The 288358-nt window shown below is 39.8% G+C and overlaps 3 pseudogenes; all 3 read left to right on the top strand.

Moving 5' to 3' along the window:
* Nucleotides 1-140641: 140641 nt before the first annotated feature.
* On the top strand, nt 140642-212465 carry LOC149211879 (aspartic proteinase-like protein 1; annotated as a pseudogene).
* Nucleotides 212466-215704: 3239 nt separating this feature from the next.
* On the top strand, nt 215705-217411 carry LOC149211878 (uncharacterized; annotated as a pseudogene).
* A 10774-nt stretch (nt 217412-228185) lies between these two features.
* Nucleotides 228186-254776, top strand: LOC149211877 (protein LEAD-SENSITIVE 1 pseudogene; annotated as a pseudogene).
* The last annotated feature ends 33582 nt before the right edge of the window (nt 254777-288358 follow it).

Genomic DNA, 288358 nt, shown 5'->3' with positions numbered 1-288358 from the left:
TGACGAAGATTGACCATCAAGAGGATGAGTTTGATGACCTGTTCGCAGCTGCCGATACAATAAGCCAAGCCAAAGAGCTTGCCAAAATGAGATACAATGATGAGAATTTAACTGAGTTCAATAAACTTAGAGAGCAGAGGTTGCAAACTCTGCCTCTAGATTTATTGTCACTAACCTCAGCGTCTTCCTCAAGCGAGCCTGGTCGGCAATAGACAAGCCAGCTGTCACACGGAATTGGTCAAGGGTGCGGACACGACTGACCTTCCTAGAAGTTTAAGACGTTCTAATGACAAACAAGACAAAATGGAGTGATCTTTCTCTAAATACACCTTTTACAACATGAAAACTACAAGTGTTTAGGCTTACCTTATTCCAAAACGCTGTTGTTGAAGTCCGTTCTTGACGATCCGGATGAGCTCCTCCTTCAAGTCAATTCCTGCAACCACAAACAATCAAACAATTACCAAGCACTTGCATTTCATATAATAAAACATATATTCAACATGCAGACCAAGGAACACATGAAATAACTCATTAACACAAGCTATTGAGAAAAATAAACCAGTTTGTATTAATAACGAAACAAAGAAACTCTTACAACCTGGCCTTGGTGTTGTGCAAGTTCCTCCCAGGGTCCATCAAGGGTTTTCCTCTACTTTGACAAAGCTCACCCTCTCCCAAGTAGAATCAAGTGAAGACAATCTCTCCTCACAAAGGCTCTAATGGAAGACCTAAATCCTGCAGCATTTACCCAAAGAAAATGTATAGCTCCAACCTCTTCTCCCTCTGGCTCAATGTCTTTATTTATAGTGCTGTAAAGAGGTTATTCAGGTCCACTATCAATGGGATCATCCCCCTCTTTGGGTGGGATAGCTCCCTTATTGATGGGATAAGTTCCCCCTTAATAGAGATACACGAACCAACTGGAGGCGCATCCATTTCATCAAACCGACCTCTAGAATGTTCTAGAAGTAACCACAAGTAACTTTTTCAAGATAAAACTCGCGCATTTTGCCTTTAACAGAGGGACGCACCTGTCCCTTAACATACAGAGCGTCCATGGACGCAGATTTTGTGAACATGGTCAGCGTCCCCGCAGGTAAGGCTAGAGAGAACCTGCGACCCCAGAGATAAACATAGTTTTTACAAGACTTTCTCTCTTCTTTGAGTTTGAGATGGATAACAGAGGCATGAGACTTGCCTAAGAGGGTAGCATGACTATTGATTTGAGCCATACTAACTGTAAGTAGTCAAGGTGACATTTTTTAGTGTAACAGATTGCCCCCTAAAGTGCGAAGCCTGGAATAGAGTAGGGTTTTGTAATTCTAGGAAGGGTGAAGCGCTTTATCATTTCAAGGATTGTCTTGTGGATGGCCTGGTTGGAACCTGCAATTTTCAACACAAAATACATGGATAAGATTATATCATCACTGAGGTAGGCATTCCCATACTCAGATTCAAAACTTTAACTAATGGACTAACTATTCTGATACAGGAATGATCTTGCAGTACATCATTTTTATAGACTTTTGTAGACACAGTATGGACGCAGCCATCTGTTTATGATTAGTCTACATAGATAATGAATACAAAACTCCTCGCAGCCTGGATGGTAGAAACTAGATCCAGGGTCTTCACTTCTACTTCCCGAATTGGTACGATTCTAGCCATGTGATTAAATGATTCGATGTCGAACATGTTAGAAACCACTTGATTACCAGTCGATGATGTAAACTGTTAACAAGCGTGAGAGAGACCACCAGTAATGTCAATGGTTCTCAAAGTACCAAGCACAACCCGTGAAATGTGAATAGATGTTTTGATGTCGAACACTTCACGGAATCCTTTGATCGAAAGTCAATGATGTAAACTGTCGTCAAAGGCGAGAAACCTGCCATTGATGCATGCAGACTTCAAGGTACTGTCGATTCCTAAGTCATCTTTCTAGATAATGTGTCGATGTCGATAGAAAGCGACCCGTTGCAGGCAAGCCCGCAACGCGAAATCATTGTTCAAGTTGAAGAAATGTTGCTGTAAGGACTGACTCAGGGATGGTCAAATGGATGACAAGTATTTTGCAGATGAAAGTTTTGCTTGCAGACCTCTTGAACACATAACGACACGACAGATGGCTTGGTGACGAATAACTCAAAGTTAATCCCCGGAACCCGGTTAAAGACTTTCAAAGTGGTTTGATCAACTGTGAGGTAAAAGATTTCCCAACCCAGGTGAATGAAAAAGTGTCGTGTTCAAGAGTGGTAATAAAGTTTCTTTTGAGATAAAAGGTGACAAACAGGTTCATTCTTCTCTCTTTTCCCCCACCATTTCTGGCAAGTACCTCTTTATTTTTAACAAGCTTGAGGAGGATAACATATGCTTGGTTATAAGCTCATCCTTCGGACGAGTCCAACCTAGTTTAAATTCGAACCCTAGGAAGGAGTGGTTCGTTCCTGTTTGTAATTGAACAGGTCCTTTACTGTAAAAGTTTAACGAGCCCAGTATAGGAGAAACTCGGCGTTTTTCATTTTTAGAGAGTCTGAAAAACTTAAGGAAACTCCACGTTGAACTTTTTCGTAAGTTTGTGTCCCTCAAGCCCGAAAAAGTATAAAATAATACCTGGGGGAACCGCTTGATCTTGCGACCAAGGAGTACTTTCATAATTAGTGCCACTGACCTGAAAAGTAAAAAGCGATCAAGGACACGTCGTTTTATTTCCGTATCGAGTTTGAAACGATAAAAACCCGGCAATCTTTTCCTGATTTTACGGTCAGAAAAGAGCTATAAGGGGACCGTCTTTTAATTCCGTTTTAACGAGTGTAAAAGAAACGCTCGGCAATCTTTTCATGTTTTAGGAGTCAGAAAAGGGCTTAAAAGAGAACTCCAAGTTTTCACTTTTTCGTAAGTTTTAACGAGTTCGAAAAAGGGATAAAAATGTACTCATGTGGCCGACTTTCAATTTAATTTACGAGCAGGAAAATACGGAAAGAACTCGGCATTTTCATTTGTTTTACGAGGATGAAAGATAGCAAAATAATCTCGGTATTTTCATGAGTTTAACGAGTCTTGAAAATAACTGAAAGTGACTCGAGATATGTTTCATTTTTACAAAATCTTGAAACAGAGAAAAACTGTGCTTGATGCCCCCTAAGCGTAACTGCTAGAGCGCATGCCCCCCAGCTTCATTTCATTCAACCAGTTGGATGAAATGAAGGTTCATGAATGAGATCATTTGAAAGACTTGACCTAAACTATAAGAAAATTATGCAAAAACTGAAATAACTAACCTAAACGTACAACCTAACATCTATGAGGTCTAGTCAAACTCTCGACTCAATTAGAGGAGGATTTGTTTCATTTTTTAACGAGCTTGACACAGGAAAAGAACTATGCTCGGATTCAGTTTCATGTTTATGCAAGCTTGAAACGAAAAACTATGCTTGTTATAAGTTCACATGCCCCCAGCATAAAGATGCAAACCAAGGTACATGATTTGTCACACGGAATCTGTCAAGGGTGCGGACACGACTGACCTTCCTAGAAGTCTAAGACGTTCTAATGACAAACAAGACAAAATGGAGTGATCTTTCTCTAAATACACCTTTTACAACATGAAAACTACAAGTGTTTAGGCTTACCTTATTCCAAAACGCTGTTGTTGAAGTCCGTTCTTGACGATCCGGATGAGCTCCTCCTTCAAGTCAATTCCTGCAACCACAAACAATCAAACAATTACCAAGCACTTGCATTTCATATAATAAAACATATATTCAACATGCAGACCAAGGAACACATGAAATAACTCATTAACACAAGCTATTGAGAAAAATAAACCAGTTTGTATTAATAACGAAACAAAGAAACTCTTACAACCTGGCCTTGGTGTTGTGCAAGTTCCTCCCAGGGTCCATCAAGGGTTTTCCTCTACTTTGACAAAGCTCACCCTCTCCCAAGTAGAATCAAGTGAAGACAATCTCTCCTCACAAAGGCTCTAATGGAAGACCTAAATCCTGCAGCATTTACCCAAAGAAAATGTATAGCTCCAACCTCTTCTCCCTCTGGCTCAATGTCTTTATTTATAGTGCTGTAAAGAGGTTATTCAGGTCCACTATCAATGGGATCATCCCCCTCTTTGGGTGGGATAGCTCCCTTATTGATGGGATAAGTTCCCCCTTAATAGAGATACATGAACCAACTGGAGGCGCATCCATTTCATCAAACCGACCTCTAGAATGTTCTAGAAGTAACCACAAGTAACTTTTTCAAGATAAAACTCGCGCATTTTGCCTTTAACAGAGGGACGCACCTGTCCCTTAACATACAGAGCGTCCATGGACGCAGATTTTGTGAACATGGTCAGCGTCCCCGCAGGTAAGGCTAGAGAGAACCTGCGACCCCAGAGATAAACATAGTTTTTACAAGACTTTCTCTCTTCTTTGAGTTTGAGATGGATAACAGAGGCATGAGACTTGCCTAAGAGGGTAGCATGACTATTGATTTGAGCCATACTAACTGTAAGTAGTCAAGGTGACATTTTTTAGTGTAACAGATTGCCCCCTAAAGTGCGAAGCCTGGAATAGAGTAGGGTTTTGTAATTCTAGGAAGGGTGAAGCGCTTTATCATTTCAAGGATTGTCTTGTGGATGGCCTGGTTGGAACCTGCAATTTTCAACACAAAATACATGGATAAGATTATATCATCACTGAGGTAGGCATTCCCATACTCAGATTCAAAACTTTAACTAATGGACTAACTATTCTGATACAGGAATGATCTTGCAGTACATCATTTTTATAGACTTTTGTAGACACAGTATGGACGCAGCCATCTGTTTATGATTAGTCTACATAGATAATGAATACAAAACTCCTCGCAGCCTGGATGGTAGAAACTAGATCCAGGGTCTTCACTTCTACTTCCCGAATTGGTACGATTCTAGCCATGTGATTAAATGATTCGATGTCGAACATGTTAGAAACCACTTGATTACCAGTCGATGATGTAAACTGTTAACAAGCGTGAGAGAGACCACCAGTAATGTCAATGGTTCTCAAAGTACCAAGCACAACCCGTGAAATGTGAATAGATGTTTTGATGTCGAACACTTCACGGAATCCTTTGATCGAAAGTCAATGATGTAAACTGTCGTCAAAGGCGAGAAACCTGCCATTGATGCATGCAGACTTCAAGGTACTGTCGATTCCTAAGTCATCTTTCTAGATAATGTGTCGATGTCGATAGAAAGCGACCCGTTGCAGGCAAGCCCGCAACGCGAAATCATTGTTCAAGTTGAAGAAATGTTGCTGTAAGGACTGACTCAGGGATGGTCAAATGGATGACAAGTATTTTGCAGATGAAAGTTTTGCTTGCAGACCTCTTGAACACATAACGACACGACAGATGGCTTGGTGACGAATAACTCAAAGTTAATCCCCGGAACCCGGTTAAAGACTTTCAAAGTGGTTTGATCAACTGTGAGGTAAAAGATTTCCCAACCCAGGTGAATGAAAAAGTGTCGTGTTCAAGAGTGGTAATAAAGTTTCTTTTGAGATAAAAGGTGACAAACAGGTTCATTCTTCTCTCTTTTCCCCCACCATTTCTGGCAAGTACCTCTTTATTTTTAACAAGCTTGAGGAGGATAACATATGCTTGGTTATAAGCTCATCCTTCGGACGAGTCCAACCTAGTTTAAATTCGAACCCTAGGAAGGAGTGGTTCGTTCCTGTTTGTAATTGAACAGGTCCTTTACTGTAAAAGTTTAACGAGCCCAGTATAGGAGAAACTCGGCGTTTTTCATTTTTAGAGAGTCTGAAAAACTTAAGGAAACTCCACGTTGAACTTTTTCGTAAGTTTGTGTCCCTCAAGCCCGAAAAAGTATAAAATAATACCTGGGGGAACCGCTTGATCTTGCGACCAAGGAGTACTTTCATAATTAGTGCCACTGACCTGAAAAGTAAAAAGCGATCAAGGACACGTCGTTTTATTTCCGTATCGAGTTTGAAACGATAAAAACCCGGCAATCTTTTCCTGATTTTACGGTCAGAAAAGAGCTATAAGGGGACCGTCTTTTAATTCCGTTTTAACGAGTGTAAAAGAAACGCTCGGCAATCTTTTCATGTTTTAGGAGTCAGAAAAGGGCTTAAAAGAGAACTCCAAGTTTTCACTTTTTCGTAAGTTTTAACGAGTTCGAAAAAGGGATAAAAATGTACTCATGTGGCCGACTTTCAATTTAATTTACGAGCAGGAAAATACGGAAAGAACTCGGCATTTTCATTTGTTTTACGAGGATGAAAGATAGCAAAATAATCTCGGTATTTTCATGAGTTTAACGAGTCTTGAAAATAACTGAAAGTGACTCGAGATATGTTTCATTTTTACAAAATCTTGAAACAGAGAAAAACTGTGCTTGATGCCCCCTAAGCGTAACTGCTAGAGCGCATGCCCCCCCAGCTTCATTTCATTCAACCAGTTGGATGAAATGAAGGTTCATGAATGAGATGATTTGAAAGACTTGACCTAAACTATAAGAAAATTATGCAAAAACTGAAATAACTAACCTAAACGTACAACCTAACATCTATGAGGTCTAGTCAAACTCTCGACTCAATTAGAGGAGGATTTGTTTCATTTTTTAACGAGCTTGACACAGGAAAAGAACTATGCTCGGATTCAGTTTCATGTTTATGCAAGCTTGAAACGAAAAACTATGCTTGTTATAAGTTCACATGCCCCCAGCATAAAGATGCAAACCAAGGTACATGATTTGTCACACGGAATCTGTCAAGGGTGCGGACACGACTGACCTTCCTAGAAGTCTAAGACGTTCTAATGACAAACAAGACAAAATGGAGTGATCTTTCTCTAAATACACCTTTTACAACATGAAAACTACAAGTGTTTAGGCTTACCTTATTCCAAAACGCTGTTGTTGAAGTCCGTTCTTGACGATCCGGATGAGCTCCTCCTTCAAGTCAATTCCTGCAACCACAAACAATCAAACAATTACCAAGCACTTGCATTTCATATAATAAAACATATATTCAACATACAGACCAAGGAACACATGAAATAACTCATTAACACAAGCTATTGAGAAAAATAAACCAGTTTGTATTAATAACGAAACAAAGAAACTCTTACAACCTGGCCTTGGTGTTGTGCAAGTTCCTCCCAGGGTCCATCAAGGGTTTTCCTCTACTTTGACAAAGCTCACCCTCTCCCAAGTAGAATCAAGTGAAGACAATCTCTCCTCACAAAGGCTCTAATGGAAGACCTAAATCCTGCAGCATTTACCCAAAGAAAATGTATAGCTCCAACCTCTTCTCCCTCTGGCTCAATGTCTTTATTTATAGTGCTGTAAAGAGGTTATTCAGGTCCACTATCAATGGGATCATCCCCCTCTTTGGGTGGGATAGCTCCCTTATTGATGGGATAAGTTCCCCCTTAATAGAGATACATGAACCAACTGGAGGCGCATCCATTTCATCAAACCGACCTCTAGAATGTTCTAGAAGTAACCACAAGTAACTTTTTCAAGATAAAACTCGCGCATTTTGCCTTTAACAGAGGGACGCACCTGTCCCTTAACATACAGAGCGTCCATGGACGCAGATTTTGTGAACATGGTCAGCGTCCCCGCAGGTAAGGCTAGAGAGAACCTGCGACCCCAGAGATAAACATAGTTTTTACAAGACTTTCTCTCTTCTTTGAGTTTGAGATGGATAACAGAGGCATGAGACTTGCCTAAGAGGGTAGCATGACTATTGATTTGAGCCATACTAACTGTAAGTAGTCAAGGTGACATTTTTTAGTGTAACAGATTGCCCCCTAAAGTGCGAAGCCTGGAATAGAGTAGGGTTTTGTAATTCTAGGAAGGGTGAAGCGCTTTATCATTTCAAGGATTGTCTTGTGGATGGCCTGGTTGGAACTTGCAATTTTCAACACAAAATACATGGATAAGATTATATCATCACTGAGGTAGGCATTCCCATACTCAGATTCAAAACTTTAACTAATGGACTAACTATTCTGATACAGGAATGATCTTGCAGTACATCATTTTTATAGACTTTTGTAGACACAGTATGGACGCAGCCATCTGTTTATGATTAGTCTACATAGATAATGAATACAAAACTCCTCGCAGCCTGGATGGTAGAAACTAGATCCAGGGTCTTCACTTCTACTTCCCGAATTGGTACGATTCTAGCCATGTGATTAAATGATTCGATGTCGAACATGTTAGAAACCACTTGATTACCAGTCGATGATGTAAACTGTTAACAAGCGTGAGAGAGACCACCAGTAATGTCAATGGTTCTCAAAGTACCAAGCACAACCCGTGAAATGTGAATAGATGTTTTGATGTCGAACACTTCACGGAATCCTTTGATCGAAAGTCAATGATGTAAACTGTCGTCAAAGGCGAGAAACCTGCCATTGATGCATGCAGACTTCAAGGTACTGTCGATTCCTAAGTCATCTTTCTAGATAATGTGTCGATGTCGATAGAAAGCGACCCGTTGCAGGCAAGCCCGCAACGCGAAATCATTGTTCAAGTTGAAGAAATGTTGCTGTAAGGACTGACTCAGGGATGGTCAAATGGATGACAAGTATTTTGCAGATGAAAGTTTTGCTTGCAGACCTCTTGAACACATAACGACACGACAGATGGCTTGGTGACGAATAACTCAAAGTTAATCCCCGGAACCCGGTTAAAGACTTTCAAAGTGGTTTGATCAACTGTGAGGTAAAAGATTTCCCAACCCAGGTGAATGAAAAAGTGTCGTGTTCAAGAGTGGTAATAAAGTTTCTTTTGAGATAAAAGGTGACAAACAGGTTCATTCTTCTCTCTTTTCCCCCACCATTTCTGGCAAGTACCTCTTTATTTTTAACAAGCTTGAGGAGGATAACATATGCTTGGTTATAAGCTCATCCTTCGGACGAGTCCAACCTAGTTTAAATTCGAACCCTAGGAAGGAGTGGTTCGTTCCTGTTTGTAATTGAACAGGTCCTTTACTGTAAAAGTTTAACGAGCCCAGTATAGGAGAAACTCGGCGTTTTTCATTTTTAGAGAGTCTGAAAAACTTAAGGAAACTCCACGTTGAACTTTTTCGTAAGTTTGTGTCCCTCAAGCCCGAAAAAGTATAAAATAATACCTGGGGGAACCGCTTGATCTTGCGACCAAGGAGTACTTTCATAATTAGTGCCACTGACCTGAAAAGTAAAAAGCGATCAAGGACACGTCGTTTTATTTCCGTATCGAGTTTGAAACGATAAAAACCCGGCAATCTTTTCCTGATTTTACGGTCAGAAAAGAGCTATAAGGGGACCGTCTTTTAATTCCGTTTTAACGAGTGTAAAAGAAATGCTCAGCAATCTTTTCATGTTTTAGGAGTCAGAAAAGGGCTTAAAAGAGAACTCCAAGTTTTCACTTTTTCGTAAGTTTTAACGAGTTCGAAAAAGGGATAAAAATGTACTCATGTGGCCGACTTTCAATTTAATTTACGAGCAGGAAAATACGGAAAGAACTCGGCATTTTCATTTGTTTTACGAGGATGAAAGATAGCAAAATAATCTCGGTATTTTCATGAGTTTAACGAGTCTTGAAAATAACTGAAAGTGACTCGAGATATGTTTCATTTTTACAAAATCTTGAAACAGAGAAAAACTGTGCTTGATGCCCCCTAAGCGTAACTGCTAGAGCGCATGCCCCCCAGCTTCATTTCATTCAACCAGTTGGATGAAATGAAGGTTCATGAATGAGATCATTTGAAAGACTTGACCTAAACTATAAGAAAATTATGCAAAAACTGAAATAACTAACCTAAACGTACAACCTAACATCTATGAGGTCTAGTCAAACTCTCGACTCAATTAGAGGAGGATTTGTTTCATTTTTTAACGAGCTTGACACAGGAAAAGAACTATGCTCGGATTCAGTTTCATGTTTATGCAAGCTTGAAACGAAAAACTATGCTTGTTATAAGTTCACATGCCCCCAGCATAAAGATGCAAACCAAGGTACATGATTTGTCACACGGAATCTGTCAAGGGTGCGGACACGACTGACCTTCCTAGAAGTCTAAGACGTTCTAATGACAAACAAGACAAAATGGAGTGATCTTTCTCTAAATACACCTTTTACAACATGAAAACTACAAGTGTTTAGGCTTACCTTATTCCAAAACGCTGTTGTTGAAGTCCGTTCTTGACGATCCGGATGAGCTCCTCCTTCAAGTCAATTCCTGCAACCACAAACAATCAAACAATTACCAAGCACTTGCATTTCATATAATAAAACATATATTCAACATGCAGACCAAGGAACACATGAAATAACTCATTAACACAAGCTATTGAGAAAAATAAACCAGTTTGTATTAATAACGAAACAAAGAAACTCTTACAACCTGGCCTTGGTGTTGTGCAAGTTCCTCCCAGGGTCCATCAAGGGTTTTCCTCTACTTTGACAAAGCTCACCCTCTCCCAAGTAGAATCAAGTGAAGACAATCTCTCCTCACAAAGGCTCTAATGGAAGACCTAAATCCTGCAGCATTTACCCAAAGAAAATGTATAGCTCCAACCTCTTCTCCCTCTGGCTCAATGTCTTTATTTATAGTGCTGTAAAGAGGTTATTCAGGTCCACTATCAATGGGATCATCCCCCTCTTTGGGTGGGATAGCTCCCTTATTGATGGGATAAGTTCCCCCTTAATAGAGATACATGAACCAACTGGAGGCGCATCCATTTCATCAAACCGACCTCTAGAATGTTCTAGAAGTAACCACAAGTAACTTTTTCAAGATAAAACTCGCGCATTTTGCCTTTAACAGAGGGACGCACCTGTCCCTTAACATACAGAGCGTCCATGGACGCAGATTTTGTGAACATGGTCAGCGTCCCCGCAGGTAAGGCTAGAGAGAACCTGCGACCCCAGAGATAAACATAGTTTTTACAAGACTTTCTCTCTTCTTTGAGTTTGAGATGGATAACAGAGGCATGAGACTTGCCTAAGAGGGTAGCATGACTATTGATTTGAGCCATACTAACTGTAAGTAGTCAAGGTGACATTTTTTAGTGTAACAGATTGCCCCCTAAAGTGCGAAGCCTGGAATAGAGTAGGGTTTTGTAATTCTAGGAAGGGTGAAGCGCTTTATCATTTCAAGGATTGTCTTGTGGATGGCCTGGTTGGAACCTGCAATTTTCAACACAAAATACATGGATAAGATTATATCATCACTGAGGTAGGCATTCCCATACTCAGATTCAAAACTTTAATTAATGGACTAACTATTCTGATACAGGAATGATCTTGCAGTACATCATTTTTATAGACTTTTGTAGACACAGTATGGACGCAGCCATCTGTTTATGATTAGTCTACATAGATAATGAATACAAAACTCCTCGCAGCCTGGATGGTAGAAACTAGATCCAGGGTCTTCACTTCTACTTCCCGAATTGGTACGATTCTAGCCATGTGATTAAATGATTCGATGTCGAACATGTTAGAAACCACTTGATTACCAGTCGATGATGTAAACTGTTAACAAGCGTGAGAGAGACCACCAGTAATGTCAATGGTTCTCAAAGTACCAAGCACAACCCGTGAAATGTGAATAGATGTTTTGATGTCGAACACTTCACGGAATCCTTTGATCGAAAGTCAATGATGTAAACTGTCGTCAAAGGCGAGAAACCTGCCATTGATGCATGCAGACTTCAAGGTACTGTCGATTCCTAAGTCATCTTTCTAGATAATGTGTCGATGTCGATAGAAAGCGACCCGTTGCAGGCAAGCCCGCAACGCGAAATCATTGTTCAAGTTGAAGAAATGTTGCTGTAAGGACTGACTCAGGGATGGTCAAATGGATGACAAGTATTTTGCAGATGAAAGTTTTGCTTGCAGACCTCTTGAACACATAACGACACGACAGATGGCTTGGTGACGAATAACTCAAAGTTAATCCCCGGAACCCGGTTAAAGACTTTCAAAGTGGTTTGATCAACTGTGAGGTAAAAGATTTCCCAACCCAGGTGAATGAAAAAGTGTCGTGTTCAAGAGTGGTAATAAAGTTTCTTTTGAGATAAAAGGTGACAAACAGGTTCATTCTTCTCTCTTTTCCCCCACCATTTCTGGCAAGTACCTCTTTATTTTTAACAAGCTTGAGGAGGATAACATATGCTTGGTTATAAGCTCATCCTTCGGACGAGTCCAACCTAGTTTAAATTCGAACCCTAGGAAGGAGTGGTTCGTTCCTATTTGTAATTGAACAGGTCCTTTACTGTAAAAGTTTAACGAGCCCAGTATAGGAGAAACTCGGCGTTTTTCATTTTTAGAGAGTCTGAAAAACTTAAGGAAACTCCACGTTGAACTTTTTCGTAAGTTTGTGTCCCTCAAGCCCGAAAAAGTATAAAATAATACCTGGGGGAACCGCTTGATCTTGCGACCAAGGAGTACTTTCATAATTAGTGCCACTGACCTGAAAAGTAAAAAGCGATCAAGGACACGTCGTTTTATTTCCGTATCGAGTTTGAAACGATAAAAACCCGGCAATCTTTTCCTGATTTTACGGTCAGAAAAGAGCTATAAGGGGACCGTCTTTTAATTCCGTTTTAACGAGTGTAAAAGAAATGCTCGGCAATCTTTTCATGTTTTAGGAGTCAGAAAAGGGCTTAAAAGAGAACTCCAAGTTTTCACTTTTTCGTAAGTTTTAACGAGTTCGAAAAAGGGATAAAAATGTACTCATGTGGCCGACTTTCAATTTAATTTACGAGCAGGAAAATACGGAAAGAACTCGGCATTTTCATTTGTTTTACGAGGATGAAAGATAGCAAAATAATCTCGGTATTTTCATGAGTTTAACGAGTCTTGAAAATAACTGAAAGTGACTCGAGATATGTTTCATTTTTACAAAATCTTGAAACAGAGAAAAACTGTGCTTGATGCCCCCTAAGCGTAACTGCTAGAGCGCATGCCCCCCAGCTTCATTTCATTCAACCAGTTGGATGAAATGAAGGTTCATGAATGAGATCATTTGAAAGACTTGACCTAAACTATAAGAAAATTATGCAAAAACTGAAATAACTAACCTAAACGTACAACCTAACATCTATGAGGTCTAGTCAAACTCTCGACTCAATTAGAGGAGGATTTGTTTCATTTTTTAACGAGCTTGACACAGGAAAAGAACTATGCTCGGATTCAGTTTCATGTTTATGCAAGCTTGAAACGAAAAACTATGCTTGTTATAAGTTCACATGCCCCCAGCATAAAGATGCAAACCAAGGTACATGATTTGTCACACGGAATCTGTCAAGGGTGCGGACACGACTGACCTTCCTAGAAGTCTAAGACGTTCTAATGACAAACAAGACAAAATGGAGTGATCTTTCTCTAAATACACCTTTTACAACATGAAAACTACAAGTGTTTAGGCTTACCTTATTCCAAAACGCTGTTGTTGAAGTCCGTTCTTGACGATCCGGATGAGCTCCTCCTTCAAGTCAATTCCTGCAACCACAAACAATCAAACAATTACCAAGCACTTGCATTTCATATAATAAAACATATATTCAACATGCAGACCAAGGAACACATGAAATAACTCATTAACACAAGCTATTGAGAAAAATAAACCAGTTTGTATTAATAACGAAACAAAGAAACTCTTACAACCTGGCCTTGGTGTTGTGCAAGTTCCTCCCAGGGTCCATCAAGGGTTTTCCTCTACTTTGACAAAGCTCACCCTCTCCCAAGTAGAATCAAGTGAAGACAATCTCTCCTCACAAAGGCTCTAATGGAAGACCTAAATCCTGCAGCATTTACCCAAAGAAAATGTATAGCTCCAACCTCTTCTCCCTCTGGCTCAATGTCTTTATTTATAGTGCTGTAAAGAGGTTATTCAGGTCCACTATCAATGGGATCATCCCCCTCTTTGGGTGGGATAGCTCCCTTATTGATGGGATAAGTTCCCCCTTAATAGAGATACATGAACCAACTGGAGGCGCATCCATTTCATCAAACCGACCTCTAGAATGTTCTAGAAGTAACCACAAGTAACTTTTTCAAGATAAAACTCGCGCATTTTGCCTTTAATAGAGGGACGCACCTGTCCCTTAACATACAGAGCGTCCATGGACGCAGATTTTGTGAACATGGTCAGCGTCCCCGCAGGTAAGGCTAGAGAGAACCTGCGACCCCAGAGATAAACATAGTTTTTACAAGACTTTCTCTCTTCTTTGAGTTTGAGATGGATAACAGAGGCATGAGACTTGCCTAAGAGGGTAGCATGACTATTGATTTGAGCCATACTAACTGTAAGTAGTCAAGGTGACATTTTTTAGTGTAACAGATTGCCCCCTAAAGTGCGAAGCCTGGAATAGAGTAGGGTTTTGTAATTCTAGGAAGGGTGAAGCGCTTTATCATTTCAAGGATTGTCTTGTGGATGGCCTGGTTGGAACTTGCAATTTTCAACACAAAATACATGGATAAGATTATATCATCACTGAGGTAGGCATTCCCATACTCAGATTCAAAACTTTAACTAATGGACTAACTATTCTGATACAGGAATGATCTTGCAGTACATCATTTTTATAGACTTTTGTAGACACAGTATGGACGCAGCCATCTGTTTATGATTAGTCTACATAGATAATGAATACAAAACTCCTCGCAGCCTGGATGGTAGAAACTAGATCCAGGGTCTTCACTTCTACTTCCCGAATTGGTACGATTCTAGCCATGTGATTAAATGATTCGATGTCGAACATGTTAGAAACCACTTGATTACCAGTCGATGATGTAAACTGTTAACAAGCGTGAGAGAGACCACCAGTAATGTCAATGGTTCTCAAAGTACCAAGCACAACCCGTGAAATGTGAATAGATGTTTTGATGTCGAACACTTCACGGAATCCTTTGATCGAAAGTCAATGATGTAAACTGTCGTCAAAGGCGAGAAACCTGCCATTGATGCATGCAGACTTCAAGGTACTGTCGATTCCTAAGTCATCTTTCTAGATAATGTGTCGATGTCGATAGAAAGCGACCCGTTGCAGGCAAGCCCGCAACGCGAAAACATTGTTCAAGTTGAAGAAATGTTGCTGTAAGGACTGACTCAGGGATGGTCAAATGGATGACAAGTATTTTGCAGATGAAAGTTTTGCTTGCAGACCTCTTGAACACATAACGACACGACAGATGGCTTGGTGACGAATAACTCAAAGTTAATCCCCGGAACCCGGTTAAAGACTTTCAAAGTGGTTTGATCAACTGTGAGGTAAAAGATTTCCCAACCCAGGTGAATGAAAAAGTGTCGTGTTCAAGAGTGGTAATAAAGTTTCTTTTGAGATAAAAGGTGACAAACAGGTTCATTCTTCTCTCTTTTCCCCCACCATTTCTGGCAAGTACCTCTTTATTTTTAACAAGCTTGAGGAGGATAACATATGCTTGGTTATAAGCTCATCCTTCGGACGAGTCCAACCTAGTTTAAATTCGAACCCTAGGAAGGAGTGGTTCGTTCCTGTTTGTAATTGAACAGGTCCTTTACTGTAAAAGTTTAACGAGCCCAGTATAGGAGAAACTCGGCGTTTTTCATTTTTAGAGAGTCTGAAAAACTTAAGGAAACTCCACGTTGAACTTTTTCGTAAGTTTGTGTCCCCCAAGCCCGAAAAAGTATAAAATAATACCTGGGGGAACCGCTTGATCTTGCGACCAAGGAGTACTTTCATAATTAGTGCCACTGACCTGAAAAGTAAAAAGCGATCAAGGACACGTCGTTTTATTTCCGTATCGAGTTTGAAACGATAAAAACCCGGCAATCTTTTCCTGATTTTACGGTCAGAAAAGAGCTATAAGGGGACCGTCTTTTAATTCCGTTTTAACGAGTGTAAAAGAAACGCTCGGCAATCTTTTCATGTTTTAGGAGTCAGAAAAGGGCTTAAAAGAGAACTCCAAGTTTTCACTTTTTCGTAAGTTTTAACGAGTTCGAAAAAGGGATAAAAATGTACTCATGTGGCCGACTTTCAATTTAATTTACGAGCAGGAAAATACGGAAAGAACTCGGCATTTTCATTTGTTTTACGAGGATGAAAGATAGCAAAATAATCTCGGTATTTTCATGAGTTTAACGAGTCTTGAAAATAACTGAAAGTGACTCGAGATATGTTTCATTTTTACAAAATCTTGAAACAGAGAAAAACTGTGCTTGATGCCCCCTAAGCGTAACTGCTAGAGCGCATGCCCCCCAGCTTCATTTCATTCAACCAGTTGGATGAAATGAAGGTTCATGAATGAGATCATTTGAAAGACTTGACCTAAACTATAAGAAAATTATGCAAAAACTGAAATAACTAACCTAAACGTACAACCTAACATCTATGAGGTCTAGTCAAACTCTCGACTCAATTAGAGGAGGATTTGTTTCATTTTTTAACGAGCTTGACACAGGAAAAGAACTATGCTCGGATTCAGTTTCATGTTTATGCAAGCTTGAAATGAAAAACTATGCTTGTTATAAGTTCACATGCCCCCAGCATAAAGATGCAAACCAAGGTACATGCCCCCCAAGCTTCATTGCATTCAATGAGGTGGATGGAATGAAGCTTTACTTTCAAGATCTTGGAAAGAATTGTGGGAGTTGTTTCATTTTTTAGTGAGGTTGACACAGGAAAAGAACTATCCTCAAACCCTTGTTTCATTTTGTAAACGAGCTTGACACAAGATAAGGAACTATGCTCATAACTACTCTACAATCTACCTAACAAAAACTTTACTCTAAAAACCTTGATTCATTTTTTAACGAGCTTGACACAAGACAAGGAACTATGCTCTAAAATCCTTGATTCATTTTTTAATGAGCTTGACACAAGACAAGGAACTATGCTCATGACTACTCTCTACAATCTACCTACTTAACCTACCCTTGTTTCATTTTTTAACGAGCTTGACACAAGACAAGGAACTATGCTCAAAAAGTTCGCATGCCCCCAGCATAATGATGCAAAGCGAGGTACATGCCCCCCAGGCTTCATTGCATTCAACCGGCTGGATGAAATGAAGGTTTACTTTCAATATTTAACTTGAAAAGGGAGTTGTTTCATTTTTAAGGAGGTTGACACAAGAAAAGAACTATCCTCATACCTGATTCATTTTTTAACGAGGTTGACTCAGTAACAGGAACTATCCTCAAAACCTGATTCATTGTTTAATGAGGTTGACTCAGTAACAGGAACTATCCTCATACCTGATTCATTTTTTAATGAGGTTGACTCAGTAACAGGAACTATCCTCATAACCCTGCTTTCTAAAATCTACCTACGTAACCTAATGCTAGCCTATTTCATTTTTTAACGAGGTTGATACAGGAAATAACTATCCTCATACTCACTGATTCATTTTTTAACGAGGTCGACACAGTAAAAGGAACTTTCCTCGTACCATCCAGTTTCATTTTTTAACGAGGTTGAGAGAGGAACAAACTATCCTCGTAACTCCTTGTTTCATTTTTTAATGAGCTTGACACAAGACAAGGAACTATGCTCATGACTTCCAATTTCATTTTTTAACGAGGTTGAGACTAGAAGAAACTATCCTCGCGACATTGATCATGGCTTCCAACTGGAGGAAAGACATGTCAATGGACACACCTTGATCATGGCTTCCAAAAGGTCTTCATCAGAAGGAAGAACACTTCTCTGGAACGAACACATGTCAAGGGACTCAAAAGGGATAAGAACATCGTGTTCAAATAATCCCATAGAGTTTTCCATGTCAATTACCGGATCTAAATCAACAGAAGATGAGCAAATAGTGAGAGGCTCACTTACATCGGTAACTGAAAACATGGGACCAGTTGCCACATAATTAACCCGTGGCAGGGTAGTTACCACTTTAGAATCAGGAACATTTAGGGGTGTCATATTATTGGTAGTTGAAAAAAGACTAGGGAACGAAAGCTGGTCTACAGTCACAATACTGCCATTGTGAGGGAAAGACATCACGCGAAAGAGTGTCGATACGACAGCTTTCATTGCATAAACATAGTCTCGCCCAAGGAGTAAATTGAAATCCAAGGGACCTCGAACTACCATAAGATCAACACAAACAGTTTTACCTTCCAAGGTAATAGAAAACTTAGGAAGGATCCCTAAAGGTTCACTAATTGTTTTGTTAAAAGCTTTCAGATTCTGCGTAATAGGCGCTAGCTGAGGGGAACCCAAAGCTTTCCAAACAGTTGAGGATAAAATACTGACAGAAGCACCTTCATCTACCTGAGTCCGATGTATGTCCCTACCACCCGCCTTGACAATGATTTGGAAAGGGATGGAGGAAGGAAGATGAGGTTCTGTCAGTCTATTCCAATCAAAGGAAAAGACCTCAGTACTTGGAGGGGGTTCTGTAGAAACAGGTGAAATGCCCCCCGGCATAAAAGAATCCGATGTAACAAGAAGAACATCAGCGGTATGAAATTTACTCTCGAAAAGGAGAGTGTGATCGACCGAATGTGAAATTGAATCGACCACTTGATCAACTAATGGATCATCAACCTGAGTGACATGAGTTTTACTCTCCAATGGAAGAGTGTGATTGACTGTACTTGAAGTTAGATCAATCACTTCGTCAATTGACAGTAGGTTGGGAGAAAGTTTACGGTAACCAGTTGGAAATTCTTGCTGTGGAATAGTAAGGTTTTCCAACAATGTTGAGGCTTCATCCATGTGAGGGCAAATGTGAGTTTGATGACTCCCTTTGCATAACTTACAAGGAAACCTAACTTTACCCTTTTTCCCAGGAACCTGACTATCACTGGTTGATGGATCAACAGAAAGTTGATGAGGTTTTTCTGACCATACTTCCAAGACCTTTGGAATACCAGGACAATTGACAAGGAAGTGGTCACCTTTACAAAGCCTGCAAGGGTATTTGGGTTTACGGTGCATGTCGGAATTTTCCTCAACACAACTAACACTTACAGCCATGGTTGGTTGGTTGACTTCTTTCTTATCTTGCTTCTTCTTCTTCCCTTTCTTCTTCTTCTTAGCCTCCTGGTTACTAACATCAAGGCTTTTACCAGGCGAAGAGGAAGAAATGGAGGAAGAAAGATTAGGCGAAGAAGGTAAAGGGTCAACAGAAGGTTGGTGATGTTGAGATGGTGAACTCTGTTGAGGTGAAGCATCCGGTTGAGATGGAACAATTGAAGTATTTTGGGCCAACGAAGTTGAAAATAACCATATCGGTAAACCTATTGTAAATCCAGGTAATGACAAAGTAGCCATATAAGGAGGACCAACATTTCCAAAGTAAGGAAAAGTACTAGGATTCTCATTAGGAGGGGTTCCTAGGTTGATAAATTCCGGAACATTTGCCATTATATTCAACTTCAGTGAATTTTATTAACAATCTAAAACTAAAATTAACAATTAACAATTCACACCTAACAACTAAAATTCACAATTCACACCTATGATCTCTAAAAGTAAAAACAAACAAATTAACACGCGCTATCAAATCTAGGAGTCAAACCACACACAAACAGTAAGCTCTCCGGACCGAAAACACTAGTTGGTGATGAAGCCCAACATCGCAGAATTCAGTACAGAAATGGCGGGTGGAACAGTTACCCCGGCAACCTGCTTAATGAATAGACCGGCACAAGTTCCTCCACTTTAACCGTCTCGAAGTGAAGTGAACCCCCCGGAAAATCCAAGTGAGTATAACCGACGTCTGCTCCAGGTACAGTGGGACCTTCCCTCCACCGTCACCTCGGTAGAACCCTAAAGATTATGGTCACTAAGGTCACCAACAGTAACAAATACACCTGGGGGAACAGTCTAAACTCCGACAGCACGCAAGGGCAGAGTAGCAAGCTCAATCCCCTTACCGGCTCCTTGACAACAATCCAAGGTTTACCGATAAGTGACCCCTGGCTCCTCGACAATGGTTAATCCGAGGTTTACCGTTTGTAATACGTACTGTCTGGCGTCGTTCCCAACGAGAGGGGAATGATCCTCTCACTGGTTCGGACACGAGCTCGTGCTTCTCCTTTAAGAGGAGCTTTCCCAGAGTGCAATTGAAACAATTGGATTTATTCTACTCAAGATAAACTATCTGTTTGGTTTTGTAGTCTTGGAGAGTTAAGTATTCACCTACTCCAAGACCCTAGCCTAAGCTATGTTGGTGTTTCAGAGCCCTAGAAATGTAAAAATTACTAGATGAATTTTAATTAAGCGCTGTGTTATTAAGGCTGTTATTACTCAAATGGGTAAATGGATATGAAACCAATGGTGTTATGACCCGACTCAACAGAATGCAATCGAATATGATAATGTAATCTTTTCAATTCGATGAATCCTAACTAAAGTAAGGAGAGAGTTTCCATTCACTTCCAACAATGCAAAAAATTGATCACTAAGAGAAAATATAACAAATTCTCTAATGCACTAATTTTATCAAGAAAAACTAATGCAAATCAATTCCAAACCATTTTTTTTTTAATTTTGTGTAAATTCAAATCAAAGAAAGCTGATCTAAATCTACGATTGATTTTTCAGAATGTAAACTATGCAATTGTAATCTATGCACAATTCATTTGAAAAGTATGCAAATGTAATCTATGCACATTTTTCATTCATATTCCGAAAAGGAGAATTCTAATTATGCAAATGTAATCTAAGCAAGAGAATTCTCAAACACAAGATGATTCTAATGTAATCTAAGAACCAATCAAGTGCAAGTCGAGAAAATTGGGTGAGAGTTCCAAAGATCAAAAAATAAAAACACTCAAAGGCGATTAACACTCATACGCAATTTAGCCCCCCCCGGCGAATGAGGGGGAAATTTTTTTGCAAAAACAGAAGCAAAAAGATGCAAAATTGTGAAAAGACTGAGACAAACCTCCAAGTAATGATCAAAGGAAATCAAATCAAGAATTTCTCAAGAAAGAGACTCAAAACACCCAATTGATGAAAGCTAAGAGCAGGAACAAGCTTAGGTGAAGATTCTGGACAAGGGACTAATGAATCTGGGCAGAAAAAACTAAGAAAAAACAAAATCTAAGAGCAAAAAAGGCAAAAAATGGAATTTTCTCAAATTTTGGCAAGGGACGCAGGCAACCCGTTAGCACAGGTGCGGGCCCGCTCTGTGCACGCAGCAAAAGTGCGTCCAGGGACGCACTGTGCAGCACTCAGAGGGTGCGTCCGTCTGAAAAACTCAAGAAAAACCAAAATAAAACTAATCCTAAGCTAACCCACCCAGAGACAGAATCACAGAGCCAAAACCAGAAAAATAAACCAATTTTCTCAAAGCAAAGTTCACATAAAGGAAAAGACTTTTCTCATTAATGGAATCTATCCCCAGCGGAGTCGCCAATTTGTCACACGGAATTGGTCAAGGGTGCGGACACGACTGACCTTCCTAGAAGTTTAAGACGTTCTAATGACAAACAAGACAAAATGGAGTGATCTTTCTCTAAATACACCTTTTACAACATGAAAACTACAAGTGTTTAGGCTTACCTTATTCCAAAACGCTGTTGTTGAAGTCCGTTCTTGACGATCCGGATGAGCTCCTCCTTCAAGTCAATTCCTGCAACCACAAACAATCAAACAATTACCAAGCACTTGCATTTCATATAATAAAACATATATTCAACATGCAGACCAAGGAACACATGAAATAACTCATTAACACAAGCTATTGAGAAAAATAAACCAGTTTGTATTAATAACGAAACAAAGAAACTCTTACAACCTGGCCTTGGTGTTGTGCAAGTTCCTCCCAGGGTCCATCAAGGGTTTTCCTCTACTTTGACAAAGCTCACCCTCTCCCAAGTAGAATCAAGTGAAGACAATCTCTCCTCACAAAGGCTCTAATGGAAGACCTAAATCCTGCAGCATTTACCCAAAGAAAATGTATAGCTCCAACCTCTTCTCCCTCTGGCTCAATGTCTTTATTTATAGTGCTGTAAAGAGGTTATTCAGGTCCACTATCAATGGGATCATCCCCCTCTTTGGGTGGGATAGCTCCCTTATTGATGGGATAAGTTCCCCCTTAATAGAGATACATGAACCAACTGGAGGCGCATCCATTTCATCAAACCGACCTCTAGAATGTTCTAGAAGTAACCACAAGTAACTTTTTCAAGATAAAACTCGCGCATTTTGCCTTTAACAGAGGGACGCACCTGTCCCTTAACATACAGAGCATCCATGGACGCAGATTTTGTGAACATGGTCAGCGTCCCCGCAGGTAAGGCTAGAGAGAACCTGCGACCCCAGAGATAAACATAGTTTTTACAAGACTTTCTCTCTTCTTTGAGTTTGAGATGGATAACAGAGGCATGAGACTTGCCTAAGAGGGTAGCATGACTATTGATTTGAGCCATACTAACTGTAAGTAGTCAAGGTGACATTTTTTAGTGTAACACCAGCCTCCTGTTATAACTAATGAACAAAAGAAACAACAGGAGGAAAGGCAAACGAAGCTACATGCAGAGAAGCAGAGAAAAGAGCAATCAGAAAGGCAAAAGAAGGAGCAAATGGAAAAGCAGCAGAAAGAGCAGAAGGAACAAGACCAGAGGAAGCAGAAGCAGATAGAGGAACAACGGAAGAAGGGAGAAGAAGAAAAACAAAAGAAAGAACTAGCAGATAGGCAGAAAAAGGAATTGGCGGATAAGCAAAGAAGGGAGCAAGAAGAGAAGCAGCGGAAAGAGCTGGAGGAGCAGAAGAGGTTGGAACAAGAAAAAGAGAAGAATAAATCCCAGACAGAGCAACACAAACAGACCTCCATAGACCCTGAATTGCTTAAACAATGGAATCAATTCGATTCCATTATCAGTGGAAAGGAAGGCTCCAAAGATACAGACACCTCTAAGACAAGCGACGCCCCAGATACCACTTCTTCTCAGGTTCTAAGCGGAACCAGCGGTCCACCCATTTCAAAGGATGTCGAGGTAATCACCAAAGACCCTTCCGATCAGATTGTGCTCCAGGTGGAAGATATCCCTCCCCTGGACGTTTTCTACAGTCCTAGGCACAAAGCAGTTGTTAAGCGCTCAAGGAAGAGACGAAGGCTTGATCAACCTTCCATCTTTCCTGAGCAAACAGTCACGGGCAATGTAGTCTGGAAGGAGGAATTGGACCCCTCCGATGATCTGACAAAGCTGTCACAGTATGCGGGAGCTTATTCCGCAGCGACTATTGACAAAGCATCGGAGGTAAGTCTTCTTCTGAAGACCAAGGACCAGGAAATTGGTGCATTACAAGCAGAAGTAGCAGAGGCGAAAAGCAAGGCGGCGCAGGTAGAAGAGCAGTTGTTGGCACAACAGCAAGAAAACAATATATTGACCCAGCAACTGCAAACTGAAAAACAGAGGATTGACCAGAGTGTAATCCAGAAGCAGAAAGAATTAACGGAGGCATTGGCACAATTGAGAGCGGCAAATGAGCTAATGATGAAGTCAAAAGATGAGCAAATCGCTCAACTATTAGCACAGCTCGAAGATATCAAAGGCACCAAGAAAGTGGAGACTTTCAGAGCAGAAGCAGCTGAAATAAATGGCGCATTAATATCTCTGGTTAGACTCCTATGCCGACAACTTACCGAGGTTGAGCCATTATGTGAAATATCTACAACAGTATGTAAGCAGATAGAAAGGGCCAGAAATGAGCTGGATCAAGCCGAAGAAACTATAGCCGAATATCTTGATTGGCAAGATTCTGATGTGGGGAAGGCAGCGAACTTGCCTAGAATCTATGAAACATACAAAGACATACTCTTCATGGAATGGAACACTCAGATGATGAAAGCGGAAAGGGCAGCTTCAAGGTGTAAATTGATTGCTAGCAATATTGTTGATTTAGTCAACAATACACTCTATTTGGCCAACATGATCTCTCAGTGCACACCTGGAAGCATAACCACGGCGAACATGATTGAACAAACAAGTTATCATGAACTAGAGGAAAAGAGAAAGTTAATCGCTGGAGTAAATACTTTAACCTCCGACGCATATTGGCTCTTTCTAGTCAAACCGCACACTCAAAGGTCGGCTCTTAAGTGTTTAACAGATGCTCTCGGATGCCTGATCCCCGAAATTCAGGATGCCACATATGATGCCCAGCTCACGTCGCGTCTCAACACTCCACCAGAAGTTCAGCCAATGCTGGAGATATGTCAGCTGAGGTTTAAAGGCAAAGAGCCCGCCTGATGAAGCATTGCCGCCGACTGCCAGATCGCCAAAGAAAATGAGAGAAAGATTTATTGATGCCTTTTAAATAGCTTTTCAGTTTCTTAGATATTTAGAGTAGCTTAGTATTTATAGACCCTTTCATGTTTTTAGAAAGGGTCGTAAAATTTTGTAATAGACTAAAAGGCTGAAGTTTGCACTACTGTGCTTCAGCCTATATTCTTTTGTGAAACTCGACCGATAGTTCTTAATTCATCGAGAAGGTTGTTTTATGCAATTGCGCACTATTGTCTCTTGTTTGGAATGCTTTCTGGTTTGAAGGAAGGACTGCAACATAGCGATAAATATACTGGATTGTTAAGCAGCTTACATGGTACTATTATCTGCATCTGTGTTCTTTCCTTCTATATGAATTGCTGTGTTACTATTTCTTTTGCTATTGTTGAATACATTTATGCGCTGTAACAACAAATCTTCATTTCATTCCACTATTGGATGTTTTGTGATATGCTCTCTCTTTTAATCATGCATGTAGCAATGATATGAATGATAAAGTGTAGTAATTCGCTATTATCGCTCTGCATAACTAATTATGCAGAGCAATCTTAAATGGTTTAAACATCTATGCTTTAGCGCTAGAGTCATCTATATGCCTGCCTTAAAGCACAGATTATCAAACGCTACGCTCTAAAGATTGATAAGTCCCGGGATTAGCTTATAGTTAGTATATTTAGCCGATAGTTTTAGTTGTTTACTTATTTCCATCATACCTCATAAGTCACTCATCCATTCCGTTTACTTATAATCTTTGGGAAACTGGTCCCATCATCCCCAGTCGGAGCCACTATTCCAAACGGAAAAGGAGCTGTACTAAGGTCCGGACCGGGTGGTTTCCCCAATGTTGTTGCAACGATTTTCGGGGCATCAACATTTTTGGTGCTAGAAGGAGGGCCTGACTATGAATGGCAAGCAAACCTAGAATTTCAAGCCATTCTAAGAGTAATTCTCCCTCCAAATCCCCTCACACTTCCTATTCGCATGCTGGCTCACCAGTATCCGAGCAAGAAGAAGAGGAATCAACCACCACTGCTCAAACCCATCATACTTCGGAACAATTAAGTCTTGAATCACCTGAAGTTCAATCTCTTATCCATAAACTTCAGAGTTTCTCGATTTCGCCACAACGATCTGAAGTATCTTACGGCAGTGCGACTTCGCAGTTTAAACTACCTCACCATCTCACTAGACTACAGAGCGAAAAACTCGGTATTGAACCTACTGAGCTGCCTTTACCCAAAAGGAAGAAGGCAAAGAAAATTACTGAAGGGTCTGAAAGTGAAGAACTTTCATCCATATCCTCCATCTCAGCTTCTCATCTGCAAAGTCGACCACCCACTCCTCCATCACATATCGATATTCACCAGGGATCAAGTACTGTAATATCCCAATCTGTTCACTCCTCAATAGTATCTCCTTCTCAAGCGTCTGGAACTTCAACGATAGTATCTTCTACTACTGCTGTTATAATGGCAGATCCATGGTCAAGACCTGGCACAGTCAATATGCCTGCACCATTACATCCATTACCAGATCTTCCAGAAAAATGGCTACCCAAGTTTAATCCAGATAATGGGACTCAAGCAGAGGAACATATAAACAATTTCATGTTAGCAGTCAACTTGAAAGGAGTAACAGAAGAAGATGTTGTGGTCAGACTTTTCCCTTATACCTTGCAAGGATCAGCAGGATCCTGGTATTTCTCTTTACCCTCTGGTTCAATTACCAGTTGGGATACTTGCCAAGAACAGTTTCTGACCAAATATGGAGATGATCGATCACTGGCTACTTTAATAAACGATCTTTCCAATTTAAGAATAGAGCATAGGGAACCAATAAAAGAATTTAATGCTAGATTCAATAAACTCCTGAACAAAATCCCCACAGCTTCCAAACCAAGTGAACAAATTCGCAGCGAATGGTATATAACTGCCCTACCTGCCAACATAGCCATTTTTGTAGACCGGGCTGGGAAACCAACCTTAGCTGAGAATATGAAAGAAGCACTTGCTGTGGAAAAGCGTATAAATGCTCTAGAAAAGAAAGCTGCTCTGGAAGACAGAAAAGCCAAAAAAGTCTCTTTTAAAGAAGATTCTAAGAAGAAAACCCCAAAAGACCCATATGACATGGAGGGTTTACAAAAAGTCTTGAAGACTTTGTCGAATGAAATGGTTGATATAAAGAAGCAAGTAGCTGAAACTTCAAACAAAAGACCATTTAGAACCTATAAAAGAACTGAATCAAAACCACCAAATGTCATATCTAATGCAGACTCAGAACAAGAAGAAGAAGAGGAGGAAACACCCTCACAAACAGATGATGAAGAGGAAGTAGCTGAATGCCATGGAATGTGGGATTTTATACTCCCCAACTCTGATACTGACAATGAAGAGGAAGCCTTCCCTGTCACTACAAGAAGTAGAGGTACTCCTGATCCTATACAGGTCACCTCAAAGAAAAGGAGTGCAGGTGCTGCCACAACAAAAGAGAAAGTACCTCCAAAGAAAACACCTGCAGTTAGTCCCCAAAATCAGCCTTCAACTTCTAATTCTCCTTCAAAAACATTGGTGGTATCCGATTCAATGGAGTATAATATTGTTGATGATATGAAGAAAACTAAGGCGAACATAACCATGTTCGAACTTAGTAAGTTAAAACATCAGCAAAAGTTGCTTCTTAAGGAATTCAATGCTGTTCCTTCTACACCACTTCCCACTGCTAAAGCTGCCAATGACTCAGGCCAACCTCCTCCGAGTATGGTTGAAGCTACCGATTCAGTTCTGATCGGAGATAGATCGAATTCTCATACTCCGCCATTCCTCCTGACCTATGAGATTTATAACCGAAACCTGCACAATTGTTTAATTGACTCCGGGGCATCATCTAACATAATGCCTGCTTCAGTTTGCTCTAAACTGAACATAGAACCCCAGAAGTCTGCCATCCATATTGTACAATTGGACAGAACTAAAGTACAGGTTGTGGGAGAAATTAATTCTGTAACTATCAGGTTGTCAGCTGATCCCAGGATAGTACAAAGAATTGATATTTTGATAGCTGATATTCCTGAGTTTTATGGTTTAATTTTAAGCAGGGATTGGTCCGAAAAACTACATGGGTATATTTCCACCGATTGGTCACATATGTGGCTTCCCTATAAAGGAAAGCCAAATCAAATAAGGATCGATCGGGAGAAACATATGACCCACACAGTAACTGAATTTGAACAAGAAAATCCGCCGGTAGCATTCAATAATAACATTTTGGGAAACTATTCGTCAGAATCATTCTTTGGCAACTTTGTTGCCCAACCATCTCCTTTTTCAGTCAATCATTTGTCATCACAGATTGAAAATTTCTCACAAACAGATAACTCTAGATGTTTCAATGTAAATAAGAAAGCTGTAAATTTAAGCCCTAATGTTCCTTCATTTTGGTCTTTATATTTTGATGGCTCTAAGTCTAGCGAAGGCTCAGGAGCAGGTTGCATTTTGGTTAGTCCGCATGGGGAAAAAACAATGTTGTCTTGCAGATTAGAATTTGAATGCACTAACAATACGGCTGAATATGAAGCCTTAATCCAGGGGTTATATAAAGCGATCGATCTAAAGGTAAAACACCTTAAAGTGTTTGGAGATTCTGAAATAATCGTTAAACAAGTGCGAAATGCTATTCATTGTCTCTCCACTCACCTTAAGCATTACCAATCCCTTGTGCAGGATCTTACATCATACTTCTCGGCATTCAACATCTCCTCAATTCCTAGGTCTCAGAACTCAGCAGCTGACCTACTAGCCAATGTAGCTTCTAAGCTTTTGCCATCTGATGATTACAGTCTTGATAGATTTTCTGTAGAATTGATTTTTAGGCCTTCAGTTCCTGATAATGTGACTAATTGGAGGGTGTTCAACCACGATGAAGATATTTTACAATTCTTGACCTCTGAGAAGTCCTATGATAACCAAATTATTGAAGAAAATGAGCATGACTCACAGATGAAAGAAACCCCTCAAGAAAATTCTATCCCTAAACCAGTGGTGAAACTTGAAGACCTTTATGATATCAAAGACAGGTTTAAACCTGTAATTAATGCAAAGCTTCAAAGTTCTACCCTTAGGTTTGAATTGATAAATCTAGGCACCAACGATGCTCCTCAAAACATCAATTTAGGAATAGGAATTTCTCAGGAAGAAAAGGAAGCATTCATTAGATTATTAAGAAAAAACAAACAGGTTTTTGCTTGGAAATATGATGACTTAAAGACATATGACACATCTATTATCCAGCACACCATTCCTATGCTTCCTGATCAGAAACCCATTCAGCAAAAGTTGAGGAAAATACACCCAAACTTAGAAGGTCAAATAAAGTCAGAACTTAACAAGCTCCTGAAGGCCAAGATTATTTTTCCCGTTCGGCATTCAAACTGGGTTTCTAATATGGTACCAGTCAGAAAGAAGAATGGAGATATCCGAATTTGTATCGATTTCAGAAACCTCAACAAAGCAAGTTTAAAAGACAATTTTCCATTACCTACTATGGAACAAATACTTCAATCTGTGGCAGGTTCCGAATTAATGTCCTTTCTGGATGGTTTCTCAGGATACAACCAGGTCTTGGTTCATCCTGATGATCAACTCAAAACCACATTTAGGACAAAATGGGGAACATACGCATATCAGAAAATGCCTTTTGGACTTATAAATGCAGGAGCGACGTTCCAAAGAGCTATGGATACAGCTTTTAAAGGGTTAATTAATAGAACAGTGGTTGTCTATTTAGATGATATAACTGTATTCTCTAAACAGAGGTCTAACCATTTGCATGATTTAAATCAAATCTTTCAACGATGCAAAAGGTACGGTATTTCTCTGAACCCTAAGAAGTCATTTTTCGCTCTTGATCAAGGTAAACTCTTGGGCTTTATCGTATCCAAACATGGCATTTACATTGATCCCGATCGAATCAAAGAAATTTCTGAAATCCCATTTCCTCACAATAAGAAATCAATGCAGTCATTTTTAGGCCAGATCAATTTCGTTAAAAGGTTTGTTCCAGATTTTTCCCAAGTTGTTTTGCCACTTCAAGCAATGATTAAGAAGAATTCGGTCTTTAAGTGGGGGTCGGCAGAGAAGGAAGCGTTTGATCTAATCAAACAATCGATAATCAACGCCCCAGCCTTAAGCACTCCAAATTTCTCCAATCATTTTACATTGTATACCATGGCATCTGATTTATCTTACGCTGCAGTATTAACCCAATTAAATGAAGACAACTTGGAGGCTCCTATCTCATTCTTTAGCTCCAATCTACAGGGTGCCGAAATGAATTACTCTGACGTAGAAAAACAAGCCTTTGCGGTTTTTAAAGCGGTCAAACATTATAGATCCTTTCTTTAGAAAACCCACACAAAAGTTATAGTCCCTTTTTCTGCAGTCAGGCAATTATTAATTCAAAAGGAGTTGGGAGAAAAAAGAGCAAATTGGGTCACAGCGCTTCAAGAGTATGACTTAGAAATTAAACCAGCAAAGATTGTTAGAGGTCAAGGTTTTTGCAGGATATTGGCAGGAGCATCCAACATTCCAGAATCGGAAGAGACAAGCTCAATTGAAGAAGTTAATCAGCTAAGTGTCACTGATTCTCAATCTCAGTATGCAGATTTAATCTTTTTCTTAAAGAATGGTTATGCTCCCACGCATTTATCTTACAAAAATAAAAGGGCCATTAGGTTAAAAGCAAAGAATTTCACTCTTATTGATGATGTGCTTTTTAGACGAAATTATGATTCTATCCTATTAAGATGTCTTGAGAAACCTGAAGCTCAGAAAGTTTTGCAGGAGCTACATGATGGACCAGCAGGAGGACATTTTGGAGCAGACACAACAGCTCACAAAGTTATTCATGCTGGATATTATTGGCCTACCCTATTTAGAGATGCTCATGAATACGTAAGAAAATGTTTCAATTGCCAAACTTCTAGTGGAAGACCACGGAAATCAGCTTTCCCTCTGCAACCTGTCAACATTGAACAGCCATTTGAACAATGGGGATTAGATATCATCGGGGAAATTACTCCGCCATCTTCCAAACAACATAGGTATATCCTCACTGCTACCGATTATTTTACCAAATGGGTGGAGGCTATCCCATTGAAGACAGCAAATTCAGAAGCAATCATTGAGTTTATAGACCAATTCATCATTACCAGGTTTGGTGTCCCAAATGCTCTCGTTTTTGATAATGCTTCCTATTTCTCAGGAAATGCTATATATGACTTTGCTATTAAGAGAGGATTTAAACTGAAGTATTCTGCTAATTATTATCCCCAGGGAAATGGTTTAGCTGAATCTACTAATAAGAATCTCATCAAAATCATTAAGCGAACGGTTGAACAAAATCATAGAAACTGGCACAAATCTTTAATGTTTGCATTATGGGCCGATAGAATAACACAAAAGGCTTCAATAGGTTCCTCTCCATTTAATCTGGTATATGGAAAAGAAGCAGTATTGCCTACCAATCTTGTTCTACCTTCTTTAGCCCTAGTACAGTACATTGAAGAGATTCCTTCCTCTTCTATCCAGCTTAGACATGACCAAATCCTCAAGTTAGAAGAAGAGAGGGAAAAAGCTAGTATCACTCATGCCAAACATCAACAAATCATCAAAGCATCTTTTGACTTAGCTTCATCTGGGTCCAAACAGTTTCAAGTCGGTGACTTAGTTCTCAAATGGGACAAAGCCCATGAAGATAAAGGAAAGCATACCAAATTTCAGAAAATGTGGCTTGGACCATTTCAGATCTGTGAAAAGATAGGCCATTCAACCTTTATATTGCAAGACTTATCAGGGATGAGAGATTCTCTCCCTGTTAATGGCCTGATCTTGAAGAAATTCTTTAATTGAGAAGGTAATCCCTTCTCCTCTTTGTAGATTTGTGTAGTTTGTAGGATTGTTAGGAAATAAAACTGTGGGGTAACCTCCATTGACCTTTTGTTGTGTTTGAAGAAGCTGTCTCACAAAATAATATGAATATTTGCTTTTAAATAGTAGAATCCTCAATCAAAAGGAATAATTTCTGGGAAATTGGATATCTTTGTGTTCTGAAGTTACAATCTAATTTTTGAAGACTCCCTCAAGATGTAAAAGTTCGGTGAATCATTTTCTGTTTTCAAAGCTGGTCTCCCAAGGTTATCAATTTTATGATAGGAACTAGCCCATTTTCAGCATCTTCAACTCATCACCTGTCATCCATTTGCTCTTAAGGAGAAGATTGTTCACCCCATTCACTAAAGTTTGTGGTTACTCAGAGTGTAATTCTAAAATATAAAAGATTAAAGATAAGAGGTCTTATCACAAGCCTGCTTACCATGTTCATAGGAAAATAGTTTGACTGACATTACCACTACTGCCTATCAAAACAGGGTGATGGCTTGAAATTTCAAGACAAGGGGTCTCATCACGAGCCAGCTTGTTCAGTCAAACTACTACCAGTGAATGGCATTGTCAACAGCTGGCCATCAAACCAGGACAATGGCTTTTTATCTTATCAAGAACAAAGAAGAAAAAACAGATGAAAAATAAATTATGAGAGCATATTCTGAATTCATTCTGTTAGTCACATTCTTATGTGAATGGGAAAATGGACAATACTATGGTTAAAAGGTATCCCTGTCGAAACTATAAACGTTTGCTGGCAACAGAGGCTCTACCTGTGACAGAGGGGTTAATTATAAAAGCTGATTTGGGAAAGTTTCCTGTTTTATCATTATAAACCAACAGAAGCCTGTCTTAAAAAACTTAGAATGTATTTATTTTCTTGAAATTAATGAGAGGAAGTCAACAGAATAAGTTCACTTGGTTCAGAATACATCGCTATCCAATTATATTAGAAGTTTCCCCTTATGATTGAATTTCTATTTTGGAAAAGCTTAAATGTTTGCATTAGTTTCAGAGATAACTGGTTCTTCCAGCGAATCGCCAATTGTTGTGCCCTACAACAACCCCCCATTTCATATCATTCTTATTTACAAAAAATTAACATATGGAATGGGTCCCTTTTAAAATTTTGGCATCAATGCTTGTATATTCAAAAAGGGCCGAGTAATCAAATGAGTTTTCATGTATTTAAGCCTTTTTGAATATTAATGTTTCAATAATAAATAATCTTTTGTTATTGCGATAAAGCGATCGCAAGATCGCATATCGCAATGACATAAGAGATGCATTCAAGTGGCATTTTGGTCTCCGCCGATGCGATATCGCTATCGGCGATCGGCAATGTTACATGCACACCAAGTAATGGCACATAACTCACGCCCCGACGCGACGCGATATCGGCGATCGGCTATCGGCACTACCTCATGTGGAACCGCTTTAAGTTATAAACCCCGACCCGATGCGATATCGCTTATCGGCCGTCGGCAGAATCCTATACACTTTAATAAGGCTCCCGGTCCCTACCCCCGATGCGATGCGATATCGCGATCTTAAATCCGCAAATTACTTTATACGCATCGGGTTATGTTTCCATGCGCTAGCCCGATGCGATATCGCTTATCGGCCGTCGGCAGGATCCTTTGGTAATGATTATGCGGCACCTATTCCCCGAAGCGATGCGATATCGCTCATCGATGGTCAGCATTCTTAAAAGCCATTACTTAAAGCTTTAATTTTATATTCATATCCGGTTGATAAAGCGTGAATCCCAAAATGCCGTTAAATGCAATGGATAAGGTAATGCGTGTGTATTTAAAAGATTTTGCCCCTTCGATTAACGAACACCTGCGCTTAACCGCCAGAATATCTGTTGCACGCTTAAGGGAGTCATTCACCCGGATAACGGTGTAATCATCACATTTAATGGGTAGCAGGCCTCAAATCACCATTAATGCATCTGCAATATCCTCTCAGCGATTGGATCCGCAGCCACTTTTGAAAATTAATCTTAGCACGCTTCAAATGATATATCTATCCCGCCGTGAAGTGTCATTGTTATTGTGTTGTTATGATTTCTCTTGCAATTGTGTAGAATTCATCTTTTGAGAGAAGCCTGAGCATGATGGGGAAAAGGTCCAAGAGGACTACGGGCTCTGCTGCTACACCTGTAGCAGGCCAAGTTGCCACAGATAAGAAGAAAGGCCTCATTTCAGATACTACATGCACTGGTCTTAACAAGACTACATGGCAGGGCACATATAATTTATTAGAAGCTGAGCAACCGGAAGTTTTAGTGACAGAAGCTACTCCGGACTCACTCAAAAAGTCCGATGCTACTCTTAAAGAGTTGGCCGATTCCTTTCTTCACAGAATTGCTGCCAGAGAGCAAGTCCTTCCCTACACTGATGTAGTGCGATGGGAAATCGAAGAAATTCCAATCATTGACAGAACATTCCACACAAGGGACGGAAGGATTTTCGGGTCGTTTAAGCCAGAGCACCTAAGGCAAATGTATCATTTGCTTGAGCCAGAAAAAATTTATAACAAAGACTTCGTGGAGAAGTTTGCAGCTGAAAATGAAGTACCATCCGAGCCCATTCGGGATTGGAGGCAAAACCCGGCCAAACACAAGCACGAAAGCTCGGGTAAGTACTCTGTTGATTCTTTGGCTTCTCCCTATTGCTATGCAGGAATTATGATGTGTAGGCTATGGGGGTTACATGACTCTGCCAATTTTGATATAGAAATGGTTCCCCTGATGGAGGCTGCCGTTAATAGTATAATCATGGATTGGGCCACCATTCTTTCTGATAAGTTGACTGTAGCTGTTCGGGATTTTAGAGCTAAGTCTGTAGTCACCGAAAGGAAAATCCCTCCATTTTATTATAGTGCCTACATTATGGACACATTGTGTTTTAATTCTGAGTTTCCCATCCTCGGTTGGAGGTGGACCACCCAAGACCCTTTGCCCATTCATGTGTACCATCAGAAACTGTGGAAGTCCTCTTACAAGGACCATTTGCATCAAATTTGCAATGGTTTTATGGTTCCCATTCATTATTCCATTTTTGATCGGCCCATTCCCAAAATCTCCTATCTGGCTTCCTTCGACTTACCTGCTGTCGCAAGTTGGTTTGGAGAGGAGCATTTTACCTATATTAGAGTTTATGGAAGCCAAGCCAAGCCGCATGCTCTCCCTCTATATGTTCCAGACAAAATGTTAGCCCGAGAGATCTCCTACCAAATTATGGCCGAGAGTGTAACCCAAACTCTCAAGAAAGAGAAGAAGAGGGGCTGGCCCTCTTTTCCCTTGAGGATGGGTGTTTTTACTCTGCATAATCTTCAGCATGCAGAAAAGGAGGCTATAAAGATGCAAGCTTTATCCCTGCCCACTATGCCAGCCAGACTCTATGATCCAAGGAAGACTGCTTTCATTGCCCTAGAACAGGCCAAACTGACAAAGATTGACCATCAAGAGGATGAGTTTGATGACCTGTTCGCAGCTGCCGATACAATAAGCCAAGCCAAAGAGCTTGCCAAAATGAGATACAATGATGAGAATTTAACTGAGTTCAATAAACTTAGAGAGCAGAGGTTGCAAACTCTGCCTCTAGATTTATTGTCACTAACCCCAGCGTCTTCCTCAAGCGAGCCTGGTCGGCAACAGACAAGCCAGCCTCCTGTTATAACTAATGAACAAAAGAAACAACAGGAGGAAAGGCAAAAGAAGCTGCATGCAGAGAAGCAGAGAAAAGAGCAATCAGAAAGGCAAAAGAAGGAGCAAATGGAAAAGCAGCAGAAAGAGCAGAAGGAACAAGACCAGAGGAAGCAGAAGCAGATAGAGGAACAGCGGAAGAAGGGAGAAGAAGAAAAACAAAAGAAAGAACTGGCAGATAGGCAGAAAAAGGAATTGGCGGATAAGCAAAGAAGGGAGCAAGAAGAGAAGCAGCGGAAAGAGCTGGAGGAGCAGAAGAGGTTGGAACAAGAAAAAGAGAAGAATAAATCCCAGACAGAGCAACACAAACAGACCTCCATAGACCCTGAATTGCTTAAAAAATGGAATCAATTCGATTCCATTATCAGTGGAAAGGAAGGCTACAAAGATACAGACACCTCTAAGACAAGCGACGCCCCAGATACCACTTCTTCTCAGGTTCTAAGCGGAACCAGCGGTCCACCCATTTCAAAGGATGTCGAGGTAATCACCAAAGACCCTTCCGATCAGATTGTGCTCCAGGTGGAAGATATCCCTCCCCTGGACGTTTTCTACAGTCCTAGGCACAAAGCAGTTGTTAAGCACTCAAGGAAGAGACGAAGGCTTGATCAACCTTCCATCTTTCCTGAGCAAACAGTCACGGGCAATGTAGTCTGGAAGGAGGAATTGGACCCCTCCGATGATCTGACAAAGCTGTCACAGTATGCGGGAGCTTATTCCGCAGCGACTATTGACAAAGCATAGGAGGTAAGTCTTCTTCTGAAGACCAAGGACCAGGAAATTGGTGCATTACAAGCAGAAGTAGCAGAGGCAAAAAGCAAGGCGGCGCAGGTAGAAGAGCAGTTGCTGGCACAACAGCAAGAAAACAATATATTGACCCAGCAACTGCAAACTGAAAAACAGAGGATTGACCAGAGCGCAATCCAGAAGCAGAAAGAATTAACGGAGGCATTGGCACAATTGAGAGCGGCAAATGAGCTAATGATGAAGTCAAAAGATGAGCAAATCGCTCAACTGTTAGCACAGCTCGAAGATATCAAAGGCACCAAGAAAGTGGAGACTTTCAGAGCAGAAGCAGCTGAAATAAATGGCGCATTAATATCTCTGGTTAGACTCCTATGCCGACAACTTACCGAGGTTGAGCCATTATGTGAAATATCTACAACAGTATGTAAGCAGATAGAAAAGGCCAGAAATGAGCTGGATCAAGCCGAAGAAACTATAGCCGAATATCTTGATTGGCAAGATACTGATGTGGGGAAGGCAGCAAACTTGCCTAGAATCTATGAAACATACAAAGACATACTCTTCATGGAATGGAACACTCAGATGATGAAAGCGGAAAGGGCAGCTGCAAGGTGTAAATTGATTGCTAGCAATATTGTTGATTTAGTCAACAATACACTCTATTTGGCCAACATGATCTCTCAGTGCACACCTGGAAGCATAACCACGGTGAACATGATTGAACAAACAAGTTATCATGAACTAGAGGAAAAGAGAAAGTTAATCGCTGGAGTAAATACTTTAACCTCCGACGCATATTGGCTCTTTCTAGTCAAACCGCACACTCAAAGGTCGGCTCTTAAGTGTTTAACAGATGCTCTCGGATGCCTGATCCCCGACATTCAGGATGCCACATATGATGCCCAGCTCACGTCGCGTCTCAACACTCCACCAGAAGTTGAGCCAATGCTGGCGATATGTCAGCTGAGGTTTAAAGGGAAAGAGCCCGCCTGATGAAGCATTGCCGCCGACTGCCAGATCACCAAAGAAAATGAGAGAAAGATTTATTGATGCCTTTTAAATAGCTTTTCAGTTTCTTAGATATTTAGAGTAGCTTAGTATTTATAGACCCTTTCATGTTTTTAGAAAGGGTCGTAAAATTTTGTAATAGACTAAAAGGCTGAAGTTTGCACTATTGTGCTTCAGCCTATATTCTTTTGTGAAACTCAACCGATAGTTCTTAATTCATCGATAAGGCTGTTTTATGCAATTGCGCACTATTGTCTCTTGTTTGGAATGCTTTCTGGTTTGAAGGAAGGACTGCAACATAGCGATAAATATACTGGATTGTTAAGCAGCTTACATGGTACTATTATCTGCATCTGTGTTCTTTCCTTCTATATGAATTGCTGTGTTACTATTTCTTTTGCTATTGTTGAATACATGTATGCGCCGTAACAGCAAATATTCATTTCATTCCACTATTGGATGTTTTGTGATATGCTCTCTCTTTTAATCATGCATGTAGCAATGATATGAATGATAAAGTGTAGTAATTCGCTATTATCGCTCTGCATAACTAATTATGCAGAGCAATCTTAAATGGTTTAAACATCTATGCTTTAGCGCTAGAGTCATCTATATGCCTGCCTTAAAGCACAGATTATCAAACGCTACGCTCTAAAGATTGATAAGTCCCGGGATTAGCTTATAGTTAGTATATTTAGCTGATAGTTTTAGTTGTTTACTTATTTCCATCATACCTCATAAGTCACTCATCCATTCCGTTTACTTATAATCTTTGGGAAACTGGTCCCATCATCCCTAGTCGGAGCCACTATTCCAAACGGAAAAGGAGTTGTACTAAGGTCCGGACCGGGTGGTTTCCCCAATGTTGTTGCAACGATTTTCGGGGCATCAACAGATCCCAAAGATGTAAAAGCTGCAGAGTAACTCCTCTTTTGAGAGGTATATAGAAGTGGATGAAACATCTAGAAAGATGGTGAATTTGGAAATCCAAAGTGAACAAAGATGGGATTAATTGTGTGAAACAATTGAGTAATTTCCGATCCTAATAGTCTGACATCTCATCAGCTCTTTCAGGCCAAATCTTCAACAAATTCCCAAAAGATAGAGCCACCTCTTCAGCAGTTTTTCGGTTCCTACAATATTGTCCTATTTTTGTAATTTTGTCCTATTTTGGTATACTGTTCCAATATAACGTAGATATTTTTCAAATTTTTGTATAAATAACTCCTTCTTTGAGTTATTATGGGTTGAACCCTTGATGAGGAGCTCAAGTCCAAGTGTCGAAAAATGCTCAAAAACAAAAGTGCTCAGAACTAGCTCAGACCTGAACGACCGGATAAAGCTCGTCCTCCTGATTCTGGTGCCGTGAATGGTTCAAAAAACGGACTCCGTATACAAAAGTTATACCAAAAAGAAAATCACCTAATAACCCTTAATTTTTGAATTTTTTTCAATTTTTTTTAAAAAGAATATTCTATCGAATATTCTTTGCAATATTCCAAGGAATATTCTTGGGAATATTCTCTAGAATATTCTTGGGAATATTCTCTAAAATATTCCTTGGAATATTCTCTAGAATTTTCCTAGAATATTCCATTTTGGGCGGCCAATAGAACGCTGCCACGTGGCAAGATCGGAGGCCACCATGTGGTGCAGGTGACGTCAACAAAGGGGCGCATATGTTAAAATTTGATTTGGCATTGGTTTGGTTTGAACATGTGACCTCATGCCTAATAGTACATAGCCTTCACAACTAGACCACGCAGTTCGGACGTGCTACCTAAATAGAAAAAACTTATATTAAAGTTTAAATTTGGTTAACCACCTGGCACGAAATCCGAGGATAACCTCCAGCCCAAAAATTGTGGTCACATGCGCCGATTTTCTGGCAGTTAACTGACAGTCCAGTTAGCGGTGGTTTTGGCGGAGGCGCCATTTTTGGCGGACCCGCCATATGTGGCGGACTTAACTGCAGTTAACTAAAGTTAGCTGGAGTGGTTTTAGGGGCAAATTGGGAGTGGTATTGAATAAGCCATCACTTTGGCTAGGAAAGGGCTTTTTGGACGAATTTGTTTTTGATTTTGGGTCTCTTGGACTTTCTGAATCCATTGGCACAGGTTTCACAGCCAAAAGAGGTCATTTGCAAGTGGTTTTGTTTTGTGGAAGTTCCAGGAGCCACAAGGGCCATATCAGTTTGGGAGATGCATTGGGATGTGTGCAGCCATTGAATGTAAAAAAAAGGTCATTCCTGACTAATTTGAACGTTCTAAATCCATTTCTACAGCTCTCTTTTCCCGTTGAGACATTCTTCACCACGAATTTCTTCAGGGAAGCTTTTAGGGCCACCAGGGCCATTTCAGTGCTTGAGCTGTTTGGGGGCTGTATTCATCTGTTTTTGGTGATTCAAAAGCCCCCTTCTACTTTTTTCGACCTTCTGAGTCCATTGGAAGAGGTTTCGAAACCATTGGAGGTCATCTTCACCTCGAATTTCTCCATAGAATTTTAAAGGGCCACTAGGGCCATTTGGAGAAAGTACTACTTAAGGTACAATTTCACTGTTTAGTGCTTGGGGAAGAGCATTATTAGCTATTTCCTATCTTCTGATTCTATGTTTTTAGTTAGATTTTCCTTTAGAGGCACTTATTTACTTGTATTAGCCTTTTCAGCATTCTTAATACAAGAGGACAAGCCCATTTTGGGAGGCCTGGTCTAGCAGATGTAGCCCAGGAGGGGTGAACTACTTCATCATCTTTGTGTCATTATTTTTTGAAGGTTTCACGCTAAAAATCTAATATAATGTGTTAAACAAAAAATTTAAATAACTTGCTTTCACACATAAACACCTAATCAGCTGCTCAAACTTATTTATTTTATTCCGCAAGACATCAAGCTTCAGGCATAAGTATTTTAATGACATCAGAGTGTTTACCTCTATTATTTCTTTAGGCAGAGCCTGTAGAGGGCCAGGAGGCCTCTGGATCTCATCCTCTCTTTAGAGCTGACATATCCAGTAAATGCCCCTACAGTCTATCTCTGTATTAGAAATAAGAAGTTCTCACATTTTTAGAGTTAACCTTGGAGTTGTTTGCACATTTAAAATTATTGGAAATGGATACCTTGCACCCTTTATTCAAGTACCTTCCATTTTCAGATCAACCCTTGAACAAGCTATCAAGCATATTTGTACTAAGTTGGAGCAATTTTTTTGGAATAATAAAGGATTATGGATTTATCTCATATGGTCAGTTTCTCAATGAGATCTATTTCTTGTTATTCATTCATTATGTTTTATTCATATAAATTACATCTTTTACAGTTATTCAACTCAAAATTTAACTGGGTTTCAGTCTCATTTTTGGATCCTATGTGAAGTTTTGATTATAAATAAGAGAATAATTTACAAAATTGTTTGCTATTGTAAGTTCCTCTTTAAATATAAATTACATCATATTTCTATAATAGTTTAATTATATTTTTTTGATTAAGCAAACACTATTTTCTTAATTTCTTCTTATAATGGGTTAAGTATTCAGTTTGAATATTAAATGAATTATACTTCTCCATGCTCTACTTATCCACCCCATTAAAATCAAATTAACTATGTGCAGTTAAAGAACAACCTTTTATTTTACTTGGAAACCTATCTAAGTTTGAAGCACCTGCTTATAAATTGTTCATTGGTCATCCAACGACTCAAAACAACAAAACAGTATAAATGTTTTGGCATAACTAATTGACCCAGAGTTATCTCAAAGGACACAGGACGAACCGCAACTCCTGGATCTGATTTGTACTGCAGTGAGAGTACCACAACTACCGGATATGATCTGGAAGGTAACGTAGTGAACGATCTTCAGATAGCAGAGGGAACTATGTTCACAAAGGAGTGTCAGTTGCTATAGATCGTAATATACACAGGGGTCCAACAATAGTACTCTGTCCAATCTTTCAAGGCACTAACTAAGGAGGATTGATCGTACCCTTAGCCGTACTACCCGACTACCCTATCATATGCACGAGTAATCTCCCCAAGTGTTGTTCTCATTTTGCTGTAGCAGCAAGACGGTTGTTGACTTATCTAAGGCTAGGTTTCAGGTGAGCCTAGGAGACTTCCGATATACCCAAGGGTACATGGAAGTGAAATCCATGAGCGGTTCTGTCTAATGCACTACTACTCGAAGGGGTACCCACAGGGGTTACAAGGGTGTCCAACAAGCATGACCACCTCTTGTAGCTCTTGCGTGCATGCCTCCCCAAATCCACAAGTTTATGTGCTCAACGATAGATCTTGTGGTTTAATGACGTCGAAACATCTCTCTAGCCTAAAATTTTTTTGCAAAAATTGGAGGTACAATGGCCGTGGAAGGTGCTCTGAAATATTATAGAATACCAGAAATACAAAGAAATATAGCCCAGAACACAGAATGAAATGAGAAAAACAACAAGTATTTTATTTTTCAGAAATAGTTCCAATGTTCACTTGCCTCTTCAAGGGGGCATCCTCTAGCAGAGCAGAGCTCGATTACAATAAGATTCCATGATCTTTCCTTTACTAATTAAGGTTATTTATAGCTAAATGACATCCAAAACCCTAACTACTAGTGGTCCCTTACATAAAATGGGTTAAGCACTTTATTTATTAACTATGGCCCGTTTACAACTAACTGTGGTCCCTTTTTTCTAATGTGGGTCAACTACTTACAATTATAAATGCGGGCTTTATTTACTCTCTAACTAACTATGATTATGACTAAGCCCATATGGCTTATTACATAAATAGAGGGGTTAGGGTTGGACCCTAACATGAACAAAACTATACTAAAACTAAACTAAACAACATAATCCAATCTTGTGAAGCAAAACAAATTAACAAAGGAGTAGGAAAAGGATCCTCCTTATTAATTTCTGGTGGTGGAAGAGTTAGAAATAAAGTATCAAATACAAGTGAAGAGAGTTGGTTGAGAAATGGTGCTCAATAGGTCTCAACATGGATTTTCCATTCTCAATCTCTTTTGCAAGCTCTTACTCTTTCAAAGAAGCATAGAAAACTCTCTATAATGGTGGTATTCTCCTCATAATGGTATGCTAGATTGATTTTGAACAATTTTGGCAACATAACACTACACATATTCTTCTTGTTTTTGGCTCTCCATGCACTTGTATCGATATAATTTTTGAACACTCTTTCCCTCCTTTGGCTCATCAATAAGGTTGTTTTCCTCATTAATGAGATAAGAGCTACCATCCTCATGTCATTAAGGCTTCTTAGGGCTCAAGTATTGAATGTTTAGTCCATCATGTCAAGAGATGAAATGTTTTTCAAGAAAGTTTTTGTCTGAAAGTATTGACTGAGCTTCTAGTGACCCTCTTGGATATCGAAGGAAAAACCATGATGTAGTGAATTTTTTTCTTTCTGGAACCTAAGATGGTTTATCTTTTAAGTCAACCTTAGGAATTTTTTTGATTTTTTTCCTTTTATAATGTTTCATACTGAAAATGTAACATTTGTACATGTTGATCACTGACTCTGAGTGTCTTCTACTACGTACAAATGAGTGTACCATTTTCTCATAATAACACATGCATTACTTATTTGGCCATACATTGATGATGTTGGAGAGTTTGCTATTGTATTGGCCCATCGATTACTAGTGATGCCTTTTTTCTTGTTGATTTGTTGCTCAGAGCTACAGTTGATACTATAAGAGTATGCCTCTATGTTGTTGAGACTTATTGATGATATATTGTTTATTGATGATGAGGGTATCTTCACTATGTCATGCTATTTGTGTTTCTACTATGACATCATTATGCTGCATATGTCTATGTGGAGTATGGTTGTTTTTAGTGTCTTTACCATGATTTTTCTATAGAGGGTTCACTGTTAGTGTTGGTTGGTATTTGATATGTTGTTGATCAATCTTATTTTGCTAATATACGTAATGGCTTGTGGGTATTTTAGATGCTACAAAATGTTTTCATTGATATCACATTTCTATGTTTTTAGGATTCTTGTTTATGATTGAGGTGTTGAGAGTAGCCATGTGCAATTGTTGGGCATGGAATCCCCCCACGGCATGTTTTGGGGCTCAAAGCCCAAGTTTTGACTTGATATTGTTGTAAAGACTCTATGAATTGTGGGCGCGAAGCGCAAAATGGATGATAGAGTCATAGGGTTGTCTTCCCTAATTTTGTAATATAATGTCTGCCTTCCCATGGTCCGTGGACCATGGGATTGCATAAGTAGAGTGAGGCTCTAAGTTGTAAAGAGACATCTAATGGAATAAAAGATGCACATGAAAGGTCTTAGTGATTAAGTCGAAGTTTCTAAGTGTGTCTAGGGTCGTAGAGTAGGAGAAGGCTCTACAGCTGAGTGCATAGAGGCCTAGTAGTCCACAGCTGAGTGCGCAGACCCTTGCAGCTGAGTGCGCAAGATGGAGTCAATTTTGTAACCAAAGAGGAGATTAATAAAGAGAAGGTTTATCATAATTCTATGTATTTGTTCTTAAGTTAATACATGTTTATTGTAATTTGCAAATATACTATTTTATATTGCACGCACCTGTATAAATGATTTATGTTGTTAAGCATAACTTAAAGCATGCAAGTAGGCTAAAGTAATCAGCTAACATTGGAATACTAGTAAAGGCTTGGGTAATAATAGCGTGCGGCCCCTGAGTAGGGTTGTGTGAAGGCATCACCTCAGGCTGTGAGGTAGGGGAAGTGCGCGTAACGATGTGCGTGCAGGGTTGAACCGCGGACCACTTGAACTCATCAGACATATCCAGGGTGCGGAAACCTGGTTCTAGCACCCTCCCATACTACTTCGAGTGAGACCTCAGTCCACGCTCCACAGACTGTTGCCGAAAGGGCCAGTAGTATCGGGATTTGTTTTGCTAAATCACCTCTGAACCTGGGTTAGGCCCTATCAAGCCAAAAAATGGTTCCATTGCCAGGACTGGGATCTGTATAAGAGATGTCTGATGTCGTGTCACTGGAATCCGACAAAGAAAGAAATTGAAGGGTGGTTGGATAGAAAGATTCACGAGTTTGCGATGCAGGAAAACAGGAATCCTTGAGTATCAAAGGAACAGTGGTTAGAATGCTACTTATATATGGAAATCCACAAAATTTTCTTTGCATCCTTCCCCTCTGAGTTATATGAGTGGATCGCGAAGCTAGAAGACAGTCAAGGAAGGTGTAGGCTCGACAAACTGATTGTGTGGCCTCCAGAGTTGGTGCGCGGACTAGAAGCATTAGAAGATAAGATCGCATGCACTATGGACCATTGGCTTGATCAAATTATAGGATGGTTTATCACCGAATTCATGGTAGACACGTCAGTTAGATATAGCGAAGCTGAACGACGCTTCCTCAAAGGACCATGAGGTAAGTACATTAAATATTTGAACACTTGGATTAAAATGCTATTGTGTGAAAAGTGGTTTATGTAAATAAATTGATGTTTGGGGCTACACGAAGTGGGAGGATCTACAGAAATGGAAGTAGCGAAGAATTAGAGACTAATCCCTTGATTTCACCTTCACGAGAAAGCGAGGAAGAGCTTGCGAAAGTTTCACCGAGAAGCGTGATCAGTCTGATAAGGCAACGATTTCTGCGCATACCACCCCCACCTACACCACCACCAGTTTCACCATCATCACATCCATCTTCACCCACACCACCTTTGCCACCACCATAGTTCAATATGGCGAGTGCAATAAACTTGCCATATTCAAAGGAGTAGGGAACGAAGATTCAGACCAATTTTGGTTTGTGTTAAAGGCTGTATGGGAAGCGGAAGGAGTCATGGATGATAATATCAAGAAGGCAATGCTGGTAAGCGCATTGCAGGATCATGCACTGACGTGGTACATTAAGTATTCCAATGACAATCCAAATGCAAGGATTGTGGATATCCAAGTTGCGCTAAACAAGGAATTTAGCAAGCCAAAATCAGAGACACAATCGATTATTGGGTTTAAGGAAATCACGATGCTTCCAGGTGAGACCCCCTGGGAGCTAGATCAGATATCGAAGGGAATGATTCGCGAAGCCAACATGACCTTGATAGATGGGTAGCACTGCGCATGGTTTGTAGCATCACTAACGACACATTTAAGGACAACACTATCACAGCATAAGCTATCCACTCAAGAAGAAGCTTAGAGATCGTGATGAGACTGCACGAGACCCCAATACAAGATCCTAGCCTAGGAGTCCAACAGATCCACGTGTAGTTAAAAAATTTGTGTCTTGAGATGCAGTGATTGAAACAAGATAGGACAACTCGGCTAGAAGCGCACAAGGAAGTGTGGTGCATAAAATGCAAGGGCTAGGGACATGACAAGGACCATTGTCCAGTATTTGTGAACTACCTAGCGGGAGGAGGGCCAATGACATTGAGACCAGAGGCACAAGCAGGGCCGAGTACGGCACCTGAATTATGGTGCGTGATTTGTCAGATAGGAGGGAAGCATGCTACAGATAACTGTCATCTATTACAAAATCATACGCAGACATCCCAATAGTTATTCTGTAATTTCTGTAGGTCAGTAGGCCATGATGAGCGTACCTGTAGAAGTTATGAACTGATGATGGATCGGACTCCTACCTACAGGGTTTATATTGAAATGCGAGCCCTTGATCAAAATGCAAGGATAGTGCAGACTGGATTTCAAGGACGTGGACGAGGTCGAGGTGGAATGGGACCAGGAAGGGGTTGCAGACAACTGAATTGTTACAATTGCGGAGGGCCAAGGCATTATTCCTGTGATTGTACAAATCTGACAAGAGCATCATGTTTATATTGTACCCAGTTTGATCATGAGATGGAAGACTGTCCCACCCTGATAGTGAGGTTGCACGATAAAGGAACACTCCAACCTCCCCCGACTCAGAACTTGCAAATGATGAGGTCTGAACCACGTGAGGAGGACCCGAATGTAAACGTCATCCTCCATAGCAGTAGCACAACAGGAGATGACAAGGGCAAGGCAGCCTGAAGAAAGTGCGTGGGTTCACAAGATTCCCACAAAGGAACCTGAATTTGACTTGGAGCATGCAAAGGAGACATTCATGGAAGCTAAGAAGAGCTTCACGGAGGCCTCCACTTCAGATAGTAAAGACAAACTGGAACTGGAGATGGACCCCTCAATGCTGACTACCTTTCTAGAGACATGCATGAAGCTGCTGTGCGACAGCAAGGCTGTGAGGGGACTATAAGAACTCCTCACTAGATGCGCTGGATCAGGGGAACCTCGCGTAGTCTAGAAGCTCAGGAAGCACACAACACAAATAGGAAGGGAGACGAGATTGACTGCACAAATCAGGGAATACGAAATGGATCAAGTGATTTTGGATCTAGGATCGGATTCGAATGTCTTGCCAAAGCAGACATGGGAGTGCATGGGTAGACCCACGCTGCAATGGTCACTGATCCAGCTATGAATTGTGAACCAGCAAAAGATCCTACTGATGGGAAGATTGCAGGGAGTAATGGTAGATATCGAAGGTGAGAGTGCACTTGCAGATTTCGAAGTAATAGAGATTGTCGATGACAACAATCTCTATCCTGCACTACTGGGAATCAATTGGGCCATGGACATGAATGGAGTGATAAATATAAAGAAGTGCAAGATGATCTTTGAGAAAAATTCACTGCACGTAGTGGTACCTTTAGACCCTGCGGAAGGATCGCACTACACAGAGCGGTGCGCAATGATGATAGTGATGATGTTCTAGACTATATCTACTAGATAACCACGCGAGAGTAGGATAGGGTGAATCCAACAGCAGATGGTAGGATTTCCTGGGAGCGTGAAAGCTCCTGAACTTTGGATTCAGATGATGAAATAGAATGACGGTAGAACTGGTTGCACGAGGTAACCACACTCAATTGCAACATGATGATAAGGTCACTACTCTGTGTAGCAACAGAGACGAAGAGATCTACCTATGTATGACGAGTTGGTAGCAATGGATGAATTCCTGAACAAATTTGAAAGCGAGGTGCCAAAACATCGGTGGTTCGATGCTCTGAAATGGGCACTTTGCGCTACACCCGCAAGATGGTGGGGTACACACCAGCGGAATTCTAAGGACTAGCATGGATGTAGAAGGATGATGCGCCTACGATTTGGGAAACTGTAGATTTGGCTAACAGACAAGTATGACGGATGGGATGATCCATGTGCACACCTCGCGAATGGGGAAGAGCCACAACCGGAATGGGTGCATTTGTTTTGTCATACCCATGAATTGGTATACTGAGACAAAGCTCTGCCATGGCACGAGCGAATGGGATATCTTGAGCGAAGGATTCCTGTTAACCTTCACGTTTGAAGATCGTTGGTGGGATACTGTTGATGATGCGCTACAAGCAGTAAAAGTAGCTATCTTCAAAATACCCTAGGAACCAATGGAAGTGCTTCAGTCGGAATGGGTGACCCAGCTGAGCTATGCGCTAGAGTGTTACAATGTAAATATTGAGGAGGATGATTAGGATCCATAGAAATTTAACATCCCAGAAATTGAAGGCTGTTGCGAGGTTCGAGGACCATTGGTTGAAGACCCTGACATCACCGTACCGCTAAAAATGAAGCAGGTAAATATTGGGATGGAGGCTGAACCCAAGTATGCAATGCTCGGTGACTATTGGGATGATGCCATGGTGGACAAGGTCACTAAGTTACTCCGCAAGTACCAAGACTTATTCTTGACCAAGATTACAAACTTAAAAGGGATAGTTGGCGAATTAGGGATGATGAAGATAACCCTGAAACCCGACATGAAGCCAGTGAAGTAGAGGCCTTACCACTGGAATCCGAAGTATAAGGAAAAGGTCTGCGTAGAACTAGACAAAATGCTCGCAGCCGGAAATATTGAGCCAGTAGAAGAATCCGATTGAGTGAGTCCTATGGTAGTGCAGGAGAAAAAGTAGAAGGGCGAGATAAGAATATGCGTGGACCTCACGAAGTTGAATGACACCTATGTACACGACCCATTCTTAGCGCCATTCACAGATGAAGTATTGGAAAATGTTGGTAGACAAGAAGCATAATCTTTCATGGTTGGGTTCTCGGGGTACCACTAGATCAAGATCACACCGGAAGACAAGAGCAAAACAACCTTCACAATGGAATAAGACTACTTTCAATACATCGTTATGCCGTTTGGATTGAAGAACACGCCAACCATATTTTCGCACATAGTTGTTGCTGCATTCAAAGAATACATCCACAAGTTCCTGGAGGTCTATCTGGATGATTGGACTATCTTCAGATTGGTTAAGCACCACGTAGCAAGCTTATTCTTGATGCTGGATACTTGCTAACGACACCAGATTGAACCTTAAGAAGTGCGCATTCCTGGTTCCCTTTGGGAACTTGTTGGGACATGTGGTTTGTTATCACTTAGAATTATAAAGATTTGTATGTAATCCTTTGTCCTAAGTTCAATGTCGAAAGTTGGTGTCAAATTGTTTTTGTTCTATGTTTCTTACTTAGGGTTGGAGTTTTAAAGGTGTTTGATTTGAATTATACTCTAATCTTATTGGTCATTCTCCACCATCATAGTTTCATAAGCCATGTCTTGTCGTATCCTAGTCACCGGTTCTTTCCGTAATTTCGCAGCGCAGTCTCTCATTGGTCAGTTTCGCAGCGTAATCATTGTTCAGCCATTCTGCAGCGCGTCATCATTAAGCCGTTTCGCAGCGCATTATGAGAATTCAAAACTAACCGCGCTGCTAAATCATAGATTCGTGCGTTTTGCAGCGGATTTTTCCCAAAGTGTCAGGTCTGTTGATGAGTCACCAATTCCGTCCTCTCATGTCAGTCATTAACCACAATTCCACCAATAGATTTGTAGACATGCACAGAAATATCATTCAAATGGATTTTACCGTGCATGGATCTTTATGATGATCGTAAACGATGCATAAGTGACCAGCTTGTGTGATGATGTATCTGAGTTTTCAAGCGAGCCTGTTTCCAAGTGAACCTGATTACAAGAGAGGCTGAGTTAAAGAGAATTGAATCACCATTTTAACTGAAGCTGTTGATCATTGTCTGTGTGAAGATTTCAAAAGCAAAATGGAGAGGAAAGAACATAGATCTGGAAGATGTCAGAGAACAGAACCTGAAGGTTTAGACCTCGCATTAAGAGATGAAGGCGTGAAGAAAGCATTCAAGGATGCTGGCTGTTGGAATTTTTGTAAGAAGCTGCAAGGTGGCCATGCTCAGGTAACAAAGGATTTTGCTTTAAACTTCACCGGTTTAAATTCTAAAATAGCTATGTTTGAAGTTCAAGTGTCTCCGGAGGCAATAGCTGCTGTAACCGAGATCCCTAGAGGGGGGCAAGAATGGTTTAAGAATTTTAAGTTCGATATGAATCCATGCAAAGAGTTTCTAAAAGAGGCATATTGGAATGAAGACCTAACAAAAGCAGTGCCTAGAAACTATGTCAAGGAGCATTATGCCCTTCTTCTCACCTGTATTCAGAAGTACTTAACCTGTGAGGGAAGATACAATAAGGTCTACTCTTATCACTTCAAGTTGCTGTTACATTTTACTGGTAAAGCATCCATATACATTCCCTTTTACTTGTTTCGCAGTCTGAGCAAAATGTGTGACAAAGTGCAATTAAGGAAGGAAGACTGTGAAACATCCTTGTTTCACCACGGTTTGGTTAAATTGTTAGTTTTGGATGGTCTCCAGAAAATAGGTAGAGACTGGAACTCGTTCATTTTCATGGCTAGTTTCCAGAGTAAAACAGGTCTTACTCCACAACCAGTTAAAGAAAAAGAACAATCAGTCAAAGAACTCACGTTAGCTGAGCTGCAGAAGGAGGCAAAATATAAAAAGAAGGACAAGTCACAGTTAAGAAAATCAGTGAAGCCACTGATCATTAAAGAACAACCTCAGTCGTCAGCAAGAGAAGAAGCTCATCATAAGAAGACTGTGTCTAGACCAAGTGGATCTGAAACAGTGTCAAGGGTTAGGACAAGGAGCCAAATAAGTAAAGAAAAAGGCAAAGCATTAGCTATTGAAGAAAGCCCGGTATCTAAGGCAAGCCTGAGTGATTTGTTGGAGGCCATTGAGTTTGAGCAAATTGAACCAGTACACGTTGATTTGATACAGTCATCACCAGAAAGCACCAAGAAGTCTAGGGCTTCAAAAAGACTGAGGTTTGATGAACCAGGTGATGAATTCATATTCAAACCAAGAAGACCTGTTACAAGAAAGCAAGTAAGGGAAGCCGAGAAACTGCCTAGAACAGAGGTAGCTGAGGAATTGTCTAGAACAGAGGAGGCAGGGAAAATCAAGCAAAAAGACACCAACACAACAGTTATCATATCTCAAGGAGGTAATACTATAGCTGTAAGGAACTTGTTAGAAACCGCTAAACATGAGATTGCTAAGCTGAAGAATACCACTAAGGAGTCTGCAGTCAGGTATGCAAACTATCGTAAAGCTGTATTGAAAGGAAGTGAAAACCTAGTAAACCAGGTGGATTCAGTAGCTGATGTTTATACATGGACAGTTCCCGCGATTAAGGAGGCTAAATTCATCAGAAAAATAAATATATGTTTAAGAGCCAAAAACAAAGCTATGAAGAAAAATATTGAAGACTTGGAAGCACAGCTAGGCCAGTGGAGGAAAGTTGAAGACTTAAAGGCTCAGCTAGACCAATTAGCTGATAAATGAAATTGCTGTGCAAAGAAAGGTTTTGTTCCCAATTTTGGTAAATTTTGCTTAGTTTTCTTGTTTTGAGGACATGTAGATCCCTGCTATATGCAAAGGTGTTTTAACAATTAAAGGTCTAAGCAGTAAATACCTCAGGGAAAATACAAGTTGTTTTAACAAATTCAGCAGTTTCGTAGCGCGCTACGAAACTGCTGTAGGTGGTGTTTTTAAAGCAAACAAACAGTTTGGTGATATGTGCGGGATTTTTCCAAAAGGGAACACCTAAGGGATATGTAAAAGATAAAATGAAGACATCCCAGCTATTCTAATCAAGACAGGTGTCCCTTCAAAAAGGTGAAATGTTTAACTCAGGTTTAAAAGTTTTCGGTTATAAAGCTACTTTATTACCGGTCATAGGGTATTGAATGAATTGCATACATGGAATTTTGGCTTGCCACTTGGCTATTGATGGAGCATCCAACTCATCTGGAAATATGGTGGTGTTCTATATTTTTGGGGTATTAAAGAGACTAAAAAGACATGCTGCTGCATATTCGAAGTGATGGGAGACCAGAACCGGAAAGCTAGGGATATTCCCCAACATCGCTGAGCAGTTAAAGCCTTCAGTATCCAAAGCCAACATGGAGCATTAACTGCTCATCTCAGCCATCTCAGCCAAACGTAAAGGAAACCAGGTGTCAAAGCTGCAAGGAGGAATCATTCTATGAAGGAGATAGAAGTTAGAGTCATAATCAGATTAGAACTCTTTAGAATTTCAATTATCAGTTATTGTATCTAATAGTTTGTTACAAAGTAGATAGGTGTCATTAGTGGCAGTCATCGAGCTCCCCTCATGCTGGAGGAGGAAGCTCCAAGTAGTTAGAATTATGTTTCTATATATATTTAAATCATCTATGTAATGAGGGTTGGATATTTGAGAAAACAGAGTATTGTTTTGGCTTGTGTAAAAACTCAGTTTCAGTAATACAATTTGCTGCTTTTCTTCTCAGGATTCATACAGTGTTTCAATGCTCAAGATATGTGGTTTTGCTTTATCCTTAATGTTTTTACAGTTGTATAAATACACAATCACTCAGAATTCACTTATGCTGCTCTGATTTCTTGTGTGTATTTGTAAGCTGAGGTTTTCTATGAGATGTATTTTGAGTATTTAAACATCACATGCCCTGACTTCTATGTATGAGTAGTGTTATAGTTTACTGAAGTATGATTAACTCCATAAGCCCAATGGAAGTCTTTGTAATGTCTGTCCAGCCAGCATGTTTGTTAAATTCACCTTACAAGAGTTAGCCATCTTATCAATAGTCAAAATCAATAACCTTTTTGAGAGAGCCCTCTCAGGCTAAGGAGGCTAAGCCTTAGTCAAAAGATTGGTCTGAAACAGTTACACAGAGTCTACCTAATCAGCAGCCCTTCAGTGCTTGATTTTGTGATAACATGGTCTACAAACAGGAATTGATGGTGGACCCTGTGAATATTGTCGCAATTCTAAATTTGGAAGCACCACAAAGTGTTAAATAGTTGCGCGCTACCTTGGGACACACGGGGTAATACAGAAAGTTCATCAAAAGCTATGCCCAAATCACCCTGTCGATGGAGAAACTATTGAAAAAGGATGTCACATTTTGCTAGAATGATGATTGCATGAAGAGCCTGGATGTCCTAAAATGGAAATTGGCCTCCGCTCCAATCCTGGTCTTCCCTAAATGGGATGTGGAGTTTCATGTTCATGTTAATTCATTGTGTATCACACTAGGAGCAGTCCTCACAAAGGAGGGCGGGGAAGGATTGGATCACCCTATTGCGTTTGCAATTTAGAGATTATCCAAAGTCGAGAAAAACTATTCCACCACTGAGCGCGAGGGGTTGGCGATGGTGTACGCGCTCCAAAACTACTAGCACTATTTGCTAGGAGGACATTTCAAGATGTATACAGACCATTCAGTGCTAAAGTACTTGGTCAATAAGCCTATGTTGGGGGGGGCGCATATGTAGTGGCTCTTATTGTTCCAATAATATGACTTTGAAGTTGTAGTTAAGCTAGGACTCCTGAACACAGGACCAGATCACTTGTCACGTATTGAGACAGGCGAGGAACCCACTAATTTGGAGGAAGGACTACCCGAGGGTCATCTTTTTGCTGTGTGCGTCACGGAAGGGCACTTTGAAGATATACTCCACTTTTTGACAATAGGGACAACACTGAAGGAGTACTCCGTCTAATAGAAGAAGGAATTGGTGGTACGCGCGGGAGATTTTTTGTCATCGCGGGGCACCTATATAAAATGGGTAATGATGAGATATTATGAAGATATGTACCTAAATTTGAACAAAGTCAGATCCTCACGGAAGCACATGGGGGTGCCACAAGAGGACACTATGTCGGACGAGTGACCGCACAAAAGATTCTCTGCGCAGGGTTGTGGTGGTCAACCCTACACCAAGATTTGAAAGCACACTGTAAGGCCTGCGATATATGTCAAAGGACTGGAAAACCATCACGGAAGGATGAGATGCCATTAAATCCACAAATGACACTGCATCCGTTCGAGAAATGGGCAATCGACTTTGTGGGACTGATCAAACCTCAGGGAAAAATGGGCGCGTGCTACATCATCACTGCGACGGAGTACATGACATGATGGGTAGAAGCACAACCGGTCAAAGACTGCACGATCGCTATAGCTGTGAAGTTTTTTTTTGAAAACACGTTGACTTGATTTAGTTGTCCAAAAATCTTAATGAGTGGTTGTGGTACACATTTCCTAAATGAAACCATCAGCGCACTCATAGAAGAGTTCTAGGTGTATCATTAGAAAAGCACACTATATCACCCACAAGCTAATGGGATAGTAGAAGAATTCAACAAAATACTGGAGACCGCACTGACCAAAGTGTGCAATGCGTAGGGAAGCGAGGGCAAACACCTTTCCGGTTAGTTTATGTTGTGGAAGCTATCATGTCGATGGAATATATCGTACCTAGTCTGCGCATAGAAAAACTCACAGGGATGATGAACCGTGAAGCTCTGGAGGAAAAGATTGCGAAATTAGAAGAACTTGAGGACAAACGGTTCTTGGCTGGTTTTCATCAACAGGTACAAAAGCAGTGGGAAAAGGCCTGGCATGATCACCATATTAAGTTGTGCACCTTCAAGGTAAATAACTTAGTACTGTTGTATGACAGTAAGTTTGAAAAATTTCAAGGAAAATTCAGAATGCATTGGTTGGGGCCATACATGGTTAAGAAGGTCACAGATAGAGGCGCGGTCTAGCTAGTCAAACTAAATGGAGAACCCTTCCCAGGCAAAGTGAATGGTAGCCACTTAAAGCCCTACATGGGGGGGCCAGCTATCTAACTAACCGACCAAAGCACAGTCCTCACACTACAAGGATCCGGACAAGGGCGCGAGACTATAAACATATACAACAAATACCGATATAGATGTATGAACGTAGTTCAGATACAGAAGTCTCGGAACAATGTATGCAGCAGGTTCAGCAAGCAGCAGCTTAGTGCCCTGCGGAGATCAGCACAGTGCGAGAACAGTTGGAGGGACTCCATGCCAAGATCACCGTGCCGACCGAGTGACTCGAGGGCGAGTCACGATGTTTGTGTTGGGGGCCTGTTGGGCATAGAATCCCACCACGACATGTTTTGGGGCTCAAAGCCCAAGTTTTGACTTGATATTGTTGTAAAGACTCTGCGATTTGCTGGCACAGAGCGTGAAATGGATGATAGAGTCATAGGGTTGTTTGCCCTAATCTTGTAATATAATGTCAGCCTACCCATGGTCCACGGACCATGGGATTGTATAAATAGAGCGATCCTCTAAGTTGTAAAGATACATATAATAGAATAAAAGATTCCCATGAAAGGTCTTAGTGATTAATTCGAAGTGTCTAAGTGTGTCTTGGGTCGTAGAGTAGGAGAAGGCTTTGCAGTTGAGTGCACAAAGGTCTAGTAGTCTGCAGCTGAGTGCACGGACCCCCGCAGCTGAGTGCGCAGGGTGGAGTCAAGTCTGTAACCAAAGAAGAGATTAATAAAGAGAAGGTTTATCATAATTCTATGTATTTGTTCCTAAGTTAATACATGTTTATTGTAAGTTGCAAATATACTGTTTGTTTACTGCGCGCACCTATATAAATGATTTATGTTGTTAATCATAACTTAAAGCATGCAAGTAGGCTACAGTAATTAGCTAACATTGGAATACTAGTAAAGGCTTGGGTAATAACAACGTTCAACCCCTGTGTAGGGTTGCGCGAAGGCAACATCTCAGGTTGCGAGGTAGGGGAAAGTGTGCATAACGATGTGCGTGCAGGGTCGAACCGCGGACCACTTGAACTCATCAGACATCTCCAGGGTGCGAAAACATGGTTCTAGCACCCTCCCATACTACTTCGAGTGAGACCTTAGTCCACGCTCTGCGGACTGTTGCCGAATGGGCCGGTAGTACCGGGATTTGTTTGGCTAAATCACCTCTGAACCTGGGTCAGGCCCCATCAAGCCAATAGTTATCAAATGCCATGTAGTGTACTCCTATTCTTGTTGCGACATAGAAAACATATTATTGCTCATGGATGCCATGCATTTTCCACATATCATTGTATTGGTCATGCATAGATGCAAGCACACTTGTGTACATTTGTAAAAGCCATGTATCATTATTATTTCATCCTTTTGGTGCATTTATCATGGAGAGATCCATGGTGTCTAGCATGTATTGTAAAAGTTTTCAAATTCAAGTATGTATGGGCTATTGGGTGTCAAAGTTTTGTTTTACATGTCATTGACATAGCCCATGTTGCATTGAGAAATTTGATTGAATGATGTAAGTTGGGTCCATACAGTCATTGGTTGGTAATAGGTATGGTTATATAAGAGTCACATATTAGTCATATATACTTATCACAACCATGTATTTTCCACATAGATCATTTCTTTGTATTGTACATCATTGTATATCAATAGTAAAAGTTGGTTGAAGTCTTATTCCATGAGTAGTCTCTTACACTTGGAAAGGAGCCTTATTGCAGAGAAGCAGAAGTGTTACTACAACAAAAAATAGAGTATGATTGTATCTCTATTACATGTTTAGTGGGGCATGGTCAGTATGTGAGGATGCATTTTTTTGGCTATAGGCATGTTTGGAAATTGAGTTCATTGTTTCACATGCTTCTCTTGCAGGAGAAACATCTACTCTTATCACAAGATCAGATTGTATCAGCTTTGTAGTCAGCATGGTATTGAGGATTATACAGGGATTACTTCTCTTAGTTCCTACAATGTTTGAATTGTACCTTGTCATCAATAAGTATTTTATTTTTGCATTGCTATGAATTTCCCTTTTCCATTGATGTCAAAGGGGGAGAGAGTATGGAGATCAACTTTAGTGGTTAGGTTCAGGAGGGAAGATCAGACTCAGGATGACATCAATGCAAAAGGGGGAGCATGTTGGAATTGTAGTGTTGGCATTGATGTCAACAAGGACTTGACACTATTTTCCTTGTCATGATGTATTTTGTGCTTTGTATTAGTTTTTATGTATGATCTTCCATGGTTGTAACAAGGTCTAAGCTTGCACATTAATGTCCTGAAGTTGAGCTGCAAGTTAGGTGGAAGAAGGGATGCTTGTATGAGGTAACACAACTGATAAGTTGACACAAAGCATATAATGAACCCTAGAGAATTTATTACCTATGTTATAATGTATTTCCTAAAAGTAGAGGGTGCCTTACAACCTATAGGTGGATTTCCCAAATTGTGTGCGCACTCCATTTAATTCCATGGAAATTTTCTATGGTATTTTCTCAATAAGGTCAAGGAATTTTACTCTTCATCTAGAAAGTGGTTAAAGTTGAAAAGATCCCTTATTGTAATGCCCTCTCCCACATTTACCCAATTTCATAAGCTTTCCAGGGTAAACGTGAGATGACTGACACTATGACATGACCTTACCTCCAAATTCCATTTATGGAAGTGGGACGACAAACTGAAACCTTCGTGACATATCTTAGGGGCTACAGAACACTCAGGGGAAAAATGACCAACCCAGGTGGACAATCCCTGAGATGGGGATCTTTTTCACTGTTTTGAGTCTAAAACTACACCCACAACACTGCATGCATGTGGTTATGAGGCTCCAACTGAACGCATAATCCTCCCTCTATGAAGTTATGACCTCAACAGCTCAATTCCATGCCTGCGATTTCGAAATCTGTGCCACTTTTTAGGCTAACATCCAGACCACTGCGTAGAACTGTCTATAACTTTCCAAAAGCATAAATAACATGATAACAAGGCTAAACAAACAAAACTTGAACAATTTCTTGAAAAGGACATGCCTAATACATGATAAACATTTCGCCAAACATATGGTAAACATGAAATCTATAGGTAAAGAATGCATATCTAATCACACACTTCTAAAATCCATTTGAGAATCACCAAGAATGTTCTATGCCCTCTCTAGATAGCTACAATAACACTTGTTAGTTCATGCATTCATCAACCATTCATAAAATTATCAAAACATGTTAAAATACATAGGTATAATACATCATATAAATATCATATAACTAGCTCATAACCATAATAGAAACCATGGAAAAGAAGCCATAAGATAACAATCATAATCAACACATATGCTCATATATCACAATAGGAAAATATCTCATATTAACATATGAAAATGCCAACCAAGTTAGGGACTTCCGCATAACACTAGACCATAGATTGGGCTAAAACAAATTTCTCTTTCAACCAATCACCCCCACACCATATTCTAAGCATGAATTTGGGATCTCATGGAATAAACCAATACAAAACCAACCAGGGCTTCCATAGGTGAAACCACCTCAACCCTCAACCATAGTGGTTCCACCTCTATGGTCTGAAAATCATTAACATCAACTAGATCAGTCTCTACCCAAGCTATTTAGGGCTCTAGGAACTAGTAACTCAACCCATAACCTTCCAGCGCTCTAGAGTGTTTGTTCAAATCACGGCTCCAAGAACTAGTAACTCAACCCACCAAAGGATCTCGAGAATTTGTACCAAACTATGGCTCTAGGAACTAATAACTCAACCTAAGCTATTCCAGGGCTTCCAGAGCATTTGCCAAATCCACAACCATAGGGAAAACTGAGTACCAATCATAAAAAAAAGTGGGAAAACCCATAACACCATGGTTATCCAAGAAATGGCAAGGAAAGGATAAAACCAATATAAATCTAGAGGAATATCCATGTTAACACCATTCTTTATGAGGTGTAGGCATTATCGGATTAGGTTGAATCCACACAAGTGTGTTTTCTATATAGAAACGGGTTGATTGTTGGGGTTTGTTATTTCGAAAGTCGGCATTCGCGTCGATCCCTTTCTTTAACACGGGGACATTTGCTTATTGCAAATTACCTTTTGGGCTCAAGAATGCCGGGGAAACTTTTCAAAGGGACACGTCTTATGCGTTTCATGACATCAAGCACAATGTGCAACCCTATCTCGATGATTTGCCTGCTCATTCATTACATCGAGTTGATCATCTCATCCATTTACGAGCAATGTTTATGAGGTGTAGGCATTATCGGATTAGGTTGAATCCACACAAGTGTGTCTTCTATATAGAAACGGGTCGATTGCTGGGGTTTGTTGTTTCAAAAGCCGGCATTCGCGTCGATCCCTTTCTGTTACACAAAAATATCGTCACCATGATTATTTGCAGTCAGTATGGGTCTATCATCACTTGTACTGTCCTCCTAAGCAAGTCTCAGACCTCAGCTCTTCAAGTCAAGCTTTGAAAATGGGAGAAAGACATTGAAAATCAACAAAGCTCTGGTTCCGCACTTTCTCTCACTGTTGCCTGTGGTCCCGCACCCCCTGTTCACAAAAACTACGGACTTGCCCGCTTTGTCCCTAAAGCAGTGGGTGCGGACCCCTGTGAAAGTCAAAAAGGCGCAAGTTTATTCTAAAAAACTCAATTTGGGTTAATTCTAGATGATTCTAGAAGGAATTTTGACGTGGATTGGTCGCTCTTAGGTGGTTCATGCATCCCAAAAGAGAAGGAGCTAATCCCTTGATGAGAGGAGCTACCCCTTTGAAGGAGGGCTTTATCCCTTTGAAGGAGGACCTAGTAACTTCCCTCCATTGCACTATAAATTAAGGCTTTGGGCTGGTTGCTAGGGAGGTTAGAAGCTGAACATTTTTGAGGGTAAATGCTGGTGGAATTGAGACTTCCTAGTTAAGCTTGAAAGGAGAGATCACATACCTTTTTTGGCTTCATTGGGAAGAGAGTGAAACTTGTCAAAGTAGAGGAGACTTCTTGTTGGACCCTGGGAGGAGCTTGTATAGCATCAAGGCATAGGTTGTAAAGTTCTTCTTTGATTTGAATTAATACAATCAGATTCATTTTTCTCAACAAATTGTCTTATGTCATTTGTTTCATGAATTCCTTGATCATCATGTTAAGTATGTTTTATGATATTGGCTTTTCAGGTGCTATTTAATTTGTTTGCTTGTTTGTGTTTGCAGATTCACAATGAAGGAGCTCATTTGGATCAAAGGAGTGAGGCTTCCACAAACTTGCATTGGACCCAAGGTAGGCCTAAACACTTGTTTGCCTTTGTTTACAAATGCATATTTAGAGAAAGATAGTTTTTGATTGGCTTGCTTGTCACTAGATATCGTTAGATTCTAGGAAGGTCTATCTTGTCCGCAAGATCGACTCATTCCGTGTGACAAAATGGCGACTCCATTGGGGAATTGATTTTTTCCTTGTTTTTACTTTGACCTGAGAAACTGTGTTTTTGTTTCTGCTTTTGGCTTGTTGTCTGTGGAATTGGGTAGATTTAGTAGATCTAGGATTATTTTTTGTTTTTCATAACTTTGGGAGAGGACCGCACCCTAGGCTTGTGACACAGTGTGGACCTATCCGCACTTTTGCTTTTAGCACATAGCGGTACTGCACCTGTGTTAACTGTGGGCCTGCGGACCCTGTCAAAATTTTGGAAAACCTAAGATTTTCTCTGTTAGTCAGCTTAGTTTTTGTTTAGATGTTATTATCCCCTGCCCAGACCTGCATATAACTTGTCAGAAGCTTTTCTTAGGTTAATTCCATTGGTGTTAGGGTTTTAGGTGAATTTCCTAGAAGTTTTGATTGTTGGGTTTGGTTTTCAGTTTGGTCTTGTAGTAGCTCTAAGCTTAGAAGCTGTAGAAACCTCAGATTACCTTGGTTTTTACTAGCCTTCTTATGAGTCTGACCATTTGCAAAATCTACCTTTGTTGAGGAATCCACCTTGTGTTTTCTCTTTATGAAACTTCGAAAAAGCTTGTGTTAAAAGTTTGGATTTCATTTTTAGAAAATAAAACAGAAATTGGTTGTTTTTTGACTGATTTGTGATTCTGGACAAATTAGTCCTTAGCTTGCTTGTAGGTAAGTAAAACATCCTTGAAAAATACATCTTGTAAGCTTTGACTTCAAATAGGTTTTTATAGTTTATAGATCTCAAGATTAGTCATTTCCATAGTTTTGAGTGTTTTATAAAAAATAAAAAAATCTCTTTTGGAAAAAGTTTGTTTTTGTAGTGGTTGAGTGTTTTGAACGAAAAGGGAAATTTTTGTGAAAATAACTAGTTGTCTCGTTTTGAGTGCATTGGAAAAGACAAAATGCTCTTCTTTTAATTTGTTTGTTAAGAAAGATTTGTGTTTACAAGTATTTGCATTCTCAAACTCTTTCCTAGCTAGAAGTTCATTTGAAGGGAAACTATTGCCTAATCATCTTAAGTGCATTTTTTAGTGATTTCGAGTCGAGTCTTCACACCACGAGTTTCATCTCCGCACCTCTTGACTTAAACAAAAACCAATAAAAATAACGCTTAAAGTAAAATCTATTTAGTAATATTTTTGTTTCTAGGGCTCTAATACACCAACATAGCTTAGGCTAGTGTCTTGGAGTAGGGAGTAATTAACTCTCCAAGACAGTAAAACAAACAAGTAGCTATATCTTGCGGTAGGAGAGAAATCCAATTGTTGCATTTATGCTCTGGGAAAGCTCCTCTTAAAGGAGAAGCACGAGATCGTGTCCGAACCAGTGTGGGAATCAATCCTTCCTCATTGGGAACGACGCCAGATATTCACGTATTAAAAACGGTAAACCTCGGATTAACCATTGTCGAGGAGCCTGGGGTCACTTGTTGGTAAACCATGGATTATGTCAAGGAGCCTTCAAGGGGATTGAGCTTGTTACTCTGCCCTTGCGTGCGTATCGGATCGTAGACTGTTCCCCCAGGTATATTTGTTTCCGTTGGTAACCTTAATGACCATATTCTATAGGATTCTTCCTAAGGTGACAGTGGTGGGAAGATCCCACTGTACCTGGAGCAGACGTCGGCTAGACTCACTTGGATTTTCTGGGGGGTTCTCTTCACTTGATATGGTTTAGTGGAGAAACTTGTGCCAATCCATTCATTAAGCAGGTTGCTGGGGTAACTGTTCCAACCGCCATTTCTGTATTGAACTCTGCAACGTTGGGCTTCATCACCAACTAGTGTTTTCAGTACGGAAAGTTACTATTTGTGTGTGTTTGATCTCCTAGATTCTTTAGGCATGTGATTCAAATTTGCTTGGTTCTTTATAGGCTTTAGGTGGTTTTCATTGAGATTTTACTTTGTTTGCGTGTGAAGTAGTTAAATTTTTTTAATCGTGGCTGAATTACCAAGGAAGTCCCATAGACTTTGGGGCCAACCTCCTGAGTTTTCATCGAGCCAGCTTGAAGGGTTAAGAGCCGTCGTAACTCCTAGAGACAGTAGAGTTGGGTCACCTGAAGAAGGAGAGTCTTCTTTGGTGGTACATCCTGATTTTCAAGCTTTAGTAGCAGATTATAATCCACAATCAGTCTCTGTTTCCGAAGTTACTGGTAGCTTTTCATCTACTAGTGATATAGGTGAGGAACCTAAAATATCTGAACCTGAAAGTGAATTTGCTGCTACTCCAACATCGGGGTTTACCTCTCCAACTTCTAGTGGTCCTGGTTCACCCAGGGTAGAAAGAATAATTACCCAAAATCTTCCTTCTGGACTTATAGCTATCGAAGAACTTGCTACTCCGGAAGAAGAAGTAGGCATCCCTATCCCTGAAAATCAACCTGTTATTGAACTAAGGGAGCGTGAATCAATTTTTTACAGTCCACCTAGGAGCAGTGCTTGGTATCTTTCATTGACTATTTTTTGGAAAACCCAAGGCTAAGTTTTTCACCACCTCGTGTTCCTTATCACCCAACACCTAGAGGTTACTATCCTCCGTTAAATATGTCAAGACAGTCGTCCATGTTTACTCAATCGCCAGAATCCTTTTTGTACGGCGGTCCTTCTATTCCCTCTGGGTATCAGTCACTTTCTGGTACTTTTGCGGGAGCATCTCCTCAACCCGTTGAACAAGGGTTATTAACTGGAAACAATGGTACTAAGCCATTGAGTGTAGAAGATATTCTCATTATGTCAGGCACTATTCCTAATCCTCAACCTCAAGGTGGTCAGTTACCGCCTGGGGGGCAGCCTCAAAATCCTCAATTATCGCCTGGGGGGCAACCTCAAGGTACCCAATTTGCACCTGGGGGGCAACCTCAAGGACAGTACATACCTATGGGATAGTACGTTCCTCAAGGTCAACCCCAGACTCAATATGTACCTCAAGGTCAACCCCAGTATCAATATGTACCTCAAGGTCAACCCCAGTATTAGTACGTGCCTCAAGGGTATCAACCCCAAGGTCAGTACTCGAACCAAGGTTTCCAACCACCCTCCGATCAACCATATGTTCAAGGAACAAGAAATGTACCTTTGAATTATCAACCCTACCCTCAACCCGGTTATGGTCCTCAATATTCTCAACCTGTTATGGGTCCATACCCCGGAATGAATTTAGTGTGGGATCCATCACAAACTCAACAGGTCTTGCAACCAAATGTACAATTGTCATCTCAAACTGGAAAACCGTTAGTTTCTGGTTCACCCCAGCAACCTGTCTAGTCTACTATTCAAACTTCTGTACCTTCGGTAGTTTCTCAACCTGGGCCTAGTACGCCTCGTACTCCACCTCAAACAGCTGCTGCAACTGCTGCAACATCTGTTCAATCTACCCCACCTATTTCTGGAGTATCGACAGCTCTGGTTTCTTCTGTTCCTGTATCTACTCCTCAGACATCTTTACCTCAGTTTGGATCCACAATTCAAACTTCAATTCAGATGCCTGTAGGACAACCTGGTTCAAGTACGGTTGTCACAAGTCAACCACAATTTACTTATCATCTGTACCAGGGACAGTACCAATTCGGTCCTGCTGTACAGGAGCCAGTCTATCAGTATCAACAATACCCTGGGTACACATATCAACAACCTCAACAACCCCAGTACGGTCCGGTTAATCCTGGTTTTCCGGGAGGATACAATATCCCAAATGCAATTCCTATTCCTAGTTATCCTGGATATCCTCCTCCTGGGGCTGGTCTCATGACCCAGATTTTTAGGGACCCTAATCGTCAGTTACCGTTGATCGCAACTTTGGACTTGCCTGACTTGTCATTCCTAATGAACGATCCAATTAATTATCTTCCATTTTGGCCACCAATGCCGAATAAGTTGCCTAGTGATATTCCTAAGTTTGAAGGAAAATCAGGAGAGGACCCATCGAACCATGTGATGACTTATCACCTCTGGTGTGGGTCTAACTCCATTTCAGATGATTCAATCTGTCTACAGCTTTTCCAGCGCACTCTAATTGGTCTTGCGGCCAAGTGGTACATTGAGTTACCGCGAGGCACTTTTTATAACTTTAGTCAGTTAGCTACCTTGTTTTTAACTCATTTTCAGTTGCCAGTCAGATATGACAATGGCACGGAATTACTAACTTCATTAAAGCAGTCGACGTCCACTTACATTTCAGATCACATTCATGAATGGAGACGTCGACGGCGTTTAGTGAAGGTTTTTATTCCGGATCAGATGTTAGCTGAATGGTTTGTAAAATCTTTATTGCCAAAGATCACTAAGGATGTAGCTAAGGCCGGAGTCATTACTGAGGACCAAGTAATTGCTCAAGCACAATACCTTGACTTGGTTTATACTCAGTCAGGTACGTTACACGAGAAAATCCTCGATCTTCCTAAGCAAAATCAAATCACTGCAACTCCTTCAGGGTCTCATGCCACTGATGGTATGACTGGTACGATTAACACTAAAAGTAAGAAGAAGTCTTCCGAGAATTCTTCTCCTATCATAACCTTGCAAGATTCCCTGACAGGAGATTCTTCCGCGGAGATTTCTGCCGATATTCACGTTGTAGAGTCATCTATAGCCAAATCAAAATCTAGTGGTAAGAAGAAAGGGAAGAAGAAAAATAAAACAGATAAAAATTCAAAAGAGAAACCTGAAAAAGCGGAATCAAATAATGAGAAACGCAAACCTTGTTATCCTTGTCTCATTTGTGATGAAGAGTATTTTACAAGAGATTGCCCTCATCGTGCAGAGGTTGCGAAGATTGTCAAAGGTTCCCAAACACCTGCTATTTTGAGGGATCCTTTTCGAAGTCAAGACAGTAAGATGATAGGTTCTTCCTTGAGTGCCAATGAAGAACCCATACTGATGATGTCCCATGTTAGGATTGCGACTCGATCGCATGATTATGGTAGTAAAAGTCCTGTTGATGGTAAAGAAGCAGAATCTTCTCATTCTAACCCATACACCTCAGCTCCCGATTCCGATCCACTACAGATCGAGAAACCTAATCTAGACTTAGTAATCAAACTGCCCGCCAAGGGTATACTTCGAAAGTCAACTTTCAATCCACATGCGAGAGCAGCTCAGAACTATAACATTGTTGAGGATTTAGCTGTTTCACCTTCAACAATGTCGGCTTTGGAAGTGCTGCAATCATGTCCAGCACAGCGCAAATTACTTTTGTCGGCTATAGGAGCTGTTGACGTTCAGGACTCGAACCTAATAATTTTCGATCTAGAAAATAGTACACTGCGCTTACCTCATCAAATGGCTTTCCAGATCCCAGTGATAGTAAAAAACAAGCCTATTCATAGGACTGTGAATTATGAGGAAGCCTCAACGTGTATTATGTCGATACAGTGTTGGAGATCGCTTGGTTCTCCTTCACTAAATCAATCCCCGACGATTCTAAAAGCCTTTGATGGCCGTGGGTTTCATCCTTTTGGCATTCTTCAGGATTTACCTATAGGGGTTGAAGGAAAAACTGTTAATCTAGATGTGGAGGTGGTTGATGCCCCTCTAGATTAAAACCTTCTCTTGGGTCGTAGTTGGTCTTATGCTATGACAGCTGTCGTTTCATCGGTCTTTCGGGTTATAAAGTTTCCTCATAATGGAAAGATCGTAACAATAGACCAGCTGGCTTACTTTTCATCTGACCCAGCCTCTTCTGAAAGCATTCAGCATGTCGGTAAAACGATTATCCCGTATAAGGATGTTGGAGTAGGACTAGTCAAAGATGTCAGTTTACTGGGAACCTTTCCTTTTCCTTCGATCAATGCATCGTCTTCTTTTGCAACCATTCATATGATTTCGTCAGACACCATTGTTTATGATGATCCTTGGATCGTACCTTCTGAATCTGAGATAGACTCATTTGGTGATGTTATGCCTTTGAGTCCATATGAAATTGCGTATGAGGCCGTGCAATCGTTTACCAACCCATCTTCAACCAAAATTGACTTAATGAATGTGGTTCGTGAGGAATCACTTTTCACATCAAGCTCGGATGCAACAACGTTTTCCAAACTTGTTCACTCTGATGAGCAAATTCGTGAAATCCTATGTGTAGATGATTTACCATGGGAAGATCTCCATCACAGATCTTCGTTCTTACCCGAGAATGATCGTTTTGAAAATGATTTTTCATCAATTTTTACGACTGAATATGTCAAGGAACCTCAGAATCCAATGAAAAATCCTGATTCAGAGTTAAATTTGGGAAACATCTCTCGAACTATTCCTATTGACATTTCGGTTAAGCCTGGAATTGTTGAAAACATTCATATAGGTGCCTCATGTATAGAAGATGAAATTCAAATATATAAGGCCTTATTTCAAGAATTCTGCGACGTGTTTGCCTGGTCATATGAGGAAATGCCAGAAATTGACCCCGCAATTATTGTTCATGAAATCAAGACTTACCCGGACGCTAAACCCGTCTGACAACGTTTGCGTCAGATTCACCCAAGAAAAGCTGCTGCTATTAAAGCAGAAGTTGAAAAATTACTCAAAGCAAGTTTCATTTATCTGATTCCGTTAACGGATTGGGTATCGAATATTGTTCTGGTTAACAAAAAGCAAGGGACAATAAGAATATGTATCGATTATAGGGACATTAATCGAGCCTGTCCAAAGGACAATTACCCAACTCCCTATATCGATCAAATCATTGATGATTGTGCCGACAGCAAAATATTCTCCTTCATGGATGGTTTTTCCGGATACAATCAAATCAATATTCTACCTGCCGATCAACCAAAAACGGCTTTCATTTTCCCATGGGGGACATTTTCTTATTGCAAATTACCTTTTGGGCTCAAGAATGTCAGGGCAACTTTTCAAAGGGCCATGTCTTATGCATTTCATGACATCAAGCACATTGTGCAACCCTATCTCGATGATTTGCCTGCTCATTCATTACATCGAGCTGATCATCTCATCCATTTACGAGCAATCTTTATGAGGTGTAGGCATTATCAAATTAGGTTGAATCCACACAAGTGTGTTTTCTGTATAGAAATGGGTCGATTGCTGGGGTTTGTTGTTTCGAAAGCCGACATTCGCGTCGATCCCTCGAAGGTTGAAGCTATTGTCAAATTGCCTCCTCCTTCGAGTCTTCGCCAACTCCAAAGTTTGCAAGGGAAAGCAAACTTTTTACGACGATTCATTCCTAACTACGCCGAGGTTACAAAAGGTTTTACCCGGTTGTTGAAACAGAATACTCCATTCTATTGGGATGAGATAGCTCAGAAATCTTTTGATGCACTAAAACACGTGTTGACCCATGCACCGTTATTGCATCCTCCCAACTACAACCAGGACTACTTCTTGTATCTCGCCGCCTCTCATTCCACCATTGGAATGGTCTTAGTTCAGGAAGATGAATTCGATACTGAACATGTGATATATTACCTTAGTCAAACTTTAAATCCAACTGAGATAAAATACTCACATGTGGAGAAATTGGCATTGGCAGCTGTTCAAGTTGTCCAACGTTTTCGTCACTACATTTTACTACGTAACACTACAGTAATTTCTGATTGCAACCCTATGATCTACATTTTGACCAAGCAATTGCTAGGGGGCAAGTACTCCAAATGGATTGTCATCCTGCGAGAGTTTGACTTGGAATTTGAAAAATCTAAGTCTAAGAAATCTTTAGTTTTTGTGGAGTTAATGTGCGACTTCCCGCGTGCTGACACAGAAACTGTGGCGGAGGAGCCCATTGCGGACGAATCCTTGTTTCTAATCAGTGCTTTAGATCCGTGGTATGGGGATATCATCGTTTATCTCCAGACCCAATACTTTCGGCCAGAAATTTCAAGGTCAGAACGTCGGAAAATACGATTCCAGTCCCAACAATTCAGGATTATTGGAGATACTCTTTATCGCTATGGGGCGGACTCTGTTTTTCGACGTTGTTTAACTCACGAGGAAGCTGAAAGGGTTCTAAATGACTATCACTCTGGAGCGTGTGGCGGTCATATGTCTGGGTATGCCACAGCCCAAAAGATATTGCGCGCTGGCTATTTCTGGCCGTCTTTGTTTAAAGATTGTATTAACGCGGCCCGAAAATGCCACAACTGCCAAATTTTTGATCGAAAGATGCGCGCTCCACCTGCTCCTCTCCACCCTATAATTGCCATTGGTCCTTTTGCCAAATGGGGTATCGATTTTATTACATGTAACCCTCACTTGGCCGGGGGGCATGCGTATATCATCCTTGCGTTAGATTATTTTACCAAGTGGGCCGAGGCGATACCTACATTTGAGGCAGATGGAAAAACAGCTGCAATTTTTGTATTCAATCATATAATTGCTAGGTTTGGTGTTCCACAAGTGATTATCACTGATCATGGGCATCATTTTCGAAACGTTATGATGACCGAACTTACAGGCCAGCTTGGCTTGTGTCATGATAGTTCAACTCCTTATTATCCACAAGCTAATGGTCTGGTTGAATCCATCAACAAAGTTTTAGTCATCATGATCCGATGAATCATTGGGATTCATTGGTCGAATTGGAATAACATGCTATTTTCAGCGCTTTGAGTGTATCGAACCTTAGTAAAAACGTCAACAGGGTTCACTCCTTTCCAACTAGTTTATGGTTTGGAAGCTGTGTTACCCATTGAATGCGAAATCTCGTCATTGCAAATGGCCATCGAGTTACTTCCAGCCACTTCCGAAGAGGAAAAAAGTTTGTTATACTTGGCTCAATTAGATGAGAATCGACATGATGTTGCATTGGCGATCGAAACTCACGCAAAACGTATTAATGCTCAGTATGATCGAAATGTGACCCCTCGAAATTTTTCGGAAGGAGATCTAGTCTTATTGTATGATAAAGCTAATGATAAATTAGGCGCTGGAAAATTCGTTCCTATGTGGCATGGTCCCTATGTTGTCAAGTGAAAGCTAGCAAAAGGGGCCTATGAATTGGTAGACTTTGACGGGGACTCTTTAGGTAAACCCAGAAATGGTCTTTAGCTGAAGAGGTATTATGCTTAAGGAATGGGTATGGAGATTTTTAGTTAGGATAGTTTTCTTTCTAGCTGGTGTGTTTTAGTTTAAAAAGTGTGCTTAGCTTAGAGAGTGTTTTTCGTCATTATTCCTGCTTAGCTTGGTTTTACTCTTGATATTGCAGATGTCGATGCCTCTCCAAACATACATTGGTTTCGCTGATGGTGCTTGTCGTAATACACTAAATATTTCTTCCACAGCTTGGGTTATCTATTCGCCCTCTGACGAGTTGGTATCTATGCATGGGGTAAGCCTCAGTCAAACAACGAACAACATTACCGAGTATAGTGCAGTGATTGAGTTATTATCTGAATATATTTCATTTGGGATTCAGAGTTTGATAGTGAGGTTAGATTCTGAACTCGTTGTATTACAGCTTAATGGAGTGTATGCCATTAGAAATCCAGTGTTATTGAGATTATTTTTGAGAGTGCGTCTCTTGGAACGTGAATTTGATTATATTGAATATCAGCATATTCCAAGATCTTTAAATACATTAGCAGATGCAATTGCTTCTCGAATGTTAAGTAGACATTTGCAATAATCATACATGTAAATTTAAAAACATTCCATAATATGATTTACAAGATAAGCCAGTAATAGTGATATATATATAGGAGTGTGTCAAAATATACATCGTCCTCGATCATAGGTTGAAAAACACCTTATGATCAGCAAAAATGATAAGTACAAAAAGCAAAAATGTCATTTGTGTCTACAATAGGCGATCATCCTATCACTGGTGATGATCTCGATAAGAAACCACTGTACGGGCCACCTTACAAAGGAACCTCCTAAAAGGTCCTGGGACCCCAATCACATAGCGCTGTAGTCGACGAGGAATGTCATCTATGCCGGTCTCTGGAATGTCCCCTATCAAGCGCTCTAGATGACTCTCCAACTCGGCCAAGGTCTCTGCTGATTCGTCCTGTGGGGTTGGTGCCGCTGCAGCTGGTTGTTTCCTCTCGTAAGGCCGGAGAGCGGCTGGTTGCTGTGGACCCACATCTGCATTGAAACTTTTACTATCAGTTTTAGGACGACATAAAAAAAAAAAATTAATAGGAAAATGTTGAAAATGATTTTACCTGAATCATCCCACTGCTCTCCTGGTGGAAGAGCCATGTCTGGGTCACCGCGAAAATCTACCCTAGCATAAGGGAAGTCCTGAATAGCAAAAACCTAGTTTTCCAACCAATGGAAATACTCAGGTTTGAATCGAACGACCTCTGTCCCCTCATCTGGATGACGGGCCATAACTGCAACCCATCGCATCAGTTTGGGCTCTCGAGGAAGCCTAGCTCCAACAGTAAGGTGCTGCGGGACCAACATTGGGACCCTCTCCAGACCAAAGCTCACAACCAAAGCCCCATAACCAAAGGTCTTCAGTTGTCCGTTCTTGGCTCTAGTCAGTTGGCCTTTTACATTAGCCAACACAGCATCGCACCAGTTGAAGATGGTGCCTCGAAAGCAGTCAACTGCCATCTGCATCTGGGATCCAGTGGTAATATGTAGTGCGGCACTCCCGCAAAGTCTGGTAACAATAAACGCAATCACCATGAGTTCAGGACGGGATATGGTTTTAATGTCTATCCCTTTGTCTCTAGCCTGGTTGTTGCAGAACTCTAGCCGGAGGCTATCGACAGACTGGCCACCTGGCCTAGTCCCGAATAGAGTCAAGTCTTCGCCTCTCTTAGGCAAACCAGTCAAAAAGTATATATCTGCTGGCTCAATTTCGAGCTGGTGGCCACCAATGAAGAAGCACTGGTCCTGTATGCTCCACCTGTCTACCAGCCACTGCAAGAAGTCCACCTGGTCCCTCATGCTAGGTATGGCCCAGAATTTGTACAAGCCGCATGCCTTTAATGCATCGATCGAAGGTTGATGATTTAACGCGGCAAGTTCTACGTCCTCATGCTCCCGTTCTCGCCAATCAAGCATGACGTACACACTACATCCAACAAAAAGGTAAATTAGAATGCAAGAAATCAAATTGTTTGGGTCAATTTTGAGAATTTTTGGGTTAAAAACCCTTGCTACGGGGACCACACCCTCTGTATTAGAGACAGTGCGTGGGTCCGCACCTTGCCTTCATGGAAGGTGTGGACCCCTGACTTTTTCCCCATTGAGAAAAAGTCGGGGTCCGCGGGCTGCCAGTGTTATGCCTGCGGGCTCCCGTGCACGAGTTTCTAGCCTAAAAACCCTCTAGAAAATGAAATAAAACCCTAAAACACAAATTGAAACGGTTGAATTTGAAGAGTAGGATGATGTGGATTACCTGGAGAAGACGACGTTCGATTCTGACGGTTGGATTTTCTGTAATATTCACGAGAAGTTTCTGAACAAAAGCACTATTTTCTCACCCAAATCTCAAACGGTAAAAATGAATTGACGAAAGCCCTTTTTATAAGTTTTTTGAATAAATGAATTGTAAATTTGTTTATGTTTCACTTTAGAAAGTTAATTTTTGCAGCATTTTTTATCCATCTCAAACAGGTATGAGTAATGTTTGCAATTTTTGTTCAGGATAACGGATTGTTCAGGCGAAATCAATCATTTTCGACGAAAAAACATTTAGAGTCACCTTTAAGCTCTTTTTTGACTCCTAAAACATGAAAAGATCGCCGAGTTTTTCTTTTTAAACTCGTTAAAACGGAACTAAAAAGACGGTCCACTTATAGCTCTTTTTCTGACCATAAAAACATGAAAAGATTACCGGATTTTTGTCGTTTCAAATTCGATATTGGTTATAAAACGACGTGTCGTTGATCGCTTTTTTACTTTTTCGGATCAGGGGCACTAATTACGAAAAGTACTCCTTGGTCGTAAAGATCAAGCAGTTCTCTCAAGTATTATTTTATACTTTTTCGGGCTTGGGAGACACCAATTTACGAAAAAGGTCAACCCTGGAGTCTTCTTAAGTTTTTTCAGACTCTCTAAAATTGAAAAATGCTGAGTTGCTCCTATACTGGACTCGTTAAAATTTAACAGTAAAGGACCTATTCAATTACAAACAGGAACGAACCACTCCTTCTTAGGGTTCGAATTTAAACTAAGTTGGACTCATCCGAAGGATGAGCTTATAATCAAGCAAATGTTATCCTCCTCAAGCTTGTCAAAAATAAAGAGGTACTTGCGAGAAATGGTGGGGGAAAAGAGAGAAAAATGAGCCTGTTTGTCATACTTTGTAACCACTCTTGAACACGACACTTTTATTCACCTGGGTTGGGAAATCCTTTGCCTAACAGTTGATCAAACCACATTGAAAGTCTTCAGCCGGTTTTTGGGTATTAACTTTGGGTCAATTGTCACCAAACCATCTATTGTGTCGTTATGTGTTCAAGAGGTCACTGCCAATAAAGCCATTCATCTGCAAAATATCTGTCATCCATCTTGACCATCCCTGAGTCAGTCCTTGCAACTAAATTTCTTCAAGTTGATCTATGATTTCGTGTTGTGGGCTTGCCTGCGACGGATCGCTTTCTATCGACTTCAGCTCATTATCTAGAAAGATGATCTAGAAATCGTCAGTACCTTGGGATCTGCATGCCTCAATGGCAGGTTTCTCGCTTTTGACGACATGTTGCATCATTGACCTTCGATCAAAGGATTCCGTGACATGTTCGACATCAACACATCTATTCACATCTCATGGATTGTACTGGGTACTTTGAGAGACATTGACATTACTGGTGGTTTCTCTCACACTTGTTAACAGTTTACATCATTGACTGGTAGTCAAGTGGTTTCTACCATGTTCGACTTCAACACATTCATTCGCATGGATAGAATCGTACTGTTTCGGGAAGTAGAAATGAAGACCCTGGATCTAGTTTCCGCAATCCAGGCTGCGAGGAATTTTGTATTCATTATATTGTGGACTATTCATAAACAGATGGCTGCGTCCATACTGTGTCTACATGAGTCTATACTTGTGATGTATTACAAGATCATTCCTATATCAAAGTAGTAGTTAGTTTTCTAAGTCAGTTTTGATCTGAGAATGGGAATGCCTACCTCAGCGATGATATGATCTCATATATATATATCTTGCATTGAATGTTTTTATAGGTTCCGACCGGGCTCTCCACAAGATGATCCTCGAAATGATAAAGTACTTCACTCTTCCTAAATGATAAATGAAATCCTCATCTACTACAGACTTCACACTTTAGGGGGCAATCTGTTACACAAAAATATCGTCACCATGATTATTTGCAGTCAGTATGGGTCTATCATCACTTGTACTATCCTCCTAAGCAAGTCTCAGACCTCAGTTCTTCAAGTCAAGCTTTGAAAATGGGAGAAAGACATTGAAAATCAACAAAGGTCTCGTTCCGCACTTTCTCTCACTGTTGCCTACGGTCCCACACCCCCTATTCAAAAAAACTACGGACCTGCCCGCTCTGTCCCTAAAGGAGTGGGTGCAGACCCCTGTGAAAGTCAAAAAGGCGCAAGTTTATTCTAAAAAACTCACTTTGGGTTAATTCTAGATGATTCTAGAAGGAATTTTGACGTGGATTGGTCGCTCTTAGGTGGTTCATGCATCCCAAAAGAGAAGGAGCTAATCCCTTGATGAGAGGAGCTACCCCCTTGAAGGAGGGCTTTATCCCTTTGAAGGAGGACCTAGTAACTTCCCTCCATTGCACTATAAATTAAGGCTTTGGGTTGGTTGCTAGGGAGGTTAGAAGCTGAACATTTTTGAGGGTAAATGCTGATGGAATTGAGACTTCCTAGTTAAACTTGAAAGGAGAGATCACATACCTTTTTTGGCTTCATTGGGAAGAGAGTGAAACTTGTCAAAGTAGAGGAGACTTCTTGTTGGACCCTGGGAGGATCTTGTACAACATCAAGGCACAGGTTGTAAAGTTCTTCTTTGATTTGAATTAATACAATCAGATTCATTTTTCTCAACAAATTGTCTTATGTCATTTGTTTCATGAATTCCTTGATCATCATGTTAAGTATGTTTTATGATATTGGCTTTTCAGGTGCTATTTAATTTGTTTGCTTGTTTGTGTTTGCAGATTCGCAACGAAGGAGCTCATTTGGATCAAAGGGGCGAGGCTTCCACAAAATTGCATTGGACCCAAGGTAGGCCTAAACACTTGTTTGCCTTTGTTTACAAATGCATATTTAGAGAAAGATAGTTTTTGATTGGCTTGCTTGTCACTAGATATCGTTAGATTCTAGGAAGGTCTATCTTGTCCGCAAGATCAACTCATTCCTTGTGACACATAACACCATGGTTATCCAAGAAATGGCAAGGAAAGGCTAAAACCAATATAAATCTAGAGGAATATCCATGTTAATGACAACACATAACCAGGAAATCACATGCATATACCATGCATCCAAAAATCAACAAGGAGATCATACATGAAACTTGTTATCTACAAAGTAATCCAACTATAGTTGTTGACCCCACTTTGTCCTTGTGCTTCCTTTCTCTTCTTTGCTTACCCTCTGCTTCCTTTCTCCAAATCCGAGTGAATGTTATAGTGCTCCAAGGATGCTCCAAGAATGTTCTAAGTGTGCAAGAGTGTATGAGAGAGAGAATGAAAGGAGAGAGCCAAAATTAAACTTACAAAAGTTTAGCCAAAAGATGTGAACTATTTTTTTGATGCCCTTTTATCATTAAGTCCTCTATTTTCTTCATTTTCCTTCATTTTTCCTCTAGCTTCCCTTGCATGCAAATTTATGTTTGTTCATCTCCCTTTTCTCCTATTTTCCTTTGTTTTCATAATTAAATGTAAATTAATGCCTCTTTTCCTTTGCTAATTCATTTTCCAATTTCCATAGCCATTAATAAGCAACAAGTGATGTTTGTTATATTTTTTATCCCACCATTCAACCTGGAATACATGTCCCATGACCTTTGTTTTATTTTATTTACATGAAAAATCAACCAGAGGCTAATATACTTATTCACTGAAGATCAACGAGGATCAAGTTAAGGAGGGGAAATATTTAAAATACTAAACTTGTCAAGAGTGTATGAATAAATATGATGAGTGATCCATTGCTTATAATGCAATTATTGTTTTAATCACTCTAGAAAATTATTTATTGGAGAATTCTTTGAGGAAGTGAGGTTGGTTGAGCTATTGAGTGAAAAGAAGAAGAGTGTGCAAGTAGAGAAATCTATGAATATTTTCTGAAGGCTTAAGATTTTCTAAAGATGTAAAAGGTAACAGAAGCATGGTTCAACCAACATCTTTAGTAGAGATCAAGGAGATAGAGCAAAGAGATTATTGAAGATCTATGTACACTATTTTGTTGTTGTTGATGTGTTTACCAGATTATCATATGTAGTGTTTATGTTGATCAACTTTATAATTTTGTAGAGCATATGTATTTTTTGTTTAGCTATGTAGTTATCCTTGGAGCTTAGCTTGAATATGAATGAAAGTGTGCTTCTGAGAGTTTGAGGCGGTTTGGGCCTCCATTCAGTAGTGGCTGAAAAAGAAAGGAAGAGTTTCTCCCTGCTTGTAGTGGCAAAAAAAATGGTATTTTGGTAGTGGTAGCTCCATCTAGTGGTGGCTTCCCGTAGGTGGTGACCTACAAAGTCATGTGAGTAGAGACTTCCTAGAATGTGGTGGCCAACAACACTGTTAAAGGAGTAGTGACTTGTTTCTAGTGGAGGCTAGTTGAAATATGTAAAATATTTTATTGATAAAATAATAAGAGAATGAGAAGAAGCACAACAACAACTAGTGAATTTTGTCCTTTCGGAGTTTCCACTACAAACCAATGGTGTCTCATGTGTTTATTATTTTTTATGATTTTGTGTTGTTGATGAGACTCATCATTGGGTAAATATATGGACCTTAATACACCTCCAAAGCTTAGTAAAATCAACTCTTCTCATGATTCCTTACATGTTTAAATTATATTTTTCTTAATGAGATGAGTAAAAGTAAGATGTTATGTCTAGTGGTCTAATGCACATTGATTGCACGTTTATGGGAGAAAATTATGGAAAATTATGGCTAATTAAGGTGTAGGAACTCAAATGAGACAAGAAGGATAGATTATAGGAGATGGATCTTCCTCATTAAGTCCTCACTCATTCGAATATCCCTCAATAAAATCACACCAGCTCGGAGTTGTAGGCAGCCGAGTCATGAGGATCATTAGCAGCCGAGCCAGTAATAGTTAAGAACTAGTTTATCTTGAGATTGGGAGCAAAGCATCCCTAGATTTAAGGAAGTGTTTGCCAACTTCAGTTGTATAAATAAAGAGGCCTAGAGCCTCATTAGGATTCAGATTTTTTTTATGCAAGATAACTAAGCACTTTTGTGTTGAAGGATTGTGGCAAAACATTGTTATGTATTTTTTTGATATGTTAATGAAAATGAGAATTTCCTTGATCCAGCACTGAGTTGACTCAGAGGGCTGAAGCTCTTGGGTTAGGGCCAAATCCTAGTAGTATAGGTTCCTCTTACTGTGCTTTTATGCTTAGGTTATTTCATAGATTACTTGTTGAATTGGTTTTGGCATTGTTTTGTTGCAAGTATTGGTGAATTTTATTAGTTTGCTTCCATTTGTGCATTGCTTTAGCAATAGCTTTAGAGAGATAAAGAAATACCAAAAAGATTTATAACAGGTGGATCTTGCCTTAGCCCTCCCTTCAGGGACCATGGTTTGAGGAAAAACTCCCATTCACCCCCAAAAAGATAGAATTATAATTTCTTATGAAATTTAGGGTTTTCTATTAATTATGCTAGCATCTTTCAGTTTTCAAGGATAGGTTACAGTTATTATTTATGATACCTCCAACTTTGTATTAGATTTCATGGTGTTTCACAATAGGTTGCAAGAATTTCCATGTGTTAGTGCCTGTTAGTCATGTCAATCACCAGTGATCAAATATGCTTTTACATAGTTTCAAAAAGTTTTTAGATAAAACATTTGATCATTGGTTAGGAAGGTCAGTCTCTACTATTCCTTTCAGTCTCATGGTCATAGGATACCATCTTGGTCAAGTCAAATCATTGTTAGTAGAGTCTCATAATCATTTTGTTCAAAATTCACCCAATAAGCCTATGTTAGGTCACCACTAGGTCACTAGGTTTAATCCCTGAAATTTGGTCTTTTTACCATTAAATTTCATTTTACGAGGAATAGTAGAGATGAAGTTGGTAATTAAAGTTCAAAGTCATGTTTTTTTATTTCATTTTCTTAAAGTGAAATACTATCATAAGATCATGAAGCTGAAGTGTCAAATTCCAAGTCATAACTGTTATGGTGGGTCCACTACCATTTGCAAAGTTTTGAAGAAGAAAGTTTAATTTGAAAGAAGTTGGGGGCCCCACTTATTTCTCCATAAATAAATAGATTTTCAAGGGCATAACTCATTCATTCTCATTTTCAAAATATCGAGCTCTCCATCTCATTAAGCTAAAAATCGTTTTTCCCTAAAAGTGCTACACTTTGCCTTTGGATGTTGCGCTTTGCCCTGAAAGTGCTACGCTTTGTCTTTGGATGCTGCGCTTTGCCCTGTATTGCTGTGTTTTTCCTTGAGTTGCTACGTTTTGTCCAGAACAAAGAAAGTTTGTCTCCAGGTGCTCCAAGCTCATCTCCAGGTGCCTCCACAGCGTGACAACATAAATTGGTTTTCATTGGCAAGTAGGTGTCATACTCTTAGCTCACTCTTCCTCTGGTGATTTAAATTTATGGTGTGAATCTTCCTTCAGATATTGATTTTTTTTTAATTGAAACCCTAGTTTCCTTGCACCCTATCCATTCCCTTAGCATTTTATACCATTCCTCTAAACCCCTACATACTCTTTCATTTTCATACCCAAGAATTCCTCTTAAAAACCCTAAATCTACATTCCCAACTCACATCCCTATAATTAAATTCCCTAGCCTATCTCCCTAAATATTTTTCCCTTTCATTACTTCCCTAAGCTCTCTAATTCTCTTCCCCACTTCCCTAAATTTTCCCCTAACCTATACCAACTCCCTAGCACAATTATCACACTCCCTTTCCCTTCACCTTTCCCCTAATGTTTCTAAACTAAAAACAAAACATGATGGAGGAAGAAAGGAATGTTACAGAAGATGAAGGAAATACCACAGGTCAAGAGAAGAAAACATACAAGGGAGGGAAATTCTTGAGATTGGAATGAGTAGACACTAAAGAGTTGTTGGCCTCACCCATGACAATAGTCTATTTCAAACATGTAGGTTGTTTTTACTTTTTTGAAACAGTTCAAATAGTAAAGCATAATCTAGTTTTGACCAAGGTTTTCGTATCAAATCTCAAAGACAACTAGGTGACCATTACAGGGGTAACTTTCACCATCTCCACAGACATCATTGCTGCAACGATAGGGATACCCAATATGGGTGAAAAATGGTTTAAGACGAGAGATATAGATACCCAATAATATGAACCATTTCTCAAGGCACAATACAAAAATGACATAAAGAATTTTTTTCCTTTTGGTCACCTTCTAGAAAAATTTGCTCCCATGATGAAAATCAACATGAAATATTTCACTTGTGAGGGCAGATTTTCTAGGTTGTACACCTATCACATTAGGTTGCTTATGCATTTCACTAGGGTGAAATTCTTCAACATCCCTTACTATTTGTACAGGAGCATTGAAAAAATGGCTTAGATTCTACAAAACAAAGAATATGAATAACAGACAAATAATCTTTGTCATTACTCACTAATAAATATAATTGTCCTTCAACACCTCAATTAGTTAAATATTGCATGGGAAACATTCATTCAGAATGATATCTTCACTACACCACTGGATCAGCCTGTTAGACCTATTCCATCACCATCATCAGTGCCTCAAAGGGAAGTATGACCATCTAACAGTATTGCAGTGAAGAAAGTTAAGAAGAGAAAAAAACTAAAAAGGATAAAGAGGTCAAGACATATCAGAGAGGACCTAGGCTAGTGTTTGCAATAAATAGGAAAGTGTTTGCTTCATATATTGTGGAAGGGTCCTTGCCTTCTACATCAACAAAACAGGGATCACATGTATATGATGAGGAGCTAATTGAACATGAATTTGAATTAGTTGAATTGGAGGCAGAAGATGAACCTTCAAACTTGCAACAAATTATCAAAGAGAAAAATTCTCCAATCAGAGAGCTCATGGACAATATGTCAAGGGAAATATTCATCATTTCCTTCATTGAGCAAGAAAACAGACAACTTAAGGCCAAACAACTAATCATTGAGAAAGAGAAATCCAAGATGTTTTAGCGAGGAAAAGGTAAAGAAGTTTTAGAGCCTGCTGAAGATGATGAACAAGAGAAACAAGTTGGAAAAAAGAAACCAAGGACTAAAGGACTCAAAAGGGAATTGAAGAAAGAAAAAGGACATAACCTACTAGATGAAGACTTGGACATTGAAGATAGAATTGACTTGGAGATCAATGAAGATAGAGAGTATTGGCTAGGTAAGGTAAATGGTCACCTAGAGAATCTTCTTGACAAATCCAACAATGACAACCAACTATTGAGGCACATGGCCCGCCATTATCAGACCAGGAACAGGATTTGCAACATGAGGGTCAAGCATTTGAAAAAGAAGCTCAAGGAAAACCTAACAAGACAAAAGGACAAAGAGAAGATTGATTTACTTGATCAGGCCTCCCTCATGTCATAGAATATCATATTATAGCTTCACTCAGCAATTTTCAGAAGATTTGAAGAAATTTTTGTCATTTTCAAATTTTGATGGTTTTTAACTGTTTTAAAAAACACAGCGTAAGTTATAAACACAATGACCTGGATGCTACGCTTAGTGTGGAGACCTCCAAATGGAAAATGGCTTGCATATTTGGATTCAAAATGGCCTCTACATGCAATTTTGACTATTGGTACTCCAAAATTTGAAAAGGAAAAAAAAACCCTCAAAAAATGACCTTTCTACCTCCTTTTTTAGATGGACGCTGCGCTTATAGAGTCACCTTGGGAGAATCAATTTTTGAAGGCCTTCCCATGGGTAATTTTTAAAAATTCAAGATTTTCTGGAAACTAGACAGGAAAAGATAGTTGACCGTTCTCTCAAATTCCAAATTTGACCTCCGGACAACACCTAAAAGTGGCCTCAAAGTTGGAATTTCGCTTATGACAAATTTCTGAGTTTTTATTTAAAAAATTTCACTGTGTAATTTCTCAGGTTTTTAGTTTGACTTGGTCAAAGTTAAATTCATGATGTAAATTCAGTAGTTCAAGGTTTAGATGATGTAATAATAAATAAATAGGCATGATAGGTCGTTTTTATGCTTAATTAGGCCTCACAAAGGTAGCAAAACTCAATTTGAAGTCTAAAAGAAGAGTTTGCGTTTGACCTTCTTACTCTCTCTGGTTTGTTGAGAGATTCTTGGTAATTGTTCCACCACCTAAGGATTCGACCCCTAAAGGTGGGGAAATGGTTGTTTTGAGTCTATATGTATGATTTATCATTCACTGAGAGAGGTTGGACTTTTGTGGAGAGGCTTGTACCTTATGTTTTCTTACAGTTAATCAAGAAGCAATGCAACTATATTTCAAGAATACTTGTTCAGTGAGTCTCTGGTGTTAGTTTCCTTTAAGATCAATTTCTAATTGATGAAATCATCTCTATTTTCATGATTTATCTTCTTCTTATGGTTTTCCTTGCAGTCATATAGACAGAATTCTTAGATTTAAGCTCTAATTATGTGGAAGATCATGCTTGTGTTTCTTTTCTTGTATGACTAATGAATTCATGCTTATACATGCTCATTATGTTCTCTTAAACTCTCTGACCTATACTACATTGATAAAATCTCAAGTTCACCATAAAACAATGATATCTAGCTCCTATTTATACCTATTAATGTACACTTGAGGCCTTGACCTAATTACCTTCCCTAATCCCTAGTCCAGCAAACTAAAAACCTTAAATTCTCAAATACTCAAACAAGACTTGTATATCTAGCCTAAAACCTATTTCTTTTCAATTATTCATTGACAAATCCTTAGAGAGATCCATCTCTAGTTTAGTAGGGCTAGCTACTGAACTAAAAGTGGTTCGAGGTTACCTTTTTCGATTTCCTCCTCAACCTAGGAAATTGTAGGGGATAACACCATGCATGAACTAGGCAAATGAATGATGAAATTCTGTTTTCTTATGTTGTTTGAAATATTTCTTGTTTTGACATGATTCATGGGTAAATGCCAGTGATGTGTGTATTACAGGAGTTTCAATAGTATAGGAAGACCTCATATCAGTATCCCCAGCCTAACCTCACCTATCCATGATCACCAAAAGCCACTAAGTCCAAAAACCAAGTTATCATTTCATAAGAACAACTTGCCATGCTTGTTGAGCAAATCCAACCATCATACAAACTTGGGTTTGAGTTCCAAGGAAGTCCTAGCCACTTCCTTGCCTTATTCCTTCCATCACTCACCTTCCCTAAGCCCTATATCACCATCACAATCACTCCTTATGCTTTCAGCCTGTTCTTGTAGGAATAGACGGGATCTTGTAAGTAAACTAGGGCATCCTATACACATCCTGTAGGACAACCTGTAGTGGCCTGTTTTGAGGCCAATTTGTGAGAGATGCATCATGAAAGATAGGATAAGGCCCCTGCTTGCCTCTCAAGCCATTTGACCCTTCACAACCATCTCTCTCCACACCTAACCCACCTCCATACAATCAAGAAGAATTAGCACTCATGTTTTCACAAAAAAGGACAAAAAGAAAAAGGTTGTTATGTTCATTCATATGAACAGCAGTAAAGTGTTTGATTAGATCAGATTTCCTGCTTAGGTTAGTTAGGGTTCCACATTTGTTAGCTTATAAGACTTTTGAAGCAATATATCTTAACAAATAGCTAGATGAGTGGTGTGTTTTAAGCATTTATTTCAGTCTTAAATTACTGCAGTAGATAGTATTTCAATTCTCTCAATTAGGGTAAAATCCCCCTTTCTCCATTGGTAATCAAACTTTTTATAAATCAATAGAAGGAAGGTTTGAGAAACCCTAGTGGTCTATTGCCATCTTAGCAGTGACAAAGAGTGGACCCATTGAATCTATTTGTGTATATAGAACTATCACCTCCAAGTTTGTATGAACCTCGATTTGATGAAGTAAAGTTGGTAGCCCTAGGAGTTGCAACATTCTTGCTCCAATATTGGTTCTCATCACTTTTTGGTGTCATTTTTGGGAGGGTGTCTGAGTAGATGTGATTTATTCTTTCTTTCTTCCATTTCTTATCTCTTTCATTCTGCTATTAGCTTCATTTTTGCAAAAGTAGTTGTCATTTGGTTTGCTTTCCTTTCCATTCTGCAAGTGAGTTCATTCAGCAGTTAGCTTCAATTAATTTTTTTTTTTCAATTCTAAAATTAGTCTTAAAGCTTGAAAAAGAAGACAAAACAAAATCACTTCTTTCATGCCTTGTAGGAATAGGGATAACTTATGAAAATTTCTACCAAATACCCCCATCACTTCAAACAACCAACCTTCCCTCTTCTTTGGCAGCTGTGAATTAGGGGACCCCTTAGGCGAACAACCAGAGATTTTTGAAGATCCTATAGGTGAAGGAGAAGAAGAACCCATTCCAACTGACATAATGGTTGAAAATAGACATGAAAGGGGAGATAGAGAAATAATTCAGGGTGATTTTCCCATCAGAGAAACCAACATGGATGCCAAGACGAAAAACATAAGGCCCTCCACTCTTCCTCGCTTCCATGGCCTAACCTTAAAAGATCCATGTACTTTCTTGTTTGAATTTGCTATCATATGCAGAACTTATGATTACACTACTAATGATTAGAAGTTGAAATTATTCCCATCCACTCTCAAGGATGCAGCTCTACGCTGGTTCATGGCTTTACCTGGGGATAGCATCACCACCTAGGCTCAAATGCAACAAGCTTTCAACAACAAGTATAGGGACTACTGCAGGTCCAAAGAAACTAAAGAGGAAATTTTTTGAATGACCTTGGGAATGATGAGTCCCAGAGGATTATGAGGAAAGATTCCATCTTAGCTACAAAAAGGCCAAGTGCACACTTGATCCTAAGTCACTTAAGCTAGTCATTCTCAGGGGGTCAAGGAAGATCTTCTGGATACCCTAAACTTTCTTTCTGTTGGGGACATCTACCAACTACCCTATGAAGATATCAAGACTATATTTAAGAACCATTCTAGGGAATCTAGGAAAAAGGGTAGGGTTAGTCAAAGAGTGGTTAGGTCATCCTCTTCCAACATATCTATAAAAAGTGAAATTGGAAACATGTTGGAAGATTTTAAGAATGAATTGTTGCAAACCCTTTCCCTATAGATGGACATTATGAAAATCAAGAGGAAGTAGGAGGAAGCAGAGAGAGCATTAGACATATTCTACCCTAGATGCACAAGGAGGCACCCTAGGAATGAATGTCCATTAAACTTCATAGAAATTTACTCGGTCTATGAAGAAAACCAATCCATAGACAAGTGCCCTTCTCTACCTTGACTAAAATCTGTGTATTAGGGAATTGAAGGGGTGACTAAAAAACTCTCCTACATAAATTAGAGGAGGCCTCATGGGCCTTGACCATACCAGCAGGGCATGCAAGGGTCATCTTATGCATATTACAACCCTAAACAAAACACATCCATTCCCTCTTGGGGGGGGGGGCTGCTCATTCCTCCTGGTCTATACCTTCTCCCTCATATTTTGCACCTCAGTACCATTTCCATGTAGGTTTTAACCTCGTGCAAAAATTACCTGCATACGAATTCTAAAACACATAAAATGAACAATGCAAGAGCATAACACATAAAACACATATACACAGAGATTTTCTCCTGAATCCCAAAACCAGGACTACCAGCTTGATTTTTCATTATTTTCCTTTCAATGTTATTCTACATATTTATACATGCCAAAGCATCCAATACCATGGATCGAAAACCATCGCGTCCAATACCATGGACCGAAAACCATCACGTCCAATACCATGGACCAAAAACCATCGTGTCCAATACCATGGACCAAAAACCATCATGTCCAATACCATGGACCGAAAAACCATCGCATCCAAAAACATGTGCGAAAAACATGCACAAAAACATAGGTGGGTCCGCCCAACCTAACATAGGGTCCAAAACCAAAATTTTCTAGGGCGCTGTCCCGGACCCCATAAAGTGGCGTTACGGGTACGCCTCAAACCCCCTCTGACCCCCCCTGTTACACAATCAACGCAATGAAGGGGAGGCTCTGCCCCCCCCTAACCCGCCGATTAACTACGTGGGCTAGTCATGGAAAGAATATAACACAACCCAACATTATCCCACTTGTTTTTTTCTTTCCATAGGGGGCCACAAGAAAGCTTAGTCATTTTTCCAGCCCTGAAATGCCCATTGTCTCTCTACACCAAGAGAATTTCTCAGAGCTCACAAATTTTGTCAATGCATTTGCAGTATTCTTCAAAGTGTCCACCTTTACCAGCAACACCTTTTTGTCTTCTATCATATCCCTCACAAAATGATACTGAACATCAATTTGCTTTGTCTTTGAATGATATGCATGGTTCTTTGCCAAGAAAATTGCACTTTGGTTGTCACAGTCTATCCTTATAGCTCCCTGTACTAACCCCATACTTGAACACAATCTATGCAGCCAAACTGATTCCTTGCTTGCATGAGTGGCTGCCATGTATTCTACCTCTGTAGTTGATAGTGCCACTACAGATTGTTTCTTACCCATCCAATTGACTGCACCTCCAAATAGGTTAAACACATACCCACTTGTAGATCTTCTCTGATCCAGATCTCCAACCCAGTCTACATCAACAAAGCCACAAATATCCAACATTCTGTCCAATCCTGGTCTTCCTTGGTAGCACAAACCATAATCACTAGTGCCATGCAAATACTTGAAAAACCTGCTTCACTGCTGTCCATTGCTCCTTCCTTGGTTTTGACATAAACCTGCTCAATACTCCCATTGCATGTGCAATGTCTGGTCTAGTACAGACCATTGCATACATCAGGCTACTGACTGCACTTGCATATGGAACACGGGACATGTCCTCTTCCTCTTCTTGTGTCTTGGGACACTATTCAGCAGATAACCTCACACCTATAGGAATAGGAACCTTCACTGGTTTACTATCCTGCATATTAAACCTCTGCAGTATTGTTTCGACATACTTCCTCTGGTTTAACCAGAGCTTCCTCTTTGCCTGATCTCTTTTAATTTCCATGCCGAAAATATAGTTTGCAGCACCAAAATCTTTCATGTCAAATTTGGATGACAATTGGGTCTCCAAATCCTAGATAATCTCTTTGTCATTTCCAACCAGCAACATATCATCCACATACAAGACTAGATAAATAACACGGTCACCAATTAATTTAAAATACACACGGTGATTTGCTTTGCTTCTGGTGAAGCCAAGTCCCCGTATAAACATATCAAATTTCTGTTACCACATCCTTGGTGACTGTTTTAACCCATATAGAGACTTCTTTAACTTTCATACCAGTTCTTTCTTGCCCTTCACTGCAAAGCCTTCTGGTTGCTTCATGTAGATTTCCTCTTCCAGATCCCCGTGAAGAAATGTTTTCTTCACATCCATCTGTTCTACCTCAAAATCAAAAGCAGTAGCAACAGATAAAAGTAATCTCATAGAAGTCACCTTGGCAACAGGAGAAAAAATATCACCAAAATCAATTCCCGACACCTGGGAATAACCTTTTGCTACCATCCGAGCTTTGTATTTCTCCACCTTTCCTTCTACATTTGTCTTCTTCTAGAACACCCATTTTGCTACCAATCAGTTTCCTTCCAGCCAGCAACTTGTACGTTTTAACCCCGTACAAAAATTACCTGCATACGAATTCTAAAACAAAGAAAATAAACAATGCAAGAGCATAACACATAAAACACATATACACAGAGATTTTCCCCTGGATCCCAAAACTGGGACTACCAGCTTGATTTTTCATTATTTTCTTTCAGTGTTACAATACATATTTATAGATGCCAAAGCATCCAATACCATGGACCAAAAAACCATCGCGTCCAAAAACATGTGCGAAAATCATGCACAAAACCATAGGTGGGTCCGTCCAACCTAACATAGGGTCCAAAACCAAAATTTTCCTCGGCACTGCCTCAGACCCCATAAAGTCGGGTTACGAGTTCCCCTCAAACCCCCTGTGACCTCCCCCACTCTAACCCCCAGTTAACTACGTGGACTAGTCGTGGAAAGAATATAACAGAACCCAACATTCTCCCACTTGTTGTTTTCTTTCCACAGGGGGCCATAAGAGAGCTTAGTCATTTATCTAGCCCTGCAACATCCATTGTTTCTCTACACCAAGAGAACTTCTCAGAGCTCATAGATTTCGTCAATGCATCTGCAGTGTTCTTCAAAGTGTCCACCTTTACCAGCAACAAATTTTTGTCTTCTATCATATCCCTCACAAAGTGATACTGAACATCAATGTGCTTTGTATTTGAATGATATGCAGGGTTCTTTGCTAATAAAATTGCACTTTGGCTGTCACAGTCTATCCCTATAGCTTCCTGTACTAACCCCATACTTGAACACAATCTCGACAACCAAACTACTTCCTTGCTTGCATGAGTGGCTGCCATGTATTCTGCCTCTGTAGTTGATAGTGCCACTACAGATTGTTTCTTACTCATCCAACTGACTGCACCTCCAAATAGGTTAAACACATACCCACTTATACATCTTCTCTAATCCAGATCTCCAGCTCAGTCTGCATCAACAAAGCCACGAATATCCAACACTCTATCCAATCCCGGTCTTCCTTGGCAGCACAAACCATAATCACTAGTGCCACGCAAATACCTGAAAACCTGCTTCACTGTTGTCCAATGGTCCTTTCCTGGTTTTGACATAAACTTGCTCAATAGTCCCACTGCATGTGCAATGTCTGGTCTAATACAGAACATTGCATACATCAAGCTACCGACTGCACTTGCATATGGAACACAGGACATGTCCTCTTCCTCTTCTTGTGTCTTGGGACATTGTTCAGTAGATAACCTCACACCTACAGGAATAGGAACCTTCACCGGTTTACTATCCTGCATATTAAACCTCTACAATATTGTCTCGACATACTTCCTCTGGTTTAACCAGAGCTTCCTCTTTGCCTGATCTCTTTTAATTTCCATTCCCAAAATATAGTTTGCAACACCAAGATCTTTCATGTCGAATTTGGAGGACAATTGGGTCTTCAAATCCTGGATAACTTCTTTGTCATTTCCAACCAGCAACATATCATCCACATACAAGACTAGATAAATAACACGGTCACCAATTAATTTAAAATACACACAGTGATCTACTTTGCTTCTGGTGAAGCCAAGTCCCCATATAAATGTATCAAATTTCTGATACCACATCCTTGGTGACTGTTTTAACCCATACAGAGACTTTTTTAACTTGCATACCAGTTCTTTCTTACCCTTCACCGCAAAGCCTTTAGGTTGCTTCATGTAGATCTCCTCTTCCAGATCCCCGTGAAGAAATGTTGTCTTCACATCCATTTGTTCTACCTCAAAATCAAAAGCAACAATAACAGATAAAAGTAATCTAATAGAAGTTACCTTGGCAATAGGAGAAAAAATATCACCAAAATCAACTCCCAGCACCTGGGAATAACCTTTTTCTACCAGCCGAGCTTTGTATTTCTCCACTTTTCCTCTTGCATTTGTCTTCCTTTTGAACACCCATTTGCTTCCAATTGGTTTCCTTCCAGCCAGCAACTCCACCAGATCCCAAGCCTCATTTTTGTGCAAAGATGCCATTTCATCAACCATGGCCTCTTTTCAGAGTTTTTCATCCTCTGAATCCATTGCTTCCTTCACAGTTCTGGGATCATCATCAGTAACAGAGAAATCAAAATTTGAACAAAAAGCAGATGGATTATACCTCTCTGGTTTCCTTCTTTCTCACACTGATCTTCTCATAGCCAGAGTTTGTGGCTCTTCATATTCTGATTCCTCCTCTGCTGTAGAGTCTGATTCTTCCTCCTTTAGCTCAAACTCTATCTTCTCAGGTTCCTTTGGTTGGACTTCATGTTTAATAACATCTTTTACCTCTCTAAACACCACAACTCTATTGTACACAACCTTCCTTGTTACTGGATTCCAAAGCTTATAACCCTTTAAACCATCCTTATACCCAATAAAGATGCACTTTTCAGATTTACTATCCAACTTGGTTCATTTCTCCTTTGGAACATGTACATATGCATCACATCCAAATACCCTTAGATGTGAAAGAGAGGGTTTCTTACCAGTCCATACCTCTTGTGGAGTCTTATCCTCCAATGCTGATGAAGGTGACCTGTTGACCAGGTAACATGCAGTATCCACCGCCTCTGCCCAGAGTTCCTGTCCTAACTCGACACCATTGAGCATGCTTCTTTCCCTTTCCATCAACGTCTTGTTCATTCTTTCTGCAACTCCATTTTGTTGAGGTGTATATGGAGCAGTCTTCTGCCGTGCTATACCACACTTCTTACAGAATTCTTCAAATTCCTTACTGCAAAACTCTCCACCATTATCTGTCCTCAGCACCTTTATCTTCTTCTCCATCTGATTTTTCATGAGAGTCTTAAATTCTTTGAACCTGTCAAAGACTTCAGATTTATTCTTAAGGAAATATATCCATGTATTCCTTGAGAAGTCATCTATAAATGATACATAGTACATAGACTTACCCAGTGATGGAACCTTCATAGGTCCAAACACATCACTGTGCACAAGCTCTAATATTTGTTTCTCCCTCTTACTACTAGAGGGGAAACTCACTTGATTCTGCTTCCCATATACACAATTTTCACAGATATCAAAGTCCAGAGAGCTATTACTCATACCTTCTACCATAATTTTACCATGAAGTATTCGAAGGCCCTTATCTCCAATATGTCTAAGCCTTTGATGCCACAGCATCGTCTTTTCTCTAGAGACCACTAGATTTTCTGCTCCACTTTCAGGAACCACAGAATTGTTGCACCCATCAATAACAGTGCTACCTTGCAGCTTGTACATAGTTCCAACCTGAACTCCCTGCATCAATACCAGTGCTCCCTGAACCATTTTGCAGGTATCCTTCTCGAACATTGTTTTTACACCTGCATCATCTAGCTTGCTTATAGAAATGATATTTCTAGCTAATGTAGGAATATGCAGAACACCCGGAAGTGTTCTAACCCTTCCACCTTGTAGCTTCAACTTTACTTTTCCATGACCAATGATTTTAGCCTCCCTGTCATCCCCCAAGAAGACATCACCACCATCATATTTGTCATACTCGCAGAGCCAGTCTCTATGGGGAGTGAAGTGAAAGGATGCACCTGAGTCAATCAACCATGCCTTATGATCTACATGTGTACTTGAAGAAGCCAAGTACACATCCCCACCTTCATATGAGGTGGTTTTCGCCTCTGTAGAAGGAGCCTCATCAGATCCCTTTCCTTTGTCAGGAGCTTTAGATTTATAGTCCCTTTTGAAGTGGCCTTCCTTTCCACATTTCCATCACACCACCTTTACAGGTTTTCCTGGAGATTTAGATCTCCCTCTAGATTTAGATCTCCCACTCGATGACTTATTTTTGTTTCTGTTCTGGGACCGTCCTCATACAGACAAGGCATCACCATTCTAGCTCTCCGTATTTTTTCGTCTCATCTCCTCCGTCAGCAAGGATGAGACTATTTCATCAAAATTCAAGGCAGTTACATTGCTACCTATTGCAATAACCAAACTATCCCACGAATCTGGTAGAGAACGCAACAAACTGATGCACTTATCTTCATTTGAAATTTTAATATCAACAGATGCTAACTAACTTACCACAGTATTAAATGTGTTGAGATGCTTTGTCATCGAGCCTCCATCTTTCATCCTCAGGTTATACAACTTTTTCCGCAGGAACAATTTATTCACTAGAGACTTAGATTGGTATAAAGTCCCTAACTTGTCCCACAAAGCCTTTGTCGTAGCTTCCCCTGATACATTCAACAATATTGAATCTGAGACACCCAATCGTATTGTGCTCTTTGCCTTCCGATCCAACTTCTTCCATTCTTCATCAGACACTCCTGTTGGTTTAGTACCCGGATCTACAGCGATCCACTGATCTTTATCCACCAACAGATCCTCCATCTTGAGTTTCCACAACTCAAAACTCTAACCATTAAATTTCTCGAACTCTATCTTTCCACTACTCGCCATCTTCTTTCACCACTAGAATAGATCTCACAGATCTCCCACTGAATAGGGTCTACCATAGGCCCGAGCGAAACCCCTCAGCAACAAAGGCGTCCCCTTGAAGCCAAAACTGCTATAATACCAAATGTAGGTTTTAACCCCATATAGAAATTACTTGCATACGAATTCTAAAACACAAAAAATAAACAATGCGAGAGCATAACACATAAAACACATATACACAGAGATTTTCCCCTGGATCCCATAACCGGGACTACCTGCTTGATTTTTCATTATTTTCTTTCAGTGTTACAATACATATTTATACATGCCGAAGCATCCAATACCATGGACTGAAAAACCACCGCATCCAAAAACATGTGCGAAAATCATGCACAAAACCATAGGTGGGTCCGCCCAACCTAACATAGGGTCCAAAACCAAAATTTTCCTGGGAGCTGCCCTGGACCCCATAAAGTGGGGTTACGGGTGCTCCTCAAACCCCCAGTGACCTCCCCCCCTCTAACCTCTGGTTAACTACGTGGGCTAGTCATGGAAATAATATAACACAACCCAGCACAACTCCACCAAATCCCAAGCCTCATTTTTGTGCAAAGACGGCATTTCATCAACCATGGCCTCTTTCCAGAGTTTGCCATCCTTTGAATCTACTGCTTCCTTCACAGTTCTGAGATCATCATCAGTAATAGATAAAGAAAAGTTTGAATAGAAAGCAGATGGACTATACCTCTCTGGCTGACTTCTTTCTCGAACTGATCTTCTCACACCTAGAGTTTGTGGCTCTTCATCTTCTGATTCCTCCTCTGTTGTAGAGTCTGATTCTTCCTCCTTTAGCTCAAACTCTATCTTCTCAAGTTCCTTTGGTTGGACTTCATGTTTAATAACATCTTTCACCTCTCTGAATATCACATCTTGGCTCTACACAACCTTCCTTGTTACTGGGTTCCAATGCTTGTAACCCTTTAAACCATCCTTATACCCAATAAAGATGCACTTTTCAGATTTACTATCCAACTTGGTTCATTTCTCCTTTGGGACATGTACATATGCATCACATCCAAATACCCTTAGATGTGAAAGAGAGGGTTTCTTACCAGTCCATACCTCTTATGTAGTTTTATCCTCCAATGCTGATGAAGGTGATTTGTTGACCAGGTAACATGTTGTCTCCACCGCCTCTACCCAAAATTCCTATCCTAACCGAGCACCACTGAGCATGCTTCTTGCCCTTTCCATCAATGTCTTGTTCATTCTTTCTACAACTCCATTTTGTTGAGGTGTATATGGAGTAGTCTACTGCCATGCTATACCACACTTCTTACAGAATTCTTCAAATTCCTTACTGCAAAACTCTCCACCGTTATCTGTCCTTAGCACCTTTATCTTCTTCTCTGTCTGATTTTCCACCAGAGCCTTAAATTCTTTAAACCTATCAAAGACTTCAGATTTCTTCTTAAGGAAATATATCCATGTATTCCTTGATAAGTCATCTATAAATGACACATAGTACACAGACTTACCCAATGATGGAACCTTCACAGGTCCAAAAACATCACTGTGCACAAGCTCTAATATCTGTTTCGCCCTCTTACCACTAGAGGGGAAACTCACCCGATTCTGCTTCCCATATACAAAATTTTCACAGAAATCAAAATCTAGAGAGCTATTACTCAAACCTTCTACCATACCTTTACCATGAAGTATTCAAAGGCCCTTCTCTCCAATATGTCCAAGCCTTTGATGCCAAAGCATGGTCTGCTCTCCAGAGACCACTAGATTTTATGCTCCACTTTCAGGAACCACAGAACTGTTGCACCCATCAACAATAGTGCTACCTTGCAGCTTGTATAGAGTTCCAGTCCGAACTCCCTACATCAATACTATTGCTCCCCGAACCATCTTGCAGGTATCCTTCTTGAACACTATTTTTACACCTACATCATCCAGCTTGCTTACAGAAATCATATTTCTGGCCAATGTAGGTATATACAGAACACTCGAAAGTGTTCTAACATTTCCACCTTGCAATTTCAACTTTACTTTTCCACAACCAATCATTCTAGCCTTCCTATCATTGCCCAAGAAGACATCACCACCATCATATTTCTCATACTCGCAAAACCACTCTCTATGGGGAGTGAAGTGAAGGGATGCACCTGAGTCAATCAACCATGCCTCATGATCTACATGTGTACTTGAAGAAGCCAAGTACACATCCCCACCTTCATCTGAGGTGGTTTTTGCCTCTGCAGAAGGAGCATCATGACATCCCTTTCCTTTATGAGGAGCTTTAGATTTACAGTCCCTTTTGTAGTGCCCTTCCTTTCTGCATTTCCAGCACACCACCTTTCCAGGTTTTCCTGGAGATTTATATCTCCCTCTAGATTTAGATCTCCCATTCGATGACTTATTTTTGTTTCTGTTCTGGGACAGTCCTCGTACAGAGAAGGCATCACCATTCTGTCTCTCCATATTTTTCCGTCTCATCTCATCCATCAGCAAGGATGAGACTATTTCATCAAACTTCAAGGTAGTTGCATTACTACCTATTGCAATAACCAGACTATCCCACGAACCTGGTAGAGAACACAACAAACTGATGCACTTATCTTCATCTGAAATTTTAATATCAACAGATAATAACTAACTTACCATAGTATTAAATGCGTTCAGATGTTCTGTCACTGAGTCTCCATCTTTCATCCTCAAGTTATACAGTTTTTTCCGCAGGAACAGTTTATTCACTAGAGACTTAGATTGGTACAAAGTCCCTAAATTGTCCCACAAAGCCTTCGCCGTAGCTTCCCATGATACATTCAACAATACTGAATCTGAGACACACAATCGTATTGTGCTCTTTGCCTTCCGATCCAACTTCTTCCATTCTTCATCGGACACTCCCGTTGGTTTCTTACCCAGATCTACTCCGATCCACTGATCTTTATCCACCAACAGATCCTCCATCTTGAGTTTCCACAACTCAATACTTTGACCATTAAATTTCTTGATCTCTATCTTTCCACTGCTCGCCATCTTCTTTCACCAACAGAATTGATCTCGCAGATCTCCCACTGAACAGGGTTTACCATAAGCCCGAGCGAAACCCCTCAGCAACAAAGGTGTCCCCTTGAAGCCAAACCTGGCTCTGATACCGAATGTAGGTTTTAACCCCGTACAGAAATTACCTGCATACGAATTCTAAAATGCATAAAATGAACAATGCGAGAGCATAACACATAAAACACATATACACAGAGATTTTCCCCTGGATCCCAAAACCGGGACTAACATCTTGATTTTTCATTATTTTCCTTTCAATGTTATAATACATATTTATACATGCCGAAGCATCCAATACCATGGACCGACAACCATCGCATCCAATACCATCAACCGAAAACCATCGTTCCCAATACCATGGACTGAAAAACCATTGCATCCAAAAACATGTGCGAAAAACATGCACAAAACCATAGGTGGGTCTACCCAACCTAACATGGGGTCCAAAACCAAAATTTTCCTGGGGTGCTGCTTCGAACCCCATAAAGTGGGGTTACGGGTACACCTAAAACCCCCTGTGACCCCCCCCCCCGTTACACAATCGGGGCAACGAAGGGGGGGCTCCAACCCCCATTAACCCCCCAGTTAACTACATGGGCTAGTCTTGGAAAGAATATGACACAACCCAACATTCCAAACAATGAACCAACCATTTCAGCCATATAATCCTCCATAACCTCAGTGGAATGCACCAAACCCAGGAGTGGAGGCCCCCATACAACAATGCTCCAGTTTTATTCCCTTCACCTCCTACTCAACCATAGATTTTACACCCTGCTCCACCTAAACAACCGCAGATGCTTTCCCAGCCAAATCTAAACCCGAACAATAGACATGCACATCAGGTCTACAATGGAGAGACATCCTACCCTACTTATGCTGTGGAAATTCAGGAAATCAACCTGAGGTCTGGGAGAGTACTCCCGGATAATCAAACTCCATCTCCACCTAGGGAGAATGAGGAGGAAAGAGAGTGACTTATGCCTAGAGTGAATCCACCACCCTTTCCTAAAATATTAACTCATCTAGAACATCCTACCATAGAATAGAATGAACTTCTAGGAGAATTGGAAAATCTATGTGTCAAAATTCCACTTCTCCAAGCCATTAAGGATGTACCTATTTGCAACAAACTGAGTAAAGAGAAGTGTTTCAAATATCCATGGAGGTGAAAAATAGATACCCCTACCATTAATGTCATTGGACAACTGCCTAACATAATGTTGGGGTAGGTAATTTTTCCAAAGTATTTAGACCCTGGAAGCCCTATAGTAGATGTGCACATCAATGTCACCATTTTCCAACATACCTTGACTGATCTTAGGGATGCCATTAATGTAATGACTAAGGACACCATGCTCAAGCTAAATCTCCAAGGTTCATTAAGAAAGACCATGAAAGTCTTGCATCTTGCAGACTGATCCACAGTAGCCCCTGAGGGGATTGTTGAGGATGTGATGGTCTCCATTGACTCCTAGGAGTACCCTGCAGACTTCCTAGTTCTCCATCCTATGACCAAGTTTAATGGTTATCCTCTCATACTTGGGAAGCCTTGGTTAGCCACTGTCAATGCCTACATCAGTTGCAGGTGTGGAAACATGGCTATCAATCCAAGAAGTTGGTCTTGTACCCTCCTGCTCAACCATCTTTAGAACATGATTTACCTTTACGGCTAGAAGGGGAGGAAGAAGATGAAGTCTACTCCACGCAAATATATACCCTAGAAACTACCATGGGAGGAGGACGACCTGATGAAGATGATTTGATTGAACACATCCTCCAAAATCCAATTCCCAACACCTTTTCTCTAGAGGAAGTATTGAAGGAAACCAAGAACAACCATCAGATTGATCTATGCTTATGTGATTCAAACCCTACTCATGTCAAGACAATAGAATTTGGCCCTGAAGGAACCTTGAAAATCAACCCCTCTCTTTCTATACACCAAGAATAAGAGCTAAGGAAGCATTTGGATGCTTTTTCTTGGAATTGAGAAGAGATGAAGGGAGTGCACCCCTCAGTGTGTACTCACCACATTTACATCATAGAAGGTTGAAAACTAGTCTGACAACCCCAAAGGAGAATGAATCCAACTCTCAAAGATATAGTCAACGAACAATTGAAAAAGCTGCTAGATGCAAGATTCATCTACCCTATCATGGATAGTGAGCAGGTGTCTCCTTTGGTGCTGGTTCCAAAGAAAAATGGAAAGTAGAGGATTTGTGTTGATTACAAAGAGTTAAACAAAGCAACAAAGAAGGACCATTTCCGTCTTCCTTTCTTTGACCAAGTGTTAGATGGCCAGGAAGGGAAAAAGTTTTTCTCTTTCTTAGATGGGTTCAGACGGTACAATCCAATCCAGATTAGCCTAGAGGACCAGGATAAAACCACCTTCACCTGTCCTTGGGGTAATTTCTCTTATAGGGTCCTTCCTTTTGGTCTATGCAACGCCCCTGCCACTTTCCAGAGGGCAATCCTGAGTATCTTTATCGAGCTAGTCCATGATGCAGTAGAAATTTATATGGTTGACTTTATACCCTATGGGTGTGATTTCCAGGATTCTTTCTCTAACCTAGGTAAGGTATTGAACAAATGAATTGAAATGAACTTATCCCTTAGTCCTGAAAAATGTGAGTTCTTAATGACTGCAGGGGCTGTTCTAGGTCATTCAATATCCTAGGAGGGACTGCAGGTAGACCCAAATAAGATAGCCATCATCAAATGGGTCCCAAATCTGCAAAAACAGATGGATGTGAAATTTTTTCTAGGTTTAGCTAGATACTATAGGATATTTATAAAAGATTTCAGTAATTTAGCTTCTCCTTTATTTGGGTTATTGGCCAAAGGCTCCAAATTTTTATGGTCAGAAAGTTGTCAAGAAGCCTTGGACACCCTAAAGGACAAGTTGATTACTACACCTATTCTTCGAGGCCAAAAATGGGTTCCTCCTTTCCATATGCATGCCGATGCCTCTCATAAAGCCATATGAGTGATGAGCACTAGTATTGCAGCAAGAATGTTGCAACTCCTGGGGCTACCAACTTTACTTTATCAACCCGAGGTTCGTACAAACTTGGAGGTGACAGTGCTTTATACACAAGTAGATGCAATGGATCTGTTCTTTGTCACTGCTAAGTTGGCGATAGACCACTAGGGTTTTTCAAACTTGACTTCTATTGATCAGGAAGAAGCTTGATTACCAATGAGAAAAAGGGAAATTTTCACTAAAGGAAATCTTGTCTACTGCAGTAAGGAAAAGGCTGAAATCAAATGCTTAAACACACCATTCATCTAACTAAATTCTAAGAGACTTTGCTTGAAAAGAATGCTAAGTTAACATGTGTGCAATCCTACTGTCCTAGGAATGCAATTTGAAACATACAAACATTCTACTATTGTGCATGTAAATGAACAAAATAAGACTTTTTACATTTTGTCTTTTTTGTGTGAAAATGTGAATTCTAACTTCTCTTGGTGATGTGGTGGGTGGATTAGGGATGATGGTGAATGGTCAGATGGCTTGGGAGGCAAGTAGGGGTCTTCTCCTATCTTCCTAGGTGCTTTTTCACAATTCGGCCTCAAAACAAGCCACTACAGGTCAACCTACAGGATGTCGTAATGCTCCTACAGGATCCCCTATATTCCTACAAGATACAACCAAGAGCAAGAGGAGGGATTTGGAAGGTGGTGTAAGGCTTAGGGAAGGTGAATGGTGAGAGAAATGAGGCAAAGGAGTGGTTAGGACTCCTTCATAACTCAAAACAGAGTTTGTGAGATGGTTGAACTTGCTCAACAATATTGGAGTAGTATTCTTATGGAATGATGAATTTGGTGAGGGATTTAGTGGAAGAAGTGATGATCATGAATGGATGAGCTTAGGATGGGTTTGTTGGTCATGAAATCTCTCTACACTATTGAAACTCCTGCACTGCATCAATCATTGACATTTATCCATGAATCATGTAAACAAGAAGGGTTTTCAACGAACTAAAGAAAACATAATTTCATTATCTAGTTTCTTATTCCATGCATGGAAAAACTTGCAGAATAATGTGAAACCTTTATGAGATCTAATACAAGGCTGAAGATATCAGAAATGACACTTAAATCCTATTCTTGAAAACTAGTAAAATTCTGGCCTCAGTAACAGAAAACCCTAAATTCCATGAGAATTCAAAATTCTGTCTTTTTGAGGCTGCTTAGGAGTTATTTCCTCAAAGTATGGTCCCTGAAGGGAGGAGTGAGGCCAAATCCACCTATTAACAACTTTTTCATATTCCTTTATCTTCCTAGGCTACTGCTGAAGCAATGCACAAATGAAAGCAAACTAATCAAATCCATAACTACTTGTAATGAAATAATGCTAAAGACAATTCAACCATTAACCTATGAAATCAACTAAGCATACAAATACAAGAAGAGGATCCTTTGTTGCTAGGGTTGGTCACTAACCCAAGATCTTCAGCCCTCTGAGTCAACTCATTTTTGGATCAAGGAAATGCTCATTCTCATTATCAAATCAGAAAATTACATGACAATATTTTGAACTTGAAAAATTCTTAGTGCTCTTACATAAAAAAATTGAATCTTAATGAGGCTCTAGGCTTCCTTATTTATAAAACTAAAGTCTCCAATAACTTCCTTAAATCTAGGGAGGCTTGGCTCCCAAACTCAAGATGAATTGGGTCTTTAATTGTCAGTGGCTCGACTGCCTTTTGATCTTCATGGCTTGGCTGCTTGCAACTCCAAGGTAGTGTGATTTGATGGAGGAATATTTGAATGAGTGAGGACTAAATTAGGAGGATATATCTCCTACAATCTATCCTCCTTGTCTCATTCGATTTTCTACCCATAATTAGCCAAAATTTCGATGATTTTCTCTTAAAAAACTGCAATCAATGCACATTAGTCCACTAGGCATAACATATCACTTTTACTCATCTCGTTAAGAAAAATATAATCAAAATATGTAAGAAATTATTAGAATAGTTGATTTAAATAAGCTAGGAGGTGTATTAAGCTCCATACAATTACCCAATGATGATGATCATCATCACCCCCTACTGAAAGTGTTTCTCATCATATGAGCAACTCAATCTATATCCATGTATTTCATTGCTCTAGTGGCCTCCCTGACATCCCATGCTTCTATTGTAGTTTCCTCTTCCTGTTCATAGAATCTTGCCTTCCTCTCTATCTCCTCCCACTACTTTCTTTCTTCCTCTTCCTTCCTTCCAACATTCCTAAGAGTAGTGGTGGATTGAGTCTCAAGCCAATCCAATTGACTTTGAGTCTTTTGAGAGCTTGCTTGTACATGGGTGTTTTGTTTAGTGCCTCTCTCATTCTCTGAGGAGAATGGTACTATTTTATTTTCAAGTAGTAGGGAAAGTGTTCCATATCCATTGGAAATCTTGCATGCTGTCATCCCCTAACAACTTGAACATGTCCTCAAAGTGTGTGATTACTTGCTCTTTGGCAGCAAAGTACCTAGGTGAAAGTTTAGTGTCATTTTCAATCAGGTTGTGGGTGTTGATGACATCCATTGGATTTGATTGTCCAACTCTTATCATGAGGGGTTATATCCATTCTCTTGCCATTACTTTCTTCATGTCTGCAGCTCTTGCCTCATCATGATTCATCCATGATGCCAAAGCCATCAATTGCAAGTTCCCTAGATTTTAATTTGGATCCCACACATTCAAATCTGTCAAGGCCAAGTTGTGTAGGTAAAACTCAGACATTTTAGCTCCGTCTTCCAAGGTGCTTTGATCACATAGATGAATGAATTGTCTATAATCTTGGAAGGGCATAGTGTCTCTCTACACTAAAGTCTTGATTTGGAACTATAGCCACTATTCCTTAAGATACAATGCATAGGAATTTGCTAGCATCCTGCACTGGATTACCTCTAAGGATAGACTAGCCATGGATGCCAATTGACTTTATATTTCTTGTAACTGTCCCCTTAGCCATGCATTCTCTACTTTGAATTGAGCTTTCATCATTGCCTCTCTGTCCATTAGGCTGCTCAATTCTTTGCCCATCTCCCTTACCTTCTCCTCCATGTGGCCTATATCCTCCACTCCTTTAGATTTGGGAATTTTCATCCACCTATGTGTTCTTTTCCTTTATTTCTCAAGCTCAAAGAATAAGGGGATGGAAAATTTCTGTGGAATGACCCTATCGCCTTCAATGAACCTATAGTAAGAGTTAAGGTTGGGTTGAGGACTAGGTTCCCTCAGTTCTGGATCCTACTTCTTTGCTTCTTGCTGCATGATCCCTTCTTTGTCTATTTTCTGAGTTTCCTGTAGGTTTAGCAGATTTTCTTGTAGGATGGCCTTTGCTTCCTGTAGGTCCTTCTATGTCTCCTATAGGAGACATTTTCCCTTGGATGAGGCAGATCTAGTAACAGGCCTCCTAACATAAGTGATAGGATATTTGGGAGAGGATCGTCTTGATTATCCTTCTCCTTGATTTTTCCCAAGAGGAGTTATCTTTTCATGTTGTTTTGGAAAGTCTTCAATGACAATAGGGACTTTGGTGGGTGTTTGAGGTTTTTCTTGCCTAATCCTTGTACTTTTTCTTGTCCTAAAGTACAATGGATTTTGTCTTTGTCTCTTCCATTTTTTCTTGATAGGGGTACTTAGGGCAGTGAGGGCAGTTGCTGCCTCTTTTTCAGTGGGTTCTGGAGATACCCTGGGTGATTCCTCCCCTTCTTTACCTTGAATTGTAGGCCTCTATTCTTCCTTGTATTTTGTTTCCTCTTTTCCATTTTCCTTCTTATCCTTTTCTTTCTCTTCTTCTTCTCCCTCCAGTTCCTCACTCTGTTCATCAGTTTCTTCTTTTTCATCTTCCTCTATATCTTCATCACTTTCCTCTTCCTTTTCTTCCTCTTCTTCCTCTTCCGTTTCCTCTTCACCCGTCTGTGTTTCCTCTTCATCCCTCTCACTAGTAGTGGGGATTTTGTCATATTCAAGAGCTTTTATGTCTCCCTTTATCTGCATGTCTCTGAAAGTTGTCCATGTAATAGGGAGTCTTAGGTTTTGGAGGGCATCATCTAGGATAATTTTAATTAAACCATGATAAGCTAACTGTTGATGTTTTTGCTCCTGCACCTTGAGGCTCATATCTATCATTGATTGAAGAAGAAATTAGGGTATGCTTAGTCTATTTTGAGGAGGTGTGTCTACTCCAAACCTCAGCTCCTAGGGAATCCTGAAATGGTATCCATATACCAAACTGTACCTACCTTCACATGATATATAATTAATGAGGTGGTAGTTAATTTCATTCCAAGGATATGGCAGGCTTTCTCTTCTGACCCCATTTTTGTCCTTCATTGCCTCCTCTCCTTCCAAAAAGAATTTCTTCTTTGAAATTTGGATGCTACCGTTATCTTCCTTTCTCCAAGGAAACCCTAAAGGAAGTGTGGTGATTCCGCCTATGACTTCAGGGGTGAGTTCTACAGAGAGGCATTTCACCACAGCAGTGGCATGGGTCCTAGTTACTGGAATGAGTGAGAGAGAAAATTCTCTAGCCACCTCATCATCATATCCCCTCATTTTTTCGAAGAAACCCATCCAATTGTGCCTTGTGAATATCTCTACTATAGGAGGGTGCTGATGAATTTTCATTGTGTTGGTGGGTTCCCTCTTTTTAAATCCCCCTGTCATTTTTCTCTAATGGATGTGGAGGGTTGTATATGTCTAATACCAAATTATAATGGGTGAGAGATTTTAAATTAAAATTCTATGTACAGTTCCCCTAGACTGCAATCTTCTTAACAAAATAGAAGGCCTTTCTATATTTTTTTAACTTGGAAAATGTCGGAAGGCATAGCTCCTACCTCCTTGTCTCTACCTAATGAAGCCAACCTTTGGTTTTTCCCTTCTAAAATGCTCACTTCCAATCTTATAGATCACTGTTCTATATCCTGTAGGTTTTCCTCTAGGATCCTGTAGGTGCTCCTACGCTGAAAAAATTGCTGACTATCTTTCTTGTAGACTGCTTTAGGGGCCAAGAGCAACCTTGCTTTGATGTAGCCTTGAGATTGCGAATGCCTCCTATGCATGGGAATCAATGTTTTATTTCCTCATATGGGTTATTTGAGTGGGATGGTGTGCTAACAATCGAAGTATGAGTACTCACTTTCGGACCATTGGTCCCACTACCACTTCATCATACTCCTTACCTCGTAATCAACTCCCACTTTGGGAATCTGTAACTTAACCACTTTTGGCTTCATCTCTTCTTTCTCCTGATTTGATTGTTGCTACATGTGTAATGAAATAACTATATTCTCCTCGTTGACTAAGTGAAGGTGGCTAAGTTAACTGGCCAACTTTTTCTTATAAAACCAACTCTTTCACAAATCTACATTTTTTATCATATTATGCTAACGAGAGAGCTTAAGCGAGATAACATACCTGTGGTAAGATGCCTTGATGCTGCTTGTTGGAGAGTGATGTCCTTGCTGTGTATTCATGTCATGTGGTTTTCTATCTTTTATTGTCCTCCTTTGATGTTTTTCTTTGATGTGCAGGTACTGGATGGTGATGTTGATGATCCTGCTGCTACTACTAACCTTTGGAGGAGCTTCCTTGACATTGGGATCTCCATGCTGAAGCTGACTACAACCCATGAATTTTTTTGTTTTGTGGGATAGGATGCTACAGGATGTCCTGTAGCTACCCCTCCCCTAAATTTATATTCATTCCTTCATTTCTGGAGCATGAGGATGGTTGTCATGGGTAGAGAAGGGGTCTAGGTATTGGTGGGTGAGAGGTATAGCCTTCAAGTGTTGTCCCCTTGTCCTCTATCTTTATCCTCTTTTATTTTTTTTTTTCTCTGAAAACTGTAATTTTTTTGAAATTGACTTTATTGGATGAATGTAGGGGTAATCATGGTGGAGAGAGACATGGTGATGAGGTGGTGAGGTAAAAATTCATTTTTTTACACAAGCAGGTCACCCCCTTGCTCTAGGGTTACTTTCCTTGGGATTCCCAAGCCACTGTAATTCCTACAGGATCATCCTGTAGATTTTTAGGGAATCCTGTAGGTTTACAGGGAATCCTATAGAAAACACAAAACCCTTGCAAACTGAGCTAGATGAGTTTGAAAATGGAGGGAATGATGGGATGATGAAGAATATGGAATGGAGGAATGAGAACATGAACTATATAGGCCCTTTTTCTCCTATCTTATTGCTCTGTTCCTCCTGTTGCTAACTTGCAAACAACATTTTCAAAGTTTTTGTTTTCTCTTTTTCTATATCGTTTTTTTGTTTTTTGTTTTTTTTTTTAACAACTAGTCTACCTCCTAGAGGTTTTCATCCTACCTACTTGCCCTGGGTGCCTCAAAAGAGGTTTTCACCCAAAGATCCTTTTATATATCTCTTTTGTTTTTTGACACCATTGGGCTGCCTCAAGAGGTTTTAACCCAACAGTGGGACTCAGATGCCTCATGGAGGTTTTCACCTGAGTCTCTTTATTTTTTATTTTTATTTTTATTTTTTTTATTTTTTAGTGACTTCATGGGGTAGAAGTTGAGACTTTTTCCACTACCATCACTGTCTTGTTGATGCCATTTATGATTTTTTTCTTTGACAAGGGCTTCTTATAGACCTTCAATCTGTTCCCATTGACAAGTAAAGGAATAGCCTCTGCATCAATGGTTCTTATCTACACTGAACCATTATCATGACATTTCTCTATGACATAAGGCCCTAACCATCTAGTCCTTAACTTGCCTTTAAAATCCTTGTATCCAGAATCATACGACAAAGCCCAATCACCTTCTTGAAATTATCTATCCTTTATGTTCTTGTCATGCCAGATCTTCCTTTGAACTTGAGTCACCTTTGTGTGCAAGAGGGCTTGCATTCTAAACTCATCTAACCCATTCAACTGGAGCAATCTCTCTTTTTGCGCCCCGATGAGATCTAGATCCAGTTGTGCTTCCATTCTTAATGTTTTGTACTCAAATTCAATGAACAACAGGGCCTTCTTCCCATAGAGCAACTCATAACGAGTAAACCCACTGGTGGTCTTCTACGAGGTATTGTAGGCCCAAGTGGCCTCAACTAATCTATCTGCCCAATCTTTTCTGCTGCTGCTAATCACTTTGGTCAAAATGCCCTCCATTGCTCTGTTGGTCATCTCCACTTGCCCATTAGCTTATGGGTGGTAAGGAGTGGATGTTCTATGCTTGATATTGTGTTGACTTCACAAATTTTCAATCGTGTGAGATGTAAAATTTCTTCCTTGATCAATGAAAAGTTCTCTAGGGTACCCAAACTTATAAAATACATTTTCCCTTAAGAAGTCAGCCACTTTCTCCTCTATTGCTGCCTTGATTACCTTGGCTTCAGCCCACTTACTCAAATAGTTAGTGCACACAATGATGTACTACTTTTTCTTGGATGAAGGGTCAATGGGTCCAATGAAGTCCATGCCCCTCTTGTCAAATGGCTCAAAATTCACTTGAGGTTGCAGAGGAATTTCCTCCCTTGGAATAGGTTTTCCCATCCTTTGGCACTGATCACACTGACTATTATACCTCCTCACATTCTGGTGAAGAGTGGGCCAGTAATAACCACCTTGTAGCACCTTGAATGTTGTCCTCTTGGCTGCAAAGTGACCTCCACAAGGTCCATCATGACAGGTCAGAAGGATGTCGAATAATTCCTCCTCCCTAACACACCTTCTCAGAATTTGATCTGGGCCTAGTTTGAAGAGGTTTCCCCAAATCCAATTGAATGGGGTGCTCTTCCTCACAATCTTTCTTTTCTCCTTGGAGAACAAGTTTGGTGGAAACTGTGTAGACACCAAGTAGTTTTCTATGTCACCAAACCATGGAGAGAGAACTGAAATGCGAATAAGTGTTCATCTGGTAACTGATCATCAACCATTCCTTCCTTCGTTGTAGGCAAAGTTAATCTAGATAAAAAATATGCAACAACATTCTCCTTGCCAGGCTTATCAATAATAGTTAGATCAAACTGTTGTAATAAAAGTAACCATCTAATAATCTAGGAATTCACATCAAGTTTATTCATCAAGTATTTAATTGCAGCATGGTCAGTATGTAAACTTTTTTGGTAACCTGTAATGTAATGCGTAAATTTGTTCAATGAATGCACAACATCTAGGAGCTCCTTTTCAGTCACTGTGTAGTTCAGTTTGTCCTTTAACAGATTCTTACTGATGAAGTAAATGGCATAAGGTAACTTGTCATCTATCTAGCCTAGAGTTGCTCCTATGGCTTTGTGAGAGGCATGAGCATGTATATGGAAAGGAAGGGCCCAATTTGGGCCTCGGAGAATAGGTGTAGTGGTCAACTTGTCCTTCAGGGTATCTAGGGCCTCTTGACAGCCTTTTGACCATAAAAATTCAGATTCCTTGGCCAATAACCCAAATAAAGGAGAAGCTAACTTTCTAAAGTCTTTTATAAAGCTCTGGTAGTATCCAGCAAAACCTAGAAAACTTCTAATATCCCTTTGTTTTTATGGAGGTGGGACCCTTTGGATGATGGCTATCTTATTTAGGTCCACTTGTAGTCCTTTCTGGGATATTGAGTGACCTAGAACAGTCCCTACAGTCATCAAGAACTCACATTTTTCAAGACTAAGGGACAAGTTCATTTCAATGCATTTGTTCAGCACCTTATCCAAGTTGGATAGAGCCTCCTAGAAATCACACCCATAGCGTGTAGAATCATCCATATAAATTTCTGCTGCATCATGGACTAACTCGACAAAGATACCCAAGACTGCTTTCTGGAAAGTGGCAGGGGCATTTCATAAGCCAAAAGGAAGGACCCTATAAGCGAAAGTACCCCAAGGACAAGTGAAGGTGGTTTTATCCTGGTCTTCTAAGCTGATCTGGATTTGATTGTACTGGCTAAACCCATCTAGGAAAGAGAAAAACTTCTTCCCTACCAGGCCATCTAGCACTTGGTCAATGAAAGGTAGAGGGAAATGGTCCTTCTTTGTTGCTTTGCTTAACTCTCTGTAATCTACACAAGTCCTCCACTTCCCATTTTTCTTTGGAACCAACACCAAATGAGAAACCCACTCACTATTCGAGATACGATAAATAAATCTTGCATCTAGCAGCTTTTGCAGTTCTTCTTTGACTATATCCTTGAGAGCTGGATTCATTCTCCTTTGGGGTTGTTGGACTGGTTTGCAGCCTTATTTTATATAAATGTGTCGAGTACACATCGAGGGGTGCACTCCCTTCATTTCCTTGTAACTCCAAGAAAAGGCATCCAGATTTTCCCTTAGCATGTTGCACAACTTTTCTTGTTGGTGTACAGAAAGAGAGGGGTTGATTTTCAAAGTTATTTCAGGGCCGAATTCTATGGTTTTGACAAGGGTAGGGTTTGAATCAACTAAGCATAGATCAATCTCATGGTTTCTTTTGGTTTCCTTTACTACTTCCTCTAAGGACAAGGTTTTGGGAGTTGGACTTTGGAGTATGTGTTCATTCAAATCATCTTCATCCGGTTCTCCTCCTCCCATGGTTGTCTCTAAGGTATAGAGTTGGGCTGAGTAGACTTCATATTCTTCCTCCTCTTCTAGCCATAAAAGTAAGTCATGTTCTAGAGATGGCTGAGTAGGAGGGTACAAGACTAACTGCTTGGAAAGGTGCCCATTTTTTATGGTCATATTTCCAACCCTCCAGCTAATGTAGGCATCGACATTGGCTAACCAAGGCCTCTCAAGTATGAGAGGATAACCAGTAAGCTTGGCCTTAGGCTGGAGAACTAGGAAGTCTACAGGGTACTCCCAAGAGTCAATGGAGACCATCGCATCCTCAACTATCCCCTCAGGGGTTACTGTGGAATGGTTTGCAAGTTGCAAGACTATTGTGGTCTTTCTTAATGAACCCTCGGTATTGAGCTTGAGCATGGTGTCCTTAGTCATTACATTAATGGAAGCCCCAAGATCAATCAAAGTGTGTGGGACAATGGTGCCATTGATGTGCACATCCACTACAGGGCTTCCAGGGTCCAAAAACTTTGGGTAAATTACCTACCCCAACAATAAGTTGGACAACTATCCAATGACATTAATGGTAGGGTTGTCTCTTTCGCCTCATTGGATGCTTGAAACACTTCTCTTTAATCAACGTTTTGTGAATAGGTACATCCTTGATGGCTTGGAGAAGTGGAATTTTGACACATAGATTTTTCAATTCACCCAGAAGTTCATTCTCTTCTGGGGTAGGCTAGACTGGATGAGTTAATCTCTCAGGAAAGGGTGGTGGATTTACTTTAGGCATGCTTTCCTCTCTTTCCTCCTCACTCTCCCTAGGTGGAGGTGGAGGCTTGTTATCCAAGAGTACTCTCCCATGTCTTAGGTTGATTTCTTGAATCTCCACAGCATAAGCAGGGTAGGATGTATCTCCATTGTACACTTTTTGTGCCTGTCTGTTGTTCGGGTTCGAATTTGGCTGGGTAGGCATTTGAGGTTGTTTAGGTGGAGAAGGGTGTGAAATATGTGGTTGAGTAGGAGGTGAAGGAAATAAAGCTGGAGAATTTTTGTATGGGGGCCTCCACCCATGGGGTGGTGCATTCCACTGAGGCTGTGGCGAAGCATATGACTTAAATGATTGGCTGGTCGAATGGGAATGGTAATGAGGTGCAAAAGACCAAGGAGTAGGTGTAGACTAGGAGGGATGAGCAGGGTGCTCCTAAGAGGGAATGGATGTGTTCTGGTTAGGGTTGTAATATGAATGGGATGACCCTTACATGCCCTACTCGTATGGTCGAGGCCCATGAGGTCTCCTTTGATTTATGTAGCAGAGTTGTTCAGTCACCCCTTCAGTTCCTTGATACACAACGTTTAGTCCAAGTAGAGAAGGACACTTATCTGTGGAGTGGTTTTCTTCACAGACCCAATAGATCTCAATCAGATTCAATAGACATTCATTCCTAGGGTGCCTCCTTGTGCATCTAGGGTAGAAAATGGATAAGGCTCTCTCTGCTTCCTCCTACTTTCTCTTGATGTGCATAGTGTCCATATGTAGGGCAAGGGTTTGCAGCATTTCACTCTTGAAATCTTCCAGCCGATTTCCAATTTCACCTTTGATGGATGTATTGGAAGAGGATGGGTTGGCCATTGGTTGACTACCCCTACCCTTTTTCCTAGTTTCCCTAGAATGATTCCTAAAGACAGTCTTGATATCTTCATAGGGTCATGGGTAGATGTCCCCTCCTGCTAGCTGGTTTAGGGTATCCAGAAGATCTTCCCTTACCCCTCGAAGTAGGACTAGCTTCAGTGACTCGGGATCAAGTGTGCACCTACCCCTTTTGTAGCTCAGTTGGAATCTTTCTTCATAATCCTCTAGGGATTCATCATGCCCTAAGGTCATCCTAAAAAATTCCACTTTAGTGTCTTTGGACCTACAGTAGTCCCGATACTTGTTGTTGAAGGATTGCTACATCTGAGCCCATGTTGTGATGCTATCCCTGGGTAAACCCATGAACTAGTGTAGAGCTGCATCCTTGAGAGTGGATGGGAATAGTTTCCACTTCTACTCATCAGTGATGTAATCATAAGTTCTTCATATGACAGAAAACTCAAACAGGAAAGTGTTTGGATCTTCTGAGGTTAGGCCATGGAAATGAGGAAGAGCCGAGGGGTTTATATTTTTCATATTAGTATCCCCATTAGTTTCTCTGATGAGAAAGGCACCCTCAATTCTTTCTCTATCTCCTCTGTCATTTCTATTTTTAGCCATTAGGTCAGTTGGAATGGGATCTCCTTCTTCTTCTCCCCCTGTAGGCTCTTCAAATATCTTTGGTTGTTCACCTAAGGGGTCCTCCAATTCACAACCACCGAAGAAGAGGGAAGGTTGGTTGTTTGAAGTGGTGGGAGTATTTGGTAGAAATTTTCGTAAGTTATCCCTAATCCTACGAGGCATGAAATAAGTGTTTTTGTTTTGTTTTGTGTTTTTTCAAGCTTTGAGAATAATTGCAGAATTGAAATCACAAACTGAATGGAAACTAACTGCTGAATGAAATCTCACTTGCAGAATGAAAAAGAAATGAAGCTAATAATAGAATGTTAGAGATAAGAAAAGGAAGAAAGAAATCATAAATCACATCTTACTTAGACACCTCAACGACAATGATGCCAAAAGGTGATGAGCACAATTATTGCAGCAAGAATGATGCAACTCCTAGGGCTACCAACTTTACTTTATCAACCTAGGGTTCGTACAAACTTGGAGATGACAATGCTTTATACACAAGTAGATGCATTGGGTCCGCTCTTTGTCACTGCTATGCTGGCGATAGACCACTATGGTTTTTCAAACCAGAATTCTATTGATCTAGAATAAGCTTGATTACTAATGAGAAAAAAGGGAAATTGGCACTAAAGGAAATCTTGTCTACTGCAGTAAGGAAAAGACTGAAATCAAATGATTAAACACACCATTCATGTAACTAACTACTAAGAGAATTTTCTTCAAAATAGTGCTAATTTAACATGTGTGTAATCCTACTGTCCTATGTATGCAATTTGAAACATCCAAACATTCTACTGTTGTGCATGTAAATGAGAAAAATAACTCTTTTTCCTTTTAGTCTTTTTTGTGTGAAAATGTGAATGTTAACTTCTCTTGGTGATGTGGCAGGTGGATTAGGGATGATGGTGAATGTTCAGATGGCTTGGGAGGCAAGTATGGGTCTTCTCCTATCTTCCTAGGTGCTTTTTCATAATTCTGCCTCAAAACAGGCCACTACAGATCAACCTATAGGATGTCCTAATGCTCCTACAGGATCCCCTGTATTCCTACAGGATACAACCGAGAGCAAGAGGAGGGATTTGGAAGGTGGTGTAATGCTTAGGGAAGTTTAATGGTGAGAGAAATGAGGCAAAGGAGTGGTTAGGACTCCTTCAGAGCTCAAAACAGAGTTTGTGAGATGGTTGGACTTGCTCAACAAGCTTGGAGAAGTATTCTTATGGAATGATGAATTTGGTGAGGGATTAGTGGAAGAAATGATGATCATGGATGGATGAGGTTAGGATGGGGTTGTTGGTCATGAATTATCTCTGCACTGCTGAAACTCCTGCACTGCATCAATCATTAACATTTATCCATGAATCATGTAAACAAGAAGGATTTTCAATGAACTAAAGAAAACATAATTTCATTATCTAGTTGCCTATTCCATGCATGGGAAAACTTGCAAAATAATGTGAAATCTTTATGAGATCTAATGCAAGGCTGAAGATATTAGAAATGACACTTAAATCCTATTCTTGAAAACTAGTAAAATTCTGGGCTAAGTAACAGAAAACCCTAAATTCCAAGAGAAATCGGAATTTTGTCTTTTTGGGTCTGCATAGGAGTTCTTTTCTCAAACCATGGTCCCTGAAGGAAGAAGTGATGCCAAATCAACCTATTAACATATTTTTTATATTCCTTTATCTTCCTAAGCTACTTCTGAAACAATGCACAAATGGAAGCAAACTAATCAAATCCACAACTACTTGTAATGAAATAATGATAAAGACAATTCAACCATTAATCTATGAAATCAACTAAGCATACAAATACAAGAAGAGGAGCCTTTGCTGCTAGGGTTGGGCCCTAACCCAAGAGCTTTAGCCCTCTGAGTTAACTTAGTGTTGGATCAAGGAAATGCTCATTCTCATTATCAAATCAGAAAATTACATAACAATGTCTTGAACTTGAAAAATGCTTAGTGCTCTTACATCAAAAAATTGAATCCTAATGAGTCTCTAGGCCTCCTTATTTATACAACTGAAGTCTCCAATGACTTCCTTAAATCTAAGGAGGCTCATCTCCCAAACACAAGATGAACTAGCTCTTTAACTATGACTGGCTCAGTTCCCTTTTGATCTTCATGGCTCGGTTGCTTGCAACTCCGAGCTAGTGTGATTTGATGGAGGAATATTCGAATGAGTGAGGAGTAAATGTCGAGGATCTATCTCCTACAATCTCTCCTCCTTTTCTCATTTGAGTTTATGCCCTTAATTAGCCAAAATTTCCATGATTTTCTCTCAAATACCTGCAGTCAATGCACATTAGTCCACTAGGCATAACATCTCACTTTTACTCATCTCGTTAAGAAAAATATAATCAAAATATGTAAGAAATTATGAGAGGAGTTGATTTAAATAAGCTAGGAGGTGTATTAAGGTCCATATAATTACCCAATGATGAGGCTCATCAAGGAGCAGCTCTAGGCTAGATAAATGACAAGATAACTTATGCCATTTACTTCATCAGTAAGAATCTGTCGAAAGCTAAGCTAAACTACACAGTGACTAAAAAAGAGCTCCTAGTTGTTTTGCATTTATTGAATAAATTTAGGCATTACATTACTGGTTACCAAGCATTTGTACATACTGACCATGCTGCAGTTAATACTTGATGAAAAAACCTGATGTAAATTCTTGGATTATTAGATGGTTACTTTTATTGCAACAGTTTGATTTAACTATTATTGATAAGCCTGGCAAGGAGAATGTTGTTGTATATTTTTTTATCCAGGTTGACTTTTCCTGTAGGGGAGGAAAGAATGGTTGATGATCATTTACCAGATGAAAACTTTTTCTCCATTTCAGTTCTCTCTCCATGGTTTGTTGACATAGCAAATTACTTGGTGTCTGCAAAGTTTTCACCAAACTTGTCCTCCAAGGAAAAGAGCAAGATTGTAAGGAAGAGCTCCCCATTCACTTGGATTGGGGGAAATATATTCAAGCTAGGCCCAGATCAAATTCTAATAAGATGTGTCGAGGAGAGGGATGTCTTTCACATCCTTCTTACCTGTCATGATGGGCCTTTTTGAGGTCACTTTGCAGCCAAAAGAACAACATTCAACGTACTACAAGCTGTTAATTATTGGCCCACTCTTAATGAAGATGTGAGGAGGTATACTAGGCACTATGATTGGTACTAAAGGATGGGGAAACCTACCCCAAGGGATGAAATGCCTTTGCAACCTCGAGTGACTTTCGAGCCATTTGACAAGTGGGGCATGGCTTTCGTCGAGCCCATTGACCCTCCATCCAAACAGAAGGAGTACATCATTGTGTGCACTGACTACTTAACCAAGTGGGCTGAAGCCAAAGCCATCAAAGGAGAAATAGAAGAAAATGTGGCTTAATTCTTAAGGGAAAATATGTTTTATAAGTTTGGGTACCCTAGAGAGTTGGTCATCGATCAAGGCAATCAATTTACATCTCACATTATTGAAAACTTGTTAAGCCAGCACAAGATGAGGGACATAACATCCAGTCCTTACCACCCACAGGCTAATGGGATAGTGGAGGTAACCAACAGAGCATTGGAAGGCATTCTGACCAAATTTATTAGTAGCAACATAAAGGATTTGGCAGACAGATTAGTTGAGGCCACTTGGGCCTACAATACCACCTGGAAGACCAACACTGGGTTCACTCCTTATGAGCTGGTCTATGGGAAGAAAGCCCTAATGTCCATTGAATTTGAATACAACATCTTAATAATGAAAACACAACTGGATCTAGATCTCACTAGGGCACAACAAGAAATATTACTCCAACTGAATGGGTTAGATGAATTTAGGATGCAGACCCTCTTGCACACAGAGGTGATTCAAGTTGAGAAGAAAATTTGGAATGACAAGAATATAAAATAAAAATAGTTTCAAGAAGGTGATTGGGTTTTGTTGAATGATTCCTAGTACAAGGATTTTAAAGGTAAGTTAAAGACTAGATGGTTAGGGCCTTATGTAATTGAAAAGTTTCATGGTAATGGTGTTGTAAAGATAAGAGTCATTGATGCAGAGGCTATCCCTTTGCTTGTCAATGGATCTACAAAAAGCCCTTGTCAAAGAAAGAATTCATCAATAGCATTAGCAAGATAGTGATGGTGGTAGAGAAAGTCTCATCTTCCACCCCACCAAGTCCCTGAAGAGAAAAAAAACAAAAACAAAAACAAAAAAATAATAATAAAGAGACTCAGATGAAAACCTCCATGTGGAACCTAAGTCCCACTGTTGGGTTGAAAACCTCTTGAGGCAGCCCAAGGGTGTTTAAAAAAAAGAAGAAGAAAAATAAAAAGATATCTGGCTGAAAAACTCTTTTGAGGCACCCAGGGCAGGCAACTAGGATGAAAACATCCTTGGTGGCAGACTAATTGTTGTACAAAAAAGAAAAAGAAAAAAGAGAAAGGATACAAAAGATGGAAATTATGTTTTGCAGGTCAGTAAGAGGAGGATAAGCATAACATAAGAAGGATAGCAGGACCTACAAGAGCCATGTTTCAATCCACCCATCTCATATCTTCCACTATTCACCTATTCTTCCACTTATAAACCCCTCCAGCTCATCTTACACAAACTCTGTGTTTTCTATAGGATTCCCTGTAATTCTACAAGATTCCTTGTAAACCTACAGGAGTTTCTATAGGAATTACAGTGACCTTGAAAATCCCAAGAAAGGTAGTCTGAGAGAAAGGGGATGACACAAGCCTATGTCTGGATGAAAAACCATTTACTCCACCACATCATAGCCATTCCTTTCATCACCATGTCACCCCTGCATCCATCAAAGAAATCAATTAAAAAAAAATACAGATTACAAAAAGAAAAAACAAAACAAATAGAAGAGAGAGAGAGAAGAGGGAAAGAGGAACAATACCCAGAGACAACATCTCTCACCTACCATTCTCTATCACCCTTATCCACTCATTTCAACATCCCTTATGCTTAAGAGTTGAGAAAAAGTATGAAAGTTTAGGGGAAAGGTAGCTACAGGACATCCTGTAGGTATCTTGTAGGAAATCCTGTAGTAGCCTATCCCAAAAAGGAAACCACACAGTTTGCATCCATCTTTAGAACAAGGACTCCAAGGATGAAGAAGCTCCTCTAGAGCTCAACAGCAACAAAAAGATCACCAACATCACTCTCTAGCACCTACACATCAAAAGAAACAAGCATCAAAAGAGGCAAATACATAGAAAAATATGCAGCGAAAGCATAGCAAAGAGGCATCAGTATTCTGCATGCATCATCATCAAAGCATCTTACCCACAGGTATGTCATCTTACTCATGCTCTCTTGTTAGTACGATATGATCAAAACTGTAGGATTATGTGAGAGTTGATTTTATAAGTAAAGGTGGTCAGTTAACTTGGCCACCTTCAGGCAGTCGACGAGAAGAAAACAGTTAGACCACTCCACATATGGCAAAAGTGAAATCAAGAGAAAAAGGGAATAAAGCCAAAAATGGTTAAGTTACAGAGGGAAGGAGTGGGAGATGATTATGAGGTAAGGTGGAATGATGGACTGATAGTGGGACCAACAATCCAAAAGGAGGTTCTCGTACTTAGACAGCCAACACACCACCCCACATGATAATCCATATATGGAAATAAAACACTGATTCCCATACAAAGAGAGCATAAGAAACTTTGAGGATTCATCAAACAAAGAAGTTGCTCTCGGCCTTCCTGAAGTAGCACCTATAGGAAACAATCAACATCTACAGCGTAGGAAACCTACAGGAAGCCTATAGGATACAAAGGAATCAACCTACAAGACTGTCAGTGGGCACTAAGGGAGGTAAAATCAAGGGTTATCCTCACCAGAACGTAGCAAAGTAAGGTAGGAGCTATACCTTCCATATTTTCCATTGGAAAGAAGAAACAAATCCTCAATTTGATTAAGGAAATTGTAGTATAGGAGAGTTGTATTGCATGTCACTAAAAGTTAACATTCAAACCTCCCTCACCTACCAGAATTCTTGAATTGTATCCACACAAGCCTCCATAATTACCAGGGAAAGATGGCAAGAGGTTTCAACAAGAGAGAACCCACAAACAAAGCAAGGATCCACCAGCATCCTCCTGTAGTGGAAATTTTCACAAGGCTCCAATGGATGGGGTTCTTTGAGAGGATGAGAGGATACAATGATGATGTGGCCAAAGAATTTTCCCTCTCACTCATACCCCTCACTAGGACCAATGCCACTGTTGTGGTGAAGGGCTTATCAGTAGTAATTACCCCTGAAGTTATAAGTAGAATCATTACACTCCCTTTAGGGTTACCATGGAGAAAAGAAGACAAGGGTAACATCACTCTTGCAGAGAAAAGATTCCTTTTGGAAGGAAAGGAGCCAATGGAGGACAAAAAAGGGGTTAGAAGGGAAAGCATTCCATACCCTTGGAATGAATTCAGTTACCACCTCATTAAATACATATCATGTGAAGGGAGATACAGTGTGGTGTATGGATACCACTTCAGACTCCTCCAAGAACTGATATTTGGAGAGAACATACCTCCTCAAAACAGATTGAGTATACCCTATTTTCTTCTACAATCAATGATAGACATGAGCATCAAAGTGAAGGAAGGAAAACATCAACAACTAGCCCATCATGGGTTGATCAAACTCATCCTTGAAGATGATCTACAAAACCTAAGACTCCCTATTGCATGGAAAACCTTTAAAGACATGCAGGTAGAAGGAGAAATTCAAGCTATAGAATATGACAAAAGCCCCACTTCTAGTGAGAAAGGAGAAGAAATAGAGGGGGAAAATGAAGAAGAAATAGAGGAGGAAAAATAAGAATAAATAGAGGAGGAGAATGAAGAAGAGATAGAGGAAGAAACAAAAGAAGAGACAGATGGGCAGAGTGAATAAATAGAGGAAGAAGAGGCTTTGGAAGAAACAAAAGAAGAGACTGATGGGTAGAGTGAAGAAAGAGAGGAAGAAGAAGAAGAGGAAGGTGGAGACAAAGAAGAGAATGAGAAGGAAAATGGAAAAGAGGAAAAAGGACAGAAGGATGAGCCAAAGTCTGCAGCTCAAGGAAGAGAAGGAGAAGAATCACCAAGGGTATCTCCAGAGCCCACAAAGAAAGAGGCAACAACTGCTCTTACTGCCCTAAGTACACTGATCAGATCAAAGGGGAAGAGGCAAAGACAAACCCCACTATACTTCAGGATAAGAAATAGCACTAGGATTAGACAAGGGAGACTTCAAACCCCCACCAAAACTCCAATTGTCATTGAGGATTCACCAAAGCAGCAAGAAAAGGCAGCCCCTCTAGAGAAAAATCAAGGAGAAGGATCATCAGAACAAGCCTCTCCCAAGTCTCCAATCACTTATGTTAGGAGGCTTGTCACAAGGTCAGCCTAATCAAAGGGAAAAGGTCTCCTACAAGAGACAAAAACAGACCTACAAGAAGCAAAGGCCATCCTACAAGAAACTCTATGAAACCTACACGAAACACAGGATAGGGACTAGGAAGGTATCACTCAACAAGAAACAAAAAAATAAGACCAAGAACTGAGAGAACCTAGTCCACAACCAAACCTTAGCTCTTACTACAAGCTCATTGAAGGAGGTAGGGTAATCCCATATAAGTTGGCCATTCCCTTATTCTTTGAACATGAAAAAGAGAGGGCAAGGACACACAGGTGGATGCAAATTTCCAAATCAAAAGGGGTGGAGGATGTAGGACATATGGAGGAGAAATTGCAGGAGATGGGAAGAGAACTGAGCAGCATAAGGGACAGAGAAGCAATGATGAAATCTCAGTTAGAAGAAGAGAACACATGGATAAGGGGGAAACTACAAGAAAGGGAAATCCAGTTGGAAACTATGGCTAGTTTATCCATGGAGACAATCCAGTGCAGGATGCAAACAAAGTCTTATGCCTTGTATCTCAAGGAAAAATGGCTACAATTCCAAATAAAGAACCTAGCACAAAGAGGAACTATGCCCTTCCAAGACTATAGACAATTCATTGATCTCTGTGATCAAATCACCTTGGAATATAGAGCAACAATATCTGAGTTTTACCTACACAACTTGGCCTTGACAAATTTAAATGTGTGGGACCCAAATTCAAAGCTAGGAGACTTGCAATTGATGGCCTTAGCATCATGGATGAATCATGAGGAGACAAGAGCTACAAAGATGAAAAAGGTAATGGCAAAAGAAGAGACAAAACCCCTTATGATTAGAGCTGAACAATCTAACCCAATGGCTGTCATCAACACCGAAAACCTCAATGAAAATGATCCCAAGCTTGTGCCTAGGTACCTTGCTGCACAAGAACAAGCAGTCATACACTTTGAAGACATGTTCAGATTACTAGGTGATGACAGCCAGCAAGCCTGCCAAAGGAGATGGAATGCCTTGCCTTACAACCTAAAAGTCAGAGAATACCATTCTCCTGACAGAATGAGAGAGGCACTAAATAGAACCACCATGTATAAGCAGGATCTACAAGGAATCAAAGTCAATTGGATTGGCTTGAGGCTTAGTCCACCATTTCTTTTAGCAATGTTGGAAGGAAGGAAAGAATAAGAAGAAAGAAAGAAGTCAGAACAGATAGAGAGGAAGGCAGGTTTTTATTCACAGGAAGAAGAGACTACAGTAGAATCATGGGATGTCAGGGAGGCCACTAGAGAAATGAAGGACATGGACATAGATTAAGTTTCTCAGAGGATGAACAACACTTTCAGTAGGGGGTTTGTAGAATTTTTCTACAAATCAGATAGCTCTGATACCATGTAGAAATTTCACCTGTAGATCAAACTGATATATGCAATGTCCTAAAGCATAATACTTGATCTAGTTCTACAAAACATTAAGCGGAAGCAAAATCGATTTCATGAGCATCATCAAGCATAAACACATATAACTGATCAAGAGAAATAATCACACATAACACAAGATATATCACTAGGGAAAGCACCAGCATAAAACACCAACACTGTATTATCAATCAAGTGGAAATCCTCTTCTATCTACAAAAAATATCAGCTCAAGAGCTATCCTGTACTTCCTGCAATAAAAAGATGAAAATCATGGACTACCTAGGCCTCAATATATAGGTTGAAAATTGGCCTAATCATACCTGTTGTCACCTCAGGTCCAACTACGTTATCATAGAAGAAAATAGATTCCTTCCTCATGCAAGGAATACTTACTAGAAATATCCTAGCATCTGATAGTACATTGTCCCTCATCTGATCTCAACTGGGTCTTTGTCTGAACTGCCATGCATCAGTTATTCATGAGAGAATACTCAATTATCTTAAAATAATAGTTGTCACATTCATGCAAGCATTAACAAACTATATCTCATTATTTTAACAACTTGTTAAAATAATCTAACTGGACTTGACTAAGTCAACTAATCCTCTCAATATAGAATTGAACCTTATGTCCTTTAATCAAGGGGTAAATTCCTAAATCAAGAGAGAAAATAATTGCATGATCTCACAAAGACTTCAAGTTTAATTTTCCATAACTGATTAACTCATGGAGATTAATTAATTAATATTTTAAACTACTGTTAAGAACAAATTCGATTTTACTTCCTATAGATAGACCAGGGAGAACTATAAATAGGAAGGGACCCAAAAATTCTATTTTTAGAATTTCTATTTTTAGCAGTTTCACCTCTAACCCAAGGTGGCCAATGACCTCACTGGACAAAATGTTATTTTTAGACATGCTATTTTTAGGAGTCATATTTTTAGCACATTCTAAATTTATCATTTCTTGTTGCACACATTTCAACACTCCCTCTCAACAAGAAAGGGATTATCAGCAACCCCGATCCTGTCTCTGTGGAACTCAAACTTGCCTTTTGACAATGCCTTTATCAAAATATCTACATCCTATTCCTCGGTCGAAATGTACTACAACATCATGATCCTCTTGACCACACAATCCCGTAGATGATGATATCAAATATCTATATGCTTGGACCTGTCATCAAACACTAGATTCTCAGAGTGTTTAATGCAACTCTGAATATCACAATTTATCACTGTAGGATCCATTATCTAACCAAACCATCCCACTAGAATCTTCTGCATCCAGATGGCCTCACATGTAGCCTGACTAGCAGCCATGTATTCATCTTCTGTTGAGCTAAGTGCAATTGATCTCTATTTCCTGCTACACCAAGAAACCGTAGCTGACCCAAGGTTGAAGGTTCCTCCAGAAGTGCTCTTCCTATTTGATGGACTACCTGCCCAATCTGCATCCGTGAAGCCTTAGAGCTTCACTCCCTCTGTCTGCCTGTACCATAATCCATACTGTGTAGTGCCTTTGAGATATCTCAGTAGATACTTTGCCGCCTTCCAAAATAACTTGGTTGGCTGAACCATAGCTTGACTCAGCTGGTTCACCGCAAAGCACAAATCCGGTCGTGTGTTCACCAAAATACATGAGTGAACCCACAAACTACCCTATAAACTATAGAAACTACTACCTCACCTGAAGTAGCATCCTCCTTCCTCCAGTTTCTTGCTAAAGGAGTCTCCATGGGCTTGCACATCTCCATGTGGAAGCACCTGAGTATCTCATTGGCATACTTGCCTTGAGACACAAATACTTCCCCATCTCTCTGCCACCCCTCAATTCCTAGAAAGAAGTGCATGAGGCCCATGTCCTTCATTTCAAACTCTCTTGCAAGGTTCTCCTTGCAAGACTTAATCAACTGATCATCACCTGTCAAAATTAGATCATCGACATAAAGTACAATAATCAATAACTTACCTTCTACAATGATGTGGTAGAGGTTCACATCTGCTTCACTCTTGGTGAAGCCCAACCCAGTGAAATAGCTGTCGACCCTAGTATACCAAGCACGGGGTGCTTTCTTCAGCCCATACAATGCTCGCTTGAGCCGACACAGATGTGACTCACGATCAAAGGTCTCAAATCCCTCTGGCTGCTCTATGTATACCTCTTCCTCAATCTCCCCATTGAGGAATGTTGTCTTCACATCCATCTTATAGATTTTCCAACCCATCTACACTGATATTGCTAGAATCAATCTAATTGATGAGTACCTTGCAATAGGAGCAAAGGTCTCATCATAGTCAATCCCCTCAACCTGTGAGAAACCATGGGCAACAAACCTTGCCTTGTGTTTCTCAATACTACCATCAGCTGCCTGCTTTACCTTGTAAAGCCATTAGGAAGTAACCACTGACTTGTCCACCAGTCTATGAACAACATCCCACACACTGTTCCGCATGATAGAATCATACTCCTCTAACATCACGTCAGCCCAAACTGGCTGTTGCACTGCCTCCTCAAAAGAAGAAGGCTCGGTCGCTACACATTCCCCAACCAGGGCCATGTAGCTAGTGTATCTCTTGGGATATCTCCTCTGCCTGCGCTGAGAGGATGGCTGCCCCAGATTCTCTCTCACATTGTACATCAATCTGTCAGCTTCTCGTGAGCGTTTCCGCCCATCTCTGGAAGACTCTCGAGTAGTGGTGATCTCCACTACTGGAATCTCTGCATGCGGCTGATCCGCATCATCAGGAGGCTCCTCCTCCTTAGGAACTAATAGTTCCTCATCATCACCATGCAACTTGAGTTCCCTCTAAAGTGACACTCGCATGGCTCACTACTCATTGAACTTTAGATCCCTGCGCACTACGGTCCTCTGACTAGCAGGCAGAAACACACGATAGTTGTGAGGTGTATCCGTGTGCCCCACAAGTATTCCCAACTCAACTATTGGGTCTAGATTCCTCCGAGCATCTTTGGTCACATGACAGAGGATTGGTGATCCAAATATGCCGAAGTGACTCACATCTGGTCTCTTCCCTGAAAAAGCCTCCATAGGTGTCTTCATCCCCAAAATACGATGAGGACTTCTATTCTTAAGATATACTACTGTATTGCATGCCTTAGCCCACAGTTGAAGTGGTAGGCCTTGGTCATGCAACATCGATCGAGCTGCGCCCACAATAGATATGTACTTCCTTTCGGCCACCCCATTCTGTTGTGGGTTATGAGGTGCTGTGAGTTCCTGTTTAATTGCTTTTGAAGCACAAAATTCCTTAAACTATTGGGAAACATACTCTCCACTATTATCACTCTGCAAGGCCTTTATCTTCCTCCTTGATTATTTCTCTATCAAAACTTTGAACTCACAAAACTTCAAGAAGGTTTGATCCTTCTTTTGCATAAAGTAGATCTAGCATCTATGAGAAAAATCATTAACAAAAATATCATAATACATCTTCTTCACGATGGAGGCTGTAGAGAAGGGTCCACATACATCTGAATGAACTCACACCAGAACTGCTCCTGCTCTACCATTCCGATCATGAAAGGAAGATTTTTCATATTTACCCAAAGTACAACCTTTGCATGTGCTCGTTTGCTCCAGCTTGCACTTAGGTAATCCGGTAGAAATCTGCTACATGATCTTCAAGGCCCCATGACGCAAGTTGCCCAATCTCCTATGCCATAACTCGCCAATATCTTGGCCATGCATCACCTCTGCTTTGGTACTCAAAGCAGCACAGTCTTCTACCTATAATTTATAGAGATTCTTAACTCAAATCCCTATCTGTTTGGTTTTTCCAGTGCCGATATGCCTTAGGAAAACCTTTCCCAAATTAAAGACTACATCATAGCCTTTATCCTCAAGCATAGCAATAGACACAAGATTCTTTTTTGGCCCTAGTACATACATAACATTGGAAAGAGTGAGGGAGAACCATGTTCCCTCTAGAACACAACCGTACCTTCACTTGAGACATGATACTTTCTATCATCGACCATCTCGATCTGTATCTGGAGATCCTTCTCCTCCAAAGTGCTGAAAATAGTCTTGTCACCTGACATGTGGAAAGAAGCTCCACGATCCAAGTACCAAACACATCCCATGCTGGATGAAACCATGCATGCAATAAGTGAGAAATCCATCTTAAATTGTGAAGCTAATGCATCACCATCAGATTCCTTGGAGGAACCTTTCTTGGACTTCTTCTTTGGGCAACTAGTAGCATAGTGACCCAACTCATGACAATGAAAGCATCTCACTTTCGACTTGTTAAACTTCTTCCCTCCTTGATAAGACTTGGATTGGGATGACTTTGCTTTCCCCTTCTTAGCTTTAGATGCTAAAGCCAAGTTCTCTTCCTCATCATGCTTTGATGAAGAAGCTCCATCTCTGGTGTTCCATTTGATCTCCTCCTGCATCAAATCTGACCATAGTCATTCCCAATCTGGTAGTTTGTCCCTTCTACAAAACATTAAGCGGAAGCAAAATCGATTTCATGAGCATCATCAAGCATAAACACATATAACTGATCAAGAGAAATAATCACACATAACACAAGATATATCACTGGGGAAAGCACCAGCATAAAACCCCAACATTGTATTATCAATCAAGTGGAAATCCTCTTCTGTCTACAAAAAAATATCAAATCAAGAGCTATCCTATACTTCCTGCAATCAAAAGATGAAAATCATGGACTACCTAGGCCTCAATATATAGGCTGAAAATTGGCCTAATCATACCTGCTGTCACCTCAGGTCCAACTACGTAGTCATAGAAGAAAATAGATTCCTTCCTCATGCAAGGAATACTTACTAGAAATATCCTAACATTTGATAGTACACTGTCCCTCATTTGATCTCAACTGGGTCTTTGTTTGAACTGCCATGCATCAGTTCTTCATGAGAGAATACTCAGTTATCTGAAAATAATAGTTGTCACATGCATGCAAGCATTAACAAACTATATCTCATTATTTTAACAACTTGTTAAAATAATCTAACAGGACTTGACTAAGTCAACTGATCCTCTCAATATAGAACTGAACCTTATCTCCTTTAATCAAGGGATAAATTCCTAAATCAAGAGAGAAAATAATTGCATGATCTCACAAAGACTTCAAGTTTAATTTTCCATAACTAATTAACTCATGGAGATTAATTAATTAATATTTTAAACTATTGTTAAGACCAAATTCGATTTTACTTCCTATAGATAGACCAGGGACTGCTATAAATAGGAAGGGACCCAGAAATGCTATTTTTAGAACTTTCTATTTTTAGCAGTTTCACCTCTCACCCAAGGTGGCCGATGACCTCACTGGCCAGAATGCTATTTTTAGACATGCTATTTTTAGGAGTCCTATTTTTAGCACATTCTAAATTTAGCATTTCTTGTTGCACACTTTTCAACACTCCCTCTCAACAAGAAAGGGATTATCAGCGACCCCGATCCTGTCTCTGTGCAACTCACACTTGCCTTTTGACAATGCCTTTATCAAAATATTTGCATTCTGTTCCTCGGTCGAAATGTACTGCAACATCATGATCCTATTGACCACACAATCTCGTAGATGATGATAGCGAATATCTGTGTGCTTGGACCTGTCATGAAACACTGGATTCTCAGAGTGTTTATTGCAACTTTGATTATCACAATATATCACTGTAGGATCCATCATCTGACCAAACAATCCCACTAGAATCTTTCGCATCCAGATGGCCTCACATACAGCCTGACTAGCAGCCATGTATTCAGCCTCTGCTGAGCTAAGTGCAATTGATCTCTATTTCCTGCTATACCAAGAAACTGTAGTTGACCCAAGGTTGAAGGTTCCTCCAGAAATTCTCTTCCTATTTGATGGACTACCTGCCCAATCTGCATCTGTGAAGCCTTGGAGCTTCACTCCCTCTGTCCGCCTGTACCATAATCCATACTGTGTAGTGCCTTTGAGATATCTCAACACATGCTTTGCCACCTTCCAAAATAACTTGGTTGTCTTAACCATAGCTTGACTCAGCTGGTTCACCGCAAAGCACAAATCCAGTCGTGTTTTCACCAAATACATGAGTGAACCCACAAACTACCTATAAACTATAGCAGCTACTACCTCACCTGAAGTAGCATTCTCCTTCCTCCAATTTCTTGCTAGAGGAGTCTCCATGGGCTTGCACATCTCCATGTGGAAGCACCTGAGTATCTCATTGGCATACTTGCCTTGAGACACAAATACTTCCCCATCTCTTTGCCACACCTCCATGCCTAGAAAGTAGTGCATGAGGCCCATGTCTTTCATCTCAAACTCTCTTGCAAGGTCCTCCTTGCAAGACTTGATCAACTGATCATCACCTATCAAAATTAGATCATCGACATAAAGTACAATAATCAATAGCTTGCCTTCTAAAATGATGTGGTAGAGGTTCGCATCCACTTCACTCTTGGTGAAGCCCAACCCAGTGAAATAGTTGTCGACCCTGGTATACCAAGCACGGGGTGATTTCTTCAGCCCATACAATGCTTGCTTGAGCTGACACACATGTGACTCACGATCAAAGGTCTCAAATCCCTCTGGATGCTCAATGTATACCTCTTCCTCAATCTCCCCATTGAGGAATGTTGTCTTCACATCCATCTTATGGATCTGCCAACCCATCTGCACTGATAATGCTAGAATCAATATAATCGATGAGTACCTTGCAACAGGAGTAAAGGTCTCATCATAGTCAATCCCCTCAACTTGTGAGAAACCACAGGCAACAAACCTTGCCTTGTGTTTCTCAATACTACCATCAGCTGCTTGCTTTACCTTGTAAAGCCATCAGGAAGTAACCACTGACTTGTCCACCAGTCTAGGAACAACATCCCACACATTGTTCCGCATGATAGAATCATATTCCTCTAGCATCGCATCAACCCAAACTAGCTGTTGCACTGCCTCCTCAAAATAAGAAGGCTCAGTCGCTACACATTCCCCAAATAGGGTCATGTAGCTAGTGTATCTCTTGGGAGATCTCCTCTGTTTGCACTGAGAGGATGGCTGCCCCACATTTTCTCTCACATCCTGCATCAATCTGTCAGCTTCCCATGAGCGTTTCTACCCATCTCTAGAAGACTCTCCAACAGTGGTGATCTCCACTACTGGAATCTCTGCATGCGGCTGATCCGCATCATTAGGAGGCTCCTCCTCCTTAGGAACTAATAGTTCCTCATCATCACCATGCAACTTGAGCTCCCTCTCAAGTGACACTCGCATGGCTCACTGCTCATCGAACTTTAGATCCCTGTGCACTACGATCCTCTGACTGGCAGGCAGAAACACACGATAGTTGTGAGGTGTATCCGTGTACCCCACAAGTATTCCCAACTCAACTGTTGGGTCTAGCTTCCTCCAAGCATCTTTGGTCACAGGACAGAAGACTGGTGATACAAATATGCGGAAGTGACTCACATTTCGTCTCTTCCCTGAAAAAGCCTCCATAGGTGTCTTCATCCCCAAAATATGATGAGGACTTGTATTCTGAAGATGTACTGCTGTATTGCATGCCTCAGCCCATAGATAAGTGGTAGGCCTTGGTCATGGAACATCCATTGAGCTGCACCCATAATAGATCTGTACTTCCTTTCGGCCACCCCATTCTGTTGTGGGTTATGAGGTGCCGTGAGTTCCCGTTTAATTCCTTCTGAAGCACAGAAGTCCTTAAACTGCTGGAAAAAATACTCCCCACCGTTATCACTCTGCAAGGCCTTTATCTTCCTCCCTGATTATTTCTTTGCAAAAACATTGAACTCACAAAACTTTAAGAAGGTCTGATCCTTCTTTTGCATAAAGTAGTTCCAACATCTACAAGAAAAATCATCAACAAAAATAACATAATACCTTTCCTTTGCGATGGAGGCTGTAGAGAAGGGTCCACATACATCTGAATGAACTCACTCCAGAACTGCTCCTGCTCTACCATCCCGATCATGAAAGGAAGATTTTGCATATTTACCCAAAGTACAACTTTTGCATGTGCTCATTTGCTCCATCTTGCACTTGGGTAATCCGCTAGAAATCTACTGCATGATCTTCAAGGCCCCATGATGCAAGTGGCCCAGTCTCCTATGCCATAACTCGCCAATATCTTGGCCATGCATCACCTCTGCTTTGGTACTCAAAGCAGCACAGTCTTCTACCTGTAATTTATAGAGATTCTTAACTCGAATCCCTATCTGTTTGGTCTGTCCAGTGCTAATATGCCTTAGGAAAACCTTTCCCAAACTAAAGACTACATCATAGCCTTTATCCTCAAGCATAGCAATAGACACAAGGTTCTTTTTCAACCCTGGTACATACATAACATTGGAAAGAGTGAGGGAGAACCATGCTCCCTCTGAAGCACAACTGTACCTTCACCCGAGACACAGTACTTTCTATCATTGCCCATCTCAATCCGTATCTGGAGATCCTTCTCCTCCAAAGTGCTGAAAATAGTCTTGTCACCTAACATGTGGAAAGAAGCTCCACTGTCCAAGTACCAAACACATCCCATGTTGGATGAAACCATGCATGCAATAAGTGAGAAATCCATCTCAAATTGTGAAGCTAATGCATCACCATCAAATTCCTTGGAGGAACCTTTCTTGGACTTCTTCTTTGGGAAACTAGCAACATAGTGACCGAACTCATGACAATGAAAGCATCTCACTTTTGACTTGTCAAACTTCTTCCCTCCTTGATAAGACTTGGATTGGGATGACTTTGCTTTCCCCTTATCTTTAGATGCTAAAGCCAATTTCTCTTCCTCATCATGCTTTGATGAAGAAACTCCATCTCTGGTGTTCCGTCTGATCTCCTCCTGCATCAAATTTGACCATAGTCATTCCCAATCTGGCAATTTGTCCCTTCCATTAACCGAGTCCTGGTAACTATGCCAGCTCTTAGGAAGGCCAAGAAGTGCTAGACTCACCATATCATCATCAGCGGTAGTGATCCCTACGCTTGCAAACTCATCTCTGCAGTTGGTGAGCTTGTTCAGGAATGAAGTGATCATATCACCCTTCTCACACTTGATCTTTCGAAGCTTGTCTTTCAGTGCCAGCTTCCTCTGATCACTGCTATTCTAATATAAATATTTCAATGTTTTCCACATTGCAAACGGAGTCTCCTTCCCATGGAGGCTCGAGACAATGTGACCTCAAAATCCCTCCAGGATGATTCTCCTAACTCAAGCCACATTCTTCTTCCAGTCTGCAACCTGAGTAGCATTAGTAGGCTTAGGCACATCTTGATCAATGTAGTCCTTAATGCCATTATCTTCCAATACTGCTTCCATGCGATCCTTCCAAGCTATATAGTTTGAGCTACCATCAAGGGCATACTCAAGCTTCAAACCAGTGAAGGCCATCTAGATGAAATCTGAACTATGATGAGAACTATATATTTATATCCCGAATAATAAACTTCGAATTCCTTTCTCTTGCTTGTATATTGTTCCTTGCTTGATTACTTGTGCTCTAATACCATGTAGATTTTTTCTACAAATCAGATAGCTCTGATACCATGTAGAAATTTCACTTGTAGATCAAACTAATATATGTAATGTCCTAAATCATAATACTTGATCTAGTTCTACAAAACATTAAGCGAAAGAAAAATCGATTTCATGAGCATCATCAAGCATAAACACATATAACTGATCAAGAGAAATAATCACACATAACACAAGATATATCATTGGGGAAAGCACCAGCATAAAACCCCAACATTGTATTATCAATCAAGTGGAAATCCTCTTCTGTCTACAAAAAATATCAGCTCAAGAGCTATCCTGTACTTCCTGCAATCAGAAGATGAAAATCATGGACTAATTAGGCCTCAATATATAGGCTGAAAATTTGCCTAATCATACCTGCTGTCACCTCAGGTCCAACTACGTAGTCATAGAAGAAAATAGATTCCTTCCTCATGCAAGGAATACTTACTAGAAATATCCTAGGATCTGATAGTCCACTGTCCCTCATCTGATCTCAACTGGGTCTTTTTCTGAACTGCCATGCATCAGTTATTCATGAGAGAATACTCAGTTATCTGAAAATAATAGTTGTCACATGCATGCAAGCATTAACAAACTATATCTCATTATTTTAACAACTTGTTAAAATAATCTAACTGGACTTGACTAAGTCAACTGATCCTCTCAATATAGAATTGAACCTTATCTCGTTTAATCAAGGGATAAATTCCTAAATCAAGAGAGAAAATAATTGCATGATCTCACAAAGACTTCAAGTTTAATTTTCCATAACTAATTAACTCATGGAAAATAATTAATTAATATTTTAAACTACTGTTAAGACCAAATTCGATTTTACTTCATATAGATAGACCAGGGACTACTATAAATAGGAAGGGACCCATAAATGCTATTTTTAGACCTTTCTATTTTTAGCAGTTTCACCTCTCACCCAAGGTGGCCAATGACCTCACCGGCCAAACTGCTAGTTTTAGACATGCTAGTTTTAGGAGTCCTATTTTTAGCACATTCTAAATTTAGCATTTCTTGTTGCACACTTTTCAACAAGGTTGATGATGAGACTCATCATTGGGTAAATATATGGACCTTAATACACCTCCAAAGCTTACTAAAATCAAGTCTTCTCATTATTCCTTACATGTTTTAATTATATATCGTTTAATGAGATGAGTAAAAGTAAGATGTTATGTCTAGTGGTCTAATTTGCATTGATTGCAAGTTTTTGGGAGAAAATTATGGCAAATTATGGCTAATTAAGGTGCATGAACTCGAATGAGAAAAGAAGAAGAGATTATAGGAGATGTATCTGATGAGCCTCATCATTAGGTAACTATATGGACCTTAACACACCTCCAAGCTTACTAAAATGAACTCTTCTCATATTTCCTTACATGCTATAATTATATTTTTCTTAATGAGATGAGTAATTTAAGTAAGATGTTATGTCTAGTGGTCTAATGTGCATTGATTATAGGGTTTTGGGAGAAAATCATGGAAATTTTGGCTAATTAAGGTGCAAGAACTTGAATGAGACAAGAAGGAGAGATTATAGGAGATGGATCTCCCTCATTAAATCCTCACTCATTCAAATATCCCTCAATCAAATCACACTAGCTAGGAGTTGCAAACAGCTGATTCATGGAGATCATGGGTAGCTAAGCCAGTGACAGTTAAGAACCAGTTCATCTTGAGTTTGGGAGCCAACCCTCACTAGATTTAAGGAAATTGTTAGAGACTTTAGTTGTATAAATAAGGAAGCCTAGAGCCTCATTAGGATTGGGATTTTTTATGTAAGTGCACTAAGTATTTTCGAGTTGAAGTTTTGTGGCAAAACACTGTTATGTAATCTTTTGATATGATAATGAGAATGATCATTTCCTTGATCCAACACTGAGTTGACTTAGAGGGCTCAAGATCTTGGGTTAGGGCCCAACCCTAGCAGTAGAGGTTCCTCTTATTCTACTTGGATGCTTAGGTTATCTCATAGATTAATTGTTGAATTGATTTGAGCATTGTTTCATTGCAAGTAGTGGTGAATTTGATTAGTTTGCTTCCAATTGTGCATAGCTTTAGTAGTAGCTTTATATAGATAAAGGAATACCAAAAATGCTTATAGTAGGTGGACTTGGTGTCACTCATCCCTTCAGGGACCATGGTTTGAGGAAAAACACCTATTTAGCCCCAAATAGACATAATTCTGATTTCTTGTGGAATTTTGGGTTTTCTGCTACTTAGGCCAACATATTTTCAGTTTTCAAGAATAGGTTTTAGTGGTTATCTCTACTATCTCTAGCTTTGTATTAGATCTCATGGTGTTTCACAAAATTATGCAAATATTTCCATGCACGAAACAAGAAATTAAATAACAGAATTTTGTTTTCTTATGTTGAGTGGGAATATTTCTTGTTTGACATGATTCATGGGTAAATGCTAGTGATGTGTGTATTGTGGGAGTTTCAATAGTGCATGAAGACCTCATGTCAGCAGCCCTAGCCTAACCTCATCCATCCATGAGCACGAAGAGCCACTAAGTCCATCAACCATTTTATCATTCCATAAGAACAACTTTCCATGGTTGTTGAGCAAATCCAACCATCTCACAAACCTTGGTGTGAGTTCTGAGGAAGTCCTAGCCACTCCCTTACGTTACTTATTCCATCATTCACCTTCCCTAAGCTTTATACCACCATCCAAATCACTCTTTTTGCTTTCGATTGGATCCTGTAGGAATACAGGGGATCCTGTAGGAGCATTAGGACATCCTCTAGGTTCATAAGAACATCCTGTAGGATGACCTGTAATGGTCTGTTTTGAGGCCGATTTGTGGGAAACACATCCAGAAAGATAGGAGAAGATCTCTACCTACTTCCCATGCCATCCAACCTTTCACAACCATCTCTAACCCACCTACCATACCACCAAGAAGAATTATCATTCACATTTTCACAAAAAGGACAAAAAGAAAAAAAAAGGTTATTGTGTTCATTCATATGCACAGCAGTAAAGTGCTTGATTATCTCAGATTGCATGCCTAGGATAGTTAGGAATACACACATGTTAGCTTAGAATTCTTCTGAAGCAAGATCTTTTAACAAATAGTTAGATGAGTGGAATTTTTAAAGAATTTATTTCAGTCTTTCATTACTGCAGTGGACAATATTTCAATTCTCTCAATTATGATAAAATTCCCCTTTCTCCATTGGTAATCAAACTTCTTCTAAATCAAAAGAAGGTTGGTTTGAGAAACCCTAGTGGTATATCGCCAGCTCAGTAGTGACAAAGTGTGGACCCATTGCATCTACTTGTGTATACAACACTGTCACCTCCAAGTTTGTATGAACCCCAGGTTGATAAAGTAAAGTTGGTAGCCCTAGGAGTTGCAGCATTATTGTTGCAATACTGGTGCTCATTAGGATCTTCCTCATTAATTCCTCACTCATTCGAAGATCCCTCTGTTGTAGCATTTTTGGTTTTGATAAGATCGAATATTTGAAAAAATGTTAAGTTAGGATATGGACATAACAATATTGAATAAAATGTTTTTGAAAATATCTTGATGATGATGTCCATATCAAAGAAAATGTTAGATTAGATGTACTAAAAAATCAAGACAAAAAAAAAAAAAATTTAGGTTAGGAAGAAAAGAAAACAAATAAACTCTGAAAGTGAGCAAGTCTAAATGCCACTACTATTTTTTTTGCAAAATAATGGTTGTGTGCAGCTTGTCATAAATGCCACAACCCATGACAGACAAATAGTTTAATCTTGACTACTTCATGCTTTAAATTTGATGTTATAGTTAGAGAATAAAGATCTGGCCAAACTGTTTAATCTTGGCAGATCAGTAGTTAGGTAGAGAATAATAAGGTGCTCATCAGTTTAATCTGAGCCCTTGGATGTTATAAGGTTAGAATTAGATTATTTGATTTTGTAAAAATAAGAAGAAAGGAAAAGCGTTTGCTAGCTTAAATGCACCCATTAAGTGAAGAAAAAATGATAGGATAAGAAAAGGGTAAGTAAAAGAAAGGTTGCAGAAGTATGATAATTCATTGGACAAAATGTGCATTTATCATGTTTTACCATATGTTTCTATGTCCATGAGGCAATTACACAAAGAAAATGAAGGTCTAGAAGATAAATTAATTAACTTCCCTCATCCTCATTCATCCCCATATATACTAATTTCCCCTTCCCACCTTCATACAGTTCATATTCATTCATTTTCCATAAAAAATCCCTTTTCCTAAGGTTAAAATCCCTTTTGCCTAGGAAAAGTGAAAGCCCCATGCTAAATCCCCTTTTACCCAAAAACCCACAAAAAGTTGTTTAGCCTAAGTATTGATGCATATATGTAAAAAGCAAATAACTTATGAAAAACCTTTATACTTAGCATATTTCCCCTTTCTGCTCATATTTCATGTTAACTCTAACTTATAGTATTAAACCCCTAAAAGTTCCCTTTCCCGTATATATTAACTCCCTTTATTAAAATACCTTGAAACCATAAGTTTTATAATAAAACTATGTATTTCATAACATATTGCATATTCGTGGATCGCAAACTTTTCAACGTGCATCCACTCTCCCCGCATTGCGATGGACCCAGACCCGACACAATATATATCATAATTCAATGCCATTTCGCATCCGCCCCCATCGCAAGTCCCTGCTAAAGCATATACCCTCTGCCATTGTGATCTCCGATTGCGATGGGAAGCCAGACCCGACCCAAATATATATATCATAATCCTTTTCCATGTCGCAATCGCCCCCATCGCAAGTCCCAACTAAAGCATATACCCTCCGCCATTGCGATCTCCGATTGCGATGGGAACCTACACCCGACGAAATATTATACATGTTTTATTTTCCACATTGTGTCCGGCCCCTATGCATTCCTTTGCGATGGGCCTTCCTCCACTAAATTGCGATTGCGATATGTGATGGGAACCCGAACCCGACGTCGTTTATCCACCCAAGTGCATACTATTTCAAGTCTGCCATACTGTGTTTTGTGAAGGATTTCTTTGTTAAAATGTTTTTTATGATTTAAACAAAGAATCGACCTAAACCTTTGTTTAACCATAAAACCCTACTAATCTTAGTCTTTAACCCATAATAAAGTCCATGCCGCCATAATTAATCATTGGGACCCTCCGCACTACTCTTTCACTCCACCACTGTCTGATCCAATACATTCAAATCAAATGACCCTCAGTGATTTCAGGTTGGCTCTTTGTATGAGCATTACCTGCCCGAAAAGCAGTATTCCATTGACCTTCCCTTGCTACGTGTCAGGCTCAGATTGTATTGGGTGACCTCTCCCAAAACCTCTCGCGCCTCATAAGCAGTGTGATGAAAACCAAAACCACCTCCCACATAATGAAAAAATGGCCACTGTTCACTTTGCCCCATATTTCAAAAAGTAGACTGTTTTTCCGTTTAAACACAAAAATCACCTTTTTGCATTGTTTCGCCTATTTTCGCAATAAAACCTCCATAAACCTCTGCGACCAATAAAACCATTGTTTTACCTTCCAATACGCTCTAGACTCCTTCCAATATCCTTCCAAGCTCAATAAATCCATTGACGACCTTCTCTATCACCTATGTTTTTCTTAACGATTTCTATGTTTTGTAGGTAAAAATCCTTGTTCCGGGTTTACAAAAAAAAAGCCTGCATACAGTTAGAAGACAAACACAAAGATTATATCAAATTACTTTACCAGGTGACATAAAATATAAAAGTATTTACTATTGAAAAACATAGTAAAAACCTGAAATGCATAGTAAAGGTAAAAAGGAACATAGTAAAGGTTACTCAGCAGGGTCAAAGGATATTCACAGAGTTTAAAGAGTATCAGATGAAAGATCAAATGAGGGAATCAACCAGCGTAAAGGATACAAACAATAAAGCAGCTTAAAGGGAAAAATATAAAACAACAAAGCCGACACAACCTGAATAAAAGGGACAACAAGGAGCAGTTCAATAGCTACCCCTATCTTCTTGTATGAAGATCTTTCATTTACTAGAATAAATTTCACGAAGCCTAGGGTGAATACCAATCCCTTGATTTATCAAGTTAATATTAACACTCATAACTTAAATATTGAATATGATTTGATTGAAAGTATGATTTGTTCAAGGGATACATGTCATCCTATATTATCACTTCCTCAGGATCCCTTTCACCTTGATGTTCTTTATTAGTCTCTTTCAAAATCTCTTGATTTTTTGTTTTCTAATCCAAAAAATGATCAGGTGTCAGATACTCATATTTCTTAGACAAAGGAACAAAAAAGTGAAGATTCTTTCAATATATCTTCTCTTTTTCAAAGTCCTGTATGTCAAGATAATGTTCCTACATCCTTTATTGATTTAGAATATAGTAATCTTGGTGATTAATCAAATGAAATCAAATTTTCCTAATCCATCTAAATTTTTGGCTATCCATCACTCTAAAAATGATGACTCCGTTGGTGTATATGATGATGAATTCCCAAGTGCACCAACTAATCTTTCGGTTTTTCAAGGACGTTTTGATTTGAAATATTTATATCTAGAATATTATTTGATCAAAGAATATTTTATCATGGATACTTCTTCTTCAACTCATTATTCCTTGTATCCTATTTCTTATAATAAAATTATGCCACACTCTTTGAATCTTCAATTTGACTTGTAGAATTCAGAATTGACACAACGTAGTGAGGATATCCGTGAAGAAGAAAAAGGAAGTGAAATCATTGAGCATCCATTTCATTCCTTACAATCTCCTGTTTTGCATGAGGACAACCCTTCAAATCAGTTTGTTCATGAAATTGCTCCAATTTATACATCCCTAGATTTACAATTAGAAGTATCTTATGACTTAAGTAATCTGTTTGTTAAATTTGAAAATATGATCAAACCAGTGGTGTAGATGGCTACCATTTAGATAATATTGACATTGTTGAAGTAACTAATATTAATTGTCCACATACAATTTGTGATCTGACTCAAATATCAAAATGTGATTATCTAACATCCAAACTTATGGGACTTGTTAGGAAGTCGAGACACTTCAGCTCCAGTGGATGGTTATGTCAAGTTATCGCAATCGTGATGAGGTCCCCACAGTAGGTTAGATCTGGATTTTCTCACATAATTATTTTCTCTATAGTGTTTCACTAGATGCACATTCATTCTTGATAAAGTTTGGGTTTTTTCAGGAGAGTTTCCTAATTTTCAAGATTGGGTTTTTGGTCGGATAGAGGATTCTGTTCATTTATCTTCATGTAAACCTCTTACATTGAAAGAGGGATTGGAATGCACATCTTCCATGGATGCACAAAGTTCTGAAGCTTGTATTTTTAATGATCATGACAAAGATTATCACTGACTGAAAGATTCACATCTGTCAAACATTTATGAGGATAACCAACTCCTGGATTTTCTTGTGAATATTGTAATTCTAATGATTTTCGTTCTAGCATAAGATGTGCTCTTGAGTTTTAGTGAATGATTCAGTAATTTGGTGAATCGATTACCTTTTCTTGATAGATTAATGTCCCAAGGTGATACAAAGGTTGAATCTAATTCAACACATGTTGATCCATTGTACCTTAATTGGTTTATCATATTTGTTATACTAGCACTCACATTTAAAACTCTTCTAATTGGATACAAGGTAGTGATATTTTGTATTTAACTTGCAAGGAAAATGGTTCAATTATTCAAATCATTTGTGAAACTTCTCAAATTGATACATCTACAGGTTCAAATAATCAAGAATTTGGTGTCTTAACCGGCCCATCTGATCATAATACTCGCCTCAACACCTGTTTTCAATTAATCATTTTTTCACTAGTGTGTCTGACGATAATTCCATCAAGGCCCTGAATTCCTATGATTTATCATTTCATTTCCTCATACTTGTCAAATAGTTGAAGCACTTTAGTTTTTACTAATGGTTATGTCAAGAATTCATGATCTTGACAAGTCCTCTGACTATGATCATATTAAATTTCCCTTATTAGATTCTCCCCCTAATTTCATGCCATTAATTGAAAATTCATTTTTTCAAGAATTTCAGTGTTTTCAAGAGGATTGTTTTGGAATTCATGATCCAATCTATGATTGGCTGGAAGCATCTTACTTAGAATTCTCTATCACTAATAATAATCTTCGATCTCACATCATGGTTTATAAGGATGCTAATACGAATGAAGGTATATTCATAAGAAGCTTTCAAAGTATGTATAATTGTTGTTCTAGTCAAAAAGGTGAATTGAGAGACTTGTTAATCTTATTTGTTATGACACATCTCTTTACCTTTACAAAATACCTTCTATCTCTTGTGAAAAATTTTCACGATAATATTTCTATTCTTCCACATTGCTTTATATTGCTTTTAATTGCTTGTATCTTTCTATTTATAGGTTGAGAGTAGCTTTAGTGGCTTCATTGGAAATTTCAATATAATTAAACCTAAACTTCTAGCCAGTTAGAGTAGGATTAGGTCTTGTTGCATTTTAGTTTTCCTTTGAATTCCATTCATCTTCCATTTTCCCTACATCTAGTTTAGGCCTTTGCTGTCACTTTTTATTCCACTCTTGCATGTTTCTTTTCTTTATTCCTTCTTGTCATGTCATTTCTTTGATTTTTTGTTTTTTCCAATAAGATATTGCATGAAAAATTTTCTTGCTTGGCTCAAAAGACAATGTGGAAAAGTTTTGAAAAGATAATTGTGATGATGAACAACTCTTGGCTAATTTATCTTCCTACATTTTTGTCTTGGTCTACATCTTCAAGGTCAATGATGTCTCAACAAAAAATACGACCCATGGGAAAGGATGACTCTGAGTAGAATCATGACACTTGTATCTATTCTAGGATCCTCATTCATAGGTCGGTCTTATAATTAAATGGTGTTTTGTATTGTTGATCCAACCAAGTACATAAGGGAAAGGGGAAAATCAATAACGATCATATCAATATCAAATGTATATATAACTGTATTTAAAGGGACAACCTCTCCTTCTATTAATAAGTCGAGATCCATCTTCCATCCCAATGAAATAATAAGTTCCTAAACACATTTTAAGTAAATAATAAAATAAAGTGTGAAAGAAGAGAAAGGCTTTCGACATAGAGAGGTGAAGCAAGGAACTTCGTTAGAGTATTGAACAAGCTCACTGGCGAGCGAAGCAATGCTTGTGTTGTTGCAATGACTCAATCGATATATTGAACAAGCCTACTAGAAGTGGAGCAACACCAAATATAGAACTAAAACCCTCATAATCTTAAACTCACTAATATATACTATCCTTCTCCCGTATTGAAACAATTGAGAAATGGAAATCCTTGTGAATGTGTTTAGAAACGAAAGGGGATAGGGGAGACTATATCTATAAATGTGTTATATGGGGAACCCAAAGTAATCCACATGATGAACCATTACTTCCTGAAGGACTAGACCTTCTGCATAAAGCTAGATTGAAACAAAGAAGCTAGAGTTCTACCAATATGTTGCCAAGTGTTGTCACTGTGATCCTATGGTCCATTGTTCCTTGATTGTTCTCAGTCACTTCATGATTGTTTGATGATTTTCCAAGAGCTTAAGTCTTTCTTTGAGGCTCTAATTGTTGAAGTCACTTTCTTACACATGCTCAACTTTTGATGCATTTAAAAACACTTTTATTTCAAGAAAGCCTAACATTCAAATCAATATAAAGTCAAGAAATATGAAATCCTTGTTAATAATCATCACATAGATGCCAAGGATAGTGACTGCAAAGTTCTCTGTGGATGATGACTGCACAGTCCAAAAAAGTATTTCGTGTGTAGTCTCTGAGGACAGTCATTGTGCAATTCATGGAAAGAGATAATACACCATCCTTGTTGACAACTAGTGAAAAATCCAAATATTGGCAGTTCCCTCATTGTTGGTTGCAATTGTATCATCTCTCAGGTGAGTTTTATTGACTTTCGGCTTTGTGCATTTTAGTTTTCCTTATTGTAATTTTAACTTTTATGACTGTCATTTTTCCTTGCTTTCACTTCCACAAGTGGCTCTTTTGTGTTCTCTTCACTATAGCATTTGTCGCCTTCACTTTATTTATCTTTTTCAAGTGTTGTTTTCATGTTTTCTTACTATTGTAGTTGTCGCTTTTGTTGATTTTCAATTCCGCATGTGCCACATCTTAATGCACCACTAGGGGTTGCCCTAACGCACTCTTCTGCACTAGATGATCATATATATCATAATAATACGCACTAGACACTTCCCCATAGCTTATCGAATTGTTTGGTTGCAGTCGACACTCTTATCGTTACTTGTATTCTAAGTGTCACAAAGTGACTGTTGGCCCTCCATTTTGGTCATTTTTTCCTATCCTAAATCATTCTATTTACCACCATATTCCATCTTATTTCACCTATATATGCCTAATTTTAGTCCTATTTTTCATATTCAGGTAACTAAATTAAGTTCTTCAAGTTTTGGAATTTTTTGTAAAAATTGGGTTTTAAGAGTAAATTTGGACTGCATTAAAAATTCCCGTAATAGCTCCATTAAATTCATATGTGCAGGAAACCTGAGCGAGATATGGGAACATATTTGTGAAGATTTGGAACCAGAGATGAAGAAACTCCTATTGGTTAAGTCAAACTGAGCAAAGACAGACCCAGTCAACGCTGGTCAAACTTGACCTGTCATTCAGGAATCCTAAGTAAAAAGGGGCAGATTTCTTATTTTGTGGGATTTTCCTAATTTTGTGAAAAAAACTTGATGAGATCAATCTGTGATGGATTAGGATTGATAAGGTCATTAGATCCATTATAGAAAAGTTTGTTTATGATTTTCCTATTTAAACACAGTTTATGGATCATTCACGAGTGTAATTTTGTATGGAGATTATTGGAGACTTTTGAGATAATTTGAAGAATCATTTCTAATGTTCTATTTGATGTTCATGTTGTGGATGCTTTATTAAGTTAGTTTTAGCTGAAGAGTTCTTCAGGTGTACAAGGAAAGGTTGGAGGGCCCCCATACGAAGCTAAGTACACTTTGGTTAAATTTTGTATAAATTAGCATAGTTTTGATTCAGTATTTCTTGTTTCAGTTTTATGATTCAGTTACTTAGATGTGCTATGATTTATGTATGATTTCTGAATGGTTTTGGTTTAAAATATATTTTCATATGAAAGGACAACCAAGGATTTAAGTTAAATTCTCTTTCTATCAAATTATGAATCACAACTAAAAATCATCCTTTTGCATTTCTTGAATTATTTCTTGAATTCTAGTTTGTGATTTGATGCAATGGTAATGTTGTTGGAGTAGAACTGTGATGAAGGACAACCAAGACCTCTTAAGTTAGGAGCCTCTTCTCTTTCTTTCTACACATCACAAACTAATGCTCTTTAGTTTCTCTTCTTGAGGATAGTATTGTGGGGAAGGACAACCAGGACCTCCTAAGTTAGGAGCCTCTTCCTTCATTTACTGCATCTTGAATCAGAGACTTTTTAGTTTCTTTAAACTTAGAACTTATTTGTAATATGAATTTCCTTTAAATTTTGAGCCTTGCCTTCCGAAATTTACTTTACCTGAAATCCATATACTTTGGACGTGCTTCCAAGTCTATAAACCCATATTGACAAGTAAAACACCTGCGATAGTTTACTTAGTAAATTGACCTGACAGTGACATTTCAACATACATACATAGAAAGAAGTATCGCTTTGCTATTGTTTCAAGGTACATGTGAATTTGAGGTATACAACATGTGTTAATTTTATAGGAGTGTGATATCACCATTTAATGACTTGATTGCATGTCTTGTTCTCTATTGCCTCACTGATCCCACACTTAGCCATTTCAGAGCCTTCATTGTCTTTGAAACTTGCTCAACCTTCAACTGATCTTTCTCCCTCCTAGAATTGCACATTTCACATTCCCAAGCCACAATGCAGCTCCTTTCTCTCCTGAAACTCTACACTATGTAGTCCTAAAAGATAGTCTCCATCCTCCATCAACACACTAAGCAACCTTGGAACTTGAGGCACCAGTTTTCTGACCATAACAATTGTGTAATTGTTGTTCCCTCTTACCTTGTATTATGCATTATGTAGTTCTAGTAAGCAGTTAGGCCTCCCTATGACAATAACTTGCCCAAATGTGCAGTTTCCTAAGCCTTACCTCTAGTAACTGCACATTGTGCAGTTCCAAGGAACAACCTCACCTATTTATCTATCTGACTTGCCCAATTGCGCAATTCCCTTCACCTGTTGATATTCCTACTACGCATTACACAATTCCAATGAGAAAGGGGTTGTTGTTGAGTCACTAAGTTCCTCAAGAGTAATTCACTAAGCATCTCCTCAATCATTGGTCATTGCACAGTTATAGTGACCAGTCTTGCTCGCTGATATCCCTCACTATGCAATCCTTTGAGCTAGCTTGTTCCCTACTGTGCATTGCACAGTTCCAGTAAATAGTGAGGCCTTCCTTAGTCCCCATGATTCCCAACTATGCAATCCATGTTTCCTTCCTTCTTGAGCACTCCTAACTGTACTTCATCAGTCAACAAGCTTAGTACCTTGCCTCTTGGACTCCCTCATTTTGCAAGAAGACCTTTCAAGCCCTCTTGCACTATGCATTTTGTAGTTCTAGTCAACAGTGTGGCTTCTTTGAGTTCCTATATCCCTCAACTAAGCAATTCCCAACCTCCTACTCTGAACACCATTGCATGTTGGCTCATTAAAATCAACATATTCCATGAGTAAGAGGTGGTAGAATAAATGGTTTTTGGACTAATGTTGACTTGTAGTGAGTGGGCTTCATCTGCAAGTATCATCATCGCAACATGATAGGGTAATGCTTAAGAGAGACCACCAAGGAGAGGCTGCAGGAGAGTACTTGTGAAGAAGGAACAGAGGAAAAACCATCATGAATAACACGAAGGAATATTGGATCAAGAAGAAGAGGCTAACTTGGAAGGTTCTGATTTAGACCCAGATCCTTTGGAAAATGAATATAAAGAAGAAGAAAAGATCTATCATGAAGAAGTCAAAGTCAAAGCAGTAAAGGGAACGACTTGGAATTGTCACATCATCATCAAGTTCCATATCATCATTTCCAAGTCATGCCTTGTACAAGTGTTGTCACAATGTTATATGTCCCATTTTTTCTTGCTACATAATTTATGGAATGTAATTGTTGTAATTCTCAAAATGAGTAAATGTAAATGTGTGGAGGACCAAGGGTCCCACATGGAATATGAAGAGTCACTAAATAATTCTAGAGTCATATGGAATCTCAAAGGTCATGTAAGAATCTGAAAAGTCATAGTAGAAGCTCAAGAGTCATGAGGTAGGTCAAGATTCACACGGGTGGTGGAGAGTCACCTCATTTTTTATAAATAAACCCTCATAAATCAAGCCAAGGGACTTTTGGGACTTAAACTCTTCACCTTGGCTTCACTAGCTTGGCATAAGAGAGAATATCTTTCTTTGGAGGAGAAAGTAGTGACTTAATGTTCCACTATTGGGGTGAGTGTGGCAGCATTGTACTTGTATATATTGGCACTTTCACTTAATATATGAAGCTCTCAGATTTGGCACACTTTTAGGCATATATCGTGAATGATTGTGAGACTATTCTTTCATTGTTTGCGATGTATGTTCATGTTAACACATACTAATGAAAATGAACTATTTCATTGGCTTTAGTATGTATCTTTTTGAATGTGCATTGTTACTTGCTTTTATGATAGATGTTCTCATGTGAACTACTTTCCAAGTTAACTAACGATCCTCTTATGCTCTTGTGTATCTTTTAGGATAATACTATTGAGTTTCTTCTAGAGGCTCACTCTTTCTTTCCTTGGCGTGAAAATACCTTATATACATCGCAATTGTATGCCTACTTGCTTGTTTTAAAGAATGTTTGTATAACCTCTTATGTTAATAATTGCAGCCAAGGAAGATTCCTAAGAGCAATGGCAACCAACCATATTTCCAGTTGGGGCTTCTACTCGAAATAGTTTGAGGTCTAATTGGGAATTCATATCAGGTAGGCCCCCTTGGTTGAAGGATTTACAGCACCACCAACATGACCCAAAGCTACATTTCAAGGAGTTGACATGAATAAGAAATATTGGTGGTGCATAGGTGTGCATTTCATAACTCTAGAGGTTAGTCATGATGGTGTTAGATATCTCAGAGGAGAGATTGATTAACTATTCGTTGAGGGGCTGACAAAGCCATTGCATGGATGGGTGAGGGCTTACAATACCACCACTTTGTAGGATGGGATTACCGAGACTAGGGACATGTTGGATAGTGTCCCTATGACCAAATTCCCTCCCAGTTCATTCCTTAGAAGGGTAAGGACACCAAGCATCCTCACAAGGAGTGGATAGGACTGGGAAAGTTAGATGATGATGCCAAGAGGTATCTATGTAGGAGGAAAATGTGCTTCACATGTCGGGAGCCTTGGGCACCTGGGTGCAAATGTTCTAAGGGAAAGTCTCACTATATTGAGGTGTTTTTCTATAGTGATCCTATGGAGGAGGGTGAATGGGAGCTAATACAAGAGGAGGAGAACCAAGATGAAGGAGAGGAGCCAAATCATTAGGGTTCAAAAGGGGGAATCATTGCTTCACTTACAGGTATTCCTAGATACCACACCATGCAGATTAGGGGAATTATTTTGGGATAGAGGGTGATTGTTCTGGTTGATGGTGGGGAAACCCACAACTTTATAGTTGCACAATTGGTAGAGTAGAGGGGGTTAGACACATAGAATTTTGAGGGATTTTTAGTTCTAATACTAGGGAACTAGACCATAGAGTGCACCAGGATGATCCCCAAGATGAAGTTGATGATGGGGAATTACATAGTCATCGATGACTTCTTTGTGGTAAAGGTACTAGACACCAACATGATGTTGGGTATGTAGTGGCTATATTCGATTGGGCTCTATAATATAGATCACTCTACGATGGAGATGGAGTTAATGAGGTCTGATGGGAAGAATGTGGTGTTGAGGGGCATGCACTACTACCCACATAAGATAGTGACAACCAATAGGATGGAGGCAGCCCTATGATAGGGAGATATAGCATGGGCAGTGGATCACAAGATTTTGGAGATAGGGACAAGGGCTCAGACATGACAACATCATCTGGACATATTAATGTTCAGTCTTACAAAGAAATCAGGTAGTTTTTGGAGACATTCCTTTACTCTATCCCCTAGAAAGGGGGTTTGAGCATATTATTGAGCTAGAGGAAGGGGTTCAGGAAGTTAACACCAACCCTTATAGACATCCAAGGCATACCAGGATGAGATAAAGAGATCCATTCAAGAGTTGTTAGCCTTGGACCACATCAGGCCAAGTTCAAATCATTTTTCTTTTTATGTGGTGTTGGTGAAGAAGAAGGATACGACTCTCTGCATGTGCATTGATTATTGAGCTCTCAACAAGAGGAAACTAAAGAATAGGTACCCAATCCAAATGATAAATGAGTTGATAGATGATTTGAGGGGAGCCCAATATTTCTCCAAAATAGACTTTCACTTAGGTTACCCTCAAATTTGGGTGAGAGAGCATGACATCCCAAAGGCAACCTTCTGGTGTCACTATGGGCACTTTGAGTTTCTGGTTATGCCCTTTGGGCTAACCAACACACTGAACACCTTCCATTCTTACATGAATGACATGTTCCCCAAGTAGTTGTGCAGATATGTACTGGTATTCTTTGAAAATATCTTGATTTACAGTAGGACGTGGGAGGATCATTGCAACACTTAGAGATGTTGAGGATCTTGGAGGAGAAACAATTCCATGTGAAGAGGTCCAAGTGTGATTTTGGCCTCACAAAGATGATTTAATTGGGCCATGTGATTGGAGAGGAGGGATTTTGGGTGCATTAAGGGAGGTTTGGGCTCTCCTATATTGGCTGATTCCTAGGAGTGTGACAGAGTTGAGGGGTTTTTGGGAATTTTCACTTATTGCAAACGATTTGTGAGAGGATTCTCTTAGTTGGAAACACACCTTATATATATCATGAAGAAGGGGTTTTTTGAGTGGTCAGTAGAGGAAAAAGAGGCTTTTTAATGCCTCAATGTAGTGCTGATTTCATGCCCCATATTACCATTGCCCAATTTTTCACAGCCCTTTGTACTAAAGTGTTATGCCTCAGGGGAGGGCATTTAAGTAGCCTTGATGTAGGGAGTCATCCCATCACCTATGAGATTCAGAAGCTTTGTGAATATGAGATATTGTACTACATTTATGATAAGGGGATATTGGACATCATGCATGCCTTGACCAAATTCAGACAATACCTAGTGGGGAACCAATTCAGGGGTGAAGATAGACCATAATAGCTTGCAGTTCTTCCTAAACCGGAGAGAGCTTAATGATAGGAAGCAAAAGTGGCTTAGCAGGACCCAGACGTGTGATTTTGAGATAAAGTATGTCAAGGGGAAACATAATGTAGTGGTTGATGTGCTTTCCAGGAGGCTCACGACAATATTTCTCACGGACATCACCTAAGATTGGAAAGCACAACTTTTGGTGGAGTACTCCAAGGATCATCAAACATGTGAGATTCTAGATGTATCTTTTGGGGATGACAGGTACAGGGTTATGATGAGTGATCTACTACAAGAACATGATTTATTTGGTGCCAGAGTCTTAGATGTGGAAGAAAATCATGTGAGAAGCCCATAATTCACCTATTATAGGACATCCTGGGTTTCTCAAAACCTACAAGTTTGTCAGGGAGAAATTTACATGGAGAGGCCTCAAGGGTGATATCTTGAGGTACGTGCAGGAGTGTAACACATGTCAAAGAAACAAGGTGGAGAACACATAACTAGTTGGGTTTCTTTAGCCTCTTCCTATTCTAGAGCAAAAGTGGGAGAGTATCTCCATGGACTTCATCACCAGACTTCTAGTTGGTCAGGGGCGAGACTATATATATGTTGTGGTAGATAGGTTAAACAAGTTCGCTCAGTTTTTCACTATTCCAAACAGGTACTCATAAGCGCAGGTGGCCAAAGTCTCTTTTAGGGAGGTGTTCATGTTGCATTGGCTCCCTAAAACCATCATGAGTGATAGGGACAACGAGTTCATTGGGAGCTTTTGGAAAGAGCCCTTTAGACTAGTGGGTATCGGCCTTACACCCAACACTAGCTACCACTCTCAAATCAATGAGCTGACAAAGATAGTGAATGGATGACTAGAGGGTTACGTACACAACTATGTGATAGGTCAACAATGGTCATGAGTTAAATGGCTTCATTTTGGGGATTACTACTACAACATGACATATCACATGTCTATTGGGATGACACCCTTTAGAGTGCTCTATGGCTATGAGGCTTTATCATTTGCTGATTTGGTGTTTCGGGATAGCAGAGCCACATGGGCAAATGATTGGATCCAAGAGAGGCAAGTGATCCTCAAGGCTCTCAAGGACACCTTGCGGATAGCTCATAATTAACACAAGATGTATGCAAACCGCCACTAGATAAAGAGGAAATTTGAGGTGGTAGAATTATTCTACCTATGCCTACAACCATACCAATAATTGACATTAAAATAGAAGGGGGCTAAGAAGATCAAGCCCTGCCTTAATGAACCTTACAGGGTGATACGACACATCAGGGAGGTGTCATACGAGCTAGAGCTTCCCCTAAGTAGCAAAGTGCAAAATGTATTTCATGTGTCCTACCTGAAGAATGCGCTGGGGTAGCAAGTGACAACTACCATGGAGCTACCACCACTTGATGATGAGCGGCATTTGGTAATGGTTCCTAAAGACGTCTTGGAGGTGTGAGAGAGGAAGCTCGGGAACAAGGTTATCAAGGAGTTCCTTATTAGGTGGAAAGACTTTCCTTTGGAGGATGTTACATGGGAAGGAGAGCGAGTACTACAACACCCAACAGTGTAGTTGCTTAAGGACAAGAAAATTTTAGTGGGGAGGATTGTAATATCCCCTATCCCGTAAGATTTCTAGAAGTATAATTTTTAGCCCATTTTGTCCCTTGGGAAAAGAGGCACAGGATTTTGGAACAATTTTGGCATTTTTGGACTTAGGAGATATGGGTGGAGTGGGTCCCATGCTCAAATTGTGGGCCACATGGGAGAAATTCACACTCCTCGAGGGGGAGCGATTTTTTGGTGGGAAAGTGGGGGCCACCAAGGAGGGTGCATGGGCCCATGAATTTACGGAGGAAAAAAGGGGGCACTCCACATTATCTTTTTCTATTACACTTCAGAATTTCACATCTCTTTGTGTTGTTCAGCGCAGGAGTTGCAATGTTGTTGAGCACAAAAGTTTCAGATGAAATCCAAGTTGGTTTCAGAGAACCTTCAGTGTGTCCCTAGCTGGAAAATATGAGGAGTCCATAACGAGACTTCACCTAAGCATAACATTTAACAATTTTGGTGCATTGTGCATTCCTCAACATGGGAGGGAATTTGACTTGACCAATGTGCAGGCTATAGAGAAGATTAGTAGGGAAACTTGCAGGGGTCGTCCTCTTGTTGGAGAAGGAGGATTTTTGTGATAATTTTCCGTGTTGTTTGGGGATCTTTTCTGGGGGCTGAATTCATCATTTTTTTACAGCACGTGGGCCTCACTAGAGGAAGCTTATGTAGGCATACATGTTGGGCAGATTGAGAGCTTCTTCAACTGAAGAATTTGAGCTTTCCGAAGGAAAATTTAAGATAAATTGGGAGTTTTTTTAGTTGCGAAGTGGGGGCTACTTCCAGTAGAGGATTTTGGTAGTGGTACGCACCAATTGGACAATTGGACCATTCACACTAGCTAGAGAGCTTCTTCACTGCTAGGGAGCGGACCAACCCTTCCTAGGTTTTTGTGGGGTTTTGGAGAGGAGTCTGTGGGTGAAGTTTCAAGCTAATTCGAGTAGTATTAAGGTTGGAATTTGTCATTCTAGTAGTTAACTAGTAGTGGTTTATTCACTAGGCCAACAACATCACCATTTTGAGTTCTCTATTACTTGGGTCAACAACATATTTTTGGGTTTTTCTTAGCTTGCTTACCAAACCTAGGTTCCATTGTTTCATCTCATTTTATGTACTCAAATCCATGCTTTAATATAATGGCCTAGATTGTCATGTTGGTTTCATTTGTGACCATTGTTACGTCATTTTATCATTGTTCCAAGTTCATTGCTTTTGGTATCTACTGTTGATTTTCTATTAAGGATATTACAGTTTGAAAATGTAGAAGCAACAACCTCCGAGTACAAAAGTTAAAATTATGACCAACTTAAAAAACTAGAATAGATCCATCTTAAATATGTATCTAACATGAACCAAGAGGGATCTAATTTCTTCATGTGCAATTTTTTTTTTTTGAGCCTACGTTATTTAAATGTTTTGTATAGATATTTAAATAGATTTTTTTATTTTCACCAATGTGAACAAAATTTCAATTTTAATGATGGATATACATTCTTATACATAATACTTGGCTGTAAAATGTAAAATAAACCTCTCTACTCTTTTTTTTACGAAATCTATTTATCCATTTTTAAAACAATTGCATTTTCAATCCATAAAGATGGTTATTGCCATGAATCTCAATGAATAAGTCACTTCGGAATTAGTCAAAAATTTATTAAACATTTAAAGGTCTCAAGATAGAATTATGTAGTCGCTCTCGAGCTCTCCATGTCCTAAGACGTTCAGTTAGGTATTGTGTGATTTTCCAATCCCATATGCATTAGTTTGCAAGTTTTTAACAGTATATAAATGTGACATTGTTTGAAATCATTGTGTTTGTTGGGTGCTTAAGTTAGAAGGGCTGCCGAGTATGGAAATTGTTATCACCCAGGTTGTTCCCTATGACTCCCAAGGGAATACGGCCGGGGTAACCACTAACCAATCTTTGGATCACTGTTTCTAGCCAAACTGTGATCAGAGAGGGCTCTCTCTTTATGATTTGTAACTGTTTATGATAGGGTTTTAGGCTAGCTATTATGCACAGGTTTTGTTTATGTTTTGGTTGATGAAACTCCTTTTAGATTCCAGTGATGTAGTTTTCAGAGAAGTTGAGTACCATTGGGCAATGGAGTCTGTGGCTATATGTGTTTGAAACTTTGAGATGAAAGATGGAACTTACAAGGCCATTTGAGTGCTTAATAGAACAGATTTTTGATTAAATGACTGGAAACAGGTAACACAAACAGTGAAAGCATTTAAGAATTTTCACTTATTGTTTATGTATTCCCAACAGACAGGTTTAAGAGGAAAAGACAGAGGTCTCAGGGGCAAAAATTGAATCCCTGAGAATGCCTATCACAGTAAAAGACACAGTTTTGAAATGCAGCAATTAAGAATTACAATTCTGTTACTGTATCTGAGGAAAACATGTATAATAGCTCAGTTTGAGTCCAGGGTAATCATGGGTTAAGTCCTGGAACTATCCTTTCACCTTGCTATCAAGTGTAAAACATTTAAACAACAAAAGAGAACAAAAGACTCGAAAACATATAACAAAGAGATTTGAGAATACTTATTGTTTTATGCAACACCCTGGAATCCTGTAACATTCATCTTTCACCACAATACATCAAAGTACACCACGCCTTGGAAATTCCATTCTTCCTTTGTATTACTTCTCTGAAAATATTACAGTAAGAGAGAGTTCTCAAAAGAAAATTACATCAACCCCTTCAACTGCTGTGAAGGGTGAATATATACTTGCGGTGATTTACAAAATATCTGAGTTTTGAGTTATCTCAGATTGTACATTCTTACCAACTACTTAAGATATTATGACCAAAATTTAATACAGCATTGATTACAGAGTAAAGGCATTTTAATGCTCTGTCAGAAGATATTTTAGCCTTTGGGAATAGCTAAGTCGGTCGAGATATTCTGAATAAATGCTGGAAGACCTGTCTTTAAGGCTTGTACGCTGTATCCTGGACTTTTCACCTGTGATTGTGACTGCTGCTTGTGGTGAGTCAATGGTCCTGCTGAGTTGGCTCAGCCTCTGCCTCTTCCTTGTAGATATCTTTCTTCAAAATTGTGCCTGCGCATGTATGCTTATTTGCCTGGAGAATTAGCGCTACTGATTCTGGCCTGACAAAATTGTCTGTGACAAATTTCTCCAGACATCCTGTGTGGGCAGTTGGTGTGCTAAGATTGCCCCTAGAGTTTCATCTGCTTCTGTGAATTTGAAGAAGTTAGGTGGTGTATCAAACAGATGCTCAACTTCATTCATGAGGAAAAATAGGTTCTCCACCCTGTCATACATAGTCTGCCCGGTTGCTGGCCCTGCGTCTGCTGAAGTGCTGGGCGGTTTTGCAATCTCTGCTACTGCATGGGCATCAATTCTCTTGTTGTAATTGTCTAGGGTGAGCAGTCTTCCTACACTGCTTAAAATGCTGGGGAGGCCTCTGTTCTGTAGTGCCACGAATTTTTCCAGGAATCTGTTGATTTCAGTCTGCATATCCTGTGTCCTCCTCTCCAGTGTTCCAACTAAGTTCCTCAATGTTATAACTCTTTTGGCTACAGCAATTGTTTCTGTCCTGTTGGTGATTCCCATGACAGCTAATTGAGAGCTAGTTTTATAGTTCAGAATATTGATCATCCTAGTGGCAGCTTCTGGCATGTGTCCAAGGCTTGCCCTGGCTCTCTGTACTTCTCTGTTTGCTTTAGTGATGAGCACCATTTGCTCATCCATGGTCTCAATATATTGCCACTGGTTGGCAATGGACCGCCCAATGTTGCTCCATAGCACTGCTTTCATTTCAGCTGTCACTTTTTCTAGTGCAAGCTCTTTCTCTAGTTCAGCAATTCTCCTCTTAAGAGCTCTTACCTCTCTCTCCTTGGCTGCCTCATTCTGTTTGCTCTTGTCAAACTTTTCATTTACCTTAGCCAAGGTTTTCTTAAGTTCATCCAGCTCTTTCATTTGAGATTCCATGGCTTGGATCTCAGCTTGCAACTTTTGCATGTCTAAACTAGTAGCCTGTTCCGATGTTGTAGTTGTTGTTGCTGTGGATGGCGCTGTAGCTTCTGTTTGCTGAGGAGGAGGAGTAGTCTTTGGAGGGACTTCCTCAAGATTTATTATCACAGGAGGAGGCTGGGAGGGTTGGCCCTCTTCTCTTTGCTTCAGTGCTTCTTGTAGTGCTGCCTTTGCAGCTTCAGTTTGTCCTAGCTGGTCTTGAGTCCTAACCAGCTCTTTGTATAGGGATACCAGCAGGTCTGTAGTATCCTTTTCTTGCCTTTGCTGGGCAACTTCATCTGTTTGTGGATGGATGGTGGCCGGGAGTTTGATTTTCTTTCTTAGGGCCGCCATGTCTGCATCCCTTATCTTCAGGAGTTCTTGGATGCCTTTGACATCTTTAGGATCATGCCCTATATCTATAATTACCTCTTCCAAGGACTTGATCCTATTGTCCTTGGCTTGTGATGATGCTCTTTCTAATTCCAGCTGAGAAGCTGTGTTATCCAGGCTGCTCTTTAGTTTGTAGTTCTCCAATGTCTCATCTGCCAGGCAGGCATACACCATTTCACCAGTTTGTTTATGTAATTCAATCTTGTCCATAGGGTGTATGTCTTTGGCAAGAACCTCCATGTTGGTTCTTAGATAGTCCGAGGTGGACTGAGGATGCAAAGTTGTGGGCATGAAGTGGCTCATTGTCATTTTGCCTTCGCTCACATCGAAAGCAGACATGAGTCTCTGCTGGTTGCTAGGAGCTAGGTTTAACAAGTGATTATACAGCTGCACTTTTATGGGATCACTCCTCCTTTTGATGTCAATGAATTGCTGCTTTATACTTGACTGCCCTTCTCTATGTTGACCGGAGGAGCTGACCTCTCCTCCCATAGTCATGTCATGTCCACGCTGAGATGAGCTGGCCGAAAGTTCTCCACTGGGTGGGCCCATGCCCATGGCTTGCCTTACTGCTATGTCCTCCTCTTGGGAGTCATTCAGTCTTTGTCTCTTCTCTCCTCTGATGAAGGATGAGGTGTGGGGGGTCTCTCTCTCCCTTTTCCTGGTCAAGTCCTCCTTCTGTGGTGTTTGGAGGACTGAGGTGTCTACATTGGTGTCTGTCCTGGGAGGCACCTCTGTTTGGGGCTGCTGCTCAGTGTAACTAGGTAGATCTGTCCCCTTTTCCTGCTGCAAGGGCTGCTGTTCACTGGACTGTGCTTCTTCTTGTTGCTGCCCCAGTTCTTGCTGTTCCATTTCTTCTTGCTGCTGTAGCAAGGTGTCAACTTGTTCTTCTGTCAATATAGGTGGCTGTTCCACCTGTTTTCCTTTGTCTTTGCTTGCTGCCTGGGGTGTCTTCTCAGTAGTTTGTTGCTGTGCTGCTGAAGATTTAGCAGCTGTTCCAATTTGCTTTCTGTAGGAGAGGGGCACCTGTCCACAAGTTTCCAAGTCAGCTTCTTTTTGCACATTCCTAGCTTCTTTCTCAAGTAATTCTTCCTTAGTGACTTGTTCTACTAGTGTACCCTCTTCCCAATCTAGTGCATTGGCATACTGTTCAATTTCAGGTTGTCTTTTATGTGCATAGTTGCCGAATTTGTATCTAATTCTTCTGAGGGAGATAGAATGATTGGGGTCATAGGGAATCCATTCAAAACTGGTCTGCAATCTGAGGCCTTCCAGGATGCTGTCTGCCTCTTTCCACCCTTCCTCTTTCCTGTTATATAGGAAGGAACCTAGCTGGTTTCTTACCTTCAATTGTGACTTCTTGTTTCTACTCTGAAAGTGAAGGTAATCTGAGTTCCCAAACTGCCTGAAATATTCTAAGGCGAAAAGCCTCATGGGGACATACCTTGGCAACCTAAATGGGTTCAATTCACAGCCATATATCCTAATGACTGTGTGGTTCTGGTAGAAGTACCAGTTTCCAATATTGTAAGATTTGTTCAAATGTAGAATCCTCTTCATTTCATCGGTTAATCTAGGAGGAGGAGTACCTTGCAGCGCTGTTAGGGCTGGATGAACAAATAAATCAATAAACTCACAGTATGTATAGGGTGATACTGAGGTAGAATGAAAGACAGAGGTCCAGAAAACAACTGATCTTGGGATTCCTTGGGCATTGAGTGGCCTCAAAGGAACTGAGAAGGTAGCTGGCTGGTAGAAAAGGAATAAATGATATATATAGGAGGAGTACCTGAACAGTCTCTCCCTTTTCAAATTCATGAACTGCTCATGGATTTTCTCTGCTATGTAAGTTGCATAATCATACTGCACAGCTGGAGGCTTACCAGGGGCAAATATAGACAGCATTGCCATTATGCTGTCATCTACATCTTCCAACCCCCTGAATCCTAGGACATAGCCAATTAGATCCACCAACATTCTGCCCAACTCATTTAGATATTGGTACCCAATAGGAGGGGTTCTGACTGTTTCAGAGCCTGGTGTGACAAACAGTTGGTTGATTTTGACAATCTGGTCACTGGACAGCTTGATCCCTCTGTTAATCAGATTCTGCATGGATAGAGGGGTCAATTTGTTGGCTGTTTTGAAGCGCAGCATCTGGTTTATGCTCTCTGGGGTGATCTGGAACAGGACTAGGCCTGTGGGGCTCATGACTGCTCTTTGGCTGGGGTCATAGCATTCCTGGCAGCTATAAATGAGCTCTGGCATAGGATTGACTTGGGGAAGGTTGTATATGGGCAAATTTGACTCCCAAATCCCCAAGATATCTGCCCCACTGAGGTGCTGGGCCCTTAATTCATTCAACATTTGAATATTGTACTTGGTTCCCATGGGGAACCAATCCAGCATTTGGTAGTCCATGTCTCCCAGGGCTTTCCATGCTAATTCCTGGTGAGGAGCATTGATGGGCTTAATATTCAGTGCAATAGGGGTCTCCATAGCTCTTCAAGATGCAAGAATTGCAGGTGGACAGGTGGAATGGTAAAAACACAGTCTGGAGGCAGTTCTCTGTGGAAACAGTTGATGTTTTGAGTATCCAAGGGGAATTCTCTCAATAGCAATTGAAATACTACTGGAGTCTAGTGACAGAACTTCTCTGTGGTCTAACTGAACTCTCCAATCGGGTGAATTATATCTATTAGGAGCTCTGCCGGGAAAAATGGTGAATTACAGTGGTCTTATGTGAATTGCAGGTTTCTAAAGCTCTGCAGGTACTTCTTGGCCCTCACAATGACAATGGTGGATGAACAAATGGAAATGAACGGTGCAAATAGCGTTTTTATGGTTCTACTATCCCTCTGAGCAATTTCAAGCTTAATGAAGGTCGTATGGAGGGTGAAACGGTCTAAATACCTGTAATTCGATGAGCAGAGGTTGAAGCAAAGGTGCACAGTTGCTGCTTGAGGAGGTCGCCCGGGCTAATAGACTGGTTGGCGAAAATTAGAGTGCAAACGGTCATGCAGAGCGTCCAACAGAAATAACAGTGAAAGTGGTAAAAAACACGGGAAAATTGGTAAATATGGGTTATTTTACCAATTTGGCGCTTTTTTCTGCTGACGTCATTGGTGGGTCATGGTGAGGTGACGTCAGCTGACGTCATCGGGCGACGTGGCAGTGGGTGACTGGTCAAAGGGGCGGTGAGGTGGCAACCCAGTCAGCAGCGAGGTGGACCAATAACAAAGGCAGGTACGAGCAGACAAGGACGTGGCGGCGAGTCAGCGACGGGTAGGTGGCAGTCAAACCGCAGCGGTCACGGTTAAGGCCTTAACCGCCGCGGTTTCTCGGGGCGGTTTAGGTACGGCGCAGAGGCTGTCAGACTTGGCTCCGAGATGGTTCATCGATCGACGCGTGGAGGAGGCGTGACAAGGCGCAACGTCACTTTCCCGGAGGTTAAAGTGCCGCCATAGGATGCGCTCCGATATTGATGTGGACCGTCGGATCTGATGGGCTTGATCCGACGGCTGGCGGAGGAGAAAGATGCGCGCTTCATACTGCGGGCGGAAAAGATTAAACTTTGTGGGTTTTTATGGGTTTTTTCAAATGTTTCGTTTAACCAATAATGTGGTAGGATTGGGGAACGTGCCAGAGGCGGGTATTAACCTTTGCAAAGGTTTTTATAGGCAAAAGGGGTTTGGAGAGGGGGTTTTATCAATGCAGAGGTGATTTGAGGGTAAATTATCTTGCAGCAAAGGGGGAATAGGGTGGAATAGGTTCACCAAAGTGGCCAGATGCCATTTGGTCCCTTTTGAAAAATACACGGCTATTATGCCTAGGGGAGGGAATATACATAAGATTTGGGGTTTTATACACCTTAGTGTTAATATTATTAGGGGTGGGGGTAAGATAGGGGAGGTTATATAGTATAATTAGGAGTTAATATGAATGAAGGAGGGGAATTAGAAAGGGGGTGTTAGTGATGGACTAGAGAGGGAAGAAAAAGAAGTTAGTGATCCTCTTTGCTGTGAGTTCATGGAATTCACCATTTCGTTAAGCAAACACAAATGTCATAAAAACAAAATGGACACAAAGATTTTAAGACAATCTTCCCACTCTGCCGAAACAGAGCAATCAAGATTCTTAAACAGAAACCTTATGTGTCAAAAATCAATGACGCTTGCAATCAACGAAAAACAAGACTAGCACTCCTTATAACTAGAGAGAGTTCGAAACAAGATGCCCCCTGTTAAACAGAGAACTGTCACTGGGAATTGACTGCTTTAAACTGACCCAAACCACCAGACAGACATTCAGCCAAAAGAAAAATTATAAATCTTGAAAATTATGGAATATACGCGCCTGCAATTACTTGCAGAATGCGTGTACACGCTACTGTAACTAAGGAAACCTGCGTATACGCGGGTTTACTTAGTGCAACTTGCGTATATACGCTTCTGTAATCCAGAAAAAGTGCGTATATGAAGTGTTTCAAGAAAAATAAAAAACACAAACTGAAAAACTGTAAAAGCTTGGAGTTCAAGAAAATATCAGACAGTCAGAACCAACAAACAGAGGGACTGAGCCTTGATTGGCTTGAGGACTACCCAAACTAGGAACAACAAGAATGTTGTCCCCAGTGGAGTCGCCAATTCTGGTTGAAGGGAAAGTGCCCCTAGAGTCCTTTAGGCTCAGACTCTACCAGACTGAAAATTGCTTATACAAAGAAACACACACACACAGCCATCTTTTTTACTTTTAAGCAAATTCTAATGTTTAGGGTACATACCTAAGGTCCTACGTCCGAGAAGACCGTTAGGGTGCAAACCCTTCTTGGAGTTCCCTTCTTCTTTCTCTGACCTGCAAGACAAACAAATCAAAGAACACAACAGTACATGTATAGAAGTTTATGTATAAATCATCTTTATGCTATAAAGTTAGTTATAAATAATCTTTAAGTAACTACTTTCATAAGAATTCAACACAAGAATCTCATAAGCATAAAGAAAGATTACTCGGGAACAAAGACGTGTTTCTTTATATATAAAGGCAAATAAAGTACATATATCGGAAAGATATCACCTGAACACCTTCAGCAGGCTCCAAGCAAGCTTCCTCCCGGATTCGTTCCAACCTCCAGCCTTCAACAAGAGCTCCTTCCAAGTCTTACTCAATGATGATGTCAAGGATGAATGATCACCAATACACATGGAAACAAGGGTTTCCTATGCAAAATGGGGGAAGTGCAGGATGCACCAAGGACTTCAGACCTGGTCTAAGGGAAAAATCTCAGCATAATAATCTTGCTCTCCTTTCTCTCTCCCTTGGCCTTCCCTTTGATGTCTTTTTATACCCTCTCCAAAGTAGTTTTTTAGTTAGGAGTTGGTTGGGAACAGTTGGGCCACGGGCACTAACAGGTGATCCAGCAGGTAAACCCGCGATCACCGCCCGAAAAAGAGGAAATTATATTTTTTTAAGTGTTTTAATAGATACACGCGGGTTGGGTATGACAGACCCGCGTGTACACGCGTTTAACACAGGGCAAAGTCGCGTACAGGGAATAAAACACTGTTTTTTAAATTTTTGGACCAGGTCTGGAAGGAGGGGTTGCCCTAGGCCATAAGTGCAGCATCACAAACCATAAGAGTGAGATTTGGAGCTATAACAGATGCCCCCTAATGTATGAGGTCAGAAGGGGAACATGATGGCCGAAATACATTAAGTAAGTACAAGGAAAGGAACTCTGCCGAAAAACCGAGGAGGACTTCACCAGAATTCAGCCTGCCAAGCCACCGAAAGGAGATCAGAAAGAAACACTGTCTGAGGCGGGCATACCCATGCTCAGGAAAAGTAAAGCATGTCCGCATATCAAGTACAAGCGGATCCACTAAGTATACAAGTATAAATGACTGTAAAAATACATAATGGATCATCTGATCATAATGAGTAAGTACATGTCTGAATATCACATATAAAACTGTCAATGATGCTGAAAAGATGCAACGGAGCACTGAAATCAAAGACTGATCCCATAAGGTACCAACTGAACATGATGGAATAGGATGGTACTACACTGCAAACTCAGGTGCCAGCATATAGAATGTCGCCATGACTGACTGCAACATATAAGGTGGAGTGGTATCAACTAGCAGCAACAGGAGCAACTGTCAAGTGAACCAATGAATGCTGATACAACCTGAGGTCTTCACCGACCGCCGTGGTACATTTCTACACCATGGGAATAAATGATCTGAAGTCGACCATGTGAGAAATCGTTTGATTACCGGTCATTGATGTATACCGTTAACAAACGCGAGACTACTCACCGATAATGATAATGAGCGTCAAGGTACCCAGTACAATCTAACAAGTGTGAATAGATGAGCTGAAGTCGAACACCTGTAAGAATCTATCAATCAGGAGACAATGATGGTTTCCCACTGTCGATAGCGAGGAATCTGCCACTAATGACTGCAAACCCCAAGGTACTGCCAAATGGACTCTAGATCTTTGCCCCAGAGCAATGAGTCGGAGTCGATAGGGAAAGATCCGCTAGAAGGAAGGCATTAAGGCATCCTCCATCAATCTAGCGCGAGTGTAACCCGTAGGCCAATAATGTGGAAGGAATCGGACGAAAAAGATGTAGTAACCCAACCGAAGTACGTTTCCGGCGTACACAAGATGTGGCTAGCGCACGGCAGAAACCCTCTGAACCAACCAATAATGAAAGCTGACACAGAGGCGAGGTATCCACCAATAGGGTCAAATGGAAACCAAGGTATTGCACGAATCCCAATGTGTGATAATGTATGTTGATGTCGAACACAAGGGAAACCACTCAGTCAAAGACCCATGATACTGATCGATGCTGAGCACAAGGTGACCTATCAATAATGAAAATAGGGCCAGGGTGCGGTCTCTAGGTCTGCCCTCAGAGCAATGTGTCGTCGTCGATAAGGATAAGACCCGCCAGCAAGAAGTCAATGGGGACCTTCTCAAACCGGCACGAGTGAAGGACCAATATAACTGATGTGATGATAGACATGACACTGACAACCAGGGATGGCCGACTGAAAAATGAGTCAAGAGACACCGCAAAAAGGCCGACTCAGGCTAACTTCCCTTGAACAAAAGCACGACTCAATGTGACTATGTGGCAGCATATAATGAATCTGTATAAGTTCGTCATGCAGGAGGCACGAACGAACCCTCCATATGATTGGAAGAGATAACCAATCGGGGGAGAACTGACTCGATAACAAGGTTATGGCTTACCTAAGTCAAACTAAATCCCACCCATGCGGAGGAGACTTTGTTTTGAGTGCTTTGTTCAAGGGCGACACGACTGACTCTAGCTGCCAACAATAAATGGAAGTAATGTCCCTGTTCCCGCTCTTTTTGGAATATTTAATTTTTTTGTCTTTTTCTGATAAGCCGGAAAAAGAATAAAAGAATGCTATGGTACAGTGGAAAGAACGAGTGTCGGTGAAACAGATGCTCTAGTTCCTGGGAAAGGAACGTTCCTATGCTCAATGCAGGGAGGTGAAAAACTGGTCAGTGACACTCAGAGGTATGTCCCTTCCACGGATCTGGGTATGTCAAGCTGCAGAGGTCAAGGGTATGCAAGGTTGATTTTTTGCAGACGTCATGGTCAAAAGTGGGCTTAAACACGAGTCCAAGTGAAGCCGGCTATAGGCCAAAAGGTGCAAATGGTCAACATGCAATGCAGAAGTACAACTCAACACACATAGGAGCCTCTAGGGTATAAGGCCAGAACGAAGCGAAGAAGCAAGGAAGAATGAGTCTTCAACGCATAAGTCATGGCGGGACTACAGAGGACTCCCGAGCCTAGTGACAAAAAATCAGCATGAGTGCCAAGTGACAATCAGGTACTAACTAGGGCACCCATGATAAGGTAGGCTCTACCACACAGGTCATGATACTTCTAAGCAATGAGAAGGTTCCGCATCATAACTTGGTGGGGTCGATCCTAAGGCCAAAATGGAAAAGGAAACTGATAAATGCACAATGCAGGCGGAAAAACCTAACCTATATGCCAAGTTCGAGAACCAATACCTGTCAGAACGGACCAACCATAAACTTCCAGAGGAGAAATCTTCCAAGTTCTGTAAACATAAATAGGAACACTAGACACGAAGTTAATACATCCCACATATAAACTTCATATAAAATCTTTGTGTTATAAGATACAAAAATTGAAGATGCGTACCTCATATATACAATATGGTACAGGGAACCACGCAGCCTTGCGGCTTACGCATAACAGTTCTGCTGAACAAACCCCTTGCAGGGCTCAGGCCAAGGGCTCCTTTGGTAGTCATAACTCATGGCTTCAAAGAGTTCCTCCTGTGAAGGCAAAACAAGTTCTAAGAAATCATGAGAACTACAAGGATCAAAAGAGGGAATTAAAGGGTCCCATGTCCTTATAGGAAGAATCTCTCGGTCAACTGCCGGGACCAAGTCCCAAGAAGGAAAATAATAAGTCAAAGGATCCTTCTTAGAAGCGATTGAACATTGAGGACTCAATGCCACATAATTCACTCGTGGCGGGGTAGAGTCTACTTGAACACTTGGAACAAACCAAGGGGCATTCTGCAATAAAGTCGAATTAGGGTGGTGATTATCAGATGCAAGCTGATCAATAGTGACAATATTCCCGTTATGGGGAAAGCACATTACTCGAAAGAGTGAAGACACCACAGCATTCATAGCATAGATATAATCACGCCCAAGTAGCATATTAAAGTCTAAAGGGCTATCAACCACCATCATATCGATTAAGACAGTCTTCCCACCTAAAGTGATAGGCACTTGAGGAAGAACCCCCATAGATTCACCAGGCCTTCTATCATAGGCTAACAACTGACTCTGAGCTGTCAACAACTTTGGGGAACCCAAAGCTTTCCAAGTCAAAGAGGATATAATACTTGTAGAGGATCCTTCATCCACCATACATCGATAGACATTTGTGGAATTAACCCTGACCTTTATTTGGAAAGGTGCAGCGGAAGGAAGACGAGGCTCAACAAGACTATCCCAATCAAAGGAAACACTCTTAGAACTTGGAGGGGGAACATTCGAAGAAACCAGAATTCCCCCTATACTAGAAGACTCTGTACTAGAGATCAAACAGACTCTTTTGTTAGGCACTTCACCCCCCAAAAGAGGAGTGTAATCGGCCAGCGATTGCACTGGCTTTGCCACATTATCAACCAATGGTTGATGGAATTGACGAGAAACCAAATCAGGTTTAGGAGTAGAAGTACTTTCAGACTCGGACCAAACCCTTTGAACCTCTGGAATACCAGGGCATAAATGAGTAAGATGGTCTCCCTTGCATATCTTACAAGGGAACTTAGGTTTAAAACTTCTACGTCCAGATTTCTTATCAACCTCCATTCCACCAACATAACTAGCAGTGGTTTGCGGAGAGTCCTGAACATGACTTGCGGAGGTCGGTGACTCTTTGCTAGTATGACTCGCAGTGACTAGACTCATGCCCCCAGCATGACTTGCAGCGGCTGAAGACTCATCTCCAACATGACGCGCAGAGGTTGAAGATGAAGTGCTAGTATGACTTGCAGTGACTAGACTTGTGCCCCCAGCATGACTTGCAGCGGCTGAAGACTCATCTCCAACATGACTCGCAGAGGTTGAAGATGACATGATAGAATTATTCTTCTTCTTTGACTTCCTTTTTCTCCTTTTTTTAGATCTCTTATTACAAGAAGGAGAAGAAGAAGGAATCCCAGATTTCTCTTTGAAAGAAGATGAACAATTCGCACCCATATGATGCCCCTGAAATAAAGCATTCAACTGAGAAGCTTCAAGAGCATTCGGAATATTCGGAGTGGACCACAGCCAAACGGGTAGTCCAACATTCAACCCAGGAATATTCAAAGTGGCCATCAAGGGAGTACCAACGTTTCCAAAGAAAGGAAAAGCACAAGGATCCCCTTTTGGGAGGGCACCTTGGTTGGTTTCCACAGGAATATTGGCCATATCTAACTGATCCAAAGACCCTTCCCTTGCGGGAATATAGAAATAACCCTTCAAAGAATATGGATAAGCAATCAAAACCTTTGCCCTTGAGGAGGCAACTCCACAACTTCTGAAAGAACGACCAAAAGCCTTTCAAGATCGGCAGAGTGGCAAGCCAGTCACTCAGACTACAAAGTCCAAAGGTGACTAGACAAAAATACCTAAAGCCAACTATATACAAGGAGCAAAGAGCACTCACTATAAATTCCCTAAAGAAACAGCCAGTCAAACAACTTCCAAGTATTTCCGCTCCGGGTGGTGAGGACCGGACACCAAAATACAAGAAAGCGGAGTCAAAGGGCCTTCCGAGGATAGTCTGGGATGATGAGGGCCCAGTCCTATCAGCGAAGGTATCAGAGGAAGTTACGCTGACCTCCTAACAACAGTCTGCGCCGGTGCAAGCCCCCAAGCTTCGCAAGGGTGCCCTCCGGAAGTACTGTCGAGAGTGATACAACGTCGACCTCAGGTGCCACGGGATTCCCCTCCGCAGCCACCTATGCAGATCCCTAGGAGAGGCAACTATGGGTACCAACTCGTCGCAGAAGCCAGGCGGAACAGTCGTGAGGTAAGTTCGGACAAGTAGGAGAGGGGGTATCTCTCTTCCCTGTCTTCATAGACCCTCGTGCTTAACTCCCAGATCCGGAGTCTTCCTGGTCTCCCTAACGCTATTGGATTTACTCTCTTTAATCAGACTCTTATGTTTGACGTTTTGTGTGGCCTTGGAGAGTTAACTCTCCACTCGCCTAATCCAAGGCCCTAAAATCCTAAACTTGTTGGTGTAATAACTAAAACAAAAAGTTCTAGTGGATTTTAATTAAGCGCTTGATTTTATTAGGCTGTTCTTTAAGTCAAAGGTAACGGAAGTGAAACTTGCGGTGTTTTTAGGACGCAAAAAGAAACCATCCTAACTACATGCACATGCACTTTTTCGTTTCGATGAAGAGCAATTTCTATGAGGTTCAGATGTACTTCAAATTAAACAAAGTTTTTTGCTTTCTTTTCAAACTCCACACTCACAAAAGCTAACAAAACTATGCATGCCTAAAAGAGGATGCAAAGCTATGCTAATGCAAGAACTATATGTGAATGCAAGATTTTAAGACTACTCTGTAAATAAAGAAAGGAAAGTTGCTGCTTTACCAAATTTTGTCTTGCCACTGAAATGCTTAGATAGAAGATGATTTGTTACTAATCATTTCGTCCAAACAATAAAAACAAGTTTTAAGATAAAAACAAAGCACTTTCATTTCGCAAAAAAGGAAATCAAATGAGAAGCAAGTTTAAGAAAGCGAAACTCAAAAACTTTCAAAAGATTTTCTTTCAATCAAACCAAAAAGTCTTTTTCAAAGGAAAAACTCTCAAAAATACTGACACCAATGATTGATAAACAAGCAACCAAACACTTTTGTGAATTGACACCAATGAAATGATGAGAACTCAACAAAAATAAAATGTGTTCGAAGTCGCTTTTGACAATCAAAAGCAGCAATGAAAGTCCAAGAAATCAAAAGACAAGTTTCAAGGAAATGGTAACAAACAACTTTCCCGAAACGAAGGAGCAAATGGTCATCAAAATGATTTCGTTAAGCAAACACAAATGTCATAAAAACAAAATGGACACAAAGATTTTAAGACAATCTTCCCACTCTGCCGAAACAGAGCAATCAAGATTCTTAAACAGAAACCTTATGTGTCAAAAATCAATGACGCTTGCAATCAACGAAAAACAAGACTAGCACTCCTTATAACTAGAGAGAGTTCGAAACAAGATGCCCCCTGTTAAACAGAGAACTGTCACTGGGAATTGACTGCTTTAAACTGACCCAAACCACCAGACAGACATTCAGCCAAAAGAAAAATTATAAATCTTGAAAATTATGGAATATACGCGCCTGCAATTACTTGCAGAATGCGTGTACACGCTACTGTAACTAAGGAAACCTGCGTATACGCGGGTTTACTTAGTGCAACTTGCGTATATACGCTTCTGTAATCCAGAAAAAGTGCGTATATGAAGTGTTTCAAGAAAAATAAAAAACACAAACTGAAAAACTGTAAAAGCTTGGAGTTCAAGAAAATATCAGACAGTCAGAACCAACAAACAGAGGGACTGAGCCTTGATTGGCTTGAGGACTACCCAAACTAGGAACAACAAGAATGTTGTCCCCAGTGGAGTCGCCAATTCTGGTTGAAGGGAAAGTGCCCCTAGAGTCCTTTAGGCTCAGACTCTACCAGACTGAAAATTGCTTATACAAAGAAACACACACACACAGCCATCTTTTTTACTTTTAAGCAAATTCTAATGTTTAGGGTACATACCTAAGGTCCTACGTCCGAGAAGACCGTTAGGGTGCAAACCCTTCTTGGAGTTCCCTTCTTCTTTCTCTGACCTGCAAGACAAACAAATCAAAGAACACAACAGTACATGTATAGAAGTTTATGTATAAATCATCTTTATGCTATAAAGTTAGTTATAAATAATCTTTAAGTAACTACTTTCATAAGAATTCAACACAAGAATCTCATAAGCATAAAGAAAGATTACTCGGGAACAAAGACGTGTTTCTTTATATATAAAGGCAAATAAAGTACATATATCGGAAAGATATCACCTGAACACCTTCAGCAGGCTCCAAGCAAGCTTCCTCCTGGATTCGTTCCAACCTCCAGCCTTCAACAAGAGCTCCTTCCAAGTCTTACTCAATGATGATGTCAAGGATGAATGATCACCAATACACATGGAAACAAGGGTTTCCTATGCAAAATGGGGGAAGTGCAGGATGCACCAAGGACTTCAGACCTGGTCTAAGGGAAAAATCTCAGCATAATAATCTTGCTCTCCTTTCTCTCTCCCCTTGGCCTTCCCTTTGATGTCTTTTTATACCCTCTCCAAAGTAGTTTTTTAGTTAGGAGTTGGTTGGGAACAGTTGGGCCACGGGCACTAACAGGTGATCCAGCAGGTAAACCCGCGATCACCGCCCGAAAAAGAGGAAATTATATTTTTTTAAGTGTTTTAATAGATACACGCGGGTTGGGTATGACAGACCCGCGTGTACATGCGTTTAACACAGGGCAAAGTCGCGTACAGGGAATAAAACACTGTTTTTTAAATTTTTGGACCAGGTCTGGAAGGAGGGGTTGCCCTAGGCCATAAGTGCAGCATCACAAACCATAAGAGTGAGATTTGGAGCTATAACACTGCTGTAGCAAGGTGTCAACTTGTTCTTCTGTCAATATAGGTGGCTGTTCCACCTGTTTTCCTTTGTCTTTGCTTGCTGCCTGGGGTGTCTTCTCAGTACTTTGCTGCTGTGCTGCTGAAGATTTAGCAGCTGTTCCAATTTGCTTTCTGTAGGAGAGGGGCACCTGTCCACAAGTTTCCAAGTCAGCTTCTTTTTGCACATTCCTAGCTTCTTTCTCAAGTAATTCTTCCTTAGTGACTTGTTCTACTAGTGTACCCTCTTCCCAATCTAGTGCATTGGCATACTGTTCAATTTCAGGTTGTCTTTTATGTGCATAGTTGCCCAATTTGTATCTAATTCTTCTGAGGGAGATAGAATGATTGGGGTCATAGGGAATCCATTCAAAACTGGTCTGCAATCTGAGGCCTTCCAGGATGCTGTCTGCCTCTTTCCACCCTTCCTCTTTCCTGTTATATAGGAAGGAACCTAGCTGGTTTCTTACCTTCAATTGTGACTTCTTGTTTCTACTCTGAAAGTGAAGGTAATCTGAGTTCCCAAACTGCCTGAAATATTCTAAGGCGAAAAGCCTCATGGGGACATACCTTGGCAACCTAAATGGGTTCAATTCACAGCCATATATCCTAATGACTGTGTGGTTCTGGTAGAAGTACCAGTTGCCAATATTGTAAGATTTGTTCAAATGTAGAATCCTCTTCATTTCATCGGTTAATCTAGGAGGAGGAGTACCTTGCAGCGCTGTTAGGGCTGGATGAACAAATAAATCAATAAACTCACAGTATGTATAGGGTGATACTGAGGTAGAATGAAAGACAGAGGTCCAGAAAACAACTGATCTTGGGATTCCTTGGGCATTGAGTGGCCTCAAAGGAACTGAGAAGGTAGCTGGCTGGTAGAAAAGGAATAAATGATATATATAGGAGGAGTACCTGAACAGTCTCTCCCTTTTCAAATTCATGAACTGCTCATGGATTTTCTCTGCTATGTAAGTTGCATAATCATACTGCACAGTTGGAGGCTTACCAGGGGCAAATATAGACAGCATTGCCATTATGCTGTCATCTACATCTTCCAACCCCCTGAATCCTAGGACATAGCCAATTAGATCCACCAACATTCTGCCCAACTCATTTAGATATTGGTACCCAATAGGAGGGGTTCTGACTGTTTCAGAGCCTGGTGTGACAAACAGTTGGTTGATTTTGACAATCTGGTCACTGGACAGCTTGATCCCTCTGTTAATCAGATTCTGCATGGATAGAGGGGTCAATTTGTTGGCTGTTTTGAAGCGCAGCATCTGGTTTATGCTCTCTGGGGTGATCTGGAACAGGACTAGGCCTGTGGGGCTCATGACTGCTCTTTGGCTGGGGTCATAGCATTCCTGGCAGCTATAAATGAGCTCTGGCATAGGATTGACTTGGGGAAGGTTGTATATGGGCAAATTTGACTCCCAAATCCCCAAGATATCTGCCCCACTGAGGTGCTGGGCCCTTAATTCATTCAACATTTGAATATTGTACTTGGTTCCCATGGGGAACCAATCCAGCATTTGGTAGTCCATGTCTCCCAGGGCTTTCCATGCTAATTCCTGGTGAGGAGCATTGATGGGCTTAATATTCAGTGCAATAGGGGTCTCCATAGCTCTTCAAGATGCAAGAATTGCAGGTGGACAGGTGGAATGGTAAAAACACAGTCTGGAGGCAGTTCTCTGTGGAAACAGTTGATGTTTTGAGTATCCAAGGGGAATTCTCTCAATAGCAATTGAAATACTACTGGAGTCTAGTGACAGAACTTCTCTGTGGTCTAACTGAACTCTCCAATCGGGTGAATTATATCTATTAGGAGCTCTGCCGGGAAAAATGGTGAATTACAGTGGTTTTATGTGAATTGCAGGTTTCTAAAGCTCTGCAGGTACTTCTTGGCCCTCACAATGACAATGGTGGATGAACAAATGGAAATGAACGGTGCAAATAGCGTTTTTATGGTTCTACTATCCCTCTGAGCAATTTCAAGCTTAATGAAGGTCGTATGGAGGGCGAAACGGTCTAAATACCTGTAATTCGATGAGCAGAGGTTGAAGCAAAGGTGCACAGTTGCTGCTTGAGGAGGTCGCCCGGGCTAATAGACTGGTTGGCGAAAATTAGAGTGCAAACGGTCATGCAGAGCGTCCAACAGAAATAACAGTGAAAGTGGTAAAAAACACGGGAAAATTGGTAAATATGGGTTATTTTACCAATTTGGCGCTTTTTTCTGCTGACGTCATTGGTGGGTCATGGTGAGGTGACGTCAGCTGACGTCATCAGGCGACGTGGCAGTGGGTGACTGGTCAAAGGGGCGGTGAGGTGGCAACCCAGTCAGCAGCGAGGTGGACCAATAACAAAGGCAGGTACGAGCAGACAAGGACGTGGCGGCGAGTCAGCGACGGGTAGGTGGCAGTCAAACCGCAGCGGTCACGGTTAAGGCCTTAACCGCCGCGGTTTCTCGGGGCGGTTTAGGTACGACGCAGAGGCTGTCAGACTTGGCTCCGAGATGGTTCATCGATCGACGCGTGGAGGAGGCGTGACAAGGCGCAACGTCACTTCCCGGAGGTTAAAGTGCCGCCATAGGATGCGCTCCGATATTGATGTGGACCGTCGGATCTGATGGGCTTGATCCGACGGCTGGCGGAGGAGAAAGATGCGCGCTTCATACTGCGGGCGGAAAAGATTAAACTTTGTGGGTTTTTATGGGTTTTTTCAAATGTTTCGTTTAACCAATAATGTGGTAGGATTGGGGAACGTGCCAGAGGCGGGTATTAACCTTTGCAAAGGTTTTTATAGGCAAAAGGGGTTTGGAGAGGGGGTTTTATCAATGCAGAGGTGATTTGAGGGTAAATTATCTTGCAGCAAAGGGGGAATAGGGTGGAATAGGTTCACCAAAGTGGCCAGATGCCATTTGGTCCCTTTTGAAAAATACACGGCTATTATGCCTAGGGGAGGGAATATACATAAGATTTGGGGTTTTATACACCTTAGTGTTAATATTATTAGGGGTGGGGGTAAGATAGGGAGGTTATATAGTATAATTAGGAGTTAATATGAATGAAGGAGGGGAATTAGAAAGGGGGTGTTAGTGATGGACTAGAGAGGGAAGAAAAAGAAGTTAGTGATCCTCTTTGCTGTGAGTTCATGGAATTCACCACTTTGTTTGCTGATAGATTTATTGCCTTGGCAAGAGACCTATTGATACCTGTGTAATGGTGATCATATTCTTTCTGCAACCACAACTGCCTACCCAACTATTTTGCCTAGCATTTTTTGTTTCTTCTTGGAGGGGCACTTGGACTTGCAACCCTCAATTGCCTTTTCTTTTCTTTGGCTTTTTCCTTTTCTCTCTACCTACTTCTACCCTTATGTCTTCCAAGGTCCCAGATTAAACTTTTGGGAACCTTTGCTTCTCTACCTGAACTACTTGTCTGCCAAGATTAGGCTGTTTGGACAGACTTCTTTCTCTATTCTAAAACTCAAAATTGAAACATGGCATGATCCAGATTAGACTGTTGAATCATCCACAAAATTTGAAATAAGGTCCTCAATACTTGAAACACTTTACCCAGCTCTTGCTTTCTAAGAAATATGGGATCTTTGGGACACCAGAGCAGAGCATATTTGGCTTTTCTCTTGCCAATCATGAAATATGAAACCTATTAGTATAGGTATCCAACAGTGGCTCCACATGGGGATGGTTTTTCTTTTGAAAGACCAAGAACAGCAGGTCAGATTGCCTTATTCCTTGACTGCCCATCTTAATCTTTGAAATTTGCTGCATGTAATCTGTCAAAATTGTGTGCCTTTTCTTGGAGAACCTCTGATTCTATCTGCCTGTTGCTGCTAGGTGCAGCATTTGGGAAAACCTTTTTTTACATTCTAAAATAGAAGATAATATGTAAGGCTGCATATATACAATGAACCTCTGAATTTCTATCATAGTGAACAGTCAAAATAGTGCTTCAGCATCCTGCCATTGACAGGACCTTCATCCAGTTCAGTTACAGTCAAACTTTTTAGGAAGTAGGTGTTATTACCTTGTACTGCTTGGACAGAAAATGGTCCTTTCCATAAAGAATCAAACTTCCCATGTTTTCCTTTCTCTTCTCTTCTTGCATCCCACTTTAGAACTTTGTCCCCTACATTGAAATCCTCTGCTTTAGTTCTTCTGTCAAAGGCTTTTTTTAGTTTCTCTTGTAATATCTGCATTCTGCTGAAAACTTGTTCTCTGGTCTGCTGTAAACAGATTATCTGGTTAATCCTTCTTTGCATGTCATTTGGCTCTGCTTGGCTTTCTTGTAGAAGTTTCATAACCGGCACTCCTAGTGATGAAGGAAATCTGGCCTCTAATCCATAGACTAACTCATATGGGCTGGTCCCAATTGATCTTTTAGTGGTTAATCTGTCTGCCCATAAAGCATTTACTAGTTTCTTATGCCAGTTCTTTTTGTTCTCTTCCAGCACTTTCTTTATGATGTTTATCAGGCTTTTGTTTGAGGATTCAGCAAGGCCATTTCCTTGAGGATAGTAAGCTGTAGAATGGCCCAAAGTAATGTGAAATTTATGGCAAAAGTTCACCATTTTCTTGGATCTGAAGGCAGCAGCATTGTCTGTTATTATCTTGTCTGGGCAGCCAAATCTAGCCAGTATATTGTTTTCCAAAAATTGAATGATTACTGAATCATTTGCTTGTCTGCATGGGACAGCTTCAATCCACTTGGTGAAGTAGTCTGTTGCTGTCAAGATCCATCTGTGTTGTCCTGAAGATGAGGGATGAATTTCTCCAATGAAATCCAAGCCCCATTGTTGAAAAGGTCTCTCTGTTGCAATGGGCCTCAAAGGAAGTGGCAGCAACTGTCTTTTGCCTTCAAACAGCTGGCACTTGTGGCATGATGTTGTGAATTTCTTCACATCAGAGAACATAGTGGGCCAGTAATAACCAGCCCTTAATATCTTGTCTACGGTGGACTTCCAGTACAAATGTCCACCACAGTCTCCAGCATGGAATTCTTGCATGATATTGTCAGTTTCACTCTCAAGAAGACAGTGCAGCAAAATACCTTCATGGTTTTTCCAGAGTAGATTCTCATCTATCACACAAAATTTAGATGTTTTCATTTTTAGGAACCTAGACTTAGTTCTGGACAGTCCTGGGGGAGCACACAGGTTTTGTAATACATAACAGATATCAGAGTACCATGGAGATTGTTCAAAGGTTACATTGATCTTTGGAGTCGCCAGCTCTGTTTCACTGTCCAGTTGGTTGATATCTAAGGCTTGGAAATTTGCTTCTGTCATTAACTTGGCCAAACCTTGCCCTTTTATCAGCTTTGTAGGCTTTATTTCAATGTCAAATTCAAGTATGTTTGCAATCCATTTTCCTCTTCTACCCTCTAAGTTTTCTTGTGTGAGAATGTCTTTGACAATAGGACTTGGTACATAAGCCACAACATGGGAGTAAAGGATGTAAATCCTAAAGTCTTTGATAGCTTTGATTAAGGCATAGGCTTGTTTTTCCATTATTTGGTACTTTAGAGGAGCATCTCTAAGAGCTCTGCTGAAAAAAGCAATGGGCTTTTCATTCCCTTGGTCATCTTTCTGTAATAATACAGCAGCAATAGTATGCTGGGAGGCAAAAGAAAAAATAATAAAGTCTCTGTCAAACTGAGGGTTAGTTAACACTGGGGTTTCAGTCAAGGCCAATTTTATACTTTCAAAGGCTTGCTTTGCTTCAACGGTCCACTTGACCTTTGAATCCTTCTTTAGCATGTTGTTTAGTAATCTGATTAACTCTGCTAAATTTGGGATAAACCTTCTCAAAAAGTTGACTTTTCCTAAGAATCCTTGCAGCTCCTTGACATTCCTTGGGTGAGGCATTTGTAGGATAGCTTGTATCCTATCTGGATCAATTCTTATGCCATCTTTCGAAATGATGTGCCCTAGAAGTTTCCCTTCTTCCAAGCCAAATAATGACTTCTTGGGGTTTAAGGAAATACCGTATTTCCTGCATGTTATGAAGATTTGTCTTAAATGTTTCAAGTGTTCTTGGTCAGATTTTGAAAAGGGTGTAAGATCATCTAAGTAAATGACCAAGAAGTCATGAATTTCCTTTGCAAAAGCAATGTCCATTGCTCTTTGAAACGTTGCCCCTGCATTTTTCAATCCAAAGGGCATCTTCACATACTTGAAAGTGCCCCATGGGGTAGTAAATGCAGTTTTGTCTTGATCATCAGGGTGTACCAGGATTTGATTGAAACCTGAGAAACCATCCAACAATGATATTCTTGAGGCCCCTACTACCCTTTGAAGAATGTGGTCCATTTTGGGTAAGGGGTAGTTGTCTTTGAGTGACACTAGGTTCAAATTCCTTAAGTCTACACAAAGTCTAATCTCACCAGTTTTCTTTCTTGTAGGGACCAAATTTGAAATCCACTCAGAAAACCTGATTGGTGCTATGATACTAGCTTTGAACATTTTTTGTAATTCCTTTTCAATGGAAGGAAGGAGCACAGGATTGATTCTTCTCAATTTCTGTTTGAATGGTTTTTGATTAGGCTTGAGGGGAATGGTGTGCTGGATAACAGAGGTATCATAAGACTTCAAGTCCTCATAACCCCAGGCAAAGACATCTTGGAACTCTTTAAAGAGATCAATATATTTGGGCTTTTGATCAGGGGGTAAAGCAGCAGATAGCTTTATTATTTTAGGCTTGTCAGTGGTACCAATGTTACATTCCTCAATTGTTGCATCTAATGGCTGCATCTTTGGTTTCCTGGGGACATCATTTGAGTCAAAAATATCCTCTAGTGGGGTAAGGCCTGCTGGAAGAAGATTGTCTTTGAGTTGTATGATTTCATCTTCAGCGTTGCTCAGCTCTTCACAGTCAATTTGGTGAATTTGCTGAATGTTTTCTTTGTTGAAAATGGTTGGACTGAGTAATTGTTTGGCTGTTCTAGGTGACATTGGGTGGTCAGACTGTTGAAACTGTAATTGTGATTGACTTGCTCCATCAACTATTTGAGATTGACTTGCTGTCTCAAGGTCAATATTTAATCCTGTAAACTCTTGTTGCAAGGTTAAAAAGTTGTTTATTTGCATGTCATTCTCAAATACTTGCCACTCTTTGACATTGTTTGGAATAGAAGGCCTATATTTGACCTCTGCCGTGAAACAATTGTTGGGTTCTAATGGAAATTTGAAGGTGCTGGCAAATGTTGCCAAGCTATGTGCATGGAGATTGTGGCCCCTTGGAATCTTTGTGATAACAAACTCGGAGAAAGTCTCTAGTATTTCAATTACAGCAGACCTATAGGACCTCAGCCTTTTGTCATTGGTGACAAAATTCCCTTTTACTTGTTGAATTACTAGATCAGAGTCCCCCCTGATTGAGAGGCTATGTGCTTGTAATGATTTTGCAATCTTGAGGCCTAGTAGCAGAGCTTCATATTCTGCCATGTTGTTAGTGCATTTAAAGTTCAATCTATAAGCCCGGCCTTCTGCATAGCCTTTCTCTTTGTTATGTATCCATACTCCAGCTCCTGCCCCTAACTTGTTAACTGAGCCATCAAATTCTAGGACCCACTGGATGCCTTGCTGGTCAGGAGATTTCAAATTCTGTTCATGGGATGGTAGTGTGAGCATGAGTTGGGGTTTGTTCTCCCATTTGTTTTCTAGGATAACTTCATCATTTGCTTGACCATCTTTGACCACTAGAGGAGAGCTAAAGTGTCTTGTTGAACTGATTGATGTTTGACAGGTGCTACTTGTTTGATCAAGGTTTTGTTCTTGTATAAGTGTCACCGTCTTAATATCACTGCTTGAGAGGCCTGCACTGTCATTAAAGAGGATAAAGGAGTCTATGTCCGAATGAACAGCGTATATTGGGAAATTTTGGGGTTTCTCTTCACTGCTGACCATATATTTCATGAGTGTTTCCCTATAAAGTCTCTTTGGTTGTCCAAAGACAGAGATGGTTGCATATGACATGTCTAATTGCAGGGAGCCTTGGAGTTTCGCTCCCCATGATCTTGATAAGAGCATCCCATATTTGGGTGGGATATCGGCAACAACAACATCCATTAAAATGGTTTTGTTGGGAAATTGAACCAAGGACACACATAAATCCTTAATTAGGCCCAAGCATTTGACTTGACTAGAATCAAAAGAAAACAGGTCTTTGTATGGTCTTGTGATGTCTAAGTTTAATCTTTCCATGACTGCTTTTGGCATCAGGTTGTGAGAGGCCCCTGAGTCAAACATTGCATTATGCAGTATTTTGTCATGTATATGCAAGCTGACATAAAAAGGTAAAACCCCTGTGACTACTGTTTTTCCATCTACCTCTGGGCCAAACAGTAATTCTGGAGTGTCATCTAGCACATTTACATCATCTTTGCTGTTGGTGAGCTGAAGGGATTTTTTGATCTGTTGCTTATATATGTCATGCTTGGCTAGCTCTGAAAGGGGAATTGCTATTTTTAACTTGCCAATCTCTGTTCCTAGGTCAAAGGGTTTATCAATTTGGATTTTGGAGTCACGGGTAGCAGTTCTTTCTCTGTTCATTAGATCTTCTTGGTGGATTTCATCCTGATTTTGGAACCTGCCCCTTATATTGATGTCTTGAGGGTTAATGTTTGGGTTAGGGTGAGAGGACGAGGCTGCCATGGGCTGTTGTGGTGGGGACAGTAGTTCAGTGACCTCCTCAACCACTACTTCCTTTGTAGGCAAGTTTGTTTTGTCATTAGGTTCAGTGACTAAGGTTTCTTTAGATTGTTGTTTCTCCTTTATCTTTTCGGGCTGATTCACGTTCACAGTCCTACTCCTTAGTTTGTATTGCTTATGGACTTCATAGACAGCAGTATCATATCCTTGTTTAAAGTCAAAGGATTCTCCTGATTGAGTTTGGAATGTTTTGCTTTCATCCTCCTCATGGTCCTCCTGAGTTAAGAATACATGACTTTTGCCATCCAGACCTATTAGGTTGATTTCAAGATCCTCATTGAGCTGATTTGCTGAGGAAGTTTCTGCATAGTTTTCTTGAAAAGGGGGTCTGATATCTTGGTCAGCACCTGTCTTTCCTATATTGGGGTTCTGGACTCTCCTAAAATTTGGGTTTCTAGGAGGGTTGTTTTGTGGTGCCTCCCATGATGATTTCCTTTCTACTGATTCCACTCTCTCACCTAGTCTTTTCATGCTGTTTAGAATTGCATCTAACTTTTGATCAAAACCCGAGGGTTCTTCTTTGAAACCAGTCTTCTTTTCCAGCTTTGCCCTGTTTCTTTTGGCAATTAGGTTGGCCTCTACAGTGACTGCAACCCTTTGGGCTTCTGCAAGGGTTGGAGGGTCTCTTTCTCTCAACTGATAGGCCATATCAGAATCAAAACCATCAGGGAAGTTATAAAGGGCCTCAGGCCAAGTTGGGGGATAGCATTGTATATGTTGTTAAACCTAGCACAATACTCCAAAACCGTTTCTTGGGGACCTCTTTTAATAGTGTTATATTCACCAAGTATATGGTGCGGATCTCTCTTTTTCTCCCATCTGTTGGTAAATTCCTGGTATAGAACTTCAGGGGTTGCAATGGAATTTGCATTTAAGGATCTAAACCAAGTTCTGACATCCCCAGTTAAACTTTGAACAAAGATTCTCATCCTGACACTGTCATCATCTATTTCATAGGTCTCAAAGTGGTCTTGCATCTTTTTGCATGCTGGATGGCTGTCAAAGGGCCATGGGAGTCAAAAAATGAGAGTCTAGTTTGGTAGTCTTGGGGTAGAGCTGGAGCATTGGCTGGTATCTGCAGAGGTGCATATCTGTTAGCCATATTTAGGGGTTTATAGGGTTAATAGGAACAAATGGGACAACAGGGATTACAGGTGTAACCGGGTTAAGAGGATGGGTAATAAGTGGGGAACTGGTTGAGGGAGTATGTGCAGATGGTGAAGATGGAAGGAGAGGACTTTGAGGGGTTGATGGTGAACTGGGGGAGTTGGGTGTGGAACGGAAAAGAACTTTGCAAGGAGTGGGAATGAGGATAGGTTGGTCCGAACTTATTTGTCAAGGCTTGTCCTGCTTTTGCTGTCTCCTTATGTTCTTTGGTATGATATTTGGGTTATCGACAATGATGGGTTGATTAGGGTCAGGGTTTCCCTAGTGTGCCTTGGGTTTCTTTTGGGAGCCAGCTTCTAAGTATTCTTTTAGAACTTTATACAGAAGTTTTATTACAAGGACTGAACAAGCATTCTTTATCTAGTGCTAAGCTGAAGTTTCCCTAGCTTCTTCCCTAAAGCTGTCCCTGTATTAGAGAAACAGTCCTAAGGCCTCTTGGCTAGTTTCAGGCTTGATGGTAGCTTTGGAAGATAGATAGTAATTGAAAAAATCTTAAGTCCCCAGTGGAGTCGCCAATTATGTTATCACCCAGGTTGTTCCCTATGACTCCCAAGGGAATACGGCCGGGGTAACCACTAACCATCTTTGGATCACTGTTTCTAGCCAAACTGTGATCAGAGAGGGCTCTCTCTTTATGATTTGTAACTGTTTATGATAGGGTTTTAGGCTAGCTATTATGCACAGGTTTTGTTTATGTTTTGGTTGATGAAACTCCTTTTAGATTCCAGTGATGTAGTTTTCAGAGAAGTTGAGTACCATTGGGCAATGGAGTCTGTGGCTATATGTGTTTGAAACTTTGAGATGAAAGATGGAACTTACAAGGCCATTTGAGTGCTTAATAGAACAGATTTTTGATTAAATGACTGGAAACAGGTAACACAAACAGTGAAAGCATTTAAGAATTTTCACTTATTGTTTTGATTCCCAACAGACAGGTTTGTATAGGAATCCAGCAGGTCTGAGAATCCTTTTCTTGCCTTTGCTGGTAAAATTACATCTGTTTGTGGATGGATGGTGGCCCGGGAGTTTGATTTTCTTTCTTAGGGCCGCCATGTCTGCATCCTTATCCTTCAAGTTCTTGGATGCCTTTGACATCTTCAAGGAACATGACCCGATAACATATAACAAACCTATTCCAAGGACTTATCTTATTGCAACACCTTGGAATCCTGTAACATTCATCTTTCACCAAATACATCAAAGTACACCACGCCTGGAAATTCCATTCTTCCTTTGTATTACTTCTCTGAAAATATTACAGTAAGAGAGAGTTCTCAAAAGAAAATTATCAACCCCTTCACTGCAGGGTGAATATATACTTGCGGTGATTTACAAAATATCTGAGTTTTGAGTTTCTCAAGATTGTACATTCTTACCAACTACTTAAGATATGACCAAAATTTAATACAGCATTAAAAGAGTAAAGGCATTAATGCTCTGTCAGAAGATATTTTGCCTTTGGGAACAGCTAAGCGGTCGAGATATTCTGAATAAATGCTGGAAGACCTGTCTTTAAGGCTTGTACGCTGTATCCTGGACTTTTCACCTGTGATTGTGACTGCTGCTTGTGGTGAGTCAATGGTCCTGCTGAGTTGGCTCAGCCCTCTGCCTCTTCCTTGTAGATATCTTTCTTCAAAATTGTGCCTGCGCATGTATGCTTATTTGCCTGGAGAAATTAGCGCTACTGATTCTGGCCCTGACAAAATTGTCTGTGACAAATTTCTCCAGACATCCTGTGTGGGCAGTGGTGTGCTAAGATTCTAGAGTTTCATTGCTTCTGTGAATTTGAAGAAGTTAGGTGGTGTATCAAACAGATGCTCAACTTCATTCATGAGGAAAAAAGGTTCTCCACCCTGTCATACATAGTCTGCCCGGTTGCTGGCCCTACGTCTGCTGTCTGTGCTGGGAGTTTTGCAATCTCTGCTACTGCATGGCATCAATTCTCTTGTTGTAATTGTCTAGGGTGAGCAGTCTTCCTACACTGCTTAAAATGCTGGGAGGCCTCTGTTCTGTAGTGCCACGAATTTTTCCAGGAATCTGTTGATTTCAGTCTGCATATCCTGTGTCCTCCTCTCCAGTGTTCCAACTAAGTTCCTCAATGTTATAACTCTTTTGGCTACAGCAATTGTTTCTGTCCTGTTGGTGATTCATGACAGCTAATTGAGAGCTAGTTTTATAGTTCCAGAATGTTTCATCCTTGGTCTTTGCTTGCTGTCCAAGGCTTGCCCTGGCTCTCTGTACTTCTCTGTTTGCTTTAGTGATGAGCACCATTTGCTCATCCATGGTCTCAATATATTGCCACTGGTTGGCAATGGACCGCCCAATGTTGCTCCATAGCACTGCTTTCATTTCAGCTGTCACTTTTTCTAGTGCAAGCTCTTTCTCAAGCAATTCTCCTCTTAAGTGACTTGTTCTACTAGTGTACCCTCTTCCCAATCTAGTGCATTGGCATACTGTTCAATTTCAGGTTGTCTTTTATGTGCATAGTTGCCCAATTTGTATCTAATTCTTCTGAGGGAGATAGAATGATTGGGGTCATAGGGAATCCATTCAAAACTGGTCTGCAATTGAGGCCTTCCAGGATGCTGTCTGCCTCTTTCCAGGGACTTCCCCTCTTCCTGTTATATAGGAAGGAACCTAGCTGGTTTCTTACCTTCAATTGTGACTTCTTGTTTCTACTCTGAAAGTGAAGGTAATCTGAGTTCCCAAACTGCCTGAAATATTCTAAGGCGAAAAGCCTCATGGGGACATACCTTGGCAACCTAAATGGGTTCAATTCACAGCCATATATCTAATGACTGTGTGGTTCTGGTAGAAGTACCAGTTGCCAATATTGTAAGATTTGTTCAAATGTAGAATCCTCTTCATTTCATCGGTTAATCTAGGAGGAGGAGTACCTTGCAGCGCTGTTAGGGCTGGATGAAACAATAAATCAATAAACTCACAGTATGTATAGGGTGATACTGAGGTAGAATGAAAGACAGAGGTCCAGAAAACAACTGATCTTGGGATTCCTTGGGCATTGAGTGGCCTCAAAGGAACTGAGAAGGTAGCTGGCTGGTAGAAAAGGAATAAAGGATATATATAGGAGGAGTACCTGAACAGTCTCTCCCTTTTCAAATTCATGAACTGCTCATGGATTTTCTCTGCTATGTAAGTTGCATAATCATACTGCACAGCTGGAGGCTTACCAGGGGCAAATATAGACAGCATTGCCATTATGCTGTCATCTACATCTTCCAACCCCCTGAATCCTAGGACATAGCCAATTAGATCCACCAACATTCTGCCCAACTCATTTAGATATTGGTACCCAATAGGAGGGGTTCTGACTGTTTCAGAGCCTGGTGTGACAAACAGTTGGTTGATTTTGACAATCTGGTCACTGGACAGCTTGATCCCTATGTTATCAGATTCTGCATGGATAGAGGGTCAATTTGTTGGCTGTTTTGAAGCGCAGCATCTGGTTTATGCTCTCTGGGGTGATCTGGAACAGGACTAGGCCTGTGGGGCTCATGACTGCTCTTTGGCTGGGGTCATAGCATTCCTGGCAGCTATAAATGAGCTCTGGCATAGGATTGACTGGGGAAGGTTGTATATGGGCAAATTTGACTCCCAAATCCCCAAGATATCTGCCCCACTGAGGTGCTGGGCCTTTAATTCATTCAACATTTGAATATTGTACTTGGTTCCCATGGGGAACCAATCCAGCATTTGGTAGTCCATGTCTCCAGGGCTTTCCATGCTAATTCCTGGTGAGGAGCATTGATGGGCTTAATATTCAGTGCAATAGGGGTCTCCATAGCTCTTCAAGATGCAAGAATTGCAGGTGGACAGGTGGAATGGTAAAAAACACAGTCTGGAGGCAGTTCTCTGTGGAAACAGTTGATGTTTTGAGTATCCAAGGGGAATTCTCTCAATAGCAATTGAAATACTACTGGGTCTAGTGACAGAACTTCTCTGTGGTCTAACTGAACTCTCCAATCGGTGTGAATTATATCTATTAGGAGCTCTGCCGGGAAAAATGGTGAATTACAGTGGTTTTATGTGAATTGCAGGTTTCTAAAGCTCTGCAGGTACTTCTTGGCCCTCACAATGACAATGGTGGATGAACAAATGGAAATGAACGGTGCAAATAGCGTTTTTATGGGTTCTACTATCCCTCTGAGCAATTTCAAGCTTAATGAAGGTCGTATGGAGGGTGAAACGGTCTAAATACCTGTAATTCGATGAGCAGAGGTTGAAGCAAAGGTGCACAGTTGCTGCTTGAGGAGGTCGCCCGGGCTAATAGACTGGTTGGCGAAATTAGAGTGCAAACGGTCATGCAGAGCGTCAACAGAAATAACAGTGAAAGTGGTAAAATACACAGGGAAAATTGGTAAATATGGGTTATTTTACCAATTTGCGCTTTTTTTTCTTTTTTTTGCTGACGTCATTGGTGGGTCATGGTGAGGTGACGTCAGCTGACGTCATCAGGCGACGTGGCAGTGGGTGACTGGTCAAAGGGGCGGTGAGGTGGCAACCCAGTCAGCAGCGAGTGGACCAATAACAAAGGCAGGTACGAGCAGACAAGGACGTGGCGGCGAGTCAGCGACGGGTAGGTGGCAGTCAAACCGCAGCGGTCACGGTTAGGCCTTAACCGCCGCGGTTTCTCGGGGCGGTTTAGGTACGGCGCAGAGGCTGTCAGACTTGGCTCCGAGATGGTTCATCGATCGACGCGTGGAGGAGGCGTGACAAGGCGCAACGTCACTTTCCGGAGGTTAAAGTGCCGCCATAGGATGCGCTCCGATATTGATGTGGACCGTCGGATCTGATGGGCTTGATCCGACGGCTGGCGGAGGAGAAAGATGCGCGCTTCATACTGCGGGCGGAAAAGATTAAACTTTGTGGGTTTTTATGGGTTTTTTCAAATGTTTCGTTTAACCAATAATGTGGTAGGATTGGGGAACGTGCCAGAGGCGGGTATTAACCTTTGCAAAGGTTTTTATAGGCAAAAGGGGTTTGGAGAGGGGGTTTTATCAATGCAGAGGTGATTTGAGGGTAAATTATCTTGCAGCAAAGGGGAATAGGGTGGAATAGGTTCACCAAAGTGGCCAGATGCCATTTGGTCCCTTTTGAAAAATACACGGCTATTATGCCTAGGGGAGGGAATATACATAAGATTTGGGGTTTTATACACCTTAGTGTTAATATTATTAGGGGTGGGGGTAAGATAGGGGAGGTTATATAGTATAATTAGGAGTTAATATGAATGAAGGAGGGGAATTAGAAAGGGGGTGTTAGTGATGGACTAGAGAGGGAAGAAAAAGAAGTTAGTGATCCTCTTTGCTGTGAGTTCATGGAATTCACCATTTCGTTAAGCAAACACAAATGTCATAAAAAAAAAAATGGACACAAAGATTTTAAGACAATCTTCCCACTCTGCCGAAACAGAGCAATCAAGATTCTTAAACAGAAACCTTATGTGTCAAAAATCAATGACGCTTGCAATCAACGAAAAACAAGACTAGCACTCCTTATAACTAGAGAGAGTTCGAAACAAGATGCCCCCTGTTAAACAGAGAACTGTCACTGGGAATTGACTGCTTTAAACTGACCCAAACCACCAGACAGACATTCAGCCAAAAGAAAAATTATAAATCTTGAAAATTATGGAATATACGCGCCTGCAATTACTTGCAGAATGCGTGTACACGCTACTGTAACTAAGGAAACCTGCGTATACGCGGGTTTACTTAGTGCAACTTGCGTATATACGCTTCTGTAATCCAGAAAAAGTGCGTATATGAAGTGTTTCAAGAAAAATAAAAACACAAACTGAAAAACTGTAAAAGCTTGGAGTTCAAGAAAATATCAGACAGTCAGAACCAACAAACAGAGGGACTGAGCCTTGATTGGCTTGAGGACTACCCAAACTAGGAACAACAAGAATGTTGTCCCCAGTGGAGTCGCCAATTCTGGTTGAAGGAAAGTGCCCCTAGAGTCCTTTAGGCTCAGACTCTACCAGACTGAAAATTGCTTATACAAAGAAACACACACACACAGCCATCTTTTTACTTTTAAGCAAATTCTAATGTTTAGGGTACATACCTAAGGTCCTACGTCCGAGAAGACCGTTAGGGTGCAAACCCTTCTTGGAGTTCCCTTCTTCTTTCTCTGACCTGCAAGACAAACAAATCAAAGAACACAACAGTACATGTATAGAAGTTTATGTATAATCATCTTTATGCTATAAAGTTAGTTATAAATAATCTTCAAGTAACTACTTTCATAAGAATTCAACACAAGAATCTCATAAGCATAAAGAAAGATTACTCGGGAACAAAGACGTGTTTCTTTATATATAAAGGCAAATAAAGTACATATATCGGAAAGATATCACCTGAACACCTTCAGCAGGCTCCAAGCAAGCTTCCTCCCGGATTCGTTCCAACCTCCAGCCTTCAACAAGAGCTCCTTCCAAGTCTTACTCAATGATGATGTCAAGGATGAATGATCACCAATACACATGGAAACAAGGGTTTCCTATACAAAATGGGGGAAGTGCAGGATGCACCAAGGACTTCAGACCTGGTCTAAGGGAAAAATCTCAGCATAATAATCTTGCTCTCCTTTCTCTCTCCCCTTGGCCTTCCCTTTGATGTCTTTTTATACTCTCCAAAGTAGTTTTTTAGTTAGGAGTTGGTTGGGAACAGTTGGGCCACGGGCACTAACAGGTGATCCAGCAGGTAAACCCGCGATCACCGCCCGAAAAAAGAGGAAATTATATTTTTTTAAGTGTTTTAATAGATACACGCGGGTTGGGTATGACAGACCCGCGTGTACACGCGTTTAACACAGGGCAAAGTCGCGTACAGGGAATAAAACACTGTTTTTAAATTTTTGGACCAGGTCTGGAAGGAGGGGTTGCCCTAGGCCATAAGTGCAGCATCACAAACCATAAGAGTGAGATTTGGAGCTATAACACTGCTGTAGCAAGGTGTCAACTTGTTCTTCTGTCAATATAGGTGGCTGTTCCACCTGTTTTCCTTTGTCTTTGCTTGCTGCTGGGGTGTCTTCTCAGTAGTTTGCTGCTGTGCTGCTGAAGATTTAGCAGCTGTTCCAATTTGCTTTCTGTAGGAGAGGGGCACCTGTCCACAAGTTTCCAAGTCAGCTTCTTTTTGCACATTCCTAGCTTCTTTCTCAAGTAATTCTTCCTTAGTGACTTGTTCTACTAGTGTACCCTCTTCCCAATCTAGTGCATTGGCATACTGTTCAATTTCAGGTTGTCTTTTATGTGCATAGTTGCCCAATTTGTATCTAATTCTTCTGAGGGAGATAGAATGATTGGGGTCATAGGGAATCCATTCAAAACTGGTCTGCAATCTGAGGCCTTCCAGGATGCTGTCTGCCTCTTTCCACCCTTCCTCTTTCCTGTTATATAGGAAGGAACCTAGCTGGTTTCTTACCTTCAATTGTGACTTCTTGTTTCTACTCTGAAAGTGAAGGTAATCTGAGTTCCCAAACTGCCTGAAATATTCTAAGGCGAAAAGCCTCATGGGGACATACCTTGGCAACCTAAATGGGTTCAATTCACAGCCATATATCCTAATGACTGTGTGGTTCTGGTAGAAGTACCAGTTGCCAATATTGTAAGATTTGTTCAAATGTAGAATCCTCTTCATTTCATCGGTTAATCTAGGAGGAGGAGTACCTTGCAGCGCTGTTAGGGCTGGATGAACAAATAAATCAATAAACTCACAGTATGTATAGGGTGATACTGAGGTAGAATGAAAGACAGAGGTCCAGAAAACAACTGATCTTGGGATTCCTTGGGCATTGAGTGGCCTCAAAGGAACTGAGAAGGTAGCTGGCTGGTAGAAAAGGAATAAATGATATATATAGGAGGAGTACCTGAACAGTCTCTCCCTTTTCAAATTCATGAACTGCTCATGGATTTTCTCTGCTATGTAAGTTGCATAATCATACTGCACAGTTGGAGGCTTACCAGGGGCAAATATAGACAGCATTGCCATTATGCTGTCATCTACATCTTCCAACCCCCTGAATCCTAGGACATAGCCAATTAGATCCACCAACATTCTGCCCAACTCATTTAGATATTGGTACCCAATAGGAGGGGTTCTGACTGTTTCAGAGCCTGGTGTGACAAACAGTTGGTTGATTTTGACAATCTGGTCACTGGACAGCTTGATCCCTCTGTTAATCAGATTCTGCATGGATAGAGGGGTCAATTTGTTGGCTGTTTTGAAGCGCAGCATCTGGTTTATGCTCTCTGGGGTGATCTGGAACAGGACTAGGCCTGTGGGGCTCATGACTGCTCTTTGGCTGGGGTCATAGCATTCCTGGCAGCTATAAATGAGCTCTGGCATAGGATTGACTTGGGGAAGGTTGTATATGGGCAAATTTGACTCCCAAATCCCAAGATATCTGCCCCACTGAGGTGCTGGGCCCTTAATTCATTCAACATTTGAATATTGTACTTGGTTCCCATGGGGAACCAATCCAGCATTTGGTAGTCCATGTCTCCCAGGGCTTTCCATGCTAATTCCTGGTGAGGAGCATTGATGGGCTTAATATTCAGTGCAATAGGGGTCTCCATAGCTCTTCAAGATGCAAGAATTGCAGGTGGACAGGTGGAATGGTAAAAACACAGTCTGGAGGCAGTTCTCTGTGGAAACAGTTGATGTTTTGAGTATCCAAGGGGAATTCTCTCAATAGCAATTGAAATACTACTGGAGTCTAGTGACAGAACTTCTCTGTGGTCTAACTGAACTCTCCAATCGGGTGAATTATATCTATTAGGAGCTCTGCCGGGAAAAATGGTGAATTACAGTGGTTTTATGTGAATTGCAGGTTTCTAAAGCTCTGCAGGTACTTCTTGGCCCTCACAATGACAATGGTGGATGAACAAATGGAAATGAACGGTGCAAATAGCGTTTTTATGGTTCTACTATCCCTCTGAGCAATTTCAAGCTTAATGAAGGTCGTATGGAGGGCGAAACGGTCTAAATACCTGTAATTCGATGAGCAGAGGTTGAAGCAAAGGTGCACAGTTGCTGCTTGAGGAGGTCGCCCGGGCTAATAGACTGGTTGGCGAAAATTAGAGTGCAAACGGTCATGCAGAGCGTCCAACAGAAATAACAGTGAAAGTGGTAAAAAAACACGGGAAAATTGGTAAATATGGGTTATTTTACCAATTTGGCGCTTTTTTCTGCTGACGTCATTGGTGGGTCATGGTGAGGTGACGTCAGCTGACGTCATCGGGCGACGTGGCAGTGGGTGACTGGTCAAAGGGGCGGTGAGGTGGCAACCCAGTCAGCAGCGAGGTGGACCAATAACAAAGGCAGGTACGAGCAGACAAGGACGTGGCGGCGAGTCAGCGACGGGTAGGTGGCAGTCAAACCGCAGCGGTCACGGTTAAGGCCTTAACCGCCGCGGTTTCTCGGGGCGGTTTAGGTACGACGCAGAGGCTGTCAGACTTGGCTCCGAGATGGTTCATCGATCGACGCGTGGAGGAGGCGTGACAAGGCGCAACGTCACTTTCCGGAGGTTAAAGTGCCGCCATAGGATGCGCTCCGATATTGATGTGGACCGTCGGATCTGATGGGCTTGATCCGACGGCTGGCGGAGGAGAAAGATGCGCGCTTCATACTGCGGGCGGAAAAGATTAAACTTTGTGGGTTTTTATGGGTTTTTTCAAATGTTTCGTTTAACCAATAATGTGGTAGGATTGGGGAACGTGCCAGAGGCGGGTATTAACCTTTGCAAAGGTTTTTATAGGCAAAAGGGGTTTGGAGAGGGGGTTTTATCAATGCAGAGGTGATTTGAGGGTAAATTATCTTGCAGCAAAGGGGGAATAGGGTGGAATAGGTTCACCAAAGTGGCCAGATGCCATTTGGTCCCTTTTGAAAAATACACGGCTATTATGCCTAGGGGAGGGAATATACATAAGATTTGGGGTTTTATACACCTTAGTGTTAATATTATTAGGGGTGGGGGTAAGATAGGGGAGGTTATATAGTATAATTAGGAGTTAATATGAATGAAGGAGGGGAATTAGAAAGGGGGTGTTAGTGATGGACTAGAGAGGGAAGAAAAAGAAGTTAGTGATCCTCTTTGCTGTGAGTTCATGGAATTCACCACTTTGTTTGCTGATAGATTTATTGCCTTGGCAAGAGACCTATTGATACCTGTGTAATGGTGATCATATTCTTTCTGCAACCACAACTGCCTACCCAACTATTTTGCCTAGCATTTTTTGTTTCTTCTTGGAGGGGCACTTGGACTTGCAACCCTCAATTGCCTTTTCTTTTCTTTGGCTTTTTCCTTTTCTCTCTACTACTTCTACCCTTATGTCTTCCAAGGTCCCAGATTAAACTTTTGGGAACCTTTGCTTCTCTACCTGAACTACTTGTCTGCCAAGATTAGGCTGTTTGGACAGACTTCTTTCTCTATTCTAAAACTCAAAATTGAAACATGGCATGATCCAGATTAGACTGTTGAATCATCCACAAAATTTGAAATAAGGTCCTCAATACTTGAAACACTTTACCCAGCTCTTGCTTTCTAAGAAATATGGGATCTTTGGGACACCAGAGCAGAGCATATTTGGCTTTTCTCTTGCCAATCATGAAATATGAAACCTATTAGTATAGGTATCCAACAGTGGCTCCACATGGGGATGGTTTTTCTTTTGAAAGACCAAGAACAGCAGGTCAGATTGCCTTATTCCTTGACTGCCCATCTTAATCTTTGAAATTTGCTGCATGTAATCTGTCAAAATTGTGTGCCTTTTCTTGGAGAACCTCTGATTCTATCTGCCTGTTGCTGCTAGGTGCAGCATTTGGGAAAACCCTTTTTTACATTCTAAAATAGAAGATAATATGTAAGGCTGCATATATACAATGAACCTCTGAATTTCTATCATAGTGAACAGTCAAAATAGTGCTTCAGCATCCTGCCATTGACAGGACCTTCATCCAGTTCAGTTACAGTCAAACTTTTTAGGAAGTAGGTGTTATTACCTTGTACTGCTTGGACAGAAAATGGTCCTTTCCATAAAGAATCAAACTTCCCATGTTTTCCTTTCTCTTCTCTTCTTGCATCCCACTTTAGAACTTTGTCCCCTACATTGAAATCCTCTGCTTTAGTTCTTCTGTCAAAGGCCTTTTTTAGTTTCTCTTGTAATATCTGCACTCTGCTGAAAACTTGTTCTCTGGTCTGCTGTAAACAGATTATCTGGTTAATCCTTCTTTGCATGTCATTTGGCTCTGCTTGGCTTTCTTGTAGAAGTTTCATAACCGGCACTCCTAGTGATGAAGGAAATCTGGCCTCTAATCCATAGACTAACTCATATGGGCTGGTCCCAATTGATCTTTTAGTGGTTAATCTGTCTGCCCATAAAGCATTTACTAGTTTCTTATGCCAGTTCTTTTTGTTCTCTTCCAGCACTTTCTTTATGATGTTTATCAGGCTTTTGTTTGAGGATTCAGCAAGGCCATTTCCTTGAGGATAGTAAGCTGTAGAATGGCCCAAAGTAATGTGAAATTTATGGCAAAAGTTCACCATTTTCTTGGATCTGAAGGCAGCAGCATTGTCTGTTATTATCTTGTCTGGGCAGCCAAATCTAGCCAGTATATTGTTTCCAAAAATTGAATGATTACTGAATCATTTGCTTGTCTGCATGGGACAGCTTCAATCCACTTGGTGAAGTAGTCTGTTGCTGTCAAGATCCATCTGTGTTGTCCTGAAGATGAGGGATGAATTTCTCCAATGAAATCCAAGCCCCATTGTTGAAAAGGTCTCTCTGTTGCAATGGGCCTCAAAGGAAGTGGCAGCAACTGTCTTTTGCCTTCAAACAGCTGGCACTTGTGGCATGATGTTGTGAATTTCTTCACATCAGAGAACATAGTGGGCCAGTAATAACCAGCCCTTAATATCTTGTCTACGGTGGACTTCCAGTACAAATGTCCACCACAGTCTCCAGCATGGAATTCTTGCATGATATTGTCAGTTTCACTCTCAAGAAGACAGTGCAGCAAAATACCTTCATGGTTTTTCCAGAGTAGATTCTCATCTATCACACAAAATTTAGATGTTTTCATTTTTAGGAACCTAGACTTAGTTCTGGACAGTCCTGGGGGAGCACACAGGTTTTGTAATACATAACAGATATCAGAGTACCATGGAGATTGTTCAAAGGCTACATTGATCTTTGGAGTCGCCAGCTCTGTTTCACTGTCCAGTTGGTTGATATCTAAGGCTTGGAAATTTGCTTCTGTCATTAACTTGGCCAAACCTTGCCCTTTTATCAGCTTTGTAGGCTTTATTTCAATGTCAAATTCAAGTATGTTTGCAATCCATTTTCCTCTTCTACCCTCTAAGTTTTCTTGTGTGAGAATGTCTTTGACAATAGGACTTGGTACATAAGCCACAACATGGGAGTAAAGGATGTAAATCCTAAAGTCTTTGATAGCTTTGATTAAGGCATAGGCTTGTTTTTCCATTATTTGGTACTTTAGAGGAGCATCTCTAAGAGCTCTGCTGAAAAAAGCAATGGGCTTTTCATTCCCTTGGTCATCTTTCTGTAATAATACAGCAGCAATAGTATGTTGGGAAGCAAAGGAGAAAATAATAAAGTCTCTGTCAAACTGAGGGTTAGTTAACACTGGGGTTTGAGTCAAGGCCAATTTTATACTTTCAAAGGCTTGCTTTGCTTCAACGGTCCACTTGACCTTTGAATCCTTCTTTAGCATGTTGTTTAGTAATCTGATTAACTCTGCTAAATTTGGGATAAACCTTCTCAAAAAGTTGATTTTTCCTAAGAATCCTTGCAGCTCCTTGACATTCCTTGGGTGAGGCATTTGTAGGATAGCTTGTATCCTATCTGGATCAATTCTTATGCCATCTTTCGAAATGATGTGCCCTAGAAGTTTCCCTTCTTCCAAGCCAAATAATGACTTCTTGGGGTTTAAGGAAATACCGTATTTCCTGCATGTTATGAAGATTTGTCTTAAATGTTTCAAGTGTTCTTGGTCAGATTTTGAAAAGGGTGTAAGATCATCTAAGTAAATGACCAAGAAGTCATGAATTTCCTTTGCAAAAGCAATGTCCATTGCTCTTTGAAACGTTGCCCCTGCATTTTTCAATCCAAAGGGCATCTTCACATACTTGAAAGTGCCCCATGGGGTAGTAAATGCAGTTTTGTCTTGATCATCAGGGTGTACCAGGATTTGATTGAAACCTGAGAAACCATCCAACAATGATATTCTTGAGGCCCCTACTACCCTTTGAAGAATGTGGTCCATTTTGGGTAAGGTGTAGTTGTCTTTGAGTGACACTAGGTTCAAATTCCTTAAGTCTACACAAAGTCTAATCTCACCAGTTTTCTTTCTTGTAGGGACCAAATTTGAAATCCACTCAGAAAACCTGATTGGTGCTATGATACTAGCTTTGAACATTTTTTGTAATTCCTTTTCAATGGAAGGAAGGAGCACAGGATTGATTCTTCTCAATTTCTGTTTGAATGGTTTTTGATTAGGCTTGAGGGGAATGGTGTGCTGGATAACAGAGGTATCATAAGACTTCAAGTCCTCATAACCCCAGGCAAAGACATCTTGGAACTCTTTAAAGAGATCAATATATTTGGGCTTTTGATCAGGGGGTAAAGCAGCAGATAGCTTTATTATTTTAGGCTTGTCAGTGGTACCAATGTTACATTCCTCAATTGTTGCATCTAATGGCTGCATCTTTGGTTTCCTGGGGACATCATTTGAGTCAAAAATATCCTCTAGTGGGGTAAGGCCTGCTGGAAGAAGATTGTCTTTGAGTTGTATGATTTCATCTTCAGCGTTGCTCAGCTCTTCACAGTCAATTTGGTGAATTTGCTGAATGTTTTCTTTGTTGAAAATGGTTGGACTGAGTAATTGTTTGGCTGTTCTAGGTGACATTGGGTGGTCAGACTGTTGAAACTGTAATTGTGATTGACTTGCTCCATCAACTATTTGAGATTGACTTGCTGTCTCAAGGTCAATATTTAATCCTGTAAACTCTTGTTGCAAGGTTAAAAAGTTGTTTATTTGCATGTCATTCTCAAATACTTGCCACTCTTTGACATTGTTTGGAATAGAAGGCCTATATTTGACCTCTGCCGTGAAACAATTGTTGGGTTATAATGGAAATTTGAAGGTGCTGGCAAATGTTGCCAAGCTATGTGCATGGAGATTGTGGCCCCTTGGAATCTTTGTGATAACAAACTCGGAGAAAGTCTCTAGTATTTCAATTACAGCAGACCTATAGGACCTCAGCCTTTTGTCATTGGTGACAAAATTCCCTTTTACTTGTTGAATTACTAGATCAGAGTCCCCCCTGATTGAGAGGCTATGTGCTTGTAATGATTTTGCAATCTTGAGGCCTAGTAGCAGAGCTTCATATTCTGCCATGTTGTTAGTGCATTTAAAGTTCAATCTATAAGCCCGGCCTTCTGCATAGCCTTTCTCTTTGTTATGTATCCATACTCCAGCTCCTGCCCCTAACTTGTTAACTGAGCCATCAAATTCTAGGACCCACTGGATGCCTTGCTGGTCAGGAGATTTCAAATTCTGTTCATGGGATGGTAGTGTGAGCATGAGTTGGGGTTTGTTCTCCCATTTGTTTTCTAGGATAACTTCATCATTTGCTTGACCATTTTTGACCACTAGAGGAGAGCTAAAGTGTCTTGTTGAACTGATTGATGTTTGACAGGTGCTACTTGTTTGATCAAGGTTTTGTTCTTGTATAAGTGTCACCGTCTTAATATCACTGCTTGAGAGGCCTGCACTGTCATTAAAGAGGATAAAGGAGTCTATGTCCGAATGAACAGCGTATATGGGAAATTTTGGGGTTTCTCTTCACTGCTGACCATATATTTCATGAGTGTTTCCCTATAAAGTCTCTTTGGTTGTCCAAAGACAGAGATGGTTGCATATGACATGTCTAATTGCAGGGAGCCTTGGAGTTTCGCTCCCCATGATCTTGATAAGAGCATCCCATATTTGGGTGGGATATCGCAACAACAACATCCATTAAAATGGTTTTGTTGGGAAATTGAACCAAGGACACACATAAATCCTTAATTAGGCCCAAGCATTTGACTTGACTAGAATCAAAAGAAAACAGGTCTTTGTATGGTCTTGTGATGTCTAAGTTTAATCTTTCCATGACTGCTTTTGGCATCAGGTTGTGAGAGGCCCCTGAGTCAAACATTGCATTATGCAGTATTTTGTCATGTATATGCAAGCTGACATAAAAAGGTAAAACCCCTGTGACTACTGTTTTTCCATCTACCTCTGGGCCAAACAGTAATTCTGGAGTGTCATCTAGCACATTTACATCATCTTTGCTGTTGGTGAGCTGAAGGGATTTTTTGATCTGTTGCTTATATATGTCATGCTTGGCTAGCTCTGAAAGGGGAATTGCTATTTTTAACTTGCCAATCTCTGTTCCTAGGTCAAAGGGTTTATCAATTTGGATTTTGGAGTCACGGGTAGCAGTTCTTTCTCTGTTCATTAGATCTTCTTGGTGGATTTCATCCTGATTTTGGAACCTGCCCCTTATATTGATGTCTTGAGGGTTAATGTTTGGGTTAGGGTGAGAGGACGAGGCTGCCATGGGCTGTTGTGGTGGGGACAGTAGTTCAGTGACCTCCTCAACCACTACTTCCTTTGTAGGCAAGTTTGTTTTGTCATTAGGTTCAGTGACTAAGGTTTCTTTAGATTGTTGTTTCTCCTTTATCTTTTCGGGCTGATTCACGTTCACAGTCCTACTCCTTAGTTTGTATTGCTTATGGACTTCATAGACAGCAGTATCATATCCTTGTTTAAAGTCAAAGGATTCTCCTGATTGAGTTTGGAATGTTTTGCTTTCATCCTCCTCATGGTCCTCCTGAGTTAAGAATACGTGACTTTTGCCATCCAGACCTATTAGGTTGATTTCAAGATCCTCATTGAGCTGATTTGCTGAGGAAGTTTCTGCATAGTTTTCTTGAAAAGGGGGTCTGATATCTTGGTCAGCACCTGTCTTTCCTATATTGGGGTTCTGGACTCTCCTAAAATTTGGGTTTCTAGGAGGGTTGTTTTGTGGTGCCTCCCATGATGATTTCCTTTCTACTGATTCCACTCTCTCACCTAGTCTTTTCATGCTGTTTAGAATTGCATCTAACTTTTGATCAAAACCCGAGGGTTCTTCTTTGAAACCAGTCTTCTTTTCCAGCTTTGCCCTGTTTCTTTTGGCAATTAGGTTGGCCTCTACAGTGACTGCAACCCTTTGGGCTTCTGCAAGGGTTGGAGGGTCTCTTTCTCTCAACTGATAGGCCATATCAGAATCAAAACCATCAGGGAAGTTATAAAGGGCCAAATCAGGAGGGGGCCTTAAGTTCTGGGGGATAGCATTGTATATGTTGTTAAACCTAGCACAATACTCCAAAACCGTTTCTTGGGGACCTCTTTTAATAGTGTTATATTCACCAAGTATATGGTGCGGATCTCTCTTTTTCTCCCATCTGTTGGTAAATTCCTGGTATAGAACTTCAGGGGTTGCAATGGAATTTGCATTTAAGGATCTAAACCAAGTTCTGACATCCCCAGTTAAACTTTGAACAAAGATTCTCATCCTGACACTGTCATCATCTATTTCATAGGTCTCAAAGTGGTCTTGCATCTTTTTAGCATGCTGGATGGCTGTCAAAGGGCCATGGGAGTCAAAAAATGAGAGTCTAGTTTGGTAGTCTTGGGGTAGAGCTGGAGCATTGGCTGGTATCTGCAGAGGTGCATATCTGTTAGCCATATTTATGGGGTTTATAGGGTTAATAGGAACAAATGGGACAACAGGGATTACAGGTGTAACCGGGTTAAGAGGATGGGTAATAAGTGGGGAACTGGTTGAGGGAGTATGTGCAGATGGTGAAGATGGAAGGAGAGGACTTTGAGGGGTTGATGGTGAACTGGGGGAGTTGGGTGTGGAACGGAAAAGAACTTTGCAAGGAGTGGGAATGAGGATAGGTTGGTCCGAACTTATATTTGAATCAGCAGGCTTGTCCTGCTTTTGCTGTCTCCTTATGTTCTTTGGTATGATATTTGGGTTATCGACAATGATGGGTTGATTAGGGTCAGGGTTTGCCCTAGTGTGCCTTGGGTTTCTTTTGGGAGCCAGCTTCTAAGTATTCTTTTAGAACTTTATACAGAAGTTTTATATGTACAAGGACTGAACAAGCATTCTGGAATGACTATATAGGTCTCAAAGCTAAGATGAAGTTTCCCTAGCTAACTCTTCCCTAAAGCTGTCCCTGTATTAGAGAAACAGTCCTAAGGCCTCTTGGCTAGTTTCAGGCTTGATGGTAGCTTTGGAAGATAGATAGTAATTGAAAAAATCTTAAGTCCCCAGTGGAGTCGCCAATTATGTTATCACCCAGGTTGTTCCCTATGACTCCCAAGGGAATACGGCCGGGGTAACCACTAACCAATCTTTGGATCACTGTTTCTAGCCAAACTGTGATCAGAGAGGGCTCTCTCTTTATGATTTGTAACTGTTTATGATAGGGTTTTAGGCTAGCTATTATGCACAGGTTTTGTTTATGTTTTGGTTGATGAAACTCCTTTTAGATTCCAGTGATGTAGTTTTCAGAGAAGTTGAGTACCATTGGGCAATGGAGTCTGTGGCTATATGTGTTTGAAACTTTGAGATGAAAGATGGAACTTACAAGGCCATTTGAGTGCTTAATAGAACAGATTTTTGATTAAATGACTGGAAACAGGTAACACAAACAGTGAAAGCATTTAAGAATTTTCACTTATTGTTTATGTATTCCCAACAGACAGGTTTAAGAGGAAAAGACAGAGGTCTCAGGGGCAAAAATTGAATCCCTGAGAATGCCTATCACAGTAAAAGACACAGTTTTGAAATGCAGCAATTAAGAATTACAATTCTGTTACTGTATCTGAGGAAAACATGTATAATAGCTCAGTTTGAGTCCAGGGTAATCATGGGTTAAGTCCTGGAACTATCCTTTCACCTTGCTATCAAGTGTAAAACATTTAAACAACAAAAGAGAACAAAAGACTCGAAAACATATAACAAAGAGATTTGAGAATACTTATTGTTTTATGCAACACCCTGGAATCCTGTAACATTCATCTTTCACCACAATACATCAAAGTACACCACGCCTTGGAAATTCCATTCTTCCTTTGTATTACTTCTCTGAAAATATTACAGTAAGAGAGAGTTCTCAAAAGAAAATTACATCAACCCCTTCAACTGCTATGAAGGGTGAATATATACTTGCGGTGATTTACAAAATATCTGAGTTTTGAGTTATCTCAGATTGTACATTCTTACCAACTACTTAAGATATTATGACCAAAATTTAATACAGCATTAATTACAGAGTAAAGGCATTTTAATGCTCTGTCAGAAGATATTTTAGCCTTTGGGAACAGCTAAGTCGGTCGAGATATTCTGAATAAATGCTGGAAGACCTGTCTTTAAGGCTTGTACGCTGTATCCTGGACTTTTCACCTGTGATTGTGACTGCTGCTTGTGGTGAGTCAATGGTCCTGCTGAGTTGGCTCAGCCTCTGCCTCTTCCTTGTAGATATCTTTCTTCAAAATTGTGCCTGCGCATGTATGCTTATTTGCCTGGAGAATTAGCGCTACTGATTCTGGCCTGACAAAATTGTCTGTGACAAATTTCTCCAGACATCCTGTGTGGGCAGTTGGTGTGCTAAGATTGCCCCTAGAGTTTCATCTGCTTCTGTGAATTTGAAGAAGTTAGGTGGTGTATCAAACAGATGCTCAACTTCATTCATGAGGAAAAATAGGTTCTCCACCCTGTCATACATAGTCTGCCCGGTTGCTGGCCCTGCGTCTGCTAAAGTGCTGGGCGGTTTTGCAATCTCTGCTACTGCATGGGCATCAATTCTCTTGTTGTAATTGTCTAGGGTGAGCAGTCTTCCTACACTGCTTAAAATGCTGGGGAGGCCTCTGTTCTGTAGTGCCACGAATTTTTCCAGGAATCTGTTGATTTCAGTCTGCATATCCTGTGTCCTCCTCTCCAGTGTTCCAACTAAGTTCCTCAATGTTATAACTCTTTTGGCTACAGCAATTGTTTCTGTCCTGTTGGTGATTCCCATGACAGCTAATTGAGAGCTAGTTTTATAGTTCAGAATATTGATCATCCTAGTGGCAGCTTCTGGCATGTGTCCAAGGCTTGCCCTGGCTCTCTGTACTTCTCTGTTTGCTTTAGTGATGAGCACCATTTGCTCATCCATGGTCTCAATATATTGCCACTGGTTGGCAATGGACCGCCCAATGTTGCTCCATAGCACTGCTTTCATTTCAGCTGTCACTTTTTCTAGTGCAAGCTCTTTCTCTAGTTCAGCAATTCTCCTCTTAAGAGCTCTTACCTCTCTCTCCTTGGCTGCCTCATTCTGTTTGCTCTTGTCAAACTTTTCATTTACCTTAGCCAAGGTTTTCTTAAGTTCATCTAGCTCTTTCATTTGAGATTCCATGGCTTGGATCTCAGCTTGCAGCTTTTGCATGTCTAAACTAGTAGCCTGTTCCGATGTTGTAGTTGTTGTTGCTGTGGATGGCGCTGTAGTTGGTGCTGTAGCTTCTGTTTGCTGAGGAGGAGGAGTAGTCTTTGGAGGGACTTCCTCAAGATTTATTATCACAGGAGGAGGCTGGGAGGGTTGGCCCTCTTCTCTTTGCTTCAGTGCTTCTTGTAGTGCTGCCTTTGCAGCTTCAGTTTGTCCTAGCTGGTCTTGAGTCCTAACCAGCTCTTTGTATAGGGATACCAGCAGGTCTGTAGTATCCTTTTCTTGCCTTTGCTGGGCAACTTCATCTGTTTGTGGATGGATGGTGGCCGGGAGTTTGATTTTCTTTCTTAGGGCCGCCATGTCTGCATCCCTTATCTTCAGGAGTTCTTGGATGCCTTTGACATCTTTAGGATCATGCCCTATATCTATAATTACCTCTTCCAAGGACTTGATCCTATTGTCCTTGGCTTGTGATGATGCTCTTTCTAATTCCAGCTGAGAAGCTGTGTTATCCAGGCTGCTCTTTAGTTTGTAGTTCTCCAATGTCTCATCTGCCAGGCAGGCATACACCATTTCACCAGTTTGTTTATGTAATTCAATCTTGTCCATAGTGTGTATGTCTTTGGCAAGAACCTCCATGTTGGTTCTTAGATAGTCTGAGGTGGACTGAGGATGCAAAGTTGTGGGCATGAAGTGGCTCATTGTCATTTTGCCTTCGCTCACATCGAAAGCAGACATGAGTCTCTGCTGGTTGCTAGGAGCTAGGTTTAACAAGTGATTATACAGCTGCACTTTTATGGGATCACTCCTCCTTTTGATGTCAATGAATTGCTGCTTTATACTTGACTGCCCTTCTCTATGTTGACCGGAGGAGCTGACCTCTCCTCCCATAGTCATGTCATGTCCACGCTGAGATGAGCTGGCCGAAAGTTCTCCACTGGGTGGGCCCATGCCCATGGCTTGCCTTACTGCTATGTCCTCCTCTTGGGAGTCATTCAGTCTTTGTCTCTTCTCTCCTCTGATGAAGGATGAGGTGTGGGGGGTCTCTCTCTCCCTTTTCCTGGTCAAGTCCTCCTTCTGTGGTGTTTGGAGGACTGAGGTGTCTACATTGGTGTCTGTCCTGGGAGGCACCTCTGTTTGGGGCTGCTGCTCAGTGTAACTAGGTAGATCTGTCCCCTTTTCCTGCTGCAAGGGCTGCTGTTCACTGGACTGTGCTTCTTCTTGTTGCTGCCCCAGTTCTTGCTGTTCCATTTCTTCTTGCTGCTGTAGCAAGGTGTCAACTTGTTCTTCTGTCAATATAGGTGGCTGTTCCACCTGTTTTCCTTTGTCTTTGCTTGCTGCCTGGGGTGTCTTCTCAGTAGTTTGCTGCTGTGCTGCTGAAGATTTAGCAGCTGTTCCAATTTGCTTTCTGTAGGAGAGGGGCACCTGTCCACAAGTTTCCAAGTCAGCTTCTTTTTGCACATTCCTAGCTTCTTTCTCAAGTAATTCTTCCTTAGTGACTTGTTCTACTAGTGTACCCTCTTCCCAATCTAGTGCATTGGCATACTGTTCAATTTCAGGTTGTCTTTTATGTGCATAGTTTCCCAATTTGTATCTAATTCTTCTGAGGGAGATAGAATGATTGGGGTCATAGGGAATCCATTCAAAACTGGTCTGCAATCTGAGGCCTTCCAGGATGCTGTCTGCCTCTTTCCACCCTTCCTCTTTCCTGTTATATAGGAAGGAACCTAGCTGGTTTCTTACCTTCAATTGTGACTTCTTGTTTCTACTCTGAAAGTGAAGGTAATCTGAGTTCCCAAACTGCCTGAAATATTCTAAGGCGAAAAGCCTCATGGGGACATACCTTGGCAACCTAAATGGGTTCAATTCACAGCCATATATCCTAATGACTGTGTGGTTCTGGTAGAAGTACCAGTTGCCAATATTGTAAGATTTGTTCAAATGTAGAATCCTCTTCATTTCATCGGTTAATCTAGGAGGAGGAGTACCTTGCAGCGCTGTTAGGGCTGGATGAACAAATAAATCAATAAACTCACAGTATGTATAGGGTGATACTGAGGTAGAATGAAAGACAGAGGTCCAGAAAACAACTGATCTTGGGATTCCTTGGGCATTGAGTGGCCTCAAAGGAACTGAGAAGGTAGCTGGCTGGTAGAAAAGGAATAAATGATATATATAGGAGGAGTACCTGAACAGTCTCTCCCTTTTCAAATTCATGAACTGCTCATGGATTTTCTCTGCTATGTAAGTTGCATAATCATACTGCACAGCTGGAGGCTTACCAGGGGCAAATATAGACAGCATTGCCATTATGCTGTCATCTACATCTTCCAACCCCCTGAATCCTAGGACATAGCCAATTAGATCCACCAACATTCTGCCCAACTCATTTAGATATTGGTACCCAATAGGAGGGGTTCTGACTGTTTCAGAGCCTGGTGTGACAAACAGTTGGTTGATTTTGACAATCTGGTCACTGGACAGCTTGATCCCTATGTTAATCAGATTCTGCATGGATAGAGGGGTCAATTTGTTGGCTGTTTTGAAGCGCAGCATCTGGTTTATGCTCTCTGGGGTGATCTGGAACAGGACTAGGCCTGTGGGGCTCATGACTGCTCTTTGGCTGGGGTCATAGCATTCCTGGCAGCTATAAATGAGCTCTGGCATAGGATTGACTTGGGGAAGGTTGTATATGGGCAAATTTGACTCCCAAATCCCCAAGATATCTGCCCCACTGAGGTGCTGGGCCCTTAATTCATTCAACATTTGAATATTGTACTTGGTTCCCATGGGGAACCAATCCAGCATTTGGTAGTCCATGTCTCCCAGGGCTTTCCATGCTAATTCCTGGTGAGGAGCATTGATGGGCTTAATATTCAGTGCAATAGGGGTCTCCATAGCTCTTCAAGATGCAAGAATTGCAGGTGGACAGGTGGAATGGTAAAAACACAGTCTGGAGACAGTTCTCTGTGGAAACAGTTGATGTTTTGAGTATCCAAGGGGAATTCTCTCAATAGCAATTGAAATACTACTGGAGTCTAGTGACAGAACTTCTCTGTGGTCTAACTGAACTCTCCAATCGGGTGAATTATATCTATTAGGAGCTCTGCCGGGAAAAATGGTGAATTACAGTGGTTTTATGTGAATTGCAGGTTTCTAAAGCTCTGCAGGTACTTCTTGGCCCTCACAATGACAATGGTGGATGAACAAATGGAAATGAATGGTGCAAATAGCGTTTTTATGGTTCTACTATCCCTCTGAGCAATTTCAAGCTTAATGAAGGTCGTATGGAGGGTGAAACGGTCTAAATACCTGTAATTCGATGAGCAGAGGTTGAAGCAAAGGTGCACAGTTGCTGCTTGAGGAGGTCGCCCGGGCTAATAGACTGGTTGGCGAAAATTAGAGTGCAAACGGTCATGCAGAGCGTCCAACAGAAATAACAGTGAAAGTGGTAAAAAACACGGGAAAATTGGTAAATATGGGTTATTTTACCAATTTGGCGCTTTTTTCTGCTGACGTCATTGGTGGGTCATGGTGAGGTGACGTCAGCTGACGTCATCAGGCGACGTGGCAGTGGGTGACTGGTCAAAGGGGCGGTGAGGTGGCAACCCAGTCAGCAGCGAGGTGGACCAATAACAAAGGCAGGTACGAGCAGACAAGGACGTGGCGGCGAGTCAGCGACGGGTAGGTGGCAGTCAAACCGCAGCGGTCACGGTTAAGGCCTTAACCGCCGCGGTTTCTCGGGGCGGTTTAGGTACGGCGCGGAGGCTGTCAGACTTGGCTCCGAGATGGTTCATCGATTGACGCGTGGAGGAGGCGTGACAAGGCGCAACGTCACTTTCCCGGAGGTTAAAGTGCCGCCATAGGATGCGCTCCGATATTGATGTGGACCGTCGGATCTGATGGGCTTGATCCGACGGCTGGCGGAGGAGAAAGATGCGCGCTTCATACTGCGGGCGGAAAAGATTAAACTTTGTGGGTTTTTATGGGTTTTTTCAAATGTTTCGTTTAACCAATAATGTGGTAGGATTGGGGAACGTGCCAGAGGCGGGTATTAACCTTTGCAAAGGTTTTTATAGGCAAAAGGGGTTTGGAGAGGGGGTTTTATCAATGCAGAGGTGATTTGAGGGTAAATTATCTTGCAGCAAAGGGGGAATAGGGTGGAATAGGTTCACCAAAGTGGCCAGATGCCATTTGGTCCCTTTTGAAAAATACACGGCTATTATGCCTAGGGGAGGGAATATACATAAGATTTGGGGTTTTATACACCTTAGTGTTAATATTATTAGGGGTGGGGGTAAGATAGGGGAGGTTATATAGTATAATTAGGAGTTAATATGAATGAAGGAGGGGAATTAGAAAGGGGGTGTTAGTGATGGACTAGAGAGGGAAGAAAAAGAAGTTAGTGATCCTCTTTGCTGTGAGTTCATGGAATTCACCACTTTGTTTGCTGATAGATTTATTGCCTTGGCAAGAGACCTATTGATACCTGTGTAATGGTGATCATATTCTTTCTGCAACCACAACTGCCTACCCAACTATTTTGCCTAGCATTTTTTGTTTCTTCTTGGAGGGGCACTTGGACTTGCAACCCTCAATTGCCTTTTCTTTTCTTTGGCTTTTTCCTTTTCTCTCTACCTACTTCTACCCTTATGTCTTCCAAGGTCCCAGATTAAACTTTTGGGAACCTTTGCTTCTCTACCTGAACTACTTGTCTGCCAAGATTAGGCTGTTTGGACAGACTTCTTTCTCTATTCTAAAACTCAAAATTGAAACATGGCATGATCCAGATTAGACTGTTGAATCATCCACAAAATTTGAAATAAGGTCCTCAATACTTGAAACACTTTACCCAGCTCTTGCTTTCTAAGAAATATGGGATCTTTGGGACACCAGAGCAGAGCATATTTGGCTTTTCTCTTGCCAATCATGAAATATGAAACCTATTAGTATAGGTATCCAACAGAAATATTGGTGTCTTTGGTCTAGCCGTAGGTAGATGGATTTGTGAAGCTGAAAAATAAAGCAACATTTTATCTGATCGACATTTTAAGCAGTTGCCTCCAAAACATTCGAATTCGTTAATTATATTGCGATGGGTGTATTTTGCGGCCTGAAATGTTTTCAAATTCTTGGACGCTTTTCATTCAAACGCGATGAAGATTTGGATCCGTTCAATAGCGCTTCATTTCACCTTCAACGGATTTTAATTTCACTCTCAGCCACCTTTGCAACGTCCCATCATCAGTGTGTTATTCACAACATTTGAAACTTATCTACCATATGGATCACATAGAGATTTTTTTGGAATAAAGAAAATCCGATGAAGATTAATAAATAAACATAGAGGAATCTGAGATTTAAAAGATAAGCCCGAAAAAATGCCAAAAAAAAAAAATATAGCCCTTTAAGAGAAAAGTAAAAAAATGTTGGAGAAGAATGTTAGAAAATTAAACATTCATATATAAATATTGATGGATTAACAAAAAAAAATTAACGAAAATAACAATATTATTAATTAATACTCTAGATATATTTATACTATTAAGAAAATAGAGTAAAGAGTATATTAAGAAAATAAAGTAAAGAGGTTTAATAATTAAAATCAATATTAAAGTAAAAATAGTTATTATTAATCAAATGTGTACTTGTTGATTAGTTTAAATTTAGCTTAATTAAATTAAAAAAATAAAGATATAAAAAATTAATCACAAAAATAAAAACAACTAATATAAAATATTGTATTGTTGAATGCAATCGCTAAAAATAAAATACTATATTCTTGAATAAGATGTCAACTCATCAGCGTACAAATAAATTTAAATTGAATTCTTAATGTTAAACTATGGATAAGTAGCAGAATTTTTTTGTCAAAGACAAACTAATACACAATCAAAGGGAAAATTGAATGTGTAATACCATGAATGCGACATGTATAATATGGGAACTATTATTAAAGGTAACCAAAGATACTAATAATATTCATAGTAATATTAATAGTATTTATTCATAATACTATTAAGAAAATAACTTAATTAATAATAAATAACTAAAGTAATAGTAATGATGTCCACATGGCATAGAATAGACAGTGATGGATTGTATTATTAAGCCACTCTTTGATGTGAAGGTCACATGTTCGAAGCTTCATGCGAAAAAATCCAGCAATGTTAAGGGCTGGTGTGGCCTGGGCCGGGTGCAATCCTCAAGTGATTTTGACGGCTTAGATGCCTCTAGGTTACGGTTTCTCAAGCGAAAGGTTAATCCTATAGTCATCTTAGGACTCATAGAACTTGACAAGCAAAAAAAGTAATGTTATTGATAATCAATATAACTTAAATTATTAGTAATACAAACAAGATAATGAAGAAGTAAATAAATTTATCCTTAGTGGGGGATTATTATTAACTAACCTATATTCATATTAATTTTGGAACTACCAAGCACCGAGAGGGATCAAATCCCTTTTCAGTTTAAAAGAGGTTTCTATCTCAAAAAATTTGATCCCTCTTGACGCGTGGTAGTTTCAGAGTTAAGATAGATTGACACTAGTTTAATTATTAATTATAAATATAATTCCAGAGAGAATCCGTTTTTCACGAGGGCTTGTTGCTTTTCCACTAACTCTACATCTAGGGAATCCTTATTGGTGACTAGAGGATACACATTGGCAACTGATTTTTCCTGCCTAAATTTTGTTTTCACGGTTATAGTTTCTTTAACTAAATCTACTTCCTTCTTGTCTTCTGGTTCTTTATTGTCCTAAAGCTCTTCTTCTATATTGTATAGTGATCACCTTGTGCACCTACCCACCATTTGGGCTTTGTGTTTTTTCCGATCTTTTCTATTCTCAGAATGTTTGGAGCATTTTTTAATTACATGCCTCATTTCATAACATGCTTTACACCGAAATAAGATATTCTCATAGTTGAGCTTTTGGACCCAAAGATAGTTTAGAGCCATCAAATTAATCTCTATGGGAAAACCTTTGTGGAAGTCCATCTCCACACAAATGAAGGCACAAGTCACTCTTGATTTTTTTTTCTATTTCAAGACAGCTATGATATAATTTTCCCAACGCCTTCCCAATGGAGGAAAGCGATGTGCGATTCCATAAATGCAAGGGAAGGTTCAGAAGCCTTACCCAAACTAGGGTTGTGGAAATTGATTTTAATATCGAGTCAAAAGTGCGAGTCCATGGCTGCATGAAGAGTCCAACACTCCCCCAAAACAATGGCTCAGCTTCACAGATAGCCTTCATGTCCTCAATATTATAAAAAACCACAGTGAAGAAACCCCATGCCATAGGGTAAATATTCAACTCGTCCGCCAAAAGGGGATTCCCTGTCTTAGAAATCTATTTATGCAAATCGACAAACCACGACCAATACCATTAAACATGCAAACCAAACCATTTGAAAAATATTTTTAACAACAAAAACTTTCTTCGTCCACAAGAAAATTAAGGGAAGAAATTTCTTGTACTATCAGAAGACTAGAACCAAACTTTAACATAGTGTTGTATGCAACCAAATAAGAGCTAGCTTGACAGAAAACAATACCTACAAAAGAAACAAATTTATTAACCAAATCACAAAGATTCACCATTGAATGATTTGTAGAAGAGATCTACAGAAAATCCATGCAAACAATGAAAGATTGTGTGGCTAGGGTTTCCAAATCTCCTCCCAGCTCTCAACAAAGAAGGATTAATTATAAAGATAATTATTAATTTTATATTTTATATTTTATTTTTATTTCTATGTAATTTCACCTAATCAACATGTTTTATTTATATTTATAATTATTAATTATTAATTATTTTTTTTTTATTTTTATTTTGACATAGTAAAAGTATTTGGAGGATATTAAGTTACATTACAACATTTCTACCACTCTAAACTGGAGAGTGCCTCTCAATGAAATAAGGGGGTACTATTAATACCAACCTATATCCATCTTGACTACGGACCTACCAAGCATTGAGAGGGATCAAATATCTTTTCATCTCAAGAGATTTGAACCCTCTCGATGCTTGGTAGATTTGTGTTAAGATGGATCTAGGTTGGTTTAATTCCTCCCTTTAAATAGGACATGAATACCATCGGTAAATACCATGGGTTCTCATAAACCTAGTGCTCAAAGTCTATCAGTAACTTAACCAAGTCAAGTTTACCTTACCTGCCAAAAAAAATTAGTAAAAATGAAAATAATAACGTAGAACTTGTATTTTTACAAAAGTTTTTTTTTCTTTCTTTATTTTTTTCTTATTGAGTTAAACATTTATAAGACATTATATTACAATATCTCTACCATACTGGGTTGGAGATCGTTTATCGAAAAAATTATTCATTTACTAACATCCATAGTATTAAAAAATGAGAACCTAATTAATAATCATATAATATGAATCTAGATATTAATAATATGTTAATAAGGGAAAAATAAATATAACTAAATTTTAATTAAATTAAAAAGATATAATAACTACTACAAAGAAAATAAAATGAATAAATGAGAGATCAATTTCAATAATAACTAATCATGAAGAACAAAGAAAAAGGAACAGATAAGACAAAAACTAAAAAGGCAAAAACATAAATCGAAAAAAAGGAGATCAAGAAGAAACAATCTTAGAAGCAAGAGTAGGAATCAATTTTTTTGCTAATTTTCCAACCATCATCCCTATTTAGATTTTTGGTCCATTTCTCAATTTCAATAGCTTCCCTAAACTTTCTATGGCAGTAGTAATCAATTTTAGCTAAGACACAAGAATCTTCAATATAGATGTTATATTTAGCTTTTCTAGATTTTCCAACCAATGTTGAGGAATGAGAATGATTATGTTTTATACCAATTGAATGCTCTTGAATTCTAAGTTTAATGGAATGTGACATGTCTCACTCACATAAGGCTTCCCAAAAGAGTGTGGGATCATATAAACACCTTTTCTGTATGAAGGGTCAATGGGGTCTTTGACAAACTTGAGGGAGGATAAAATGGTGTTGAAGGGTTTGAAGGCAATATAAATGTTATTCTTTGTTAATATACAACAAATTTTGTCAGTTTTTATTTGAATGAACTGAATTTGAACCTTGGAAATAAGATTTTTGGATTCCAACTTAGCTTTGTGTCATTTAATAACCATTAGGAAGGTTATGAGCCCTTGATATTTTAGGATCTATTACATTTCAACACCTTCAAAGATGAGATTTATTTGTGTCAAGATGATTATTATAATAAATTCTTAAGGTTCAGGTGGTCAGGCTATTTAAAACATCAAATTTTTAGGTAGGATGATGATGAGAATTGACATGCAGACATTGTTCAGTGTGGGTCATTTTATAAAAGACTTGATGGGACAAAGGTGCATCCTCATTCTTTGAAATGAGGACATTAAGGAAAGGAATTTTTCCATCAAATTCAAATTCCACAAGGAATTGGATGAACTCAAACTAACTATTAAGATGTTGTTTGAAAAATTTGAACTTGTCATGGATGTGGGGCCAAATGATAAAGGTGTCATCAACATACCTTTTATAAAGCTTCATCTGGAGAGTGGAGGAAGCCAAGGCTTTACTCTCAAAATCCTCCATGAAAATATTAGCCACAATTGGGGAGATATGGGAGCCCATGTCGACTCCACATGATTTCTCATAAATCTCACTTGAAAGCTAAAAATTGTGGATTCTAAGTAAATTACAACTGATTTGGTAGTATAAAGATCTGTAATACTATTAATAATAACAATGCTTCATTAATGGGATCTTAGTAAAGAGACAAAAAGCATCAAAACTAACCAAAATGACATTTGGTTCCAAATTAAAACAACTAATTTCATTTAGCTACAAGGGATTTAAGCTTCTAGGCTAAGTGTTTAACCAAAAGATAAGTGGGCCCATCGATAGTAGTAATAGTGGGTCTAAGGGGAACATCATATTTATGGATCTTTGGGAGGAAATAATTTTTATGGGTTAGTGGATTGTTTTCAATAAGTTTTCGTCTAATAATGTAGCATTCGCTATTAGACTGGATAAATTTAACGACTTCTCTTAAAAAAAATAGGGTATTCTTGTTAATTTTTTATAACTACCATTGTTATTAAGGTGGTGTAACATATTTCTGATGTAATATTTCTTATCCAATATGAAAACAATGCCAAATTTGCCATGTTTTAAAACAAGAATTGTTAGGATATTCCGACACATAGGAAATAGTTAAGTTCAACTTGGTCTAGTATAGAGTTAGGTATAGGTTAGGTAAAGTGTGTTTCTTTACGGTTGTACATTTTGTAACTTACAATCCGACGGTCACGATATGTAGTGATCCGACGGTTCACTCTCTCCTCGGTATTACCGACACTTGATCCGTGGCTTGACACCCGATTGGTCCATGAGTTCTATTTAAAGCACATGGAGGGTCATTGTTCGGGTAATCCGTGCATGAGAGAAGCTTATGTAAATTTTCATTCTTTGATTAATAAATTGCCTGTAGTACCCACGTTGGGACAGGCCGTGGACTGTTTCCCTCTTTGAGGGTTTTAACCACGTCAAAAATACTGGTGTATTGATCTGCGATCTGGTTGTGAGCGGTGTCGTTTTGGTGTTCTTTTTGAGGAACTTACCCTGTAAATTCCTACATGGTATCAGAGCTATTTGAGGGCCGCGTCCGTTGGTGATCCAAATCTGAAGCCGGTAGAACTGCATGCGGCTGTCGTTTCCTAGATCTGCTGTTTCTGACTGCTTTCGGGCCGAGAGGACTGCTCTGTTGCGTTCGGAGCATCTGTTCCAGTGAGGAACCCCTTTCGTTTCACGCGAAAAGGTTTCCGGTAGCCCTAGCTGCGTCATTTTTCAGATCGGGAGGTATACAGTGTTTTTTGCAGTTTACTGTTATTTTCTCTCTGCTTATTTCGGTTTCGGTTTATTTAGCCCTTTTTTTAACCGGATCTATACCTTTCATTTCTGCGTATGCTCTTTGCCCTGCGACTCTGTGCGATCTGGGCAAATCAGAAACAAAAAGGAAGGATTTTTCTCATGCGTATGCTCTTTTCCCTGCACCTTAGTGTGATCTCGGAAAATCAGAAACATTGAGAAAAATATTTAGTTTTTCGGCTAAAGCTAACTTTGAGCCGCAAGGTTCATTTTTTTAAAATATCTATTTTTTTGGCTAAAGCTAACTTCGAGCCGCAAGGTTTGTTTTTCTTTGAATATTCGTGTTGGGTTTTGTGTTTTGTAGGGAAAAAGAGCTTTCTCAAGGCAAGCACGCAAACCAAGGCGCCCCCCCCCCCCCCCCCCCCTCTCTCTCTCTCTCTCTCTCTCAAATTTTTTGTATAGATCAATTGGTTCAAAGCTATTTTAAGAGAGTAGAGGTCTTGGGTTCAAGTCTCCATTTTTTGGGGGCGGATTTTTTCATTCCCGCACATTCGCGCACTTTTCCGGCAACTTCAACAAATGTTTTTCAAAAAGCCATAACTTCTTCATCCGGAAGCCGTTTTCAGAGCCAGTTTTTTTAAAACAGCCTAATTTTTCGAGATCTATCCATTGGAACACTTACTTTCAGCATCTTCAGCTTCAGTTTTAAAAAAAAATGGAAAGTCCATGCCAAGTCATTCTTGACAGCACTAACTACTTCCAATGGATAGCCTACATGGAAGATTTACTTAGAAGTAAAGGTCTCTACAGAATAGCCACAGACCAAGAGAAGAAACCAAAAGATGAAGACAAGGCTGCAAAATGGGAAAATAGACAAGATCAAGCACGTGGTTTGATAGGGATGTCTATTTCTCCTGATCTTAGATTCCATATTGCAGAACTTGAGACTCCTCATGAAGCATTGGAAAAAATCACTAAAGTTTTTGGGATTAAAAATGAAATTAGAGCCCATCAACTTGAAAATGAGTTGCTTACTTTGGATCCTAATAATTTTTCTTGCATTGAATATTTCTTGTCCAAATTCAAGACCCTTAGATATCTCTTGGAAGGTGTTAAGGTTAAGAAAGAAGATAGTAACCTTATTTATTCCATCCTTACTAAGTTGGGACCAGCCTACTCTGTATTTGTTTCCACTTTCCATTCTACAAGGGAAGCTTTCATTTGTCAAGGAAAAGACTACAAGGCCCCTTCCTTTGACTCCTTTTGTGATTCCTTAATAAGAGAACAAGAAAAACTCTTACACCTTGGTCTTCTTAATCTTGGAAACTCTTCCAAGAAAGCGTTAGCCGCCCAGCAGCAACCAAATTCAAAGAATCCTAAGAAGTCATATCCTAAAAATAATGGTCCTAAACCAAACAAGGGTCCCAAGCAAACTTAGCCTCAAAATGAAAGATCATTTCAACAAAATGATAAGACCAATAAAAACAAATGGAAGAAGACTGATAGACATTGTAACTTTTGTAATCGAGATGGCCACTTAGAATCTAAATGCTTTAAGAAGATGGAAGCCTTGGAAGCCGCAATGAAGAAACATAACATCCATGTGGAGCATACTTCAACTTCAACTTCCGGAATGGCACTTTCTGCATGTCGTTGTCAATCATCTCAGTCTGGTTATGCATTAAATGTATCTTCTTCTTCTCCTTCTCATGAGTGGCTCATTGATTCTGGAGCCTCTTATCACATGGCCAAAAACCAAGCCATGTTTTCTTCTTTAAATGATTGTAACACCAAAAATATATATGTTGGTGATGATAGATCTCTTAATGTTGTAGGGACTGGAACTGTTCATCTAGACAATGGTCAGTTTAATGATGTATTATGTGTTCCAACCTTATCCTGCAACCTTCTATTTGTATATCAGATAACTCATTCAGGTGAAGGCAAAATTGTTGAATTTTCACCTCATGATGTTGTAATCAAGGATCTAAGAGATCCTAAACAGATTCTAGCTACTGGTATTGCTGATGATTCCACAAGGTTGTATAAGTTTCACAACTTTGGGTCATCAAATCTTCCCTCAGTATTTGTTGCTCATAATGATGAAGTGAGCAAGCTTTGGCATGAGCGATTTGGTCACTTAAACTATCTCTCCCTTCAGCATCTATGTAAAGAAAATATGGTGACAGGTCTTCCTATGGTATCTTGCAGAGATGGTGTTTGTTCCGGATGTGTACTCGGAAAACATCATCGGGACAGTTTTGACAAACGTGCCTCTTGGCACGCCTCAGCCCCTTTACAGCTTGTGCACAGTGATTTATGTGATCCACTTCCTGTTGCTTCATTCTCTGGCTGCAAGTATTTCTTAACTTTCATTGATGATTTCTCCAGACACACTTGGGTATACTTCTTAAAACTCAAGAGCGAAGTATTTAACACATTTTTGGCCTTCAAAGCCTTTTTTGAAAAACAATCTGGACATCAAATTCTTAAGCTAAGAACTGATAATGGTGGAGAATATGTTAAAAACACATTCATCAACTTTTGCACCGAAAATGGAATTCAAATGCAACATACTGTTCCATACACTCCACAACAAAATGGTGTAGCTGAAAGGAAAAATCGCACCTTAAAGGAAATGGCTAATTGTATGCTGCAATCTAAAGGACTCAGTCTTAGTTTTTGGGCCGAAGCAATTAATTGTGCAAATTATATAATCAATCGCACTCCCACTAAGGCTCTAAAGAATATCACTCCAGAAGAAGCTTGGAGTTCCATTAAACCAGATGTAAGTCACTTTCGTGTTTTTAGAAGTGAAGCATGGGCGCATATTCCAGATGAAAAGCATAAAGCTTTAGAACCTAAGAGTGAGAAATGTACTTTTGTTGGATATTCTGAAGATGTAAAAGGTTATAGACTTATTCCATTTAAGTCCAAAAATGTTATCATTAGAAGAGATGTAAAATTTGATGAAAATAAATCGGCCTGCGAGCCTAGTCCGACGGATGTGCCACCTCTTCCTATCTCTTCTACTTTTGAAAACATTTCTTCTTCAGATGATGAAAGTGAGGATGATAATCCTCCCCCACCTTCTCAGGATCCTCAACTTCCAAGATGGGTCCGTGCTACTCGGGATGCAGCAGGTGATCTTGCCGGTGATCCTACAGATCAGTGACGTACACGTTCTCAGTTTGAAAGAGCCTCTTCTTTACTGGCTCAAGCTCCAATAAATCATGATCCTGACACTTTTGCAGAAGCTTCAGGCCATCCACATTGGGAAGCAGCTATGAATGAAGAATATCATTCATTTTTGACAAATGATACATGGGATCTTGTTCCTCTACCAAAGGGACGCAAACTTGTTAGATGTAAATGGGTTTACAGAACCAAGTATGGACCAGATGGGAAAGTTGATAAACGTAAAGCTCGTCTTGTTGCTAAGGGCTTTTCACAGGTTGAAGGCATTGACTACACTGAAACCTTCTCCCCTGTTGCCAAAATGAACTCTATCCGCCTTGTTCTTTCCCTTGCTGCCTCTTTAAAATGGGAAGTCCATCAGATGGATGTTAAATCTGCCTTCTTGCATGGGGACTTGCATGAAGAAATCTATATGGAACAACCCATTGGCTTCATCCAAACAGACTCCAGCCTTGTATGTCGACTTAAGAAATCTCTTTATGGTCTCAAGCAAGCTCCTCGGGCTTGGTATGCCAAAATGGATAGCTTTCTTTTAGAGTCTGGCTTTTCTAGGTGTCATTCTGACAATACTGTCTACACCAAGAAAGTGGGCAACTCTCTTATCATCCTTGTTCTTTATGTTGATGATCTTATCCTTACTGGTAGTGATCCCAACCTTATAAACCATGTGAAGTATAGCCTCAAAAGGAAATTTGAAATGACAGACTTAGGACACTTACACTATTTTCTCGGTCTTCAAGTCTTGCAATCCAAGGAGGGTATTTCCCTTTCCTAGTCCAAGTATGCTTGTGATATTCTTCGTCATTTTCACATGGAAGACTGTAAGCCAGCCCCTTCTCCCTTTCAGTCTGGAATCAAACTTTCAGTCTCTTGTACTTCTCCTGAAGTTGATGCTACCTTATACCGTCAACTTGTAGGAAAACTCTTGTATTTAACCCATACTCATCCTGACCTTTCCTTTGCTGTTGGCCTTGTTGCTCGTTTTATGCAAAACCCCCGTGAAAGTCATTGGAAAGCAACTAAAAGAATACTTCGTTATGTTCGACGTACAGTACAGTTTGGGATTCATTACAGTGCCAAAACAGCTCCTCTATTAGTTGGTTTCACTGATTCTGATTGGGCTGGTGACCCTGATGATCGGAAGTCTACTGCCGGTTATGTCTTCACTCTTGGTTCAGGACCTATTACATGGGCTTGTAAGAAACAGGCTGCCATTTCTCTTTCGTCAGCAGAAGCAGAGTATCGTGGTGCCGTGGAAGCTAGTAAGGAAGCCTTGTGGCTTCGTCAGATCCTATCAGAGTTTGGCTTTGAGCAGCAACATCCAACCACACTTTGGTGTGATAATCAAAGTGCCATTCAGCATGCAAAGATCCAGTCCAGCATCAGCACAGCAAACACATTGAACTACACATGCACTTCATCAGAAAGCTCATTCATGACCATGTTCTTGAAGTGCAATATTGTTCAACAGATGATCAGGTTGCAGACATCTTCACAAAGGCTCTCACAGAGGCGAAGTTCACTAAACTTCGATATATGCTTGGAGTTCAGGAAGTTGTCACTAAGGGGGGATAGGCTCTAGTGCCTCCTTCCTTCTCCTATTGTGTCATATTTGTAAATCCTTCAATCCTATCCCAAGTTGTTCTTAAGGGGGGATGTTAGGATATTCCGACACATAGGAAATAGTTAAGTTCAACTTGGTCTAGTATAGAGTTAGGTATAGGTTAGGTAAAGTGTGTTTCTTTACCGTTGTACATTTTGTAGCTTACAATCCGACGGTCACGATATGTAGTGATCCGACGGTTCACTCTCTCCTCGGTATTACCGAAACTTGATCCGTGGCTTGACACCCGATTGGTCCATGAGTTCTATTTAAAGCGCATGGAGGGTCATTGTTCGGGTAATCCGTGCATGAGAGAAGCTTATGTAAATTTTCATTCTTTGATTAATAAATTGCCTGTAGTACCCACGTTGGGACAGGCCATGGACTGTTTCCCTCTTTGAGGGTTTTAACCACGTCAAAAATACTGGTGTATTGATCTGTGATCTGGTTGTGAGCGGTGTCCTTTTGGTGTTCTTTCTGAGGAACTTACCCTGTAAATTCCTACAAGAATAAGCTAAATATTATTAAGGGCCTTCAAGGACAAGAACTCTTGCTTAGTGATGTTTCTTTTAAGGGTTTTTTATTTGCTAAGGAAAAGAGAACAATCTTATCTAATTTCTATTATAAGTTTATAAGGAACATATTTAGTACCAAATTCAATACTACACATGATATCTTTAATCTAGATTTTGTGAGGGGCAATAGCAAAATTTAGACATTTTTCAACAAGGCTTTGCGTGTGGCTATCAGTCTCAAAATCAAAAATATTTACCATCTTTTTTCTTAGGGATAAAGGTTTAATAATGGAAACATCAATGCCAATGGAGATACTAGGATAGGGGCAATGAAGAATGGAAGGAGGACAAGGGATATCAAACAACCAAGTAGTAGAATTTGAGGAAAGAGAATGGTAAGAGGAATTTAAGGACATTGTTGAGTTAATAACTAAGGAATAAATTAAGGGGTTGGATGAGGAAGGACTAGAGTGAGGCATGGAATAAAGTAAGTTCGACGTATCTAGGGGGACAAAATGAGAGGAGGTAGTGACCTGGTTGGAACAAGAGGGGTTAGAGTGATGATTGGGGGGACTGGGGTGGTTGCCATCAAATAAAGGAAGGGGTCCAAAGGGTTAAGTTCAAAGGGTATGAAGAGTTTAAGTTTGAGGAAGGAGAAGGGTTAACAAGCGAAGGACAGTCTAAAATCAAGTTCAGAGAACAAGCGAAGCTATAGTTCTAGATAGGGTTGAAAGAGGTATAGATATTATCTAGGTTGGAAATGGAGTCCATGTTAGAAGAGGACAATGAGACATCAAAGGAAATGAATTCCATGCTAGAAGAGGATGTGGAGACATTAGTAGAAACAAAGCGTATGTAAAAAATGGCTTGGTTAGAGTTAAGAAAGGTAGAGGAGTCCATACTTAGATTAGAGGTAGCCAATGAAAATATGTCCATCCTAGAAATACAATTAATAGAAAGAGAGTGAACTCCAAGGACATTGAAAGAGAATTTCATGCTAGAATTATAACCCAAAAATATAAAGTCATCTATGGGGCAATCTACAGTAATATTTTTAGGGGTAACAAAGGAGGGGTTGCACGAGGTCCTGGTGGAAGGGAAAATTGAACCACAAAGATGAGAGGCAACATTGGTAAACAGAGCTAAAGGGGCACATGAAATAGGAATAGGAGAAAGAGTTGACATAGAAGAGGCATGATAAGATAACTAGGAAAATGAGGATTGTAAAGCATACCTGAAATAATGACGTAATAAGTTGGAGACATTTGGATAAGAATGAGAAGAGTGACTGAGAGTGGGATTGAAAGGATAAGAGAGGTAAATACAAAAACTAAGAGTAGATAATTGTGAAGGGCTCACTAGACTTCTAGAGAATGCATTCCAATGAGAACCAACCAAACAAGATGAGCCATTAACTAATCTAGAAAACTATATGGACTATTTATCTTAGGAGAACCTTAAATATTAATGATTTTAGGGCACAACATGAATACATTATAATCAAAAGAGATGGAGATATGTTATTATCCAAACTAACGTGGACAAAAATTAATTGGCAAGACAAAGAATTCAAAATTCTTCTAGTTTTATTAATTTAAAAATGCAATAAAGAAAAAGTAGACTTAAAAAAAATATGATTATTACTATTATTCTTGAGAGGGTGATCAATCCTAGAAAAAAATGAAAAAATGGAAGATTCACTACAATGCTTAAGGAATACAAGATTGGATTTCTTTTTTAATACATATAACGTAAATTCTCAAGGTGTAAAATTTTATCAATAGTTTCCCTTTCGTATAGGAATAAATTTTCTGAACTAGGGCTTATGTGATTAGAATTGACTTGAAACTCATCTCCTAAAACCATCACATAGAGATTTTCCTATTGACATTTTGAACCGTCAAGTTTGGTTTATCCTTTAGACAAATTGATGAAGAAAATATGATCAAGAACAATGAATAAATATGGGGGGAACCATGAGATATAAAGGATAAGACACATAGTCAAAGTGTGACAATCCTAGTTATATTTTGATTATGAACACAATGTAAACATTTCATGTATTTTAAATTTGCAAAAAAAAAAAACATGGGTTGAGAGGGGACATGAATTCTAAGGATCAGGGATGGATTTTGCTTGGGATATTCAGTTCACTTGGTGCAGGGAAAAATTTAAATGGAAGGACAACTATTGAAGGCTAGTAGTTGTGGTTTAATAGCATTGATGTTTAAAATTTATGAGCTGCAATAGAGGTACATAGATGCATATTACTTAGAACAGGAGACAATACAGGATGAGGGAAAATAATTTAATGAAAACGTTAGACATTGTAGGTTGACAGGAAAAAAAATGGGACAAGAACCAATGTCATATGTGATAGCATAGGAAGTTGGGACAAAGGTTGTGTGAAAGTGGAAGTCAGTGGTTGGAGGGAGGATTTTTTACATAGAAAATAAAACGAAAATACAATGGTCATGAGGGGAGAATGGGGCACTGGAGGATAGAAATGATGCCTTCTCTCTCAAGTAGGAGAAAACACAACACAAAAGAGGAAATAAGAATAGGAGCCTCCTTGTAGCTAGAGGGTGAACCATTTTTGTAGAATTTCATAGCAACACAAAAGATATTTTCCAGCACTTCATAGTCCTCATAGAGATGACGGACATCTTGGTTGAGTTTTAGGTGCTTGAGAGAGGATTCCTTCAGGTGGGGATAATCTTTAGTTTCCTTGGAGTTCAAGGGTGGAGAGTGGCTTCAATATAATCCCTTGACTGCTTGGGGTGGAGTATTAGTCCCTAGATTCCTAGCAGGGAAAAACTATTGAATTTCCTATGCTCATTTTATTTGGTTCTAGTAGAGAATTGTCGATTCCCATTGTTAGGTGGAATCTATGTGATATACATACACTTCAGGGTGGAGGCAATATTCCTTTCGATTCCTTGTGTGGGTGGATAACTACTAATGGTTGGCGAGTGTAGGTAGGGAGAACTCTAGAGCCCTTGTGTCAACATGCAGTTGGTATTTCATCCTTGGAGTAGAACATCTCTGTCCTTGGAATTCAACTTAATGGTGACAATTGCAAGAAACTTGGATGAAATTGTATATGGTTGGGTCAAGAGTTTTAATTCTCAACTCAGTTGCCCACCTTCAATTAAAATTAAGATAAGTTATCTTCTTTTTGTACCATTTTCCATGAAGTTATGTTTATGTGATTGAACTAATTTTGTAATGTCTAGATGGAAAGTACATGGTCTCTGATGTGTTATCACAGACAAAATTTCAATGCCAAATGTCTTACATTTGTTTGATGGTAAAACACCTAAATCCTTTTCAGCAGTTTCGCAGCGCATAGATCCCTTTAGCAGTTTTGCAGCGCACCATCTTTTAGGTGATTTCGTAGTGCATAATTCATATTTTGCACTGGCTGCGCTACGAAATTGGGGATTTTCTCGAATCCATAGCCATTTTCACCCAGATTTCATACTTATCAGAATCTGCTGTGTTTTAGATCGAGTAGGTGTTGTGATACTGACACATGTTGCTGAGAAGGTGACAGTTTTAGTGATTGCAAGGTACTACCTCAGGTTAAAGGCACCCTTGTTGTTTGTTCCATGGTAGCTGTTATTCAATGGAGGAATGAGATTGCTCGGTTCATTGCGGAAGGAAGCATTAAAGTTTTGGTTTATCATGGCGCAAATAGATATCGGTTGGCCATCCACCTTCGTTTCTTTTGTGGACCCACTGCCGTGAAGACATGAAGACCTTATGCTGAATGATACATGTACTCGTGGAAAGGAGCACCCTGTTTCTAATCATGCAGAGAGTCGGTCGGAGTTGAGTATGGAATTCAGTTTTCAAGATCCTGAAAGTTCACCTGCTATAGATTCCCGTCAATTACCACATCATATGCTTTCCGAGGAGTCTTACATGAGTGCACAACCATCTGTAACGGAGGCTTCAATAGATTATCGTGCATTAGTTCTTCCACCAACAAAGGACATAGACACATGATCGAAATTTGCTTCTCTTTGCCGGAAAAGTGGTCGTATTAGTCAAGGTCATTCCACCTTAATCAAACTGTTGCAGTATGATCCAGAATTTACTCCTCCAAATACAAGATGGTCAGCTCCGCCTCAAGTTATTTTTGCATATTTAAAGTATCATCGGTGTACTTGGAGAGGATATGTTGTCTTTTGGTGTTGATAGTGCACTTCCGCCACAACGTGCAGTGTTTGGGTGTGAAAATTCGGAAACTGGTGACCTCTATCATCAACATGCAGATGGAATTATGGGGCTTGGCCGCGGTCAGCTTAGCATCATGGATCAACTTGTTCAGCATGGTGTGATAGCCGATTCGTCCTCTTTATGTTATGATGGGAGAGATTCCAGACATGGTGTTCTCCACATCAAATCCAAATCGCAGTGTGGGGATGGAAACAGTCCATATTACAATATATATCTGAAAGGAATAAACGTCGCTGGTAATCCACTGCCCTTGGATCCTCAAGTATTCAACAATAGATATGGTACTGTCTGGGATAGTGGAACTACATATGCTTACCTACCAGAAACAGCTTTTGTAGCCTTCAGAGATACTGTGATAAAGCATCTTCATTCGCTCAAGCGAATTTATGGTCCAGACCCATCATATCCTGACATTTGCTTTTCTGGTGCTGGAAGAGATGTTTCACAGCTCAGCAAACATTTTCCACAAATTGATTTGCTACTTGGTAATGGCCAAAAAGTTCAATTGGCTCCTTAAAATTACATATTCCGGCATTCCAAAGTGCATGGTACTTACTGCCTGGGAATTTTCCAAAATGGAAAAGATCCCACTACTCTTCTTGGTGGTATTGTGGTCCGCAACATGCTCGTAACCTATGATCGGGCCAATGAAAAGATAGGATTTTGGAGGACTAATTGTTCTGAACTATGGGAGAGATTACAGGCAGCTGTACATCCGCCGCTTGCAAAGTCAAACTCTGAAGGAAAAAATTCAAGTGATAATATACCACCAGTACCTGCAAAGTCACACACTGGAAAAAAGAATTCTAGTAATAGCATGGATGTTTGGCCAATTGCTTTACCTCCATCAGCAGTAAACGAAGGAGTGTATCGGGAAATTGGAGGAATAGAACTATACATGTCCATGACTGTTAATCCTAAGGCTTCCGGGTCCCTTGTGACTGAATTCAAAGAAGATATGGCACGGAAGCTGGAAGTTGCTGTTGATCAGCAAACACAGGTTAATATTCTGAATGTCAGCAACAGAGGAGATACATTACAAATTGAATGTGCCGTTTTGCCAGCTGACACTAGTAATCATATGACAAACAGTACTGCAGAGACAATCATCTCCCTTTTAAATGGACATCAAGTTCATCTTCGTGATGCCTTTGGAACTTACCATCTATTGAGCTGGAAGATTTTGCCATCTTCGAAAAGGACATGGTTCCAGCAACATGGATTAGTGCTCTTTGGTGTTGCTGCAGGTGTAACAGTAATAGCCTCAGCTTTGTTAATGTATTGGTATTGTTGGAGACAAAAGCAAGAAGTACTTGGAAAATACACGATAGTAGATGCTGCAAATCTTGATGAAGAGCAAGCTGTTTCAAATAGTTCAGCAGTTTCGTAGCGCGCTACGAAACTGCGAAACTACTGTAGGTGCTGTTTTTAATACAGGTAAACAGTTTGATAGGATGATCAGAAATTTTCAAAGGAAACATCTGAGGGACATTTAGGAGACCAAATGAAGATAGCATAGCCATTCAAATGATGACAGGTGTACCTTTGTAAAAGTGTAATGTTTTGGCTAAAGTTAAAGTTTTGATTATAAAGTCACTTTATTACCGGTCATTAGGGTTTGGAAGAAGCTGCATACGGGGAGTTTTGGTTGGCACACCTGTCCATCAAAGAAGCCTCCAGCACATCAGGAACATGGTGATGCTCTATATTCTTGGGCTATTAAAGAGCTGGAGACAGGCTGCTGTATTTTCGAATAAGTGGTGGAAGACTGGAACCGGAAAAACAGGGGTTTTCTCCTAACATTACTGAACCATCAAAGCATTCAGCATCCTAAGCTAGCATGGAACATTGAATCTTCCTCTCAGCCATCTCGGCCAAACTGAAAGGAGACAGGTGTCAGAGAACAAGAAAGAATCATTCTACGAGGAGGATAGAGTTAGAGTTATAAATAAATTAGGACTCTTTAAAATTCCAGTTTAGCACTTATTGTATTTAATGAGTCAGTTAAATAGTAGATAGGGGTAATTAGTAGCAGTCATCGAGCTCCCCTCATGCTGGAGGAGGAAGCTCAAAGTAGTTAAAGATATGTTTCTATATATAGATAAAACTTGGATGTAATGAGGGTTGGATATTTGAGAAAACAGAGTTTATTTTGGCTTGTGTAAAAACTTATTTTCAGTAATACAAATGACTGCTTTTCTTCTCAGGATTCATACAGTGTTTCAAATGCTCAAGATATATGTGGTTTTGTTTTATCCTTTATGTTTTACAGCTGTATAGATACACAATCACTCAGAATTCACTTTGCTGCTCTGATTTCCTGTGTGTATTTGTAAGTTGAGGTTTCTATGAGAGCTATTTTGAGTGTTTAAACATTACATGCCCTGACTTCTATGAATGAGTAGTTTTATAGTTTGCTGAAGTGATGATTAACTCCATGAGCCCAATGGAAGTCTTTGTAATGTCTGTCCAGCCAACTTATGTGTTAAATTTACTTTGCAAGAGTTAGCCATCTCATCAATATTTAAAATCAATAACCCTTTGAGAGAGCCCTCTCAGGCTAAGGAGGCTAAGCCTTAGTCAAAAGTCTGGTTTGAAATAGTTACACAGAGTCTTACTGATTAGCAGCCTTCAGTGCTTGATTTTGTGATAACATTTTGGTGCGTCTGCCGGGAGTCGAAGATTATTCTTTCCCGAAATCATGAAGCTGAACTTCTGAAGGTAGCAGGAGCTCAGAAGGTTTTTGAGGCTGCAAAACTACCTTGGCGACTCCATTGTTGAAGAATTCGAAATTCATAGATTCATGGTGATTCCACTGGAGTTATGAAGGACCCAGATGTTACCATTCTTATTTCAAGGTATGCATGCATAGATTTTTCAGGAATTCATGGTTTCCCAAATCATTTTCCCAAGGATGCATATTTTCTAAGGAATGGTCCAAAATTCAACGGAGAAGATTTGAGTTTAACTTTGAAGCATATATCAGATTTTTGTGAATTTTCACAGCTTCTTAGAGCTAAACATGAGGATGTTTGCATTATGTTATTCTATGATTCACTTCAAGGGAAATGTAAACAATGGATTGAAAGCTTTCCTATCAAATCCATTAAGTCATTTCAAGACTTATGGCTTATGTTTTTGGAGGAATGGATAGATAGGTCAGAGGTGGTGGCAAACTCTCCTTCAGTTCAAGATTTCAAACAATGGAATAATGATCATAGTAATGGAGAAACAAATGAAAATTTTTCTTTGTCCTTGTCCTCGTATCTAAAATCATTTGACTGCAAGGCAGAGGATAAGATGAAATTTTTGGATGACTTTGCCAAAGACATTGAGAAAGACATAGAAGGTTTAGAAGGTCAAATTCAGGCATATAGTCTTCATGATCATGATCATTATTTTCAGCAGCTTTCTATGGCAGAACATAAGGAGAGAGTATTGTTTCCTTTCTCTTTTACGATTGAGGAAATGTACACTGTTGTTGAAGATCAGTTTGCATAGCCGGAAAGTTACAAGAAAAATCAAGCTGATCATGTATTCTGGGATCCTATAGCTGATTACATGGAAGAGTTTTACTCTCCAGTGTTTCAGTTTTCCTATAAAGATCAGAGACAATTTCAGTGGCAGCAGTCATCACACTATCATATTGGCTCTGAACTCCGATGCAGTCAAAGAAATCAAATATCAGATAAGACAAATGATTGGCTACATTGGAAATTTCACATTGATTGAGCTGAAAGAAGTTTGAAATTGATAGGGTAGGTAGGTAGGAAATTGCAAATAAGCTCAAGGTTGACTGAGCATTTTTTTCAGTAGATGTAGTTTTCTTTCTCCTACAGTGATCATCCAGCTAAAGCCCGAGGTGAAGTCCCAAGGAACTTAAAGAAGATGTTTGTCAAATAAATTTTATAAGGCACTGGAACTACAGGTTCTTAGTGTACCACAAGGGCACACTATCCCAAGTGGAGCCACTGTTATCACTGACAAAATTTCAATGCCAAATGTCTTACATTTGTTTGATGGTAAAACACCTAAATCCTTTTCAGCAGTTTCGCAGCGCATAGATCCCTTTAGCAGTTTTGCAGCGCAACATCTTTTAGGTGATTTCGTAGCGCATAATTCATATTTTGCACTGGCTGCGCTACGAAATTGGGGATTTTCTCGAATCCATAGCCATTTTCACCCAGATTTCATACTTATCAGAATCTGCTGTGTTTTAGATCGAGTAGGTGTTGTGATACTGACACATGTTGCTGAGAAGGTGACAGTTTTAGTGATTGCAAGGTACTACCTCAGGTTAAAGGCACCCTTGTTGTTTGTCCCATGGTAGCTGTTATTCAATGGAGGAACGAGATTGCTCGGTTCATTGCGGAAGGAAGCATTAAAGTTTTGGTTTATCATGGCGCAAATAGATATCGGTTGGCCATCCACCTTCGTTTCTTTTGTGGACCCACTGCCGTGAAGACATGAAGACCTTATGCTGAATGATACATGTACTCGTGGAAAGGATCACCCTGTTTCTAATCATGCAGAGAGTCGGTCGGAGTTGAGTATGGAATTCAGTTTTCAAGATCCTGAAAGTTCACCTGCTATAGATTCCCGTCAATTACCACATCCGAGGAGTCTTACATGAGTGCACAACCATCTGTAACGGAGGCTTCAATAGATTATCGTGCATTAGTTCTTCCACCGACAAAGGACATAGACACATGGTCGAAATTTGCTTCTCTTTGCCGGAAAAGTGGTCGTATTAGTCAAGGTCATTCCACCTTAATCAAACTGTTGCAGTATGATCCAGAATTTACTCCTCCAAATACAAGATGGTCAGCTCCGCCTCAAGTTATTTTTGCATATTTAAAGTATCAGTGGTGTACCTGGAGAGGATATGTTGTCTTTTGGTGTTGATAGTGCACTTTCGCCACAACGTGCAGTGTTTGGGTGTGAAAATTCGGAAACTGGTGACCTCTATCATCAACATGCAGATGGAATTATGGGCTTGGCCGCGGTCAGCTTAGCATCATGGATCAACTTGTTCAGCATGGTGTGATAGCCGATTCGTCCTCTTTATGTTATGATGGGAGAGATTCCAGACATGGTGTTCTCCACATCAAATCCAAATCGCAGTGTGGGGATGGAAACAGTCCATATTACAATATATATCTGAAAGGAATAAGCGTCGCTGGTAATCCACTGCCCTTGGATCCTCAAGTATTCAACAATAGATATGGTACTGTCTGGGATAGTGGAACTACATATGCTTACCTACCAGAAACAGCTTTTGTAGCCTTCAGAGATACTGTGATAAAGCATCTTCATTCGCTCAAGCGAATTTATGGTCCAGACCCATCATATCCTGACATTTGCTTTTCTGGTGCTGGAAGAGATGTTTCACAGCTCAGCAAACATTTTCCACAAATTGATTTGCTACTTGGTAATGGCCAAAAAGTTCAATTGGCTCCTTAAAATTACATATTCCGGCATTCCAAAGTGCATGGTACTTACTGCCTGGGAATTTTCCAAAATGGAAAAGATCCCACTACTCTTCTTGGTGGTATTGTGGTCCGCAACATGCTCGTAACCTATGATCGGGCCAATGAAAAGATAGGATTTTGGAGGACTAATTGTTCTGAACTATGGGAGAGATTACAGGCAGCTGTACATCCGCCGCTTGCAAATTCAAACTCTGAAGGAAAAAATTCAAGTGATAGTATACCACCAGTACCTGCAAAGTCACACACTGGAAAAAAGAATTCTAGTAATAGCATGGATGTTTGGCCACCTGCTTTACCTCCATCAGCAGTAAACGAAGGAGTGTATCGGGAAATTGGAGGAATAGAACTATACATGTCCATGACTGTTAATCCTAAGGCTTCCGGGTCCCTTGTGACTGAATTCAAAGAAGATATGGCACGGAAGCTGGAAGTTGCTGTTGATCAGCAAACACAGGTTAATATTCTGAATGTCAGCAACAGAGGAGATACATTACAAATTGAATGTGCCGTTTTGCCAGCTGACACTAGTAATCATATGACAAACAGTACTGCAGAGACAATCATCTCCCTTTTAAATGGACATCAAGTTCATCTTCGTGATGCCTTTGGAACTTACCATCTATTGAGCTGGAAGATTTTGCCATCTTCGAAAAGGACATGGTTCCAGCAACATGGATTAGTGCTCTTTAGTGTTGTTGCAGGTGTAACAGTAATTGCCTCAGCTTTGTTAATGTATTGGTATTGTTGGAGACAAAAGCAAGAAGTACTTGGAAAATACACGACAGTAGATGCTGCAAATCTTGATGAAGAGCAAGCTGTTTCAAATAGTTCAGCAGTTTCGTAGCGCGCTACGAAACTGCGAAACTACTGTAGGTGTTGTTTTTAATACAGGTAAACGGTTTGATAGGATGATCAGAAATTTTCAAAGGAAACATCTGAGGGACATTTAGGAGACCAAATGAAGATAGCATAGCCATTCAAATGATGACAGGTGTACCTTTGTAAAAGTGTAATGTTTTGGCTAAAGTTAAAGTTTTGATTATAAAGGCACTTTATTACCGGTCATTAGGGTTTGGAAGAAGCTGCATACGGGGAGTTTTGGTTGGCACACCTGTCCATCAAAGAAGCCTCCAGCACATCAGGAACATGGTGATGCTCTATATTCTTGGGCTATTAAAGAGCTGGAGACAGGCTGCTGCATTTTCGAATAAGTGGTGGAAGACTGGAACCGGAAAAACAGGGGTTTTCTCCTAACATTACTGAACCATCAAAGCATTCAACATCCTAAGCTAGCATGGAACATTGAATCTTCCTCTCAGCCATCTCGGCCAAACTGAAAGGAGACAGGTGTCAGAGAACAAGAAAGAATCATTCTACGAGGAGGATAGAATTAGAGTTATAAATAAATTAGGACTCTTTAAAATTCCAGTTTAGCACTTATTGTATTTAATGAGTCAGTTAAATAGCAGATAGGGGTAATTAGTAGCAGTCATCGAGCTCCCCTCATGCTGGAGGAGGAAGCTCAAAGTAGTTAAAGATATGTTTCTATATATAGATAAAACTTGGATGTAATGAGGGTTGGATATTTGAGAAAACAGAGTTTATTTTGGCTTGGGTAAAAACTTATTTTCAGTAATACAAATGACTGCTTTTCTTCTCAGGATTCATACAGTGTTTCAAATGCTCAAGATATATGTGGTTTTGTTTTATCCTTTATGTTTTACAGTTGTATAGATACACAATCACTCAGAATTCACTTTGCTGCTCTGATTTCCTGTGTGTATTTGTAAGTTGAGGTTTCTATGAGAGCTATTTTGAGTGTTTAAACATTACATGCCCTGACTTCTATGAATGAGTAGTTTTACAGTTTGCTGAAGTGATGATTAACTCCATGAGCCCAATGGAAGTCTTTGTAATGTCTGTCCAGCCAACTTATGTCTTAAATTTACTTTGCAAGAGTTAGCCATCTCATCAATATTTAAAATCAATAACCCTTTGAGAGAGCCCTCTCAGGCTAAGGAGGCTAAGCCTTAGTCAAAAGTCTGGTTTGAAATAGTTACACAGAGTCTTACTGATTAGCAGCCTTCAGTGCTTGATTTTGTGATAACATGATGTTTGAAATATTAAGTGCTTGACATTGATTCTCTTTTATAATGATTTATGTAATCACACCCTCCACACAAAATGTGTACTCAGATCTAAAAATACTGAAATGGATGTTGATCATGTTGGTTGTTGCAAATTTCTTAAGTTCATAAGAATCATTGTTTGCAAATAAAGTTAAGGATAGGAATTATTTTAAATTCTCTAAGATTGACGGTGTAAAAGTTTTTGGCTAGCTATCTATTTTAAATCAACAATGGACGCCTTGATGACCTCTTCTTTTGTTTGTTTCCTCTCACACACACATAACCATTTCCATGAGGATGGTGCACATAGTTTAGTATGTTAATCCCTGGACGATGTATCAAAATAGTGAGAACTACCTCACATATAACAAATTAATCCCAATGGCTAGATTTATATATACATCGAATTCTCGATGAAATAAAAGGCTATACGAGATATCTATATCTGTCTTGTGGAAGTTAGTGGTTGGATCACCATAATCATCCCATAGAAATGTATATATAAATTTATCAAAACCATTAATTAGGATGTCGAAATGTAAAATAATTAACTCACAATCCATAAATGGGGAGAATATGTGCATCACACTATGGGGTATCACTGTCGAAAAAAAAAGGTCATAAATTCTTGAGGGTGTAACCATAATTGTGTAATCAATTTCATTAAAATGTATATAATGTCTTATGAAACCTTTAATTCAAACATCAAAATGTGATTGGATAACTCGTAATATATGAGCTATGATGGTACACACATTGTATTATAGTGCAATGCTACTAAAAACAACATTGGATTCTTGAGGTTATAACAGTGGAAGGAGTTAAAAACGATGTCAAAATGGCCATGTATTTCCAAGCTGATACGCAGACCTATGTTGAGAGCCTATGGTCCTCATACCGTGAATTCAAGTGTGTATGGGTAGATGGTCCAGGTGTAGCATGTACGTTTATACATATATTTGGGTAATAACACTACATAGATATATAGATCTTCCTCTATGTATGTTGAGTTCCACATTATATATGAATACAATTACAAGAATGCAACCTCTTCCACACTATTGCAAAAGGGTATGGACATCACCAATTGTGAAAAATATGGGAACCAACTATTGCGGAAAGGTATGGACGCCAACAGTTTTGAAAGGTATGGACACCAACTATTGCAGAAGATGTGAAAATTATCCATCCGAGTATAGAAATATTGATTGTAACCCATGGTTTTGTTGCACACGTCATGGACATTGGGTGAACAAACAAATATTTATGCCAATACGAGGTTGGGATCTTGATGGTTGGGGTAGGGTCATATTGTGTGTTGAAGGAGGAGAGAGGTAGGTCTACCACTGACTCTCAATTCTACTAGTGCAGGGAATAATCAGATGCGTGGGTAGGTGGCAAGCCTTCTATTGGCATTGAAACAATTGGATGTAACCTTGCAAGTTACATGAGGACCACAACACACAATCAATTCGACCTATGCCTCATTGGAAACACTCACAATCATATGATCCATTGAGGCAATGTGATGATCAGGCAGACATAAATACATATATAACGATATGAGGTATAATTTTTGATGTATATACAAGTCATACAAGACATTTTGCACCACCATGTTATATATATAGTAAGATCAAAGCATAGGTTACACAGGGGTTTTGTTGTGGCCATAACTCTCTGATAAATTTTTACAAAATATATGGGGACTCTCCATGTAAATTTTGATCAAATAACTTCTTCAATACTTTAATTTTATTAATTTTATGAAAATTTTCACTTCGTTAAATTTTTTTATGGTTCCATTGCATGTTGTTTGTTGCTAGCTTCCCAACAGCTCAAATTTCATTGAGTTTGGATGTAAAGTTTGAAAATAACGCTTAGTCAAAGTTTGGTTGAATTTCACTACCTATGGTTATAATTTTTAAATTTATATTTTATTATAGGGTGTAAGCATGGATTTGGGTTACACTTTTTAGCAAAGGGAGGGCACATTTAAGTGCTCGATCAAGCCTTTTTTAAGTGCTCGATTGAGCTTTAGGGCTTAGTCATAACAAGATATAAGTCAATAATATTGGAATTTAATATAGGTAAAAAAAATATAGTTATATAATTCTACAGTTAAATTTGTATGTGTATGTGTATGTGTATGTTATATATCTATATATATATATATATATATATATATATATATATATATATATATATATATATGTATATGTATATGTATATGTATATATATATATATATATATATGTATATATATATATATATATATATATATATATATATATATATATATATATGTGTGTGTATGTATGTATATATATATATCATTATAGTTATATCTAGTTGACATAAATAGATATAGTTTTAGATTACAACTTTAAGATTACAATTAGTTAGTTATAATTATAATATAACGTAACTAGTAATAGTTTCAACCTAGTGTGTCTGACAACATTACACGAGAGTCTGAACTCTTCAGATCTAGGGTTCGAAACTAGAAAAGATCAGGGGCAGAGTGGCAGAGCTATTCAGAAGAGGACAGATTCTGACCAGACAGATGGAAAACGAGGGGTCCATAGGGACCCCTTCGTACAAACATATAATGATGCACAGATAGACAACACAGGAAGGTGTGCAAATAGCTGGATATGAAAGATCACAGAAAGAGGACGGAACCAACAAGGGAAGGAAAAGAAATGAGGGCAAGGAGGAACACCAGAATCAAAAGCTAAAAGGAAAGGAGGATGGTGGACAAATAGAAAATAAAGGCAGGGAGAAGGCAACACTTGCACATCCCAATCATGAAAATAGACAAGGAAAGAAGTAGATAGAAGAAGAAGAGGAAGAAGATTTGAATAAAGAGAACAAGGAAAAAGGAGACAAAGTAGGAGCAAGCAATGGCAAAAAAACTCAAGGCCCATGTAAACCTAAGGCGGCAAAAACCCTAAGGGTGGTGATAACAAATCCAGAGATTCAAGCCTACTGGGACCACATGACCGAACATGCAGTAATCTGCAAGTTTATGGGACTCTGGCCAACGGAAAGGGCGTTGTGTCAATGGATAAAGTAGTAATGGAAACCCAAAGGTGATGTTAGACTGCACTTAGGAGTGAAATGTTTTTTTACTGTTGTTTTTGCAAATCTAGAGGATAAGGATAGGATATTTGATGGCGGACCTTACTTCTTCGCTTCTGTGGGCCTATATATTAGGCCTTGGAAGCCAAATTTTGTGCTAGAAAGAGAGTCCTTCAAGCAAGTGCCAGTATGGATTTGCCTTTTCTCCCTGCCAATAGACTATTGGGGATATGCTGCTCTAAAATAGATAGGTGAAAAATTAGGAACCTTCATCAAAGCTTCAGAAGCTACTTTGTAAAGAAGATACACTTCATGTGCCCGAATCTGTGTGGAAATGGATGTATCAGGGGCTCTGCATGAGGGACTGTGGCTGGAGTATAGGGATGAAGACTATTTCCAAGCCATTGATTATGGGCAAATCCCATTCCGATGTTGAAAATGTCATGAGCATGGACATTTAGTCAGAGAGTGTCCATTAAATAAAGTAGCAGAAGACCTTAATGTAGACAAAGCAGGAAAGAACAGGGAGATCTTTACTCGACCAAGAGCGAGACAAAGAGAAAACAGGAAATGCCCAACCAGAGCAGGAACATCACAAGGTAATACTAGTAATGCCTTCGAAGTATTGGAAATTGAAACCGAATCAGAGGACAATAATAAGGAACAAAATACCGCGGAAGCAAACAAAACAATAACAGAGCCTGAAACCAAAACAATGGAGGAAAATCCTCCAAGCATTACACTATAGATTCAAGAGATAACGGAAGGGAGAGATGAAGACTCAGAAATTCTCATAAGTGACATTGGAAGTGATGAGATGGAGCTTAATGACATACTAGAGCAAGAAGGAGTTAATCTACCAAACATGGTGGAGCACTGGAAAAAGAAGGGGATGGAACACATACCGGAAGAGGAAGTTAAAAGAATCAATGAGATACTAATAGCACAACAAAAAGCAGAAATCGAAAGACAAAGCAAGAACCTGGGCGTAGCCAAAGGAATGGGAAACCGAACAAAAGGTCTACTCCAAACCTCCACAAGCTCCAAACAAAGGAAAAAAAGAGGACGCGGAACCAATAATGAGGCACTGCAGGAATTGAGTCAGATGCTCTTAAACTCTAGTAAGATGAAAGCTCTAGAATCTTTTTCTCTAAACTACTAAATATTGTTTTAAAATGAAAGTCATCTCTTGGAATGCTAGAGGGCTTAATAGCCAATTAAAACAATGACTATTAAAGAAGAAAGTTCAGAAGGAAAACCCAGACATCATATTTGTACAAGAAACCAAATGTGCAAATAGCACTATTCAGAAGATAAGGAAAAAATTAGGTAAACATCTGGAATGCTTGGAATCCACCAGCCATGGATGGGAGGGAGGTTTAGTTACCCTATGGGATCCGCGAGTTATCACAGTCCTCTCCTTGGAAGCAACAAGATCCTACATAGCCATAGAAGCTCAGGTGGTAGGTAATTCGGAAACCTACTTATACACGAATGTCTACGAGCCTCAGAAGTTAGAAGAGAAGTTTCTATTTCTGAGAGCTATTCTAAATCTGATGCTGAGATATCCCAGAGCAAAGGCTATCATAGGAGGAGATTTCAATATGATAACCACCCTAATGGAAAAGAAAGGAGGGATAAGAAGACTTAGCAAAGATTTTGAAGCCTTTTTAGAGTTCATCGATTCTGCTAAACTAGTGGATGTCTACCCCAAGAGTGGAACTTATACTTGGAATAACAAAAGGGGAGGGGAAAGACAAATCGCTTCCAGACTGGACATATTTCTAGTCTCTGAAAGCATTCTGTTGGAGGGAGAAGTAGTGGAATCAGATATACTCCCAAGTGGAGGATCTGACCATTGGCCCATTTCTCTGATTGCTACTATCCAGGGCACTCCAAGAAACAAGCCATTTAGATTTGAGAAATTTCGGCTCAATCATCTGGACTTCATTCAACTTATTGAAAAATGGTGGCATGAACCGGTGGACATCAGAGGCACCAAAATGTATAAATTATAAGGCAAACTAAGATATATCAAAAACAAAATCAAAATATGGAATAAAACAGTCTTCGGGGACATTTTCAAAGAAAAAGCCAAGTTAGAGGAGCAATTAGAGCAGATACACAAAGGCTAGATTATGGGAGACATTGACCCAGTAACAGCAGACAGAGAAAAAATGCTAATGCAGCAATGGCAGCTTCGTTGCCAGCAAGAGGAGACAATGTGGAAACAAAAGTCCCGAATTCAGTGGCTCAAGGAATGGGAACAGAATACGAAATTCTTCCATAGATCAGTAATGGACCACAGGGGAGTGAACAAAATACTCAGTCTCAAAAATGAATAGGGAGTCATTATACAAACGCATCATGAAGTTTCAACCCTGCTTACTTCACATTTTAGCAGCATAGCTCAAGAGCCAGAGGTTGATAGGACAGAAGCGATTGAGGAACTCATCAAATCCATTCCCAAGATAGTCACCGATGAGAAAAACCTAGCACTTACTCGTGAAATTTCTTTGGAAGAGGTGGAAGAAGCGGTGAAGGATATGCCTAATGATAAGGCGCCTGGGCCTGATGGTTTTACCATCAACTTCTACAAGGCCTACTGGGACATTGTTAAAACAGAGGTATGGGAAGTGGTGGAAGACTCTCGGCGCTCGGCCTCAATCCTCAAATCCCTAAATTCTACTTTCCTTACCCTAATTCCAAAAGAAGAGGAGCCCAACATCCTGGCAAAGTTTCAGCCTATTGCTTTATGCAATGTTATATATAAAATTATCTCTAAAGTCATAGCTAACAGAATGAAGCCTATTCTTCCAGGTCTCATCTCTGAAGAGCAATCCGGATATGTTGAGGGGAGACAAATCCTAGACAACATATTACTAGCTCAAGAAATGATTCATACACTTCACTCCAGGAAAATCACAGGTATGATGATGCAACTTGACTTATCAAAGGCTTATGATAAAGTCAATTGGAACTACCTGAAAGCAATTTTAAAGGCTTTTGGTTTTTCCAGTCAATGGATAGGGTGGATTTTAGCTCTAATCAAATCTATTAAATTTTCTATTCTGGTTAATGGTGCACCTGCTGAGCAATTCTCTCCATCACGAGGACTCAGGCAAGGTGATCCATTATCACCCTTCCTCTTTGTAATCTTGATGGAAGGTTTAAGCAGACTCATTAGCCGAGCCAAAGAGAAGGGAGATATCAAAGGTTTGCAGCCCCTGCCTTCCATCCCAGCAACCACTCACCAACAATTTGTTGATGACACAATGTTACATGGCACTCCTACAGTCAAGGAAGCCTTGGGTTATAAAAGGATCCTCAATCTCTTCAACAAGGCTTCAGGTATGGAAATTAACCTATCTAAATCCACCATTTTCTTTTTCAATACTCATCTAGCAGTGCAAAAAAATCTCACTACCATTCTAGGTTTCCGGAGAAGCAACCTACCCTCTCGATACCTAGGAGCTCCTCTAATGGATAAACCCTGGAAAAAACTCATTGGGAGAAGATCCTAGCTAGCATGGAGAAGAGATGCCAACATTGGACCCACAGAGCCCTCAATTTCGCAGGTAGACTAGTCTTAACCAAAGCAGTCTTGCAAGCTATTCCTCAATACATGCTATCTATACTTCCTCCTCCCAAAGGAGTCCTGCAACAAATGAGGGTAATTCAGAGATCTTTCTTATGGTCGGGAAATGCAGAGAAAAAAAAGTGGGCTCTAGTGGCATGGAATAAATTGTGTAAGCCCAAACACCTGGGAGGGTTAAACCTACTAGACCCCTCCACCATCAATAGGGCCTGTGGAGCTAAGCTGTGGTATAAATGTCTAAAGGAACCCAATCTTCTGTGGGCTAGACATTGGAAGGAAAAATATGCTCCAATGCATAATATTCAGCACCTAATAAGAATGCAAGAGAATCCAGAAGGCTCACCGATCTAGAACCTAGCAAGGAATAATCGATACATTATACAGGAGAATATCTTCTGGGAAATTTGCAATGGAGAAACAACCCTTTTCTAGGAGGATACCTGGCAACAAATCCCCAAGCTAGAAAGGCCTGAGTTTGTAGCTTTATAGAGAAATTACCAGGAGCTTGGAAGAATAACGGTGAATCACTATTGGACTCCTAGTAATAGGGACCCGGAATGGAGAAATTGGGCAAGCAATGAAACAGAGAACAGTTCTGAAGCAAACAATGACATTAGGAATCTGCAAATGCTGTTAAACAAAAGAAGAATTAGAATGGCGGAAGACTACGACCAACTAAGATGGGGAAAGCAAGGAGGGGGCAATTTCACGCTCAAAGAAGCCAGACACTATTTCGAAGACTCGGAGCAAGAAGAAAAGGTTAAATGGAGCAACAAGGTCTGGGATTCTCAGTTCTGGCCGAAAATTAAAACATTCCTCTGGCTCCTAATGCACAGGAAAACTCTCACTTGGGAGGATCTCCGAAAGAAAGGGTTATGTGGCCCATCAAGGTGCCCCATGTGTGAAACGGAAGAAGAAACAATGAATCATCTCTTCAACACATGTGAGGTAGCAAATCTCCCGTGGAATTGGACGGAAACTACCTTGCAGGAAACGGATAGAGTAAGAGAGTCCATTCAAGCAACCATTGAAAATTGGTGAGGCAATTTCTCTAGCAATCAAATGGTCAACATCATTTGGAAAATCATGCCGGGGTTTATCACATGGTCAATCTGGAAGGAAAGAAACAGAAGAGCTTTTTAAATGAAACCAAAAACATTAATCACTCTATAGAAACAATCATTCAAAACACCAGGCAACTGATTTTGGTCCAAAGAAAACCAGACAAAGACACAAAAGTATTAATGGGGGACTTACAAATCTTAAAAGCCTTCAACCTGGATAAGGAAACCTTTGCGACCACCGTAAATCGCCAACAGGAGATAAATACCACTTTAAGCATCTGGAAGCAACCACCTTCAGGCTTCCTCAAGCTAAATTTCGATGGTGCCTCACGTGGTAATCCGGGTCTGGCAGGTATCAGAGGCATTATCAGGAACAACGAAGAAGAAATTCAGCACATCTACAATAGAGCCTTAGGGGAAGGAACCAATAATGAGATGGAGTTCGCAGCAATGGAACAAGGTCTGAGAATTCTAAGGAAATTATAGGCAGGTACAACGGTGGTAGAAGGGGACTCCCAGCTCGCAATCACAGTAGCCAGAAGGATGTATGCGGGAGACAAAGCAAATAAAGTTACGCAGAATTGGCGACTTGCCAAAGTAACAGAGAGTATTGCAGATCTTCTTGGGCGTTTGAAAGGGTTAATTTTTCAAGTTGTTCGCTGCAAAGCCAATACAGTTGTGGACCATCTAGCAAATTATGGTATAGAGAACCCAAACATTATCATGGATAGCTGTTGGCAGGACATCACCTGCCCAGAAGTAAGAAACAAATGTACCCTGCTATCGAGGCAGGATATGGTGAATGAAAGATAAGGACAGTGGGACAGTACTCTTAACAGGCATAGGGATATGATCACGATTAATCATATTGCGGGGAGAATTAAAGATAGGCAGAGGAATGTAGGACTAGCAGGAAATGGGCATTCAATGCATAGGCAGGTGAAAGTCATGCCCATCAACTCCATAAGTGGGAAGTATGAGCGACGCCGGCGCCCATACAGAAGGATTGACACTTGGCACGCTTCGAAGAAGCTCAAAAGAGGCAATCTTGAGAATAAAAATCTGAAACATCATCGAAATTATAAACCACGAAATAGGGATAATCATGAAAAGATTGGCGATCAGCAGGTGACACGATGGAATGCAGCAAGTGGCTCATCTGATCTCTCCTATATATCTGCAATACCCAACATCGGCAGCGTCAATGTGAATTCAATTAGTCTGCAGAAACTCTTTTCCCCGGCCCTTAGAATACAATGTAGTCGGGTGCTTGATTTCAAGATAATGGCAGGTGAGGGAAGCAGAAATGCTTCCACAAACTGGGATCTCAAACAAGCCTGGGAGGCCTATGAAACAAGGACTTCGCAGAAAGAAAAATGGAAGATTGAGGAGCTGGAGGTCATTGTGAATGAGGAAGAGGAGAATTTGGAGGAGTAGGAGCTGGAAAAGGATATGGAATGGATCCACAATTGTGGAACTTCTACTACCGAGCCACCTAATATGTACGCACACAAGCGGAAATGTGGAGAATGAAAACGCTGATGGCAAAATCCATAAGTATGCAGGGTGACTATATAAGCCAAGCTTGACAGGCTCAACATGCAATTGCTGTTACTTCTGCTGAGCATGCGGTGATATTGGAAGGCCTGGAATTCAAAATCAGTGGCCTGGAGCAACAATTCTACAGCATTTCTAAAAAACTGACTGTCTTGATCAGTCTTCTGCGCCATTCTATATGTTAGGATGCTGCAAATGCTAGGGAAAGGGCGGAGGGGATCACAAGTAACAGCAAGAGCACGCTATCAGCGCCACCGCAGGCAGGCAAAGCCAAAGCTCCAACTGGTCAGGATTCCCCCAAGAATTATGTGGTTCTCGAGATGTAACGGGTCGTTGCAACAAGCTTTGGATGAGCTCTGATCAGCTAGTTCTGTTATTTTTTATTTTACTGTCTATGGCTTCATCTGGTCTAAGTTTGTTAACTGTCTGCATTTTTGTGCCAGCCCCAAGCTGTCATGGCCGCCCTGCATGGTGTTCCCGGGGTTCTGGAGGAGGTATTTTTGGTCAAGATGATGTGTATGCGGAGTAGCGATACAGATATCTGTCTGCACGAGCAGACCTTTTGTAAATATGTATTTTTGTCTTAATATAAAAAGCTGATTTACACAAAAAACGTAACTAGTATATACATATAAAACTTTATTTTTGCAATTGCTCAATCGAGTCATTGTTTAACCATGTATATGGCTCGATCAAGGGTTTCTTAAACCTTCGATCCAGCTATTTGAATTTATAACTAAGCGCTTGATCGAGCATTTTAAGCTCTCAATCAAGCTATTTAGGTCCTAAAAATCATAGTTTTAGCACCCCTTCTACATATTTCTTTGCAACACCATTTTGTACCCTGGTGGACTTAGGGAAGAATTTGTCCTTAAGTGGATTCATGAAGGAATCCTCTATCCATTGGCATATGTGTTCCACATTTTCGAATTCATATGATATTTCTCATCTAATTTCTTTTAAACATAATGAGTAGGATTCAACTTTTTTTGGAGGAGAATAGTGTTTGCTAGATCTAGGAGCTTGTACTTATCATCTTCATTTCCATATCATGTATTTGAGCACTTTTTGAGATCAATGAGAAGTATTTTGTTACCTTTGGTTTGAGTGTGTTCTAATTAGAGGAAAGTTTAGCCTAAAAGTGCCCATGAAATTTTCACATACATAATATGTAAACCAATCAAAATCCTTTAAAATTAAAAATGAGTACATGTAAATATTTTGGAGGGAAAATTAAAAAACCTATTTTTTTAATTGTATTTTTGACTAATCTCCTTTTAGTTTACTCAAATTTCAAGTGTAGACACTCGTTGAATGTGGAATTAAATTTTGCATCCAACGAGTACCCATTATGCATACTTTTGAGAAGACCCACATTGATAAAAAAGGAAGATACATTACAAAAGCATGTTGAACATGCTTTTGTAATGTATCTTCAATTTTTATCAATGTGGGTCTTCTCAAAAGTATGCATACAATACATTACAAAAGCATGTTTGACACACTTTTGTAATGTATCTTCAATTTTTATCAATATGGGTTTTCTCAAAAGTATGCATAATGGGTACTCATTGGAAGCATAATTTAATTCAGCATCGAATGAGTGCCTACACTTGAAATTTGAGTAAACCTATAAGGATATAAGCCAAAAATACAATTAAAAAAATAACTTTTTTCTTTTCCCTCCAAAATTCATAACTCTTATTTTATTATTTTCCTATTATTTTATTATTTCTCCTTTGTACATTTTTACTATGCATTGTCTCTTTTGTACTTAGTTTAGCAGTATTTCCTTTCTTGCAAGCTTTGTTTATATGAAAAGTTTCCTTTGCATATTTATCAATCATCTCTCTTAGAAAGTGTGGTTCTAGGCCTTGCATTGGAAAGCACAAAAAGATATATTTTCTTTTGATGTAGTAGTTAGATCTTGAATAAAATTTAACTCAATCTTTCCTTCCTAGTTTGATTTTCTACAATTAGTATTGTTAGCATGCTTTAGATGTTTTACAAGTTGAATAATATTTTTGGTATGAAGGTCATACTATTGGTTTGCAGGGAAGAGCATTGTCATTTTCAATTTTGACCATACCATCAATACCCTCCTTCCATCCTCATCAAATTCTCCAAGAGGTTTGCATACAGAAAGTTCAAGACACATTTGTTAGAGGTTACTGTTTGCATTCCCTCCTTGTGCAAGATGGGATCTTGAGGATTACTAGGCTTGGAAGGGACCCCCATACCCTTATTCCACCTTCTACTACCCTTCCTTGCCTTCATATCACCTTTTGATCTCTTGGAATGCTCTCAAATTCAATCCTATAGCAATATAGGGAAATCTTGTAGCATCATGTAACAATCTTGTAACACCCTATAGGACTACGTAGAAACCCTCAAAATTAACCATAATTGTCCTTTAAACTTAAGTTTGGCCTCTTATCCCTTCACAATGTCTCATAGGCTTAGAAAACAAGCTTGAGGAAGATTGAAGACCACTTAGGACCCTTCTTTTCACCCTTGAAATTTATTTATGCAATTAGGGTTAGTAATTGAATTCATGAATTTAATAACACCAAGATAGATTACATTGTCATTCCTTGAAGCATTTCTTGATTTTTTTCATTAGAATATGATCTCCTTTCAATGCAATAGTTTAGTATTGATTTAATGCTATTTATCTTATTCAACTAGATTAAGTTTATTTTCTACAATAGGTTAGGGTTTTCATTTCAAGCATTTTTATTTCTTGCAATTAGATTTGAATTTCCTTCTATGCAACATTTACATTTCTTGCAATTAGATTAGAATTTCCTTTTATACAAAATTTACATTCTTGTAAGTAGATTGGAATTTCCTTTTATGCAGAACTTTCATTTGTTGCAAGTAAATTTGGATTTCCTTTTATGCAACATTTTTCCCTCTATGCAAAATCTAGATTTAATTTACAAAATGGTCTTTGTATACATTGGTTTGATCTACTGCCTCAGAGCAACTTAAGTAGAACTTAGTATTTGTGCATATAGAATTGTCACCTCTTAAGTTTGTAAAAATATTGGATTGATAAATTAAAGCTAGCAGCCCTAGGAGTTGCAACATTCTTGATGCAACACTTAACTGAAGTAGCGTATATGTTTCTGAGCATAAAATGAAATTTTTTTTCTGATAATACTGATTCACCCCCCCCCCCCCCTCTCAGTATTATTTCCAACAATTGGTATCAGAGCAGGTCCTTCAGAGAAGCTTGATCGCTTGAAGGTAGATCGTTCATCATGAGCAACTATGAGAGAGAAGCATCAATCAGGCCACCGGTTTTTGATGGGACAAACTTCAATTATTGGAAGGTAAGAGTTACTACCTATCTTCAATCTCTTGGCACAGAAGTTTGGGACATCGTAGTGACAGGCTATGCTTTTCCTTCAGCTACCCCTACAGATGCAGACGAGAAAAAGAAGTATGAAACAAATGCAAAAGCAGTCAGTACCCTATTAGGATGTATATCTCAATCGGAATTCATGAAGGTAATGCACTATAAATCCGCAAAAGAGATATGGGACAAAATCGTCACGAGCTATGAAGGAGATGAACAGGTAAAGCGTGCCAAACTTCAAACTCTCAGGATTCAGTATGAGACTCTCAAGATGTATAATGATGAAAGTGTGGCTAACTATTTTCTTCGGGTAGATGAAGTTGTTAATTGTATGAGAAATTTGGGTGAAGAAATAAAAGAGGCTATTGTGGTTGAAAAGGTTCTAAGATCATTGTCCCCCAAGTTTGAATCTAAAGTATCTGCAATAGAAGAAAAAGAAAATCTACGAATTCTTACTATGTCTCAGCTACATGGAATTCTAACTGCTTATGAAATGAGAAAGGGAGGTCCATCAGACAGAAGAGAAGCTGCTTTCAAGGCATCAGGGAAAGGAGATTATTATGAAGCAAGCCACGTCCCAGAAGAAGAAGAAGAATCAAACTTTGTCAGAAATCTTCAAAGGGGTTCTGGAAGGTTCAGAGGTAAGTTGCCTTTTAAATGCTTTGCTTGTGGAAGAGTAGGTCATTATGCTGCAAAATGTCCTTATAAGGATAAAGGAAAGGAACCTTCTAGATGGAACAAGAAACAAAGTGCAAATAAGAAAAGCTATTACACTCATGAAGATAGTGATGGTCTATCAAACAGTGATGAAGATGAACGAGGTAATGAATATAAATTGTTAATGGCATTTGAAAATGATGAATATATGGATGCTATAGATGTGGATTATTTTCATGAAGAAATTACTAAACTTAAGAGATGTATAGAAGAGAAGAATATGATCATTGATACTCTACAATTTCAAATTGATGAAAAGGAAAGACATCTTGAAAAATTAGAAGGTGAAATTGTTGGTCTTAGAAAAGAGATTGAGAAAACAAAAGCTATTAATCTCAAATTTGTTAAAGGATCTGAAACCTTGGATGAGATTATCAATGTGCAGCGATCTCCTCTGATCAAGACAGGTCTGGGATATAATGGAGAAACATCTCAAGCCTCTACCTCTAAAAGTTATCTTGATGCAGCAAGAAGAAATGAGCAAAAGCACAATGAAGACCATCAGGTAAAGCAAGGACAAATTGCAAACAGAAACTATCAAGGGCAATCCATCTTAAGGACAAACAGAAGCTACAATCAGCCACAGGTAAAATCTTCCCAATTTGCTCCAAGAATGAATGTGAATAGAAGCTACAATCGGTTGGATGATAGATCTGATTATCGTAGAAGTTTCTTTAATGGCCAATGCTTTTCTTGCCATAACTTCGGTCACAAAGCAGCTCAATGTGTTGCCTACAAGACAATCATGACTAGAGAAGCTCAAAAGCAAGGGAGAATGACTGAAACCATGAAAAGAACTTATAACAACTTTTCGGTTCTTGAAAATGAAGTTGAATGCTCTATTTGCAATAACTTTGGTCATGAAGACTCTGAATGCAGGAGCAGGTTTCGGAAGAAAACTCAGAAGGAACAAACTTCAAATGTCAGAACATGGAGAATAAAGGAACCACAACCAGAAAGATGTGGGATAGCCTTTTATGCAGAAGGTCAAGAAAGTATATGGTACATTGACAGCGGTTGTTCGAAGCATATGACAGGGGACAAAGAAAAGCTTGAGTCATATACCGCATTAGAAAAGGGGAAGAAAGTTTCTTTTGGAAACGATATCTCTGCAGCCATAAAAGGAAAAGGTGTTGCTCCATTGAAAGAGAAGGTCAAAGCAGGAAATGTTTTATATGTTGATGGATTGAAGCATAATCTTCTGAGTGTCAGTCAGATGTGCGATCAAGGAACAAAGGTAATATTTAGATCAAATGGATGTTGTGTTCGTGATCTTGATACAGGTGAAACAGTGCTCAAGGGAAGAAGGACTCCAAATAATCTATATATCTTTGAGGAAAGACAACAATGCTACTTGAGCAAGGATGATGAACATTGGCTATGGCATCAGAGGTTGGTACATCTAAGCTTTTCACAAATAAGGAAAGCATGCAAATATCAGGCAGTTCGAGGTCTTCCAGATATCAAAATACCAGACAACACCATATGCAAATCTTGTCAGTTTGGAAAGCAAACCAGAACTAACTTTCCAGAGAAGGAAGGATCAGCTAGCATGCCTCTTGAGCTAGTCCATACAGATGTTTGTGGTCCATTTAGAAAAAGGACACCACGAGGAGAAGAATATTTGATATTATTCATTGACGATTTCTCCAGATTTGTTTGGTTAGGGCTTATGAAGCACAAAGATGAAGCATTCGAAAAATTCAAATCCTTCAAATCCTTGGTTGAAAATGAATCAGGACACAAAATTAAGTGCCTCAGATCTGACAGAGGTGGGGAGTTTACCTCAAACGAATTTTTTGATTTCTGTGAAGAACATGGGATAAGAAGAGAATTCTCTACAGCTAGAACTCCTCAGCAAAATGGGGTTGTGGAAAGAATGAACAGAACAATCCAACAAATGGCTCGTGCTATGCTTGATGAATCAGGTACTCTCGCAACCTTCTGGGGTGAAGCTGCACATGCTGCTGTTATTATTCTTAACAAAACGAATGTCCGAGTAAACAGCACTCAAACACCTCATGAGCTCTGGAGTGGTGAAACTCCTTCGGTGAAGCACTTCAAAATATTTGGGAGCAAATGTTATATTAAGAATACTGATGAGCAACCTGGAAAACTTGAACCAAGAGCAGATGAAGGTATTCTTCTTGGTTATTCTCCATATAGCAAAGCATACAAATGCTACAATAAAAGACTTGGGAGAATTGTGGATAGCATTGATGTAGTGGTTGATGAGAAGGGATACATTCCTAGGCAAATTCATCATGAAGACATTGAAGAAGATGAAGACTATCCTCAAAGGCAGAATGATGAAGAAGAAGAACCTCAAGAAGAGGAAGAACCTCAAGAAGAACCAGAGGAGCAGACAAGAATAGAAGAGAAGACTCCATCCAGATATGTTCAAAAGAATCATCCAGAATCTCAGATTGTGGGGCAGAAAGAAGCAGGAGTACAAACAAGAAGAAGAATTGCAGAAGCTTCAAGCTATTTGGCGTTACTATCTTCCACTGAACCACAAAATGTGAAAGAAGCATGCAAAGATGAATGTTGGGTCAAGGCAATGGATGAAGAACTTGAGCAGATAGAAAAGAACAACACTTGGGAACTGGTTCCTAGACCAAAAGATAAGAATGTCATAGGGACAAAATGGGTCTTCAAGAATAAATTGAATGAAAATGGAGAAGTAATTAGAAACAAGGCCAGACTTGTTTGTAAAGGGTATGCGCAGCAAGAAGGGATAGATTTTGAAGAGACTTTTGCTCCTGTTGCAAGACTTGAGGCCATCCGAATGTTCCTTGCTCTCTCAAGTTTTCAAAATTTCAAGGTATTTCAAATGGACGTGAAATCAGCCTTTCTGAATGGAGACTTAGAAGAAGAAGTTTATATTGAGCAGCCAGATGGTTTCATTCTTGGGAATGATCCAAACCTTGTATGCAGATTGAAAAAGGCTCTCTATGGTCTCAAACAAGCTCCAAGGGCTTGGTACTATCGGTTGGACAAATATCTTCACCAACAAGGCTTTTCAAAAGGATCAGCAGATAGCAATCTCTATATAAAAGTTGAAAATAACAAATTGCTAATACTTTTTGTTTATGTTGATGATATTATTTTTGGCAGCAATGAAGAGACTATGAGTCAAAACTTTGCCTTGGTTATGCAGAAAGAATTTGAAATGTCACTTCTTGGAGAATTGACATACTTTCTTGGATTGCAAATCCAACAAAATGAAGGAGGTATCTTCTTGTCTCAAACCAAGTACCTCAAGCAAATCTTGAAGAAGTATGGCATGGAAGATTCAAAACCTGTATGTACACCCATGGTTACAGGATGCAGCCTCAGTGCAAATGATGAATCAGCAGCAGTTCATCAACCAACTTATAGATCCATGATTGGGAGTTTGCTTTATTTGACAGGTACCAGACTAGACATCATGCATGCAGTCGGAATAGTTGGAAGATTTCAAGCAAATCCAAAGGAGACTCATCTTCAGGCAGTGAAGAGAATTTTCAAATATCTTCAAGGGACACAAAACTATGGCTTATGGTATCCTAGAGATACAGATCTCACACTTCATGCTTATACAGATGCAGATTGGGCCGGAAGCGTGGATGACAGGAAGAGCACAAGTGGTGGTGCATTCTTTATGGGCTCCAGATTAGTATCTTGGTTCAGCAAGAAACAGAGCTCGATTGCCTTATCTACAGCTGAAGCAGAATATGTGGCTGTGGCATCTTGTTGCACACAACTTCTTTGGATGATGCAGACCTTGCAGGATTTTCAAATCACCTGCACTTCACCAGTCTCTATCTTATGTGATAATACAAGTGCAATCCGCATTTCAAAGAATCCAGTCATGCACTCAAAGACCAAGCACATACCAATCAAGTACCATTTTCTTCGGGAACAAGTGCTTGAGCAGAAGGTCAAGTTGGAGTATGTTCCTTCTAAGGAACAAGTTGCTGACATTCTCACAAAACCACTGCCCAGGGAAACTTTTCAATATCTCAGACAAAAGCTGGGAGTAGTTGATGCTTCATCCTGCTGTTGAAGCTTGTCTGTTCTACAGAAAAGTTGGGATACGCAAGTTACGTAAGGGATATCCGCGTATATTAGCCGATCTATGCTGGGAAAGTCACGTGTATGGCGTACGCGTGTTGCAGAAAGCATATTCGCGTGCATACGCTGTTTTATGCAGGATAAGTCGCGTATATGGAGTTCTGAACAGCAAGGGCAGACTCTGGTTGAAGAAGGTCTGAGATGGGTATGCCAGAATGCTTCAAGCACAGTTTCAGGGGGTGCGGCAGGCACAGGTTCAGGGGGAGCAGCTTAAAGCATTGTTGGCATTTAGATGCTTTTGGTTCTAGTACACAACTATTGTTGGTTTCAGGAGAAGGAGCTCAGAAGGAAATCTTGGGTGTTGATCTAAAAAGATGTTGCTTGTGACCTTCATAAGTCTTGGTCTAGATCTGTTGTCTCTATGTCATGTATTTTTTTGTGATATTTCTTTGATGGTGTCAAGGTCATGTAACGGCCTATGTTGGTTTCCCCACTATGCCTGGGATGAATAATGTAATATAATTGGTTGTTTCGGATGTATCCCCTCTTGGTTGGGAATATGGATGTATGTATTGAGTCTTTTGGTGATAGGAAGGTCCCTTATGGTGTATAAGTCTTGGTTCTTTTGAAGAACATCTTTTGCAGATCTTGCCTACAGTCAGGGGGAGCATGTTTCAGCACAGCCAAGCAGAGATATCAGCATGTACTCAGGGGGAGCACAGCCCTTTGCCCTTGATGACAAAGGGGGAGAGGATCTTGGGGTTGCCATCAAGTCCAAAGGGGGAGATTGTTGGCATTTTGGCACTGGTGTGGCGCTACGATACAGGTGTTGTCCTTGATGGCAACTCTCTCTGATGACAAATCATAGTGCAGAAGGATAGCAGCAAGGAATTGATGATCAGACTACCAGTATGAAGAGAAAATATATATACGCAGGTTCGCTATATACCAAGTCGCGTGTACACGCAGGTTGGCTTCAGTAAAAGCGCGTGTATGTGGAAAACTTATCTTTGGTCCGTGGCGGTTATTCCTTGGAAGTTGTGCCTATGGTTTTTGACCATTGTGTCTCGACGGACGTGTTGATCCCTAGTTTTGAAGCTGATGGTATTGGATTTCTATGGTTTTGGCCTGTGGTATTGAGCAAGGCCTAAGGCTATATAAGGAGAAGAAGATCATTAGGCAAGGGTATCTAAAAAGTCTTGAATATCTAAAAAAAGGAGATCTGGTATGCAGGTTCTGGGTTGCTTGATCTAAGCTAAGGAGAGATTACACCGGTTGATGGAAGACTAGATCTAAGGGCAGATTGGGATCTAATGGTTGAAATGCACTATTATGATATGGTTGATTATGCGTATTTCTAGATCTACATACTGACGCAATGTTATGTTCTGGGTCTAACTGATGTCTGGTACAGCTGCAAGTTGAGAAAATTTATTTTTAGATCTGTACGCAGGTTGTCTTTGGTAAAAGTGCGTGTATACGCGGGTTTCTCTCATTGAAGTAGCGTATATCTTCTGAAGCTTGATTTTTGAGTTTGCAGTTGGGTCTGACTATTATTGCAGAGTTCTGTAGTCTGCTCTGTGTTCTGGTGACTGGTGTTGACAGGGTTTCAGTGGTTCAGTGATACAAAGATTGATGATGCTAGTATTGGTTATTTTATGCTTCAATGATCTGTTATAAAAGTTGAATGAATTGTGGTCTTCAGATTGTAATGCTTCAGGAATATCCAGTCTGAAAATGTATGAAAAGTGGTACCTGAAGGAAAGAAGATTGTAGGCCATCACCTACGTATTAGTCTCTTAGCTAGTACAAGAGCAAAGGGGGTTGGAGCTCCCTTCCAAGAAAGTTTGGAGAACGAGAGAAGGTTGAAGCCTTCAGCAGGTTGTAGCCTGCGTATTGGTATAAGGCTGCACCAGTACAAAATATTGTAAACTGAAGTTTCATTTTTAAAGAAAGATAGAGACGACTTGCAGCAGGTGGTTTTCACCCACATTGGGTTTCCACCTTATATCATGGTGTTCATGTGTGTGTTTTCTGTGTGATGATCTGTTCTGTTATACTGCACCTGCTTTACTATCATGGTTAATAATGTCCTGATGCATCTACTGAAGATAAGCTACTGAATCATAAGTTTTCTTGTTATACGCTGGTTGCTTTAGACAAAGTTGCGTGCACATGCTGTTACACTTAACTGAAGTAGCGTATATGTTTCTGAGCATAAAATGAAAAGTTTTTTCTGATAATACTGATTCACCCCCCCCCCTCTCAGTATTATTTCCAACATCCTATATATACCAAGGAAGTATTATCATTTGTATCATCCAAGAATTATTCATTTATGTAATGTAAAGAAGGTTTCCCACTCAAAGTGGATAATTTTTAAGTCGTTGATCTATCTTTTGTTTTGTTTTGTGAGCTAGTTTCATAACAAATGGTATCAGAGCTTTATATTCTAGGGTTTCATTGCTTCAAAAAGGTCATCTTGGTCTTTTGGATATAGATTTTTTTTATGAGGATTTAGAAGTTGAAATTTTGAACACATGGATTTGAAACATTGTTGAACTTTGTGTAACACAACCAGATTCTTTTTCGATATGTTTTCTAAGATATTCTCCGAAGAAGTTAGAGTTTTTGCAGGCTATAGAATTCAATCTCAAACAGGTGACCTAGGTAAAATTGTCATAACTTTCTCTACGAGAATCAGATTTGAATTTCGTAAAAAGTGACTAAAATTTGACAAGCTATGGTTTTTAGTGTATCATTTTCAAGGTCAAAGATCGAAACAATGACACATAACACTCCATACAAGTTCTCTCTACTGAACCAGTATATAATTAGGTCATCATGCGATATTGGGAATAAATATTTCTTGAAGAATCCAATCTTGATCTGACTTGTGTTGTTAGAAACAAGTCTCATAGAGCTACCACAGGATGAAATTCCATACCTTGGAGAGCCAAAATTACATAGGTACAACCGTTTTAAGATTGAGATCCTAAAAGCAAGACATATTTTGTATTTTGTTTTAAAATTGCATAAATTTTGTTTGAAAAGCCAATTTGAAGTGATTCTAAGGGAATATTGAAGCATATATATTAGTATTTGGTTCTAAAGTTCCTCCCAAATGAAAGAATTATACACCCATTAAGCTCTCAGAAATCTCTACTATAACGCATGAAGAGGAAGAATTGCCGCATGATATATCAAAATTATGGGACAAAGTGCAACAAATTTCACTCTGACAAAGAGCAACCAAAATGAACTTAAAGGGGACATGGATGGCTTAAAAAGGCACATGGATCGTTTAAAAGAATAAATAAAAGGTGACATGGATGGTTTAAAAGAAGAAATAAGAGGTGACATGGATGGTTTAAAAGTAGAAATAAAAGGCGACATGAATGGTTTAAAAGAAGACATGGAAGGTTTAAAAGAAGGTTTCACAAAGTTACTACAATAAATGTTCCCTAATGGAAAAAAGGTATTTGATGAAACTCATGATGATAAAAAAAGGAATGTTAATCATGATTTTAGAGACTCCAATTTTGGGTTTAAGACTCACCACATTCCAAAGATCGATATGAAGAAGTTTGATAACAAGGATCCAGTAACATGGATACTACAAATGGAACAATATTTTGATCTCGATGATGTGCAACACACAAAAAAGGTATGCATTGCATCTTTATATTTAGAACCCGATCAGTTTGTATGGTATCGATGACTTTGTTTTCGTAAACCACTTGTTACTTGGTGAATTTTTACAGAGAAAATGATAGCACATTATGAGGATACGAAGATCAACACCTTATTTAGCCAATTGATAAATCTCAAACAAAAGGGTTCAAGGGCGGAGCACATTAAGGACTTCTAAAAATTGAATATCAGGGTAACTGATACGCCAAATCATAGGGTTGATGTCTTCATAGGAACTTTAAAGGATAATATCCAACATGAGGTTTTCCCTTGGGAAATGATTCATTAGAGAAGGCATTCAGGGTGGCAAGAAAGGTTAAAAGAAAAATTATGGCAACAGGGAAGCCTACCACTCACAACTATAAAGATGGAAGTGTTGTTGCTCCTAGCCTTCCACAACATACAAGGTTGACACCACAACAATTGGAGGGAAAAAGAGAAAAATGGATTTGTTATAGTTGTGGTAGAAAATACACTAAGGTCATAAGTGTGCTAAGAAGAAATTATTTTACATATATTGTGAATATGAAGAAGAAAAGGAACAAGAAGCATGAAATGATGAGGATATACACTAGGAACCAACCGCGGTGAAAGAAGAAATGGATCCAACCATATCTTGTAATTCACTGGCAGGAATTACGACTTCTTAAACTCTCAATATAGAAGGATATATCAAGAAGAAAAAAATAATAGTCTTGAATAACTTGGTAGTACCCATAATTTTATTCATTGTACAATAGCCAAGGAATTGAATTTCTTCCTATATCCAACACCAGAGTGTCAAGTGATGGTTGCAAATGGAGGAACTATAAATTGTTCTGGAAAGTGCCATATATCAAGCTAACCATGGGAGAATATATATTGAATAGTCCAATTATTTCCATTCCAATTGGTGGCGTTGATATTGTACTAGGAGTCCAATGGTTACAATATTTGGGGATGACATATTTTAATTTTTAATAACTTTTCTTGAATTTTTTTTGGGAAGGAAAAGAAGTTGAATTAAGTAGTATTGAAGGGAAACCAAGAAACATAATTAGCTCTAATGGCATGAAAAATATTTTGAAGAAATAACAACAGGGCGTAATTGCATAATTATGCTCGCTAGAGGTTCAAGCATCGATATAATATATTTCTCCAATCTCCAAAAAGTCTTGGAAAATCATTGCAAGGTATTTGAGACTCCCAAAGGCCTCCCACCTATTAGTGATCATGATCATGCTATTCATATGATTCCTGGAAGTTTTCCTCCAATCATCAGGCCTTATAGATATCCTTATGCCCAAAAGAGTGAAATTGAATGTATGGTCACAAAAATGCTAGAGGCTAGTATAATTCAACCTGTTCAAAGTTCTTTATCTTCTCTAATAGTATTGGTGCACAGGAAGGATGGATCATGGTATATGTATCCAGATTATAGGTAGATCAACAAGCTCACTAGTAAAGATAAATTTTCCACTCTGGTCATTGATGATTTGTTGGATGAATTACATGGAGAAATTTACTTCACCAAGGTGTATCTTCATTCAGGATATCCCCAAATTAGAATGAATACTGAAGACATTCCTAAAGCAACATTTAGAACTCATGAGGGTCATTATGAGGTTTTAGTCATTCCATTTGGCCTTACTAATGCACCTTCCACATTTCAATGTTTGATGAATTCCATTTTCAAACCCTTCCTTAGAAAATTTATGTTAGTATTTTTTTGATGATATACTAATCTAAAACTATTGGAGGAGAAACAATTATATGAAAAAAAACCTCCAAATGTTTCTTTGGAGTACAAGAGGTGGGATATTTGGGTCATATTGTAGCTCATGAGGGTGTTAAGGTAGACCCCAACAAAATTAAATCCATTAGGGAATGAAAAATCCCCACAACCATAAAGAATCTTCGAGGATTTCTCATGTTGACAGGGTATTATCGCAAGTTTGTCAAGAATTATGGGAGAATAGCAGAACCACTAACAACATTACTAAAGAAAGATGCATTTTCTTGGACTCCAGAAGCAATTGTGGCCTTTGAACACCTTAAAGAGTCAATGTGCAAAGCATCGGTCTTAGCTATGCTAGATTTCACAAAAACCTTTATTGTGGAATGTGATGCCTCAGGAAATGGTATTCGTGTTATTTTAATGCAAGAAGGAAGACCCGTTTCTTTTGAAAGTCATCCTATCAAAGGAAAGTATTTACACAACCCTATTTATGAGAAGGAATGTTGGAAATACTACATGCACTAAATAAATGGCGACCTTACCTAATGGGAAAACACTTCAACGTAAAAACAAATCATGATAGCTTTAAATAATTTTTGGAAAAAAAGATTATTTTTAGAAGAGCGAAAAAAATGGTTCACAAAGATGTTGAGTTATGACTTTGAAATCATCTACAAAAAAGGGAAGAAAAATGTTGTTGGAGATGCACTCTCAAGAAAAGATAATGATGTGGAAGAATTTCTTTGTGCCATTTTTATTATCCAACGTGATTGGATAACTGAAGCAAGGGATGAATGGAATAGTGATAAAGAGGTGTGGAAACTCATTCAAAATTTGTAGCAAGATCCCAGTACATCTGATACATTTAGCTAGAAAAATGATTCATTATGGTACAAATATCACTTATATCTTTGTAATAATTCCCAACTCAAACAAACGATTCTTTTGGAATTTCACACCTCCCCCTTAGGAGGGCACTCAGGATTTATAAAAGCTTACCATAGGGTTAAGAAGGTCTTTTTTGGGATGGCCTTAAATTTGATATTCATAATTTTATGGCAGAATGTTTGGTTTGCCAACAAAATAAAGTTGAGACAATTAAGATCTCGGGTTTGTTACAACCTTTAGCCATTCTAGGTCAACGTTGGGAGGAGGTATCAATGGATTTTATCATAGGTTTACCCATGTCTGAAGGAAAGAGTGTCATCATGGTGGTAGTTGATAAAGTTAGCAAGTATGCACACTTTTGTGCATTATATCATCATTTTAAAGCCAATATAGTTGCTACTACATTTCTGGAAACAATTCGAAAGCTACATGAAAACCCAAAGATTATTGTAACTGACAGAGATCCCATTTTCACTAGAAACTTTTGGACGAAATTATTTTCTTATCTTGGTAGTCAATTAGCTCATAGCTCATCATATCATCCTCAATCTGATGGGAAAACTAAGATAGTGAACAAATGTTTGGAAGGATATATTTATTTCTTTGTATTTGATAAACAAACATAATGGGTCAAGTGGTTACCTCTAGTTGAATGGTGGTATAACACTTCTTCCCATACTGCAACAAAAATGATCCTATCTATGGAACTTTATGGATATCATCCACCATCCATCACATCATCTTTAAGAGAAAATTATAAGGTTCAAGTAGTGGAATATCACATCGAGCATCAACAACAAGCTCTCCAACTCTTAAAGGATAACCTCACTCTAGCATAGAATCGAATGAAATGTAGGAAGATCAACATCGTAGTGAAAGAAGTTTTGTTCTAGGCAACTAGGTATTTTTATGGCTACAACCATACAAACAAATGTCCCTCAACCAAGTTAAGAAGGATAATAAATTGTCACCCATGTACTACGATCCTTACAATCTGTTGCAAAAGATTGGTACTATGGCATACAAATTGGAGTTACCTTCATCTTCACAAGTACACCCAGTTTTGCATGTTTCATGCTTAAAGAAGGTTATCAGTGACAAGCTCCCAATTCAAACAATGTTGCCAAAACTTGATGAAGAAGGAAAAATCACACTTGAGCCTGAAGCAGTCAAAGAAATAAGAACCCGACAACTATGTAATCAATTAATTTAGAGCATCTCATTAAGTGTAAGAATTTACTCACTAAAGATTCCACATGGCAGGATGAGAATTTTATACAAAAGCAACTAGAACTATTCAAGCTGGTGAGCATTAGTATTGCAACAATAATGCTGCAACTCCTAGGCTTCCTACTTTACTTTTATCAACTCGGTATTTCGTAACAAACTTAGAAGCGATGATGCTGTATGCACAAGTACTAGTTCTTACTGCACGTTGTCACTTGGTCAGCTAGCACAAGATCAATAGGAGCTCAAGACAACTTCTATAGATTCCAGAAGAAGCTTTATATGTGATGAAAGAAAGGAAAGCTTACTCTACAGAGGCTACTCTACTTGCACAAAGGAAGACTGAAATGTAAAGTAGACCTAGCAAACCCTGCTTAACCAACTAATCCTACTTTTGTAGAAAGCACTATGAAAACCATGAAATGAATGCCATTACCTACTCAAGTTAGTAAAAAACATCTACTCAAGCTATTTCTAGAAGGAAATGAGAAAATAAACATCTTTTTGGATTTTTATGTATTTTTAGGTGAATTTGTCATGCATGTAATTTATTTGTTTGTGAATGTGGCAGCGAATAGGTGGCGATGGACGTCGGTTTTGGGACTTGAGAGGAAATAGGATGGTGTGCATGGGTACTAGAAGATCTCAGGAGGCTTTCTAGAAGCTTTTCCTACAATCAGACTTCAAAAGGAAGCCTACAGGAAAATCTACAGGAGGATGCAGGGGATCTACAGGAGGTCTATAGGAGGATGCCGAGAGTAGTTTTGAAGGTGTAAGAGTGAGTGGAAAGGGTAGCTAAAGGCTGGGATGATGTGTTAGGGTGCCTAGGGTCCATCAAGAATTATTAGGAGAGAGAAATATGGTTGGATTTGTTCAAGGAAAGAGAGGAAAGTCTATGGAAAAATGCAGAAAACTAAGGCAGATTTGAGGTCAACTTTGGGCAACCTGTGGGGCATAGATCAGGGAGAGAATGTGATGGATGATAGGCTAAATTGCTGTGAGAAGATATTTTCTGCCAAAGAACTAAAAATCAAACAAGGAGATCAAGCAAGCAAGGACATTAAGTACATCAAAAAATAGAATTTTGCATCAAGCTAGTCTAAACTCTAATCTATGAAAGTAAATGCTGAGAAATGCTACAAGGAAAGAAAGCATGGAATAAGACTTATTGCAAAGAAAGAAATGAGCATGGTGAAATAGATCTAAAGTAAAGCATTAACCTTTTAACAAACTACAACACTAGAAATCCTATGGAGAAGGAAAATTTGTGTTTTTGTGGCAGCAAGAGGGTCTTGGCCTTAGTTCATGGTCCCAAGGGGAGGAAAGGAGGCCAAGGCTCTGTTGATGGTATTTTTGTATCTTCTTTCTATCACTATTCAACCTGCTATAGAAAACTCAAATGGAGACAACCTTCTAAATCACAAAAAGCAACCTATTCTTCACCAAGAAAGAAATTTATTTAATAGCAACTAATCCATAAACTGAAACAAAGCATATAAATACAAACAAGAGGAGCTTGGTTGCTTGGATTGGGCCCTAACCCAAGAGCTTTAGCCCTCTGGGGTAACTCAGTGCTAGCTCAAAAAGGATCTCATCTTTATTGTCAAAATAATAATAGGATTACATGAAACTGTCAACAAAAGTAAGCTCGAAGTTGAGCAGAGAAAAGCTGCAACAAAAATTCGACCCTAGTGAGGCCCTAGGCCTCTCTACTTATACAACTAAAGCTCCCAATAGATTCCTTAAAATCATGGAGGCTTGGCTCTGAAAACTTGAGATAAACGGAAGTTATCCTTCACTTGCTCGGCTGCCTCCTAGTGCATTGATTTGGCTGTTTGTGCTCCGAGCTGCATGAAGGAGAATTCGAAGTGGGGAGTCATAAATGAGGGGGATACCCTCCTATAAATCCACTTCGAATTATTGTTGCCAATTTTCCATTAAATCTTTGACTTTGTCTTCAAAATTCAACAAAAATTTGCATTAAACACATATTAGACCCCATGGCATCATAACCAACCCAACTCACTCCATAAGCATAAATATAATAAAAAAACATGCAATAAGCTAAGAGAATGTTTGATTAAACTATGTTAGGAGGCAAAATGAGCCCATATAATTACCCATTTATGGGGCTCATCATCACCCCCTACTAAAGGTGTCGATCATCCTCTAAGCAACTTAGTCCATCTCTTCATCTTTGATGGCCCTGGTAGCCTCCCTAACATCCCATGCTTCTGATGTGATCTCCTCTTCCTTGTTATGGAATCCTGCCTTTTTGTCTACCTCTTCCCACTGTTGTTGCTCTTCTTCTTCTGTTCTGCCTTCTAGCATGCCTAGCAACAGTGGGGGACTCAATTTGAGGCCAATCCAATTGACCTTCAGATTCTGCATGGAGTGCTTGTATAGTGACACTCTCCTTAATTTGTCTTTCATCCTTGTTGGGGAGTGATACTCCCTGATCTGCAAACTGTGTGGTAAGGTGTTCCACCTTCTCATACAAGCATGAATACAATCATCCCCAAGTAATCTTTCCATATCCTCAAAATGTGCAATGGCTTGAGCCTAATCATTGATATATTTAGGGGCAATTTGGGGATTGTTTGCAAGCAAGTTATGTGTGTTAATGAGTGCCATGGGATCTGATGGCTCAGCTATGATCATTAAGGGCTCACTCTCCTCTTTTATCATTATCTTTCTTATTTCTACTGCCCTTAACTCTTCATGATTCATCCATGAGGCCATGGCCATTAGTTGTAGGTCCCCTAGCCTAGCATTGGGGTCCCACACATTCATGTCTGTGAGGGCCATGTTATGCAAATAGAATTCTGCTATTTTTTCCTTGTCTTCTAAAGAGATTTGGTCACATAGGTCCATAAACTGTCTGTAATCTTGAAAAGGCATTGTGCCTCTCTGTGCCAAAGTCTTTATCTGAAACTGTAGCCATTGGTCCTTGAGGTATAATCCATATGATTTTGTTGGTGTTCTGCATTGCAGTGCCTCCATGGACCAGCTAGTCATGCATGCTAGTTGTGTCTCCCACTCTTGCAGTTGTCTTCTAAGTAATGCATTTTCTGTTTCCAAGTGAGTTCTTGAGATTGCCTCTCTATGTCTTACAAAAATTAACTCCCTACCCATTTCTCTAAGCTTGTTCTCCATGTGGCCAATATCCTCTACTCCCTTGGATTTGGCGATTTTCATCCACCTATGGCTCCTTATTAATTCTTTCTCCAACTCAAAGAATAGCGGAATTGCAAATGTTTGTGGAATTATCCTTCCTCCTTCAAGGAGGTGGTAATAGGAGGAAAGGCTGGGCTGGGGATCAGGTTCTTATGGCTCTGTAGATTCCTCCTTCCCCTTTGGCTATTCTTCTACCCTTTTTTCAAGTTTCTCAGTCTCCTGTAGCTTTGATAGGGTCTCCTGTAGAATAGTCTGTGCCTCCTGTAAAGCTGTTTTTGAGTCCTGTAGTTGCACTCTTTCCTTCCAGGTGGAAGATCTGGGAGTCCCTCTTTCATATGTGATAGGGCTTTTAGAGGGAGATTCTTCCCCTTTGACAGTGGGTGAATCTTCAATTATAATGGGCACAGTTGAAGATGGTTGTGGTTTTCGTGCTTTTATCCTTGTGCTTTTCCTGGCCTTGAAATACATGGAGGCTTGCCTTTTTCTCTTCTCTTTTGGCTTAACTGGGGTGCTGAGGGCAGTGAGAGCAGCTGCTGCCTCTCTTTCTAGAGTCTTAGGAGACACTTCTGTCTTTTCTACCCCTTTTTCTCCTCCTTATATCTTTTTCTCTATCTCTGTTGGTTTTTTTTCCTCGTGTTCTATGTTGGTTTCTTCCTTCTTCCCTTCTTGTTCCTCAGTTTCTTCCCCTTCTCCCCCTTGCAGCTCTAAAGACCTTTATGTCATCTTCTGTTGTCATGTTTTAGAATATTTCCCATGCTATGGGGATTGTGAAGGTATGGATGGATTTTTCCACTAGCATTTTACTTAACCCATGGTGAGCCAGCTGATTTGGACTCCCTACCTTAAACTTAATGCTGGACTCTATGAGGGATTGTAGGAGGAAATAGGGGATGCTGAGTTTCTGGGGTGTTGGAGTGTCCATGCCATATCACAACTCATGGAGGATTCTAAAATGGTAGCCAGAGACTATGCTATACCTTCCCTCAAAGGAAATATATTTGATGATTTGGTAACTGACCTCATCCAAAGGGTAGGGTATGCTTGTCCTTCTAATGCCATTTTTGTCTTCTACAGGATGTTTATTGTTTTGGAAGAAGTTTTTCTTAGTAGCTTGTCCAATTGGTTTTTCATCTTTGCTCCAGGGTAATCCAAGAGGAAGGGTGGTAACCCTACTGATAAATTTTGGGGTGATTTCCATGGAGAGACCTCTAAAAGTAACAGTGGCATGGGTTCTTGAGTGAGGGACTAAAGAAAGGGCAAACTCCTGAGCCACTTCTTCATCAAACCCTTAGAATTTCTCAAAAAATGGCATCCATTTTGCTCTGGTGGATATGGCTACTACTTCGGGGTGTTCATGGAGCCTGGTTGAATTTGTGGGCTACTTCCTCATGAATCCCCCTGTCATTGTGCTTATACCCCTTTTGAACACCCAATGTAGAGATGGAGACAAGAATTTTGAAGAAAATAGGGAAACTGAGGAAAACTGTGTTTTTTATTTTTTATTTTTAAGAATATAGGTAGAAATTTTTTATGGAATTTCTCTTCTTCTATGGACTCAATTCCTTCTTAAAATTATATCATTCCTTGCACATATTGATAATCAAGGTGGGTATTCACAGAACCTACCTTCTCAAGCCAGAAATCGAGCAAAATACTGGTGTTTTCTCCTTAAAAACAGCTCACTGCCCCTCCTGTAGAACTCCCTGTAGGTGCTCCTGTAGAACCTGTAGGTGCTCCTGTAGAACCTGTAGGTGCTCCTGTAGAACGCCGATAGCATGAGGATGGATGAAAGCGATGGAGAACGATGATTTCGAGGCTGTGGTGGTGACAAAGAGCTTCCTGTAGCTAAGAGGACGAGGATAAAATGAAAGAAAAGGTGGTGAAGGAGTTTCGAGGAGGAGTACTTATTTCGTCTTTTAGATATTTCCAGTGATGGGGTGAGCTGGAAAAAATGTACATTCCAATATTTGGACCATTGGTCCCCACTTGCCTTGTCATCATGGTTTCTTCCCGCAATCACCTCCCATCATTGCATTGGAGTTTGACCTGTCCTTGGGATTTTTCTCTGAGTTGACTAGGCGCACGTGTGGTGGCATCTTCGGATGAGTGCAGTCAACTAGATGAGGGTGGCCAGTTAACTGGCCACCCTTTCTCATTCAACCCTAATCATCTCATTCACTTATGCATATTTTTCAATTACACAGATGCAATAGAGGAGAGGGTTAGTCACTTACTTGTGAGTCAAATGTATGTGTTGTGAGGTATTTTGGTTCCTTTTGTTGCTGCATGCTTGTATTTCCTTTGCTACATGCCTATGTTTCTTTTGCTGCATGCTCTCTGCTGTCTGATATGTGGTTGCTTGTCTTGTGTAGGTATCCTCTGGCTGGATCTAGCTTCAGATGTCTCCTTCAATCCCATGGTTGCACTTCTTTTGCTGTTGTGGCTTGATTTTAATGGGATCAACTGCTACAGGAATTCCTACAGGAGCTCCTATAACTGCTTCTCCCTTTAAAATTTTATCTTATTTTTGTGTTGGGAGCTATGGGGATGATTCCAGAGATGTTAATGGAGATGGAAAGGTACTTGGTAAGCTACAGGTGAGATTTGAGGTGCTGCTCCCTTTATTTTTTTGTTTTTCTTTCTAAAAACTGGTTTTTATGTTTTTCTGTGATAGGAAGGAAAAAGAAATGATGATGATGATGTGATGCTGGTGTGGAGTGGATGGAAAGGAGGATGGATAGCTATAGGAGGGTCTACATGCTCTTCATGAAGCTTCCCAGCCCCTCAAACTTCTTTTTGGAACCATTTCTCGCTCTTTGTGATTTCTACAGGAGCCTCCTGTAGAAAACATAGGGCTTCCTGCATAACACACAGTTTTTGGAAAAAAAGACAGTGGGGTGGAAGAAACATAAGAAATGATGGAGAAGAGTGTGGAGGAGATGAAATAGGCTTTGTGGCATATTCTCTTGCTCCCTGTGGTCCTCGTGCAACCTGCAATGCACATTAAAATGCAATTTTCTTTTTCTTCTTTTCTCTATTTTTTTTTTTTTTTTTTTGAAAGACAACTAGGGCTCCTCCAAGGGAGGCTTTCACCCAGGTATCTTATTCTCTTTTTCTTTGTTACTTTTTTGTTTTGGCATCATCAAGCTGCCTCAAAAGAGGTTTTCAACCCAAGGATGGGACTCAAGCAGCTCATGGAGGTTTTCACTTGAGTCCTTATTTTTTATTTTTTTCTTTTTCTTCAGTCAGTGGAGGATAAGACATGCTCCACTACCATCACTGTCTTATTCAGATCTTCAATGAAATCTTGCTTGGAGAGGGGCTTCTTGTAAATTTTCAACCTATGTCCATTAACAAGCATGGGGATGGCTTCCTCATCAATGGTTTTGACCAGAACTGAACCATTGACATTGCATTTTTCCACAGTTTAGGGTCCCAACCATCTTGTCCTCAACTTGCCTTTGAAGTATTTATACCTTGATTCATAGAGAAGTGCCCAATCTCTCTCTTGGAATTGCTTCTCCTTGATATTTTTGTTATTCCATATCTTCCTCTAAAGCTGAACTACCTCTGTGTGGAGAAGGGTCTGCAATCTTTGTTCATTCAATCCTCTAAACTGGAGTAGTCTTTCCTTCTGTGCATGGCTGAGGTCTAGGTCTAGTTGAGCTGCCATCCTTAGTGTATTGAATTCAAATTCTATTGACAAAAAAGCCTTCTTTCCATAGACCAATTCATAAGGTGTGAACCCTGTGGTGGTCTTCCATGTTGTTTTGTAGGCCTAGATGGCCTCAACTAGTCTATCCACCCAATATTTTTTGCTGCCGCTCACTACCTTGGTCAAAATTCCTTACAAAGCTTTGTTAGTGACATCCACCTACCCATTGGCTTGTGGATGGTAAGGGGTGGAAGTCCTGTACTTGGTTTTATGATATGTGATCAGGTCTTCAATCAAATTGGAAGTGAACTGACTACCTTGATCTGTGACCAGCTCTCTTGGATACCCGAACTTATAAAATATGTTTTCTCTCAAGAACTCAGCTACTTTTTCCTCTGTTGCTATTTTGATTTCTTTTGCTTCTACCCATTTTGTCAGATAATCGATGCACACAATGATGTATTTCTTCTATTTTGAAGGAGGGTTGATTGGACCCACAAAGTCCATACTCCACTTCTCAAATGGCTCCAAGGTCACTTGAGGTTGCATGGGAATCTCAACCTTTGGAGTGGGTTTCCCCATCCTTTGACACCAATCACATTGGCTGGTGTATTTCCTCACATCTTGATGAAGAGTGGGCCAATAGTAGCCTGCTTGCAAGATTTTGAAGGCAATCCTCTTTGCTGCAAAATGACCTCCACAAGGCCCGTCATGACAGGTTAGGAGAATGTCAAAAACTTCCTCCTCCCTGACACATCTTCTCAAGATCTGATTTGGGCCAAGTTTGAAGAGGTTGCCCCCAATCCAGGTGAAAGGGGTGCTTTTCCTCACAATCTTGCTCTTCTCCTTTGAGGATAGGTGTGGTGGAAACTGTGTTGAAACTAAGTAGTTTGCTATATTAGCAAACCATGGAGAGAGTATTGAGATAGAAAACAAGTATTCATCCAGAATTTGATCATCCACCATTCCTTCTTCACCTGTAGGCAAATTTACTCTAGACAAAAAATCAGCAACAACATTTTCTTTACTAGGCTTATCAACTAGTAAAAGCAACCATCTAATAATGTGAGCATTTACATCTGGTTTGTTCATTAAATATCTAATTGTAGCATAATCAATGTGCACAAAGGTTTGATAGCCTATGATATAATGTCTGAATTTGTTTAAGGAATGCACTACAACTAGGAGTTCCTTCTCGGTCATCGTGTAGTTTAACTCTACCTTTGATAAATTTTTTCTTATAAAGTATATGGCATAAGGTAAATTTTTATCAATTTTTCCTAAGGTTGCTCCTATTGTTTTGCTCGAGGCATCTGTGTGAATGTGGAAAGGTAGGGCCTAGTTTGGGCCTCTCAAAATTGGGGCAGTCACAAGTTTTCTTTTCAAGGTATCTAGGGCTTCTTGATAGTTTTTGGACCATATGAAATTGACATCTTTTCCTAAAAGACCAAACAACGAAGAGGCTAACTTATTGAAATCTTTAATGAATCTTCTGTAATATCCAACTAAACCTAGAAAAATTCTGACATCTCTCACCTTTTGAGGAGGTGGGACCCTTTGGATGATGGCAAGTTTGTTGGGGTCCACCTGCAATCCTTGTTGAGATAATGCATGATTGTTGAGTCTTGAAAATGTCATTCATTTCCATTATACTTTCACTATTATGTCCATTATATCACCTCCATTTCATCTCCATTTCACTACTATGTCACCACATTCATCCCACTTTCATTATCATTGGGCCACCTTTATGTTTTTCCAATCTTTATTGTTTCTAAGCCTTTTAAGTGAATTTGTGGTTAAACATTAGAAAATAATGTGCATATGCTTATACCTAACAAATGGGTTGAGGTTGTTGACATGTGTAGGTTGAAAGGAGACTTCTAGAAGACCCTTATGTGGCACTCTAAGGCCAAATTCGAATTTGGTTGGAAAGAATCATGGGATCATGAGGATATGTGTCACATCTCCTAATTGTATTGTAACTCTAAGAAGACATGTGTCTTATCAGTTCCTATTTTGATTAGGACTCTAGAGGTAGAGGGAGAGATTCATGGATTCTCATTAATGAGATGGCTCTCATCTTTTTGTATAAATAGGAGATATCTCTCCTTCATTTGTTAGTCTTTTTAGTCTTTTAGTTTCTAGTTCTCAAGTTTGTAGTTCTTCCTTGATGGCTTTTGAAAGCTTTTGTACTTTGTACTTTTGAAGAAATTGAATAAAGCTTTGATGTTCTCAACATGGAAGGAGATGTGAAGTAGATGTCATGGAGCATATTAGGATGTAAGGTAGAGTAGATTTCATTTTGTAAATATTGCTTTGTAGAATGTAAGGTAGATTAGATTTTTCATTCATGCAATTTTAATTCATGCAAGTGTGTTCAATTTTGCTTTGATTTCATAACTAGTGGCATGTGTGATCATCTTGTCTATGTTGCTAACCTTTATTTTTCTGTAGTTTGATTTTCATTAGTATCATTTCTTTAACTTGCACTTTACTTTCTGCTCTTAGATATCAAGTTGTTCATCTATAGATGGTTCTTTTTCCATAATCAAATAACTTTATTGGAGCCAAAATATCACTTAGTACAGCTTGGTTTAGTTTGCTCTAAGACTCACATTGCTGACTTGTTCATAACTGTTCTCACATGATAAATCTAGCAGAAAGGCAAAAAGGTTAAGAAAAGGTTAAAGTAGTGTGATTTGTCTCCTTTATGTAGTGTCACTTAGATTTCACATTTCATTTTCATTTTAAATCAGCAGCAGAGATACTGGGCCGATGTCATTAGTCCTTTATTTGATGTCTTTATTTTCCTTTAAGCATTTGATTTCATAGGTGGTAGGGGGCCCCTGCCTTGTATAGTTGTCATTTTATTTTTGCATTTTATTTCACCATGTATATTAGCTGTACATAAATTTCTTTCAAGTTGATTGTATATTAGTGATGCACATAGCCTTTTAATGAACTAATGACGTGATAGAATCATCTTGTCCTTTCGCTGAAGCAGCAAGGATGCTGGGTCTCATAGTCATTCTCTCATTATTTGATTATTGCATTTTATTTCGATTGAACTAGTTGCATTAAACACTTTAGAAAACCAACAAGAACAAAACCCCAAAATCAACATAAACTATAAAACAACGAAGTAAGAGAAAGGTTAACTAAGCACATATAGTGCACCACACTTCGTCAGTTTACGATACCTGGATTGATAATTTATGTAGAGCAATTTAAGACATTAAATTGACTAGACATTTTGGTGCCGTTGCCGGGGAAGTGTAATTAGGAGACCTTATTTCTTACATCTGGAAAAAAAAAAGTTAATAATTCTTGAGTATGTTCTCCTCTTGCACTTCGTGTGATCTAGAGGATCAGAAAAATGATTGTTAAGTAAAAAAGAAAAATAATAATTCTTGAGTATGCTCTCCTCTTGCACTTTGTGTGATCTGGAGGATCAGAAAAATAATTGTTAAGAGAAAAAATAGGAGACAAAATAAACCTCATCACTTCAATTGATTCAAGAAGAAAAAAAAAAAACACAATCTATGACTATCTCCATTCCTAGTTTTCGCTATGGCTTCAATAAAAAAATCTGCCTCCCTGATCAAGCTTTGGTCCATTTGGATTCAGTGGTGGATTTTGTTGCCATGTGTGGTTTCAATTTGGGTTCAAAACTCTCTTCAATCATGCATGGGCTTGCTGGGTTATGTCATGGGAATGATTGTCTCAGACCCTAAGGACTTTGGAGTGTTAATACTTGCTTCCTTCCTATCAGTTTCATGTGCAGCGCTTCTCTATTCTCTTCATACATATCGTATATAATTGATGATGATTCTTGTAATTAGATATGCGGCTATCAACAAGAAAAAAATGGAGTAATCTGTTCTTGCCTTGATTGTTTCCTTGATGGAAGAGCACTGTACCGTTTTGAATATTTTGTCAATCCTGCCTTCTTTCTTGCAAAAGTTCGAGGTGGAACTTGCACACTCGCTGATGAAGACCCAGCTGAGACTGTGGTGCATAGAGCGACATACTTATTTCAGAAAGGATTTGGGTTGTACAATGTATTTAAGAACAACTGTGAAGATTTTGCTATCTACTGTAAGATTGACTTGCTTGTGATTGAGGGAATTAATGTTGGTCGAAGTGGTCAAGCAGCATCAATCCTTAGTGTGCTTGTTGCAATATGTTCTTCAGCTCGTCGATTTCTGACCACCAGTATACCTGGTGTGACTGCGGTTGCAAGTGGATTGTATTGTATTAGTAGGGTTGAACCTGTCTAACACACCTGCAAAACAGTAGATCAAACAAGAAAAACAAATGCAAATTCATAAAAGGCAGAACAGTGAGAACAGTAAAACTCAAGAAAAACGTAAACACAGAAAAAAACGTCAAACTTCAAACGTTCGATTTTCCCAAATGGAGACGAATTTCAAAAAACTAAAACATGGGTTTTTTTTCCATGTGGGTTAGTTAGATAACTCAGAAACCGTTTGAAGAAATTTGTGGCGGTCTGGGAGAAAGCTTCGGTTCTTTGGAGCCTCTTTTTTGCCGCAGCGTGAAAAAATTGAGTTATTAACTGACAGTTTGATGTATTCCGTGTGCCTGAAGAAGGGGAATTCCAATTTGGTTCTATGTTTCCACCTCTACCACGTCCTCTACCCATATGCCACCCATTGCAATTCATTAAAACCCGTTAAACAACAGTTTCAATCCAACACGGCTCTCCATTACGTGATCTGGTTGGATACGGCTCTTCAAAGCCGATTGATAGACGTGGCGTGAACCAAGTGACCAGTTTTATTACGGCTCTTCTCCACCGCATAACTCCCGCTACCTATTATAGACTGGGGTTTAACCATTGTTGCAGGGTTTTCATCTACAAACATATTCTAAAGCCCAATATCGGTGTACATGCTTAGCTTGCTTGGTTGCAGAGATGGTGAAGGGCATCCAGAACTCTGAGACGCTGGACCAAGGTTATGGTTCCAGTAAGCGGGAGTCTCAACTTTAGATTCTCTTTGTTATCTCAAAGCCTAATGCCTTCAGAAGTCCTGCATCAGATACCTACATAGTGTTTGGCGAAGCTAAGATTGAGGACTTGAGTTCAGTTGCAGACAAAAGTAGCTGAGAAGTTCAAGGCGCCTGATATGAGTCATGTAATGCTAAAAAAAAAAAAAAAATAATAAAAAGAACATCTACAGCTGCACAGGAGGAAGATGAGGAAGTAGATGACACTGGAGTGGAGCCCAAAGACATTAAACTGGTAATGACCCAAGCTGGAGTATCGAGAGTTAAGGCAGTTAAACCTCTAAAAGCTGCTAGTGGAGATATTGTTAGTGTGATCATGGACCTTACAACATAGGTGTATGAACTGATATAGGCAACGAGAATGGGGAAGCTTGGCAGAGCTAAACTGTGAATTGCATTAGTTAAGGGGGCACTTACACTGTTTCAAAAGATTAGCAGTCAGTAGCATTAATCATGGGAATAGTTTTCCATCTGCCATTGTAGTCTCCAGCAATACATAATTGTGTAAATTCCCATCATTTGCAATTGTGTTCTTGCTACAATAGTCTTTTACTGCAGTGAGTTTTGAAGCAGAAGAAACATTGCATTTTACAATCTTCATGTGTATGGACTTTGAGTCAAGCACAACATCCTTCAGGTTTACCACTTCTGCAATCAAAAAGGGTGGTTCCTTTGCTATTTCCATGGAAAAGGCTATCATATGAAAGATCAGTTCATTTACACCTTAACTTTCTTTTGGCTGATACTATAAACTATTAATGTCACACAGCGTTTCCGCAGCTCACACAGGGTTTCCGCAGCTGATCCCAGTTTCCGCAGCCAATCCCAGATTCCGCAGCTGTTTTCTTAAATGCTATGTTCCAGGTGTCCTCCGGGTAGAAGAGCCACATGGGCAAGTTTGTGGGATCAAGGACATGGTGTGTGTCCTTCCAGCTCATCCAAACCGGTCATCAAAACCCGTGGTCAACAAGGAGGCAAATACGGTCAAACTGAACTAAAGGCAGAACCGGAAGGGCTTAAGTCTATGAAATGGTCAAATAGTCATGATAATGGTTATAGACTGTTTTTTTTTCATCAATAAAACTATTTTGCTCTGCAGATAAAAATAAAAAATAAAAAAATTTGATGATCAAACTGCACTTTCCGCAGTCAGCCCAAACTTTCCGCAGCTGTTTTGTTAAACTCTAGGTTGCAGATGTCATCAAGCAAAACAAGTCACATGGGTAGCTGGGGGAATGTCAATACATGGATGGTGTCCTATTCATTCGGTCAAATTTGATGAAAAAGACCCCGGTCAAAAGGAAGTCAAATTGTGTGTTATCACAAAGTCGCCACACTAAGTCGCTGCATGTCAAGAAAAAATAATAATTTTGAATCAATGAAATGAACAAGTTATTTTCTCACTTTTCTGAAGGTATTGATTAATTTTGGACTGATAATGAAAAATGAATGGCTAACTTTGTATCCAAGATTTTTAGCTACAGAACTGTGCACATTCCGCAGCTAAAGTCCAATTCCGCAGCCAGAAAAACCTCATTGTTCAAATCAGCCTATCTTTCTCATACAAAATCAGATTTTGATGATTTAAGTATCGTTGGAAAGATCTCAACAAGATCTATATAATGAGAAATCTATCATTAGAGTTTGAAATGGCAAATAATGAAATAAATTGCTGAAAAGAAGCAACATCAACTTGAGGCACCAATTTCAAAGCAGGTATAAATTCTTTTGATTTTTCCTTTGAGAACTTGTTTCATTGATACAAATTCTTAGTTTTGTGTGTAAATATCATAACTAGAGAGATTGATCACCTCTCTCCTTTGATAATCTTACATTCCATTGCAGAAGAAGTATTAGTTTTTTTTGCAGGTTCCAAGAGGAAGGACAAATGACTACAAGAGAATGGTGTCTCTCTAAGAGACCAATTTGTTTCATAAGAGGATGATCAACAACAAAGAGGAAATATGCTGATGCAAAATCAGATCCAAACACTTGAAAAACTTTGAGATACTATTGTCTCCATCACATCCATCCATCACATCCATACTTCATAATAAACCATTCACCTCATTCCACTCCATATTTTTCACTTACATTCACATACACTTTCCATCTCTTTTTGTTCATTCATAACCCACAAATAAAAGCAAGAGGCTCATTCACATGCTTATTGCCATTGCCATTTCTGTTCTCCATTTCCATCTTCCATTTTCATTTTCCATTCCTTGTCATTTTCATTCCGCAAATAAGCCCTGCTTCAATGCAAATTATTGAGTCCATAGTCCTTTGAGTCTAATTTCTTTGTAAAAACACCTTGAGGCTTGCATGCCTTAATGGAAAGTCCTCATGCTGACAAACAATGGGAATACATTAATGTCCCTTGTTCGTTAGATCTTCTAGGCGACTCGACATCAGCAAATTCATTCGTACCTAGCAAGATGTGTTTGGGCATCTTGACTCTCATTGTCATCAATGGTGAGAGTTCTCGTGTTGACTAGTGGCATCCATTAATGGCCACTAAGCCAACAATTTCCTACTATGTTCGACATCAGAACATCTTTTCACATAGTAGGAATTGTGCCAATGAGTTTTGAAGACATGAAGACTATTATTTTCAGCATTTTGGAGCAGATTCAACAAGTTTTAGTAGAAGCAATAAAAAGTCATCTTATCTCTCTATCCATGACCCCTCTTGTTCAACCACTTGAAGAAGAATATGATCAGAATTTTTCAGCCACCACACATACAACTCATCCATTCCAAAGGGTAAGTGAAGGTACGTCATTTTCTAACTTTTGACCATAGAATTCCATAAAAATCTAGAATGATAATTGTTGGAAAAACATTTCTCTTCCTCATTTCATAAAATTGCCAATACCATCAGTTGGGGGGGGGATATATTCATATTCATATCTTGCCATGTCCATATCATATTCAAGAGCTCACATACTTTCAACATATATTAATTATTACATTGCTATTATGAGCATACAATGGCTTTTGAAAAAGTGCTTAAAGGATAAATTGGATACAAACAAAATCATGGTTGTCACACAAGAACCAACCATCATGCAATCCAATAAAGATTTACTTTGCAACAATAATCAAAATATCATTATGCAAAGTTCAAAGATCAAAATAGAAGGCAACAACAAAAAAAAGATGGTTTTAACACAAGAATCAACCATGTTGCAATTCAAGTGAAACACTTTGCATAAATATGAAGTTATCAAATGATATCATGCAAAGTTAAGCCAAAGCTCAAGGATCAAAAGAGTTAATGTAATATATATTGCATGAGGACATGCAATAGCTTCAGTTGGGGGGTATGTTGAGTCTTGAAAATGTCATTCATTTCCATTATACTTTCACTATTATGTCCATTATATCACCTCCATTTCACTACTATGTCACCACATTCATCCCACTTTCATTATCATTGGGCCACCTTTATGTTTTTCCAATCTTTATTATTTCTAAGCCTTTTAAGTGAATTTGTGGTTAAACATTAGAAAATAATGTGCATATGCTTATACCTAACAAATGGGTTGTGGTTGTTGACATGTGTAGGTTGAAAGGAGACTTCTAGAAGACCCTTATGTGGCACTCTAAGGCCAAATTCGAATTTGGTTGGAAAGAATCATGGGATCATGAGGATATGTGTCACATCTCCTAATTGTATTGTAACTCTAAGAAGACATGTGTCTTATCAGTTCCTATTTTGATTAGGACTCTAGAGGTAGAGGGAGAGATTCATGGATTCTCATTAATGAGATGGCTCTCATCTTTTTGTATAAATAGGAGATCTCTCTCCTTCATTTGTTAGTCTTTTTAGTCTTTTAGTTTCTAGTTCTCAAGTTTGTAGTTCTTCCTTGATGGCTTTTGAAAGCTTTTGTACTTTGTACTTTTGAAGAAATTGAATAAATCTTTGATGTTCTCAACATGGAAGGAGATGTGAAGTAGATGTCATGGAGCATATTAGGATGTAAGGTAGAGTAGATTTCATTTTGTAAATATTGCTTTGTAGAATGTAAGGTAGATTAGATTTTTCATTCATGCAATTTTAATTCATGCAAGTGTGTTCAATTTTGCTTTGATTTCATAACTAGTGCATGTGTGATCATCTTGTCTATGTTGCTGACCTTTATTTTTCTGCAGTTTGATTTTCATTAGTATCATTTCTTTAACTTGCACTTTACTTTCTGCTCTTAGATATAAAGTTGTTCATCTATAGATGGTTCTTTTTCCATAATCAAATAACTTTATTAGAGCCAAAATATCACTTAGTACAGCTTGGTTTAGTTTTCTCTAAGACTCACATTGCTGACTTGTTCATAACTATTCTCACATGATAAATCTAGCTGAAAGGCAAAAAGGTTAAGAAAAGGTTAAAGTAGTGTGATTTGTCTCCTTTATGTAGTGTCACTTAGATTTCACATTTCATTTTCGTTTTAAATCAGCAGCAGAGATACTGGGCCGATGTCATTAGTCCTTTATTTGAAGTCTTTATTTTCCTTTAAGCATTTGATTTCATAGGTGGTAGGGGGCCCCTGCCTTGTATAGTTGTCATTTTATTTTTGCATTTTATTTCACCATGTATATTAGCTGTACATAAATTGCTTTCAAGTTGATTGTAGATTAGTGATGCACATAGCCTTTTAATGAACTAATGACATGATAGAATCATCTTGTCCTTTCGCTGAAGCAGCAAGGATACTGGGTCTCATAGTCATTCTCTCATTATTTGATTATTGCATTTTATTTCGATTGAACTAGTTGCATTAAACACTTTAGAAAACCAACAAGAACAAAACCCCAAAAACAACATAAACTATAAAACAACGAAGTAAGAGAAAGGTTAACTAAGCACATATAGTGCACCACACTTCGTCAGTTTACGATACCCGGATTGATAATTTATGTAGAGCAATTTAAGACATTAAATTGACTAGACAATGACCTAGCACGGTCCCTTCAGTCATAAAAAGTTCACATTTTTCCAGACTGAGGGATAGGCTCATTTCAATACACTTGTCCAAAACTTTTCCTAGGTTAGATAAAGCTTCCTGAAAGTTAGAACCATAAGGAGTAAAATCATCCATATATATTTCCACTGCATCATGAACCAGTTTAGAAAATATACTCAATACTACTCTCTGGAAAGTGGCTGGAGCATTGCACAAACCAAAAGGAAGGATCTGATATGCAAAGGTACCCCAAGGACAAGTGAAAGTGGTTTTATCTTGGTCTTCCGAGCTGCTTTGAATTTGATTGTACCCGCTAAGCCCATCTAGGAAGGAGAAAAACCTTTTTCCCACCAAACCATCTAACACTTGATCTATGAAAGGCAAAGGAAAATGGTCCTTTTTAGTGGCTTTGTTTAATTCCCGATAATCGACACAGATTCTCCACTTACCATTTTTCTTGGGCACTAGCACCAAAGGAGATACCCATTCATTGTCAGAGATGGGGTAGATGAATCCCGCATCAAGTAATTTCTGCAACTCTTCCTTGACAATGTCCTTAAGTGCTGGATTCATCCTCCTTCGAGGCTGTCTGACTGGTTTGCAATCTTCCTTAATGTATATATGATGAGTACATACTGAAGGGTGCACTCCTTTCATCTCCTTGTAACTCTAGGCGAAGGCATCTAAGTGTTTTCTCAATAAGCTGCACAGCTCCTCCTGGGAAGTGGATCGGGATGGATCGATTTTCAATGTTCTTTCTGGGCCGAACTCTATATTCTTAACATGGAGAGAGGTCAGGTTGGCCACACAGAGATCAGTTAAGGGATTTCCTTGGGTTTCTTTCATTATATCTTCTAATGACAAGGTACTAGGGGTGGATTCTGAATTAGATTTTCAATGATATCATCCTCATTTTGCGGTTCCCCCCCATGGCAGTTTCTAATGCACAGAGTGGTGCAGAATAGACTTCATCCTCATCCTCCTCCTCCAACCAGAGGGGTAGATCATGTTCTAGAAAGGGTTGGACAGGAGGGTATAGGATTAACTACTTGGACATATGCCCGTTCTTGATGGTCATGTTCCCAGCCTGACAGATGATATAGGCATTGGCAGTAGCCAACTAGGGTCTTCCCGGGATGAGAGGATACCCAGTGAGCTTTGCCTTCGGGTGGAGAACTAAGAAATCAGCAGGGTACTCCCAATAATCAATGGAGACCATCACATCTTCCACAATCCCGTCAGGGGTCATGGTGGAGCAGTCAGCTAGCTGCAGTACTGTCTTAGTCTTCCTCAAGGAGCCATGGAGGTTAAGTTTGAGCATGGTGTACTTTGTCATCACATTAATGGTAGCTCCCAGATCAATTAAGGTATGTGGGATCATGGTGCCATTGATGTGGACATCAACTAATGGGCTTCTAGGGTCTAGATATTTTGGACAGATTATTGCCCCAACATCAGGTCAGACAGTTGTTCTATGACATTGATGGTTGGAACATCTCTCTTGCGCCTGCCTGGATGCCTAAAGCACTTCTCTTTGATCATCCTATTGTATATAGGCACATCTTTTATGGCTTGGAGAAGTGGTATCTTGACACATAACTGTTTCAATTCTCCCAGAAGTTCAGTTTCTTCTGGGGTGGGCCATGTTGTCTCGGATAGTCTCTCAGGAAAGGGTGGAATTTCTTTAGGTTCACTTTCCTCTTTATCTTCCTCAACCTCCCTAGGGGGAGGCTGGCTATCTTGGAGAACTGTCCCAGATCACAGGTTAATCTCCTAAATCTCAATAGCATAAGTTGGGCATGATGGTTCCCCACTATATATTTGTTGAGCCTGTCTATTCTTTGGGTTTGGGTTTGGCTGGGCAGGCATTTGGGGTTGCCTTGGTGGAGCAGGAGGCAATGGTTGTGGTTGAGCAGGTGGTGGAGGCAAAAGAGTGGGAGGAGAGTTGTACTGGGGCCTCCAACCCTAATGAGATGCATTCCACTGAGGTTGTGGCTGAGCATAGGATTGAAATGAATGAGAAGTTGGTTGGGCATGATATTGAGATGGAAAGGACTAGGGAGGAGGTGTGGACCAGGAAGGATGAGCAGGAGGGCCCCAAGAAGGTATGGGAGTGACTTGGTTGGGGGTGTAGTATGCCTGGGATGCCCCTTGCATCCCCTGCTGGTATGGTATAGGTCCATGCGGTCTCCTTTGGTTCAGGAAATAGAGTGGTTCAGTGGATCCTTCAGCCCCCTGGTATACAGCTTTAAGTCTGGGCAAGGAAGGGCACTTATCTGTAGAATGATCTTCTTCACAGACTAAAAAAACCTCTATAGAGTTAAATAGAAATTCGTTCCTAGGATGCCTCCTAGTGCACCAAGGACAAAAAATGGCCAAAGCCCTCTCTGCTTCCTCGCATTTCCTTTTGATATGCAAGGTATCCATTTGCATGGCAAGAGTATATAACATCTCACTCTTGAAGTCTTCTAGCATGTTTCCAAGTTCACCTTTGATGGATGAATTGGATGTGGAGGTACTGGCTATGGGTTGACTCCCCCTACCTCTCTTTCTGGCTGCTCTAGAATGGTTTCCAAAAATAGTATTTATGTCCTCACAAGGTAGTTGGTAGATGTCTCCCCCGGCCAGTAGATGTCTCCCCCGATAGATGGAGAGTGTCTAGAAGGTCTTCTGAAATTCCCCTGAGCAGGACCAACTTCAGAGATTCAGGGTCAAGTGTGCACCTGGCCCTTTTGTAACTGAACTGGAACCTCTCTTCATAATCTTCCAAGGATTCATCACTTTCCATGGTCATTCAAAAGATTTCTTCCATGGTATCTTTTGACGTACAGTAGTCTCGATATTTGTTGTTAAAGGCTTGCTGCATCTGAGCCTAAGTGGTGATACTATTGCCAGGTAACCCCATGAACCAGCGCAATGCTGCATCCTTGAGAGTAGAAGGGAATAGTTTCAATTTTTGCTCATCTTTTGCATAGTCATAGGTTCGACAGATAACAACAAACTCAAACAAGAAGGTGTTAGGATCTTCTGTAGTCAAACCATGGAAGTGAGGTAGGTCTGAGGGATTTATATTCTTCATTTTGGTGTCCCCATTGGGCTCCCGGATGGGAAAGGTACCCTCTATTCTTTCTCCATTCCCCCTAGCATTTCTGTTTTCAGCCATTGTCTCAGGAGGGATGTTTTCTTCTTCTTCTTCCCCTATAGGCTCTTCAAATATCTCTGGTTGTTCACTTAAAGGTTCTTCTTGATCACTACCACTGAAGAAGAGAGAAGGTTGGCTATGTGATGTAGTGGGGGTGTTGGGCAAGAATTTTCCTGAATTATCTCTATTCCTACGAGGCATGAAAGGAAATCTTTTGGTTGGTTTTTTTTTCATTGATTGTACCTACAAAATTGAAATTGATTGAACAAACAAATTGCAACTAACTGAAATGAAATTGTTGAAGTGAAAATGCAGAACTGAAAGCAAGGAAATGACTAATATACTTTTTTTGAAAGGGAAATTGCAGAATTGAAAAGTAAAGCAAATGAAATGCAGAGCTGAAAGAAAGGAAATGACTAATCTACTATTACTGAAATGGAAATTGCAGAATTGAAAAGGAAAGCAAGGAAATGTAGAAACTGAAAGAAACAACTATTCTACTTTTGCTGAAATAAACTACTTAGCAGAATGTTGCGATAGAAAATAGAAGAAAGCAGTAATCACAAAATACTCTAATGCTTCCTCAGAAATAGCACCAAAAAGATGGTGAGCACCAATATTGCAGCAATAATGCTACAACTCCTGGGCTTCCTACTTTACTTTTATCAACCCGGTAGTTCGTAACAAACTTGGAAGCGACGGTGTTGTATTTACAAGTACTAGTTCTCACTGCAGATTGTCACTTGGTCAGCTCGCGCAAGATCACTAGGAGCTCAAGCCAACTTCTATGGATTCCAGAAGAAGCTTTATATGTGATGAAAGAAAGGAAAGCTTACTCTATAGAGGCTACTCTACTTGCAAAAAGGAAGACTGACATGTAAAGCAAACCTAGCAAACCCTACTTAACCAACTAATCCTACTTTTGCAGAAAGCACTATGAAAACCATGAAATGAATGCCATTACCTACTCAAGGAAATAAACAACATCTACTCAAGCTATTTCTAGAAGGAAATGAGAAAAAAACATCTTTTTGGATTTTTATGTATTTTTAGGTGAATTTGTCATGCATTTAATTTATTTGTTTGTGAATGTGGCAGCGAATAGGTGGTGATAGAGGGCGGTTTTGGGACTTGAGAGGATAAAGGATGGTGTGGATGGGTCCTAGGAGGTCTCAGGAGGCCTTCTAGAAGTTTTTCTTGCAATCCGACTTCAAAAGGAAGCCTTCAAGAAAATCTATAGGAGGATACAGGGGATCTACACGAGGTTTATAGGAGGATGCCGAGAGCAGTTTTGAAGGTTTTAAAGGTGTGAGAGTGGGTGGAAAGGGCAGTTGAATGCTGGGATGATGTGTTAGGGTGCCTAGGGTCCACCATGAATTATTAGGAGAGAGAAATATGGTTGGATTTGTTCAAGGAAAGAGAGGAAAGTCTATGGAAAAATGCAGAAAACTAAGGCAGATTTGAGGTTAACTTTGGGCAACTTGTGGGGCATACATCAGGTAGAGAATGTGATGGGTGATAGGTTGACCTACTATGAGAAGAGATTTGCTGCCAAAGAACTGAAAATCAAACAAGAAGATCAAGCAAGCAAGGACATTAAGTACATCAAAAAAACAGAATTTTGCATCAAGTTAGTCTAAACTTTGATCTATGAAAGTAAATGTTGAGAAATGCTACAAGGAAAGAAAGCATGGAATAAGACTTATTGCAAATATAGAAATGAGCATGATGAAATAGGTCTAAATCAAAGCATTAACCTTTTAACAAACTACAACACTAGAAATCCTATGGAGAAGGAAAATCTGTGTTTTTGTGGCAGCAAGAGGGTCTTGGCCTTAGTTCATGCTCCCAAGGGGAGAAAGGGAGGCCAAGGCTCTATTGATGGCCTTTTTGTATCTTCTTTCTATCATTTTTCAACCTACTACAGAAAACTAAATGGAAACAAACTTCTAAATCACAAAAAGCAACCTATTCTTAACGAAGAAAGAAATTTATTTAACAACAACTAATCTATAAACTGAAACAAAGCATATAAATACAAACAAGAGGAGCTTGGCTACTTGGATTGGGCCCTAACCCAAGAGCTTCGGCCCTCTAAGGTAACTCAGTTCTAGCTAAAAAGGGATCTCATCTTTATTATCAAAATAATAATAGGATTACATGAAATTGACAACAAAAGTAAGCTCGAAGTTGAGCAGAGCAAAGTTGCAATAGAAATTCGACCCTAGTGAGGCCCTAGGCCTCTTTAATTATAAAACTGAAGTTCCCAGCAACTTCCTTAAAATTAGGGAGGCTTGGCTCCCAAAACTTGAGAGAAACAGAAGTTATCCTTCACTTGCTCGGCTGCCTCTTAATGCATTGATTTGGTTGTTTGTGCTCCAAGCTGCATGAAGGAGAATTTGAAGTGGGAAGTCATAAATGAGGGGGATACCCTCTTATAAATCCTCTCCTTTGTCCACTTCGAATTATTGTTGCCAATTGTCCATTAAATATTTGACTTTGTCCTCAAAATTCAACAAAAATCGGCATTAAACACATATTAGACTCCATGGCATCATAACCAACCCAACTCACTCCATAAGCATAAATATAATAAGAAAACATGCAATAAGCTAAGAGAATGGTTGATTAAACTATGTTAGTAGGCAAAATGAGACCATATAATTACCCATTTATGGGGCTCATCACAAGCGTTGAGGACAACACTTTTCTGAAGGAGAGGGGCATGTTAGGTCCCTATAATACTAGTGTATCCCCCTTATTTTAATTGTTAGTGTAGACCCCTATTGTTATTGTTGTGCCCATGTATCCCCCATATTACTATTGTTGTGCCCCATAGAATCCCACTATTGTTATTGTTGTGCCCTTACATTATTACTTTTATGTAGGCTCTGATTATATTGTGACCCATTAGACTCCTATATATCCCCAGGAGGTCTTATCATTTGTATCATCCAAGAATTGTTAATTTATGTAATGTAAAGGAAGTTTCCCCCTCGAAGAGGATAATTTTTAAGTCTTTGATCTATCTTTTCTTCTATTTTGTGAGCTGGTTTCATAACACAAATGACCATTTTCATCATCATCATTATCATCTGATGCCTTTTGGACTCCCACTTTTGAGTACAGATCTACATTCTTTATTTTCTCATTGCAACTATAGAGAGAGACCAGTTGCTAGAAGCATAGGGACTAAAATAACCCATGCCATGGAGGAGGATATTGTAGACCCACATTTGTATTCTTCTCCAAGAGGTGTATTGTACATTATAATAAAATTTAATTTGCTTCCATTGGGTTTTGTTGTCTTCATGTTGTCATATGTTTTTCACTATTTACATATAATTTTTTCAAGGTTTTCTAACAATATTTTTGCAGATCTGAAGAATACTTGCATCTTTTTCTATTTGTTTTCCTTGTTGTTAGGTAGATTGTCACCAATCGAACAAGAATAGGATTTTTGGCTCACCTACTAAAAAATATTAATAATACTTGCAACAAAAATACCACCATGTTTGTATAATATCCCCTATCCCATAAGATTGCTAGAATGATAACATTTAGCCCATTTTTTCCCTTGGGAAAAGAGGAAAAGGATTGGGGATCCATTTTTGTGTTTTTGGACTTAGGGGAGGTGGGTGGAGTTGGTCCCATGCTCAAATTGTGGGCCACATGGGAGCAATTCACACCCCTAGAGCGGGAGTGATTGTTTGGAGGGAAAGTGGGGGCCACCAAGGAGGGCGCATGGGGCTATGAGTATTAGAGGTAAAAAGGGGGCACTCCACATTATCATTTTCTATTACACTTCAAAATTTAGCATCTATTAGATTTGTTCAACGCTAGGGTTGGAGTACTATTGAGCACAAGTGTTTCAAGTGAAATCCAAGTCAGTTTCAAAGAACCTCGAGTGTCTCCCTAGATGGACAATATGAGGAGTCCATCATGGGACTTCTCCTAAGAATAACATTTAGCGTTTTTGGAGTAGTTTGTGTTCCTAGGCATAGGATGGAAGTTGACTTAGCCAATATGTAGGATATAGAGGAGACTAAGAGGCAAACTTGCAAGGGTCGTTCTCTTGTCAGAGAAGTGGGATTTTTGTGATAATTTGTAGTGGTGTTTGGGGGCCATTTCTAAGGGTTGAAATCATCATTTTCTAATAGTACATTGGCCTCACTAGAGGAAGCCTACACAAACATATATGCTAGGAAGATTGAGAGCTTCTTGGGTTGAAGAATTTGAGATTTATGGAGGAAAATTTCAGATCAATTGAGATTTTTTTTAGTTGCGGAGTGAAGGCTACTTCCAAAAAATGATTTTGGCAGTAGTATGCACTAGTTGGATAGTTGGGTCATTCACACCATTTGAAGGTCTTCTCCACTGCTTGGGACTGGACCAAACCCTTTTCGGGCTTTTGTGGGTTTTTGGAGAGGATTCCATGGGTGATGTTTCAAGCTGATCTGGGCAGTATTCAGGTTGGAAACCATCGTTCTATTAGTCAAGAAACAAAAATTTATTCAGTAGGCCAACAACATCACCATTTTGAGTTCTTTACTACTTAGGTTAGAAACATATTATTGGGTTTTTCCAAGCTTGCTTGGCAAGCTCAAGTTCCTTTGTTTCATCTCATTGTATGTACATAGATCCCTGCTTTAATATAATGGATTAGATTGGTATGCTAGTTTCATTTTCATGTAAAATTTGTGTCTGTCGTTAATTCCTTTTTTTATTGTTCCAAGTTCATTGTTTTTGGTATCTACAGTTGATTTTCCATTAGGAATATTACAATGGTATCAAAGCATGTTCTTGGATAGTTATGGAAGCAAGAAAAAGTGATGCCACCTATCTTCAGTGGAGTGGTATTTCATAGAGGTAGGGGTTGAGGCTGACCCATAAAATTGTCGTGGATATTCCACTGGATAGTTAGTCACAATAGATTTGGTAATATTATATTATAAAACCGAAATTCTACACTATTACAATTTTATTAAATTTCAACATGTGTAGATTTTACTGCAATTAGTGCATGCATGCAAATACACATCACGCAGAAATAGAGAACAACAAAATAAAATGTCTCTCACACACATAAGACACAAGATATGCTCTAGGAAACCCTTTCAGGAGAAAACCCAGCCAGAAGGTGAGGTCGCTTTGCTCTCTTTCTTTGTCTAGAAATATGGCTACAGGTACAAAGAAGTAAGGCTTGTGACCTGTGGGCTGCTATAGGGCACAAATCCTATTTTTGTGCTCTAACTCCTATCCCTCTTTGCTATCTTTGCTTAGCTATGGAGAAAATAATCTCGAAATAATGGAATACCTCTTACTCCTAGTGGTTCAGTTATAACACAACGCGATAGCCTACTAGTGGTTAAGTTTGACTATATCAACTCGTAACCTAAGTCACAATATAGAATCTTCTAGAATCTTTTACATCACAATCACATGGCTAGTCCTTTTCCATGAATGATGGGATCCAATGTGGCATCCTCTCAAACCATGATGGTGAAATCAAGAAAGTCAACTTCTGAGTGGTGTAACTTTCACATACAAACTATGATTGACATGATTCTTGTGTCGTTGGAAATGTACCTATGTGTAGAACTTCTTGGAAAGGTGTCATGCTAAAGCAACAAATTTTTATCCCACCAAAAGGCATCGTTTGATGCCTCAAAACACTGTTGGAATGTTTTAGACATTATTTTTCCAAATTGCGTCCCACTAGTGAAAATAGTCTCGTGAGCTTATTCCTCCACTTTTTCTAGTTTGAATGCATTGATATGGATGAAAAATAATATAATGATCCAATATGGATTAGAGGCATAAGAGGATGAGGTGGAGGTTGGGGCTCTGACCCATTTTTTGATATTGAGGTAGACCACACAAGGGAGCATGATAATTAAGACAAGGAGACCATGGATGGTAGGGAAGAACCTGAACAAGGGGGAAAGGAGCCAACATTGGCTAAAATAGCAAGGTTGCAAAAGCTTATGATGGATAAATTGGTGTAGTTGGATAATGCTCATATATAGAATCAGGGGAAGCAAGATAATAATGGGGAAGGTAGGGTCAGATATGCTGAGGGGAGCCACATGCATGCACATGCTAACTAGCCATTCCAACTGAACCAATATGCCCAATTTGTGGATGGACTCTCAAGAGAACTAGATTCGTTCACGGCCTTCACAAGGTCATTTGTAGATGGGATTGAGGAGTATGATGCATTGGACCTGAGGATTAAGATGGCCCTCTCCTTTGTAGATTTTTGCCACTTGAAGGAAAAGCATAGACTCAGGGCTGGGACACCATATAGGGGAGGTCAGCAAAACTCAACCCATACAGGACATTGGGAAATATAACACTTCCCTGATTTTATGGATTAACTAGAAATTATGCTAGAGTGTGGGTGCAAAACATGGACACTTATTTCTATCTAAACCCCATGAGGGAGATGGATCCTATTAAGTTTACCACCTTACATCTGGATGGAGATGCACAAGAGTGGTGGTACCATAGGTTGATCACTCTAGGGCACACTAGCATTACTTCCTACATAGAGTTCATGCAAAGGCGCATCAAGTGGTTTGAAAAGAAGGACAAAAAGCTACATTCCACGGAGTTGGTGCAACTAAGACAAACCAATAGTGTAGAGGTGTACATTTCAAAATTCTAGAGGTTAGTCATGATGGTGTCAAATATCTTGGAAGTGAGATTGATCATGTTATTCTTTGAGGGGCTGATAGAGAAATTACATGGATGGGTGAGGGCTTGCAAGCCACCACTTTACAGGATGAGATTACCAGGACTAGGGACATTTTGGACATAGTACTTCAGACCAAATTACCTCCTAGGCCTACCCTTCCTTAGAAGGGTAAGAACATCATGCGTCCTCTAAAAGAGTGTACAGGACAAGGAAAGTTCGATGATGAGACTAGGAGGGATCTTCGAAGGAGGAAACTATGCTTCACAAGTGAGGAGCCTTAGGCACCTATGCAAAAGTGTTATAAGGGGGTGACTCACTATATTGAGGTGTTTTTTGATAACAAGCCTAAGGAGGAGGATGAATAGGATTTGATAGGAGAGGAGGGCCACTATGATGCAAGAGAGGATACAAGTCATCAGGTTGCAAAAGGGGGCATCATTTCTTCACTTACAGGGATTTTTAGATACCACACCTTGTGAATCAAGGGAACTATTTTGGGATAGAGGGTGACTATTCTAGTTGATGGTGGGGCAACCCACAACTTTATAGATGAACAGTCGGTAGACTGGAGGGGGTTATACATATAGTATTTTGAGGTATTTTCAATTCTTATACTAGGAAGCCAGACCATGGAGTGCACCAGGATGATCCCCAAGATGATGTTGATGATGGGGAATTATAATATCATGAATCACTTCTTTGTGGTGAACGTAACATACACCAATGCGGTGTTGGGCATGTAGTGGCTATATTCAATTGGGAACTATACTATAGATCACCAGGCAATGGAGATGGGAGTTCATGGGGCCCAATGGGAAAATGTGGTGTTGATGGGCATGCACTCCTGCCCACCTAAGATAGTGACAACCAATGGGATGAAGGTAGACCTCCGACAGGTAGATATAGCATGGGAAATGGAATTTGGCATTTCAGAGGTAGGGAGAAGGGCTCAAACACAGTAGCATCATCTAGACATCTTAGTAGTCTTGTAGAGACATCAAGTAGCTTGTGGAGACATTCCTCTAGGTCATCCCTTATGTTATCACTCAGGTTGTTCCCCAAAGTTGTAAGAAAGGGAATACGGCCGAGGTAACCAAAGACCAATCTTTTAGATACAGATTCTAGCCAATCTGCATCTAGAGAGGGCTCTCTCTTTATGATTTAACTTTGTTTTGAAATGTTTTAGGCGAGTTATGAAGTTCAAGGGTTTTGTTTTGGGTTTGGATGGTGGAATTCAAATAGCACAGTGAGGCAAACTGAATATTTCAGTCCATTGGGCATGATGGAGTCAAAGTAGGATGACTTTTTGTATTCGGTTTCTCAACAGAAGATGGTATCACAGAGTAAGGTAGTCAAATATTGAACAACTTTAAGGCTGAAATCAGATGGAATGGATTCAAGTGGCTGAAGGGCAGTTAAGAATCCTTCAACATATCGAAAGAGGGATAATGAAGGTTTACTGGTAAGGAGCAATTAAGAATTCCTTAGCAAATAGACAACATGAAAGAACCAAGAAGCGGGAGCAACTAAGATTTCAATGCTTATAGTAGTTCTGAAGAAAACATAGAGAATAATAAATATTGAAGACAAAGTGCAGTCAAAGCAAATTCTGAATTAATCATTTTCTTTACCATTCAGATTATGAAACACATATGATATAGCAAACAAGAAAACTATAAAACACGAAATATAAGGGACTTATTGTTCCAGAGTTTGATTCAAGAATTCTGTAACAGGTCTTCTGCATCAGTTCCTCATCCAGTTGGCCAGATAACAAATGGTTCCAAAAGCTTTTATTCCAAAAATTTTCAATATTATAGTCAAAAAATAAGAATGTTTGCCAACCCCAAATACTTCGATTGGGGAGGTATATATACAAAATATCAAAAGATGTTACAAAATATCCCACGGAGATAATATCTAGTGATGACTAATCCCTTTTTTACAAAAGATAGAGACAAACAGTCTCGAAAACAGGGAAACAATAAATTGATGTTGTACTGGCTACTCTATCATCGGCCGGATGTGCTGGAGGCAAGGTCCATGAGTCAGTTTACAGCTGTCTTCCACTGTTGGACTCTGCTGGCTACCTCATCTTTATTGGACGTTCTTTGACCCCAATCAGATATGCTTCGATCCGCTTGAGCTTCATTTATCTTTGTTTACCTTTATCACGGAAAAATAGCCCGAAACTACATTTCACCCAAAGAAAATTACAAAATCCCCAGCATGTCTTGTTGCTCTGGTAACTTATGCGTCTGAAGTTTCCTCAGGGTTTCATTAGCTTCTGTATATCTGACAAAATTGGGCTGGAGCTAAAATAGATGTTTTACCTCATGCTCAATATAAAATAAATTCTCCAAATTATCATAGAGACTTTGGCCTGTGGGGAGTGCTTTTACTCCTAAAGCACTTGTTGATGAATTAACTTGATTAACAACATATGTGTTCAACTTATGTACATAATCTGTGTGTCTCATAAGCTGGTCATTATTTCCTAACAGAATTGGTAGCCCTTTACCTTGCAAAACTGCAAACCTTTCCATGAAAGAATCAATTTCTACCTGCATATCCTGACATCTTCTTTCCAAATTCTGCATTAAAGTTCTCTTGGTCAGAACTCTTTTGATGTCCAATATGGTGCCTGTCCTGTCTGGGATGCTGAGTTGTTCCAGCTGTTCCCTATTTCTGTAATTCAGAAAATGTATGAGCTGGTTGGCTTGATCAGGCATTTGTCCTAATAAAGCTCTTGCGTTTTGAATTTCCCCATGTGCTGCATTCACCAAGTCAATTTGCTCATAAATAGCTTGGATAGATGGCCAAACATTACTTAGGGATTGATTGATATTGGTCCAAAGAATTCCTTTGATTTCTGCTAGAGGCTTATCCATAGTATGATCCTTTTCTAATGTTCTCACTTTATTCTATAATTCCTTGACCTCTCTTATTTTCTCTACCACACTTATTTTAGATTTATCATAGCTCTTTTCAACATTTGCCAATTTCTCTTTTACTTGTTTTAGCTCTGACACTTGGAGTGTCAATTCTTCCATGGCTTTTATCAATTCTTCTGTGCTCATAGTAGTATTGTTGCCTGGTGCTGCTCCTGCTGATGATGTACCTGAAATTGCCTCTACTGTAGCTGCTACAACATTTGGAGCTGATGCTATTCCGATTGTTGAGGGGGCTGCAGTTGAGACTGTAGGGATTACCTCAGGTGGCCAGGAGGCTGACTCTCCCTGCTTCTCTTTTAATGCTTTTTCCAGCGCCTGCTATGTATCAGTTAATCTTTCATTAAGTTTCATGAGAAGATCAATCATGTCTTCTTTTGATTTCTACTCTATAATTTCTGCAGTCTGAGGGTGCCTAGAAGGTGGTAGATTCAGTTGTTTTCTCAGGGCAGTAAAGTCCTCTTCTTTCTTCTTGATTAGTGCCTTTATGCCTTTAGCATCTTGGGGGTCATGCCCCAGTTCCATGATGATCTCTTCTAAGGATTTGACTCTGTTATCTTTGGCTAGAGAAGAAGCTTTCTCCCAATGTAACTGAGCTATTGTGTTGTCTAAGGAACTTTGTAACTGGTGGGCCAACATTGCTTTTTCAGCCGGCATAGAATAAACCATTTCCCCAGTCTGTTTGTGAAGTTCTATCTGGTGCAATGGATGAATGTCTTTGGCTAGGACCTCCAAGTTTGTTCTGATGTAATCTACCGCACACTGGGGTTGCTGTGTCTTTGGCTTAAAATAACTCATTAAAATTTTGCCCTCTTTAATGTCATAGGCAGACATCAATCTCTGTTGGTTCGAGGGAACCATTTTCAAATATTGATTGTACAGTTGAATTCTCATGGGATCATTCCTAGCCTTTATCTCGGTGAAAGTCTTCTTAATCTCTGAGGCTTGTTTGCTTTGTGGCTTGGTGGATGACACTTCAACACTGTCCTGTCTCTCTAGCTCCTACCTATGTGAGCTAGTTGATCTATCTACCACTGGGGAAGTCTGCTGGCTGATTAACCCCTCACCTCTTAGACTGTCTCTTGTTTCTTCAATAATTTCCTCTTCTGACAGAGGAGTCAGTCCTTGTCTCTTTGCCCCTGGTTGCTCAGCAGGTCCACTGATAGGTGTGGCTTCTTCTTTGTCTCTCTTCTTGCTTCTTTCCTCATTTAGAGGAGTTTGCAGTGCTAGAATTTCCAGTGCTGTAGTTTGGGCTGGAGGAATTTGCCCCTGATTTTGTTCCTTTGACGTTGCTGGCAGATCTGTCATTATTGGCTGCTCTGTAATTTCTACCTCTTTACCCTTTGCAGACCCTGTGTTTGATGTGCTGGTCTTCTGTGTAGGCTGTTGAGGAGTTCCAGCAAAGGATGTACCAACTTCTGATTGTTGAGGCAACTTGAAATATACTTGTCCAAAAGAGTCCAGGGCAAGGATTTTTTCAAGATCTCTCATAGCTTTTTCCATCTTTTTGTGCTCACTAATTTCTTCTGTTAATGTCCCTTCTACCCACTCATCCTAGTTTGCATATTGTTCAATTTCTGGGATATTATGATGTATGTAAACTTACAACCTGTTTCTTACCCTTTTGTTACTTATGAAACTATTTGGATCATATGGCACCCACCCAAAACTCTTCTTCAATTTAAGACGGTCTTCTAAGATCTGTTCAGCTTCTTGCCAGGTCTCTCTAGAATGAATAACATAAGGGCCTAATTGGTTTTTTATTCTCAATTCAGCCTTCTTCTTAGCATTACAAAAATGGATCAAATCAGCATTGATGATCTGCCTAAAATATTCTAATGCAAACAACCTCATTGGCACATATCTAGGCAATTTGAAAGGGCATAGTTCGCATCCATAAATTCTGATTTCTATGTAATTTTGGTAGAGGTACTAGTCACCTATCCTATACTGTTTGGAAATCTGCAAAATCTTCTTCATGTCACTAGAGATTCTTGGAGGGGGAGATCCTATCAGCAGAGTGGATGCTGAATGAACAAATAAGTCAATAAACTCCTCATAGGTATAAGGGAATTTAAAGGTATTGTGGAAGACTGAGATCCAGAAGATCACAGACCTTTGATTTCCCTTAGAGTCCAACCTTCTGATAGGAAAAGAAAAGATGTCTAGATGATGATATAATAGAAGGTGGTATATGAATGATGTATACTTGAAGACTCCTTCTTTGTCCAAATTTATAAATTGGCCATGGATCTTGTTGGCAATGAAGGTTGCATAGTCATATTTGATAGCAGGGGGTTGCCCGGGGTAAACATTGACAATAGAACTAGGATGATTTCATCGACATATTCACTGGAATTAAACCCCAAGATTAGGGATATCATGTCAACAATGAGTCTTCCAGCTTCTATAAACTAGGAATGCAAATAGGGAGGTGGGCCTTGCGGCTGGCAGTATGGTTTCATGAATATATGAGCAATACAGGTTATCTCTGAGATGGTCAATTGAGAAACTTTTTCAAGTAGAAATCCCATGGAAAGATGAGAAAGGGGCTCGGTGGAATGGAAATGTATCATCTGATTGATGAACTCTACAGTTATGGAAAAAAGAACATTTTGGGAAGGAGACATGACAGCTCGGTGGACAGGGTCATAATTGGCACAACACTGATGAATAATGTTAGGGAAAACACGGACTGAAGGGAGGAAGTACATGGGAAGGTTAGATTCCCATATTCCAAAAATATCAGTGTTGTTTAGATGGCTATCCCTGACTTGGCAGAAGGCCTGGAGATGGTTCATGTCACCAGATAACTCTGTTATTTGTAAATCTTTGTCGGCCAAGGGTAAATAATTCAAGTCTTTATGGGGGCATTAATGGGTGCAACACTTAGAGCTGCGGGGGCTTCCATGTTTGGTTCTTGTGTTTTCAAACCGGAATTCGAGTTTCTATGGAGACAATGGGAAAAACAACAGTTCTGGGTGTATTTGTATGAGAGCTACAGACTGACTTTACTTAAATTTGGCTCTATTGGGTAAAATTCACAGTGGAAAAACCGAAATTACAGGTCTTGGGAAGCGAATTGGGTAAATACCTATGTTCAGAAGCAAACAGTGTAATTCGCAATTACAGGTCTTGGGAAGTGAATTGGGTAAATACCTATGTTCAGAAGCAAACAGTGTAATTCGCAAGTTGACTGATGAGTTGTAGAGCACGACGTTACAATTTCTTGGCCGGGTGGTGGACTGGATGCTTGTACAGTTGTTTGGACGTATTTTGCATGGAAACAGTTTGCAGAGAAAATGAGTGAAAATGACATTTCCCTGTTAATTTAATGAAATTTTGCTTTGGCGGGTAATTTTTGGCATTTAATGAACGGATGACATCAACATGATGGGACACCTTGTCAAGTAGCAGAGGGTACGGGATGGTGATGTGGAAGTAACGAGGCGGTGACGTCAGCGGGAGGGCGATACGCTGTTTTGGCCCGCACCGCTTTTAGGCGTAAGTGGTTTCGGACGGGGAGGCCGCGAGCAGCGAGGGTGATTGACACGCGTCCACGGTATTGGCGCGATACCACCATTTCCCTGGGTAGTAAAGTTCAGCGGTGGAGGGAGTCGCGATACAGATCTCAGCCGTCGGATGCGAGGGCCGAGATCGGACGACTAGCACTTTGAGGAGATGGCAGATGTTTAATACTGTGGGCCCAACAAAATATAATGCATCGAGGCGGGTTTTGATTGGTTTCTGGGGTTTGGCTATTAATCAACGTGGGGTTAACTAATCCCATTTATGCGCGTGACAGGGGGTTCTTAATAGGTTTCAAATAAACCTATCAATTCCCAATTTGTACAGTGCTATGGTTTAGTTAACCGGGGTGGGGATATTAAAGTTTTGGGGTTTTTTGTACATACATACATATTACGGGATGGGAATGAACATAAGGGATTTATACAATAAGTCAGAGTTAACATGAAATAATGAATCAAAAAGCGCTAAGTCACAATGTTTAAAAACTTAGGCAAAGGGGAAAAAACCGTTTATACAAGGAATATGGCAATTTTTCTAAGTAAAGTAGGAATTCACTTAGGCCAAATCTGAAATGGAATGAGAGATTTTAAGGATATTAAGCAAATATTAATTACTCTAGGGGAAATTAGTACATGATTTTGGGGAAAGGATGGAGGGGAGTTAGTCATGCCTCGCTTGAGCTGCTTCAAGAGTATCTGCCATGGTACTTGTGACATCAGTGAAATGAACATCTTGAGAGACAAAATTAATCGCCAGTATGCTTCTGCAACATCAAAACTACCTACCCAGCCTACTGTACCTAACATTTTTTTCTTCTTTTTCTTTGGGTGCACTTGGACTGGCAAACCCTCATCAATTTTCTTTTTTTTGCATTGTAAGCCTATCTAAATCTGCACTTATTTCTTCCAAGGGCTCAGATTAAACAGTTGAGCTCCTTTGCTTCTTTACCCATCTATTTATCTTCCAAGATTAAACAGTTTGGACAGATTTCCATTCTCTATCTCTAAAACAAGAAATTTAAACATGAACTGGCCAAGATTAAGCTATTTGGCCATTCATCAATTGTGGTATAAAGTTCAACAAGCTATACATGATGCTTTATCTACAGAAAACTGAAATAGTAGTGGCATTTGGGCTTGCGCACTTTCCTGGTCTTTTTCTTTGGGGTTCATTTCTTTTTATTTTTTCTTTTGACCATCTTATTTTTTCACCCTTTGATTTTTCTTTCAGGATATACCCTCTTTACATTTTTTAAATTTTTTAATTTTTTGAAAAATATGGAAAAACCTTTACAACCAGAAAAGGTATGTACATATTACAGAGCTCATCAATGTCAATTATGAAATATGACACCTATTGGTATAGGAGCATAACACTGGCTCCACTTGGGGATGGCTTTCCCTAGTGGAAAGTCAAGAACAGTAGGTCAGATAGCCTTCTCCCTAACTTTGACTGTGCTCTGCAATCTCCTTCTGCTGTAAGTAAAAACTGTACAAAGGATCATGTAAAATATACACAATTTTTCTTGAGCTGTTTCAAATAGCTATGCCTCTTTTTTGGATAATCTGCTTGGATTTTTTTTCTTATGTTTTCTGCCCTCAAGTTTTCTTCTACAATCTCTGATAAACTGAAATGACATAGCACAAAAATGGTAAAATACCTTCACTGATTTTCAAAAATTTCTAGACATTCCTCCTTATTCTTATTGCTGTAATAAACTGCAGAAACTGAACTTCCTTATGTACAAGTTAGAGTCAGGATGTATCAGTCAACTGTATCAAAATAGTGTTTCAGCATTTGACCATTAACTGGCCCTTCTTCTGCTTCTGTACCATCCAGTCTTTTCAAAAAGTAAGTATTGTTGCCTTGCAGGGTCTGGATGATAAATGGTCCCTTCCATAAGAAGTCAAACTTCCCGTGTTTTCCTTTGTCTTCTCTCCTGGAATCCCATTTTAAAACTTTGTTGCCAAGGTAGAAATCTTCTACCTTGGTCCTCTTATAAAAAAATTTCTTAAGTTTTTCTTGTAGCACTTGGGATCTTTGGTATACCTCTTCTCTAGTCTGCTGCAAATGGATGGTCTGATTTATTCTTCTTTGAATGTCATTAGGCTCCACCTGAGCTTCTTGCAGCAATTTTATTACAGGGACTCCTAAAGATGAAGGAAAGATAGCCTCCATGCCATAAACTAGCTCATAAGGACTACTTCCAATAGATTTCTTTGTAGTTAGTATGTCTGCCCATAATGCATTGGTAAGTTTCTTGTGCCAGTTTTTCTTGTTTTCTTCCGACAATTTCTTAACAATATTAATCAGGATTTTATTGGAGGATTCAGCTAGACCATTACCTTGAGGGTAATAGGCTGTGGAATGGCCTAAAGTGATGTGGTATTTGTGACAGAAATTTATCATTTTCTTGGATTTAAAAGCAACAGCATTGTCAGTTATGATCTTTTTAGGACAGCCAAATCTAGACAAGATATTGGTTTCTAGGAATCCTATGATCACTGAATCATTGGCTTGTCTGCAAGGAATAGCTTCTATCCATTTAGTGAAGTAATCTATGGTAGTGAGGATCCATTTATGTTGGCCAGAAGAGGGAGGATAGATTTCCCCAATGAAGTCCAAACCCCATTGCTGAAATGGTCTTTCAGTGGAAATTGGTCTGAGGGGTAGAGGTAGCAGTTTCCGCTTGCCTTAAAAAATTTGAAATTTATGACAAGCAGTGACAAATTTCTTTACATCAGCAAACAAGGTGGGCCAGTAAAATCCAACCCTTAGGATTTTGTCAGCAGTTGACTTTCAGTAAAGATGTCCACCACAGTCCCCTGCATGAAATTCTTTGAGTACCTTATCAACTTCATCTTTTATTAAACAGTTTAATAGAATACCTTCATGATTTTTCCAAAAAAGAGCATTATCTAAAATACAAAATTTTGAAGCTTTCATTTTTAAAAATCTTTTCTTTGTTCTGGATAACCCTGGAGGAGCCTGCAGGTTTAATAATACATGAGTTATATCAGCATACCAAGGTGATTCTAAGAAGGCCTAGCTGATTTGTGGAGTCGCCATCTCCTGTTCGTTATCCAACTCATTGATATCCAGGGCTTGAAAGTTTGTTTCAGTCATGAGTTTAGCCAATCCATGTCCCTTTATAAGCTTTGTAGGTTTTATTTCAATATCATACTCTAATATAGTAGCAATCCATTTACCTCTCTTGCCTTCAATCCCCTCTTGGGTCAGGATATCTTTGACAACAGCATTTAGTACATAGGCTATTATATGGGAGTATAATATATAGACTCTGAAGTCTTTGATAGCTTTCACAAGTGCATAAGCCTTTTTTTCCATGATTGGGTATTTTAACGGTGCATCTCTAAGTGCTTTACTAAAAACGACTATGGGTTTTTCACATCCCTGATCATCTTTTTGTAGTAAAACAATAGCAATGGTGTGTTGTGATGCAAATGAAAATACTATGAAGTCTCTATCAAACTTTGGACTTGTAAGGACTGATGTTCTAGTCAAAGCCATTTTGATTTCTTCAAATGCTTGTTTGGCTTCTAATGTCCATTTAACCTTGGAATCTTTTTTCAACATATTGTTCGACAATCTGATTAACTCAGCCAAATTAGGTATGAATCTTCTTAAAAAGTTAATCTTTTCTAGGAAAGCTTGAAGCTCTTTGATATTTCTGGGGTGAGGTATTTGTAGAATGGCTTCTATTCTATCGGGATCAATTTTGACGCCATCTTTGGAGATGATATGGCCTAACAGCTTGCCTTCTTCTAGACCAAACAATGACTTCTTCGGATTTAATGAAATACCGTACTTCCTGCATTTTAAAAACAATTATCTCAAATGATCTAGATGCTGCTGATCTGATTTAGAAAATACAGTAAGATCATCTAGATATATGACCAGAAAATCATGAATTTCTTTTGCAAAAGCTATGTCCATTGCTCGTTGGAAGGTTGCCCCTGCGTTCTTCAGACCAAATGGCATTTTAACATATTTGAAATTTCCCCATGGTGTTGTAAAAGCAGTCTTTTCTTGGTCATCAGGATGGACTAGAATCTGATTGAAACTTGAGAACCCATCCAAAAGTGAAATCCTAGAGGCACCTACTACCCTTTGTAGAATATGGTCCATTTTAGGTAAAGGGTAATTGTCCTTCAAAGAAACCTTGTTTAAGTTTCTTAAGTCAACACATAACCTGATCTCCCCTGTTTTTTTTCCTGGTAGGCACTAAATTAGACACCCATTCCGAAAATCTAATAGGAGAAATTATCCAGGCTTGATACATTCTTTTGATTTCTTTTTCAATTAAGGGGAGTAGTACAGGGTTAATTCTTCTGAGATTTTGCTTGAAAGGTTTCTGCTTTTCCTTGAGAGGTATTGTATGTTGAATTACAGAGGTGTCATAGGATTTCAGATCTTCATAGCTCCAAGCGAAAACATCCTGGAATTCTTTGATAAGTTCAACATATTTAAGCTTTTGATCAGGGGGCAAAGTTTTGGATAATTTGATCACTTTCAGATTTTCTTTAGTTCCTATGTTATAGTCTTCAATGTTTGCTTTTGGAGGTTACATTTTGGGTTTCTTTGGTATATCATTAAAATCAAAGAAATCTTCCAAAGGAGTTAATCCTTGGGGCAGATGATTGTCTTTCCAGTTAATAACTCTAGAGTCTCCTTCGATAATCTCTTGGATGTCTATTTTTTTGAGATCTTGCATTTATTTATTGGTAAATTTTGTTGGGTGAAGTCTCTGAGTTGCACCTTTTGCTGAAATACCTGTTTCGATTTTATCTATTTGGTTGAACTCACTAATAGTGTCCATGTCTATATTAGTACTAGAAAATTCTTTTTCTAGGGTCAAGAAATTGTTAATCTGACTATCACTGTCAAACACTTGCCAGTTCTTTACATTATTTGGTATGGCTGGCCTGTGTCTAATCTCCGTTGTAAACTGATGATTTGGTTCAAATGGCAATTTACTAGTGCTGGAAAATGTTGCCAAATTGTGAGCATGCAAATTATGTTTTCTTGGAATTTTCGCAAGCTGTGTTTCCCGAAATATATTGAGGATCTCAATCGCTATGTTAGAGCCTAGATTTGCCTCAGGCTGAAAAGGAAAGCTTCTAGGTTCAACATCAAATCACGCTCAGCCTCGTAGCTAGCCCTACAAGGACAGGAGAGGGCTCTCTCCGGGTCAATCTCAGTGAAAAGTGTTCCAATGGGGCTTGACATGTCTTAAAATGGGAAACTGATTTTATGCTAGTAAATAGATATGAAAGCGATAATTTATTGAATGACTGAATTTTCTAGGCTGTATGGGACAAAGGACAGCATGAGCTGGGAAATTAAATCAAAGACATAGAGTATTTCATGAGGCAAGATAGGCAAGAGGTTTAGCAATCAAACTGAAATAATATGGACTGGAAAGACTGTTGAGAAGCTGAAAAGGGCATACACATGAATCCTTTTCAGATAGAGGAAAATACACTAAGTATGAATGCTTTACAAGGCAGAGCATAAATTGGATTCTGCCTTTCTTACTCAAGAGCATTCAACTAGAAATTATTATGAATGGATGGTAAAACATAACAAAGTACATATGAAACAGAAAGAAGCAACAAATACCAAACTCATACCACATGAATCTCATGAATCAGAGCTGCATCAATTTATTAATTCCCTGGCAAAACTGTACAGTGAAAGCGCTGGGTTTTTCCTCCATACTACTCCCAGAAACTCCCACCCTTTACAAATGATTTATCAATACAATAAATAGACTCAATCTGTGGGAAAATAGATCAACACAAATGGGGAGTTGTTTAATCATTAACTAATAAAAGCTGGAAAGCCAACCACCTATTATGAAAAAGAGCAGCGTTACATCTTGTTTTTCTCTGGTGACCAATTAAATGGCAAAAAATGTAGCGTGGATCCCATGAAATCGTGACTTGAAGACAAAAATAGACCATATGTTCCTATCTCTCTGGTGTGGTTGATATCTTCATTTTAATCTAGGCTCTCGGTATTTGACTGTTCGTTTTCCTTTTTGAACTCCCATGGACAACACTTGTCAAAAGCTTGATGTTGATGGTTAAACCCAGGCTTGAATGATCTAGCCATGAAAATTTAAACTTTTCCCCGCACTTTAGTTTTATGGAAAGTGCCATGTTTACAAGCTCCATATCGTTTCAAGACCTTGCTCAATGTAGGCATTACATTATAAGCCTGATAAGATCTCCTCAGCTCTATGATTGAACCAACAATTATAAGAACAGAAGTAGATCTAATCGAGAAAACTGATGATCTATCAATGTTGATAATATAGCTAAGATACGCAGTAAGAATCCTCCCCAGAAACATGTTGAAGCTTGTACCTTTGCCATCATCTTCAACTAAACTTGCCATGACCAGAAGTTTTCCATAGATCACAACAAATCTGAATGCTACCTTAGCAGTACCAGGCATAGGAGGAAGAGTCTGCCATCGGCCATGTAGAGGATTGAGAACCTGCCAGTGGGTTCCTTTATCCTTTGGATCAGCAATTAGTACATAAAGCCATTCTTACATTGTACAGGCATATTTTCTTACAACAGAGAACTCTTTGGTTTGAATGAATTTCCTCTATGACTTACAAACAGAACCCAATGACTAAAAATGCACACGGGGCACAAGTGCAAGGAAATGCTTAGCTACATCATCAGGCAGACCTGGAATAATGGAGCATCCAAATTCAATGCTCTGCGATTCACTTTTTGCTGTTAAAACTTTCTTTTGAATGCAAGATCCCATGTGTATCCTGGTACCATCCATCCTTTTTCTTTCTTTCACCATAGCCTGGAACTTTGAAACACTTCTTAACTTGTACACAAGAGACTGTTCTACTTGCCTATTGTATTAAGATGATTCTTTCAATTGAGCAAGGTGATTTGCAAGACTCTACCATGGTAACACAGGTCATAACAGTTTTCACAAAAACCAGTCTCTTATCTGTTTGCGCACTTGAAAATGGGAAGATTTATCAACCATATCTTTCTATTATTCATAAACTTTATCTAGTCATGAGAGGTCTTATAGTCATGAGAGTACTGCAGGCCCATTTATTTACAGCATGTTGAAAATTAATAATTCTCCTTGTTGCTACTGAAGATATTAACATCTCAAAACCATTTTGAGGCTCTATGCCATGCTAATAAGCATCATCAAATTTCCCATCAGTTTTCAGTGACTCGATTCCAGTATAAGAGCTTGACGGGACTCTACAGCTCCTCCTGATATATGGTAGAAACCTCTGTTGTCCAAGAAATGTACTCAACGCAACCGATCTGCTACAGGTAAATCGAATACAAACACAATGCGTCAAAGCAAAACCTATAGCTCACAGAATTAGATTGAGATTTCGTGAGCAATGTAATGGGTGCTTTGTGTAATGTGAAATTTCAAAGAAAATTCAGTGGAGCAAGCGTGTGAGATCGCCTGCCTAGCTTGGAGCAAAAGAAATGGCGTTGTTTGATTTTGGAGGACAGTAGTGATATAAATTTGGCCTGTCGGCTCTACGCACCGCACACAAACCCAGTGCGTCGCGCCTCCTGGATGCGCCGCAACAGTGTATTTTTACATTGTGAAAATTTGACCAATGCACCGCGCGGCCTATGTGTGTCTCCTCCAATGCGTCGTGCGGACTCTAAACACTATCTTGGCTTTGAAAATCGCCCTCTCACCACTAAAATTCGACTTCAATCGACCTCTTGAATGCAAATGGCATTGATAAACATTGAAATCTCTTCAAAAGACATGGCTTTGATTTTCTCTTTGTAAAGACCCACTTTGTAATGTTTCAAAATTGACATTTCTTCACCTTTAATACAACTCTGTTCTTTCAAATTTCCTTTTTGATTTTTGGCTTGAAATAATGTTTTCTTGGTTGATTTTTGCAGGGATGGTGGCATTGAACTTCCGCAAAGGGAGACCATAGTTGCCTCTGAATTCTTCATGGCTGAAAAACCCTTTTAAAAAAAAATACATATTCATTACATACAATAAATTTGACGATTTCTTCTCCAAAACAGAGTTTTGGAGAAGAAACATTCTTGGGCATTATTGATGATGAAATTTCGGAATGAAAACTTATTGAAGACATCCTCATGACTTGCGACATTCTAAAGACCAAACCCGACTTGGAAACTGAAAAGACTCTTTTTTGACCACAAGACCATCTATGAATGACTGAAATCAATTTTAATGAATTTTGAGAAATTTTGACCAACCCAGCAGGTACAAACATGAGGAAAACGAGTGAAGAGACCCTTATGTTAGATAATGGCATGCCCCCTAGTGGAATGCAATTAAATGAATCGAGGGAGACACCTAAAAATGAAATGCAAAAAGAGTTTTGATCTCTGACGAAGGACTGACAAGACCGACTCTAACATTGGCTCCAATGGGGATGGTAGCTCCTTGGAGGTGCCAAGAACTGCAGATCTTTGGGAGAGTAGACAGTGCCTTCGTCCATTGGGCTATGGTGTCCAAATCAAAACCAGACTGTTAACTGATTTATTGACTGAAAATCTGACTAAACTTTGAAACTAAAATGACTGAAAGACTTGACTCAACAAACCAAACATAAATGACTTATGACTGACTTAAAACAAAAGCTTTTGAAAAGGGCAGCAGTCCATCAAGATTTGAAATCATGATGACAACCACCTGTGTTTCTTACAAGACAATATACCATCAAACTATAGCAAAATGCCAATGTAACCAATCAAGCAGATGCCTTCTTGATTGATTCTCCTGATCAGATCTTCTGGTCAACAATAGATACTGGTAACTAGGCATCGAAAAATGCAATTGACCATGATCTCCTTCATCACTGAATACTGCAATAATCACCTTCACTACTGACTGCAACAGGTTTGCCAGAGGATCGTGAAAAACATGAAGATTTACCTCCTGCTGAAAAAACAAGGTATCTTTTTCTCTTGATTTTGATCTTTCTTCATAATGTACTTCAGTAAAAGTATGTTCCTGGTCCTCAAAAAATTCTAAACAGGTAGATGAGTAGATCTCCTCTTCAAAGAACATTTCAAAACATGAGACATATGAAGAAGAATCTGAAACATAGTCCTGAATGTTCTGATCTTCTGTAGTCTGAATATAGTTTTGATAATCTTCATATGATATGACAGCCAGATTCTCATTACATTCATCAATCATGAGAAAAGAAACTTCAGATGGTTCTTGATACCCAACACTATCATTTCTATCATCTACCATAAATTCATCCAGAGAAACTTTTTCACTTACTTGAACAAGGATCTCATCTTGTTGTTCACTTACTTGACCTGACTGGATTACCTCTTTATGAAGGCCTTGTTCTAATGACATGAGAACAAGTGGATGCATAACTCTGTCTTCTTCATTCCAGATGATTTTAACAGCAGAATTCTCTTTCATGGGACTCAGTGCAAGGTTTTCTTGGTCATCACAATCTGAATCTGGTTCTGTAATAGCCGTCTTGACATTATCACATTCTGAAATTAGAACTGGAGTTCCTTGCACGCTGTCTTCTTCTATGGACATATCTGAAACGAAACTTTCTCTTTCATCATTTTCAGCCATATGGAAGTCTTCAATCTACTGATCTTGATAAGTGTCCTCTAAGATTTCTGTGTGCTGCTGAAACGAATTTTCAAACGGGGATTCCATGATCTCTTCATCCATGAAATTATCATCTTCATAATACTTCTCAAGGCTTTCAATAAAACTATAAGCATGCTTGCAACAATCTTGAACTAAATTTAATGATGGATAAGACTCTTTATATTTTTCAATGAACATGGCATGAAAATCCTTCAAACAGTAAATACAAGCGGGCGGCAAACTTGCATACCAAGATTGGGCTTCACCTTCCAAAGTGGCCAGGAATATATTCATCAAGCAATCTTCAAGAAAATCAACCTTCAACTTGCGAATATGCATGTGAAATCTAACCAGATGTAAAGAAGCATCCTTCCTACCATCATCTTTAAATGTAGGCAAATTCCTTGACCAATCTGCCTTCAAAATTTTATTTGGAAAACCTGGAATGTGATCTCGGCTCATGGGAGCATATCTTCTTGCAACCCATTCCATCTTGAAAATCTCAAAGCTACTGATTTTCCTGCAGTGGAGTCACCAGGTGAATGATTGATTTCTAGATTTTTCAGTGAATGGAGTCGCCAGGTGAATGATTTCAGCCTTCTTATGTCTAATCGTTGTCCACCATCAACAATCAGCTCTGAACTTGATACATGTACTGGGGCAATTAACAAGTTAGATGTCACGATTACAAGCTAGATCGGAGATTGACTGAAGCAGCGTTTATCTACTTCCGCTAATGAAAAGCAAAAGCGTTTCGAAGGCTACCTGGCATATCTTCAGGCTCCGTCTGTAGCTTATAAAACAAATGACATCAACAAGCAAACCATTTTCTTCACCAGTGGAGTCGCCACTATGTTAGAGCCTAGATTTGCCTCAGGCTGAAAAGGCAAGCTTCTAGGTTCAACATCAAACCATGCTCAGCCTCGTAGCTAGCCCTATGAGGACAGGAGAGGGCTCTCTCTGGGTCAATCTCAGCGAAAAGTGTTCCAATGGGGCTTGAGATGACTTAAAATGGGAAACTAATTTTAGGCTAGTAAATAGATATGAAAGCAATAATTTATTGAATGACTGAATTTTCTAGGCTGTATGGGACAAAGGACAGCATGAGCTGGGAAATTAAATCAAAGACACAGAGTATTTCATGAGGCAAGACAGGCAGGAGGTTTAGCAATCAAACTGAAATAATATGGACTAGAAAGACTGTTGAGAAGCTGAAAAGGGAATACACAAGAATCCTTTTCAGACAGAGGAAAATACACTAAGTATGAATGCTTTACAAGGCAAAGCATAAACTGGATTCTACCTTTCTTTCTCAAGAGCATTCAACTAGAAATGATTATGAATGGATGGTAAAACATAACAAAGTACATATGACATAGAAAGAAGAAACAAATGCCAAACTCATACCACATGAATCTCATGAATCAGAGCTGCATCATTTTATTAATTCCCTGGAAAAAATGTATAGTGAAAGCGTTGGGTTTTTCCTCCATACTACTCCCAGAAACTCCCACCCTTTACAAATGATTTTCAATACAATAAATAGACTCAATTTGTGGGAAAAAAGATCGACACAAATGGGGAGCTGTTTAATCATTAACTAATAAAAGCTGGAAAGCCAACCACCTATTCTGAAAAAGAGCAACGTTACATCTTGTTTTTCTCTGGTGACCAATTAAAAGGCAAAAAATGTAGCGTGGATCCCATGAAATCATGACTTGAAGACAAAAATAGACCATACATTCCTATCTCTCTGTTGTGGTTGATATCTTCATTTTAATCTAGGCTTTCAGTCTTTGACTGTTCGTTTTCCTTTTTGAACTCCCGCGGACAACACTTGTCAAAAGCTTGATGTTGATGGTTAAACCCAGGCTTGAATGATCTAG

This window comes from Pinus tabuliformis, chromosome 1_1 (genome assembly GCF_031772625.1).
Source record: "Pinus tabuliformis cultivar Carrire ecotype Pingquan chromosome 1_1, CPIR1, whole genome shotgun sequence".
In the NCBI taxonomy this organism is placed as follows: domain Eukaryota; kingdom Viridiplantae; phylum Streptophyta; class Pinopsida; order Pinales; family Pinaceae; genus Pinus; species Pinus tabuliformis.
The sequence above is the reverse complement of the archived record's forward strand: the minus strand, read 5'-3'. Positions and strand labels throughout refer to the sequence as shown.